The 215,999-nt window shown below is 40.9% G+C and overlaps 3 protein-coding genes across 5 annotated transcripts; 1 reads left to right on the top strand and 2 right to left on the bottom strand.

Annotated features, from left to right (window-relative positions):
* Positions 1–9,149: 9,149 nt before the first annotated feature.
* Positions 9,150–17,417, bottom strand: HNRNPH3 (heterogeneous nuclear ribonucleoprotein H3). 3 transcript variants are annotated; one of them, XM_074958882.1, is made up of 10 exons: positions 16,365–16,504; positions 15,398–15,533; positions 14,707–14,845; positions 13,961–14,148; positions 13,481–13,567; positions 13,066–13,181; positions 10,755–10,890; positions 9,961–10,041; positions 9,792–9,881; positions 9,150–9,393 (listed from the first exon to the last, which is right to left on the bottom strand). In XM_074958882.1, the coding sequence occupies exons 2-10, from the start codon at positions 15,510–15,512 to the stop codon at positions 9,317–9,319; spliced, it is 1,029 nt and encodes a 342-aa protein (XP_074814983.1). In that variant the 5' UTR covers positions 15,513–15,533; positions 16,365–16,504; the 3' UTR covers positions 9,150–9,316. The 3 variants fall into 3 exon arrangements, with proteins under 3 accessions (XP_074814983.1, XP_074814985.1, XP_074814984.1); XM_074958884.1 differs by lacking the exon at positions 16,365–16,504 and adding an exon at positions 17,211–17,417 and having other exon boundaries at positions 9,151–9,393; XM_074958883.1 differs by lacking the exon at positions 16,365–16,504 and adding an exon at positions 17,211–17,369 and having other exon boundaries at positions 9,152–9,393; positions 14,006–14,148.
* Positions 17,418–70,852: 53,435 nt separating this feature from the next.
* On the top strand, positions 70,853–71,305 carry ATOH7 (atonal bHLH transcription factor 7). The gene has a single exon (XM_074959639.1). It carries the CDS (start codon positions 70,853–70,855, stop codon positions 71,303–71,305), a length of 453 nt encoding a protein of 150 aa, XP_074815740.1.
* A 7,574-nt stretch (positions 71,306–78,879) lies between these two features.
* Positions 78,880–215,287, bottom strand: MYPN (myopalladin). The gene is made up of 21 exons (XM_074958881.1): positions 215,211–215,287; positions 176,611–177,555; positions 161,798–161,973; positions 158,791–158,842; positions 154,646–154,760; positions 135,631–135,702; positions 135,272–135,413; positions 133,448–133,471; positions 129,479–129,595; positions 128,378–128,744; positions 125,122–125,721; positions 121,656–121,803; positions 113,046–113,138; positions 106,548–106,769; positions 105,900–106,049; positions 104,338–104,417; positions 103,129–103,255; positions 101,502–101,709; positions 94,873–95,038; positions 90,707–90,840; positions 78,880–85,562 (listed from the first exon to the last, which is right to left on the bottom strand). Exons 2-21 carry the CDS (start codon positions 177,552–177,554, stop codon positions 85,393–85,395), a joined length of 4,107 nt encoding a protein of 1,368 aa, XP_074814982.1. The 5' UTR covers position 177,555; positions 215,211–215,287; the 3' UTR covers positions 78,880–85,392.
* Positions 215,288–215,999: the final 712 nt, after the last annotated feature.

The following is a 215,999-nucleotide window of genomic DNA, read 5'->3' as shown; positions in this document are numbered from 1 at the left end:
GCACTAAGACCCTTCCCTTGATTTTTCAGAACTTCAAATTTGATAATTAGAAACTTCTTTGAATCTAATAGAGAAGTTTCTGCTCTGATCTTACTTAAGGTAGAGTGGATATCTTGAGTTCTGTGAAAACAGAGTCCATTCTGGGAGCAAAATAAAGAGGTGAGATCTGAACTGTGTCAACATTTTTAAATTTACAAGACCCATTTCTAGACAGAAAAATGTACTGCATTGTCCAGGTTTGGATTAGTACATTTGCACTGATAGTAAAGTATTTGTACAGTGGAAATTCTTAGAGGAGTATTGTTTTGGTATTAAGAGGAGCAGCCCTAAACTGTGGATTTACTGATATTCATCAGAATAGTTCTTTTAAAAACTTGGTCTCTTTGTTACAAAGAGAGTCTTTACAGTCAATAGGCCAAATTCTCCAGCACGTTATAGCCTTTTGCATCAGTCTACCAATGCCAAGGGTCAAAAAACCACACAGCCAGTATAATGAGCTATATGACAGTCCTCAACCTAGGGAGTGTGACCAAAGCACCTTAACTCTGTCATTCACTGGCTGCCTGAACAGCCCATGGGCTTTGCTCTCACCTACACCAAGGTGAAGGGTATACTACATCAAACACAGATCTAGCACTGGGATCAGGGAGCTCTTAATAGTTCTTGCTGACACCGCTCCTTAGGTTTGTCTGTCATCTATTAGGCATAGCTGAGAATCTGGCTCTAGTACCTGATATGAACTCCTACTGAAACCTCCCCTAGGAGAGTTATGAACTTCTGTTAATGCCTTAATGGGTTGTTTACATCAATCCTAACTGCAAACACTTTGGATGCCACATGCACAGATAAACTCTTCATGTCTCAGTGATGTACAGTACCAAAGAGACAAAATGGACTTGTTTAGGTGCAGATTCTGCGCCTGTGGGTGTATAGAGCAGTATAAGTGGGTCCACTGCATGTGGAGGGGGAGAAGAATTGATGAGGGTTAGGAATGAGAGGAAGTCCGACAGTGTGGTGTTGAGGCTAGTGATTGCGACTGCACTGAACTATTGGCTAGGCCCCAGTAAAGAGAGATGCAACAATTACTGTGCTTACAGCAGCCCGCAGGCCTTTCTAGCAAAAGCTATTTGTGCTCTGCAGTAAGCTAAATTCTGTAGCAAAATTCCTGTATTCAGTGACACTTTGTTGTGGTAGAGGAAATTTTGTGGTAGGTGTCTTAAAAGTAAAAAATTGAGGTTTTTTATTTAAATATGAAAATGAACAGTATAACCAGTAGCCTGTTTATTTTAAAATTATTTCTTAAGTTTCCCTTCACTTTGAGTTATTGATATGCCAAAATATTTTTGCACTGACCACATAACTGTATTGTAGATGTTGTCCAGAGCAAAGCTGGAGATTTTGCCAGCTACTTAAGAAACACTTGGGCCTTTTAGCACCTGGGTGGGTGTGGTAGACTGTCCGAGATTGTTCAAAGAACATTTGCAAATGTTTCTTCTAAGTGATCAGCAATTTAAATGTCAACAATGTGAAATATTTGTCATCTCTAGGTTTCAGAGCCATGTAAATGAATAGGAAAGTTCACATCTCAGAGTTGTTTCAGGCTGTGCAAAAGCTGGCAGATATCACTACATCAGTTACACTTGTGCTGCATTTTCAAGTTCTTCGCAACTGTTAAGTGTTAGAATATTTATTAAAGATGTGTAATTGTATGGCAAAGTCATGGACTACATGGGGCCACAAAGCTGTTCTGCTCCTTGGTGAGAGGGGAAGATTCTCCCTTTCTATCACCTTGCAAACCTGCAGAACTCGGGCTTTGTGAGTGAGAGGGTTTGAGTCAGTATGACATGACATGATAAATCCTGCCCCTTTTAAAAATGGATATTGCATGGCAACTGTGTCTGCTGCTAGAACACGTGTACCTATTCCTGTAGTGTTTGATGTCAGTTAGATAACAATATACCCAGCAATTATTACATGTGATAACATCTCTATAAGTTTCAGAGTAGCAGCCATGTTAGTCTGTATCCGCAAAAAGAAAAGGAGTACTTGTGGCACCTTAGAGACTAATAAATTTATTTGAGCATAAGTTTTTGTGAGCTACAGCTCACTTCATCAGATGCATTCAGTGGAAAATACAGTGGGGAGATTTATATACATAGAGAACATGAAACAATGGGTGTTACCATACACACTGTAAGGAGAGTGATCACTTAAGGTGAGCTATTACCAGCAGGAGGGGGGGGGACTTTTGTAGTGATAATCAAGGTGGGCCATTTCCAGCAGTTAACAAGAACGTCTGAGGAACAGTGGGGGGTGTGGGGGGAATAAACATGGGGAAATAGTTTTACTTTGTGTAATGACCCATCCACTCCCAGTCTCTATTCAAGACTAAGTTAATTGTATCCAGTTTGCAAATTAATTCCAATTCAGCAGTCTCTCCTTGGAGTCTGTTTTTGAAGTTTTTTTTTTATTTCCCCATGTTTATTCCCCCCCCACTGTTCCTCAGATGTTCTTGTCAACTGCTGGAAATGGCCCACCTTGATTATCACTACAAAAGGTCGTCCTACATGTCCTGTGTCATCCGTCCGTCCGTCTGTGTCTCCCCCGTAATAGCTTACCTTAAGTGATCACTCTCCTTACAGTGTGTATGGTAACACCCATTGTTTCATGTTCTCTATGTATATAAATCTCCCCACTGTATTTTCCACTGAATGCATCCGATGAAGTGAGCTGTAGCTCACGAAAGCTTATGCTCAAATAAATTTTAGTCTCTAAGGTGCCAAATGATCTCTATAAATTGCATTTAGCATACACCTCACCTGAACTCTGCTCCCTACCCCATTTCTACTGGGACTACTAACAGTCCAAACTTTTGACCACTGTTTGAAAAAGAAAACCCACTCTGCCAGAATAAAACTTCCTTCTTCCATATGAATGCCTCAATCCTCCAATAAGCATTGCACACTAAATTCATTATGGGATTGGGCTCCAACTGCAGAATTTACTCGTAAATCTGCACGTCTCTTGTGTTAAGCCTATCAAATAGGGTCTGTTCTCCAAGTCCTCTCTCCCCAAAGGGCTCAGTTCAGTGTTATCTCCTTTATCACACCACATGCTGGCATGTCTTCTTTTATGACCTCCCACCACTTCTTGGGTCAGCCTCTCTTTTTCCCTTGATCTGTTGGACTCACATAGTTGTGAGGACTGCACTGTACATGGCCAAGCCATTTGAGCCTGCATGCCCTCATTTTTTTAAATCTGTCAGTGTTACTGTGAACATGTCTCTAACACCACATTCCTCACCAGGTCTTTCTTGCTTACACCACTCATCCATCTCAGATTTGCATTTATGTGGAACAGAGCTGTTGCTCAACACTCAAGTGTCATACATTAAAACTGGATGAACCACTGTTGTATAGACTTCTCTTTTAAGTTTACTGGTAACTTCCTATCTCTTTCCATTTGACCCAGGAATTTATTCTGGCTCTAATTTTGTTCTTATTTCTCCCAAATCTGCACTGGCCAATGGAAAACCTGAATAGTTATCAGCCCAATTATTTCCTTTATCCACAGATTTGGATTGCTCCTATTATAGGAGCCAAGATGGTTTTGAAACAATTCCATTTTTTAACTCAGCTTCATAAATCATTCTTGCACATAAAATGCTTAGTTGTAGCCTTTGAGAGTAGTCATGCAATTAATATTCTACTGATGATGCCAAGAATTTAATTGTAAGTGCTTTTGTAAAGAATTTTTTTTAAAAATTGAGATTTTTGTAAATTAAAATAATGCAAATGTTTGTAAACATGTAATTTGTTTGAAAAAATAAAATGTGATGTAACCAAACTGCACCTAAGCTATTATTTATGTGTTTTGAACACTTGACAGTTTCCACTATTAAAATACTGTGTCTTAATATTGCCTCACAAAATGGGCTAAATGCTGCTCACTTTATTCCTGATGTACTACCCAGCAGTGGGACTGTGTGAATAAAGTGAGCAGGATTTGGCCTAGTATGTAGATTTGCACTGGTTTAGTAGTACCCCAGCTTTCCATGACATCTGATCTTGAAAGCTGGAGAAATACACTCCTTTAGCTGACACTACGAGAGCTAGGGCCTACGACGTCCAAATTCATGTGCTGATCATCAGAGCCCTGGGCACATGGGACCCTGGTAACGAGCCAGTGCTGAAAGAATGTGGTCTGTCAACACTATGCTCAGCTGATGCGGCAACTCATGGGTTTGGACACCAAGTGGTCAAGGGACATCTACATAAAACACATCACCAGACAGCGGCAATACCAGGAGGGAGAGCTGAAGTGCCAATGAGAACCAGTCAGGAAAGTAACAAATACTTTCCTCATGGACTGTCTTTTTCTCTAAATGGACAACCTATGCTAAATTCTCAATTACTGAGGGACAATCTTCACTCATTGATATATTTTGCTTTCCACCACCAACTCTGTATAACTTTTTTTTCCATGAGTAATATACTGAAATGCATAGATGCTAGATATCTAAACCATATTCTTAAACTCATTCACCTCAATTTAGGTTATTGCTGATTATGCACTATGTGTATCTTCTGACTTTAAAAACAAACTTTGTATTTGTGGATAACCCAACCACTATACCCAGATGTACAGACACTTTTCTTAACCACTACCCTCTTTGTTGCTGAACCTATGCTGCCCTGATTTTGGACTATGCTAAAATAGCATGTGGATAACACCATCTCCAACATTAGAAATCCAACTTAATAGGCTTACTTGGTCCTACTAGAGGGCAGGCGACTGCACTTGATGACTTCTTGAGATTCCCTTCCAGCCCTACATTTTTTGTGATGCTCTTTTCTTTTTCCGGCTGGCTTTGAATAAAGAGCAATTACTTACCTTGTAAAGTAACTGGTTCTGCAAGATATTTTTGCCTCTGTGTAACCCCACGGCTAGGGGCTTTTGACCAAAAGGTTATAGAATAACTTTTTCCTTCTCCCTTTTACTAACATTTTACTACCAACTAAAACTAGCTAAGGCTGTAGAGCTGCTGTCCATGTTTATAGCCATCTGTACTTGCGTGCAATCAGGTTACTTGCCAGTGCTCAGCCTTTCCACCTGATCTTACCTGGTTTACTAACATCATAGGTTGCCTTCTGCTGTGAGGCTTAACATCATGGAAGAGGTGGTATAGCTTTTCTATTTGAAATCCCTTAGAGCAGGAGTCTCAAACTCACAGCCCACAAACCTCCCCAGTGTGGCCTGCAGGGCTCCAGCAGTTTTGGAGCTGGTTCTCTCTTGGACCCACCTGCTGCCCCCAGGTGCTCCCCTGCCAGTGCAGCAGAGCTGAGCAGTGTCTACATGCACATTCCAGTGGCTGCTGGCCCCTCCCTGTGCTGTGGGGTAGGGCTGTGCCTCTGCATGCTGCTCCTGCCCCACATGCTCCTGTGGGGGCAGTGCTGGGGGGCACCACACCCCTGCACCCCCTCCCCCTATACTCCCTCAGACCCTCCCTCCCAGAGTTTTGGGGGGGCAGGTTCTGGGCAGCATGAGTGACATCATTGGCCTACTAGGAGGATTTGAGGACTGGCACTGGCCCTAAGGTATACCGAGTGTGAAACCCCTGCCTTACAGGGATAGAGCATCTGACCTTTGGAGCGCACACCTGATGATGGGACTGTAAGTTTAAGCATAATCATAGGTACGGACGTCCCGTCACAGTACGCTTCTGGATTAAAAAGGGGAACATAGCTGCTCCCTGAGCCTCATCTCCAGCTCTTCTAAACTTCTTTGTTCCTGTAGGCCTGGGAGAAACAGATAACTATAAAGCTGCAATAAGAACATGAGGTGCTGTTTTGCATCAGTCTCCCCCCCCCCACCTCCTCAGGTTTGGGCATCTTTTAACTATGCAGAAGAGTTGGTACTATTTCAACAGTTCAATGCCAAGCTTGTATGTTAAGCTGTCTACCCCCACTTATCCCTTTTAGAAAGGATATTGTAAAAGTGTGGGGAAAAATCCCCATGAAAGAAGCCAATTAGGAGCACTTTAATGGCCAGCTTTCCTGTGTCAGCAGTTGGCTCTGCTTCCTTATCTGAGGAACATAAAGGACCTCTACCAAATCTACAACAGTGGCCAGGCCTACTTCTGAGAGAAATCTGATTACTTCACATCAGCCTCCAGTATGTAGTTATTTCATATTTAACATTGAAGCTATTGGCATAATGTGAAAGTGTTGCTACTATAAAGGCTTGTAAGTCATTTCCCAGACCTGAGGAGGAGCTGTGTGTGGCCTGAAAGCTTGTCTGTCACCAGCAGACAATGACCCAATAAAAAAAATACTAGCTCACCCACCTTGTCTTAAGTTATTAAAGTGAGTACAAATAAATATATTTTCAGATAATTAAACTTCAGATAAGCAGTTCTAGTTCAGTATCAGATGGTAGTGACCCACTGACTGAAAATAGGCCAACTAGATGGCAATGAGTTGATCTCACTCCATTCCATCACAAGACACCCTTTGCTACCACAATGTAACAGAATGCACTTACCTTTGGCAGTTGGTAACCTCAGCACTAACTTTTAAATAAGTTAGGTCACAGTGCAACAAGTTGTATGAAAAAGCTCTTTAAGTAGATTTCTGTAAGAGCTATCCACCATGTTTCAAAAGCAGAAGCTAGGAATGAGGCAAGGAGATGCACAACTTCAGCTATTTACATGTAAGCACCTAATTTTCAACAGGTCTCTGTCACTGCATGTTCAATAGTTATAGCTAGGGCCCTGTGTAAATCAAGATTTTTTTTTAAAATCACATTCATGACTAAAGGGTAAGGTATTGAATTTGCACTGAAGGAATTTTACTAGTAAATTTAATCAGTTTCAAGGAACAAATATTAAATTGGGATAGTTGGGGGGAATATTTTCACAATTCCCATGATTACAGAGGGCCTTAGCTTATCCAAACCCAGAACTAGACACATCTAACTTTTCTACTTATGACTGAGGAAAGCTTACTTAGCTTTATCCTAAATGCCTCTCCCCCTCAATAAAAAGATACCAGAAAGCCCATCTAATGGAGTGGTGCAGTTTAGTTCAGTACTATGCTACTACTACTTTAAGTATGAGTAAGGCATTGTGTCAACAAATGAAGTTCACTTCAGTCTAGAACAGGGGTTCTCAAACTACACTGCACTGCGACCCCCCTTCTGGCAACAAAAATGATTACCCAGCCCCAGGAGTGCAGCCTGAAGACTTAGTCTGCCCAAGCCTCACCACCCCAGGGGGAGGAGGGGTGGAGGGGAAAGCCTCAGCCCCACTGCCCTGGCCAAGGAGGCCAAAGCCAAAGGGCTTCAGTTCCAGGCAGGGGGCCTGTAACCTGAGCCTCGCTGCCCAGGGCTGAAGCCCTCAGGCTTGAACTTCAGCCCCTAGCACTGGGGCTCAGGCTTCAGTTCTGGCCCCGGGCCCCAGCAAGTCTAAACCAGCCCTGGCGACCTCATTAAAATGGGGTTACGACCCAGTTTGAGAACTGCTAGTCTAGAATATTCAGGATCAAACAAAGCACCTTTCCCTTTTTCCAGTATCTAACTGGCATACCTTTTTGTCACCCAGACCACTTTGGTTGCAACCACTCAGCACTTAAGGTTTGACCCCACCATACCCTCAAAAAGTCTAGAGCACAAGTCTCAGATGGGTTGTGACTCAAGCAGTCTGCTGTCCCCTCATATCTAAGAGAGACAGATTCAGCTGTGGTTTTTCATATCATAGGGCCTGCTCTATGATAAGGAAAAACTTGAGGGGAGGAGGGGAAAAGGTTAATACTATTGCAGGTGTAGCTACACTGAACAAGAAACTTCCATTTTAATTCTCTCAGCTGTTTTGTAGACCTCTTAAGGTAATTTGACACACACACACTTCCTAGCAAAATAAACTCCATTCTATTGTCTCCCACAATAACACATTTATTACAAACACATTACTAGCATAAACAGGTGACAAACTTTCAATAACCAAGAGCACATTTGACAAATTAGAGGGAGGCATTTAAGGACAAGCAGTTAAAATTTGGAAGAGCATGGTGGCTGAGAATTATGAAATACCTTTTTCTTCATTATACATCATGTATGTTAGTGTCTTCAAACAATATGGTTCCAAACATCTTACATGTCACAAATGCACAAAAATATTACCAAGCTGTGGTTGGGTTGTGTGAAAGTACTTTGACAAGTATTGGTCTTATATGTTTGCTTTCATTTGAAGGGGTATTTGGATGCCAAATAACTCCCTAAAATGATGAGTGCTTTCTTCAGTGAAAAAGAAACTACCAAATTTTGAATAGATGTAGGCTATTACCTGCTATTCAGCAGCAAAACTACTTGTATTTTCTTTTCTGAACAGACTCAGGAAAATGAGACCCATACACAATTTGACTTAATGCCTTTTAATATTCTGACATGTTTTGGGTATTAAATATATTAAAACCAGACATAGTTTAACGTAACTAGTACTCTGCCCCATTTATTTTTGTGTCCTGTCCATATGGAAAAGGAAACTTTAGTAATGTTTGAAGGTAATTTAACTAACAAGACAAATTGGTTTGTAAGTATACAGACATGAAGATTTATCAGGAAATGTGAAACTTGCTAGATATTAGTGCAAGGATCAGCAAAATGAGGAGTTGAGTTGCCCATTCTTATGGACATACAGATCAGACACCAACCAACCTATGCAGTTGTGCATTTGAAGATAGTGCTTTTGACATGAAAAACAAGGAAGCCAAATTTGAAACTTTTATCCTCCATACCTATAACTTAGTATTTTGTTGTGGGATTTTTTTTTGTAGTATATACACTGGAAAGTCAATTTAGAATAAGTTGTAACCAAAACCAAACTAATCTACTTTTCTATCTTATTCCTTTTAACAAGTGTATCTTTAATCTAAGATTCAATTATACCATGTTTACAGAGAACTGAATCAGTGTTCAGAGAAGTTACAGTACAACCACCTTTAATAAACCAATAGTACATCTTAAACCAAATGCATTCTTGAATATGCAATACATCCTTAGGAGTAGCTAGTATAAAAAGTATCAACATCAGTGGTTTGAATATAAAAATTTATTTAAAGTCAGAGTATGCAACAAATAAAACCTACAGAAAACAGATTTTCCCCATCACAATCTGTTGCTTACCAAATAATATTGTGAAAACACATTCCTTCAGTCATTATAAAGTTCTTAAAATACAAAAGAAATTAAATTTTGTAAGAAAGTCTAGTAGACCAGATACTGTTTCTTCCAGGGTATTTTGTAGAAGCCAGGTCACTCTTCAATACATTCCACGCCATCCACCTCCACCCATACTGCCTTGCCCATAGTATCCACCACTATTTCCACTGCCACGACCTACAAAGTAAGTGATTAAACAGTTACCAGTTTCAGAAGTAGTTCTCCATTTGATCCACTGAGACCTGCTTAGTCAGAGGATATGGACCCCTTGTTTTTAAACTGTTAAATTGCATTGAAAAGCAGCTGAAAATGTTCCTTTTCCCCCAATATTTCTTTCTGTATGAAAACAATTGCCACAGTTGCCAGAAAAATTTGATTCATTCACCAGTGGGAGCAAAGGTGGTCTATAATAAAGACATTACCTCTGGTTAAAAAACAAAAAAAAAATTCAAGTTTTAAAAATGTTTCAATTCTAAAATTTCAAGTTCTCACTTTAAAACTGCACAAAAACTTTCAAAGTGACAGTAGAACTCTTGTAGCCAATTCACGTAATTAAAAACAAAACCACTACTTACCATATCCACCCAAGCCATCAGGAGTACCATATCCTCCGCTGTAATTGCTACCCATTCCCATTCTGCCAACAGAGCCATAACCTCCTTGATCTGGAAGGTAAAACATGCAAAGTTATAATGAGATCAAGTTTCTATTTGCTAATGAACTAAAATTTGAAGCCATACATACCCATTCCATCTCTGCCATAGCCTCCCATTCCAGAGCCTCCTCCAGCAGTTGAATTCAGAAACAGTTCAATATATCGATGTTCTTTAAGAAATAAAAAAAAAAAAACTTACTCAGTATTTTAGGTCAGAGAGTCGGTGTTAGATTAGTTCCTAATAGATAACTGTCCATATTCATTATGACTACGGTCACAATTTGCACCCTTATTGGTAGTCTCAAAAAGACAATGACTTAAATGGACAATGAAACCTCTTACTCTGCATGTGGTCATCCCATGCCAGAGCTGAGATATACAGGCAGGGCAGCATATGCTGCACATGCTCTGTGGGTAAACAGGTTTCAGACTTTCAATGTTATTTTTCCACAAGCTATTAACATGAAATCAAGCCATTAAAAAAAAAAAACAAACAAACAGGAAAATCAAGCCACACCACAATGCAGCGTAGGTGCAAGCTCAGATATTTAAAGGAACTTTCAGGATCTGCAGATGTGGAGTGTCTAAAGGCAAGAGCCTGCCTCCACTCTCTGCTTCCACTATTCCTCAGGCTAGTTGGCTCTATTCACGTTCATAGTACCTTAAGAACTGCTTCTCCTTCCTACTGCCAATAAAATATGTATTTCATAGAGAAAGCAGAAGGCAGGCGGAAGAAAGAAGTGAGCTGAGAGCATGCTGTCAGTTTCATCTTAAGTTTTTAAAACACCCACTGACAGCTCTCATCTAGTAGATGCACAAAAGACCTAGGAATCTAATTAGGGCTGGTCATTGAATGGTTCAAGTTCACACTGGTAATACTTACGCATGTTATTTTTATCCTTAGACATGGCAGCCACTGCATCTTCATGTGTTACAAACTCCACATCTGCTTCTCCTGTTGCTCTTCCATCTGCCCCAATATCAATGTGAACTCTTATAGGATTCAGTGGTGAAAAAAACTAAAAGATTTACAAATTAACAATGTTCATTCACAAATATCAAAATAATATTCAAGCATTGTATTAAACAGCTTTAGAAGCAACATTTAAATTACGATTTTAAAGAGCTCATCATGATAAGTGACAGTTTAAAAAGAAAATGTTTGGAATTACCCAATATTTTTGGTTCTAATTTGCTCAATCAGTCCAATGTTTCTTATTCCTAGAGTATGAACAGATTAATTCTCCTTCTACACATGACTATATTCTCTATGAATACTACCTGATCTTATAATAGTAAGATTTATCCAAGGATCTCACTTTACAAAATTTAGCTGTCTTACAGGTAAATTCTTAAGTATTATCCCATTTGTCAAACAGGTAGACTAGATACAGAAAGGTAAGTGATTTGTTAAAGGAAACAAAACAAGCCAATAGAGCCAAAAATAGAACTCTGGACTCATGGATCTTGTCCTTTGCACTTGACATTTCCCACGACTGGTATAACAATACTTTGAAGTTAAATATTGTAGAACAGTAGCTGAATCAAATTTAATAAGCTAAAGGGTACTTGAATGTGTGAATTGGTAGAATTGTGACCTCTTTAACTGCTGCTTACAGAGAATATAAACCTAAAGAGCAACATGGTCAGTCTGAGTAGGTCTGATAAGACAATGGCATTCCATCCACAGGAGATCAACATTTGAGAGAAAACAAAAGCTTCAATTAGGTAAATGCTTTCAGAATCGAAAGCTTTTAAGTAGCACATAGATAACTTGTTAAAATGGTAGTGCACTGTTAAAGCTCCTAACCTGCAAACACTTAAGCATGTGTTTGCAGAACTGGGGCATAACGAGATACCTGGGTAAGGTGCGTATCTGGGAAATTGAGAAATACGATAAGCCGAATCATGGTTGTTGCCTGTGCCACATGAAAGCCAAAGTACCGAATAAGTAATGAAAGGTTTTTTGGACCAGTGGCACTCCCACCTCAGCAAAACCACTAGTCCATGGGTTCAGTAATAATTTTAGGATCACACATCAAGCAAACTACCAGTCCTACATAAGTGTGCTCTGCACCAAAGCTTTGTAGTCAAGTTCTTTACCATAAAAAGATCCAATGACAGGAAGCTGAAATTATGTTTTCATTTTGAATTTGAGACATATTTTCCCCCCCAAATCAGGATTGGAACAATGGATGTAATGATCATCAGTCACTTGGAGTCTTTAAATCAAGCTTGCATATCTTTTGAAAAAATATTTTGTATTTCAAACCACAAGTTATTGGGCTTGATACAGGAATTACTCTAGGGCAGTTATGCAAGAGATCATCTTATAGATGAGGGCTGCCTCTAGCCTTAAAACTGCAATTATTTCCAAATTTGACAAGCTAACATCACCTGCTAGAAAAAAACTGCTTTGCATCATCTAAATACAGGCTAGAAATCCCACCTTTTGAAAGACTAGAAGCTATTAGCTCCATCTATTTGAGAGATAACTGCTGTTGGATAACAAGTCTAGTGTGGAGAAAAGCCAGAGGGTAATCAGAGAGTGGTACCACTTAAGCTGAAGTAGAACCTAAATAGTTTTCATTTATGGCCAAAAAAGTTTAGTAACTACCCACTTGCTGGTTTGGAAATCTGACATCAGAAACATCACAAAGCCCCCCCCCAATTTTTAAGAACTGTTCAGTTTTAATTATTTCTGCTGTTTCACAGTGTGCTAGTAACATTCTAATAATTTTGAAAAGTTATATTTAAATTAGGAGCTCTCATATCAAGAACACTTTCTACAACTAAATCTCAACCAATGGGACTGGAAACAGAGGGCTAAGCCATAAACCTGGTACTTTTCTCAGACTTCTAGTCAAAAGAACAACTGTGTATGTTAGGATGGAATTTTAAAAAGCATTTAAGGGAGTTAGGCACCCAACTTTCACTAAAAGTGAGTGAGCAATGGGTGCTTATCTCCAATACCTCTGAAAAGCCCAACCTTAAATTGTGAGTTCAGTGTTGTATTGTTGCAGATACAAGCAATTGTTTCCACTGCAAGAGAAGCTACAACAGATTCAATGGGATTAACTGCTGACTCTTAGAACAAAAACATGGAGAACCATGAAGAATAGCTATGTCTAGGAGAGACAGCAACATGAAAAGCTACAGCACAACAGTAGGAGAAATTTTCTTATCATACTTACATTAGCAATATCATTTTCTGTAGCTCGAAAAGGCAATCCTCTCATATGAACAAAATGACCACCATGGAAACCTGAACTTGCATCTCCAGCTCCACCATAGCCATGTCCTCCCATACCTGTAAAACAGTACACTTGAGTACCTCATGAAAGGCTGGAAAGACTCAATTACTACCACTGGTTGCTATTTTCAAAGTATACACATCATGAAACTGCCACTCTTGACTGGGACAAAGTACACCCACATCCCAAACCTTGGTAACAAAAACATTTTAACCCCAACACTCATACCTGCCAGATATTTTTACTTTAATTGACAATCTGGTGGTTACTTCTCATATGAAGACCAATATCTGTTCTTTGAGAATACCCTTTAGAAGAGCACATTATGTATAAAATTTTTAATACTTGATTTTACCTCTCCCATCTCTCATTCTGTCATCATAGCCATCATTTCCATAGCCATAGTTATTATAGCCACCATAATCATCAAAGCCACCATATCCTGTACAATTTAAGAAGAAAAGTGTGTGAATGTGCTATAATTACAAAACTATAATATATGAACAACATTTTTGCAACCTTTTGGTAACTTCCGTTATGTGCTGATGATAGTAGGATTTCTCAGCATCAAGTGTAAATGAAAAATTTCCTGCATCAATTAAAAATAATAATTTCCTGATGTGTTCTCATACCATTCCTTTACCTTTATAAACACATGTCACCATTTTCAACAAGTCCCATTTGGTAATGACACCACAGATAACAATCCAGATTTCAAAAAGACTCTCCAAACCTAGTAGGTACTGAAATTACTGCCATTTCTCTATTTCTTGACTAAAATGTCAGAAACATGAAGAAACTGACAACAGAACCTTTGCTCATTAGATACACATACCACCGTCATATCCACCACCTCCTCGACGCATTCTGTCATACATACTTCCACGCCCAGCTCCATAATAACCCCCTCTTCCTCCTAATGGTCTATCATATGGTCCAGGTCGTTGTTGTCCCATCATTCTTCTTGGTGGGTCATAGAATCCTCTGATTTCACTCTTACTACTTTTGAAGATTTCAATGTACCTAAGTAAGAGAGGATTTTCAAGGCACAAATAAGAATACATGCATAAGCTCTTTGAAAGTTACAACAGATATTTAAATAATTTTGTACAATCATTTCTATAACTAGATGCAAAATCCAATAAAAAAGTGACTAGAGATACCATACAACTTAAGTTTCACCTAAAGCCTTAAAGATTCTTAAGTGTATCAAAAGAAAACTTTACACATTGGTAAAATTTACTACTTGAAAATTCTAACTGTAAAAATTAAATTCAAAAGTCTCTGAAACTTGTTCCCCCAATATGAAATAATACAGCTGAAAAACGGCTGACTATAGATTTATCATAGAATACCCTATACAAAAAGACAAAATTCTGATTTTAGCAAACTACATAGTATTACTATCTTCCCCCACCCCCCAAATCTATTGTATTTTCCAAGTTAAACTTAGGATCATAAATATAAATTCTTTAAAATAGCCAGTTAAAATATTATGGTCCCCACCCCCCAAAAAAGCATTACTGACCCACAACCCCCAAAAAAAAAGATTTAACACCATCCCAAACTCTCCATCCCCACCTGTGCCCTATTCTTTCCTTGTGTTTCCCCAGAGCATTTTCTGCTATCTCCTTTGAAGCAAACTGCACGAAGGCCTCCCCTGTGCTTCTCCCCTGGTAGTCCAGCGTCAATGTTATCCCATTTGGCACGATTTCCAACCCTTTAACCCAAGGACAAATAACCCCATCAAGGGGAACAGTGTTAAAGGCTGAAACATTCCCAACTGTAGCAAATACTTAAAGCAAATCTAAACAACAAAAAAAATAGCTTAGTTTTCCCCCGTCACCCAACAAGACAAGCCAATGATTTTTCATTAAAAATTAATGGTTTAGCCATATTTGTTCTAGTAGTGTTTTTTGTTTATGCTATACAGGAATAAGTCCGCCCACATTATATGAAGATATCATAACTACCAGTCAAATATTTTAACTGTGCTCCAAATTCTAACAAACAGAGTAAGTTATTTCAATATGCATGATACATTTACTACCCTGACTATAAGTTAGACATATTCTAGTCTTTACTGAATCTAAATTTATTTGTACTTTAATTAGAAGAGCATAATTCACAGTTTGGAAAAACAATCTAAGTTTAAAACAAGACTCCCCCTCCCACCCAAAAAAAGTGGGTATTAAAAGTTAAACTATGTGAAACACTGATGTGAGAGAAACGTAAAAACAAAGTCACTGTATTTTGACTATACTAGAGATACCTTGAAAGAACTGAACAATCTCCTCTTTGCTGCAACCAAAAGGCAGTCCACGAAGTCGTACTGTTCCATCACTAGATGTATCATTTGGACCATTGTGTTTCCCAGTCCAGTCCATCTTGCTACTTAAATCAACACACTACAAAAAACAAGGAAAAAAAGTCAGTGTTTTAGAATCATAAGGTACTGCTACCCCCTCCCTCCCAAAACCCTACTCCATACACATTTAATTTTACCTCAGTTACAAGCTAATATGATGCATCATACGCTCCATTAATGTTACGTTCTTGAGTTGTACTATAATATGCAAGACACATCCAGAAGGGTATCAAATATGACACAGTACTGTACTGCCTCAGATTTAGTTGAGCAAAGCAGACAAAACTCAGTACACAATCCCTCTACAGTCTGACAGTGTCTCTCACATGCACTCACATCTTCACTTGCGGGGGGTGGGTTGAAATTCTACAAAAAAATCCCCCTTAACTCTTGACAAATTAAACTAAGAATAATGTCCCATTTTTAACTTGGCCTGCTGTATGGGCCTTCTTGAAGACATGAGAATAACTGTACTAAAGATCAGAATGCTTTACGTTAAAAACCTGAAGAGACAATTAAAAAGGAATATAGAAAACAAGGACTATCTGAGAGTCAGGGGTAGATACGGAACAAGAATACAAGTTAAAGCTGAGTTGTAACTTGGGTCCCCGGTAATGGCACTTTTTTCATCTCATTAATACTATTGTATGATTCAAATTTGACCAAGATAATGATTCAAATTTGACAAACAAGATTATTACTGTTACTACCAGAACACATCAAGAACATCTGTTTATAAATGAGAGACTTTTGTATGAATTAAGCATCAAAACACGATATTTAGTTTTAAAGCAAATATATGCTACTGTGCCAACAAAAGACATGATTTTTTTATTACTATTATACTATAACTACTAACATTAGCACTTACATAAATCAATTTTGTCTTCCAAGCGCAGTGTATCTGTTAATGGATTAATTCCCACAACACCCTTGTGAGGCAGAAAATATTATCCCGACAGAGAAAGTCTTTGGGGAGCAAGCTGCAGGAACCCGGGGAAGGGGGACGACCAATCCACTCTGCATGAGGCAGATCCCTCCACAGAGCGGGAGACTCAGTCAATCCGCGCCTCGGATCGCACTAATCCCATGGGGGTCTCACAATAGACCGCGAGGCTGGGCACGGGGATGACAATGGCGAGACCCCGTACGCGTTACACCGCGGCCCCGCCTCTTCATCAGCAAGGCCGAGACGTCTCTCGCCGTTGCCGCCCGCCTTTGTGGTCGCCGCTGCCGCTCAGCCAGGCCGCAATACTAACTACCGCCAAGTGCCTCTCCCGCCCGCCTCTCCCGCCCGCTCTCAGGCGCCATTTACCGCAGCTCCTTAGCCACCCCCACCTCCCGAGCTCCTATCCCCCCCACAGGGAATCCCTCAGGCGCCTACTCCCATCTCCCCAGGGACCTCGCAGCCTCTATCCACACCCGCTCAAAGGCTGCCCCGCCGTGCAGTCGGGCTCCCGCAGCCATTGCCGCGTTCAACGCCACCACTCAAAATGGCGGCCGCGCCCGACCTAGGCCCCGCGAAGAGTCGCCGCCGCACGTCCCCTACCGAGAGGGTTCTCGCGGCCTTCAGCGCCCTTAACACCCCTGCCCACCCCCCTGCTCGGGGGCGGAGATGTCTGTCCGCCCCCAGGGCCCGAACTGCTGCAGCCGCCTCCTCCGGGCACACCGGGCGGGCTGGGCTGCGGCGAGCTCGGGCCCTTCTCCCCGTACTCACCGGGAGATCCTCACACTCTCCTCGATGTGCGGCGACGGTAGGCTCTATGGTGGGGATCGGGAGGGCGAAGAAACCTCCGCCTCCTCTCTTCTCACCGGCGGGCGCGTTGCTTGCTCGGCAAACTACGCAGCGAAGGCAGAAACAAGCAGGTACGATGGCGTCGCGGGCACACAAGTATCGCGATAGCCACGCTGCGCACAGAAGCCCAGCTCTGCTTACGTCCAAGGTACTGGGAATGGCGCATGCGCACCTAAGTCAAGATGAAGAAAAGCGCATGCACGAAGGAAAGGTACTGCTCGACAATAACTCCCGAGTGCCTAGTAGGTGCAAGGGCGCATGCGTAAGGTATTCGTTATAAGACCAATACCATGTGGCCTTAATAGCGCATAGGCTTCGCCAAGATGCTGCTTAGACATCCCGCTAGATTCCAGAACAGAGGGAAGGGTGGTGGCGCATGCGTAGTTGTTGGGTAGAGGGTAGCGGTAGGGAGGTCTATTGTGCTTTTGTAACGGAACGGGACAGCTCCGCCCTGAGGCGCGAAATCCCCTGTTCCCGCCCCACAGGCGGCAGCTTCCCCCTCACCTGGAACGCCGGGACCGCCCCCCCCCCTTCTCACCGCGCAGGCCAGCACCTTTCCCCCTCCGCCTGCTGCCTACCCGTTCACGGGCTGGCTCCTCACCTCGCAGGCCGCGATCTCTCGTTCAACTGACCTCTGCCCGGAGGAAGGCGAGCTCGGCTATGCGCAGTGCTTATTGTAGCCACGGAGTACACTGCGCGCGCAGGAGAACGGGGCTGGTTTGGGGTGTTTGCCTTGGGGACGATCGATGGTCATGTCCGTGCACGTTCAGGATAAAGAAGGGAAGCGCGTTTTCAGCCGTTTGCTTTGTGGGCGGGTGGGGAGACAGAAAGTCTTGAGACCTTTGTAATTATTGTGCAGCTTGGGGCTTTTCCAGCTGGCCACAAACATCGCCCTCAACCACTCACATGCTCTGCTGTCAGTAGCATTATTAAGGAGTAGGCTGAGAGCATTGGCCAGGCTTATACTCCACCAGAGAGCCTAGTCAAGCCAAAGCTGTAATTCTTTTCTCTTTCGTTCACTTTAACATGGTCCTAAAACTGTATTCTCCCCTGTCAGGTCTAGAGCAACTCAATAAAAGTCATAGAATCATAGAAGATCAGGGTTGGAAGAGGCCTCAGGAGGTGAGCTAGTCCAACCGCCTGCTCAAAGCAGGACCAATCCCCAACTAAATCAGGGGTGGCCAACCTGAGCCTGAGTAGGAGCCAGAATTTACCAATATACATTGCCAAAGAGCCACAGTAATATGTCAGCAGCTCCCCCATCCAGTCCTTAGCACCTGCCAACAGGCCCACCAGTCAGCGTCTCCCACTTCTTCCCCATGCCTCCCGCCATCAGCTGTTTCTTGTGCGCAGTAGGCTCTGAGGGTGGGAGGCATGAGGGAATTGTAGGCTCCAAGGAAGGAGCAGGGACCATCAGGAAAGGGGTGGAGTGGGGGCAGGGCCTGGGGCAGAGCAGGGGATTGAGCAGTGAGCACCCCACAGCACATTGGAAACTTAGCATTTGTAGCTCCAGCCCCAGAGTCAGCGCTTATGCCAAGAGCTGCATATTAACCTTTGAAGGTTGGCTCCGGAGCCATGGGTTGGCCACCCCTGAACTAAATCATCACAGCCAGGGCTTTGTCAAGTCAGGCCTTAAAAACCTTTAAGGATGGAGATTCCACCATTAGAGGTGGTCAGGGCAGTCAGAGGGCGGGGAACAGGGATTAAATGGGGGCAGGGGTCCCGGGGGGGGGGCAGTCAGGAAGGAGAAGAAAGGTTGGTCAGGGCGGCAGCGGGCAGTCAGGGGACAGGGAGCAGGTGGTGTGGATGGGGCAGGGGTCCCAGTGGGGGGGGCAGTTAGGGGCGAGGGGTCTGGGGGCAGTCAGGGAGAAGGGGTGGTTGGATGGGGCAGGGGTCCCGGGCAGTGATTTCCCTATGTCAAAGTCAGATTCAGGACTCACATAATTTGTCAGACCACTCTGTTTATTAGCAAAGCGCTTTGCCGATGCACCCAGATATGTGAGCCCCTCTCTGAGGCTCAAGCTAACTTATTTATACAAATAAGCCAAAGCCAATTTAACATAAGAGACAAAAGGAAGCAGAAAGTGACAAATATACATACATATCTTATTTGCATATTAATGTTTACCAATCTCCTAGCTGAGTAGGAGCTCTAAGTTAATTAGTTTGAGGACCCATTGTCTCACACTCCTTAATGTTTCTCTTCCTGACAACTATATTTCAACAAACCCTTCAAGTAGCATTTCTTTAATGAATTATAATTTCAATATAATTCATTCTACTTTCACACCTACACCCCCCCGAATTTCCCCAACACCCTCCCCCCCAGTTTTGTGAACTAGTTACATGCCAATTTAGTGACTGTTTGGAAATTTGAATTGAAATTGAAACATTAATACACACTTTAAAAGCATATAAAGTATATGATAAAATACATGTATCTGAAAAAGTATAATAGATTTGAAAAGTATGAACATAGATTAGCTTACTTATACAGCTGTTGATTTTTATGACAATATCAGTGCATTCATTTCGGTGATGTTGGCCAACCTAATAATTTCAAATTATGATTTGTAAGCAAAGTCTAAATGAGCTGTCCCTGACAGCTAGTGATGAGCTGGGGGGAAAGGCTTCAGGACCAGATTGTATTTACATTTATACCTAATCTACCTAGGTATCTAGCAAACAGAGCTGTGTTGCCCACGTGATAGATTTTGGCTGGGGTTGGGTTACAAATCACTTGAATGCGGGGGGGGGGGGGTAATGAAATGTCGTTATTCTTATTATATGAGTAAAGGGCAGTAGAACTGTACTTAGCCTGTGTTGATTGAGGGCATCAAGAGAGAGGGTGGGGACAGGTGTGTTGCTTGATGGTCTGTCTGAGTCACAAGTACAATTTGACCTGCCCCTCTCCACTATTTAAAGACAGAGCTGATTAGGCTCCAAAGAGAGTCTTTTGTTCTGTTAAGTGACCACTACGGCTGAAATCACTGATAATCAGGTCTAAGTGCTTAGACCTGCTGTGGGACAGTGTTTCTGTGGAAGAGATGGCCCAGCCTGCATTAGCAGAGAGGTTCCCCCACTGAGATCTCAGCTGAAATCACTGAGAGCCAGTGGAACCTCAAGAGATGAACTTGCAGAGGTCACGGTGGTAGCAGAAGGGCCACTGTGCAGGGCCATTTGCAACACAGTAGTAGAGTGAATGGTAGTACAATGAACAACTGGACAGAGCAAAGAGTGAGCAGCTGGAGGAACGAGCAAGGTGCCTTCTTGTCCCCCAACTCTGAGTCTCCACTGACCAAGGACAACACCGGTGAGTGGGGTGCAGTGGAGGGAAAAGTGAGGGGATGTTAAATAAATGTTTGTTAGACTATATTTTAGTGACTTTGCTCCAGAATGCTAGATTTGTGACTGGGAATGGAAACTTATATACATATGTTGCCTAGTAGGCCAAGATTTTTAAAATGCATTATTTTCCAAGGTTGTTATCTCACATCGTTGCTAACTTGAGAGGTCATTATGTTGGGGAGTATCTGTACTAAACATTATTATTATTATTTATTATTTATTTATTATAATTAATTTTTTATATAAGAGTGGTCATACTGGGTCAGACCAATGGTCCATATAGCCCAGTATCCTGTCTTCTGACAGTGGTCAAGGCCAGGTGTTTCAGAGAGAATGAACAGAACAGGTAATCATCAAGTGATCCATCCCCTGTCGCCCATTCCCAGCTTCTGGCAAACAGACTAAGGACATTCAGAGCATGGTGTTGCATCCCTCCCCGTCCTGGCTAATAGCCACTGATGAACCTATTCTCCAGGAACGTATCTAGTTCTTTTTTTAATCCTGTTATAATTTTGGTCTTCATGGCATCTCCTGGCAAAGAGTTCCACGGGTTGACTTTATGTTGTGTGGAGAAGTACTTCCTTTTGTTTTTTTAAAACTTGCTGCCTATTAATTTCATTGGGTGACTATTAGTTCTTGTGTTATGTGAAGGATTAAAAAACATTTCCTTATTCACTTTCTTCACACCAGTCAAGATTTTATAGACCTCTATCATATTGCCCCCCTTCGTCGTCTCTTTTTTCTAAGATGAAAATTCCCAGTCATTTTAATCTCTCCTTCTGTTTCATACCCCTAATCATTTTAGTTGCCCATCTCTGTACCTTTTCCAATTCATATATATCTTTTTTTGGGATGGGGTGACCAGATCTGCACACAGTATTCAAGGTGTGCATGTACCATAGATTTATATAGAGGCAAAATGATATTTTCTGTCTTATTATCTATCCCTTTCATAATGATTCCCAACAGTCTGTTTGCTTTGTTAACTGCTGCTGCACATTGAGTGGATATTTTCAGAGAACCATCCACAATGACTCCAACCTCTCTTTCTTGAATGTTAACAGCTAATTTAGACCCCATCATTTTGTATGTATAGTTGAGATTGTTTTCCAACGTGCATTACTTTGCATTTATCAACATTGAATTTCATCTGCCATTTTGTTGCCCAGTTTTGTGAAATCCCTGTGTAACTCTTAGTTAAGTCCAAAACAGACTGCTATCTTGAATAGTTTTGTATCATCTGCAAATTTTGCCACCTCACTGTTTGCCCATTTTTCCAGATCATTTATGAATATGTTGAACAGTAATGGTCGCAGTACCGACCCCTCAGGGATACCACTATTTATCTGTCTCCATTCTGAAAACTGGTAATTTATTCCTACCCTTTGTTTCCTATCTTTTAACCAGTTACTGATCCATGAGAGGACTTTCCTCTTATCCCATGATGGCTTACTTTTCAAAAGTCAATTTAAATTATATTTTTTTTAGAAATCTAGACTTGTTATGTGTTTTGGTGTATTTTGCATTATCCTCATGTTAAATTTGCATTATCCTAACAAAACATTTAATTTATTCATGTCTCTTTTTATATGTTGCAGGTGAAGGTGAAAATGAAAAGACAAAAAACAATACAACAATTTTTCCACTCAAAGGCCTCAAAAACTAACCAAGGTGAAGAACACACGAAGAACCAAGAATATATCAACATGTCATCTGAAGGTTCAAGTGGTGTATCTATATCTGACCAGCCTGAAGCACAAATACAGTTTCTTCAGTAGGTAGCTGTGTCTCCAAAACGTAAAGGCAGTTCCCGATGTTTGTTGGTCAAAGTGTTCCCATTTATTGAAGTTACAAAAGATGGCTACTGGTGCACCTCTTGCACACAAAAAAAAGCCTTAGGAAGAAGGAAAGCTTTCCAATGCTATAATTGGTAAAAGTGGAGGAGCTTGGCTTGTCAGACTGATCAGCAAAGCCAATGCTGACAAACTACATGAAAAGGCAGCAAAACACCAGGCCTCTGGACTGCATCAACATTCAGAAAGCCTTATAAGCCCACTTTCAAAGCCAATTTTAGAAGTACTTAATGAGGCTGTTAAGAATGCTGGAGACACAACATAGTTCATGCGAACAAACATGGCTGTGGCATTCTACTTTCTATTTAAGCAAGAGATACCACACACTACAAACTGGAGGCCAATGTTAAGTGCATTGTCACTTGTTCATCCTGTAATTGAACACTAGTTCCAAACAAGACCAGCAAATGCTCACTATCTTTCTGCAAGAAACTTATCTGACTGGCTACAAGTATGCGGTGCAACAGTGAAAGACTCAACAGTTGAAAAAGTGAAGAACTCTCTCACCACATTCAAAAAAATTGCATACATGGCTGATGAATGCACCGATGCCCATTTGCATCGGTGCATTCAAGTATTAAGTCATTGTGTACGTTATCTTGATGTCAGTGGTAGGCCAGTAGATGCATTTCTAGATGTTCAAGTTATAGAAGACACATCGGCTGCATCTCTGACAACCCACATCTTAGAGTTAAACGCTTGTCAATTGGACCCCAAACAGATGGCTGCTTGTGCATTTGATGGAGCTGCAAACTTTTCTGGAAGACATGGTGGAGTACAAGCTTTGCTCAGAGAAAAGTGTAACCCTAATCTCTCCTATACACACTGCAAAGGCCATCTACGGCAACTAGTGCTAGTATGAGCTGCAGAATCTTCAAAAGACATGAAAAAAGCTATAAATTTAATGTCTTCATTATATTCTTTTTTCAGCAAGAGTCCAAAAAGACTGAATATCTTGGAAAATATAGAAGATCCTATTCGTCCAACCTGGGAAAAACCTCTGGCTTTCTCATGAGCAATCCTTGGCTGTTGTCTTAAAATTACTCCAGCTGTTGTTACTGGCTTTGGAAAGTATCTACCACGATGGGATGGATCTAAGTAGTGAGGCTGGTGGATTATTTTTGCTACTACGTTCAGAGAAGACTCTTGCCATTCTCTCTTGTAAGTCTACTGTTGAAACCACTTGGGTCATTTTAAACAATGCCATCCAGGCATCTACTACAACAGTAGTAGATCTTTGTCCAGCAATAGAAGCTACATTTGGATCAGAGAGCTATTCATTGAAAAAGTACTGGAAGAAGCAAAGACTTCAGTCCAGAAGTTGACTAATGAAGGTGTTTATATTGAATCCTTAAGTGAAGAGGGCAAGAAGTGTTTGTTAAGACAACTGAAAAAGTACACAGACTTGATTCTTAAAAATCTACAACAGCAACTTCTAGATTCTACTCAACCTCTACGTAGCTTTTACAGATGCCTGTCCTATTAAAAGTTGAGTGGAGTGAGGCACTACCAGCAATGGGGCTGCTATGTGATCAGGACAAAATAGAGACTTTGAACACAGAGTGGAATATCATATGATGAATGAATGAAGATTTGACTTCAACTTTTTTTATCATTGCTAGTGGTTCGACCCAATCTTTGTGCTATGTTTCCTGGGATGAAAGAAGTAGAATTCATCTCTTGCTACTCCCAGTCACAACAGCTACCGTTGAGCATTCTTTTTCATCATTAAATAGAACTTTGTATTCTGAAAGAAGTTGCCTTCTGCCTGATCATGTGAATGAACTAATGAGCATATCAATTGAAGGAATGGAAGTACCGGACACACAAGAAGCCACCAAAGATGAACGCATTGTATTCAAGAAGTTCCTTAACAGAGTTGTGCAAAGTTATAACAAAAAACCAAGGAAGATGTAGACTTAGTGCTTCATAGAAGGCTTGAGTAGCCAACTTTAATTTGTGTGATTTTAAAACATGAGTTAAATCTAATAAAATTGGTCATGAAACATTTTTTTTTTTTCAGTTTTTTACTATGGTGCCATACAGCCCACCTTCATCTCCACAGTCTGACCCCTCATCGGCCCTGACTTCCCCCCCCCCCCCCCCCCGGAAATTCGAACACCCCCCGCTACTTTCAATCCCTGGGGAAACCACTCCCAGGGGGGCAGTCAGGGAGGGGGGGGGGTTGGATGGGGCGGTGGGGGGCAGTTAGGGTCGGGGGGTCCAGGGGCGGTCAGGGGACGGGGAGCAGGGTGTGTGTGGATGGGGCAGGGGTCCGCGGGGGGCTGTCAGAGAACAGGGGGAGTTGGATGAGGCAGGGGTCCCGGGGGGGCATTGGGGGCGAGAAGTGTGTGTGTGTGTGGGGGGGGGGGGGTTGGATGGGGGCGGGGGCCAGGCCATGCCTGGCTGTTTGGGGAGGCACAGCCTCCCCTAACCGGTGCCCTCCTCTGGGCTAGATTATATTAAGGACACAGTAATATCAGTGGCTATACAACTATATAAAAAATGGAAAGATTAAAAACAAATTTTAAATAGTTAAAACTGGGCCTGATATTCTGAAAGCACAAAAAGCTTGGTGCCTCATGAAATTGGGCTAAAAGTATGTCTTAGGTGTAGGGGTGTCATGAGAGAGACTTACTAGCATACAAATTATCAAGTCTTTCTGCACACCTCCTGAAACATTAACTTTGAGATTTGTGCTAGTGCTTGGAGAAAGATTAGTTAGTCTGCTCTTTGACAGAACTTTTAAAAGCAACTTTATAAAGATGGAAAGAATGCAGATTTCTTTCTTCACAGTCGATGTGTTTATATGTCAATCATTTTGTGGAAATCTTACAGCAGTTTGTCTCCTTGAAGATGTAAGTTTTTAAAAAAAAAAAAAAAAATTTAAAAGCAATTAAAATGTTATTACCTGTGCTATACTTAAACTGGGCCTGACCTTACACAGACTCTACTTCCGTTCATTTTTTACTTGCATAAGACTTCAGTATCTGATATTCCGCTGGTAGAGAGAGCTTCAAACCAGTGTTGTTAACATCAACTATTATGAACACTAAATTCTTTTTTTCAAAAGACAAATGTTTAAATTTTTTTTAAGAAGCACACTTTTTGAGGTTGATATGTGTTTTAGGAATAAACTAATTTTGTTCCAGATTATTTGAATTTTTGAAAAGCATTAGAGCAACAGAGCAGGAAAACAAATTTTATTGAAATCTGGTCTGGCAAGCAGTTGCAATAGAATGGATCTTGAATGTATGCTGAAAGGAAACTGAGCAGGGAGTCAAAATGACCTGGGGAATAAAGACCAAAGTAATTCCTACAATTTCCTAAACTTGTTTTTTTCTTTTTAATGAAGTGGGATTATTTTTTCCAACAGGGAAGAACAGGAGGAATAGAAAGCTTGGGGAACTGTTAATGGGATAAAGAGCCTTTCACCTCTGTGTGGTTGGTTCAACTTTAGCTCACTTTAGTAGAGAATAAAAATTTGTGCTACTTGATGATTGTGGTAGTTTCAGTCCAATTCCCAGTGGAATTGTCCATATCACTAAAAACTTGGTACCAACTGGCACTCTGTCAGTCTCACCAGAGAGGCCAAGTATTAAACTGGGATGCAGAATTCGCTACCCTTTCATTACAAGAGGCGGTTTCGCAAGATAAGGTTTGAGGAATATTGGTAGAGCTATCCGTGGATGCTCGCATTGCCTCTGTCTAGTCTAATTTATCTAAACTGTCTTTCTTACATTAAACATTTTAAAACATAACCATACTCATCAACATTGATGCAGTTTCAAGAGAACGGAAGGAAATCCTTACACTCCCTCTCCCCTTCCAAAAGAAATCCTAGAACCATCCCTACTTAACCCAGGACTGGATTAAATAAGCTTGAAGCATGCCCCAACTCCCATTTGGAGTAGTGGTGGAAAGAGGTTCCCTTTCCTTCACAGAGAGCCAGGAGTAGTGGCATGGGGCCAGTTTATAACTCCTTCAGGAATAGCAGCACTGTCACTCCTCGTAGGAACATCAGGAATGGCAGTACAGGTCTCCTCAGTATTTAGCTCAGTAGTTGTGGTGTAGCTACTTATGTGGATGTGTTATGCTTACAGCACTCTTTTCGCTCCTGTCACACAGTCCTCTGCTGGGGCCCCCTGGAGCAGTGGGTCTTGTAATTTAAAATCCCATTGAGGTGCATGTGATTGTTTTCCCCCGCCCCCTCAGAACCATGTCTGTAGGCTTAGATGTTGCTGAATCTGTAACATTCAAATCACATTCCCAATCTTTTCTTTGTAATCATGACGGCTAGAAACTAAACCTTGAAATTCTAGGCATGTGCCTATAATGCCTATCACTGGCTCTGGCCACGATTTAATCTACCCATTCAGGAAAAACCTGTTGTGGAACCTGCAGTGTCTCTGGACACCATTAGATTGCCAGTCCTACCTTTTAAAAGAAATTATGAGTCTGGCTAAAAATCTTGAGGTTTTTAGTTTTAAAAAAGTTTATTTTTATTTGCCTTCTGCTTTGGGTGCTGTTAGGTTCACATTTTCAAGATCTCTACAACGAGGTCTAGAAATTTACTTTAAAAAATGAAAGCATAGATTTTCTTGTAATTATCTGACTGCAGGATATGGGGCTTTTAAAAAAAACCACCAAATATTGTGAGACTCCTGAGAGTTGGCAATACTGAATGGTTATTTTTCAATCCTTACATCAGCTGATGTATTTCAAAAAGTGTTGATCACTTACACAAAAATGGGAAAGTAGATCATGTTATGTTTCAAAACTGCCACAAGATGGCAGTGTTTCAAAACATTACTGATAAACTCTGATTAAAACCCCCCTGATATTTTAGCAGGCCTTCATTTTGTTTCATTGTATTTATAAGGGTTAAGATTCAGAGCTGTTCCTCTGGAGAAATAAAGAGATTCAGTTACTATAAAAAGTTAGCATGTTGTAAGTTATGGAGGATCAGTTGTTCAAGAAAAAGTATGTTATTAAGCAATCATTATTTTACATCTGTAATTTGGGATCACTGGCTGCAAATAATCGAGGAAAATAATTGGAGTTAGCAGATTGGCAAACTTCAATCCGTCAGCAGTAACAATGAGTGAGTTTTGGAAGATTTACTGAAGTCCCAGTACTTTAAAGACCAGATCCTCCAGTCTGGTCAAGGTGTGACCCTTGTAAGACTGTGGGACCGAAACTGGAAATGGGTGAATGTGGCTTTAAACTACCTTTACAACTCCCATATCCTGGGGTCAATTTGCACTGGCTTGGACCCCCAGTGAATGTTAGAGCAGCCTGTTGAAAGGTCTGGCAGTCTCTCTGATTGGTACCAGGTGTCACTCTTTTTAGATTTCTTCCATTTTGGTGGTTGCCTCCAGTAAAAGGTGCCCTAGGAATTACACATGATATTTGAATAGAGCCTGTCTGAACTATAATCCCAGCCTTCAGAAAGGCTTGCATTCATGAATGGGATTGAGTTTCAGGGTGGTACATTTTTGAATGATCCCATTTTCTCCTCCTTAATCAATAGATAGCTATTTATCACTCATTGTGCAAAAGAAAAAATATATAAAGCATAATAATATCTTTTCTAGTAAATGAACAAATCACTTTATCTTTATTATAACAGAAAATGAGATGGTTTAGTTAAGTTACTGAAAAGTCGGATGCTGTATTTGCTGGCCTCCTATTGAATTTTTTTCATTGTTTCAATTTTAAGAATTGCATGAAGATTCACACCAAAAAATTGCAACAGAAATGAACCTCTTGGAAACTGCACTCTACAGATGAACCAAAAGTAAATCTATGTTTTCCTAACACAATTACTTGCCGCATAACAAGGAGAATTTCTTTCTCCATATTTTAATGGTTCAAATTTATGAGCCTGTAAGAAAAATAAAGCAAAAATCTTGGAGATGTGACTGTGTCATATATTTGAAAGAGGGTAGGAAAAAGTGTCCTATACATAGATTTTTAAAGAAGGTGAATTCACTCTTTGTTGATCTGTTGTGTTTTAGGTGAATTACATAAAGACAATATACTAACTAGCAACCTAGGTAACGTAATATTTAGCACTTTATATGTGGTATGTAAAATATATAGCAAACACACATCCTTAAGGCATTGTGCAAAGATTAATAAATCTTCATCTGAGATAGGTAGGAGAAAAGTGTAATTATTCTTATTACACAAGTAGAGAAACAGACACATAGAGAAGTTATTACTTGCACAAGACTCAATGTGAGTCAGTGACAGATCTAGGAATAGAACATGGTTGTTCAGTAGATCATGACTGTTTGCCTCCAGTTGAACTGCAATGTCTGATTGTATTATATCCCATTATCTCATATCCACCTATATCCTAGTAAGTGGGTTATAATACTGCCATCAAGTGTCAAAATAGATTCATTAAGTATATTTTATATGTTTAGGACTTCTATTTTTATCTGTTTATTAATTTCGTTTGTGAGGAATTATTTTTAGGCATTTTTGAGTTTTATGTAGATGTTCACAAATTGAAGTTTGTTTTTTCTACTGGTTTCTCTTTGTATATACTGTAATGAGTAATCACTTTGTAATGTTCCCTGGTGCGCTTTAATGTGGTTCTTTTTCAAACAGCACTATGTTAAAGTGCATTTGGGAATCTTTAAGCAGGGTGGACCAATTAATGCACAGTGCTTCAGTACACTTCAGAAATCACACCACTGTAGACAACATTATTGCTCCGTATAGACAAGCCCTTAGATACAAGTAACTATTTTTGGTGTTTTTTCCAGCACTTATTGTATAAACACAAATTGTATCAGGTTTTTTAAATCTGTGTTTATCGGTTAAAACCAAAAATCAGGAGCCCTCCAGATTTAGATTTTGCATATCCTTTAAATGTATGATAAATACAAGTTAATATTACATAATTAAATTTACTTTAATAGATAGATAGTGGGTCAGAGCCTCAGTTGGTGACTCTGATGACATTACCAAGAGTGGATCACAAGTAAATGGTCTGAAGAATAGTGGTAGGCCCTGAAGATGGTTTACAGGCACTGGGGTTGCAGCTGAGAGTAAGACAGTATGCTGTGTGTGTTGGGCGGAGGGTCAATAGTATACCACAGATCTGAACTTTATGTAAACTACGTCTACCTCCAGAAACATGGAGCCTACCCATGAGGGTTCTTGGACAACAGGATGTGTTTTTGGAGGAGGAGCAGCTGTAGTTAATCCCATTCGTGGAGCACTGTGTGACAAAGTTCCTCCTCTACCTTGGTGGGTCTTGCGCGTATTGGCAGATTTGCTCGCATTGGAGCTTCACGGCAGCCCTCAGCTTGACTGTTTTTCTGAACCTATAGTCCAGGTCAACTCCTCCTGTGTCTGACCAGGAGTTGGGAGGTTTGGGGGGAACCCGGGCCCGCCCTCTACTCCGGGTTCCAGCCTAGGGCCTGTGGAATGCAGCTGTCTAGAGTGCCTTCTGGAACAGCTGTGCGACAGCTACAACTCCCTGGGCTACTTCCCCATGGCCTCCTCCCAACATCTTCTTTATTATCACCACAGGACCTTCCTCCTGGTGTTTGATAATGCTTGTACACCTCAGTCCTCCAACAGTCCGCGTTCTCATTCTGAGCTCCTAGTGCCTCTTGCTCCCAGCTCCTCACACGCACACCACAAACTGAAGTGAGCTCCTTTTTAAACCCAGGTGCCCTGATTAGCCTGCCTTAATTGATTCTAGCAGCTTCTTGATTGGCTGCAGGTGTTCTAATCAGCCTGTCTATCTTAATTGTCTCCAGAAGGTTCCTGATTGTTCTGGAACCTTCCCTGTTACCTTACCCAGGGAAAAGGGACCTACTTAACCTGGGGCTAATATATCTGCCTTCTACTACTCTCCTGTAGCCATCTGGCCTGACCCTGTCACAACTGATACAAGAATCGTACAGTATTCTATAGTAATAAGGCCTCCCCCTCAAAAATAAATAAATTATAGTAATTTTACTGTATTCTGTAGTATTTTGGGACTCTTCTGTGCTCACATGTGGAGTGGCATGCTCCATCCCACTTCTCTTTGCTGGCAGTTAAGAAAAACTTGGAGCACAACAGTACTTGGGAGAAGATATTACCGCTGTTTGTGGGGACACAGTATTGCTGTTTGTGGGAGGAAGGGACATAGTGTAACTGTCTTTCCCAATATGAGCCCTATGGTGGTATTTTCTACTAAGGGCACCATCCAAACAGGCTTCCTGCATAATGACCTGCTTGTCTGTCTACAGTCCTGTCATAGCTAAACTCCATCTCACCCTGCTCTCAACCACACAGTTCCATCTGCAGGAACAAAATATTATCACAGCAGGGGTGACTTGTAGCTGGGTTCCAGTTCTGCTCTGCTTTAGTTTGCTTCCTGGGATCATCCATCATCAGTCTCACTTAAGTAGGTTTGTTTGTTTTTTGCTTTTATTAAATAAAAGACTTGGATGACTGTCTATCTACAGTCCTGACATAGCTAAACTCCATCTCACCCTGCTCTCAACCACACAGTTTTGAATGCAAAAACAACAAGGAGTACTTGTGGCACCTTAGAGATTAACACATTTCTTTGGGCATAAGCTTTCGTGGGCTAAAACCCACTTATCAGATGCATGGACTGGAAAATATAGTAGGCAGTATACAGAGTACATGAAAAGGGAGTTGCCTTACCGTGTGTGTGGGGGGGGGGGGGGGCGGGTCAGTGCTAACGAGACAATTCAATTAAAGTGGAAGTGAGCTAGTCTCAACAGTAGAATACCAAGGGAGGAAAAATCACTTTTGTAGTGGTAATGAGACTAATGTAATCAGGGTGGCCCATTTCAAATGGTTGACAAGAAGGTGTGAGTAACAGTAGGAGGAAATTATTTTTTGTAGTGACCCATCCACTCCCAGTCTTTATTCAGGCCTAATTTGATGGTGTCCAGTTTGCAAATTAATTCCAGTTCTGCAGTTTCTCGTTGGAGTCTGTTTTTGAAGATTTTTTTGTTGAAGAATTGCCACTTTTAAGTCTGTTATTGAGTGTCCAGGGAGATTGAAGTGTTCTCTGACTGGTTTTTGAATGTTATAATTCTTGACTTGATTTGTATCCATGTATTCTTTTGCTTAGAGACTGTCCGGTTTGGCCAACGTACATGGCAGAGGCACATGATGCCATATATCACATTGGTAGAAGTGCAGGTGAATGAGCCCCTGATGGTGCGGCTGATGTGGTTAGGTCCTATGATGGTGTCCCTTGAACAGATATGTGGACAGAGTTGGCAACGGGGTTTGTTGCAGGCATAAGTTCCTGGGTTAGTGTTTTTGTTGTATGGTGTGTAGTTGCTGGTGAGTATTTGCTTCAGGTGGGGGGCTGTCTGTAAGCGAGGACTGTCCTATCTCCCAAGATCTGTGAGAGTGAGGGATCCTCCTTTAGGATAGGTTGTAGATTCTTGATGATGCACTGGAGAGGTTTTAGTTGGGGGCTGAAGGTGACGACTAGTGGCGTTCTGTTACTTTGTTTGTTGGGCCTGTCCTGTAGTAGGTGACTTCTGGGCACTCTTCTGGCTCTGTCAATCTGTTTCTTCACTTCAGCAGGTGGGTATTGTAGTTTTAAGAATGCTTGATAGAGATCCTGTAGGTGTTTGTCTCTGTCTGAGGGATGGGAGCAAATACAGTTGTATCTTAGAGTTTGGCTGTAGACCAGTGGTTCCCAAACTTGTTCCGCCGCTTGTGGAGGGAAAGCCCCTGGCAGGCCGGGCCTGTTTGTTTACCTGCTGCATCTGCAGGTTCGGCCGATCGCGGCTCCCAGTGGTCGCGGTTCACTGCTCCAGGCCAATGGGAACTGCTGGAAGCAGCGGCTAGTATGGCAGAACCAGTTTGGGAGCCACTGTTATAGACAATGGATTGTGTGATGTAGTCAGGATGAAAGCTGGAGGCATGTAGGTAAGCATAGCGGTCAGTAGGTTTCCGGTATATGGTGGTGGTTATGTGACCATCACTTATTTGCACTTTAGTGTCAAGGAAGTGGATCTCTTGTGTGGACTGGTCCAGGCTGAGGTTGATGGTAGGGTGGAAATTGTTGAAATCCTGGTGGAATTCCTCAAGGGCTTCTTTCCCATGGGTCCAGATGTTGAAGATGTCATCAGTGTAGCACAAGTAGAGTAGGGATTTTAGGGGACAAGAGCTGAAGAAGCATTGTTCTAAGTCGGCCATAAAAATGTGGGCATACTGTGGGGCCATGCAGGTACCCATAGGAGTGCCACTGACTTGAAGGTATAAATTGTCCCCAAAGGTGAAATAGTTGTGGGTGAGGACAAAGTCACAAAGTTCAGCCACCAGGTAGCCACCAGCTGCCTTGAATGGTTCCTTAGAATATGTGCTAATTACTTATGCTAAACAATGCTTTCCACCTTGCATTAGCTGTTCTGTTGAGAGTACCTTTTGTAGACCTGAAGTAGAGCTCTGTGTAGTTTGAAAGCTTGTCTCTCTCACCAACAGAAGTTGGTCCAATAAAAGCACCACCGTGTCTCTCTAATATCCTGGGACTGAGCCGGCTACAACTGCACCTTAAATTATTGTCTGTCTGTTATAAATAGGACCAAATCTTGAAGTCCATATTCGGATACCCATAACCTCCCCCATTACTCTCATTAGTGAAGGGAGCCAAACATGCGAAACTGGACTGGGGCAGCTACTGAAGGGAGAGAGTTTCTCCAGTTATTTCCCCTCTTAGGCCAAGAGGAAATCCCTACACAGGTTGGGGCCCCATTGACTGATATCTGGTATACCCATTAACCTCAGCAACATGTGAGTTTTGCTTGAATAAGCGCTGTCTGACTTGACCCAAGATTTTTTAAAGTACAACTCTAGTTTAGATATTCTGCTGAAAATGTAATAACTCTACCTATTTGAATATGCCAGTAAGTGACTTACATAATCCACAGATTCTCTTCTTATTGCTTCAGCTTCTTGCTTTTGATAATGAATTAAATGCAACAAAATGTTGCAATGTTCTTTCTCTAGAAAACATGAATACATCTCCCACTTTTGTAACTCTGAGTAGGGAATTAAGGCCAGACAGGCAGAAGATAATATTGTTTTGGACTTACCCCATACTCAACCTACCCACAAGTCAGACAAAATTATATTTATAAATTGCTTTCAAGAAAAATGTATGTATTGCTTACAATTTTTTTAATCTAGGAGTTTCAGGAAGCGGACGAGTTAGTAAAGGTAATATTTCAGTCTACATATCAAATCACTTTTATAATGGCTATAAATATTGTAACATGTTAAAGGTGAAATTCTCCTGCACAAATCTGAGTTCAGGAGTTCAAGAAACTTTGTCCTCCAACCTGGTAGTAGATTTTTTAGCGCAGTAGTTCCTCTGTGATTTCTACTCCAGCTCTACTTCCTGAAATAGTAGCCTTTCTGTGTCACCTTTCTATCCATTGTATCCATGTAAGAACAGATATTATCCTTTATCTTGTTCCATTCCAGTGTTCCCTTCCAGGCTGGCATGTACAATGCTGACATGTAGCATACCCCCCTATGTTCTTCCATCTATCTGGATGCAGAGGGCCTCAATGCAGCTGCTTTTTGCCTACAGCTTCATTGCATTTATGTACGCTGGAGCTGCATGAAGGCCTTGCCTAAGTCCACTGCTAGCAGGTGAATTCACCTTTAGTAAAATGGTAGAAAAAAATCATATAATGTAATGACCCTTAACTAGTCTTTTTGTTTTATCTAACAGTTTGTTCACCAGGAAGCCGTAGATGATAAGAATATTCAAAACATTCGCTATTCTCCTGACACGAAGCTCCAGAACAAGGAGCAATGGTCTCAAGTTGCAGTGGGGGGAGGTCTAGGTTGGATATTAGGAAACACTATTTCAGTAGCAGGTTGGTGAAGCACTGGAATGGGTTACCTAAGGAGGTGATGGAATCTCCATCCTTAGAGGTTTTTAAGCCTCGGCTTGACAAAGCCCTGGCTGGGATGATTTAGTTGGTGTTGGTCCTGCTTTGAGCAGGGGGTTGGACTAGATGACCTCCTGAGGTCTCTTCCAAACCTAATCTTCTATGGTTCTATGATTCCTTGTCCATCTCTGTGCACTTTCTGTGATGCTGTTCTTGTAGTAACATATAAACTTTGTTGATTTACCCACCTTCTCCTCACATAGTGGTCTTTTTTTATTCTTGTCTTTGAAAAACACGTGGAAATGAAAAAACCCTTCGCTCCTATATTCCACAGTTGTATGACCTTGGGCTGTGATCTTGTTGGATCTTACAAACTGAACAGGATCAAGTTTGGTCAGTACTTGAATTGATGACATCCCCAGTAAAACCCAGGAGGTGTAGAAAATAGTTTTAGTGACTTACTAGGTAGTATTCTTCCCACTGAGCCAGTAATGATCCAGTGACCCACCAGAACTGTAGTGACACTGCAGTAGCATGAGTGTATGAGCCCACCCAGGATCCTGGGTACATACTTGAGCAGCTAGCCAATGTTGCTGCCCTTGCTGCCGAAGCTTCACTGCAATTGTTGTTTGAGCTAGCTATATCAAAGCTACCTTGGGTATGTGTTCACATGCTGCAGTTACGCCTCTGATTGCAGTGTAGACATACCCGTAGTGCCATCATGCCCAAGGTTGGCAGTCAGTTAAGTTTTTGCAGCTCTGAGGATATTAAACCCTCTCTCTCTCCCACTGGATATCCACATCAGTCCAGCTTGTCCTTTTTAAAATGCATCTAAAAGCCTATTTCCAAGAAATGTTTTTCTTAATCATAGTGTCTGACTCCTCTTGAACAACATCATTTTGTTTGTTTGGCTATCTAATATTTTGTTCTGTTATTATGATATATTTTATTTGTTTTATTTTAAAACCTTTGACCAAAGGTTTTAAAATATTATTTATTACTACTGTGGTAGCTAATCTGGAAGGTTCTTACTTAGGCAAAGCTCCCGTTGAAACCAAAGTACTTAGGTTAGATCCAAAAATCTTAGTAAGGACTTAGGTTAGATCCAAAAATCTTACTGTTATTAATAATAATGAAGCTGTAACTAATAACAGTGTTAGTTTAACTCCTCCCTAGACTCTTAAATGCTTTGACTCTAAACACAATAAGTCTAGTTCTTTTATGTTTACTATTTGTGTATATTTTAAACTGTGATTGGTGCCTTTAATGCAGTGTTATAGTGGTTTTTTTTTTTTTAAGGATTTGCCCATAGCTACTGGTCACAACAGCTGAGGAGAAAAGAAATGCTTGGCAAGAAGAGCTATTCTCTTGCAAAATTATCCACTTTTGAAAAATGGATATTTAAGCAGCATACAAGCCATCACAGTAAAAGACCCATCCTATTTGTCTTACTCATGAAAGTAGTCCCAGCCATGTCATCGTGCGCAAGAGAGAGGAGCTGAAGGGCTTCAACTCACTGGATGACCTACTGCACGTCAAGGGCATCACCACCCAGATCCTGGAGCTGAACAGCCAGCGCATGATCTGCAGGAGGAGGCCAAGCAGCGAGGAGGCTCCTGGTGGGAGCCCCAGCCAGCAGGGGCACACTGCCCCCGTGCCTCAGGTAGGGAGCAACGGGCCATGTTCTGCTTGTGCTGTGCGGGGTGCCCAGGTGGGGGAGGGTGTCTGTGGCTCTCCGAGTGGGAGGGGTCCAGCCATTATTGTAAAGGGAGGCAGGTACCCATGGGTGTTTCATTTGCACAGAATCTTTTTCATCATTTTAATGCAGGGAGGGATAGCTCAGTGGTTTGAGCATTGGCCTGCTAAACCCAGGGTTGTGAGTTGAATCCTTGAGGGGTCCATTTAGAGATATGGGGCAAAAATTGGGGATTGGCCCTGCTTTGAGCAGGGGGTTGGACTAGATGATCTCCTGAGGTCCCTTCTAACCCTGATATTCTATGATTAGTAACATAGTGCAGCTATTAATATATTCAGAAACTTATCCTTATTATAGTCCAAATTATGATACAATATGCAGCTACATACTCTGCGTTGTGTATGTTTGCCCACTGTTTAGTGTCTCCTGTCCGTTATTTTAGTTTAATAGTATATTTAATAAATGTATTGAAATGCGTTCCTTGTGTTGTTTATATATATCTGAAAGAAACCACCTCCTTCCTCGTGTCCCAGTATAGCACTCCGTGTTTGCTGTGGTGTTTGAACTGTGAGTGCCTAGATCTGAGCTTTCTGCTGAGAGTGTCAGCAACTTTTGTCTCTGGAGCTTGCACCTCCTGGCTGTCTGTTAAGGCTTTTTGGACTTGGCTGTAGATATTATACTAGGTGTCCTTTTGGAGGCAGGAAGGAATTAGCCTGACCATTGTGGGGGCTTTTTTCACCTTTTTCTATCAGCAGCTTAGGGACTCAGTGAATAGGTTAAATTGTAAAAATCCATGTTGTGGCATCTTGGCAGGTATACAGTGCGAGTAATCATTCAATAGACAGTTCAGTTCCCTGATAAACTAGAATTGGAAGTTGGTTAGGAGAAGGCAACTCCTAAAGAAGGTAGGGAATAAGGCTGGGGCTCCTAATGTCTGGTAGAAAGTGGAGACAATCCCTCTTCCCCGTCTTCTTACCCTTCATATGAGGAGAGGGTGGTGGGATCTGTGACTTTATCTGATTAAAATATGATCATATAGATAATTGTTGCAACCACTGTTATATATTTGCAGCAAATCTTATACAAAGGTTGTCAAGTGAGGTGTCTATGAAAAGGTTATGATTTGCTGGTTCTGATTATGCTATAGGTATGCATGTATCATTTTTGTATTTGAAGTTTATAAGTATTGGCTCTTACCTGGATTTCAAATGTTTGTTCCTGGGGTAACACCCACAAGGTAATTAGCCAGCACATCTTGGAGAGACTATTTACATTGAGTGGCCCATCAAAAGAACTTTTAACTGACAATGGACCATGGGAGACACCTATCTACACTTAGTAGAATTTCCTGCTGTGACAAGGCGAAATGCATGGGCATGTGATTTGCCCATGTGACTCCAAACTCCATCTTGTTGCTGTAATTTTCCACAGTAAGAACAATGGGATTCCCTCCACATGGCAGAAATTATAAAAGGCCCTGGAAACTCCTCCATTTTACTTCTATCCTGCTCCAGCCCCTGGACTATAAACTTATATTAATGGGAGCATTCTAACCAATGAACTGAGGTCCTTCCAATGATTTGGAAGCAGCCAGAGACATGATTTAAGCCAGCAGTTTATCCCATCACTGCTACAAGCCTGAACCAAGAACTTTTCAATTTATGTATTTGATTCCTTTAACCAATTTTAACTCACCTTCCTTTCTTTCTTTTTATAAATAAACCTTTAGATTTTAGATACTAAAGGATTGGCAACCGCGTGATTTTTGGGTAAGATCTAAGTTATGTATTAACCTGGGTGTGTGGTTGGTCCTTTGGGATCAGAAGAACCGTTTATTTGATAGACTGGTTGTAAAGAACCACTCACCTTTAAATCCAGTGTTTTCGGTGGTAATACAAGGACTGGAATGCCCAAGGAAACTGCTTTTATGACTTCTGTTTCACCACACTGGCTAACAAGAAGTTTACTTTTGTTGCTGGTTTGGTATATCCTATGGGGGATTAGCCACCAGTCTTGGGGTGTATATGCCCTATTCCTCAGCAGTTCGTCCTGAATTTGGCATCCTCATTTGTGACCGACCCACTGAGGCACGGTTACAGGGTCTCAGTAATGGTGCTGGGACCAGGTTAACAGAGTGGAAGGTTGATGGCAGCCCTCTACCAGATTACAAAGGAGAGAAGATCTGCACTGGATGAGTTATTGGTGCATAGATCCCAGATATTTTACTTAATAAAGTTGTGGCCTACTTAGACAAGACATTAGGAATTACTTTTATCTGTCATTTGGCCTGAAAACCTCAGAATTAGTGGTCTCAGTTCTGTTGTTCACCAGCTACATCACAAAACCCATTTTTACCCAAATTACCCATTCGTAATTTGTACTAACTGGCTGTCTTGTTGTCAGTCTCAGTAGAAAGGGGCTAAACTGGCACAGAACTTGATCTATCCTTCCACGTGTAAGGCTCATTGGTGAGGCGATATTTATACTGGTGCTGCACCTGTTCTGTAGTTTTCAGATCCTTTCAAGAACACTAAGTTTATTTTTAAAATAATGGAAAATTGGAAATATACATATTAATTTGTGGACTCTTGTTTTCATTTTAGCTTTTTAGTCTTCTCCCTGTGGAGGAGAAGAGAAGATTTCACTATGGAATGATGGAAGGGTTGATGTTGGTGGTCAGATAGTTATTGTATTAATAGCAAATTTGACATTCTGAAGAGAATTGGCACTAATGGCGCCATCACTCCAAGCTTCAATTTGTTCAAATTGTGTGTAATTATCTCTTAGTCTTAAACGGTAAATCACCACCATCTTAAGAAACTCTCACTTCTCTCCTGTCTATTTCAGAAATCCCTGTTTTCAAGATCCAAGACTTTTTCTCTTCACCTCACTCTCTCTCTCTCTCTCTCTCTCTCTCTCTCTCTCTCTCTCTGAACTGAGCAGTTCATTCCCTGTGTTTCTCCAACTGCAGATATCTTTGTCCTCATTCCTTGCCTCTTCACAGAGGTAGATCATTCTTTTGCACTGTCCAGGAACAGCCTTTTTGTGTTCCTGCTCCCAGCTTATGCCATCTTTATTTATTTTTTTTTCAAATCCCATCTTAAAAGCCTTGGATGTCTTTTAAAACTCTGTCTCTCATAAAATAAGCAAATTCTTCTCCCCTTGCTCAGTCATTTTCTCTCAACTGTGACAGTTGTTCTTCTTTTATCCCCTTCTATTCCACACCTGTAACCTACAAATTATACCTGTAACATTAAATAACTTATTAGCATCTGAAATCTGTAAATGGATATTAAATATTTTTTGGTTCTTTTTATGAACTATGCTTTACAAAAATGTATTGTAGAGGCCCATAATGTTAAGTCTTGATTTGAAAATTGAGTAAAGTTTTAGAGAAAGACTTAGAAAAGTGATTAGCAAAATGATATGTTGGATAAATCTGGCTGATACCTGGGAGAAACACTCTTGCCTACACTATAATTATTTTTACTGAATGTTTTAGAGACTGGCTAAAAAGTTCACCCTGCAGTGCCCTCTATGGACCACACTCTCTCTTACCTCCTGTAGATTACTCACCTGGGTTTTTATTTTGACCCATTCTTGGTCTCCTTTCAACTCATCAGTTGTGCTGCCCTATTTATCTAGAACTCTCTCCTCCTTTTTACAAGTTACTTATTTTTTTCTAAACCTTGTTTTAAGTCCTTCCTTTTCTCTTTAGCTTGTGGTAAACCTGGTGTAATTCAAAGGCATCAGTCCCAGGTCACCTTGTGTGGTCATATGAGAGTAATTTGCACCCGTTATGTATGTGGGATTAGCTGTGTTGGAGGGTAAACTCCACTTTTGATTTTATCACAAGACTCTCAATATCTGATGTTTTACTTAAAGCTCTAGTGCTGTTGGAGACAAGTGATTATGAGAGAGTCTCATTTTATGGTTAAAAAAGTAAATTTCTGGTCCACATGCTTGCAGAGAAAATCTTGAAAATGAGAACAGAGTGTGCCCTAAAGGCTCAAAAGCCAGAAGACAAACATAAAGAACCTCCAATTAAAAAAATAAATCTCATCATTCTTAAGCCAATCTCATGACTCTTTGCGGCCTGATTCATGATTTTGAACATTTGGGATTATCAATACTGGAACCCCAAACCAGTGGACGGTAATAGAACTAGCCCTGGGACAATGCTGAAAGAGCATGTTTCACAGCCAGGCTGGCCCTGCTTATTCCTGGAATGGACTTGTCCACTTTTGGGGTGCACTGCTGGCTCAAGGCCCCCTGGTGGAGCAGTAGTTATACCTTGCCTTTTCCATTATGCTCCCCACTTTAGGCAGGCTTACTCAGGAGTGGATGTGGCTCATAATCTAACTATGAAATACCGTTAGAAAAACTCCATAAGAATGTAGCTGCATTAAAGAAGCAGTTATTGTTCACCTGTCCAGATTTAACAAATAGATAGTACAGTTTTCTTCCCCAAGGGGACTAATAATCAACAAAGCCCAGTAACTTTTTAATATGTCTCCTATCTAAATCTTCCTGACCAAACCAATATACTTGCTGTTTAATGCAGATTTTTTTGTAGTTTTTCTTCTTAGTCTCCATTTCTGTTTAGTGTAGAAAAATCACCAGAGCTCAGGTGGGACGCTGTGCAGTAATGTGTTTGTAATCAACAGATTAGTTAATCAGCCATGATTTATTAATGATGAATTAATTATACCTGATTGTGCAGTTCTGCTGGCTAAATGGAGCTTTAACGGGGTTATTTTATTAATCATCACTGTGCTAATTGCAGACACTTACAGAAAGTCACTAATTAAACATGCAACCAACCATATGTGAAACAAACCAGGCTGCTGAGAAGGGCAAGAATAAGAGCACATATTTTCTGAACAACAAACTTTATTTTCCATGAAATATTATGTTGTTGACTTGGCAATGCTAATTAACCACCAAGAATTGTTTAATACATTACAGATTTTTGGTCAGCAAAAAATGGAAATTGATCTTTAGGCCAAATTCAGTAGGCACTCTTTCTAGCCCACATTCTGCCTGGCTTCTCTCTCTCATGTGCACAGCCCCAAAACAAATTGTTTACAGTCTGTGTCCTTGTTCACTTTAAATAGCGAAGAAGTCTTGTTAACTGTAAAAGTGGATAGCCATTTTGGAAACAGTGCTCATAACCTTGTGCCCAGTCGTCGAGGTGCTGAATGACCTCAGCACATTGTAGGACTGAGGCCTTTATTAGGATTGAAATTAGAACAAGTGTGAGTGAGCCCTCAGAAAGGGAACCATAGATGTGTTAAACCTTGGTAAAGCAAATATTAGCAAAATATATTTGAACAGAGTTTTAGGAATTGAAACAAATGGAAAGGATACAGAAGGAAAATAGGAAAAACCCAAAGGTGTGCCGCAAGGAATACAAAAAATATGTGTCTTCCTCAGAGGGTGACCAGATGTCCCAATATTATCAGGACAGTCCCGATATTGCCCCCTCGCCATGTCCTGATTTTTCACACCTGCTACCTCGTCACCCTACTTCCTCTTGAAATGAATAAATTGCATTCCAGTCAGCTTGATTAACATTAAATGGTTGATTTTTGTCCATTTGATCTTCAGAGTGCACATCACAGGTTGCATTGTGTCCTTAAAACATCAGTAACAGTGTCTGAATGCTGCAATGTTTTGTTTTAGACATCATTTATGGGTATTCCCTGGGCCTGGAATCTTGTTTTATTCAGACTGTTGGCCTTTGTTAATTAAATGTCAATTTACTTTTAAAGCAACTACTTTGAATGGTGGAATTGTCTAGTACTACCTGCCGAAAGTGACCACAATTAATCAAAATAAATAAAGTGTGTAGTTTATATTATTTTTAATACAAAGGATTTAATTTCCGAGGTTTGATCAAATTAAATGGTGGGTTTAATTAACTGATAATTGAATTAAATGGAAGACAATCTGAGGAGGAAGCGGGGAGAAATGCAGTGGTCCCCATTTTGGGTTCCACTGTGGCTCCTTTATGTTCATTCACCTGATACAGAGGGACCACACAGTTGTTGAGGGGGCTTCTGGGGCATAACTCTGATTCCCAGGATGGCATAGGACTAGTGGAACAGGCCTATGCTGCTTGCTTTATACAGTCCCTGGCACATAGATGTGCTGATGGAATGACTATGGTCAGCCGAAGCATGTTGGGCAGGGAGTGGGTGTGTCTGGATATTCTGGGTCATGAGAGCATCCACAGAAGGCCATTCAAAGCCACCATAACTTAAAATAAGTCCCTGGGTAGGCCAAGAATTCAAAAGATACATATGTGGCTTAAATCCACTTTTGCTTCCACAACTTTCTTGACCTGCACTGCTGCAGGAGCACAGCTCAGAAATGACATATAGGAAGGAAACAAAGTTGAAAAAGAGTAAGAGACATAAATCAATATGATTACTACTATAGGAGAAGCTAAACTACAGAAAAGAATGTAAGACGATAGAGAGAACCAATAGTGCATAAAATAAGCGATTTAACTGATTTACTTAATGTGCTCATGAAAATCCTTTGTTACAGTTCTTTGTCGTGTAGGCGAGCATAAACCGAAAAACATACATAAAGTCAAGACTAAAATTAAAAAGATAATTTTAGAAGTTGCAAATAAAAGCAATACCAGATTTTGCAAATCTCCACACAGCAAGAGGTCACTGAGACGGAGACCATGTGCTCCATGAGGGATAGTGAGGGAAGCTTAGCAACAGATGAGGCAGATATTGCTGGGAAACTAAACAATTTCTTTGTCTCGGTGTTCATCAGTGAGTGACAGGGAAACATGCCAGAACCAGAGAGAAGCTTCCCAGGGATACAAAATTGAAACTGAATGAAAATTAAGGTTGACACCAGAGCAGGTAAAAATTGAATTAGTTCAATTAACAACCGAGACATCTCCAAGACAGGGCAGCTTGCAAGTCAGAGTTCTGAAGTGCTTTTTGTAGGAGCTGGCCTTTAACTCATTCTCAGGTTTGTAAAGAAAAATATGAAACAAAATATAATTGTTCTAAGTTTTTATTTTATTCCCTAAACATTTTCTATACAACAGTCAGAAAATGTGTATGGTTCATAAGATTTTGGAAAGTAAAAATAATGAAAATGAAAATATCTTTGTATATTAGAGAAGTTTGAAAGAGAACACTGATTGAATGGTTGTAGCAGAGACTGTTCCCTCCTGCTGATATGAACAGACTGGAAAGGGTTATTTGAAAGTTATATAAAATTGTGAAAGCCTGTAGGAACTGATGAAAGCCCCACAAATAGGAGAGCCAAAGTTTTCAAAAGGGTCCCCCTTTTTTTTTCAGTGCCTCATTTTTTTGCGTGGCCAACTTCAAACACGTTAAGATGAGGTGCTTCAAATTGGTCACCATGAAACGGAGACAACTCTAAATCAGAGCCCATTTTTGAACATTTTAGCTTTAATATCTACTACAGGATGGACACAGGTGAATTTTATAGATGAGTCATTTGAAGTAAAAGGTTGGCTCTACAACATGGTGTCTTCATTCAGACACAGATATTATTCCAAACCCTTGATTTTTTTTTTTTTTTTTTTAAGGATTCAGTGGCATTGCTGTGATGGCATTTAAATATGATCAACCACAGCAAAACAGCATGTGCATGCATCAGTTCTGAACTTGAGCTGTTGTCTTATGCACCAGTCATTACCCAGGAAAAACTCCCTTTGACTTCACTGAGTTTTTATTTTTAGATTATAGAATGGGACCCTGTAAGTGAAGGAAAAGATGAGCATTACGTTGATTTGTCTTTGTAACTTTTAATTTTGTTTTGATACAAAAGTTATCTTCAGCATTAGAAAATCTCATTAATCTGTTTCAAAAGGGAACCTGAACCTGACATATCACACAGATATTTCGAAGCTTTTTTTAGCGAGAGATTAGCTTTTGGGACATTGTGTTTTTTCTTGGCAAAGCTTTAGGTGTTTTGCCTTATTAACTGATAAAACCAGACCTCTTCTTTTCTTGGCTTCATGATCTATGTTATAGGCTTGTGCAGGATGTTACACTTTTCAGGTTTCCCTGTCTCACTTGTGACATTATCAAACTAAAATGTTGTTTTTTCCTATGAATAATTATTGTGCTGCATAAAACTATGAAGTAGGTAAAATTAAATTAAGCAAACGCATGGCACGATCCAAGGCGTGGCTTCATCTGGGGGATTATTGGGACGCAGAGATTCGGAGGAGACAGGAAAAACTATGACTCTGAGCTCCATCCAGGTTATGCTTCTCCTCACCACCCCAGATACCATGCTCACATAGAGATTATATGGTGACGAGTGTGGTTTAAATATCTAAGGCAAGATCCTCAATGTCTGCAAATTGTCATAGCTCAGTTGAAGTGAATGGAATTATAACAATTTACACCAGCTAAGGATCTGGCCTCTAGATATTAAATTACCTAGAGCTGGCAGCAGGGCCTGGGTAGAGATGAGAGAAGGTCAGAGACCTGAATCTGCAATCAAAATCAGGTCCTTTGCGGTTTTATTTCTGCATTGGACCCAAAACAAAGGGATTTGTCTGATTCCAGATCCCTGAAACCAAAACCCTTTTAATTCACAATGGGTGGGGTTAGATTTGGACTTTTTGATTTTGTCTGGTCTGTATTTTGTCAATCATTTTTCTTCATAAAAGCTTCCTCCTGGGGGCACTAACAGAAATAAATAATCTTAATGATAATGAGCATTGCAGTTGAGCAAATTCAGAAGAAATGGCTACCACTTATATTGTTTCCATTCAGAACAAATGCCTCTTTTTTGAAAGTGAAGAGGCAATGCTCTGAAAAATACTCTGGATATCAACTTCCTGAAGAAATGTGTGATTGACTCGTGTGTTTAACACAAACATCTCTTCTATTACATCTGGGTTTATATTTTTAAGAAATCTGTTTATTACAACTATGAAAAACTACGTGACATAACTAAAATATTTAATAGCAACAATATACAATATATTACATTTAATAAGAAACTGAAGACTCTTGCTCAGTAAAATAACAATTTCAGCAGAAAAACAAGATGTAAATTAAAAGCAAACACCTGCTCTTGTAAAATTGCACCACTGCAGGTACCAGCCCAGGAGAATTTGCAGATGGTTCTGTGTTTGCACACCTGACCTTAGCAGCCCTTCATCAATCTTAGACTGATTGATTCTCTGGAAAGCAGAGTACATTGTATCCCAGGATATTTCAAGACACCTTTTGAATTAGTTCCAACCAGAAGACCAATTAATTAGTACTTTCTTTCTTTTTAACATTTGCTAACAAAGGATCAACTGTGTCATCAAGGAACAGGTGTGACTGAGGGGTGGTGCAGTTATGCTGTCTCAGGGAGAGCTCTCCGAGGAGATGTACCTCAGGAGACAAAACCCTTGCCAGAATTCCCAGACACATGGGGGAGTGTGCAGAGTCCATCATTCTCTAAGATTGTGGAGAGGGTCAAGGAAGATTTGGTGGAGCCATGCGCCCTCTCTACATCCTCTAGAATGGTGCAGTGTGATCCCATCCCTTCACCTGGCCATCTCTTCTGGCCAGTTCAAAGTGGTAGAGAGACCATGGCTCCATCTTCTTTCTCTCCTTCCCCATCCCCTTTGAGGTGTCTTGCACCTCTCGGAGCTATAGGAGGGAGCAGTTTCTGCTGTCCCCTGAGAGGAGGGACTGATTATGCCTCGTCTTTGCAAGGCTCCTTTTGCCCTCCTCCCCCTGTGCACTCATGCAAGGGCCTTGCACAACTAGAAGATGGTGCAGCTTGGTTAAAATATAATTGCTTTTTATAAAATTCATTAATTACAATCTAGAAAAAATGATTTATAATATAGATATTTGCTTGTCTTTCCCAAAGGCCTTCACATGTGGAGTCCTTCATGTTATGTACTTGTATACTTGTTCCTGTCTTAGTGCAGGGGGCTGGAGTAGGTGAGGTCCCTTCCAGACCTACATTTGTATAATTCTTTGTTTCCATCTTGTCACCCGTCTCGTTCAATATTCATAGGAAACCACTGAGGAAGATGGTGGTGTGCTTTGGGATGCAGTGTCGTCAACATGGTAATGATATTCAGCTTTATGTCTTCTTTACATTGAACCTGGATTCTATGATGTCATTATTCTCTGAGTGTTTGATAGAGAGAGGGATATGGATGAAAGTAAACTGGCTGCCATTCAACTGAGGAAAAAATAGAGGTGAAGCTTGTAGGAAGAAAGAAGCATTTGAAGGTGTAAATGAAGACTTTGGTCTGCATCTAATTTTTGCCAAAATTGTTTGCATTCTCAGGATTTACTGGATCCATTCTGGATTCCCATATAGCTTTAGTGGTCTGTGGTGCATTACATAGATGCATAGATTTATAAGGGATGATTGTTACCATCTAATCCAAACACAGGCCATAGTATTAAATCAAGTAATTCCTGAATTGAGGCCAATAACTTGTGGTTGAAGTAGAATTTATACTTTAGAAAAATATCCAATCTTGATTTAAAGACTTTTTACTTAATAGAAAATCCATCACATCCTTTGATAAATTGTTCCAATGGCTAATTACATTCACTTTCAAAAATTTGTGCTTTATTTCCAGCTTTAAGTTTTCTAGATTCTACTTCCAGCCATTGGGTTTTGTTATGGTTTTGTAAGGTGGATTAGGCAGGCTCTATTACAAAGCCTGGATTCGTGGCTATTTGATGGTGCAGAGCACACCTCCTGAGCCTTATGGGTTTGCCTGATGTTTGTCCCTAACATTGTCACTGATCCCTGGAGCTAGGACTGGTTTCACTATACATAACTATGTGATTCACAGTTTTCAGTTGATCTTAATCACAAAAAAGTAGTTATTGTTACCAAATTCAAACACTTATGTCTTTGTCCTTTAAGGTGACCTGTAAAGAAAATAATTTAGTATGTTCTTTGTTGCTTTTGCTTCTGTATGGTGTATAAGTTAGGCCTGCTGTATTTTTACATTAGAAATTCAGATCTTGTGTATGGACAATTGGAGAAAAGAGATTGGTTTATGACAGATACCAAGAGAAATTTGATTAACTGAGAAAGAAAACAGTTTTTTTGAATGTTTAAAATTTTTTGTTTGTTTAAAATCTATTTAACTCAAGTGCCTGAATACATAGTAGTAAGAAAAGCTTTTTGTCTTAAATTTTAATAACTCCTTTAATTAGGGGCTTAGAAAATTCCCAATCCATATCTCTGGATTCTCCAAGAGACCTCCACTAATAAGAGAGAAAGCACAATGTGACATTCCTGATATGTCTAAAGTAATAAAACGTAGAAAAATGACTAATTGTCTCTTTTTGGAATTAGAAAGGAATTTTTCCAGTTGGGCCAAATTGGCTGAAGCTGGTGGTTTTTTCATCTTCCCTGAAGCATTCTGGAGGCTCAGAAGGGGTATAGAAGACTAGGATTCAGAAGTCTAATATTAAAAGAAAATAGAGTCTATGTAGTTTGTCACAACTTTCAGTTGGTGTTCATTGGAGATAAAGGCTAAAAGGGCCGATTCCCAGAAGTAAATGAGATCTGGGATTTTGTAGGTGGACTTTGTGTTGGTAAAGAGAAGGGGAGGCCTGAACTCTTCACAGAACAAGGTTCCCCATTGGTACTTTCTACCTGCGAGGGGGAGGGTTAGAAGACTCATAAGTGAGCTAAGTCCTGGAGAGTAAGCTCAGGGATCAGCTTGAATTATTGGTTCTGGGTAGTGCTGAAACCCCCCACTGGAACTAGTTAAGTGCCTGGTATGTGAAATGGAGTGGGCATATACTGCCCCATGCAGTGTTAAGTTGCAGGCTTCTGCTTAAAATCCATTCAACTGTCTTTCATTCACCTGCATGTCCTGAGTAAAAAGCTGTGGCATTCTGCTGTCCAATAGGACAATGAGCAGCTGTGCATGAAAATGTCTAGGGAAAAATACAAACCACTATAGCAGCATTTCTCAAACTGAGGGTTCCGACCCAAAAGAGGGTTGCAAGAGTATTGTAGGGGATTTGCAAGAGCAGCAGCTGCTGGTCGGGCACCCAGCTCTGAAGGCAGTACTGCCAGCAGCAGCACAGAAGTAAGGGTAGCATGGTACATGTGTGGGGGTCATCGCAGCATGAAATATTTTCAAAGGGAGTCCCAGCAAAAAAGCACTATAGCTATAGAAATTTATAGCTGTATAGCCATAGAAACGTTTTTAATGTTCCCTTTTAATTTTGGAGATCTTTAGTTAAAACTGCAGCAGTTCTCACAACCAACTGCATAAGCTATAAGTTAAACAGTGTGGATGACTTAATTTGCATAGCAGTTATCTAATTACAATGTCAAAATGTGGGGATAGAGTAACATAAAAGGGAAGTGTTGTATATGTTTTTTTCTCTTTAGCCAGCCGTCTTGTTTCTACATATCTTTTTATCTTTTCACCCAATTCCTAACCGTCTTTGCAAATTGCAGCAAATAAGACAAAAGACCAAAATGTACTTACTCTCTGGTTTTTGAAAGAAAGTCCACAAGACAGAGTACTTCAAAATGGGCATACAGTTGGTAGAATAATGTAACTCATTCACTCCCTGAAAAGGCTAATGCACTGCTGTTATTAACAAAGCACTATCTTCATTAACACTGTGAGAATTGCAAAATTGAGGTCCCAGTCCTGAAAAAACTTACACATGCTTAACTTTATGCACAAGAATAGTCATATTAAGTTCAGTGGATTACGCACATCTAAGTCTTTGCAAAATTAGAGCTTGAAACAACTAATTAGCTGTAGAACTCTCATCAGTAATTTTTCACATAACATCCTAAAACATACCTCTAAATAGAATATTCTTAAGATTAAGTGATAGCTTAATATTTAGAAACATAACATGGTCTGTCTAAATTAATTTAATGTTAAATACAGACATGCAGCCCTCTTGGCATCTCTCATTGACTGGCTTAGGTGAGGAACAACCTACTATGCTCGCTTTTGGAGATGGCATTCTTAGGCGCCTGTCTCTTCCCATTCATTGTAGGCGCCTAACTTGGCGTTGTAGATCTCAGTGTTGTTCCTGTTATTTTCTAGGCACCTCAAAGTTAAGTGCTGTCACTCTGTGTTGCAGTGCCTAAGTCCTATAATGGATCCCAGCCTTTAAAACTCTATCACATTGTTGTTTTTTTATTGAGAAAATTGAATGAAATACATCTTAATGCTGAATGTCAAAGACCCTTAAGCCATAATCTAGATAACATGAGCTGTTTTGTTTTTGCCACATTCAGGGAGGCATTTGAGTGAAAACAACTATTTTTAAAATTATGACTTTTTTAAAAAGGCTCCTTTAATTTCAGCCTTATGAAACACCACTTTGACAATTTAGCCACAAATCCTCCAGACATTGCTGAAAATACAGTAATTTTCCTCAGTTTGTATTTCTTTATGGAAGAATCGTATTTTGTCTTTTGGTTGTTTTCATTTGTAAAAATGAAAATTAAGTAAGTTTTCAAGTTAAATACAGATAGCTTGATTCCCACCCCCACCAATCTTAGTATGAAATAGTCTGGACACTGATTGTGCGTACCTATACCTAAGAAAAATAAACTAAATGTCTCATTTATGTAACTGCTTTGACCCATTAGAGGCTTTTAAAGCATGCATCACTGACTTCAGGGTTGCCTTTGTGAAGCTACTTACAGATCCTAGTTAAATCAGGCATTTTTATGTTTTTGCCCTCAGTCCCTTTTGTTTACCAGCAGGAGACAAAATATTTAATTAGTTTGGGGCCATTTATAATCTCTTCTGGGACAGCTCCAGCCACAACGCTGGACGCCACTTCTGAGTTAATTCCAGTCAGGCTGGCCCTTATACTACAACATATGGGTAACCTATAAGCCTCCAGCAAAAGTTGCAACAGCAAATATTAGTGGGGTGGGACTTCCCTGCTGGGAAAATACCGTGCAACAAAGCAAAAGGGGGCCAGCGTCACTAGTGGAGGTCAAGGCAGCACTTAGACCAAACAGCATCTGGCAAACTGTGGCAATTGGAAATCAATGAGAAACAGGGGGGTGGGCTGTAATTTTATGGCTGTTTGCACAAGAAAATAACTCCTCCTGAATCTAAAAAAAAAAAAAAAAATCTTATAGCATCCTTTGACATCATTCTCCATTATGGTTTTACATCTCTGTGTTTCTGTCAGTAAGTTGCATTGCACAGTTTGGTCATGATTTGTTTTTGTCTGTCAGAGTTAAACTGTGCCATTTGTTAAGTTTATCCGTTCTTTGACAATTTGGAGATTTCTTTCTAATTGGTTATATATAGGAGACTTAATTGTAATCCAATTCCAGTGTGTATTAAACTCTGTTAATGATGTTAATAAAACACTGAGGCTGAGGATTTAACTTTACAAAAGTCAAGATTCAAAAACTATAGAGCCAAGTCCTTAGCCAGTGCAGACTAGTGTAGTGTTTCCGTGGCGACATCAACTCAGTCACAGTCACATACAATGATGATATATTCTGGATGACTGATTGTTAGTGTAGATTTTAAAATATAAGTGAGAGTTCCATTAGTCCTTGATTTTGTGCATTTAAATTCTCAAATTAGTGCTGTATTATTAAAAAATTAGGAGTATTTGTGGCACCTTAGAGACTAATAAATTTATCTGTCCGTAAGCTTTCATGAGCTAAAACCCACTTCATTGGATGCATGCAGTGGAAAATACAGTAGGAAGATATATATATATACACAGAGAACATGAAAAAATGGGTGTTGCCATACCAACTGTAACTAGACCAAACCAATCAATTAAGGTGGGCTATTATCAACAGGAGAAAAAAAACTTTTGTAGTGATAATCAGAATGGCCCATTTCAAACAGTTGACAAGAAGGTGTGAGTAACAGTAAGGGGAAAAATTAGCATGGGGAAATAGTTTTTACTTTGTGTAATGACCCATCCACTCCCAGTCTTTATTCAAGCCTAATTTAATAGTGTCCAGTTTGCAAATTAATTCCAGTTCTGCAGTTTCTCGTTGGAGTCTGTTTTTGAAGATTTTTTTTGTTGGAGAATTGTGATTTTTAGGTCTGAAATTGAGTGACCGGGGAGTTTGAACTGTTCTCTGACTGGTTTTTGAATGTTATAATTCTTGACGTCTGATTTGTATCCATTTATTCTTTTGCGTAGAGATTGTCCAGTTTGGCCAATGTACATGGCAGAGGGGCATTGTCAGCACATGATGGGATATATCATATTGGTAGATGTACAGGTGAATAAGTCTCTTATGGTGTGGCTGATGTGATTAGGTCCTATGATGGTGTCCTAATAACTAGGCTATGGAGTCATTCTCACTCTTTTTCTGCTCCAATTAATATTTAATTATTTAATACAAAGTGGAATGGCTTGAACAAGAGAGACCCACATCAGAAAATCCCACAGTCCAGTAGTTACAGCACTCACCTGAGAGGTGAGAAACCCCTTTTCACATCTCTTCTCATCATCAGGCAGAAGGAGGAATTGAACCAGGTTCTTGCACATCCAATGTAAATGCTTAAGAACTGGGTTAAAGGAGATAAGGTAGGTTGTGCCTCCCCTACCATTTTATGTGGAGCTAGATGTACTCTGAGCACAACTTGTAGATCAGGAAAGTGAACACCTGGTTTGAGGATTGCTCCAAGGCTGCCTACTGGCCTGGGTCCCATTCAAAACCAGGAGGAAGAGATGCCCCCATTATAACTTTTAGCCCAGTTTTAGAGCACTCATCTGGGATGTGGGAAACCAAGATTCAATTCCAACCCCTCTGCCGGAAAGGGAGAAAAGAGACCCCTTGTTCAAGTCATATCTCTCAGGAGAATTCTCTAATCGCTGAATTCTTGGTTCTTCTTCAAGGAGCATCCCTATGGAAATCCAATTTAGGTGTCTTGGCGCCCTGTGCTCGTAGTGGGAGATTTGTAGTAGCAGTGCCACTCCAAGCGGGTACTTAGCATGCACTGCCAACAGTCCCTCAGTTCCTTCTCTACTGCCTTTGGCTCAGGTCGGAATGACTGCAGCGCTCCATCCAACTCGTATATTGCTTAATCTTCACTTTTATTTGTTCTCTTTCTCATCTTCCCTACTTCCCGTCCTTATTTACCCGTTTAAAAAAAAACCCAACAAAACCCTTATTTTCTTCGTCCCCCGTCCCTCTCCCCCCACTCCCCCCCACAGCAGCGCTCCACCAATGGTGACTGAACTCCAAATCTTCTCAGCCATGCCTGGTTCCCCCGGATTTAAACGGTGCTTAACCTTCAGGATATCAATTCCTGTATCGGATGGTCACGCTCTGTGCATCCGCTGTCTTGGGGAAACCCACGTATCTCAGAAGTGTCCACGCTGCAAAAAAAATATCTGCTAGGACACTGACAGCCAGGGACCTCCAACTACAATTCCTAATGATGGAAAAATCCCTCCGGCCAGCCTCTGACCCAGAGTCCAGGACTCCTCCTGGCCAACAGTCTCTGGCGACAGCCTCAGACAAGGATTCCGGATAAACTGTGTCAAAGGACCCTGCCCCTAAGAAGGCGACCAAACATCAGTCGCAGTCATCGCCACAAAGAGATATTCCCCCCCCCCCCCCCAAAGAAGCGGTCTCCTGGTGAAAAATCTGCCCTGGTACCGATGGCATCGAGAACCTCGGACTGAGAGGCACCAGGAACGTCTGGTACCGAGATGTCCCGAGGAGCCAAGGCACCGACGCAGCCAGGCTCTCATTCAGGTGCATGGGCGAAAGCTAAGCTCCCTAGCTCACTGACAGTGCCTAAGAACGCCTTGGCACCGACTAGTGTAATGGTGCCATCTGCCGCATATACACAGCCTAGCAAGACCTCGGCACCATCAGAGCATACTATGCTGCAATCCATGGCACCGAGTTTCCCAGTACTGCAGCTCTTTACCAGTCAGGCGGAGCTGGCAATCTCCTCCACGCTGGCAACCCCTTTGTTCGGTACTGACGACACCCCAATCAGGCCAGGACCAAGCCGAACAGGCACTCCTGCTAGATCTGCACAACCACTCTTTAGCGATGATGAGGAAGGGGATGACTTAAGTCTTTTCACCCCTCGCCATTCCTCCCCGAAACCTGGACCCTCACACCAGCAACCACCCATGCAAGGGCACAACTGGCAGACACGACCATGGATGCCCCTGCCCATTGGTATTCCATCCGCTTGGCCATACTGGGACCTATCGGCAATTTATAGGGCTCAAACTCTTATACCGCCCAATCCTCCAGCACCTAGGCCTACTCAGTCCCCATCACCGAGGGGACCACCGCCATCAGAAGACCAGGAAGAAGAGGGAGAGGAGCCCGAAGAGGCCCCTTTAGGTGATACACTGCCGCCCACTCATATTTCGTCCTCATCCTAGGACGAAACAATTATGCCACGGCCTCCCACTACAGGTGACAACTTTAAATCCTTCCAAGACTTATTTAAAAGACTGGTAGAATCCCTTGATATCTCTTCAGCAGAGCTGCCAGAGACCCAGCACAAATTTACTGACATCCTGCAGGCATCCCCATCAGCGAAGATAGCCCTGCCCATTAATTCAGCCATCATGGACCGTGCAACGACAATATGGCAGACACCTGCCACTATCCCTCCGTCCTGCAAACGCTCAGACAGGAAATCCTATGTGCCAGCAAAAGGAGCGGAGTTCTTACTCACACGTCCAGCTCCTAATTCACTGGTTGTGGAGGCTGTAAACTGAAGAGGAAAGCAGCACCAGTCAAAACCACCCCTCACGACAAAGACTGGAAAAGGCTCCACCTCTTCGGACGTAAAGCCTATTCCTCGTCCTCACTGCAATTTCACATAGCAAACTACTCTGCTCTGTTAGCTAACTACACTTACAACTTGTTTAGTAAAATGACATCTTTTATTGAACAAATCATAGAATATGAGTGTTGGAAGGGACCTCAGGAGGTCATCTAGTCCAACCCGCTGCTCAAAGCAGGACCAATCCCCAACTAAATCATGCCAGCCAGGGCTTTGTCAACCCTAACCTTAAAAATATCTACGGAAGGAGATTCCACCACCTCCCTAGGTAACGCATTCCAGTGTTTCACCACCCTCCTAGTGAAAAAGTTTTTCCTAATATCCAACCTAAACCTCCCCCACTGCAACTTGAGGCCATTACTCCTTGTTCTGTCATCTGCTACCACTGAGAACAGTCTAGATCCATCCTCTTTGGAACCCCTTTCAGGTAGTTGAAAGCAGCTATCAAATCTCCCCTCATTCTTCTCTTCTGCAGACTAAACATCCCCAGTTCCCTCAGCCTCTCCTCATAAGTCATGTGTTCCAGTCCCCTAATCATTTTTGTTGCCCTCTGCTGGATGCTTTCCAATTTTTCTACATCCTTCTTGTAGTGTGGGGCCCAAAACCGGACACAGTATTCCAGATGAAGCCTCACCAATGTCGAATAGAGGGGAATGATCATATCCCTCGATCTGCTGGCAATGCCCCTACTTATACATCCCAAAATGCCATTGCCTTCTTGGCAACAAGGGCACACTGTTGACTCATATCCAGCTTTTCGTCCACTGTAACCCCTAGGTCCTTTTCTGCAGAACTGCTGCCTAGCCATTCGGTCCCTAGTCTGTAGCAGTGCATGGGATTCTTCCATCCTAAGTGCAGGACTCTGCACTTGTCCTTTTTGAACCTCATCAGATTTCTTTTGGCCCAATCCTCTAATTTGTCTAGGGCCCTCTGTATCCTCTCCCTACCCTCCAGCGTATCTACCTCTCCTCCCAGTTTAGTGTCATCTGCAAACTTGCTGAGGGTGCAGTACACACCAACCTCAGATCATTTATGAAGATATTGAACAAAACCGGCCCCAGGACTGACCCTTGGGGCACTCCACTTGATATCGGCTGCCAACTAGACATGGAGCCATTGATCACTACCCGTTGAGCCCGACAATCCAGCCAACTTTCTATCCACCTTATCATCCATTCATCCAGCCCATACTTCTTTAACTTGCTGACAAGAATACTGTGGGAGACCATGTCAAAAGCTTTGCTAAAGTCAAGGAACAACACATCCACCGCTTTCCCCTCATCCACAGAGCCAGTTATCTCGTCATAGAAGGCAATTAGATTAGTCAGGCATGACTTGCCCTTGGTGAATCCATGCTGACTGTTCCTGACCACTTTCCTCTCCTCTACGTGCTTCAGAATTGATTCCTTGAGGACCTGCTCCATGATTTTTCCAGGGACTGAGGTGAGGCTGACTGGCCTGTAGTTCCCAGGATCCTCCTTCTTCCCTGTTTTAAAGATGGGCACTACATTAGCCTTTTTCCAGTTGTCCGGGACTCTCCTCCCCCCCCCCCCCCCGATCGCCATGAGTTTTCAAAGATAATGGCCAATGGCTCTGCAATCACATCCGCCAACTCCTTTAGCACTCTCGGATGCAGCGCATCCGGCCCCATGGACTTGTGCTCGTTCAGCTTTTCTAAATAGTCCCGAACCACTTCTTTCTCCACAGAAGGCTGGTCACCTCCTCCCCATGCTGTGCTGCCCAGTGCAGCAGTCTGGGAGCTGACCTTGTTCATGAAAACGGAGGCAAAAAAAGCATTGAGTACATTTAGCTTTTTCCACATCCTCTGTCACTAGGTTGCCTCCCTCATTCAGTAAGGCGCCTACGCTTTCCTTGACTTTCTTCTTGTTGCTAACATACCTGAAGAAACCCTTCTTGTTACTCTTAACGTCTCTTGCTAACTGCAACTCCAGGTGTGATTTGGCCTTCCTGATTTCAGTCCTGCAGGCCCGAGCAATATTTTTATACTCTTCCCTGGTCATTTGTCCAATCTTCCACTTCTTGTAAGCTTCTTTTTTGTGTTTTAAGATCAGCAAGAATTTCACTGTTAAGCCAATGTGGTCGCCTGCCATATTTACTATTCTTTCTACGCATTTGAGATGGTTTGTTCCTGTAACCTCAATAAGGATTCTTTAAAATATAGCCAGCTCTCCTGGACTACTTTCCCCCTTATGTTATTCTCCCAGGGGATCCTGCCCATCAGATCCCTGAGGTTGTCAGTGTCTGCTTTTCTGAAGTCCAGGGTCTGTATTCTGCTGCTCTCCTTTCTTCTCTGTGTCAGGATCCTGAACTCAACCATCTCATGGTCACTTCCTCCCAGGTTCCCATCCACTTTTGCTTCCCCTACTAATTCTTCCCGGTTTGTGAGCAGCAGGTCAAGAAGAGCTCTGCCCCTAGTTGGTTCCTCCAGCACTTGCACCAGGAAATTGTCCCCTACACTTTCCAAAAACTTCCTGGATTGTCTGTGCACCGCAGTATTGCTCTCCCAGCAGATATCAGGGTGATTGAAGTCTCCCATGAGAACCAGGGTCTGCGATCTAGTAACTTCCGTTAGTTGCCGGAAGAAAGCCTCGTCCACCTCATCCCCCTGATCAGGTGGTCTACAGCAGACTCCCACCACGACATCACCCTTGTTGCTCACACTTCTAAACTTAATCCAGAGACACTCAGGTTTTTCTGCAGTTTCATACCGGAGCTCTGAGCCGTCATACTGCTCTCTTGCATACAATGCAACTTCCCCACCTTTTCTGCCCTGCCTGTCCTTCCTGAACAGTTTATATCCATCCATGACAGTACTCCAGTCATGTGAGTTATCCCACCAAGTCTCTGTTACTGCAATCACATCATAATTCCTTGACTGTGCCAGGACTTCCAATTCTCCCTGCTTGTTTCCCTTCTTCCATTTGTGTATAGGCACTTGAGATAACTTGCTGTTTGTCCTTCTTTCTTAGTATGAGGCAGGAGCCCTCCGCTTTCACGGTCTCCTGCTCGTGCTTTCTCCCGGTATCCCACTAACCTCAGGGCTTTGGTCTCCTTCCCCCAGTGAACCTAGTTTAAAGCCCTCCTCACTAGGTTAGCCAGCCTCCTTCCGAAGATGCTCTTCCCTCTCTTCGTTAGGTAGAGCCCGTCTCTGCCTAGCACTCCTCCTTCTTGGAACACCATCCCATGGTCAAAGAATCCAAAGCCTTCTCTCCGACACCACCTGCGTAGCCATTTGTTGACTTCCACGATTCGACGGTGTCTACCCAGGCCTTTTCCTTCTATGGGGAGGATGGACGAAAACACCACTTGCGCCTCAAACTCCTTTATCCTTCTTCCCAGAGCCACGTAGTCCCGCAGTGATCCGCTCAGGGTCATTCTTGGCAGTATCATTGGTGCCCACGTGGAGAAGCAGGAAGGGGTAATGATCCGAGGGCTTGATGAGTCTCGGCAGTCTCTCCGTCACATCGTGAATCCTAGCTCCTGGCAAGCAGCAGACTTCTTGGTTTTCCCAGTCGGGGCGGCAGATAGATGACAGAGTCCCCGACCACCACCACCCGCCTCCTGCTCTGCGGAGCTGTGGTCGTGGAACCCCCATCCCTAGGACAGTGGATCTCATGCCTTCCAATCGGCGGAGTCTCCTTCTGTTCCCTTCCCTCAGATGTATCATCTAGTCCACTATCCGCATTAGTACCTGTGGAGAGAACATGAAAACGGTTGCTTACCTGTATCTGCACTGCTGGTACATGGACGCTCCCCTTTCTTCTTCTGGAGGTCACATGCTGCCAAATTTCTTCATCGTCCTCCTGTCCCCGCTGCGTGGCCTGCAACATTGTGCCCGTAGAAGCATATCCTGACGTCTGTCCAGGAAATCTTCAGTTTCTCTTGGGAAATGGACTACCCTACCCTCATGACCATATGACCCTCATAACCTGGTGGGGGTTCTCAACTGTAGATTCATTTGCAACAGTCCACAATATGAAATGCCCTCAATATTGCTCCTGAGTGGGGCTTGGACATAGAATCATAGAATATCAGGGTTGGAAGGGACCTCAGGAGGTCATCTAGTCCAACCCCCTGCTCAAAGCAGGACCAATCCCCAATCAAATCATCCCAGCCAAGGCTTTGTCAAGCCTGAACTTAAAAACTTCCAAGGAAGGAGATTCTACCACCTCCCTAGGTAACACATTCCAGTGTTTCACCACCCTCCTAGTGAAAAAGTTTTTCCTAATATCCAACCTAAACCTCCCCCACTGCAACTTGAGACCATTACTCCTTGTCCTGTCCTGTCCTCTTCTACCACTGAGAATAGTCTAGAACCATCCTCTCTGGAACCACCTCTCAGGTAGTTGAAAGCAGCTATCAAATCCCCCCTCATTCTTCTCTTCCGCAGACTAAACAATCCCAGTTCCCTCAGCCTCTCCTCATAAGTCATGTGTTCCAGACCCCTAATCATTTTTGTTGCCCTTCGCTGGACTCTCTCCAATTTATCCACATCCTTCTTGTAGTGTGGGGCCCAAAACCGGACACAGTACTCCAGATGAGGCCTCACCAATGTCGAATAGAGGGGAACGATCACGTCCCTCGATCTGCTCGCTATGCCCCTACTTATACATCCCAAAATGCCATTGGCCTTCTTGGCAACAAGGGCACACTGCTGACTCATATCCAGCTTCTCGTCCATTGTAACCCCTAGGTCCTTTTCCGCAGAACTGCTGCCTAGCCATTCGGTCCCTAGTCTGTAGCTGTGCATTGGGTTCTTCCGTCCTAAGTGCAGGACCCTGCAATTATCCTTATTGAACCTCATCAGGTTTCTTTTGGCCCAGTCCTCCAATTTGTCTAGGTCCCTCTGTATCCTATCTCTGCCCTCCAGCATATCTACCACTCCTCCCAGTTTAATATCATCCGCAAATTTGCTGAGAGTGCAATCCACACCATCCTCCAGATCATTTATGAAGATATTGAACAAAACCGACCCCTGGGGCACTCCACTTGACACCGGCTGCCAACTAGACATGGAGCCATTGATCACTACCCGTTGAGCCCGACAATCTAGCCAACTTTCTACCCACCTTATAGTACATTCATCCAGCCCATACTTCTTTAACTTGCTGACAAGAATACTGTGGGAGACCGTGTCAAAAGCTTTGCTAAAGTCAAGAAACAATACATCCACTGCTTTCCCTTCATCCACAGAATCAGTAATCTCATCATAGAAGGCGATTAGATTAGTCGGGCATGACCTTCCCTTGGTGAATCCATGCTGACTGTTCCTGATCACTTTCCTCTCGTGTAAGTGCTTCAGGATTGATTCCTTGAGGACCTGCTCCATGATTTTTCCAGGGACTGAGGTGAGGCTGACTGGCCTGTAGTTCCCAGGATCCTCCTTCTTCCCTTTTTTAAAGATTGGCATTACGTTAGCCTTTTTCCAGTCACCTGGGACTTCCCCCGTTCGCCACGAGTTTTCAAAGATAATGGCCAATGGCTCTGCAATCACATTCGCCAATTCCTTTAGCACTCTCGGATGCAACTCGTCTGGCCCCATGGACTTGTGCTCGTCCAGCTTTTCTAAATAGTCCCTAACCACCTCTTTCTCCACAGAGGGCTGGCCATCTACTCCCCATGTTGCGATGCCCAGCGCAGCAGTCTGGGAGCTGTCCTTGTTAGTGAAGACAGAGGCAAAAAAAGCATTGAGCACATTAGCTTTTTCCACATCCTCTGTCACTAGGTTGCCTCCCTCATTCAGTAAGGGGCCCACAGTTTCCTTGGCTTTCTTCTTGTTGCCAACATACCTGAAGAAACCCTTCTTGTTACTCTAAACATCTCTTGCTAGCTGCAGCTCCAGGTGCGATTTGGCCCTCCTGATTTCATTCCTACATGCCCGAGTAATATTTTTATACTCTTCCCTGGTCATATGTCCAACCTTCCACTTCTTGTAAGCTTCTTTTTTATGTTTAAGATCCGCTAGGATTTCACCATTAAGCCAAGCTGGTCGCCTGCCATATTTACTATTCTTTCGACTCATCGGGATGGTTTGTCCCTGTAACCTCAACAGGGATTCCTTGAAATACAGCCAGCTCTCCTGGACTCCTTTCCCCTTCATGTTAGTCCCCCAGGGGATCCTACCCATCCGCTCCCTGAGGGAGTCGAAGTCTGCTTTCCTGAAGTCCAGGGTCCGTATCCTGCTGCTTACCTTTTTTCCCTGTGTCAGGATCCTGAACTCGACCATCTCATGGTCACTGCCTCCCAGATTCCTATCCACTTTTGCTTCCCCCACTAATTCTTCCCTGTTTGTGAGCAGCAGGTCAAGAAAAGCTCCCCCCCTAGTTGGCTCGTCTAGCACTTGCACCAGGAGATTGTCCCCTACGCTTTCCAAAAACTTCCTGGATTGTCTATGCACCTCTGTATTGCTCTCCCAGCAAATATCAGGAAAATTAAAGTCACCCATGAGAACCAGGGCGTGCGATCTAGTAGCTTCTGCGAGTTGCCGGAAGAAAGCCTCATCCACCTCATCCCCCTGGTCCGGTGGTCTATAGCAGACTCCCACCACTACATCACTCTTGTTACTCACACTTCTAAACTTAATCCAGAGACACTCAGGTTTTTCTGCAGTTTCGTACCGGAGCTCTGAGCAGTCATACTGCTCCCTTACATACAGTGCTACTCCCCCACCTTTTCTGCCCTGCCTGTCCTTCCTGAACAATTTATAACCATCCATGACAGTACTCCAGTCATGTGAGTTATCCCACCAAGTCTCTGTTATTCCAATCACGTCATAATTCCCTGACATCACCAGGACCTCCAGTTCTCCCTGCTTGTTTCCATTCACTGGGTGATGCCCTCCTCATAAAATGGGAAGCACCGCTTCCGTGTTCCCCCCCCAATTTCTCTACTGAGCTGTGTGTTACACAAAATCAGACAGGACAAGAACAGGCGCCTAACACAGATGGCGGTGAGCACATCTTGAACCCTTCCACAGCTTCCTCACCTCTTGACACAGGATGCTGGTCGCATCATTCACCCTGACCTAGCAGTTCTCCACCTCAAGGCCTGGTTATTCCATGGCTAATGGGCTTGGACCAGGATTACTCTGAGGAAGTAAGACATTGTCTTGAATAGTTGCAAACAGAGCACACGCAAAACATACGCTTATAAGTGGGTACGCTTCTGCACCTGATATGAGGCTCATCATATGTTGCCGCACTCTGTCCCTCTACCCAGAGTCCTGCACTACATAGTAGGCCTTAAAAAGGTGGGCCTTTCCAATAGCTCTGTAGAGGTGCACTTAGCAGCAATCACCTCCCTATGTGATAAAGTAGATGGAACCACGATCTTTGCCCATCCAACAACCAAACGATTCTTAAAGGGCATGACCAACATCTACCCTCCTCTGAAATACCCTACTCCTATATGGGACTTTAACCTCATGGGGAAACCATTCGAACCCCTTGTGACTTGCTCACTGTTACATGTGTTGATGAAGGTCTCCTTCCTTATCGTGATCACTTGAGCAAAAAGAGTAGGGGAGCTAGGACCCCTAATGGCACACCCGCCATATACTATATTCCATAAAGACAAAGTGATCCTAAGAGCCCACCCTAAATTTATACCTAAAGTCATCTCCACATTTCATTTAAACCAACTGATTTACTTACCTGTGTTTATTCCAAAACCTCACGCCGACGCCAGGGAGGCATCCCTTCACACTCTCAATGTCTGTAGAGCTCTGGCCTTCTACCTAGAAAGAATAAAGTCATTTAGAAAATCATCACGTCTCTTTCTATCAGTCACAGAGCGTATAAAAATATTGCTCGGGGATGCAGGAGTGAAATCAGGAAGGCCAAATCACACCTGGAGTTGCAGCTAGCAAGAGATGTTAAGAGTAACAAGAAGGGTTTCTTCAGGTATGTTAGCAACAAGAAGAAAGTCAAGGAAAGTGTGGGCCCCTTACTGAATGAGGGAGGCAACCTAGTGACAGAGGATGTGGAAAAAGCTAATGTACTCAATGCTTTTTTTGCCTCTGTCTTCACGAACAAGGTCAACTCCCAGACTACTGCACTGGGCAGCACAGCATGGGGAGGAGGTGACCAGTCCTCTGTGGAGAAAGAAGTGGTTCGGGACTATTTAGAAAAGCTGGACGAGCACAAGTCCATGGGGCCGGATGCGCTGCATCCGAGAGTGCTAAAGGAGTTGGCGGATGTGATTGCAGAGCCATTGGCCATTATCTTTGAAAACTCATGGCGATCGGGGGGGGGAGGAGAGTCCCGGACAACTGGAAAAAGGCTAATGTAGTGCCCATCTTTAAAACAGGGAAGAAGGAGGATCCTGGGAACTACAGGCCAGTCAGCCTCACCTCAGTCCCTGGAAAAATCATGGAGCAGGTCCTCAAGGAATCAATTCTGAAGCACGTAGAGGAGAGGAAAGTGGTCAGGAACAGTCAGCATGGATTCACCAAGGGCAAGTCATGCCTGACTAATCTAATTGCCTTCTATGACGAGATAACTGGCTCTGTGGATGAGGGGAAAGCGGTGGATGTGTTGTTCCTTGACTTTAGCAAAGCTTTTGACATGGTCTCCCACAGTATTCTTGTCAGCAAGTTAAAGAAGTATGGGCTGGATGAATGGATGATAAGGTGGATAGAAAGTTGGCTGGATTGTCGGGCTCAACGGGTAGTGATCAATGGCTCCATGTCTAGTTGGCAGCCGGTGTCAAGTGGAGTGCCCCAGGGGTCGGTCCTGGGGCCGGTTTTGTTCAATATCTTCATAAATGATCTGGAGGATGGTGTGGATTGCACTCTCAGCAAATTTGCGGATGATATTAAACTGGGCGGAGTGGTAGATACGCTGGAGGGCAGAGAGAGGATACAGAGGGACCTAGACAAATTGGAGGACTGGGCCAAAAGAAATCTGATGAGGTTCAACAAGGACAAGTGCAGAGTCCTGCACTTAGGACGGAAGAATCCTATGCACTGCTACAGACTAGGGACCGAATGGCTAGGCAGCAGTTCTGCAGAAAAGGACCTAGGGGTTACAGTGGACGAGAAGCTGGATATGAGTCAACAGTGTGCCCTTGTTGCCAAGAAGGCCAATGGCATTTTGGGATGTATATGTAGGGGCATAGCGAGCAGATCGAGGGACGTGATCGTTCCCCTCTATTCGACATTGGTGAGGCCTCATCTGGAGTACTGTGTCCGGTTTTGGGCCGCACGCTACAAGAAGGATGTGGAAAAATTGGAAAGACTCCAGCGGAGGGCAACAAAAATGATTTAGGAGACTGGAACACATGACTTATGAGGAGAGGCTGAGGGAACTGGGATTGTTTAGTCTGCGGAAGAGAAGAATGAGGGGGGATTTGATAGCTGCTTTCAACTACCTGAAAGGGGGTTCCAAAGAGGGTGGATCTAGACTGTTCTCAGTGGTAGCTGATGACAGAAGGAGGAGTAATTGGTCTCTAGTTGCAGTGGGGGAGGTTTAGGCTGGATATTAGGAAAAACTTTTTCACTAGGAGGGTGGTGAAACACTGGAATGCGTACCTAGGGAGGTGGTGGAATTTTCTTCCTTAGATATTTTTAAGGTCAGGCTTGACAAAGCCCTGGTTGGGATGATTTAATTGGGGACTGGTCCTGCTTTGAGCAGGGGGTTGGACTAGATGACCTCCTGAGGTCCCTTCCAACCCTGATATTCTATGAAGAGTGAGGTCATCTCCAAACAAAGACTATTTAAGTGGATTTCTGGCTGTATCCACCTGTGCTATCATCAGAGCAACATTCCAGCTCCAGCTGGGATTCATATGCACTCCACCAGAGCACTAGCCACATCAGTGGCCTTTCTCAGTAATGTACCCATTCTAGACATTTGCAGGGCAGCTACCTGGGCCCCGGCACACACATTTACCAAACACTATGCCCTAGAACAACATTCTGCTGCTGACGCGCAGTTTGGACAATTGGTGCTATCCACCATCAACAGTGATGCTCCGAAGCCCCTCCTTCCATCGGGGGATACTGCTCCATAGTCACCTATAAGGCTGGAGACTACAATGTAGGATTAGGCAAACCAATAGGAGGCATTTTGGTAAATTTTGAGGTTTATATTAGGCAAAAAAAAAAAAAAAGGAGGGTTGGAATAAGATATAAACCCCATGGGCCGAGTAATGTTATTTCAGGATGAAATTTTTAACTCTTTCAACATCTCCATCGTTAACTTGTTAAAATAATTATTGATTTACATACACTCCAGGTTGTAGCATAGAAATGGATTATTTTCCTTATGAAATCTGAAAAAAATAATCCATTTGACAGGTTAAATTATTAATGCAAAAGGTAACTAACATTTTTTTATATTTGTTCCTCAAAAAAAGTTTTAAGAAATTATGCAGGGAATCACTTTTGCAATTTAAGAAAATAATATATGCTTTGCACCGTGGTAGATTTGAGATGGTCTTGTTTATGGAACATATATAGGATAAAAATGATATGTGAGAGGCTCTCACTGTCTGTGCTAAGGGTAGAAGAAGAAAGGGAGTGGCTGAATTCAAGTTGGTGTTTCATAGCTGCTGGGAGGGAAGTGGTTGTGGATGTTACCTTGTAGTTTTGTATTATAGACAGAACTGATAACACAGCTTCTGAGATCTCATCTGCAGTGAGCATGCTAGCAACCTGGGATTGCCAGGAATGAGCAGGCCTTTCTATGCAGTTGCTTCTCCCAGAAGCTGTGGGGCTGGGCACAACAACTGAAAACAGGGAAGGTATCTTCCCTGTGCTTTCAAGGTTCCGCTTGCAAGTGTTAGGGAAAGTTAGCATATGTGCATATGTGATTCCATTTTGGTTTGGGGCCCACCATTGTCTAAAAGCAAACACATCATGCACCAGGAGGAGTGTTCCTTAGATACTGCATTCCTGTAAACCCCCCCGCCCCCCTTTGTTTCCAGCCTGTCTCAACTCCCGGTTTCTGTTCTTTGTCTGTTCCTAACTCCCTGCCTCCTGGCCCTGATGTGAGCCTTCCATCCTGATAAGAAAGGCTACTGGTACATTGCTTCAGGACCATGTTGTCTAGTTGAAATAATGGTTTAGCACAGGGGACGCACTTAGCAGGGATAGGTGGTAGATAAGGGAAGGGTTTGTCTATTGGCTAAGGTTTCCGATGCACGAGGGCAACATGCTTTGCTAAAAGGTACATAATCTCTGTATAACCTGCATTTGGAGTCCCCTCCTGATTAGCAGGGGGGCACCACGCTCGAGCGTAATAAACTTAGTATCTTTGGGAACTCTGCAGTTGTGGACTTTGTTCGTGTGCCTCAGCCTAGACTCGAACTGTGCGTGACCTATCGGGTATAATTCGCAGCAGTTCCTGTGCGTGACCTATCGGGTATAATTCGTAACACAGGTAAGTGGGACACAGAGTTGTAAAAAAATGGACAGGGTAAAAGCAGAGGGAGAGAGGGTTACAGGAGCTGGAGAGTGTAGGTGGAGCAGCAGGGAGGGAGGGGGACAGGAGCTAGGGAAGGGGATTTGGATAGGAGCAGGGCAGGGGCCATGAGATGGGACCAGAAGGATTTGTAACCACTAGAGGACACTCCTCTACTGAGCCTGGAATTGAATACATGAGTCCTTCCTGAGTCTCAACATTCCACTTCTGTGAGCAAATAGCTGTGAAACCCACTAACAAAGTGGGTCTCATTCTGCCTCTAATAGCTCGTCCACACAGAGGATAACACCCTACTACTGCTTCTTTATTTAGTGTGTTAGTTCAAGTGGTAGAGGTCTGTGCTGTAGATTTAAAGTGCTCTTCTGGAAACTCAAATGGGAGTCAGTATGACTCCACCTGGAATTTCTGTTATTTCAATTTCTTGAAAATTATATTTAAAAGCCTGTGGTTAAAGGTCATTAAGGTTGCAAAGTCAAGCACTTAAAAGTCAGAAAATGCCAGAATTAAGGCTGCCTATGTAGGCTGACTTCGGCTCCCTTATGCCTATGCATTATAATGCAGTCTTTAATTATATGATCACATGCTATTTTTCCCACAGGCTCCCTGCCTCATTCAGTGCACAGGATGATGATGATCTGGGGATGAATTAGGGTTGTGTAGTGAATGACGCTGCTGTTTGTAAGATCACTGCCTCATTTGTTGCAGAAGCTGGAAGGTGTGAATGAAGCAGGTGGTTGAAGGAAGAGAGGATGGTTTTATGGTTAAGGAAGTTGAATGCTACTGTGGAGAACTGGATTCTAGCTATGTATCCATCAAGTTCCTGTGTGATGCTGGGCAAGTCTCTTAAATCAGTCTCTTCACAGGTGGCCACTATTTGCATGTTTCTCCTATGTGATACACCTGGGGCCAGATTTGCTAAATTTCTGAGCTGTCGTGACTGCAACTGAAGACAATGGGAGTTGTACATACAACATGCTACATAATGCTAAGTACTCTGAACAATTTCTTGGCTTCCAATGGCCTATGCCAAGGTTCCTTTGTGCTACTATAATAGTTCAAAGATACCTTAAAACCATACTATGAGCCTAGAAAATAAACTATCCAATTAACCTAGCCCTTTTTTTCTCTTTATGAACCAATTCTGATATCAGTGTGTGTATTCATTGTTCATATTACTCAACGAATAGTTTGGATAAGCAACTTTCAGGCTATTGGAAGTTCACAAACTGTTCATGGAAGTATGAGTCCTTTTTTCAGTATTGTTGTTTGAGGACTATAGTGATATTTGTATTCTGGAAACATGTTTTAAAACAAAGTTAAATTGAGTGTTTTGTTCAAAGAGAGCTGAAATGGGAGATATAAATCCAACCTGGGCCATTGGGGAAGCTGTTCTTTATGGCTTCCAGGTGGCAGGCCCTCAGTGTCACTTTAGGAAATAAGACAGGGGGTGAGTGGGGAACAGCAAGAGATGACCTGGTAAGAAGGAGAGAAAAAAGAGAAGAAAAAAAGGTCCCATCAACATGATTGCAGGAATTTCCTTTCACTGGTGAAACTATTGGACAGTCAGAGAAGCTTACTCCTAACAGCACTTGCGGCAAATTAAGCTTTGGAAGAACTGTGTGTAGAAAAGTAAGTCTTGCATAGGTAAGTTAAAGATGCCCTGGAAAAAGTTATTGCAAGAGATTTTTATCATATTTCAATACAGTTCTGCTCAGCTTCCTGAGTGTGTGTTTGTTTGTTTGTATAGCCAAAGAACATACAAGTACCTTACTCCCTGGGTATATTATATCAGTTATCCTGTCCAGTCTGGTCTAAGCTCCTCATCCTGAGCTTTTATTCTGAACTGAGTCAAACATTACCTGAAGTTGGTCCCTTAATGAGATCCATATTTTGGTAGTTATCCACCTGCTATCAGTTAAGCAGTATACAGGGCACTAGTCTTTCAGTTAAGCAGTATAAATTGCCTTTGAGCCTGCTGCAGTGATCAAGAGACTTCACCAGGGGAACAGTATTTGGGAAAAGTATTTGGAAGGGATCTACCTGAGAGGAAGGAAAAGAGCTAGTTCTAGCCTGAAAGAACAGGTAAAATAGCTGTTGTCATTGATGTTTCACACATCCCATTCTTAATATAGTTGGAGAAGGTAATGTGTGAGTTCCTAGGTTTCTATCTGAAATGCTATTGAGTGGTATGAGTTTTATTTGGCTCCCACCACTTCCTTTTAAAATTAGAGCTTGGTCCCAGGCATCCTAGTACAAAAAGGATTAAATCATATTTGCTATGGTAACAGAGGTAGGTGACCTTAAATTCCTCTTGTTAGCTGTTATAATAATTGGCAATTGAGTAACTAATGTTAACATCCAGCAGGTAATTTTTAACATACTTTTTACTGCTTTAAATCTTAGTCACATGCTGAAGACATCTCAAATCCATAACTCAGGAGCCACTGATAAATCCTGAAAACACTGACAGTAATATAATATTTGACAGAAAAATAAAAATATCAACTACACATTAGTTACTAGCGATACATTTCTGTAGTTGTAGTATTCGTGGTTATGTAACAGTACAGTCACTATTGGTGACTTTTTTTTATCACCACCCATGATCAAGATAGCCTGAAGGAAATATTCTTAGCTATGTTTTTTCTGTTTTCAACAGAAAAACATGAGATTTTAAGAAAAATTTTGTTCTTAGTTATACAAGGGTAAATCCAGAATAACTCTGCAAAAGCCAGTGCAATTATCTTGGATCTGCACTTGAGTAATTAACAGTAGACTTTGGTCCTTTGTATGTTGTTGAAATCTGGTTCACTGAATACATCCAGCATTTCTTTCCGGTATTTCTAATTTGCTGATTTGAGATGATACTTTTCTATTCAGTAAGATTAAAAGAGAGTGCTTGGGAAACAGTTGTATGTAAGAGACACAGATGGGACTGCTATAGCTAGAGATCTCTAAAGACTTCTACCACCACAGTATTATGGTAGTCTAGAACATAGATGTAATGTACCCTTTGGAAGATGAATCCCAGGAAGGTCTTATGAAGCACTTGAGAAACTATTGAGAAAATTGGATCAAAGGATAAAATACCTGCAAAATGAATTGAAGTTGGGGACTGAATAGGGAAGGGAAATAAGACAACATAAGCAATATCTGAGACTGACCAAAATATATGGGAAATCAAACTATATGCGAGCAAGTGAAAAATACAGAAGAAAAAACTTCATCCGTGTCTCTTCTATTTCTCTTTTGCTGAGTAAGCAGTAAAATAGAATTGATTTACCAGTCTCCGATCTCCCCTTTTTCATGTAGGTAGTGAGCTGTACAAATTAACTACATTTGTTGGTAGGCACAAGTCTTCTGGAAGTTACTGTTCCAACTCTTTCTCTTAGACAAAAGCACCAAAAACAATGTCTCACAAATCGTTGTTTGGACAGTAATATTTTAATATGTAGTGGGTAAGAACGCTTTTGACTGTGGGGAGAATAGGTCAATGCACACAGAAAAAAATAAGTGAGACATTCTGATGAAATGTCAACAAGACGTTTATTTAAAAATTGAAATCACAGCAGACATTTTAATAATGGAATAATGTGGACTACCCATCACCACCCATGATCAAGACCATTTGGGATTCAGAATATTAAGAGCAGAGCAACTGTGCATAACAGCCGGTGTTCAACATCTGTCATGCTGGAGTCCATTAATGTTCAATTGCATTCTATTGTTTTCAGATTATTCAACCTCATTTCATTGTCATTGTTTCTGCTAGGGATTAATCAACTGTTTACAACTACATGGGGTTTTGGAGTCATAATGGAACCAATTAGTATAGAGTTTTCGACAAATATACAGTATTCAATCCCTAATGAAAAATTACTAATTTACAAGTACTTGGTAACAATTTAATCAAGCTTGAAATCAAATACACAGAATAAATCATAGTGTGACACATTTTTGAGATTCTGCATATTTCATAAAGACAGAATAAAATAAATAAAAGTTGCTTGTAAATTTGTGAATCTCTGTTTTAAAGAGAGCAATAAAAACATGCTGAAATTATATTAAATACCAAAATTAAACATGGTCTTTATAATCAACAGCAGAAATTATCTTTTGGTGATGGTGAACGGATTATCTTTGTTTCTTTTAATTTTAATTGTTCTGAGCTCCTTTTACTCCTTTTACCTATTTGGAGATCTTCCTAAGTAGCAACATTTCCTTTCTATATAAATTTTAGGCACTTGTATATACTGTGTGTTTGCATGCATTATATACATAACCAGAGGGTTCATGTGTGTGTATCACTCTCTCCTCATATATTTTGAATTAATTTTCCATTAAATAAGTCCATATTTACATCTTAATTACTATAGAAATATTTTTCAAAATTTCAATATCTTAAAAATTAAATATATTGCACCTCTCCAGTACCCACTGAAATACTGTGCTCCCTACAGAAATGTTCCATATAGTGTATACAATAGTATTTAAATTCTGCATCATAAAGCTTTTCTAATAGATAAACAGTCATCTGGAGTCAACATTGTACAGTCCCAGACTGTATTATACATTTCCACAAAGCATGAAATTATCCTTTTAACGGTTACCTCTGCCATCCCTAGTAGTTTCTAATAAATACTTTTAGTTATGTGTTGAGAGAGATTTTTTGATGAGTTGCAAAAGATTATTCATTGAAAAGACTTTTGCCTCACTGTTGTGATTCTTGTGAGGCCAGCCAGACATTAGTCCAGATGGCACGCTGTTAGTGCTGGACAGACATGGCTTTGGACATGGCTCTGGGTTTTTTTAATTTTGCGTCTCTTCCCCCCCCCGTTGTTCCCAGGGTGGGAAGGTATTGGGATGGAAGCAGAGAGCTGCCTGCCCACCTGCTGCCACCTGCTCAGCTCTTGCTGCTGCTTTTATAAAGCCTCTTCTTGCCCGTAAGATATGATCACTGCATACCCACAGTAATTGAGGAAGGAGCAATCTTTCTTTCACTCTCAGAAAGTCTTTTTCAGATTGCCACAGTTCTCAATTACAAAATACATTATCCTGAGAAGACCTGGGGCTTTTTCTGCCAGTTGACACAAACTGACCACCGGAATAAATGTGTTTAATCCATTAAAATCTTGTTGGATTAAACAGACTTTTTTTTTCTTCAGAAACTGAATTTTTGAGAATGGAGATGGTGTTTATTTCTCTCATTGCCAAGCTTAAAGAAATGTAAAGAATGACAGAAACAGACTAGTTGCTAACTACAGTTCTGTTTGTTTTTTCTTTATTAAACAATAAGCAACAATTGTAAAACTCCTGGAAAATGGTTATTTTTTTGGAGATGCTGTAAAAAAAAAAAAAAAAAACAAAAAAAAACCAAAAACCTTTCACACTGACTTCTGGGAACACACTCGAAGTACAGATATTGTATTCTAAGACTGTTTTTCCCAACACATTCCAGCTACTACAAATTTTTTGGGAGGGTGAGGAAGGCTCAGTATTAAAGTGGCAACAAATATGAAATCTTCTAAATCAAACGTGGATTCCGGTTTAGAGTCCGATACCCAGTGCAAAAGTGGAACAGGCTGTGTAGTGAAATGTGGCTCAGAAAGAATGGAGAGTGCTGCCAAAAGGAGACTGGCTGCTAATGCCAGGGAAAGGAGAAGAATGCAAGGACTGAACACAGCCTTCGATCGACTAAGAAAGGTGGTTCCACAGTGGGGTCAAGATAAAAAACTCTCCAAATATGAGACCCTTCAGATGGCATTAAGTTACATTATGGCTCTAACTAGGATCCTTGCTGAAGCAGAGAGATACAGCACTGAAAGAGACTGGATAAACTTTCACTGTGAACACTTCCATCAGGAGAGCTACCACACTTATATGGGACAGAAAATGGAAACAGACAATGACCCATACGCACAAAGAATCTTCAGTTATCCACCTGACCATTTTCAAATAGCTAATTAGAACTAATTATGGGCTAGTATAATTCAACAGACCAACTGAGTAATTTTGAACAGTTAGCAAGAATTAAGCTGCTGAATAAGGTAATCTTGTCATTATAACAACTATATTCTTGTTTACTACTTATGCTGATGTTGCTTAAATAAGTTTGTTTTGAAAAATTTTAATTGCTATGCCTCTAAGAAGATTGTTTGTTTGTTTTCCTGGTTACTAATGAAATGTGTATAATAAATTTGTGTTTGTATATTTTATTTATGAAATATTTGTAACAATCCCTTCATAGTTCATTTGAATGTTATTAAATTTTACATTATCTTTGCTGTGATGGATCATGTCACATAACATTTTACACACCAGCGGCCAAATTGATCCATGGTATAACTCAATGGAATTAAACATGGATAAATTTGTTCCCATGTGTCTCCCCCCACCCCCAGCTTTGAGGATACATTTTTGTTTCCTATCCAATGGATACCATGAAAAAGATAATTAAAATGCATTCAAGTCAGAGAACTAACTTTAAACTTTGTCAGTTTGATATATGGGTTGTGTAGGTTTACTTTAATACTAAACAGTTTATCAGAAAAGAGCTAATTTCAAGTAGTGTACAGAATATTTTTTCTTTAAGCTGGCTGTAAAAGCAGATGTTTATATATTGTAAAGTGAATACTCACATGAAAGTAGAGATCTAACTCTTAAATTTTGTAGGTTTTACCTACATGTATGCTCTGTGGGTTTTTTGTTTTGTTTTTCTTTTCTTTTTTCTCCCTAGTATCTGGAAACAATAATCAATTTTGTAAATAAATTTTTTTTTTCCATTTGAAATGACCTTTCTGACTACCTGAAATGGTTGGAGTCCTACTGTGGGTGTTGTGCATTGGTGGGTTTGCTATAGTGAATGTTACACTACCTCAATCAGGCTCTCATCAATTATCATGAAGAAAAAGCAACTACTTGCTATATGAAATGATTTTGCCTTTGGGTGCTACTGCAGTCAGAATCACTGTGCTAGGTGCTGTACAAACACATGGTCAGACTTAGTCCATGCCCCAAAGAATTTATAATCTAAAAGACTAAGTGTGGAGAAAGGTGAAAAAACATCCAAGTAAAGTAGTCAGGTTGAAGGCTGGCATACCTCTTGTTTATTCCATAGACTTTCTTTTTCTTTTGGGGGAGGTAGGTGGGAAGTAGATAAAAAGGGAAGAGGAGGAAGGGATGGGACGAAGTTGATGAAATATTGGGGGAGGTGAAAGTGAGGAGTAGGGCAGGGGGAAAGGTAGAGGTGATTGTAGCAGAGTTCATAGTCTACATAACTTCAAGTGCAGATGATGTCCGTTGTGATGTTTGAAGGCTGCTCCTGCTAGTGGGCGGCTTCCAAGAACCAGCTACTTGTTGGTCCTGGCTTTGTAGGTTAAGGGTATGGGAGCTGCAGGGAAGGCAGTCGGGTTCCTTGCAGGGTCCTGCCATATCCTGTATTATATCTTTTTCTCAAATGAAAGGTGTTGCTGAAATAACTAGGGAACTTTGAATGAAGAGCAAAATCAGCAGTAGAAACTGAGCCCTGATGTGAAAGAGATGTCTGAATACTGAGAATGGTTAGACTCAAAAGCCGTGATCTTGCACATAGGCACTGACTCTGTGGGTGCTCCAGGGCTGGATCACCCATGGGGAAAAATTAGTGGGTGTTCTGCACCCGCTGGCAGCCAAACTCCCTGCCCCACCTCACCTCTGCCTCCTCCCCTGAGCACGCCACGTCCCTGCTCCTCTGCCTACCTCCTAGCGCTTGCTGCCGCCAAACAGCTGTAGCAAGCTCCAGGGGGGAGGAGCGGGAATGTGGTGTGATCAGGGAAGGAGGTGGGGAAGAGGCGGGGCTGGGGCGGGGATTTGGGGAAGGAGTCAGAATAGGGGCAGGGAGGGGGTGGAGTTGGGGCGAGGACTTTCGGGAAGAGGTTGGAATGGAGGCAGGAGGGGGAGGGGCAGGGGTGGAGTCGGGGCAGGGCCGGGGGTAGAGAGGGGTCGAGCACCCACCGGCGCCAGTAGAAGTCGGCGCCTATGGTCGTGTAGTCTTTATTCTGGTAGAACTTTCACTGAAATAATTTATCAAAATTTTGCTCTTAGTTACTACTCTGCAGCCCCATAGATTTCATAGGAGTCAGACTGGCTACCCAGGAGGAAATTGACCCAATGGAAGTTTTACTGGAATAAAGGCTGCAGGACTGGGCTCTACTAAACCTATGTTTAGTACACATAAAAAGGAAATCCTATTTTTGTGAACAACTTTGTCCGGAAAATGCTGGCATATGTTATAATTAAGGCTGCAAGTCTGTCATGGAGGTCATGGAAGTCACGGATTCCATGACTTTCCATGACTTCTGCAGTGGCTGGTGCTGGCTCAGGGGCTGCCTGAGCTGGGCAGCCTCTGAGCCAGCAGCAGCAGTTCGGGTGTTTTGGAAGGGGGCTAGGGGCAGGGGTTAGTGGGTGCGGAGGGGCGCTTACCTTGGGGTAGGAAGCTCCCTGGCTCCCACGGACATGGCACTGAAGCTCCTAGGCAGAGGGGCCAGTGCTTGTGGTAGGAACAGTGCGTGGAGCCCCCTGCCTCCTCCGCCGCCTAGGAGCTGTAGGAACACGCGGAACCAGGTAGGGAGCCCCTGCCAGCCTCGCCAACCCTCCTCCCAGCACCAGTAGGGGTCCTGGGCTGTGCACTGTGGCCTTCCTCTCCCCTAGCACCAGAGGGATCCCAGGCCACCTCCCCCAGAGTACCCGCAGCCCCCTGCCCAAGTTTTAATTAAGGGTATATAATAAAAGTCATGGACAGGTCTCAGGCCATGAATTTTTGTTTACTGCCCATGACCTGTCCATGACTTTTACTAAAAATACCCGTGACTAAAATGTAGCCTTAGTTATAATGTTGCTGTAGCTTCATATCATACATCAGCAATCCTCTCTCTTCAGCAACATGTATGGTAGATCACCAAAACACTGTTTTACTTCTCATTAATTAGATAACATATGTCAATGTGTAAATTGTCTACAAGGAAAGCATTTTTACATACAGGGAGCCAAATTCTGCCCTCTTTGGGAGTTCAGCCCCACTTAGATTATGCTGTTGACCTTATTAGGAATGCATATACACAGAGGGCAGAATTTGACCCATGACTTTGTTTTATCATGTTGTCCAATTAATGCTGTATGATATGGATACACTAAAGATTGTTTTCCCACTAATAGATGGGGGATTCAGGTACATACCTTCCACTAGTATTAATGGGGAAAATCTGTGCTGACTTACACCCGTTCAATCCATGTAACCTCTGAGCAGAGACAGTGTCTTCCTCTTTATTTGGATAGCCCCTAGCCTGCAGACACTATTGTAGTACACCTAGATAATGGGGTTGCCTGGCATGTACAGCACAGACTTTGCCTCAGGGAAAATTATCCTTTTAAGTCTCTTGGCAGACACATGGGACAATACACAAGTGTAAACGAAAAAATATATGTAGTGTTTAGAAACAGCATTGGTGGGCTACAAGTTTATAATTAAATGATAAAGCACTTCTAAAATTACTTTTTTTCACATGTAATCTTGTGGTACACAAACTACTATATGATTTCATGCCATGCATAATCCATGTAAAAGTAATTCATACACATGCTCCTCCCATTGCATATTCCATATATTATTTATCTTCCAGTGAAGTATAACTGATAGATTTAAGTATAAAAATATTGGAATAGTGTGTAAAGAATTACATTATAATACTGCTGTTAAGCCCACAAAGGGAAAAGCGAATCAAGATAAGAGATCAAAGACCTACAATCCTATTACTAAAGAATTTAAACACATTGTCTCCTTGAAAGACACCATAGTGCAATGGATTGGATGTAAACACATTATAAATAAGGCTACTGGATCCATATCTGCTGTTGAACTACAGTAAAAGAAAATTAAAATCTCCATCCTCTTAGTCTTGATTATACTACTGGGAGTTCAAACTCAATAAACTACTTGGGCAAGGTGGATCACTTGATGATTACCTGTTCTGTTCATTCCCTGTAGGGCACCTGGCATTGGCCACTGTCGGAAGACAGGATACTGGGCTAGATAGACCTTTGGTCTGACCCAGTATGACCGTTATTATGATCTTATGTTTATCATCTTAATAATAATTAGCAACAAAAAGCCATTTCTCTGCTATACATAACTTTGCAGTGGTTTTGTTCTTAAGGTGGATATAATGCTAGACTGGAAGTTGAAATTTCCGATTTATCTACAGCACAGTTGGCAGTAGTACAAGTTTTCCCATGTTTATCTGGCAATGTGCTTTAATTCTGATCTGGATTGGCCCTTACAAGGAGAGAATGCATAGCACTGTCAACTTAGCATTCAAGCCCAGATTTTCAGAAGTGACCACTTTTGGATGTCTTGCTTTCTCTGTGTTTGGATTTGAGGCACCTTGGCCTGATTTTTTTTTTTTTTTTTGAAGTCTGAGTGTCCACACCATCAGTTGAAGTCAGTGTGAAGTGGAAGTGCTCAGCACTTCTGAAAATCAGTTGGACACCCTGAAATCAGCAGCTGCTTGAGGCCTCTCTGTCTAAGACTGCCAAGGTTTTTGTGATGTGGATACTTGACCACTGATTGAGACACCAGTTAATTTCACACAGGCTGTTGAACAGCTGTCAGAGAACCTCAGAAGACTGGGAAGGGAAAATGTAGTCGGATTGTTTAAATTAGGCCCTGATCCTGCACCAAGTTCCCTATGGGCAGACCTATGTGCCCACACACATTTCTATTCACTTCAGTGGGACTCCAAATGCAAGCAGAGGCCCAGCCACATGGAACTTGGTACATTTACCCACCCAGGCTGAATTCTCACTGTTGACACAGATTCTGATCCCACTTGCATCTGTGCAAACCAGGAGTAACTCAATTTTATTATCAAGATACTGTGTCAAATGCAATTACACCTTTGTAAAAACAGTGAACATGAGATCAGAATTGGGTCCCATAATATCCCATTATTACACATCACCTGGGCTATTCAGTCATCCTCTTCCAGTAATGTTAAGTAAGTGTTCACTCTCTTGGATTGTGATTTGCCTCTGCTATTAAAATTAATGTATTGGTGGAGGCCAGAAATACTTGTTTTGCTAAATATTTGTTGCTCTACTAAATATACTTGTAACGGATATTAAAAATTGTATACTAATGGGAAATTAATGCTTGTCCTTAAATAATATGCTCAGTGCCAGTAACAAGCTCAAATCCCATTCCAGGGTTTTCATCTTTGAACTTACCTGTGGGACAGGGCCCATGGTCGCTGCGGGCCTTGAGTGGCAATTTGTGATTTGGGAGGGAAAAAACAGGCTGCTCTCTGTGTAGGGAGTGAAACCCAAATTCCAAGTGCAGGATGGGCTAGAACTCCCTTTTCTCTTATGTGCTGAGGGATTGCGGGGAAATGTAATTCACTAACAGCCAGTTTATACTTCCTGGCTGGGGCAAACTCTGTATGAAGGAGAAACTTGGTGGGGAGCAAGAGGGACTGCAGAATCTCTCCCAGGTGGGACAAATAACCTAGGGTTTTGTTTTGTTTTCTTTCATCTGTGTTCATTTAGAAAACCTTTTGAGACAGATTCCTCTGGGGAAGGACAATATTAACCTCAGAAAACTGGGAAGGGAAAATCTAGTCAGATTGTTTACATTTCTGTAGTTTAAAGAACTCCATGAGTTTGGCCCTTTTGCATTATTTTTCCTGCCACGTGCTCATACCGATTCGCATGTAACAGGATGGGCAGTCGTCGTTATTCCTTATATCTAGTGACAACTGCTAGGCTCTCAAGCTCTATCCAGGATCCAACAGACCCAGTTATAGAATCTTTGGCGTCTTGTGTGGGGAACCTGGAGGTGGGGGGAGGTGCTTTATAAGTGTATAAATGATGATAATTATGAATGGAGCCTTCGCCATGTTAAAAATGCACATTTTACCAATCTCGCAGGGATTCTCTGAGGATTTTTATTTTTTTGTACAGTGCTTTAATAGTATAAAGTGCTACATACTTTTTATTATTATTTATTATTAACCTGCTTGGTGGAAATGTGGAGCTGAAAACCACTCTCTGTCACATCTGCAACACCCAGATCCTAATACACAGACAAGGATATGGGATGATGTATTTGTTGATCTTCCTAAATGGGAAAATCTAATCCTAAATGAATAATCGCATGGCAGAAAAATAAATAACCTTTTTTGAGAGCTGGAATGTATAGGGGGGAATTTTCAAAAGTGCTCTGCCTTGGCCTAAGTATGATTCACATTGAAGTCAATGGGCAGGGCTCTATATAGATTTGTGAGGTCACTGCTGTCCTCTGTGGTTCTCTTTGGATCCCAGCCTGCTTGTTTTGCCACAGAGGTTGCTGCAGTAATTTGGGAACTCACAGAGCTGCAGTAACCTTTGAGAACCTGCTATGACTGAGAAAGGGAACCCAACCAGTGTGTTACCTGGGGAAGCACACATGGTTTGTGGTGGGAGCTCTGCATAGTCTCTCTCCTTCTCCCACATGATTGCTATGGGGAGTGGGCAGGACCCTTTCTTTCCCAGCTGACAGCTCTTAATGTGGTCTGCACTGAGGAGCACTCATTTATTATTACTAGTTTGTATTGCTGTAGTGCATAGGGGCCCCAATGCGTGGTCAGGGCTCTGTTGTGCTAGGTGCTGGACAAACATAAAACAAAAAGGCAGTGCTTCTCTCACCATTGATCTTCTCTGGTATGGTAGGGTTGGATGCCCATTTTTCATGGAGCTTGTCCTGATTTTTTGAAAGGTTGTTGCTAAACAAAAGAATGAAGTTCTTTACATGATTGTGAAATTATGACGGGATGAAACTGCTTCACAGACACAGTGTGCTGTATAACTCTGAGACATGTCACTTTTCAGCAACATGCTCACCATATGCAAGAGACTCATAAATATCACCTATGGAGTTGATCTTCAAGCCAGTGGAAGTTTGCTGTTGACTTACGTGGAGCAGCGTTGGACTCCACTATGGGCCAAACTAGGGCAGTGAATGTGGCTCTAGACTGGGAGTCAGGGGACCTGGGTTCCATTCCCATCTCTTCCAGTGACTCATAGTGTGACGATAAGTCATTTCCCTCTCACCATATGTCTTGTTGTCTATTAAGATGGCAAGCTTTATGGGGCAAGGGCTGTTTCCTATTCTGTGTGCATCCAGTGCCTAGTACAGTGGAGCCTCAATCTCAACTGAGGTCTCTAAGTGCTATTGTAATACAAATAATTAATAGTAATAATAAAATGCTGCTAGCCTTACTCAAATTTAATTCTGCTCACTTTACTCACACAAGAGTTTCTATGCCATTGGCTTCATAGGATTATAGTCTATCATGTATACTATGAAAATATAACATCCACATTTTCCTATGATTGTTAAGCAGAACTTCCCACTGATTTCACTGGGAAAAGTGACTGACATGATATGGACCAATAAACACTAGTTTAGAAACAATACCCACTAAGCAAAACTTTATTTTCCAATACATGTTACACTCTATTTGTGGTGATGAGCACTGCTTACATTTAGGCTTCCAGATTTGTGGGTTCAGTTTTCATTAAGAAACCCATTTTTAAGGTGTATCTCATACTAAAGTTGATCTAGATTTTTTTTTATTTCAGTAAGAATTTACAGAATAATTCCTTTTAATGTTCTAAAAGTATGCATCTATTCTAGCACTGTAAGAAGTCCAGGAATTTATTAAGAACAATAAACATTGCTTTATTGAAGAAACAGTCCATTTCCTCTACACAGGTTTATCTTTAAACAGTTTGGTTTCAGCCACTCATCCTGGCATACTTTTTAAAAAATGCTTAAATACTTTATAAAGCAAAGATTAATAAAACTGCAAGAAAACATTGCTAAAAAGCCAACACAAACCCCCTGTATCATTTAATTACATTATAAATGATAGACTGTGTACACAAATGTCTCCTAACTTGTAGTTTAGTCTTAAATCATACAGAAAACTAGCATGCAAAGTGTATGCATACAGAAATTTCTCAAAGTGACCACATGCTTTACTTCAAGGAGTAAGAAGGGCCTGATTAAACTCTGAATTGGTTTCCCGCAATCAGCCATGCTCTGTAGTCCATTGTCATATTTTCAGCATTTGAGAATGGTGACTTCAGTATTTTTCCAGATTTTACCGACTAACATTTAGAAAGCTGTGTCACAATCCTAATAAAGGGACCATACTGTGCCATCAGTTTCTGAGCAGAACTCCCCATTGATTTTAATGGAGAACTCTGCTTAAACTGATGGTGCAATGTGGCTCAAGATTTGAGTATGTGTGATATAATAAGTGGCTCTGTGTAGCTGTGATGGATTCAAGGGGCAAGTAGGTTAGTTCAAAGTAGCTTATGCAGAACCCCAGCAGAAATGAGAAGACATAGGAGATCCACTTTTGCTCATGGAACAATAGCTGAACTACTAATGTAGCGCTCAGAATATTGCTTCTCAACTAACAGGCAGAGACTGATTGAATTCAGGCCAGCAGTAACTGAGAAATATGGGAAAATAAGAGCAAAATCAGGATTAGCAAATATACTGGGGCATATCCATGTTCTTAATTTACACCCATATCTGTAGCATCCAACTTCCCTCACTGTTGGCTTTAAACTTGCAATGTATTTCAAAGTCACTGTGAAGTATGCTGATAGGCCCCTTCACAAAAGTGTGTTGAACCAATCACAGTAAAAACCCACTTGGGGAAGAACAAAATGCTGTAAAGCCATCAGTATTTGTATTTGATTAACTCATTCTGTTTCTCTATGCTCACTACCAGATTGAGGGAGAAATGCCCTTGGCTGTCTACCCCTGCACTGGTCCCCTGTGCAAAAGTCCATTTATTTAGACTTTGGTGGAGGGGATGAGAATTACACCTACAGAGTGAGAGCACAAATTAAAACAAAGGCAAATTTAGCAAAAAGATTCACTCCCAGTTGAAATGTGTCCAGTGCATTTATTTTTTAAAAAGACCACTGCTGTACTTCACAAAACTGCTGCTTGCTAGAAGTATGGCTAATAAACACTTGTCTAATAGTATTTTAGGGTTTTCCTCCAAATGATTTAGGGCCTGTCCTATAGTTATTATGTGCATGGAGCCTCCACTGACATCATCGGCTCTCAAAAACAAGCCCTGAGGAGACTCGTAATCCTGTTACACACTTTTGCCAACAATTAATTTATCTAAAAACATGTCAAAGAGACACACTTTGATATGCAACTCTGAAGCATTTATTTAAATGGGATGAGGGACAATACATTATTGAACAGTCAGGCTTTTTTTCTTTTATGTGCATTTAAAGTATATTTTGAAACCTCTATGTTAACTCTTTCTTCCTTTTCAGGATGACTTTGAATCATTAGACCAAAATAATAATAATAATTAATAAATCCATTTAAATCAAGAAAAAAAGTAAAATGTTTTAAAGCTCAAAGTGAAGATTTTCCTATTGGAATTAATAAGGCAATTAACAATGAATCACTTGTTCAGTATTTAATTTAACAGATTATAGTATTTCATTAGATCTTCTTTTGTATATTTGCTCAGGTACCATTTTTAGTGAGTATCAGAGGTCACTTTTCTGTTTTAATGGTTTGATTGGACTATTTTAATGGTTTAATGGACTGTTTTAATGGTTCTTGCATCAACAGCAGAATTGAGTTCTTTTTGCAGTACTTCTATTACTAACAGTTGCAAGTAGCAACTATTTACATATTCAGAAGACTGCACATGTTGGCTCAAATTTTCCGAAGTGTGTGTCCTATTTTGCCCTCCACACTTGCCCACATCAGGCATTCAAACTGTCTTCAAACTCTTGCTTTCAGAGACAAGAAGGCCCAGTCCAGTTCTCCTTAGACTGGGCAAGGCTGCTGAGAATTGGATCTACAGGTTTTACATGTTTACTATTTTCGAAGCAAAGATGCAATACTCGTGCTTTCTAGAATTTTGAACAAAAATACAGCCACTTGACAACCCCCTGAAATACCCTGAGCCTGTGTGTTAACATGTGTGAAACTATAAGGCTGAAAAGGAACCAGAAGGCAAATAAAGCTACAAATGTGTGAATTTGGAAATATTCCGTTATTTAACATATACAATTTTAGAGTCACTACATTTAATTGTTGCAAAATTCTACTTAGTATTGTAGTTATTAAATGGACATTTAGATGATAACTTACTGACTTCTTGGATTCTGGCATGAATTTTTTGTTATGGCCTCTACTGAATACTGAACAGGATGCCTTTTTTGTGCAAGGTCAAATTTAGTTACTGTTCATTAAATAAAACAAAACAATGAAATGCTAAGCAAGCTGTTCAGGAAGAAAGCACAATCACAGAATCTCTAATGCTTCTTGACACCGTATCATTACATAGAGCCATTCGTCACATAATATTAACTTCTCAAATGGACATCACACAAGTTATGTGATAATTCACTGTTGCCCTCTGCTGCTTACATAAATCTACTTACAGTTTTTCCTCAGCTTTTTCAATAGTCACCAACACACATGATAACTTATGCCTTTCTCTGTAAAGGTTTCATTACAACAAGCACAGTCAGATCTATTAGCATTAATATCTATGCACCTAAACTTCCTTTTTATATTCCCATTTTGGGCTCAGTGTATGCAGAACAGAAGGATTCTGTTGTTATTAACACTACTGGAAATTAATTTCTTGTTTCTTAACAAGAATTAATCTATTTGGTAAAGATCTCAATATCTTTTTTGATACAAGTCTCTTATACTGGACAAAATTTTGTTGTCTGTCTCATAGCAAAATGCCTATTTAAAAGAAAAGGAAATTTGTTGGATTACGGGCAACATAATTTGATCTACAGAGACTTCTGCAACTTTAGGATCAGATTCTGATCTCATTTATTCCGTGTACATTGAAGTATCTCCACTGACTTCAGTATTCAATGTATGCTAGTATGAATGAGGTCATGACCCTTAGCTAGTAAATAAGAGTGAAAGACAGTGTTGTCAGCTGCCAGTATTCGACTGCCAGATTTTGGGGACCCAGTTTGGCTTAACCTCTCACATTAGGAGGTATTAGGAACCTCTTACTGAATGACCAAGGATCAACCCTTCATTCATCTCCCTCCTTTACAACCTTTCTTCCAGCAAGTCTTTCAATAATATCAGCCTCTCCTCCCCGCTGCAAAAGTACAGAAGTTGTGTTTTGGAAAACGTACCACTTGACCTTCAGCCTACCTGTCATGGGTGTGAATCACCTCTCACTTGTGGTGATGTAAATCAAGAGAAATTACAGTGAAGTCAATGGAATTACACTGGTGTAAAATTGGCATAAGGGAGAAGAGATTCAGGCCACATGTTTGGTCTGTGTTCTTTGTGTTTTAATTTACATTGTAAGTTCTTTGGGGTGGGAATCACATCTTTCTCTGAATTTGTAAAGCTGTGAGAACATTTACTGCTGTCAGTAATACTAGTAATTATAATATTGGCACCTAAAATAAAATATCCTTATGGTATGATATTTATATATATTAACAAGTTTAACATACTGCTTTTCCTGTCTTTCAAACTATACACAGAATGCAGGTAACATGATTGCTCTTGGACCTACTACCTAATAAAGGAGGATTCATTCATTTCTTCTAAACCTGAAAAGTTTGTACAGATTTAGTTTTTTAGTTTATATTATTTAATAACTTAGTCTATATATTTAGGCTTGAAAGGGTTATATTTTTATCCATAAATATTGATTTCACCATACACAGACTGGCAAAAAAATATTTCCATTGATCATTGAAGTTTACATAAGGCAAAGTAAAAAAAAAAAAAAAAATGCTGCTTAAGATACTTTGTATATGTTGACAGTTTGTGTTTCAAAAGCTTTAACTTTTTGAATCTTAACGTATACTGTCATTAAGCAATTATTGTCTGATTCCCTCACCCCAATTTTCTGCAACTGTGAACATTTAAATTGATGTAAACAAGTGCTTAAAACTCATCATTTTGTGCAACTGTGGAAATTTAAATCAATACAAATTTTTAAAATGTCATCCATTGAAATCATTAAAAAAAGATCAAATTCTGTCAAGCCTAAAGATATTCAGTCAAGTTTCTGGCAGTGCACTGTAGCTTTATTATTTCTATGTATATAAAGTGCTACAATTGCTGCAGAATTTTATTATGTTGGATCAAAATCTGCTTTTTATTTACACCGCTGAAATAGTTGGAGGTTTCAGAGTTGTAGATGGGAGCAGAATTTGGCCCTTCTTCAAAAAGAAACCCATAAACAACATTAATTTAATTTACAAAATCCAATTATTTTCTTTTTAGAAACATTACTAGGAAATACACCATCACCACATATTCACTTGATCTGAACCCTAGATGGCTCTCAGAGAGTAACACATAGGTTAGATTTGAAAGTGACCTAACAGTGAAACACTGTTTATCTCCTTCCCAGTGTCCCAATATACCCAATGTCTCATTAACTCTTATGCCTTTATATTTTCATATTTAGTGCATGTACACTTCTAATTTAGGCACATTTTATTTTCAGTGGTAATTTATTTCTTTTAAAGTGTAGTTTCTCCTTGCTTTAATCTCTTCTTTCTTTCTCCGAATTTAGTACCTTTTTTTAAACTGTGAAAAAAACACTGAATTGCAAAGCAAGCCAAATAAAACCTAAAATTACAGCATCTGTAAAGGTGATCTTTAAGCCCCTGTATGATTCTAGTTAGGACCCCATGGCTGTCCCTGATCAAGTTTAAAGTAGTGAGTTAGAACTGCTGAAAATAAAGTCCAAATCATGTGCAAGAAATCATCAGATACATTCCTAACCTCTAACCATTGGGGTCAGAAGGGTGTCAATAAAATTATGTAAAAGAGAAATATACTGGAAGTGTTTGTTTTAGTGCTGTTATTAAATATCCTTTGTTATCGTCCCCCTATAGCATTCCCTGGTTTACCTACTATTTATCAGGGTACAATACTTACTTTAGTTGTTTATACTAACCACTATGTTTCTTAAATATTATAACCTTCTTTGCATGTTACAGATGGATTTTTCCCCTGTTTTAACAGTAGGAACTCTACCTGTGATTAAGTTTTCTAAATGATCCTGAAAGAAGTTTTAACTGCACCAGGCCACAGTTCCTCTTTAGTCAGTTTAGCAAATGAGCCATATGATGTGCTTTTTTTGTCTAGGCATGTCAAAAACTCGTGGAAAAAGAGACTTGAATTTAAAAACCATGAAGTTACAAGAACAGTATTCTGTGTGTTTAAAATCAGGGAGTCACTAAAACTGAAAAGGAACAAATATGAAACATACATGGAAATATACAGTAGTTTCAGCTGTGATCTCTACAGTATGTGCTTCATACAAAATAGGATGTTTAGTTTCATGTGTTAATTTTCTAAGCACATGCCTTATATCTTACTGTATGTTTCAAAACACCATGAGTACACATGGCATGGTATGTACATACATATATACACACACACACAAATATAAATGTATACTGTATATAGCTGTACCTCCATGAAATGCTATGTTTATCTAGTATGATCACATACAAAAATTATGTTCCAACTTCTTTTCTTTTCCTTATGCAAATCCTTTTAGGATTACATTCAAAGTCACATTCTTTACTCTCTATCACAGTGTCAGTCCTTTCATTGGCAGTATCCACTTAAAAACCACAAATCCTTAACTTTGCTTGTTACAGGAGCTTTAACTGAAGCATTAAAAAATGGTGTTGATTTTTAAGTGCTAAAACTATGTCTCTTCACTCTGAGATTCTCAGAAAAAGACATACCACTGAACTTTTTGCACTACACTCTATACAATAATCATACTGGAGTAAAATACAAGCAGACATCTTGTACAATATGTAACTTGCAGCAGTTCCAGCAGCAGAACACTTACTAAAAACAAGTTGCTTGTAAACCTTGAGTCTCTTCGTTTGTACCTTCTCTCTCTCTCTCTTTTTTTTCCCCATAGTTCTAATATTTCTGCGGGTATAATTGGAACTGTAGGTTTTTAAAGTTCTTCACTTTCTACCATGCTCTGGGATGGGGATGAAAACAACTTTGGACTTTCAACAGCTGAAAAGGCAGAAAAAATGTCGAGTCCTTGACCAGTGAGGTTTGCATACCGGCTACCACTAGGTCGAAACTTTATTGGTAGTGGAATCTGTTGGTGCCATTGGGCTGAAGAAACAAAAACAGTGAAGAGAAAACATAATTCCAAGTCAAGTCCCACATTTATTTTAACATATATAAAAAGCCAATGGAAATCTTCACACCCGTTTGGAAAGTGCTGCTTTCCATGTTTCTAGATGGGAACCCCTCTCAAGTCCTTTTAAAAAAAACTATTACCAATATAGGGTCTGTTCCTTCAGATATCCTAAAATACAGTGCTTTACAATGATGCAAAGTCCTGTTAGAGCCAATGGGTGAAATCCTGGCTCTACTGAATTCAATAGCAAAATTTCCATTGACTACAATAGGACCAGGATTTCACCTACTGAGCCTACTCATGGTTGTAAGCACTACAGTCAATAGTAAGAGTTTGTGGATCAGCAAATAGAGATAAACAAAACCAGAAATCTCCCTCAGCAGTGATTTCCCTCCCAGTTCCTATCCCCAAAACCCCCCAAAAAATCAGGGAAAGATTTTTTTAAATTATTTTTTATTTAAAAGATAAATAGTTCTGACTTTGGTCCATCTCTAATTTTCATTGCAGCTACTTTAGGGGACTGATTATGAACCAATTATCAATTTGTTAATCAAGTATTAAGCAAAATGAAAGGAAATATATTGCTTTACATCATTATAAATTTAGTTGCTAACAGTTAATTAGATTCAGTGATATTAAAATGCAAATACAGCTTGTACTTGCACATTTAAAAGTAACATTGAACGTTTTTGAAGTTAATAGTAATACTAATAATACTTAGCTGTTCTATAACAATGTAGCTCTCACAGCCTCTTTCACCACCTTAACAAGACTCTACTTTTGTGCACAAAACCTCCAATTCTGCACGCAAATGTGACAAACATATTTCTACCAGAAATCATTTGTGTATCTTTGTGCTAATTGGATGCACAAATTCAGGAGTTGGTGTGTAGATTTGAAACCCATTTGGAAAAAGTGTCCTTTAAAAAGTAGATCCATCTTCTTAAATTTTGACATGTAGTTGATTCCGTAGCTGACAAATGCAATTTCATAATAGATCATTTCATATTCAAACATCATAGTGATATTTAGGGCATAACAGACAATTGGCAGATGTAATCAACACTGATCAATTAGAAAAACAAAGCAGCTAATCACTGGAGAGATGCTTGGGTCCACTGTAAGAGTTTTTGTAAATAAATAAAAGAATAGTAAAATCAATAAAAAGATTTATAGGAAATTGGGGCAGAGTTATAGAACAGGGGTGATTTCTGGGATAACTAGGAACACAGTAAATATTTAGGCTGCAGCATTGTAGTAGCTGGATGAGCAGTACTATGTGGGAGACCTGTAAATAAGGAACTAACTGTTACACAAGAGTAGAATCCTTTATCCCTTTTCTGCACTGAACTTTAACTCTAGCTGTCATAAATATAAAGGGAAGGGTAAACCCCTTTAAAATCCCTCCTGGCCAGAGGAAATCTCCTCTCACCTGTAAAGGGTTAAGAAGCTAAAGGTAACCTCGCTGGCACCTGACCAAAATGACCAATGAGGAGACAAGATACTTTCAAAAGCTGGGAGGAGGGAGAGAAACAAAGGGTCTGTGGGTCTGTCTATATTTTGTCTTGCCGGGGACAGACCAGGAATGAAGCCTTAGAACTTTTAGTAAGTAATCTAGCTAGGTACGTGTTAGATTATGATTTCTTTAAATGGCTGAGAAAAGAATTGTGCTGAATAGAATAACTATTTCTGTCCGTGTATCTTTTTTGTAACTTAAGGTTTTTGCCTAGAGAGGTTCTCTATGTTTTGAATCTAATTACCCTGTAAGGTATCTACCATCCTGACTTTACAGGGGGGATTTTTTTTTTTATTTCTATTTACTTCTATTTCTATTAAAAGTCTTTTTGTAAGAAAACTGAATGCTTTTTCATTGTTCTCAGATCCAAGGGTTTGGGTCTGTGGTCACCTATGCAAATTGGTGAGGCTTTTTATCCAACATTTCTCTGGAAAGGGGGGGTGCAAGTGTTGGGAGGATTGTTCATTGTTCTTAAGATCCAAGGGTCTGGGTCTGTAGTCACCTAGGCAAATTGCTGAGGCTTTTTACCAAACCTTGTCCAGGAAGTGGGGTGCAAGGTTTTGGGAAGTATTTTGGGGGGAAAGACGTGTCCAAACAGCTCTTCCCCAGTAACCAGTATTTGTTTGGTGGTGGTAGCGGCCAATCCAAGGACAAAAGGGTGGAATATTTTGTACCTTGGGGAAGTTTTGACCTAAGCTGGTAAAGATAAGCTTAGGAGGTTTTTCATGCAGGTCCCCACATCTGTACCCTAGAGTTCAGAGTGGGGGAGGAACCTTGACACTAGCCTTCTTTAAGATTCAGATGGTTTTGGATAAACATCCTTTTCTTTCTCCCAGTCTCAAACAGGTTCCCTCCCTGGTGATACCTTTTATGTTGATTATACATATTTTTTTCTTTAAAATGTTTCTTCACTGAATTGGAGACACTGGAGCTGGAGAAGACTATTAACTACCAGAACCACCTGACACTGCAGGACTGTTCCCTTCTCCGTTCATTCTAGCTTAGTTCTAAATGGCACAAATGATGAGGCTTCTGTCACTTCCCTTGGCAGATTTTCCAGAGTCTCTTAGAAAATGTTTTCTGATACTCAGTCCAAATTTTCGTATGTCATTTCTCTTAATTGGACCACCTAAACAACTCCTTTCTGTTCTTGCAGTTTGCACTCTTTAGGTGTGTGCTATTCATATCTCCTTCAAAATATGGGATGCTTTAGATATATATTTATTTAATCTTTTTTAAATATGCCAATCTCTCTCTGGCTCCCTATGTCTATCATCAAGCATTAATGAAGTTTAAAATGCAATTCTCCATAAGGCCACTGAGTGGCGGAATCTGACAAGGATGTGGACTAATTCCATGGCACTGGCAGCCTGGCTTTTTTCTTTTTTTCTAGGTAAAGTAGCCTAGTAATTCCTTTTAAAATGTAGATTAAAAGGATTGAAAATTCTCAGCTTGTGGCTAATGCTGCAGAAAAACGGTCTACGAAGTATATGTGAGCTATCTTATTACACAGCTTAGGCATTCAGGATAAACGTTTTTTAATTCCTTACTAGCTACAGATAATGGCTATGCTGTTGTTACAATGGCATTTACTTTCATCTAGGGGTTCATAGTTGCTCAATATCATAGTTTCAAACAGTGTTCTACGTCAGATGAACTGTGCATGGTGGCTCTATATGTTCTTGTGGAAGCATACAAAGTGGTTGATTAAATCAAATGAAATGCTCAGATACCTACTTGTAGAAAAGACTATTAGTGAACAGAACACATTCCAGAAAGACCAGAATTTGGACCTCCTCTTACATGCAAGATTTTCTTTTCTAACAAGACAAACTGAATGAATTTGTAACAAAAAGACATGGAGGAAAAGAACAGGGTGCTGGACTGGTAAAGAAGAACGGAGCCTTTTAGCATTAAGTCACTGGCTTCAACAGAGGACAGATTGATTTGTTTGCCAAAGTTGTTCAGTGGCCTAATCAGTTTTTAGAGTAATTGCTATGGAGCTCTAGTGGTTGCATCCCTGCCATCTTCTACTGGACATTTTCATAAAGCCAAGACAGCCATTTTTTTAATACAGACTGAAACTCTGATAGAAAAATATACCAATTTATTCAGTTCCTTCCTTTGGCTTCTCAAATTGTTCTAGTCACAGAACTGCATAATTCTCACTTGCCTAAATGGAAAATTGACTAATAAAATCTGAGAGATGCTCAAGAGAGAATGAACATTGCTGCTTGACTCAATGATTTCATTGAATTATATATGCAGAAAGTAACCTTATGATTCCAAAACCTGTTTCCATGTGAAATTTCTCTCCATAAGTGTATATCTTGGAAACCTCTAATGTTTCTGCAGGTAATTGCTTATATTTGTGCTGATTGTGTCCCTCAATGAAGTCAGTGGAAACAGAGTGTATCCGATTTGTTCTTTTATCTCTGTATTGTTTACTGCATATCTTGCAATAAAAACTGCCAGGGAGTGGGGTCAGAGGCTTGTTTCGCTCTGCCCACCTGGTGCTCCCTAGCCCCCAACTCATAATTCCACCCTCTTCTGGCACACTGCCCAGGCATGACTTCACCATGCTGTTTCCGGGATTGGAAACCCGCCCCTACTCAGCAGCCCCCTCTACACGGCAGCACACCCAATCCCCTCCTGGTCTTCTATGGCACCATCCTCGAGAGCCTCGAAACTGCCCAGGGGTGGCATCTGTCCCAGCTAGGATGTCTCCGCCCGTGGTGGTGCCTGGTACAGCTGCCTTGGTTTCACTGCCAGCAGGGCCCCTAGGAGTCCCTGGTACCTCCCCTGTCCAGCCCCTCCACCCCCTGTGCCACACCCCATGAGTCCCATCTCCCCCCACCTAGGTAACATCCCTTATAGAGCCCCTCCATGCTACACTCCACAGAGTCCCTCTCTGCCACCGGGCATTCATGGCCTGCCATACAATTTCCATACCCAGATGCGGACCTCAGGTGAAAAAGTTTGCTCACCCCTGACCTGTGGGCTACATTGAGTCTGTCAGCTTATCCTGGTGTAAGAGACAATGCTTAGCTTTGCTTCCTCAGGAGGAACTGTTTATTATTATTTATTTATATTATGGTAGTGCCTAGAGGCCCTATGAGAAAGCAGGGGCCCATTGTAACTAGGCACTGTACAAAAACATAGCAAGACAAGTCTCTGCTCCAAAGATTCTTATAGTCAAAATAAAGAGGACAGAGGAAGTATTATCCCCATTTTACAGATGGGGGAACTGAGGAACAGACTGTTTAAGTGATTTGCCCAAGTCACACAAGCCATGGTAGCACTGGAAAGTGAACCCAGATCTCCTGAGTCTGGTGTACAGCTCCTGCTCTACCTCTCACCTGCACCCAAGTTGTGATGCAAGAGTGCTAATATGACCATGCAGGATGTGTGTGGTTCTTACTTCTCTTTGTGGCCATATTAGGCTGCGGACGTACTCTGACTCTATACTAAGAATGGGTCTATTCATTTCCCATCAATGTAAATAAAAAGATTTCAGCAAGAAGTGCAAAGAGTACAATAAGAACCAAACCACGTAAGTTTTGCTTTGTTTTACTTAGTAGTCAATAGTAGGACACCTACCATATATATCAAGTCTAGCAGTGCATGAAACAATACCAGCTTCATTTTTCGCAGACAGAGTGTACCAACCAGCATCCACTTTCTTGGCAGGTTGAATCAAAAGGCAGACGTACCCTGTTGTGTCTTGATGCATGCTGGAAAAATAAGTGTACAGAATTAGTATTTCCCAAGTGTGCATCTGCTGTTTAGGTTTAATATCACATAGATTAAATACATACTAAATCATAGTCTTAGAGTGCAGCTTTACTCTGAAGGCCTGTATAAAAGCAGCAACTTCATACTCAACATATCTGCTCCTTGCATGTTCTTGGAGTCTGATCTGTTCATTCTAGTGATTCAAATATGTGTTTTCTCCTCTCAGCCCTGCAGAGCCATCACAACTAAGAGAGAGAGTGAGCTGGATTCTATTCTTTATTATGCATCAGCTACAGAATTTTTAGTAAGTTCCAATTAGTTATACCTATGCAAACCCATTTAAAACAGTTGTAAAGTATTTATTTTTCTAATGCAGAAACTGGAGATGCAATATATGAAATGCCAGCAAAATTGTAATATTAAACCTGGAGGAGAACATTCATAAAGGTAGTAATTAGAGCTGGTTGGAAATTGTCATGTAAAATGTTTTTCTGTTGGAAAATGCAGATTCATTAAAATTGAAATGTTCCAGGGGAATTATTGATTTCAACAAAATCCCAGTGGAAACCTGCCTGGTTCCCTGCCAGCTTGCCCACCTCCCGAGGTCCTCAGCAGCTCACAAGGCAGGATGTCATAGACTGGGATGAGTTTGCTCTGTGGGCTGCTCATCACCCTGGTGGTTTCCCTCTCATCACCCTCTCATCACCCTGGTGGTTTCCCTCCTTCCCCTCCCATCCTCTCCTATTATCAGCCCTGGAGTTTTCCTTCCGCCAGCAACAACAGTGGCAGACAGGAAAAGCAAGGATAGGCAGCAATGACATATTCCCAACTGGGAATATTCAGTTTCTCAGGAAATTCTGAGGTTCACATTTTGTTCTGATTCAGAATGGAACAAAATCTCAAACATTCTGAATTTCCCAGGTGATGGAAATTCCATCTTCTGGCCAGCTCTGGTAGGAACAGCATTCCTAAAGCGTAACATTCACTATTGTTCAGCTCCCCACTTAACTCACCCATATGGGCTATGCTGATGTACCAGGGACACAGCAGCTGTGGAGCAGGTTATATGCATACCCTCTTTCCACTGCAGAAAAGGATTCCTGGCCTCACGCAGGCCAACATAGAAAATAAGCTTGCTGGCAAGAGAGGGATGAGCCAGGGAAAAGGACTGACATTTTATGTTCATGTGGATCCAGGCATCTTAACACTGCACAGGTGGCACTGCAGGGCTGGGGTTGGATTTATGATAGGCTGAAATAGAAACTGTGTAGGGCAGGCCTCATAGAGCAGTCCCACACTCTGGCCTTGGGCTGTGGTGGTGTATGTCACCTCCTTGCTCCACAGCACACAGATTGGACGAATACTCAGACTTCCTGTCGATGTTGTGGATGTTGCAAAATTAATTAAAAATGAGGCAAGCCAGGACAGAGCTCCATCCTGTTTTTAACTACTTAGCAGAATAGCCAGCAGGGAGCCAATGACTCCATGTTGAACTTAGAGACTGTGAATCTAATTCAAACATTACATTGACCCACAGATTTACATAGGAGTAGGAATCCTGGCAAAGAAATCATAAAATATAATTAATTTCTAAGCTAAACAAAACCAAGGAAATATTTTATAGCAGATTTTCTTTATTCAGCTAGAAAGCAGTGATGTATTTGAGCCAAAATGCTGGATTCCAAACACTTCTGAGTTTTAGAAATGTGGACTGAAATCTGTACCTGGGCTGGGGCCCAAATTTTGCAGTCAGTTCCTGTTTTTCACGTGCTAAACTAGAACTCTAGATCTGAAATTCAGGGCATTAAAAATAATTATCTGAATATTCTGGTATTGGGCCCATCTGTACTAAAAAGTGAATGCACGAAAAAATTATCTTGTCTGAGAGAAAATTAGCTGCTGTTGCGCACAAAAAAATACAAGGCTTCAACACCAGCATTTGTTACAAGCACAAGCCTATTTGCTGATGCTGAGTTTATCTAATGGTGGATTTAATGTCTGACACAACCACTTTTATGCTCACTTCAAAAGAATTAATCAGATACTTAATGCAAATTTGCTTGTCACTGTATGAATAATGAACATTATTTTAAAATCTACGATATAAAATTGAACCTTTACTTGTCTGCACCCTTCAAACCTTGGGGAAATTAAAGTTTCTAGAATTTTGTTGGCAAAAAAAGAAAAAGACAGTGCAATTGTGGGTTTCAGAGTTTCCATTTTAAGGAAGAGGAAAATAATTATTTTATCTACAGCGCAGATGAGATCTCTGCTAGGAATCTTAGTATCAAAGATACTAACTACTTGGAAGAAATCCAAAGAGGGAACAATGTCAGTTAGAAGACTGGAGGGATTCCCCATGAGGAAAGATTTAAAAAGTTAATCATGCTTAGCAATAACTAAGAGGGGACAGAACTGGCTGTGACTATGTGGAAGGTGTTCAATACCAAAGGCCAAATTCTGAAACAGTATTTCTGGGCCACAAAAATGGAAGCACATTAATGCTGCAGACTAGTAGTGTGTCTCTGTATTAAGGAAGGAGTATTCCTGTCCAGAGCAGGAATAAATCTGCACCAAGGGTTGGCGTGTGGATAGATGCCAGTTTGGGACCAACGAGCTTCCTGACTGCTGGATCCTGCTCTGCTAATCCCTTCTATGGCAGGACCTACAGAACTCTCCTCCCTGAGTTCTGGGAGAGATCAAATCTGGGTAGCCAACTTCTGCTTCCTATCCTCCCACTTCTAGTTGCAGATTCTGGTGTCCTCCTCTGTGTACTAGCCAGCCAGCATTTAGGGAACATGAATGAAGAGACATTATTTAGGGTGGAAAGGGGCAGAATGTGTATATAACTGCAAGTAATGGGATGAAATAAATAAAAACTTCCTGAAAGGGAGATCTGTTAGGCTGTGGACTAGGGAAGGGGTGGAAGCACCATCTCTTGGAATATTTAAAACTAGACTGGACAAGGCAGTGGCTATAATATACTGTACAGTACATTCCTATGTTGAGAGCTGGGTGAAGAAATAGACAGGACCAATATGGTTTTCAACCTCTGACTTCTGTGATTATGATGAGTTTGACTTTCTTATTTATTATTTACACCTACAATGTATTGTATTACATTTTAGTCCACTATGTAAACTGAGCTGTAGCTCATTTGTGAATTTCATATTTTGCATAATAATTGCCTATACTCTTAAATCAAATATTTCCCTCTTATTCTAGAATGAGATATTGCTTTAAAATCCTCTTAATAAAGGTCAGTATCATTTATGATTTCCCCCCAAATCTACCAGTAAAAAGGCAATTTGAAAGATCAAATGACCAGTGCAATGATGGATCCCAGCAGCACTTTACTCACAGCTCAGCCAGCTCATCTCTTTTAAGTTTAGTTTTAAAAGCTAAACTGACATAAATATAAAAGAGAAGCTCATCTTTAAATATAAAATTATATTGTTAAATTGGAAAGGTTATGGCAGTGAAGTGCTGATGCCTATATTGGTAGGATGCACTGAGCAGCAGGCACATAGGAGGTGATGAAGAACTGAGAGGCAGCTGGGATGAAATTCATCCTGGTACAAAGGCGCAGTTCAAGGCACTTCTTAAACCCTTCAGGGATGGATTATGTATTGCCAGAAAGGCATATATGTGTTTCACAACTGGCCCCATGTAGCAAAGGACTGTGCTGGGGTGAGTATGGGAAGGGGCAAAAGGACCTGTGGTGATAAAGTATAAGTACCATACTATGCAAGTGGCCCAAAAACACTATCACCACTATTCTAGTCTATTGGCTGGAGCAGTGGCTGTGGGGTGTAGGGAGCTGTGCTGCACTTCTGCACTCTGATCCCAAATTAGGGAAGTGGATTTTATTCCCTTATCCTTCATACTAAAGACCAGTTCCTTAGGCTTTAAGTGGGTGAAATGAATTTCATCTAGAGAGAGGATAAAACCTGCTCTGACAACAAAACTTTTGTGCCAGTAACCAGCCCAGCCTCAAGGGGACATTAACTGTGTGAATGACTGTACAATACCTCATCCTTTCTCTGTTTGCAGGGATGGTTTCATTGTCTTTCTTCCAGTAGAATATTGGTGGTGGCATTCCAATCACTCTGCCTTCTAATCTGACTGGGTGCCCTTCAGGCACACCACAATTCTGTAACTTCTCCAGGAATGCTGGGGCTCTTTTGACTTCCTTTGCTGGAAAGGAGGAGGAACAATTACTTTGCATCAATGACTTTATTCAGTCTTTTGCACTGAACCATGTGGAAACAATCCAAAATGATTCCTATGACATCTTAGGCCTTGTCTACACTACCAAGTTTTTTCTCCAAAAACTGCCTTTTGTTGAACAAACAGTGCGTGCCTACACATTGTAATGCAACTTTTGTTGGGAAAGATGCCCGGTTTTGGTGACTAAGTATCTCTACCCCAACCAAGAGACTTATGTCTTTTTCCTCTACATATTTCTCAACAAAGCGCCAGAGTATATAACATGCTTGATTTCATCGCTGTACTTGGCCACCAGGAGGTGTCCCACAATGCCCATCATGACCTTTCTGGTCAGCGTTTTGAACTCCACTGCCCTGCAGCCAGGTAAACAACCATCTGCCCCTCCCCCTTAGAAGCCCCAGGAATTTTTGAAATTCCATTTCCTCCTGGCTCGGCGTGGAGAGGTCTCATCGCATCTTCCCTGGTGACCTTCGCGGGTTATCGCACCAAACGCTCTCCCGCTTGGACCACCGTAGAGCTGTTGGATCTGATCTGTATCTGGGGAGAGGAGGCTGTGCAGTCCCAGCTGCGGTTGAGCCATAGGAATTGGGATACCAATTTCTCAAGGCTTATATGAAAAAGGCTATGATTAGGACACACTACAGTACAGAGAAAAGATAAAGGAGCTGAGGCAGGCGTACCATAAGGCAAGGGAGGCAAACTGTCACTCCAGTGCTTCACCTAAGACCTGTCAGTTCTATAAGGAGCTGGGCACTATCCTTGGTGGCGACCCCACCTCCATCGCGAAGAGCCCCGTGGATACTTCAGAGGGAATGGAGGTAGTGGAAAGAGGTCCTAACCTGGAGGACGAAGTTATTGATGAAGAGGTGGAGTTAGACGAGGATGTGCAGCTCCCGGCGGGGTCGCCCGGTAGGGCAGGCAGCCAGGAACTGTTCCCCACTCCAGAGGTGTCTAGCCAGTCTCAGCAGTCACTCTCTGGGGAGCAAGAAGCAGGAGATGAGATGCCTGGTGAGTGGCTGTGGCTTGTGTGGTGCGGAGGTGGGTTCAGGGTATAGAAATGTGGGAGGCCGGCTGCGTTTCTGTGAGCTGGACATTTCCCTGTGTAGCTAATTGGTATGGTAGAATAGTGCATTGATGCATGCCAAGATCTCACGGGAATCCTCCAGAGAGATCTCCAGGAAAGTTTCCTGGAGATACTTGGTAATCTTCTGCCGAAGGTTTCTTCCCCCATTGTAGGAAACTTTCCTGTGCCATTCGGCAATCACTTCTGCAGGGACCAAAGTGGCAGACAGGCAAGCAGCATAGGGAGCAGGGCGGAAGCCACAAGCATGGAGTAGATGTACCCTTATTTCCCTGCTTACTCTTAGCAGTGAGATGTCTGCAAGAATGATCCCTGCCTGTGGAAAAGTGCGGGAGAATTTTAGAATTTTTTCCATAGAATGCTGCACCACGACCCTTGCAGAGAGTGTGTGCTCTTTTCCCCATGTGGAGCTCCCCCTCGTCCCCCCAACACTCACCATGCTTTGGCTGTTCGCAGATATGTGTGCCTGATTAGGGTCAGTGAGAAAGTGATTGTAATGTAGCAAAAGATGTATATAACTGAAATGTTACAATGCTGTCCGTGAATTTAACTATCCCACTTCTGTGCATTGTCCCCTGTGCTTCACCAGATGTGGCTTTCCGGAACACCCCCCGCCCCTCTGCTGAGTGTCTTCACCAGATAAGAAAGCGCCCAAGACACAGAAAAGATGACATGCTCCAATGCAGAGAAAAGGAAACGCCAGGAGTTCTGGGAAGCTAAACAGTAGGACAGGAAAGAAAATCAGGAGTTTGTTAAGGACGCTACAGAGCGGATGATTAAAGTAATGGAGGCGCAAAAGCAGATGCTGCAGTCCTTAATAGTGCTGCAGACTGAGAGATCTATGCTCGCCCACCCCTGCAGCACATTCAGAACACTTTTCCATGCCCCACCCCCCAGCTCCACCCGCACATTCCCTTCCACTTTCCGGGACTTCTTGGTTTCCCCTTCACTCCACCCCCTCGAACAACTTTCACAATGATAGCTGGACCTACACACAGCTGTGAAAGTCTGCCCTTCCCTGGTTCCTCTTTTCCCAGTAGGCATCTGTGTGTGCTGTTTCTTGTTCAATAAAAACAAAGTTTTTTAATGGTGAATCACCTTAATTTTTTTTCTACAGATTCAGATTGTAGGCACTACCAATACATGCACAGGCATTGTAATCATTGTCTCACAGGAATATAAGGCCCAAAATGACACAGTTGCTTCCTAGGAAAACTAACACAGTGACAGAGATATACATTACTGGTGCTCATTGTCAAAGTGCTGCCTCAAACCCTCCCTGATTCTAATTGCCCCTCTCTGGGCTCTTCTGACAGCCCCAGTATCTGGCTACTCAAAATCAGAGGCCAAGCGGTCTGCCTCAGCACTCCATCTCTGAGCAAACCTTTCACCCTTAGCTTCTCAGAGATTATGCAACGTATAGCATGCGGCTGTGACTATGGGAATGTTATCCTCATTAGGATCTAGCCTGCCATAAAGGCATCTTCAGCGCGCCTTTAATCTACCAAAGGCACATTCAACTGTCATCCAGCACCTACTCAGCCTGTTGTTGAACCGCTCCTTACTGCTGTCCAAGTGTCCTGTGTAAGGTTTCATGAGCCACGGCTGAAGGGTCTCCCAGGATCACTATGAGCATTTAACATCCCACATTGTAATCTTCTGGTTTGCAAAGGAGGTTCCCACTTTTAGCTTTCTGTACAGGCTGGTGTTCATGAAGATGCGTGTGTCATGCACCTTTCCAGACCACTACGCGTTGATGCCAATGAAACACCCACGGTGAACCACAAGCACCTGCAACACCATGGAGAATTAGCCCTTCCAATTGATGTACTCTGTCGCATGGTGGTCTGGTGCCAAAATTGGAATATATGCACCATCTGTCACCCCTCCACAGTTAGAGAACCCCATTTCTGCAGGGCCGTGCACTATTTCATGCACCAGAGTCATGGTCCTTCGTAGCAGGATTCGATTTATTGCCTTGCACACTTGCATTAATGCAGCCCCAACGGTCAACTTCCCCGCTCCAAATTGATTCGCAACCGACCGGTAGCAGTTTGGAGTTGCCAGCTTCCACACAGCAATTGCCACATGCTTCTCTACCGAGGGGGCAGCTCTCATTCTGGTGTCTTGCACCACACACAGTTCCAGGAAAGTGGCTTTCCACATCTGAAAGTGCCGTAGCCGCTACTCTTGAGACCATACCTGCATGACGATACGATCCCACCATTTAGTGCTTGTTTCCTGAGCCCAAAAGTGATGGTCTACCCTATGCAGCTGCTCTGTGAATGCCAAAAGCAATCTAAAGTTGCTCCTATCCATGTCATGCAGAATGTCGGGTGCCTGTGAGTCTTCTTCAGTTAGGAACTTGACGATTAACTGCACTGCCATCCGCAATGTCTTCATGACAGTTAACAGAGAATAGGAGAGCAGTGCGGGATCCATCCCTTCTCACAAAGATGCTGGGGTGCACAGCAGAGAATGGCTGTTGCAAAAATGCCGTGAAATAAAGCTGGAAGTCAATGGAGTGCTGGGACACAAAGCAATGCATCACAGGACATTTAGCCAGGTCTCAAGATGTGCCACGATCCGTTCTGCCTTCCCACAACACCTAGTGACAGAAGGTCTTGAGCTGGGCTGTGGAATAGGTACCCACAGTGCAATGCTCATACTGTTGACGATGGAGCCCCCAATGTGTATGCGATCTGCTGACAGAGGGAGCAAGTGAGAATATGAAATTCAGATTTTTATTATGACAGGTTTCAGAGTAGCATCTGTGTTAGTCCGTATCCGCAAAAAGAAAAGGAGTACTTGTGGCACCTTAGAGACTAACAAATTTATTTCAGCATAAGCTTTCATGAGCTACAGCTCACTTCATCAGATGCATTCTGTAGAAAATACAGTGGGGAGATTTATATACACAGAGAACATGAAACAATGGGTGTTACCATACACACTGTAACGAGAGTGATCAGGTAAGGTGAGCTATTACCAGCAGGAGAGCGGGGGGGGGGAAACCTTTTGTAGTGATAATCAAGGTGGGCCATTTCCAGCAGTTGACAAGAATGTCTGAGGAACAGTGGGGGTGGGTGGGGAATAAACATGGGGAAATAGTTTTACTTTGTGTAATAACCCATCCACTCCCAGTCTTTATTCAAGCCTAAATTAATTGTATCCAGTTTGCAAATTAATTCCAATTCAGCAGTCTCTCGGAGTCTGTTTTTGAAGTTTTTTTGTTGAAGAATTGCCACTTTTAGGTCTGTAATCGAGTGACCAAAGAGATTGAAGTGTTCTCCGACTGGTTTTTGAACGTTTATTTCATTAAACGTTATTTATAACGTTTAATTCTTGACATCTGATTTGTGTCCATTGATTCTTTTACGTAGAGACTGTCCAGTTTGGCCAATGTACATGGCAGAGGGGCATTGCTGGCACATGATGGCATATATCACATTAGTAGATGTGCAGGTGAATGAGCCTCTGATAGTGTGGCTGATGTGATTAGGTCCTATGATGGTGTCCCCTGAATAGATATGTGGACACAGTTGGCAACGGGCTTTGTTGCAAGGATAGGTTCCTGAGTTAGTGGTTCTGTTGTGTGGTGCGTGGATGCTAGTGAGTATTTGCTTCAGGTTGGGGGGCTGTCTGTAAGCAAGGACTGGCCCGTCTCCCAAGATCTGTGAGAGTGATGGGTTGTCCTTCAGGATAGGTTGTAGATCCTTGATGATGCGTTGGAGAGGTTTTAGTTGGGGGCTGAAGGTGACGACTAGTGGCGTTCTGTTACTTTCTTTGTAGGGCCTGTCCTGTAGTAGGTGACTTCTGGGTACTCTTCTGGCTCTGTCAATCTGTTTCTTCACTTCAGCAGTTGTGAGAACACTTGATAGAGATCTTGTAGGTGTTTGTCTCTGTCTGAGGGGTTGGAGCAAATGTGGTTATATCGTAGGGCTTGCCTGAAGACAATGGATCGTGTGATGTGGTCTGGATGAAAGCTGGAGGCATGTAGGTAGGAATAGCGGTCAGTAGGTTTCCCGTTTAGGGTGGTGTTCATGTGACCATCGCTTATTATCACCGTAGTGTCCAGGAAGTGAATCTCTTGTGTGGACTGGTCCAGGCTGTGGTTGACGATGGGATGGAAATTGTTGAAATCATGGTGGAATTCCTCAATGGCTTCTTTTCCATGGGTCCAGATGATGAAGATGTCATCAATGTAGCACAAGTAGAGTAGGGGCATTAGGGGACGAGAGCTGAGGAAGCGTTGTTCTAAGTCAGCCATAAAAATGTTGGCATACTGTGGGGCCATGCGGGTACCCATAGCAGTGCCGCTGATTTGAAGGTATACATTGTCCCCAAATGTGAAATAGTTGTGGGTGAGGACAAAGTCACAAAGTTCAGCCACCAGGTTTGTCATGATGTTATCGGGGATACTGTTCCTGACGGCTTGTAGTCCATCTTTACGTGGAATGTTGGTGTAGAGGGCTTCTACATCCATAGTGGCCAGGATGGTGTTTTAAGGAAGATCACCGATGGATTGTAGTTTCCTCAGGAAGTCAGTGGTGTCTTGAAGATAGCTGGGCGTGCTGGTAGCGTAGGGCCTGAGGAGGGAGTCTACATGATTGACTTTCGGGTGTTGACATCACTTTTGTTGACAAAAATTGGTAGTGTAGACATGGCCTTAACAGGTTGTGATTTTATTTTCTAATGAAAGATTACCAACCTGTTTAAGATCCAAGATCCTTAAGGGAATGTACTGAAAATCATACATAGAACTGATTTTTTTCTATAGATGAATATATATATGGGGTCCAAACATGCTACCATTGCAGGAAATGAGTGCTGGAGATGTGGATTTCAACAGCACTTTTACCATGGCTGCTCAGGTTTCATCAGGCTTATTAAATAAAATGAGTAGCATTCAGCATTTTTACATTTAAATATTTTTTAAACTAATAAAACTGTAACTGTGACATGGTAGGGAGGCCATAGAGTATTTTTAAAACCCAAGACTATGTCTTTCCTGGGGAAGAGATCGAGAACAGCAATGTATGAAGGCAGGGACTGAAAAAGAAAAAGATTATGGATGAATAGGCAGGGGTTTGCACATAGATACTGTATAGACTCATCACAGTCCTGAAGGAACAACTGGAATACCTCTACAAAGGAAGCACTGGATTTGATTCTCTTCTTTATATCAGTTTTACACTGGTATAATTCCACTGACTGCAATGGAGTTACTTTTGACGTACAGTGGCGTGAGAGGAGACTCAGTCTCAATACATACACAGTAATAGATACAAGTAATTACAGTATCATACTGTACATAGTCTTTTGTTAAAACCTTTCAGTAAGTCTTACCTACAACACTGAGCTCCAGGCTAAATGAATTTTGTCCTGTTTTGTTGGTTGCAATGCAAGTATAAGTTCCAGCATCATTTTGTGTGAGAGGATCAATAAGCAAAGAGTGAACACCAGTCTCTCTGACCAACATCTTGTGAGTGCTATCTGGTAATACAGGTTTGCCATTCAGAAGCCACATCAGGTCTGGAGTTGGTAACCCACTCACCTAACAGACAATGAAACAGCTAAAGAGAAGTGACAGACTGACACACAAATTCAACAACCCAATAAATTAACTATCTTAAGATAACATATGAATGATGTACATGAGAATGTAGAATAGAAAGTGAGGCCGGAGATAGAACTGCTAACTGCTGTTGGTGATTATTTCCAGGAAAAAAATTTGTTCCACAAATAAGATTTATAAAAAGCAAAATGTTAGTATTCTGCTTGTTTTCAGATTGTGACTGGCTGAAACCAAAACACTAGATCCGAACTTTTATAGAATTTAATAGGGATGAAATCAACTGGGTTCTACAGAACTCACTTGAAACACATAGAATTTAATGATACAGAATGAGGTATTTCTGTAGAAGGCTTAAATCAACACACAATAGAATTTTGTCAGTTAATATGATTATTTTATACATCTATTACATTCTATAGGATTGTTCCATTAGAGATAGGTGCTCACTCAGGGTCAAAAGCTTCCCTTCAATGGAGAGAGGCAAATGCCCAAATTCCACAAATTGGAGAAGGGAAATGGAACCTACCTGGCATGGAGATTACTTTTCTCCAATCTTGTGAAATCTCCACTTTGCTTTTAGGTCCCCACAAGCACTGGTAGGAGAGCAGTGCTAGAGAGTAACCAGCCTCTGTGGCATGCTCGCCTACTAAACTCTGAATTATTCCTAAGGAAAATTCACTCAAAATGGGCGATAACTTCCACTCTGTCTTCTACTCCTTTCAGGGCTAGGGAAGAGCTACTTGCATGGTAATGGGACTCGTGTCAGCAGTGTGTGTGTGTGTGTGTGTGCGTACATCCTCAGATCTGGAATGGTGGAGGCTATGAATTGCTTAAAGGTCCCTGGGTTCTGCACAAATGCTATACCACTGCTTAGCTCATTTGGGTAGACACTAATCCCTGTGACCCACAACTCCTCAGAGTTGGGAGCATGGGTCAGTAAGTTGGGAGTTTTTCTTCTCTGTGCCCTTGAGAGAAAAAGGGAATGATCGAGGCTCTGTTGCACCTTTCTAAAAATATTAGTCTTCTTACTATCAATAAAATACAGTATGAACCTTGTAAAATCTCCACTCCACTCAGCAGAGGAGCCCTACATCTCTATGGAAGTTCCTTCAGTTTGCCACTCTGCTAAAAGGCTGGTAGAAACTAAGCCACATAAATTGTATGAACTCTGTTGTAAATGAGCCTTCTAGTTTTGGTGAAATTTATACAGCATTTTTCATTCCATTTGGCATGTGCTAGGTAGAAAACACCTGAACCTCAGACAGAGTGGTAGTAAGAAATGAGAGAACAAACACAAGAAAGGCATTAAATATTAGAAGAAAGTATTGAAGAACGCCTATTAAAGAAGACAGCTTCCAGTATGTATACAGAGAGAGTAAGAGTGAGCCATGAAAATACCTTACAGTCCAGTCTACAAAGTCGCCCCTCATGAGCTACCATGTCTCCAGGTGCCTGCAAAAAATATGGCCGGAAAAAGCGTTCTTGTAGTGGTTCTTTATCTCCTTCTTGCACACGGGACCTTGCTCTGCAATACAAAACTGCAGTGTGTGCTTGGAAGAAATATAAATTATTTTCCTAAAATTTGGTATGGGGCTCAAACTGTAGAAAATGATCAACAGATATTTAGGTAAAACCAAAAAGTAATGACCAGAACAGGTGTACAAAGAAAAGCATTAAGTACAATATAATGAGTGCATATTTTAAATTTGTTAGGATTATCAAATGAACTTTTAATATAGTAAGTAAAACTGGATTCCTAAGTCATTCCATATTTTTCTGGCAGAATTTATTTTTACTATTCCATCCATTTCCACTAACTCCATTGCAATTGTGATTAACTAACTGCAATAATAATACTTTGTATTTAATTAGTACCTTCCACCTGATGATATCAAACACTGTATTGACATTCGTGAATTAAACCCCACAACTAGGGAGGTAGGGAAGCATTATTATCCTCATTTTACAGATGTGGAGAGTGAGATATAGACGGGGGGGGGGGGGCTGAAGCCAAATTTTAAAAAATGACCAGTGATGTTGAGTGTCCAAACTGAGACACATTAAAGGGGCTTGATTTTCAGAAGGTGGGTGCTCAGCAGTTTCTGAAAATCAAGTCACTTTAGGGTGCCTCAAGTCTGGCACCCAAATTCACTGGTAACATTTGAAAACCTTGACCTAAGTGATTTGAACGCATTAACCCAGGAAGTCCATGGCAGGAGCAGGAATGGAACTTGGATCCTCTGGGTGAAATCTTGCTTCCATTGAAGCCAATGGGAGTTTTGCCTTTGACTTCAGTGGAGCCAGCATTTCACTCACCAACTCAAAGTTCTGTGCTTTTGGTCACAGACCGTCCTTCCTCAATTAATCTGCTAAGTGCAAACCCTCTAGAAACTAAATTACACCAAAATATCAATGAAGGATCAAAAGATGAGCAGATAATGTTGGGACAGATAGCAAAGTTTAATCATGCCAATAAAATTCTATGGGTCTGGACCAATCAGCACCAAGAAATTCAAGTAAATCACTCAACCTGAAAAATATTCTGGGTCAAAATGACAACCTCAGTAAAGCAAAACTGTATGATTCTGGCATTGTACTTCATCTTACCTATGAGACTGAGTAGTTGTTAATCGGCCACGCATGGGAACAGTCTGAACCATCAAGTGGCCAGAACAACTGATTCTTCCCTAAAAAACAATGGAAATAGAATCAATTGTCAGTTAACTACGCGTTCAATTCTTCATTACAAGTGTTTGATCCTCTACAGTACATTACAGAACTAATATATTTTAAACTGTGAATGTACTACAGGGCTTTTATATAATATCTTTAATAAAACAGTATTACTTAAGTACTGGGAAGTGCCACAAAACAATTTGCAATTTCACATCTTTCAAAGTATATTAACATTTAAGGGTCCAAGTTCATCCCCTGTGTAGCTCTACTGGAACAGGGTAAATCTATTGAAATTAAATCCATACAAGTCAATGAAATAAAGGAAAGATCATACAAGCCTAGAATTACACCAGGGATGAATTTGGCCCACTATATATAAATTATAGCAGTTCTATCTTTATAGAGTAAAACACAAACAAAGGAACCCACCAACTGTGTGGCTAACCTCATCCTCACTAGACATTTGTCAAAGAACATGTATTTGACAACACAACTGTTGTCCACACATAGAACTCTACTCTGCTTTGCTAGGCTCACCATAGGTTCAACCCGTTTTACACCAGTTTTCAGAGTAGCAGCCGTGTTAGTCTGTATCCACAAAAAGAAAAGGAGTACTTGTGGCACCTTAGCGACTAACAAATTTATTTGAGCATAAGCTTTCGTGAGCTGTAGCTCATGAAAGCTTATGCTCAAATAAATTTGTTCGTCTCTAAGGTGCCACAAGTACTCTTTTTACACCAGTGTAATTTGATTGACTTCAATATCATTCCACGAACACAAAACTGCAGTAACAGAGTGGAGAATCAAGCTGTTGTCAACTATCATGTTACTTTAAGCAAATGCACCATAACAACTTACTCTATCTGGTTTGGGGACTATGTAATCAAAAATATTTATAGTAAAACTATAATAGTGAAACTTGCTAAGAATAGATGGAAAATTTTGAGCAAAACAAAAGTAACGTTTTAGATTTACAATTTTTAAACAGGTCACATGCAAACCTCATTATGCACTGATCTGTGGTCAATTTACAGCAGTTGTTAAAAAAGAAAACAAAATATTAGAATGTATAAAGAATGGAACAAAAACTAATACTGAAAATATTATAATGGCATTTATATAAATATTGCTCCCACCTGAAATTATTGCATCCATTTCCTATCACCTTGTCTCAAAAAAGATATAGCAGAAATAGAAGATGTTTGGAATGGGTGACCAAAAATGATTAGAGGCACAGACACACGTTCATATAAAGGGAAACTGATTGTGACTGTTTAATTTAGAGAAGAAATGAGTAAGAGCATAGGCAAGTTTTCCATAACTGTCTACTACGTGGCTGCTTCTACGCATCTGGTTCTAGCCATTGTCACAAACAGATTGCTGGACTAAATGAACCACTGGTCTCATCCGGTATGGCAATTCTTATGTTCCTAATTACTTATCTTTCTAAGCTGGAAAAAAAACACGCATTTGGAAAGAAAAAATTCCCTTACTTGAGGATTTGCAGCCATTATTGTATAGTTTCCATCATCATCATTAGTAGTAGCTTCAATGTGTAGAGAACATGTTCCATCGCCCTCTCTCTTCATTTTGCAATGTTCATTTTTCTTTGAAATCTGCTTGCCATCCTTGAACCAATATACCTGAAAGTGATCATAAAGAAAAACAGCTATTTAAATTTGTTTTGCAGTTGAATAGTGACAAGGCAATCTGCAGATAAGAGTAAAATGTGTTTGCTGAATATTTGCTACCGCACATTTAAAATAAACGACTGAATGTTTCAGTATTGGGATAATGTAAGTTAACATTACAGAACTGTTATCTTGGCTGTATGAGTATGTGCACTGCTAGACATCTCATCAAATCAGCCCACGTATATGAGACTGAATCAGACCTTAATATGTTTGTCAAGTTTTGTTTTCCTTTGATCAAAAGAGATCTGGAGATCAGTCCATACAGATCACTTAGGGCTGACTTTCACTAAGTAGTAGTGGGGAGATGTTGCTATAGTAACTGCTTTACTGATTACTTTGAGAACTACCTATGCAGAACAACAGGAGTGAGTGTCTGCAGAAGTGATATACTGGAATTAATGGTAAGTACCCTTTATTTCTGTCCATCTGACTATAAGCATCACCTACCTTGGGTATGGGTATTCCAACAATTTTGCAGGTGAATGTAATAGGAGATCCTTCCATGACCCGAAAATGCTTGAGTCTCTTGTCAAAGATGGGTGCTATGCACTTGCCCATAGGTATTTCATCATGTTGGATTTCATCATCTGATTCATCCACTGGGGTGCGTTCCAGGCGAAACTCTATTTCATTCATCAACCTCTGTTCAAAGCTTGAAATCTTGTATTCCTGCAGAATTATATTGGCAGTGATCTGAAGAACACTATTACACTCAAAGGTATTTCCAGTCACTTGTCTTAAACCAAATGTCATCTAAAAGACCTGAAAACCTAAAAAACCCTAACCCCAATGTAGGTGAACTGGTGCATTGTGCAGCAGTATACACCAGTATGTGCACCCACAGGCTCTTATTGTAACTTCGGTGTGTATGTTTCGTGAAAATGAGACTAAGACTGAGATTTGTCAAAGGGAGTTGCACCTCTTCAATGGGAGCTGTGCACATAACTCCTTTAGGCCTCTCTCGAGAATGTGGCACACTGAAAGAGTAGACTGCGATTTTCAAGGGTGTTTTCCAGAACTAATAGCCTGCTAAATATATGAAGTACTGCCTTTTTGTGTAATAATTTAATTCATACTTAAATAAACGAAAGTATAGCTGCCAAAAGACAAAGATATCAAGATTAAAAAATATGAAACATTTCTGGGTTTACTTACCTTACTGCCAAAATCTTGACCAGTGGAATTACTTTGGATTTGCACTGGTGTAACTGAGAGCACAATCTGGCCCATGATGTAAAAATGTAAGTTTGAAACTGGTTCTTAGATGATAAAATATATGGTGCAACAGTGACCATTCCAGTGTGAACAACCAGTTATAATTTGTTTGAATCATTAAGGGCCTGATCCAAAGCCACTGAAGTCAATGGAAAGACTCACGAATTGCTCAGCTGCACCTTCCTCTCAATGCCAATGAGAAGTCTGTCCAAAACTTCTCTTATTATGAGATCTGTACATACAGCGTCAGCCTCCTCTCTATTTGACACAAAGATATGTCTCCTACTTAGTGGCGGATTAATGATTTTGCCGCCCCCATATGAACTTGTGAACCATACTAACTGATACAACAAAGGAATCTATTTTGCGCATTTTTGCTATCATTTGATTTTCCCTTTCTTGCTTTTGTATAGCATTTATTTTTAACTGAGAACCGCTTAATTTCTTCCTTCCTGTCATATTATTAACACTTAGGATTGTCGCAAGTATGTTTACTAAATGGCATCGTGCTGTCATGGGTGGTTTCAATACGCACTATGATTGGTAGAATCGCGGTGTCACTGATGCTTCAGTTTGGCGGACAGTTACAATATGAACAAACGACGATACAGGCATCCGACAGCCAGTGGGCGTGTGCAAAAATGCCTCGATTACAAAAATGCTGCTATTATAAATTTGCCGCCCCGGCAAATTTGTCGGCCTAGGCGAAAATACACCATTGCTCCTACTCCTGTTGAAGTCCATAGTAGTTTTTGCCATTGATTTCACTGGGAATAGATTCTGTCCTTATCCTATTTCTGACGCAGATGTGTGTCATCAGAACTGAGTTTTAACTGCCTGCATACAGGGACTGGAACTGTGATAAAATACAGGCTGCTTTGATCTAAGAATATTCAATAAGGAAAGGTTCCAAGACCCTAAGAGACATGTTTCAGAAATTAAGTATTTCTGAAAAGATAGTGATGATTTTTCTTTATTCAGGATAATAATACTTGAATTTCTAAAGCATCTTCCCTCTAAAGATTTACAAATATTTATGAATCAACCCTCTTAACACCCCACATGACTTATGTTAATATCCTCACGTGCAAGATAAGCAAAGATCGCCTGTCAGATAAGAAGTGCAGCACAGTTCCTTTTACTCAGCTAGAAGGACTCTCCTTTTTGTGGTCATTAAAAGTTGCTACCTACAGACCATAGGCTCCTTCTCCACTGCCCAGCCCTCCTTGTACAACAGGAACTGCCTTACTAGGCTAGTTATAGATTTCCCTGTGTAAGGGAATCCCTGGCTGGCATAGATCTGGCTCATCACCCCCCTGTCCTAACAACCCAGTGTAGGGGGCATGGTGGGGATATGAGGGTGTGTGGCTGAGGAGGGATACTGTACATTCTGATGCCCTACGATACAGTTACCAGCCTGTGCACACTACAGCCTTCAGACTTCTCTAACTTATGTGGGATGCTGAACTGGCTAACCCAGAATGGGAGTTGAGGGAGCAGAAAGGTGGGGGAAACACATTTTTGTCTCCCTCCCCTGCAGTGAACACCACACAGCCACATCAGAGTTCCTGAGCCCACAAGTCTGTGGTATTGTGCAAGATGGTGTTACCTACTGTAATGGTTGGTTAAGATTTACCCTATGGCTCACCACCATCTGGCAAGCTGAATACATCATTGCTCGCAAAAAGAAAAGGAGTACTTGTGGCACCTTAGAGACTAACCAATTTATTTGAGCATAAGCTTTCATGAGCTACAGCTCACTTCATCGGATGCATACTGTTCCTCTAAGGTGCCACAAGTACTCCTTTTCTTTTTGCGAATACAGACTAACACGGCTGTTACTCTACATCCTGACTGAATTTCATCTTGTTTAGTTTTTTCTTTCACAAAGCGTGTCTTAGCACATCACTTTATATGACAGGCCAAATTCTAATCTGTTACACTAGCATAAATCAGGAGTTACTTTGATTTCAGATTTACCAAGTTTGTCATGTTTTCCAGCAGACTACAGGTCTTGGTCTTTGTACATGTCTACGGGGAAGTTAAGCAATCGTTTTTTCTGGTGTTGGAAACAGGACTGTGTGGGGGCAGATTCCATATGAAATCAGAGAGTGATTTGTGTATTTTAAGAAATAACCTTGGCATTAAAATGCTTCATAGTCATCTCCCTTTTTCCTGGAGTTACTCATAAATTAAATCATCCAAATTCAGATACACCAGTTTCTCTCATAAGCTATGATTCTAAGCAGATATTTCTCTTTTTTTCCATGTCCACACTTTTCTGATATCTCATTTCATTCTTCTTAGATTTGAAATTTGCTGTGAGAACTTCTAAGGGCTTCTTTGGAATTCTTCAGGTAGCTCCTGAGAGCAGAGAGCAAACACTTGTGCAGACTCCCCCCACCATCTCCCAAGACCTGAAGACATTATTACTAGTTTCTCTAAGGCCCCACAGGATGGCCACTGATGCATCTCCAGAATATAGGACATTCTCTCGGTTCTCCCCACCCCGACCTACGTGACCTCTCCACCCTTGCCAGCATGACCTCTCACAAGCTGCACAGAGGATGCCATTTTTCAGAGTGTACTGCCCCACCCTAGCCAGCGTGACCTCACTCACACGGTGCATGTGAGGTCATGCCAGTGGGGGCAGAGGGGTGTTCTCTGGAAAATGGCATCCTTCGTGTATGATACCAGACAAAACCATGTCTAGTTGTTTATTAGTATCAGACAGGCACAAACCATATGAAAACAGGACTGTCTGGTTTCAAACTGGACAAATAGCTTGTCTACCACCAGAACAGAATTTTTTTCTTGGTCTTGACATCCTGTATTTCCTTTGAGAGACAAGGTGGGTGAGGTCATGTCTTTTATTGGACCTGCTTCTGTTGGTCACAGAGACAAGCTTTCGAGCCACACAGAGCTCTTCTTCAGGTCTGGGGAAAGTATTCAGAGTGTCACAGGTAAATACAAGGTGGAACAGATTGTTTGTTTAGCATAAGTAAACATATTTCAAGGGATCATGATCATATACCTATCACACACTTTACTTTCCCCACAAATGATACAATTGTGTCCTGACATTGAGGTTTGTTACAGCATAACTTTAAAGTAGGAAGGCACATACTTCAGAGTATTTGGCTAGATTTATAGAAACATTAGGAAACATTTTCTTTTTCTTTTCCTTTTTTTTTGGTCAAGGGATATTGATATTTTGACTTATGGCTTATGATCAGAAACTAGCACAATATGTTGCTTCCTAACATGCTGTTAGGAAGAAATCTATCTACAGTAGCATCTCAGAGTTACGAACACCTTGGGAATGGAGGTTGTTCGTAACTCTGAAATGTTTGTAACTCTGAACAAAACATTATGGTTGTTCTTTCAAAAGTTTACGACTGAACACTGACTTAAAGCAGCTTTGAAACTTTACTATGCAGAAGAAAAAATGCTGCTTTCCCCCTTTTTTTAGTTGTTTACATTTAACACATTATTGCAGTGGTTTTCAAACTTTTTTTCTGGTGATCCAGTTGAAGAAAATTGTTGATGCCCGTGACCCAACGGAGCTGGGGAGAGGGGTTTGGGGTGTGGTAGGGGCTCAGGGCTGGGGCAGGGGGCTGGGGTGTGGGAGAGGGTCAGGGCTGTGGGCTGGGGGTGCAAGCTCTGGGGTGAGGGGTGTGGGGTGCAGACAGGGGCTCTGGGTTTGAGGGGGGCTCAGGGCAAGGGATTGGGGCACGGGGTTGGGGCACAGGCTTACCTCGAGTGGCTCCTGGTCAGCGGCACAGCAGGGGTGCAGAGGCAGGCTTCCTGCCTGTCCAGGCACTGCGGACCGCACTGTGACCCAGAAGCAGTCAGCAGGAGGTCCAGCTACTAGGCGGAGGTGCGTAAGCGACTTCGCGCAGCTCTTGCCCACAGGAACCCCACCCCCGACAGCTCCCATTGGCCAGGAACTGGCCAATGGGAGTGCGGAGCTGGTGCTCGGGCCCTTACGTGGAGCCCCGTGGCCCCCCCACCTAAGAGCCAGACTTGCTGCTGGCCACTTCTGGGGCACAGCATGGTGTCAGAACAGGTAGGCACTAGCGTACAGGTGGACACTTTTAATGGCCCGGTCAGCGGTGCTGACCAGATCTGTCGCAACCCAGTGCCTTACATTCCACGACCCAGTACTGGGTCACGACCAACCCACAGTTTGAAAACCACTGCCCTATTGTACTGTATTTGCTGCTTTTGGTTGTCTCTGATGTTGCCTGATTGCATACTTCTGGTTCCAAATGAGGTGTGTGGTTGACTGTTCAGTTCGTAACTCTGAGGTTCTACTGTATCTCAAGTACTTATATAGTCCCCATTTATCATAGTATCTGAGCAGCTGACAATCTCTTTTTACTGCATTTACCCTCACAACACCTCAGAGAGGTAGGAAAGTACTGTTCTCCCCATTTTACAGATACTAAGTGACTTGCCCAACATCATATGGGAAGTCTGTGGTGGAGCAAGTCATTGAATCTAGGTCTCCCATGTCCCAGATTAGTATGTTAAGCACTTTTCCATTCCTTCCTTGGAATGTTGAAAGAATAACCCATCAAATAAGTATCTTGACCTGAACAGAATACATTGTATTAGGGGGACTTCTGATCTATGTTGATCATTTACTTTCCAGGCATGGCTTCCCCAAGTACCATACCTGTCAAATCAAACTATACTGGAGGTTTAGTTCCAGTTACACCTTAATATCAGGGATCTTTTCCTGCATCCATTATCTCACCTTTAAACTGTGGTTGCAGATTAACAATTGTGAAGTTGTCTGCGAGTCACTAAACAAAAACGTTGTTTTTTGTATATTTAGGACATCAGAAAATCTCTTACAACAGCTTTTATCTCTCAGCAGTGCCCTGGCTACACTATTTTGTAAAGTGTCATGTGCATTTGTGTAGCTACAGGGCTCGGAGGAAGAATAGGGTGATTGAACAGGTGATTAGGTAGAGGATATGAGGTCACAAGTAAGGTACAGTAAATCCATGAACAATTTGGAGAATTCAGGAAGGCAACTTTTAGCTACAGTTGAATTAGATGGAACTTGAATGAGGATGGGGAGTGTTATGTCTTCATGGAGTAAGCAAGTTGCGTGACCACAACTGAAAATTTAGAGGATGGGGATTTGAACTACAGAAGCCAATAAACCCTTGGTTTTTACGCACATTGTAATAAAGAACAAAGGAACAAAGAAGAACGCATGGCACATGAATCTTCTCTCGTATAGTCATTTGAGTTATTACAGTACAAAGGAGAACCCAACGCAACACAGCAGAATTGTTGGAATGGTTACTGCTCTTTAAACCTCCAGAGTAGTCAATATCAAGCAACAAAAGGCATTCCATTCTGCCAAGTGTGATGTCTTCACAGCACTCCGAGCCCCTGCTACCGTAAGGACCACAGTTTGAGCCCAGAGATTTTTACATAGGGTCTTTGTGTAGCAGTGCAAAGACCTGCTACTGGACTGGCTCAACTGTATAGTTTTAAACTATATTAGTGTGTTTAGCAGCACAAATGCTGATCATGCAATTTTTCAAACCTACAAAGAAATGCAAATATAATAACTTTTTAGAACAATGAAGCAATTATTTTCATATCACCTTTTTTTTACCAATTGTGTCAAAGGCAGAATTTGGAAAAGAAAAATCTAGTGACAAGAATTACATATGTTGTAACAAAAGTTGGATAATAATGTTGTACCTTTGATACATCTTGAGTTATATAGTTGAAGACTGGGGAATCATTGCTTGGTCCCTGAAGTCTGCGGGTCAGTTTTTCATCATATGTTGTTCTCTAGCAGAGGGAAGTAATGGGATTAGGAAGATAGTACCATAACACTTAAAGGCATAATTTTAATGACTCTGGAGCTGATTTCGGAATAAAAATATAATGAATGAAGTTCAGAAGTAATGAAATATTACAACATAATTGGAAAGTCTGATACTTGTTCTAGATACTTGGGGTATTTCAGCAGTTTTTCTGCAGATTTTTATTTTATACTGGCTGCTATCAAAAAAAAGATGCAGTATGTAATTACAAAATAAGGGCATTTTCTTCTTTATATTGTGCTACTTTACAGCAGAGAATATGGGAGGAGGGAGTCCATCTGATGGATCCATTTAAAAGTCAACCATAGGCATTTTTTCTTTCTTGTGTTTTTCTTTAATTAAAAGTATGGCATGCATAAATGACCATGTTATTGCAACATCCTGATCCTGCACTGTGATACATGCTGGCAAATTGTTGTGCTCATGTGGAGTCCCAGAGATGTAAGTGGGGCTTCATGCAGACACAGCAGTCTGTGCACCCAGATGACTATGCAGAATCATGGCCTCGATTTGCACAGTTTAAATTTTAAAAGTCAGGAAATGACGAAGATAAGGTTCCTACAGTACAATTAACTCAGGAATGTTGTAGGTGTCGTATTTCCTCTTCCTGTTTTTTCTTGTTATGTCTATAATTCAATAGATTTGTTAAAACTATAATAATATATAAAGTAAAACAAGGTCATGTTAATATAGCTGTAGGAATCTTAACTTTAACTTTTATTGAGTGAAGGTATCATAAGAAACTTAAAATGGGGAACATGAATCTCTTGCTGAAATAAGTAAATACTGTAAAATTTAATAGACTTTAGTCTATTTGTCTATTTACTCATTGTGTGTGTGTGTTTGATTTGTTTTTAGGATTAGCATGAAAGAACAGAAACAAAGTGATTGCTGACAGGTTTTCTGAATGACTGATCTTGTCAAACAAAGGTTATAGAATTTTTTAAAGGGTGATTTACATAGAAAGATTAGAGAAAGGTGGTTCTAATTGGGACTAACTTGGACATCAGTAAAGCATTTCATAAAGCATCACACAGTAAAGTAATTAATGATCACAAGTTTGAGTAATAAATCTAGACTGGAGTCCTGGACAATAAACTAGCTGAAGGGAAGAGAACAAAGGCTTGAGCTGCAATTTAAGGACTAAAATTCAAGGTTCTTTGTTCCTTCAGCTGGTGATGACTGTGACACCCTGGTATCCCAATATTCACCACTGTGATGTAATTAGGATATATTTTGTACAAAGTATGCCTTGTGAGGTATCATTCTAAAAGTGTTGATCTGCTAGACAGTAATATCTCATTGGATTGTATGTGCTATCATCATATGTGAAGTTATGAAGTTTGGCTATATATGCGTTACTGAAACATCTAAGGTTGAAAACATCCACAAGCAGCCTTTCAGGTACAAAATTAAAAGGCCAAAGAATGTTAATGGCTTATTGAGGAAATACACACAAGCACAAGGATTACCCCAGGAACTCTGTACAATAGAAACCTCTCAGAGATAGTACTACACAATGGGAACTGTTTGACCCAGGTCACAGCAAAAGAGCTTTCCAGCAAGTGGAAAGAAGATATAAAAGGGGTTCAATGACATCATGATGGTACCTCATTCTCCCTACAACAACACACCTGGAAACACCTGAGGGGCAAGGACAGAACTGTGGAAAGTGATGGTCCCAGGCTAGAGGGATTTTTAGCCTGTGTATGAAAACCTGGGAAAGCCAAGGCAGCTTGTGCCTTAAGAATCTGCCATCCTGTTTATCACTCAGGGTGAGAATTTGCTAATTCATATCCTACCTATCTAGTGTGTTAAACTCAGTTTGTGGTTTTGTTTATTTACTAAGGTAATCTGCTTTGATCTGTTTGCTATCACTTATAATCACTTAAAATCTATCTTTTGTGGTTAATAAACTTGTTTTTGTTTTGTCTGAAACCAGTGCGTATGTAGATTATAATTTAGGGCAGAAAGCTATTGCATATCTCTCTCCACATTGAGGGAGGGGGCGAATTTTATGAGCTTACGCTGTGTAGTTCCCTGTGCAGCGTGAGATGGTACAATTTTGGGTTTACACTCCGGGAGGGGGGTGCATGCCTTAGCAACTGGGAGGTGCATTAGCTGAGCCTTCCATGCAGAGCTGATCTCAGCATCTGTTTGTAAAGCTGCAGCTGGGCGTGTCCCTATCTGTGTGTATGCTGGTGAAAGAGCAAGCTTGGAGAGCTTGGCAACTTATCACAGCACCAAAGTGTGAAAAGGAGCCCAGGCTGGTGGGTCAGGTGAGGTCAGTGGTACCCCAGTTCCAAGTGGCATCCCAGGGGGAACCCGTCACAGTGACATCTTGCTGTACAGTCAAAAATGAAATATAAAATAGTAAAAATCTAAGATCACAGCCACTCACATATAATACACAGGCATCAAAAATACAAACCACCCCCAAATGATCAGTTCTCAAGCAGTCAGATGCAAGAGGAAAACAGAAGAGCAAATGTGGGGAGGGGGGGTGTGAGAGGGGAGGGCAAGGTGCACCCAAACTGTCAAAGGCAGACCAACTGAAATTAATGGGTTTGCAGTGTCCCAACAAGCAGAGTGTGAAAATCTCAGTGACTGTTTTCTAGGTGGTGAATTCTATCAGTGAGGACCGTTGTCCAAAAGAGACCTTTCTCTTTGATCTTGATTAGACCTAGGGCCTTAAAAAAGACCATAACAGTCAGCCAGGGACATAATGCAACTGGTGACTGCTCAAGTAATTAGGATACATCTACACAGCAACCCCCCCACCCCCTCACAACAGCAACTCTCAGAGCCTGGGCTCATGGGGCTTGTGCTGGTGGGATAAAAATAGCAGTGTAGATGCTCTGGCTGGAATCTGGGCTCTGAGACCCTTCCCCTCTTGCCAGGTCTCAGAACCTGGGCTCCAGCCCAAGCCTGAAAGTCTACATTGCTGTTTTTAGCCAGCGTGAGCTCCTCAATCCTAAACCAGTTGACCCGGGCTCTGAGACTCACTGCCACAGGATTGTTTTTGCTGTGTAGACATTTCCAGAGAGCCTAGATTGCTAAGAGTTTTACATATTAATACCAAGGTCTTGAATTATATCCTTTGGCATATTGCCAATTACTAACCCCGTTTTGTCTTGTATTATACAACTGGGCATTCTCTTTGAGGGCACCTTGACTTTGGAATTTAGTTCCCTCCCTTTATCCAAAATAACATACATTTGTATGTTGCTTTTTGGGATGGCTGAAGTATGTGTGATTATGGAGCTTTAGGGTACAGGGTTTTCTGAGGGAGTTTTGGGGGTCTTTGTGGGGTGTGACTGTGTTTTGTGGGCTCTGAGATGAGATAATTGTGGTTATCAATGATTGGTTGTTTTGTTGTTGGTGGTGCAGAATGAGTGAAAAGGAAATGAACTCTGATCTGCTGTTGCTGTGTTTGGTTTTCATGAGGTGTAGTTCTGTTATTGGTTAGGGTGCCTAGACGAGCCCTTGGATAAACTCTCTGCCTCCTGTATTGTGAAAGGGCCCAAAATGTCCATTACTTAATCATCTGCAGCTTTACTCTTTGTACTAACAATAAAACAATCACATGCTGCTCTCAATGTCTCATATGAGATACAGCCAGAGAGCATTGCTGCATGGTTTTCTTCCTGGTAAACAACATAAAAGGGTGGGTACAATTCATAATTCTTAGGGCTGCAAGGCTTCTACTCACACAACTAATCCAACTCCTTGTTCTCATTCCTTAACTCTAACTTTCCTTGATTATTGTAGATCTAGTTCCCTTAATTTTACTATAACACAGGGTTTTGAGATTTATTTATCTTTGTTTTCCAATCAATTATATAACTTGTATGGTAGCTTTCCAAGGAACTAACACTGCTGTTAACTCACAAGTGTTGTCCAAATAGTAGAACTTTTCCCATTCATAGTCCCATTGAAATGAAGCTTGTAAGTATAATTCAGTTTAAAGTATGGTTATGAGGATTAAAGTATTTAGTAAAAATGGCATCTTATTACTGCACACACAGTAAAATTTACATCTGCTATTAGCAAAAACATGTTTTTACTCCTGCCAGCACTGCACAGCTAACATAGCTGGGGAAGACTATATTATAATCTATTCCACCTCATGCATCATCAGCAAAATTACTGGCTATATTCTGAATCTAGAATCCTTTATTGTTGGTGATGAATGATATACTGGATGAAGCTGAAGGAGCACATCTGGATTATAAAATATCATGCTGAGTGCACAGTTAGCAAACTCTTGACTTGTAAGCTGAACAGATTTCACATGAAAGTCCTTGTTGGATAATAGGGAATCAAGATGTAAATGTATATGGAATCACTCTTGTGTAATATAATAGTAATTATAGTAATATAATAAAATGATAGCAGCACTTTATATTTACAATTCAGCATAGTACATCTTTCATTCCGGATGATCCCAAGATGCTTCACAAATTGTATTATACAGCAATCACTTTCCCTGCCACTGAAATTCGGACAACTCTAAGATACAATACCAATGCGGAGTCCGGTGGCACCTTAAAGACTAACAAATTTATTTGGGCATAAGCTTTCGTGGGTAAAAAACCCACCTCTTCAGTTGTTTTTGTGGATACAGACTAACACGGCTACCCCTCTGATACTTGAGATACAATACAACACTCTGCATAAGAAAAATCCTATACAACAATTTTTAGGAGGAGGTGGAGGTAATATGTGTACAAACTAAGGCTGTCGATTAATCACAGTTAACTCACGCGATTAACTCAAAAAATTAATTGTGATTTAAAAAATTAATGGCGATTAATTGCACTGTTAAACAATAGAATGCCAATTGAAATTTATTAAATCTTTTTGGGTGGTTTTCTACATTTTCAAATATATCAATTTCAATTACAACACAAAATACAAGTGTACAATGCTCACTTTATATTATTTTTGATTACAGATATTTGTAAAAATGATAAAAGAAATAGTATTTTTTAATTCACCTCATACAAGTACTGTAGTACAATCTCTTTATCATGAAAGTTGAACTAACAAATGGAGAATTATGTACAAAAAACCCCCTGCATTCAAAAATAAAACAATGTAAAACTTTAGAGCCTACAAGTCCACTCAATCCTACTTCTTGTTCAGCCAATCGCTGAACAAGAAACAAGTTTGTTTACATTTATGGGAGATAATGCTTCCCACTTCTTAATTACAATGTCACCTGAAAGTGAGAATAGGAGTTCACATGGCACTGTTGCAGCTGGTGTCGCAAGATATTTACGTGCTAGATGTGCTAAAGATTCATATGCCTCTTCATGCTTCGGCCATCATTCCAGAGGACATGCTTCCATGCTGATGACGCTCGTTAAAAAAACAATGCGTTAATGAAATTTGTGACTGAACTCCTTGGGGGAGAATTGTATGTCTCCTGCTCTGTTTTACCTGCATTCTGCCATATATTTCATGTTATAGCAGTCTCAGATGATGACCCAGCACATGTTGTTCATTTTAAGAACACTGTCATTAAAGATTTGACAACATGCAAAGAAGATACCAATGTGAGATTTCTAAAGATAGTTACAGCACTCAACCCAAGGTTTAAGAATCTGAAGTGCCTTCCAAAATCTGAGAGGCACGAGGTGTGGAGCACGCTTTCAGATGTCTTAAAAGAGCAACACTCTGATGCGGAAACTACAGAACCTGCACCACCAAAAAAGAAAATCAACCTTCTGCTGGTGGCATCTGACTCAGATGATGAAAATGAACATGTGTCGGTCCACTCTGTTTGGATAGTTATTGAGCAGAACCCATCATCAGCATGGACGCATGTCCTCTGGAATAGTGGTTGAAGCATCAAGGGACATATGAATCTTTAGCGCATCTAGCATGTAAATATCTTGCGACACCAGCTAGAACAGTGCCATGCAAACGCCTGTTCTCACTTTCAGGTGACACTGTAAACAAGAAGCAGGCAGCATTATCTTCTGCAACTGTAAACAAACTTATTTGTCTGAAGTACGACTGATTGGACTTGTAGGCTCTAAAGTTTTACATTGTTTTATTTTTGACTGCAGGGTTTTTTTGCACATAATTTTACATTTGTAAGTTCAACTTTCATGATAAAGAAATTGCACTACAGCACTTGTATTATGTGAATTGAAAAATACTATTTTTTTACAGTGCAAATATTTGTAATAAAAAATAAATATACAGTGAGTACTGTACACTTTGTATTCTGTGTTGTAATTGAAATCAATACATTTGAAAATGTAGAAAAATTGAAAAGTATTTAAATAAATGGTAATCTGTTATTGTTTAACAGCGCAATTAATCACAATTAATTTTTTTAATCGTGCGATTAATTGCGATTAATTTTTTAAATCGCTTGACAGCCCTAGTAAAAACAATATTGAGAAAATCAAATATAGTGAAACTACTAGCTAAGCTCAATACTTATCTTTTCTATGCAGGACTGATTTATCAATGTTTGATAAAAGCTGAATACAAATTCCTAAAAAAGAACTGTCTCCTGGTACTCAAAATAAATAAATAAATAACCCCCACAAATAAACAAACAGAAAGCCAAGTTAATGCAGAAATACCTGATATAAAATTTAAAAAAATATATTTTTCAATATTTCATTTGTTGGGACAAAGTACAGAAACACCTAGATATAGTACATCAATTTCAGTATGGTGATTTTTGCCCACCTGGCAAAAACAATGGTATTAGTGGAGAACACCATATGTCCAGTGTTCTTTTTTTTCCCCCCCTTCATTTCATGTCCTGTTTGAAGACCAATACCAAGAGGTTTTCTCTCAAACTTTCAGGTGCTAGTATCAACCAAACCAGTATCCTCCCCCAGTTGTGGAGGTATAAAAATGTTAGTGACTCAGGGTGGGGATCTGAAAGCAGAGGTGAAAACAGTGGATTTAGCTCTAACACTGAGTCCATTGTGGAGGAGATGGATTGTTCATTTTGCGGTGGAACTAGACTTCCCCTCTTTTTTAACATTAACTTTTGTTGAACCTCCCCAAAATTGTATGTTGTCTGGCAAGTTATCTTAGTAATTAGAGATGGGTCAAATCTGAACTTCCTTGAAGTACTTGGGCTGCAGGATTCAGGATTTTGGTTTGGCCTCATTCCCAATGATAAATACAGTATATAAATAACTTGTGGCATCAGCAGATAACTTTAATACTATGCAGTGCCCCTTGTTTCTACAGAGATTATCATGCAGTTAACTTGACAGACTGACGTGTATTTCACAGTAGTTATCTAAATAATTTGTCTTACTACCATAGCAAGTACAAACTGTAATACTTGTGATTCATCTGCAAAACATACCACATGCCAATTGTTTTACTAGAAGTATTCTAGGAGGGGAATCCATGAGAGGAAAGGTTAACAGCATAATTAAAAAGCCAGAGATTACAACAGCAGTTGTAACAGTGGGTAACTGACTCCACAGCGCCACAGTTTTCAGATACCTGTGTATTCTCTTTCAGAGATGCTTACATACACTTTTTAAAAAGTTCTTCTTTGTGAGAAACTTGGGCAAATCCCTCCTTTTGGGACTAAGCCTCAGTAAACAGGTTTAGTACAAGGGGTCCCATATAAGTGGTGAGAATAGAATACTTTCCCACAGATAAAATGGCTACTCTGTAGCCATTAGTACACGCTCAGTCCTTCGTGTCCAAGTTCATACCAATGTTGTTAAATGGCTGTTGAATCTGCATTATCAAGGAATTTCCCCAGCCTCCCCCAACATTTTGTTGCCACCTTAATTTCTTATTCACCCACATTTTGAAGTATTTACTGATCCTACTTATTTCAACTGATATTCACTTTCTTGAGCTTTGTTAAAAACTTATTTAATCAAGCTCACCTAACACTGGCTTTGAAGTTCCTACTGAAGGACATAACGGCTACCACAAACATTTTTATGATAAGCTGATAATGAAATAACCTCTCAACTAATATTACTAAGCTGTCTGAAAAAATGTTCATAACAAAAAGAATTAAAATAGCATATTAATTCATACTATTTCAACCCAAGTAAACAAGCAATCTTTCATACAATTAGTTGCCTCTACTTAAGTTGTAACAGATATGTATAGTAGATGAATTAAGATGTGTGTAATTAATTAAATGTCATGAAAAGTGAGGAAGTGAAATCCAGTACAGGTGAGGAGCCTATGCTCAGATAAGGTTTTATATTCCTGCACTGCTACCTAAATTTTCTCTATTAGAGATTATCAAGCAAAAATGTAATTCAGTCATAAGAACTCTCACAGTACAAAATTCTACAATCCATACCTCTTTATATCCTTTTAAAAACTCCAGTTTGTTATTGCAAAGCAGTACGTACTACGAGACCTCACAGCCTTACAAGCATCTATGTCCCATAAGACTCAACATCTGTCTTGCTTGTGATGAGTGAATGAAGTGCACTTTAATAACAATCAGTATTTTTACCTGCTGACTACTATGTCGATGGACATCCTCTTTGAAATTCATTTTTCTCTGCAGGTCCCTTACAACTGCAGCTTTATTGTCATGAATATAATCATCTGTTGCTAATTGCTGGGGCTTTACATTTTTCTTCATTAGTCCATGGGTTGCTCTAGAAAACAGATCTGTTACTAAAATGCTGATAATGATAAATAGTAGTGAATCACTTTTGTAATGTCATTCATTATACTCTAAATATGCAAAGAAACCAGCTGACTGCTTCATCTATTAAACAGAGAAAAAAACTTACTATCTTACTGTGTGCATTTAACTCTCCTTAATGCCAGTAGGAATTAAGAATGCACATCTAGAAAAGAATACACATTATATACTACATCTTGGTTCCAGATCCTTCCTTTCTGGAATGATGTCATCAGAATAACACCAAGCTGTTCAAGAAATGTGTGTACATCTAGGCATAGGTACACAGAGACATAGATGTAACATACCAAAAAAGTTAATGGTGTTTACCTTACCAGGGTAACCATGTAGTGGGTGTGTCTTCACTCTCCCCTTCTCTTCTGATATTTTCCCCTGATCATTCATTCCTTTCTGTGCCCTCCCCTTCCCGGTTCTTCTAAGCCAAATCCCTACTTTTCCATTTCTGAGATGCTGTCTCTTTTTAAACTAAATAAAACTTTAATAAATGTTTGAATATTAAACAACAGTCTCTACACTAAGCTACTATGACATTGGAACACTATGGCCTTCCTGCCCCAAAAGCAATTGGGGAGTAAATCTGGAATGTACTAATATAATTAATTAGTTGTGTTCTGACTAATGGGAAGTAACAGTAGAAGGGGTAACAGTCCCTCACTATGAAAAGCACATTTATCTTAGATCATCCCGCACAAGTTTGGTGTTATCTCACCATTCCTACTGCAGTAACTCTTAACATCAGCAATAAAAATAATGAAGCTAAAGTTCTGGTAAATCATGGAAATGTAGGGCTGGAAGGCACCTCAAGAGGTCATCTAGTCCAACCCACTTCACCGAGGTAGGACCAAGTATACCTAGACCTAAATGTTCATCTGTTAACTCAAATAATTTTCAGCTCCTCTGTATGATTATTTTTGTGCCCCTCATTTTGATGCTTGCTCCCATATTAAGATGCACATTTGGCCCTTGGCAGTTTAGGAGCTATTTACATGTGGAGTTAGCTCTGGGCTATGAGCCAGGAACTGAATAATATGGATAATAATAGTTACCTACCATACCTCAGTATTCTGAGGATTAATTAGTTAATGATTGTAAAGTGCTATATAAACATGAAGTGTGATTAATGTGAAGGGAACAATTATTCTGCAGTACTTATGCACTAGCTCCAACTGGGTTTTTGTTTGTTTGTTTTTTGCCTATTGTTGTTGTGAGGTTGTAAAAGCCTACAGAGGTTTGGTGGGGTAGGGTTAAAATCGTAACTAAGAACATGACAGCTCTGTTTCATGTGTCAGCCTTCCATGCTGCGACTGCAGAAGACCCCAGGCATGTGTTCTAGAAATGTTGCTGAGCTCAGCAGAAACCAATTACCTGGTGGTGCTGAGCAATCTTAAATGTACAAGGGGAGAGGTTTCTTCGAACTTTACTGTGAAAGGCTGGTGAGTGTTGGGAGTAGACATAAATTTTTGTAAATTCCTAGATTTGTCTGTATTTGACATAAAGTTATGGTCATGGGGACTGCACACAGGACTGTGAGTTAGGAGACTCTAGGTTTATTCTTGACAGTCACTGCCTTGCTGTCTCTCATTTACTCCATGTGTAAGATAAGGATAGTAATGCTAACTCCCCCTTTGTAAAGAGTTTGGAGGTCTATTCATGAAAAGATCTTTAAAAGTGTTACAATCTCACGCAGTGTTGGTGTGAGATACAGCAGTTATTATTATTATTAATAATCTCAACTCTGTCAAGAAAACAATGACAGAACACCCTTTTCTGGCCTTCAGGCAACCCCCCAGCCTCTCCCAGCTCATCATCAGAAACAAGCTTCCTACAGACCAGGACACACCAACTCCAAGTAGCACCAGACCCAGCCAGAACAATAGATGCAAAAACTCTAGATGTTATCTTCACAGCTACGATTATCAATACCCCCAACCACATATCTTTCAAGATCCGTGGGTCCTACACATGCCAATCACACTATGGGGTATACCTCATCCAGTGTACTAAATGCCCCAATAACAATCCCAGACAATCCCTACGCTCTCAAATGAACTCACACAGGAAAATAATAAAAGACAAAAACACCATGGTGAACACTTTTCACAAAGCAATCATTCCATATCTGACCTATCAGTCTTCATCCTCAAAGGACACCTGCACAACACCTTCAAAAAACAAGCCTGGGAGCTTAAATTCATAACTTTACTAGACTCTAAAAATCCTGGACTGAATAGAGGCACTAGATTTATGTAAAACACTATATAACCCACTAACCCCCCCACACCCAGCTTTTTTTTCCTCTTTCCCCCCATGACTGCAGCAGTATTAACTGGCCACTTCACCTTGAACAGTCCCTTGAAATATGTGTCATCTACTTATTCTAAACAATCTGTTCCACGGTGAGTACATTTCCCAGACCTGAAGAGGAGCTCTGTGTAAGCTCAAAAGCTTGTCTCTCTCACCAATAGAAGTCGGTCCAATAGAAGATATTACCTCACCCACCTTGTTTCTCTAACAAAAAAACGAGACACTTGAAACATTAATCTTTTGGGTATAACATCTTACTTGTTTGGTTACATAGAGCACACTAGTCTGTCACATAAACCTCTCTCTACCACTTGTTCTAATAATTAAATTACCATTTATTTGGAAACTATTAATTCATCAGAGCTTTTATATGGGTCTTTAAATATTTAACAATTGCAAACAAAACAGCATCCTTTTGTAAATTATTTTTAGATATACCTATTCTATATGCCTACCATTGGGTCACCGTGTCTTGGTTACCAAATCCTTTAAAAAATTTTAAATAATTTACGCACAGTAGGTAAATGAGCTTTTATAGCTCACAGATAAATGGGTTTAGATTACTTATCCTGTAAAATCTCTTCCTCCCACTAACAGAATTCTCTGCATCCCTGACGAAGTCCTGAGAGTCCTCAATATCTCCCACCTCCATCCATTTTAACCCTACCATCTTGTCATCCTGAGTCCACCCTGTCCTCCAGGTATTATGTTGTAGCTACCATCCTTCCAGATGGGCCTGCCTCAAAGCTTCCTTAATTGGGCATAAGGGTTGAATGAATCAAATCCTCCTCTCCAAGAAGTGGGCATGCTGCTAAAGGATAAAAACCCACCAATATCTTTTTATTTCTCTTTCATGAATGACATTATTTCAACAAAACATCCATGTGAGCACAAAACAGAAATTAACCATGGTTTCAAAGTAACCTCCTGTACCAACTTCAGCTTGTAAGTTTGTGCTACTTACGCAGCTGGTGCGCTTCTAGGCAGACCCATAGCATTGGTTGGTGGTATAGAAGGAAGTGAAGGAAGGACAGAACTGAGAAAGGCTACTGGGTTCTGAATCCGGCTGATTGGAGAGACAGGAGTAGGAAGTACGCTGTGGGGCTGAAACTGGTTCAGGCTAGATATAGAAAGCAATAGTGGAGGCAACACTGATTCTTTGGGACTTGCTAGAGGCTGCTCACTTTGGCTTGTAAACCTTCCTGGAGACCTTGTCTGGATTGGTGGAGGAGATCCTACGAAATTTTCCTTGTTCATTGTTCTTTCGGTTCCTTGAGGCATGCTGCTGAATGTAGGCACTGGGGAGCTGGAAGGGGAGTTGATAGGTGGTGTGGTGTTCTGGGAAACAAGGAACTGTTTCGGTCGGGTATAGCTGAATGTCTGGGAAGGAGAGGCTTTGGCCTGCTTGTATATAGTTGATGTAGACTGCTGGTTGAATGAAGTAGCAGAGTTCAATATACCTGTGTTGAATGGCAGTTCTCTTGGGGATGTGGGAGATGGCTGCTGTAGATGCTGCTGTTCAAGCAAGACTTGGTTGTGGAGCTGTTGTAACTGGGTGGGATCGCTGTATACAAAACAAGGATAGGTGAAATCTGTCATGTGGCACACCAAACTGTTAAACAGGTTGTCTGTGCTGCCACTGTAATTCTGAGAGTATAAATTTTCATGTGCAGCTGGTCACACCTTGGGCTCAAAAGGAAAGGGGAGGAAATTGTGATACTGATAACAAAAACTAGGGAGAGCGTCTTTCCTTCTCCCAGCTCCAGTTACATACCATGTACTGTGGCATCAAACAAAGAGAATGATATCGGGTGGAAAGGAAATACTGTTAAAATAAACCACTCCTTTCCTCTGCTAAAAACCCTTCCCCTTTCTTCCCAGTGCCATAATACATACTATTTGATTGGGACAGTTTTGTTTTTTTAAACTTTAACAGGTGAAGAGAACTATTTGCAGGAATATAAAACTCTGATCTGGAGACTTCATTTCCTTTATTTGAAGAGAGTCAGATTCTGCTGTTATGGTTAGTACTTAGTAGTTCATCTCCACTGAAGTCTGTGAGCTTGCACTGGTGTAACTGAGAGAACAATTAAAATGAACTTTTACAATCCAATATCAAGCCTACCTTGTTAACATCGGTTAAGAGTTTAAACTGAGTGCTGAAACCAATAGTATGGTAAATAAAACTCTGTAATAACTACACTTCAAGAGTAAATGTAATCAGCCTTAATTTGGCTAGTGTTGACATTCAGTGCAGGGCTGGAGTACATCATTCAGGGAGTAGCTGCATTTCATGCAATTTTTATTTCCTAGATGTTATTTATAGTGGATGTCTTTGTTTACTTTGCAGTCAAGGCAAATTCTTTCCCACATTATGTGATATATTTTGTTATAGCATATGGATAATAGGCTGCCTGTCCCCTTAGTGAAAAACAACATAAATAACCAATATGGGATGTGAAGAGTCATCATGTAATAAATTGCTCAATTTTTCTTTAATATCTGACAAAGAAATATAGACAAGCTGCTATTGCTTATTTTTTTAATGTTCATTTTATATTGCACTTTAATCTTCACCATTCTATGCAGAGTCTTCAAACCTTATGGTGCATTCATCTGTCTATGAATTCACTTACATTTTCTTCACAGGATTTATAAATTTCACATGAAAATTTATCTTTCTGGCACTCCAAATCCAAACCCCATGAATTTAGTGGACCTTCAGATTTATTTAAATGTAACTGTTGTTCTTCACATAATTTAGTACCCACAAAAAACTATGTTAAAAGAACATTATTAAGATTTCAAAGTCAAGCACTGAAAAGTTACAAAATGCCAGAATTAAGGTTGCCTGTGCAAGTTTAATTTGGCCTCCTTGGGCATCTGCATTATGATACAGCCTTTAACTACATGATCACATATTATTTTTTCCACAGAACTCCGTAGTCATTCAAGTGTTCGGCAACATTAATAATGTTGTGAAGACTTACCATGTCCCTCCTCGGCCTTTTTTTCTCTAGACTAAACATGCGCAATTCTTTCAACCGTTCATCATGTCAGGTTTTCTACATCTCTTATCATTATTGTTGCTCTCTTTTGGACTCTCTCCAGTTTGTTTACATCTTTCTTAATGTGTGGTACCCAAAACTGGACACGTTACTCCAGTTGAGGCCTCAGCAGTGCCAAGTAGAGTAGAACAACTACCTCCCTTGGCTTACATAATACATCCCAGAATTACATTTTCCTTTTTCACAAAAGCATCACACTGTTGACTCAGATTCAATTTGTGATCCGTTATAACTCCCAAATCCTTTTCTGCAGTACTACCATCTAGCTTATTATTCCACATTTTGTAGTTGTGCATTTGATTTTTCCTTCCAAATGTGCCAAACAAGCTGTTGGCAAGTCACTTAATCTCTGTTTTCTCATCTGTAAAAGTGATATGATACTACACACTTGCCTCAGAGTATTAATTAGTTAATTTTGTAAAGTACTTTTAGATCTTTAAATGTAGGTTTGCTTGTTTGTTTGTTTGTTTGTTTTTTATGAAGGGCTCTACACTGCTTGCTATATTGGATTTGAGGCAAGGAGCTCTATAAGTTCCATTAGCAAAAAGATAGAAGTTTATTTCTTTAATTAACTGCAAAAGGGTGTCCAGATAAAAGAGGATGCAGTTTGAGTGTAAATCATTGCTGGGATTCCAGAAGTTGCCCTTGAACAAAATTACACTGGTCCTTAAAATCTCCCCTCAGACCACACAGTGCTCTAATCCTGCACTGGTGTCACACCGTCTTAAACCTCTAAATATTTGATTTGTCTCAGGATGAGATTAATTTTCTGGGTTATAAAGTTATAAGGGAAGGTCTCATGAATCTTCAGTTTCAGTCAAGAAATACTACACCTACTTATCTATATGAAATACAAAATTGTATGTATCTACTCCAGATAAGATTACATAAGCAGAGCTGAGTGAGAAACTTGCAGAGTGTGCTTGCATTTTGCCTGGATCCAGGCAGTATGATTAATCTCTTACTTGCAACAACACACACAAAATATCATAGAATTCATAACACAAAAAGAAATGGGAAAATATTTTTGAATTTTAAAAAAATGTTGTAATGCACTTTCATTTTCTCATGAAATACACATGAAATCAGAGTTAATTTAATGGAATGTGATTTCTAACACTCATATTAAGACTTAAAATCCCTTTTACTTACAGTTTTGGTTTAGCCAGTACTGGAGGGGGCTCTTTTGTAGGTGAGGTTGGCTCTGGTATTTTCATTGTCTGTCCACTACTTTCCTGGAAGTAGTGTGGTCTAATCTGGTTTGCAGATACTCCTCCATCTTCTGATGATGTTTCACTTTCTCTATCATCTTCAGGCAGTTTAAAGTGCACCCGGAGGCCTATCTTAGAACTTGACCTGGGTTCATTGTGGTTCACAAGAACCCCTTCTAATTTAGGTTTTGGGGGCTGATCCACCACTGGAAGTGAAGGGATGAATGGGGTAGGATGTTGTTCAGCAGCAATTAAGTTGATTGAACTCATTGTATGAAGGGCAGCAGTATTGCTATGGTCCTCAGGCCCTGAAATGGCAAATATTAAACTTATATTGTTACTTAAATGTGGTGAATTAGATTACAGTAAAATCATAACTGTTGCAGTTGGGAAAGCTCAGATTAATGCCTTACCTAGCTTTGGAATGAATTGCTTTGCTGTATTCATACACATACACATACCTATTTCTTAAACTTAACAGGGAATATTATAAAGAGACAAAAAAGAATTTTTCTACAATTGGAAAGATCTAGAGGTGACCTACACCCCTGTTCCCCAATGAGTTTGCAAGCATCTTCAGAATCAGTCAGAAAAATTCTCTAGCTTTTATGGTTGCAAAGGAAACCTTCCAAACATGAGCGAAATGCAAACTAATGCTGTGCTGAGTCTTTCTTTCCATTTATTGATGCGTTACTCAACCAGCTGCTTTGTATCTCAGAAGCTCAAAGCAGGTGAGTGGCAGTTGAGAATCTGGGCCAACGTGTTCGTTTTGGGCTTTATACTATAGTAAGAGAACTGATACACTGGAGAGAATCCAGGGAGATTACAAAAAAGATTATTGAGCAAATCCTGAGGTCAGTGACAGTTTAGCTCGAGAAAAGATGCTGCAGGATTTGTCCCTTCATATCCTACCAGGATGGACAGAAGTACTCTAACTGGAGAAGTGAAGTTCTGAAAAGACACAGCAATCTGCTCTATACAATATCACAGCCTGATCCATTTATATGTACTTGCAAGAAAGTTACTAAAAATTCTCTCTTACCTTTAACAGTTAGACAAGCAATGCTAGAGACGGTGCCATATTTATTGCTTGCAGTACATGTGAAATTCCCAGAATCTTCTGAAAACACCTCAGCAATTACCAAAGTGCAAATGTCCTCTGAAATTCATCAGCAGAAATATTAGTGTTTTATAGCCCACTGTAAGTGAACTCATGCTAATGAAACACATAAAGGCCTTGCCTACATTAGGACATTTTCTAAAAATTTCCCACTACTGCTAAGAGTGATTTAGCTTCACCAGTGTTAACAATGTTGGCAGCCCTAGCATAAGTTGGCTACCAGCTGTCATTGGCAGATCTGCAGCAATTGGTGTCCCATCTATAATAGGGCTCTAACATTGCTTGCACAAGTGAAGCTGAACAGGTGTTAGCAATATTGGGAACATTTTCTAAAATGTCCTTACTAGGGATGCCAACTTTGTAATATTTAAAACCCAGACACTCCAGGAGGAGTGCTAGAACGTCCCCCGGCCCATCCCCCCAGCCCAGGGCACCCCATGTTCTCCCCATGCCCCTCCCCATTCCACATTACCTGGGGGCGGGAGAGGTGCTCTGTCCTCCCTCGCGCCGGCTCCCCCCGGCACGTTCGGCCGCCCTCCCTGGCAGCCAGGCCTGAGTGGGGAGTGGGAGGGAGCTGCTCCCGGTTGCTGCTCTGTGCAGTGTGGCCAGCTGCTTGGGAGAGAGCCTGGCTGGGGAGGGGTGGTGGTGACAGCCTGCTGCCTGCCTGGGCTCGGCTTCCGGGGACAGGAATAGGGTTGCCAGACGTCCGCTTTTCAACCAGAACACCCGGTTTAAAAGGGACCCTGGCGGCTCTGGTCGGCTCTGCTGACTGGGCTGTTAAAAGTGTGGTCGGCAGTGCAGCAGGGGCCTGGGTCTAAGGCAGGCTCCCTGCCTGCCCTAGCTCCGTGTGGCTCCAGGAAGCAGCTGCCAGGTCCCTTCAGCCCCTAGGCGCATGGGCTGCCAGGGAGGCTCTGCATACTGTCCCCACCCCCAGTGCCAGCTCTACAGCTCACATTGGCCGGGAACCACGACCAATGGGTGATGCGGAGGCGGCACCTGTGGGTGGGAGGGCTGCATGTGGAACCTCTCTAGCCACCCATGAGCCTAGGGGCTGAAGGGACCTGGCGGATTCTTCCTGGGAGCTGCGGTAAGCGCCGCCGGGATTCCGCACACCAACCCCCTCCCCCAGCCCAGAGTCCCCTCCCGCACCCAAACTCCCTCCCAGAGCCTGCACCCCCCCAACACCCAGCCCTGAGCCCCCTCCTATACCCCAAACTCCTCATCCCCAGCCCCACCCCAGAGCCTGCACCCCCAGCTGGAGTCCTCACCACCCGCCCTGCACCTCAATACCCTGCCCCATCCTGGAGCCCTCTCCAGCACCCTGAACCCCTCATTTCTGGCCCCACCTGGAGCCCGCACCACAGCCCATACTCCCCCTCACACTGCAACCCCCTGCCCCAGCTCAGAGCCCCGTCCCATGCCCCAAAGCCCTCATCCCTAGCCCCACCTCAGAGCCTGCACCCCCAGCTGGAGCCCTCACCCCCCTCCCACACCCCAACCCCCTGCCCCAACCGAGTGAAAGCGAGTGAGGATGGGGGAGAGCAGCAATGGAGGGAGGGGGTATGGGGCGAGCGGGAGTGGGGCCTCGGAGAAGGGGCAGGGCATGGGCAGGGCCACGGGGAAGGGGTGTTCGGTTTTGTGCCATTAGAAAGTTGGCAACCCTAGACAGGAGACAAGCATGCCGGGGGGACATGCTCAGTCGCTGTCCCCGGAAGCTGAGCCTGGGCGGGGAGCAGCCTGCCACTGCTGCTCCTTCCCTGCCAGGTTCTCTCCCAGGCAGCTGCTCTGGTCCCACCCCTTCCACTCCCCGCCTGGGCCAGCTGCTGTGGGGGGCACTCGACCCTGTATGTGCACCCCCCAACGCGTCGCCTAACCATACTTTTGGTGTCCGGTTACTGCTTCTGACCGGACATTGCCAGGTGCCCCTTTCGACTGGACTTTCGAGTCGAAAACTGGACACCTGGCATTCTTAGTCCCTACTATATACAAGGCCAGAAAACAAGCTCCCCTTCACTAAGGAGCTTAAAATTGAATTTAAGCAAGTACAATGGGCCAAATTTTTCCAAACTACCACAAAAAGGCTCTTAAGGCCCTAAGATAGGTGGAAAAATGGGTGCAGTTAGCTGGAAACAGTTTTGGTAGGATCATCCCCTGTGGTGAAAAAACAAAGACCACATCTACATTTAGGGCCTGACTTTCAAATTTACAGGCACAATTTTGCACATGGAGTGAACTGTCACCACAGTTCCCACATCAGAAAGTCACTCTTTCTGTACCATGGAGACTCGTTGTGGGCACCAAATTCTGAATACAAATTTGGTAACTTGGTTTGAAAATGAAATCTATGACTATGCTGTTCCTGGCTGACCAGTGTCTGACATGTCCTGGCAGCTGCCGCAAGCTGATAAATACCCATCATGGTGGGATTGTTTGTATTTAGTCAAGCAGCAAGTTTGGATAGCATTTCAAGATTATAGAAGTCTGGGCTGACAAAGTTTTCTTCAAGGACCAGTGAAGGTTTTACTGTTGCTTTGTAAGAACTTTGCCAGGAAGAACAGGTGATCAATCTTCTATTAGTATCTTGTGGGGGGACGGACCATGCCACATTTTGATTTGTTAACCCTTTGTACTTATTGGGAGAATCCAGTAGCAGTACAGAGGTTACTTGCCAATGATGGTAACAGAATGATAGTTTATTATAATGCTAGTTTGTCGTATTATAGTATCTAGCTTATGCTAAGATTTGCCAACCACTGCTTATGTGGAAATCCAGATTCTTTTTGAATGAGCAGTGGATGATGAGTCAGTGGCAACTGCACCCAGCTGATTACCTGCTAACAACTGCTTCACATTAAGCAGTGATACCACTAGCTGATAAATGATGGCATTGGTAGATTCTGGTGGAAGTTCCATCTAGTCATTCCTGAGCTGACGTGAAAGCTATTGTGGAGCAGGAGAAAATGTAGGAATCCACAGGGATTTGTTGGAGACCTTAAAACAAAACAAAAAACCTCTCTGCAAGGGGCTGATGTTAAACTTCTTATTTATAAAAATGACAGTTAAAAATAGTGATTCAGTAATTTACGGCTACTTTCTCAGGTGCAGGGAACTTTCTGTTTTCAAATAGGCACCTTTATTCTTTAATAGTTAGAGCAGAGACTTCCTTATGGGGAAGCAATCACAAATTCGAAATCTTCTGCGTTTTTGTATGTTTATTTTTGTATTTCTAAATTACACTGTGAAGGGTAGCCCATGCTCAGCCCTGGCCCCTGACATTGGCAAATCCAGCCACTGAGAGGATTCTCTGATGTCAGGGGTCGAATGTCTGATGTGGCACTCTCAGATTTCATTTGTTGGGGGCTAGGGAGGTAAGAGGGAATAGCTGACATGGCTAAACATCTGAGACAATGCTCCCTGACTGGCAAACTGGATAAAAATAGTCTATTCCTACATCATCTGATGTACATCTGACCCCAAGAAAATAGGGGACCTTAATACAGACTGTTCCATTCATGTTTAGCCTGTGAGAAAGAATACTTGGGTCCCAGGTCAGGTCACATCAGAACAGAGTGGAGGCCTTATTGTTTTCTTCTAAAATGAGAGAAGTTATTTCGTTTTAGTGGGTTTTCTCTTTTTCAGAGCTTCTATACTTTCACCTTTATGGAACACTGTACAGTAAATATTTGCATAACAGCTAAATGGATAAAAGAAAAGTCTATGTGAAATTTACTTTTTGCATTCAAATACAGAAATTTGCACCCAGAAAAAAATCTGCAACCATGAGTACCACCGACCTTATTTGTTTTCATTGTTATAATTCTTTTTATTTTATCCGACTAAATCCTCATGTTTATATAATCCTAAAGAAATAAAATGATAGATTATATTTACCTGGCTCAGTCATAGATCGAGGTTCTAAAGGGGAAAAACAATAGCAAAATAATTATTGGATTAAATATATGGTTAATTTTATGAATATGCTTCATTTTGCTCACTCTGACCCACTATGAAGTGATGTCTCAATTCTCCATTTACTGTAACATACCTTGCAATATAAATTTCTGTTGATGTGCCAGCAAAAAACCTGAATTTTTAGTGTCAAGAGAATGGCAAATCCATAAAGTGCATTCTCCTGCTCTGGGCTGGTCAACAGAGAGTAATGTTCCAATTAACTCTTTAAAAACAGCAGAAAGACATTATCCACATTTTAAAAATAGTTGTTTGTAAGTCCATATGTATACATACACCTGAAATTTTACTGATTATTTACCACAAATGTGTGGAGTTAGTTTGTGAATGAGGCTAACTGCGTAGGCAAATAGGTAGCTAGCAGTCCATAAACACCAATATACTAGGGGTTAATATTAAAGATTAAACACATCTCAGTTGCTGGGATTATACAGAAATGGAGTAGGAGACAAATAGAGAAAGAAGACAGACAAACCAGGAAACAGGCAAAGGAGGAGTAGAGGGAGGTGGAAGCAAAAGAAAGCAGTAACGTAGAACTCAAAGAAACTATGTAAGGATAGAAAGACAAAGGAATATTTGGTCGCAAACTCAAGAGAAACAAAAACAAAAAACAAACAAATAGAAATTGTGATTGCTTGTGGCCCCACTCTAAAGTGCAGTCATATGGGAAAAGCCATAATCTGGCCCTTTATATGTAGGTGAAATCAGCATATAGAATCACAGGCACTGACTTTCTGATTTCCCCGGGAGTGCTCGACCCCTGCTCCGCCCCAGGCCCTGCCCCCACTCCACCCCTTCCCCCAAAGCCCCATCCCCTCCCGCCTCTTTCTGCCCCCACTTCACCCCACCCCGCCTCTTCCCTCCCCATTCTGCCCCCTCCCCTGAACACATCCTGTCCTCGCTCTGCCTCTTCCTGACTCCGCTCTTCCCTCTCCTCCCCAGTACCTCCTGCCCGTCGCTGAACAGCTGATCAGTGGTGGGCAGGAGGTGCTGTGCGGGAGGGGGAGGAGTTGATTGGCAGGGTCCGCTGGTGGGTGCTGAGCACCCAGTATTCTTTTTTTTGGGTGCTCCAGCCCCAGAGCACCCACGGAGTCAGCGCCTATGTATAGAGCATTACAGTGATGTCTCCAAGGACTTGTGTCTACTCTGTCCATTAAGGAAATCAATCTGAGTATGTAGGACTGGTTAGACTGGAATCATTTCCCAGTCCTTCCTCAGTAAACACCACGATAAAACAATGTGAATTCTGACAACTAAATTCTAAATCAGAACTTCAGAATTGGGGCCCACTAGCAAGGACTCTACTTGTCACATAATGATGTAGATTATCTTCCACAGATGTAAAGGAGAGCAAGCTTTACCCCATGGGAGAGCACACAGTCTTTGCATTGCTGTTCATGCCACATTCAGGCATTCTGCCACAGGACACCAATTTTAAATTGCAAATAGCACCTACTGAGGAGATGCTCTGAATGAGTACAGCCCCTTCGCTACACCCTTCCGTGAAGCACCACCCACTCTTTGAGGCAACACTGGCTCCTTGAGGGATCCCAGAGAAGTGAGACTTGTGTGTATCTTGAGCCAATGCAACACTACTGCTGATGAGGCCTCTGGTCTGTTAGCATAAACCATAGTTTAATATAGCTCTATGCATTGTAACCAAACAGTCCAAGAGCAAATATGTCCGAATTTTTGTTTAAATGTCTATAATATGGCACACAAACCATTTCCATGCAGGAAACATACTTTTTTGTAATATTCTAAAATCTGGAGAATCTTGTATTAATGTCCCTTCTCTGTACCATTCAACCTTTGGAGAAGGAGCTCCTTTCACCCTGCACTCAAAGACAACCAGCTGACCCTCAGAAGCTGAAATATCCTGTAGCATCTAAAATATAAAAAAGATCAATACATTGTTTAATGATTCTGGAAGTAAAACTAAGTCTTTATGACTTTGCAACATATTAAAAAAAATCTGATAGACAAGAATGCTGTAGATTTCCTTTTTGCTATATAGCAACAGTAGGAAACAACGTTTTAAGTTATGTATGCATAAAAATTAGTTGACTTGTTTCATTTTGAAATGTGTATTCAAAACAAATTACCTTTGTAAACACAGGAGCAGCTATTAAGGGTCTTCCATCCAATCCTTGCAAATAATTAGTGGGGCTTTGACTCTGGAGGTTAAGAGACATGCAATGGTGAAGTTTAGATATACAATGGGTATTATGCAGTAGACAGGAGAAACATACAATATCCCTCACACTTCAAATGGAATCTGCTGAAAAGTCAGAAGGCTCATTACCAGTCTATTTACATGTTACCTTTAAAGTGTTTTGTGTTCACAAGTTTATAACTGTTCCCTTCTCTAATAAATTCTGAGGAATTTATTTAGTGCAGGATAGTTATTACCAAATTAACAGGGAACATCCTCAAGTTGTTGCTACACTGAAATGTCCTTGCAGTTATATCAGTCCTTGCTTGACTGGCTACTGTACATAACTCTGCTCTGATTGGCTACTGTCCTCAGAACTTGGTCCATTTACCCATAACAAATGGCTGCATCAGCATCTCACTTGACCCTTTCATAGCCCTACCTCACATAACCCCAATCCTGTCGCTATCTACTCATGTTTCTCCTCTGTGTCCCTTGAAAAAAGCGTATTCCCCACACCCTGCCCTCTGACCACCAACCCTGTATCTATTCTAGCATTTAAAAAACACGTATAAAATATATCTGCAGTTGTACCAGTAGTAGCTGCAGTGGGAGTGCTAGCATAGGTAAAACTCTAGAGATATGCCGAGCTCTTAAGCACATTGTGCTGTCTAATCCTGGTCATAGCAAGTCTTCTTGACAGTGGTAAAAATGCTGGGAGCTGGCAGAGCCCTGAGCTAGTGCTCCCACATTGTCACTGCTGGTGGGACTGACGAGGTGTTACTAATCACAGAAAACATTTTAGAAAAAAGACTAGGGCTAAAGAGTAATTCCTCTGACTGGCTGAGACAGTCCATAATGAGATTTGTCTCTCAGTAACTGGACAACTATATCTTAGCATGTGCACTTCTAAATTTAAAATAAAATAAATAAAATAGACAATGGATTGATATGGCAGATTTGATTATACCACAGTTAAGCATAGTAACATGCAGATCTTTAAAGCATAATATACAAAAGTTTTCTTCTAAAACTACTGGCTGTTCATTTTTAAAAGTATGTTGAATGAGTTAATCTCCAAACTGGATAGGGAGCTTTATAGGCTGAAAGATAGGCTTTCCAAACAAAAATCTTAGGAGAAATCCTATCCCCATTTAAGTCAATGGAGTTTTGCCATTGATTTCCATGGGGGACCCCTTGACTCTCCAGTCCAAACTTCGGATTGCAGGTAGGAAAATATATTCTACCCAGGGCCGGATTAACCATTAGGCTAGTAAGGCTATAGCCTTAGGCCCACCTATTTTTTAGGCCCTACTGGTCAGGCAGGGGGTGCAGGCAGGGCCGGGGGAGGGAGAAAGGGGGCGGAGAGTGAGCTTCCTCATGTAGCTCTGCTGGAGCACTTCCCTGCCAGCAGGAAAGGCAAAGCAGCCCCCTGTGGCTAGGAAGGAGCTCAGCCAGCAGCCATCACCAGCTGGAGGAACACACTGCCAGGTATCCGCTTAACACTGGTGACCGGACACTAAAAATCCAGTTACCATGGGAACCCATGCCAGCTATGGGTGTAGTTTAAGCAGGCATTATTCCCCCACCCCCAATTTCTCCAGAGCTCTGCTTAGCTGTCAGGGAGGGAAGAGGCTCCCTCTGTCCCTCTCCTCTGCTGAGGCTGACAGACAGCTCCAGGAAGCTTCCTCCTGGGTCCTAGTGCCTGTAACCGTCATCTTTTATGTGTGCTGGGTCCCGTTTCTGGACAACGGGTGAGTGCCTGTGGGAGGGCAGGGCCAGGGGCTGGCGGGGAAGAGCCAGTACCAGAGCGGTAGGGTGGGAAGCTTGCACAGAATCTGCACAAACTCTATCCCGCTCCAGGCAGAACTATTGCCCCTCCCATGTATAAGGAATAAATGCCCACACATTTGTAGGAAAAACAAAACAAAACATTCCATTCTGGATACCAGTACTTTAACTTTTACAGAACCTTCCATCGAGGAGCTTCAGATTTATGATGCACTGTGTTCAATACTGTATTGAACTGTACTAAAAATCAAAGAAATCCAATCTTTTTCTTTGATGTATTTTTCTGTACTGGGATGCACAGGGAACCAAGCTATTTCCTTATGATCAGCCTAGTTCCACAGGCCAATGCATCTTTGTACTTTTAAGGGGTTGCAAAAGTACTGGAGGAAGCTCAACACACAATGTTGAAGGTTTCTCCCTCCCCTCTCCCTCAGGATTTTAAATCCACTTCTTAGCAGGCTATGATAGAAAGACTGGCTGAATAGACTAAAGGCAGATTCTGTCCATTTGCTGGTACTCTAGCAGTTCAATCCATCATAAAAGTACCTCACATTGAATTTCTTTTGAGTTTCATTCCAAAAACTTAAAGTTAAATAAACCTGAAGTTAGTCCTCATTTTTCTGCCCCAACTAAAACTAACTTCTTTCCCAAGTGGAAAATGTTGGGTAAGCATGGAATGTGATTTGAGAAGGGAATGAGAACACAGGCCAATTCCTGCTGACAGGTACACCTGTGTAGCTTTACTGACTTCAGGGAGAACAGATTTTTGCACAAGAATAGATTTTGGTCCCTTCTGCTTTTTCACACCTGGTATAAGCGGAATCTCATTCACTTTCCTCCCCTAAACTCTGAGCACTTTAAGGAAAAAAATAAGCAAGGTCTGCTTGATTTACACATGCAAATGAAACAGAAACACCAGCCTTAAACAAACACCAGACCTGATGTAACAAGGGTGTCACTACAGCAGCCTTGGTTGGACTGTTCTTTTGAAAGATCCCTAGTGGTTCTTTTAAGATGCTGATTTTCAGTGAAGTCTTCTTGTTCGGGGGGCAGAGAACACAACAGGGAATAGCTCTGTTTTGTCAGTTCCTAGTCATTCAAAAGCTGAAAGGCTTTAGATTGTTTGTTTAATCTAGTACAGAAGTGCTAAATATTATGACTGGGCAACCATCTAAAGATCTGTGTCCCTTCTAGCTGTTACCTTTTTCTTACAGAAAGCTTAAAACAAACAAATGCAAACCATAAGAGGCTGGTGCACACAGAACTCATGCTTAAAAAACCTCATGTCAGAGCTGGTGATCACCCATTCTAGATAATACAGGGGACCGGACTAGATGACCTCTTGAGGTCCCTTCAAGTCCGATGATTCTATTCTATGATTCTAATTGTGGAAGAGCTTGGTGACAGAATGGCCTGATGTGGTGAATCACTGGAGATTAACGACACAAACTGGGTATCATCCCACAAATAATATTTGGGTTCAATGTCAAAACAGTAATTCATTGTCCTCAGCCAGTGCAACACTGGGAGGCAGCTTTCAGCGCAAGACAGCCTAAAATACAATGCCACCCAATGTTATTTTCCCACTACTACTTCCTCTACTTCAGTGGATTTTACACTTGCGTGGTTTCCTTGTACATAATAAAAGCTGACTGCCTCCCAGACTGCAGTCAGAGTGAGATAGGGATGTGGTGTAGAGTCCATAGCTTGGGGGAAATGCCTGCAGGGCTTGGGTTTGCCCTGTGCCATGCACTGAGCTGAGGGTAGAAGCACAAGGTTGAAAGAGGTGAGCAGGATGGAGAATGTTGCAGTGTGCATCCTCATATAGATGAACACTCCGCTACCTAGGAGGAAGGATGCCTAAGCCCTGGTCTACACTAGGAGTTTAGGTCGAATTTAGCAGCGTTAAATTGATGTAAACCTGCACCCGTCCACACGATGAAGCCCTTTTTTCGACTTAAAGGGCTCTTAAAATCGATTTCCTTAATCCACCTCTGACAAGTGGATTAGCGCTTAAATCGGCCTTGCCGGGTCGAATTTGGGGTACTGTGGATGCAATTAGACGGTATTGGCCTCTGGGAGCTATCCCAGAGTGCTCCATTGTGACTGCTCTGGACAGCACTCTCAACTTAGATGCACTGGCCCGGTAGACAGGAAAAGGCCCGCGAACTTTTGAATTTCAATTTCCTCTTTGCATGGTCACCTGCAGCTTGCCACGCTGGTCAGAGCTCATCAGCAGAGGTGACCATGCAGAGCTCATCAGCAGAGGTGAGCATGATGGAGTCCCAGAATCGCAAAAGAGCTCCAACATGGAGCGAACGGGAGGTACGGGATCTGATCGCTGTATGGGGAGAGGAATCCGTGCTATCAGAACTCCGTTCCAGTTTTCAAAATGCCAAAACATTTGTCAAAATCTCCCAGGGTATGAAGGACAGAGGCCATAACAGGGACCCGAAGCAATGCCACGTGAAACTTCAGGAGCTGAGGCAAGCCTACCAGAGAGGCAAACGGCCGCTCCGGGTCAGAGCCCCAAACATGCCGCTTCTATGATGAGCTGCATGCCATTTTAGGGGGTTCAGCCACCACTACCCCAGCCATGTTGTTTGACTCCTGCAATGGAAATGGAGGCAACACAGAAGCAGGTTTTGGGGATGAGGAAGATGATGATGGTGAAGTTGTAGATAGCAAGCAGAGAAACCGGTTTTCCCGACAGCCAGGAACTGTTTCTCACCCTGGACCTGGAGCCAGTACCCCCCGGACCCACCCAAGGCTGCCTCCCGGACCCGCCAGGCAGAGAAGGGACCTCTGGTGAGCGTACCTTTTAAAATACTATACATGGTTTAAAAGCAAGCATGTTTAATGATTAATTTGCCCTGGCATTTGCAGCTATCCCGGATGTACTCCCAAAGCCTTTGCAAAAGGTTTCTGGGAGGGCAGCCTTATTCCGCCCACCATGGTAGGACACTTTACCACACCAGGCCAGTAGCACGTACTCGGGAATCATTGTAGAACAAAGCATTGCAGTGTATGTTTGCTGGCGTTCAAACAACATCCGTTCTTTATCTCTCTGTGTTATCCTCAGGAGAGTGATATCATTCATGGTCACCTGGTTGAAATAGGGTTCTTTTCTTAAGGGGACATGCAGAGGTGCCCATTCCTGCTGGGCTGTTTGCCTGTGGCTGAACAGAAATGTTCCCCGCTGTTAGCCGGGCGGGGGGGGGCGAGGGGCTAGCCACGTGGTGGGGGGAGGCAAAATGCGACCTTGGAACAAAAGCACATGTGCTGTGTATGTAATGTTAACAGCAAGGTTTACCGTGAAAGAGTGTAGCCATTGTTCTAGAAAATGTGTCTTTTTAAATACCACTGCCTCTTTTTTTTCCTCCACCAGCTGCATGTGTTTCAATGATCACAGGATCTTCTCCTTCCCAGAGGCTAGTGAAGATTAGAAGGTGAAAAAAACGCACTCGTGATGAAATATTCTCTGAACTCATGGTGTCCTCCCACACTGACATAGCACAGACGACTGCGTGGAGGCAGACAATGTCAGAGTGCAGGAAAGCACAAAATGACCGGGAGGAGAGGTGGCGGGCTGAAGAGAGTAAGTGGCAGGCTGAAGAGAGTAAGTGGCGGGCTGAAGAGAGGGCTGAAGCTCAAATGTGGCGGCAGCGTGATGAGAGGAGGCAGGATTCAATGCTGAGGCTGCTGGAGGATCAAACTAATATGCTCCAGCGTATGGTTGAGCTGCAGGAAAGGCAGCAGGAGCACAGACTGCCGCTACAGCCCCTGTGTAACCAACCGCCCTCCTCCCCAAGTTCCATAGCCTTCTCACCCAGACGCCCAAGAACGCGGTGGGGGGGCCTCCGGCCACTCCACCCCAGAGGATTGCCCAAGCAACAGAAGGCTGGCATTCAATAAGTTTTAAAGTTTTAAACTTTTAAAGTGCTGTGTGGCCTTGTCCTTCCCTCCTCCACCACCCCTACTGGTGCTTCTCTCCTCCACTACCCCTCCTGGACCTTGGTAGTTATCCCCCTGTTTGTGTGATGAATGAATAAAGAATGCATGAATGTGAAGCAACAATGACTTTATTGCCTCTGACAGCGGTGATCGAAGGGAGGAGGGGAGGGTGGTTAGCTTACAGGGAAGTAGAGTGAACCAAGGGGTGGGGGGTTTCATCAAGGAGAAACAAACAGAACTTTCACACCGTAGCCTGTCCAGTCATGAAACTGGTTTTCAAAGCTTCTCTGATGCGCATCATGCCCTCCTGTGCTCTTCTAACCGCCCTGGTGTCTGGCTGTGCGAAACCAGCAGCCAGGCGATTTGCCTCAACCTCCCACCCTGCCATAAACATTTCCCCCTTACTCTCACAGATATTATGGAGTGCACAGCAAGCAGTAATAACAGTGAGAATATTGGTTTCGCTGAGGTCTTACCAAGTCAGTAAACTGCGCCAGCGTGCTTTTAAACGTCCAAATGCACATTCTACCACCATTCTGCACTTGCTCAGCCTGTAGTTGAACAGCTCCTGACTACTGTCCAGGCTGCCTGTGTATGGCTTCATGAGCGATGGCATTAAGGGGTAGGCTGGGTCCCCAAGGATACATAAAGGCATTTCAAAGTCCCCAACGGTTATTTTCTGGTCTGGGAATAAAGTCCCTTCTTGCAGCTTTTGAAACAGACCAGAGTTCCTGAAGATGCGAGTGTCATGTACCTTTCCCGGCCATCCCACGTTGATGTTGGTGGAACGTCCCTTGTGATCCACCAGTGCTTGCAGCACTATTGAAAAGTACCCCTTGCGGTTTATGTACTCGCCGGCTTGGTGCTCCAGTGCCAAGATAGGGATATGGGTTCCATCTATGGCCCCACCACAGTTAGGAAATCCCATTGCAGCAAAGCCATCCACTATGACCTGCACATTTCCCAGGGTCAGTACCCTTGATATCAGCAGATCTTTGATTGCGTTGGCTACTTGCATCACAGCAGCCCCCACAATAGATTTGCCCACTCCAAATTGATTCCCGACTGACCAGTAGGTGTCTGGCATTGCAAACTTCCACAGGGCTATTGCCACTCACTTCTCAACTGTGAGGGCTGCTCTCATCTTGGTATTCTTGCGCCTCAGGGCAGGGGAAAGCAAGTCAGAAAGTTCCATGAAAGTGCCCTTACGCATGCGAAAGTTTCGCAACCACTGGGAATTGTCCCAGACCTGCAACACTATGCGGTCCCACCAGTCTGTGCTTTTTTCCCGGACCCAGAATTGGCATTCCACCGCATGAACCTGGCCCATTAGCACCATGATGCCCACATTGCCAGGGCCCGTGCTTTGAGAGAAGTCTGTGTCCATGTCCTCATCACTCTCGTCAGCGCGCTGACGTCGCCTACTGGCCCGATTTCGCTTTGCCAGGTTCTGGTGCTACATATACTGGATAATGCGCGTGGTGTTTAATGTGCTCCTAATTGCCAAAGTGATCTGAACGGGCTCCATGCTTGCCGTGGTATGGCGTCTGCACAGAAAAAAGGTGCGGAAGGATTGTCTGCCGTTGCCCTGACGGAGGGAGGGGCAACTGATGACATGGCTTACAGGGTTGGCTTACAGGGAATTAAAATCAACAAAGGGGGTGGCTTTGCGAGAAACTCAATGGCTCCCTCAAGGATAGAACTCAAAACCTCAAGGATAGAACTCAAAACTGGGTTTGGCAGGCCACTAATTTCACAGAGGGAAAGAGGAGAAAATGAATACAAAACAAATCTGGTCTATTTCTTGTTTTGAGCCACTTCATCTATCTTTATACATCTTGCTGGCAGCAGACTGTGCAGTATGACCGCTAGCCGTCATCATCTGTTGGGTGCTCGGCAGAAGACGGTGTAGTATGATGACTAGCCATCATCTTCTGCTGGCTGGAGGTTAAAAGACAGTGCACTGCCGGTAGGACTGAATCACCACGAGACAAAACTTAAAAGGGAAATGACCTGGCTGAGTCACTCCCATGTTTGCCCAGGCGCCCGATTAAAAGAGCACCCAGGACTACGTCGATGACGGCTACCAGTTATACTGCACTGTCTGCTGTCAAAAGGCAATTAACTGCTGCTGTGTAGCAATGCAGTACCACGTCTGCCAGCACCCAGGAGACATACGGTGACAGTGAGCTGAGCGGGCTCCATGGTTGCTGTGGTATGGCATCTGCACAGGTAACTCAAGAAAAAAGGTGCAAAACAATTGTCTGCCCTTGCTTTCATGGAGGGAGGGAGGGAGTGGGGGCCTGATGATATGTACCCAGAACCACCCACGACAATGTTTTAGCCCCATCAGGCACTGGGATTTCTATCCAGAATTCAGATGGGCGGTGGAGACTGCGGGAACTGTGGGATAGCCACCCACAGTGCAACGCTCCGGAAGTTGACGGTTGCCTCGGTACTGTGGACACACTCCGCCGACTACATGCACTTAGAGCACTTGTGTGGGGACACACACAATCAACTGTATAAAACCACTTTCTACAAAACTGACTTCTATAAATTCGACCTAATTTCATAGTGTAGACATACCCTAAGAGAAGGACAGTGCAGCATCCCTCGTGCTACCTCTTACTCAGAAGTATCTGTTTGAAGAATTGAGTGTAGTGAGAGTAGAATAAATATTTTAAATTTAAATAAATAAATAATATGTAAATATGTATGTAGCTAAATATTTGATGACTTCATAATTTTTTTTGCAATATGTAATTCATGCTTTGGCCCTTCACTCCCATTAGCCTGAGGCCTCTCATAACCTTAATCCAGCCCTGATTCCACCATGAGTTTTCTTTCTAAATTTGTTAAGCACTCTTACTAAATTTGAAGACTTTAGTTTTACTTATTGAACAGCCCATTTAAGCAAAATTAAATAAATGTATATAAATCATTGCTCACAGTTACAACTACAGCCCACCTTGTAAAATGACTGTATGATAGGCAAAAAGCCCCCATGATTTCTAATCAAATCAATATAGAGGTTCTTTACTAAGAAAAAATGGAACAAAGAACAAGAGAAATTGGAGAACTGTTTGCCTGAATTTCTTGTTAACGAATGAACTATAAATTGAAAAACCATTCAGGTATTGTGTACCAAAGAAACACAAAACACATTTGGTTTTCTTTAATAAAATTATCCTACAAAGGGAGATGGCTACACAGGCTTTATAGCAGCATGCAAGGGGAATCCTTAGCAGGCTGAATTGTGACCAGCTTTATGTTGCTGTGCTTTATGTTAAGTGTGCTTTGTGTTACTAGAATGTCACAAAGTAGATTTAGTGGGGGTAGCAAACTGCATAGAACTTGCAAGGAGGAGCACAGGTTGCAGGATGGAAGAGTTTGGAGGCGGTGCGAGTAGGGTTTTTTGACCAGAAGACCCATTGAAAAGGGATCGTGGCGGCTCTGGTCAACACTGCTGACCAGGCCATTAAAAGTTCAGTTGGCTGCCCACAGTGGAGCAGGCAGGGTGCCTGCCCGGCTCCGCGCAGCTCCCAGAAAGCTGCCAGCATCTCCCTCTGGTTCCTAGGATTATGGGATGCCAGGGGAGCTCCGCGCACTGCTTTCCCCTCTCCCCCCAGCGCCGGCTCCGCAGTTCCCGGACAATGGGAGCTGTTGGGGTGGCGCTTGCAGGCAGGGACAGTGTGCAGACTGCAGAGCCGCCTGGCTGTGCCTCCGCCTAGGAGCCAGACATGCCGGTAGCTTCCCGGGAGCTGCCTGAGGAAAGCGCTGCCCAGAGCCCGCACTCCAAACCTCCTCCCATGCCCCAACTCCCTCCCATGCCCCAACCCCCTACTCCAGCCCTGAGCCCCCTCCTGCAATCTGAACCCCTCGGCCCCAGCCTGGAGTCCCCTCCGACACCCTGAACCCTTTGGCCCCTGCCCTGAGCCCAGAACCCCTCCTGCACCCCATACCCCTCATCGCCGGCCCCACCCCAGACCCCTCATCCCCAGCTGGAGCTCTCACCCACTCTCGTACCCCAATCCCGTGCCTCAGCCCAGTGAAAATGAGCAAGGGTGGGGGAGAGCGAGCGATGGGGGCGTGGATGGAGTGAGCAGGGGCGGAGCCTCAGAGAAGGGGCATGACGGGGCGTGGCAAGGGCGTTAGGTTTTCTGCAAATAGAGAGTTGGCAACCCTAGTTACGAGGAAGCCAGTTTGTGTGCATGTGACTAGAATGATAGCTACAGTTGCTTTTCTGTAAATAATTTTCATAATAAAAAGCCTGTTTAGTTTTACAGTCATGAGTTCTTTCATGGCATTACCTAGTATGCAGTATGAAAAACAATGGGGTTCAGGATCCAGACTAGGATATTTAAACTGGAGAAAAGAAGTTGCTCTGTAGAAGACTGATAACGGTAGTAATCTTCCTGGATATGCTGTTGCCTGTGTACCACTAAACCTTTTAAAAAGAGTTGTTTTACTGTGTTAACCCTAGAAAAGAGGACTGAATTCTTCATTACAGGCATTGTATCTGCCATGGGTACTGCAGCAAGGCAAATCCATGTAGGCTCCTTTTAAGTGAGCATTCCGATTTACAAAATACTTAGGGGGTGTTAATTCTTAGAAATTTAAATCATACATGTGACCTTCATCTGCCAAAGCAAACAGATTTACAGAGGTGGAATACCTCAGCACTGACCTTACTCAGCTGGGTGAGTGGAATCAAAATGAAAATATCATGCTGCTGGCAGAGTTTTTCTAATCTACATTGCATAACTTGCTGACGAAAACTTGATATACAATTCCTTTCTGGGGGAGGAGAAATCGCCCCAAATCAGTATAATTAATTTTTCAGTTTCACTGGAGAGAGGAGGCTTTCAAATTTCAAAGGCAGTCTCTTACAAGCCAACAAAACTGAAACTGATGACTTTTTCTGGACAACTGATGGACTTGCTTGCATGCCCCAGGCAATGCTGTCAAAGCTGGGGTCACTCAAAGGACCTGTTCTTGTTGAAGTCAACAGCAAATTCCCATTAGTTCAGTGATTTAGCATCAGGTTGGACGTTACCAGCCTAATTCCAGGAAATGGAGAAATTTACCATGGTACAGCAGACCTCATTTTTATATAGGCATCTAAAATCCGCATTGACTGATATCTTGAAAATGTCTGGTAAAGGGCAGAAAAGTATAGCAGGCTCCCCAGGGTAGTACAATCAGAACACCCTCAAGATTTTTAGTTCATCAGAATTTAAGAGTGAGGAGTGTGACCCAAGGACCACTTGATGGCCACTGGCAGACAGGGAACAGGGGTACATAGGGTTACAGGTATCCCCTGGGTTCACCAAAAGAGGTCATGTAAGGTCTCTACTGAAAGCATGTGTCACATTCATCGTCATAATTATTGTGAAATGTATCTGCAGATAATGTGTAATCAGTTTTGTACATATACGGAACATTATATCCTTGAGGTCTTGTAGGTAAAGGCAGGTCACACAGGGGTAGTATGCAATGAGTCAGACTTCTCCAGGCAGGAGATAGGAGATACTTATCTCCCTGGCTGACCATTGTGTATTGTGTATTTTACAATGGAAGTCTATTTGCATATTAATTCAAATGCTTACGAATAGATTGCGAGTGCTGGAGGAAAAAACAACAGAGGGGTTATCCTGTTTACAAGTACAGATAATGAACTTTTAGGGGTGTAACTGGGGGAAATAGAGGTACACTGGGCATCCTTCACTCTGGGCAGAGAAACTGCCAATGGGCTTGATCTTATGAAAGGAGGATCTCAGCCATCCTGGCTGAAAACACCGGGGAAAGGATTTGGGGTAAGCCATGCTATATGAGACTAAGGAATGTCCCGTGAGTTAAGTTTAGGCTCTAGAAAGCATGTTATGATTTTGTTTTATATGTAACCATTTGTTTCCAATATTTTTACTTACTATAATTCGAATTTTTGTTCTTTGATAATAAATGTAATCTTGTTTTCACTATAAATATATATATAAATGTGATGTGTTAAGAAGAGTGGTGATCCTGAGTCACAGCTAGTAAGCTGATGTGTACTCTTCCTTAGGGAGTAGAGAATCTATAAATTCAGTGAGTGTTCAGTGGATCATGGGCTGGGCAGGCCTGAGGGAGGCTTTGAGGCCTTGGGGGTTAATGTGTGCCTATTGCTAACATAGACAGCAAGAATCAGGGAACTGACAAGACATCCTCATGCTAAGGTCAGGTGGTAGCGAGGGGCCTCATGACCCTGGGTATCCCTGGAAAGCATCACAGAGAGTTTTCTATACATAAGGGGCCAGATTTTTAAAGGTATTCAAGTGCCTAAAGATACAGGTAGGCATTAGGTGGGCTTTTGTAAATCCCACTGGGTAACTACCTGCATCTTTGAGTGCCCAAATATCTTTACAAATCTGGCCCAAGATGGCTAATTGTTTCACAGTAACTTGCTACTGTATACAGACTTCTTATGCAGATGTATAAACCTTTCAGTTCTTGTAAGTGAGATGTGCTAATAACTATGATGGTGAGCCTTTGGTTAACTAAACTGAGCCTCTGAGGTGAAAATGACTTATAGAAATCACAAGGTAATCTTATTTGGATAGCATATAGAGGCACATTTTCAGATGGCCTTTAATTTTGCTGAAGTAAATTGTGTATGCAACCATGGGAGCACAATTTCTGCATTTGTGTTTGGAAACTGGACATTTGCACACCTAACTACTCAATTTGTGTTTAATGCAAGTATAAAAGTACAAAATGAAAGCCCACTCTTGAAAATGTGGCCCTCAAAGTCTGTAGGAGAAAAAAGCTGATGAGCAATTAAGTCCTTAGAGTTCATAGGGGGGAAAAAAACAATGGTAAGAGATTATTTTCCAGGAAAAGATGGGTGAGTGAAAACTACTTTGAATATCCTTAGACACATCCTCCTCTCTGTACTGGTATAGTGTCACAGAATGAAAGGCCTGTTCCCTTGTCAATCAGAACTGATATACAGCACTTTGTCTCTTGAGAGCATGCCTCATCTATATGATTTCACATAAGAAAATGGAAAAGATAATGAAGGTGTAGAGAGTTTAACAAAGGAGGACTTGTACCTACTGTGTCTAACACCTTTGCTATTATCCATTTTACTCCCTCCTAATAGACCTAAGATGTCCAGTTAAATGGGTATCTTTACTTTGTGCTATTGTTACCACGATTCCATTGTGTAACTGCCATTATTTACATTTAACTTCCTGAAAGAAATTCAGCTCTCAGTTACAGTGGTGTACATCCAGAGTAACTCTGCTTTAAAGGAGGTTAATTCAGCTATACCATAATATAAGTGAGAACTGAATTTGGTGCACTATTTTGTTAGCTCATCAAGCCATAAAATATAGTAAAAATTTGTTGTACAAATAATATTTTGCCAGTGTATTTCATACCTTTCCTAAATATTATATACGTACAATACAATACACCACTAACTATATATATAATGAAGTCCGGCGAAATAAATAGCTCATTTATACTCTTGGCAAAGAGTAGGCAAATAGGCTTAGACATAACATTTTAAGGAAGTTGGTCATCAAAGATTCAGTCATATCTGCTCACAACTTTTCAATTAAACAATATGGCTAGCGGTTTCCTGTACAGAGGGATATAGTTTACTCTTAAAGGCAAATATTCTGCATTCACAAAGGAGAAGAATTATAAGCTAAGATCAATTAGAAAACTCTAAATAGGAATATTAAAATATGAAATAATATGCTAAATAAAAACATTATAGAAACTATTTTAACACAAATCATAGCAGCGTCACTGAATTAAAATTAATTGCAATGAGTCCCATCAGGAAAAAAGAGGCTACATTATATCATATGTCTATCACTACTGAATGTGAACAAATCAGTCTGTAATGTGAAGACACTAATGAACTGATCTACAGTTGCAACTGCCCTTTTCTACATGGAATGTCTGACCTGGTAGAGAGTGCATGGATTCCCTCTACTGGCTGAGATGGTACAGCTGCTCCTTTTGCTCATTGCCTCATAGTCTTAGCCCTGATCTACACTAGGAGTTGAGGCTGAATTTAGCAGCGTTAAATCAATTTAACCCTGCACCCGTCCACACGACGAAGCCCTTTTTTTTGACTTAAAGGGCTCTTAAAATCCATTTCCTTACTCCACCCCCGACAAGGGGATTAGCGCTGAAATTGGCCTTGCTGGGTCGAATTTGGGGTACTGTGGACGCAATTAGACAGTATTGGCCTCTGGGAGCTATCCCAGAGTGCTCCATTGTGACTGCTCTGGACAGCACTCTCAACTAAGATGCACTGGCCAGGTAGACAGGAAAAGGCCTGCGAACTTTTGAATTTCAATGTCCTGTTTGGCCAGCGTGGCAAGCTGCAGGTGAGTGCAGAGCTCGTCAGCAGAGGTGACCATGCAGAGCTCATCAGCAGAGGGGACCATGAAGGAGTCCAGAATTGCAAAAGAGCTCCAACATGGACCGAACAGGAGGTATGGGATCTGATCGCTGTATGGGGAGAGGAATCCGTGCTATCAGAACTCCGTTCCAGTTTTTGAAATGCCAAAACATTTGTCAAAATCTCCCAGGGCATGAAGGACAGAGGCCATAACAGGGACCTGAAGCAGTGCCGCGTGGAACTTAAGGAGCTGAGGCAAGCCTACCAGAAAACCAGAGAGGCAAACAGCCACTCCGGGTCAAAGCCCCAAACATGCCACTTCTATGATGAGCTGCATGCCATTTTAGGGGGTTCAGCCACCACTACCCCAGCCGTGTTGTTTGTCTCCTTCAATGGAAATGGAGGCAACACGGAAGCAGGTTTTGGGGACGAGGAAGATGATGATGATGAAGTTGTAGATAGCTCACAGCAAGCAAGTGGAGAAACCGGTTTTCCCGACAGCCAGGAACTGTTTCTTACCCTGGACCTGGAGCCAGTACCCCTGGAACCCACCCAAGGTTGCCTCCCGGACCCGCCAGGCAGAGAAGGGACCTCTGGTGAGTGTACCTTTTAAAATACTATACATGGTTTAAAAGCAAGCATGTTTAATGATTAATTTGCCCTGGCATTCGCGGCTCTCCTGGATGTACTCCCAAAGCCTTTGCAAAAGGTTTCTGGGGAGGGCAGCCTTATTCCGTCCATCGTGGTAGGACACTTTACCACTCCAGGCCAGTAGCACATACTCGGGAATCATTGTAGAACAAAGCATTGCAGTGTATGTTTGCTGGCATTCAAACAACATCCGTTCTTTATCTCTCTGTGTTATCCTCAGGAGAGTGATATCATTCGTGGTCACCTGATTGAAATAGGGTTCTTTTCTTAAGGGGACATTCAGAGGTGCCGTTCCTGCTGGGCTGTTTGCCTGTGGCTGAACAGAAATGTTCCCCGCTGTTAGCCACATGGAAGGGTGAGGGGTGAGGGGCTAGCCACGTGGTGGGGGGAGGCAAAATGCGACCTTGGAATGAAAGCACATGTGCTATGTATGTAATGTTAACAGCAAGGTTTACCATGAAAGAGTGTACCCATTGTTCTATAAAATGTGTCTTTTTAAATACCACTGTCCCTTTTTTTTCCTCCACCAGCTGCATGTGTTTCAATGATCACAGGATCTTCTCCTTCCCAGAGGCTAGTGAAGATTAAAAGGTCAAAAAAATGCACTTGCAATGAAATGTTCTCTGAGCTCATGCTGTCCTCCCACTCTGACAGAGCACAGACGAATGCGTGAAGGCAGACAATGTCAGAGTGCAGAAAAGCACAAAATGACCGGGAGCAGAGGTGGCGGGCTGAAGAGAGTAAGTGGCGGGCTGAAGAGAGTAAGTGGCGGGCTGAAGAGAGGGCTGAAGCTGAAAGGTGGCAGCAGTGTGATGAGAGGAGGCAGGATTCAATGCTGAGGTTGCTGGAGGATCAAACTAATATGCTCCAGCATATGGTTGAGCTGCAGGAAAGGTAGGAGGAGCAAAGACCGCCGCTACAGCCCCTGTATAACCAACCGCCCTCCTCCCCAAGTTCCATAGCCTCCTTACCCAGATGCCCAAGAACACGGTGAGGTGGCCTCCGGCCACCCAGCCACTCCACCCCAGAGGATTGCCCAAGCAACAGAAGGCTGGCATTCAATAAGTTTTAAACTTTTAAAGTGCTGTGTGGCCTTGTCTTTCCCTCTTCCACCACCCTTCCTGGTGCTTCTGTCCTCCACCACCCCTCCCGGGCTACCTTGGCAGTTATCCCCCTATTTGTGTGATGAATGAATAAAGAATGCATGAATGTGAAGCAACAATGACTTTATTGCCTCTACAAGTGGTGATCGAAGGGAGGAGGTGGTTAGCTTACAGGGAAGTAGAGTGAACCAAGGGGCGGGGGGTTTCATCAAGGAGAAACAAACAGAACTTTCACACCGTAGCCTGTCCAGTCATGAAACTGGTTTTCAAAGCTTCTCTGATGCGCATCATGCCCTCCTGTGCTCTTCTAAACGCCCTGGTGTCTGGCTGTGTGTAACCAGCGGCCAGGTGATTTGCCTCAACCTCCCACTCCGCCATAAATGTCTCCCCCTTACTCTCACAGATATTGTGGAGCGCACAGCAAGCAGTAATAACAGTGGTAATATTGGTTTCGCTGAGGTCTAACCGAGTCAGTAAACTGCGCCAGCGTGCTTTTAAATGTCCAAATGCACATTCTGCCACCATTCTGCACTTGCTCAGCCTGTAGTTGAACAGCTCCTGACTACTGTCCAGGCTGCCTGTGTATGGCTTCATGAGCGATGGCATTAAGGGGTAGGCTGGGTCCCCAAGGATACATAAAGGCATTTCAACATCCCCAACGGTTATTTTCTGGTCTGGGAATAAAGTCCCTTCTTGCAGCTTTTGAAACAGACCAGAGTTCCTGAAGATGCGAGCGTCATGTACCTTTCCCGGCCATCCCACGTTGATGTTGGTGAAACGTCCCTTGTGATCCACCAGTGCTTGCAGCACTATTGAAAAGTACCCCTTGCGGTTTATGTACTCGCCGGCTTGGTGCTCCGGTGCCAAGATAGGGATATGGGTTCCGTCTATGGCCCCACCACAGTTAGGAAATCCCATTGCAGCAAAGCCATCCACTATGACCTGCACATTTCCCAGGGTCAGTACCCTTGATATCAGCAGATCTTTGATTGCGTTGGCTACTTGCATCACAGCAGCCCCCACAATAGATTTGTCCACTCCAAATTGATTCCCGACTGACCGGTAGCTGGTGTTGCAAGCTTCCACACGGCTATTGCCACTTGCTTCTCAACTGTGAGGGCTGCTCTCATCTTGGTATTCATGTGCTTCAGGGCAGGGGAAAGCAAGTCAGAAAGTTCCATGAAAGTGCCCTTACGCATGCGAAAGTTTCACAGCCACTGGGAATCGTCCCAGACCTGCAACACTATGCGGTCCCACCAGTCTGTGCTTTTTTCCCGGACCCAGAATCGGCATTCCACTGCATGAACCTGCCCCATTAGCACCATGAAGCCCTCATTGCCAGGGCCCGTGCTTTGAGAGAAGTCTGTGTCCATGTCCTCATCACTCTCGTCAGCGCGCTGACGTCGCCTACTGGCCCGATTTCGCTTTGCCAGGTTCTGGTGCTGCATATACTGCTGGATAATGCGCGTGGTGTTTAATGTGCTCCTAATTGCCAAAGTGATATGAACGGGCTCCATGCTTGCTGTGGTATGGCGTCTGCACAGAAAAAAGGTGCGGAAGGATTGTGTGCCGTTGCTCTGATGGAGGGAGGGGTGACTGACGACATGGCTTACAGGGTTGGCTTACAGGGAATTAAAATCAACAAAGGGGGTGGCTTTACATCAAGGAGAAACAAAAACAACTGTCACACAGAATGGCCCCCTCAAGGATTGAACTCAAAACCCTGGGTTTAGCAGGCCAATGCTCAACCTACTAAGCTATCCCTCCCTCTGGTATTTCAGGCAGGACTGAATCTCTTATTAAAGTTTTCAAGGTGCCCCTGACAGACCTCACCAAAACGATTGTCGGCCATTGGTATCATGGAGGGAAGAGGGAGGGAGGGGGGAGCAAATGAATACAAAACAAATCTGGTCTATTTCTTGTTTTGATCCACTCCATCTATCTTTTACATCTTTGGCTGGCAGCAGACAGTGCAGTAGGACTGCAAGCCATCCACATCTCCTGGCTGCTCGGCAGAAGATGGTGCAATAGGACTGCCTGCAGGACTAAAGAGAATGATCTGGTCAAGTCACTCCTAATTTAGTCCCTGCGCCCATGTCTGCTCGGGCGCTCCTGACCAACCTCACTGAGGCGGCCAGGAGCACCTCGGACACGATGAGGATGGTTTTCAGGCCTATTGCACCATCTGCTGCCACAAGGCAATGGGTTGCTGCTGCTGTGTAGCAATGCAGTACCGCGTCTGCCAGCACCCAGGAGACATACGGTGACAGTGAGCTGAGCAGGCTCCATGCTTGCCATGGTATGGCGTCTGCACAGGTAACTCAGGAAAAAAGGCGTGAAATGATTGTCTGCCGTTGCTTTCACAGAGGGAGGGAGGGAGGGCCTGACGATATGTACCCAGAACTACGCGCGACAATGTTTTTTGCCCCATCAGGCATTGGGATCTCAACCCAGAATTCCAATGGGCAGCGGAGACTGCAGGAACTGTGGGATAGCTACTCACAGTGCAACGCTCCGGAAGTCGACGCTAGCCTCGGTACTGTGGAAGCACTCCGCCGAGTTAATGCACTTAATGCACTTAGAGCATTTTGTGGGGGGACACACACAATCGACTATATAAAACGATTTCTAAAAAAACAACTTCTATAAATTCGACCTAATTTCATAGTGTAGACATACCCATAGGGTATGGCTATGCTGCATTTTAAAACCTTTGGCAGCAAATCTCAGAGGCGAGCCTAGGTCTACAGACTCAGGCTCGTGCTATAGAGCTAAAAAAAGCTGTGTAGACCTTTGGGCTTGGGCTCTGAAACCCACCACTTTCCCGGCACTTCTGATGCCTATGCTCTGGGAGCAAGAGGCTCCACTCTCTCTGCCGTGTGTTATATGGTTAGCTAGCAGTCATGATATCTATGTGTGCATGCAGCCACGTATCATCATGAGGTGCAGAGCTACAAGTCTATCAGACAGGCACATCATGTGTAAAAATTGAACTGTATAAGATGTATATTTTAAAGAAAGATTTTTCTTAAATAGATCATATAGCATATTGTCTCCTGTACCTGATAAACTGGCTGACCCACAGTAGATGGCACCTTTGGTGTCTCTTGATGAGTGGTTGTAGTGTTAGTAGCAGGAGATGGTGCATTCAAAGAGACATCAGTTGGTTTCTGGACTCTGTGAAATATTTAAACAAACAAACAATTTTTTCTAAAAGTGAGCAGTGTGCTTTTGTGAGTAGAGGATAGTATTGCATAGATGTTCTCTCTGATTATGCTCCCATAATATGCACAGTATTACAATACTATAAAAACTTCATTTTAGGATTAACTTTAGGTCTCATCTAAATCAATATGATAAAGTCAATTTCATATATATATATGTGGAGTTAATAATTTTGTTGCATAAATTTGCCATATACTACTCAGGTGGCTGATTTAGTTTTACAGTATATTATAAAAACCAGCATGGATTAACCAAATTTGTGTCTCTAAAACTGCTCCAATCTATTGTGGGGGATAGGACCAGCACAGAGCCAACTTTAGGAACAAGGGGTGCATACCATTCCTTCCTCAATTGTACTCAATACTCCTTAGGCACATGTGAGGATCTGGCTCTCAGAGTCTAACAGAAATGTTGTTGTCCACTATGACACAGAATAAATAATCTGGTTCTTAAAAAAGAGCAGCAGGAATATCTTCACTTTGACAAAAATATTAAGAATTTTGGTAGCACATTTTACAGATGTAATTACGGTTTTTTTATTTCTGCTATGTCATTTCCATTTATAATTCAGCTAACATCCTGAAAATGATAGCTGGTTCTGTTTTATTTTTAGTGCTAAGTAAAAATGATTAAAACGAAGAGCCAGTCTTCTTTTTCATTTTCTTTGGGCCATATGTGCACCTCCTCTGGAAGGTATCAGAGCCTTCCCAGGGAAGCCAGACTCAAGAGTCTGAAAAAACACTGCTGCAAACTGAGTATTCAGCTTTAGGAAACATTGCTTTCTTATTTGCAAATGTGAGAGTTGTTACGTTTTTAGCAGATGATGTAGTATTCATTTCCTTTAAATATAGAATATTCAGGTTCATGAGATGACAGCTGGAAGCTAAGTAGCAAGAAAAGGAAATTCTGGTTATCCTACATCTAGTCCAACATCATCCTGTTCTTTGGGGACATCTAGCTACTAACTCAGAGCAGCATTCTCTTTACCAAGAAATACAGGACTGCAGTACATGGCTTCAAAACCTAACTGAAGCAAGCAACCTGGAGACAACAATCAGGTGGTGTTTTCCCATCTCTTTAAGAGCAGGAAAATAATTGACAGACCTGGAGGCATCAAATAGCTCATCCTCTAATAATCTTGCGAAAGAGAAGAACGGTTAGGAATGAGACCCTTAGAAAAGCCATTGCTAGTGCTGTGCAAAACTTTCATTTTGAAACTTGAAGACTGGTGGAACTCTCCTGATTTCATGTAGGGCTTTTGGTAGAGCAGGGCAAAAATTTCAAATAGTTTTATTTGCCAAAAAATGCAGTTGATTGGTCAAATTCAGTTAATAGTTTCAGCCAAAACAAATTATTAAAAAAAAAAGTCTGAATGTTTTATTTCAACATTTTTGAAACAAAATGTTTTGACTTTTTTGTTTTGAAATGACATTTCATTTTGAAATTCAGCTAGACTTATTTAAAAAACAAACAAGAACAACAGAAATAGGGGGTTTAAAAAACACCCAAAGCAGAAACAAAACAAACAAACAAAAAAGTTGGTACAGTCACCAAGCTGAAAAATCAATTATTTGCTCAGCTCTAGCTTCATGTCAATTCCAAAATTTTAGGAAGATTCATGAACCAAGCCAACCTGAGTCATTTGAGGCTGTATGTTCCTCTCTATGGTACTGGCTTTGACTGACAATTTGGCAGCCAAACTGCCAGAAAAGGCTAAGAAATCATTGTAGTTAGGTTTGGAGTTAAAGAACATCTCAATGGTTTCAGCATTCAAAGTTGATGCAACCAGGGATGCTTTGATGTTTTCAGCATATAACTTGGCCTCCAATGTGGTGACCAGATGGCACCTCTCATTACAAGCCTGGAAATATACAGGCTGAAATCATGTTAGGGGCTTCAAAATATTCAGGAAGTTGCTTATGTGGGGAGTAGTTTGACAAAATGGTGGTGGAATCCTCAATTAAATTAAAAAAGACCTTACAGAACCCTCTTAACTCCAAATCCAGGAAAAGGAATAGCTGGTCTTATTACAGTCTATATATCCTTTTCATGACTACTCCTCTAATTACAGAAGGCAAGACTATTGCAAAAGCAAATGGACCAAGGCTAAGCCTGAAAGGGGAGAAACAAATCTTCCTGCAATACAAATTCCAACACTAGATATAATGCCTCACTTGTTCAGCAGAGTTCCTGCATTTTCCTGGAGTTATGCCTAGATAAAATGCCTTCCCACTGTGAGGATGGAGACACAGAGTCTTGTGGTGAAAGAGGTTCCATGTTGTTTGTTAAAATGCAGCTCAACCTATTCCTGTCCCTCTTCATTGCCAAAGAATGGCCTCTTGACAGGTGATGACAATCAACTTTGATGACACCTGGCTAGAGGCATCAGCTTGTCCTTTGTCTTCGAGGAACAGGTTTACCCACTCCCCATACTAGTCTGATAAATACATTTCAGTCATAATTTTAGTTTATGTTCATAATTTTACTTTATAATGGACCTTCGCAGGCAGAAGAGGATACAGGTATACCCTTTCCTGGGCAACATTCTAATCAGAGTCCCATCCAAGGAGGGGCTCGCTCAAGCGACTCAGTCACTGATCCAAATGTGGCAACAGCATAGATGTATAGTAAATTTCTGAGTCATCTTCAACAATCTCAGTGCTTCATTACAGTTGTTCAGCTATTGCATCTCCATAAGGTGCAGCAAGCTTTGTCTTGGGATTTGAACATTGTGCTGCTCAATGCCTTAATCCAGGTGCCCTTTGAACCTATGAAATCAAGAAGGTTGTCAGAGTAGGGAGCTTTTTCAGTTGATCCATCCTGCTGCAAGTTTCACAAAGATAAGGTGAATTTGAGAATGGATCCCACCTTTATTCCAAAAGTAGATTTGATTTTTCATTGAGCACAAGAGATCTCATTGCCTTCTTTTTGTCCACATCCGTCTCATCCAAAGGAGAAGCTATGGCATTAGCTGAATGTAAGGAGAGCTTTAAAGTTTTGTCTGAAAAGAACTGCATAAGAAAAACACCCTTACTGGTCTTATTTCATCCAAAAAAAAAAAAAGTACTAAGGCATCAGAATCATCAATCTCACAGTGGATATGCTGATGCATTGCTGAGGCATATAGAGCAAAACAATTCAAACCTCCAATGGGCACCAGAGCTCACTTAGTACAAGCGCTGGTGGCATCATGAGATGAGAAAGGGAGGTCTCTTATGATGAAATCTGTAAAGCTACAACATGGTCATCCCTGTATTCATTTACCAAGTTTTACAAGATATACACAGTATTCAGCTGATGCAGATGTTGACAGGCAAGTCTTGCACGCTGCAGTGCTTTCATAGAGTAGGGGAATCCTTTTCTCTCAGTGACATTATTTTGATCATTCCCTAGGAATTTTGTTACTGTTGAGAAAATCACACACTGAGGATCTATGGAGCTAGCCCTGAGAGAGAATTGGAGAATTTGTGATTGCTTACCTGACAATTTCCCCTTCTTTGAAGGGATAGGTCCATGGATCCAGACCTCCTGAAAAAGGGAGATCTTTTAAACTTATGGTTACAGTTCTCTGCAGTAGTAAAATTTTTCTTGCTGAGTATTATTTTTGCAAGGTGCTGATGCAGAACGAGAGATTCGGGTTTTTTGTTTCAGAGTCCAGAGTCCAGAGGGGCTAGCTTTGGAAGCGTCTTGAAACTGTGGGGGTCCCTGGAAAGTGGGGGTAGTCTTTTGTAGTCTTTTGTCAAGCATCCAGTCAACTTTTGGTTCTGTACTTTATGGCTACAGACAGGTGGTGACCCACATTGAGAATCTGTGCACTTACCACTTTGAAGAAGGGAAACTGCTCACTTAAACAACCACAAATTCTCCCATTTTATATTTTAGAGGTTAAAAATATTTTAAAAACTTTAAAAACTTAAAAATCACACACCTACTTTTTTTTTCAATAAAATTTTTGGAATATCTTAATGCAAGCAATACTTACTGATCCATTTCTTCTGTGCTAATTTCACCTTCAGATTCAGAAGAGGAGGCACCTGTGGAAGGGAAAAACATTTCACATGGAATCAAAATTTTCAGCAATTTGTCTAGCAAGTACGCAAACCTCCATTATTAGGGTTTCTTATATAGCCTTTTAAAATTAGGATTATAAAGTTAAAACAAACCAAAAGATTATGTGCAGTAAAAACGAAGTAATACAGTATACTGAATTAAATCCAACACTACTAATGATAAATCTTGGGCCAATACAGATTTGAAATGGGATGGATTCAAGTGAGGAAAACAGCATCTAAAGTGAATGTCTGGCTCGATGCCCCACAATTCCTCCTTAAAATGTCACTAATATCTAAATCTTTTGACTGTTCTATGCTCTGTGGCACATGCCTTTGGAAGTATTGTGTGGTCAAATAAGAGCTTATACTTAGATGTTTGGTATTACTATCACAAAAACATCAGGGACCTGTAACCACATCTAGTATTCTTCGGGTTACTGGTTCCTCCTCCAGCCACTGCCCATTTAGCACTGTTTTGGTAAGAGGAATCATAGCTCCATTTGTCAGTGGCCTGGTACTCAAGACAATATCTGACTCTGCTTCCCCTGTGATCAGAACCTGTTTTTTTCTTTGTGGTGCCTAGTAGAGAATGTCTCCACCTAGCGGTGTCTCCTATCCAATTCCAATTGTCTTTTATAAAAGCAGATTGTGGCCCAAATCTGGAGAGGTAGTAAGCGCCTGCTGAGTACCCACAACTCCCACTGTTTTAAGTGGGTGTTGCAGGTATTCAGCACTTCCCATGATTTGTCTCTTCATTGGCAAATTACAGAAACAGAGAGAGAATATCATTAAGGGACAGTTTGTGATACCTTTATATTGAGTAGTACCTTCCTCTGCAAACAGTCTCATTGAGTTTAATGGGAGTAGTCATGGTGTAAGATACACATTAGCAAGAGTAAGGATCTCACAATCTGGCCCTAAATACAGTAGCATGTACAAAATACATAGAAAATGGAACTACAGCAGGTTTTGCTAGGTTTGGCAATGTAATATTACATTGCCAAACCAAGTAGAAGGCACATATTTATATCCCATAAATACTCTTACAATTTAAATATTCAATTTTGGAACCAAATAGATACAAGGAAAAACTTTACTCCACATAAATATCAAAATGTATATTAAAATCAATATTCCCATTCCAGAGCAATTTTTAAAAATGTAATGATTGGAAGTAGTAAGATAAATAACTGAAAACTTGAAAATTATCTTTCCATTATATAAAAATAAGAGAATACACCCATGGAAATATATTATTACAATTAAAATGACTGAAAAAATAGAATAATGTTGTTATTCTATTACATTTTATGAGACTGAAATCACAAATGAAATTGGGGTAACAAGGTTTAAACTTTGCCTTTGACCCTTAGGACAGAGTTGAGTAAAGCGTTGGGATGAGCCATTAAAATAAACTAAGATTATAAGAGTCCTTTGTTAATTCAGGGCCTGAATCAACTGAAGAGCAATTAAGTTTACAAAAGAGGTGCCTCTTTATTCCCATAAACAATGAAAAGGCTCTAGTTAGGTGACCCTCATTCTATCTACACAGAAATGTAGATCCCAAAGTGAGACGTCTTTAACCAATCAGAACCCAATAAAGGGTTACTGTCTGCTTGATTGAAGGCCTCCCTGTTCTCTCCCGTGCAACCACAAATATTAAACTGCATGTTAATATTTTTGCACAATTTTATTTTGTTTTCCCATTTTTCTCCAAAATGTGGCTCACAAGGCTGAAACCAAGCAAAAGTGTAAATGTCTGAAATAGAAGGTAATTTTGCCCTACATGAGCTACAATACAAGAGTTACCTCGTACTGAGATTTCTTTATTGTCGGTAGTAGTGTTACAGCCAGTGTTTAGCCACTTAATAGTTTTTGGCACCAACAGCAGCTGACCAGTTAGGAGGGGAATAGTGCCAAACTAAGTTAGGTCATATAACTCACAATAAACACACACTCTTAACAAAAATATGACATAAAAACCCCTTCTGCTTAGAGTCTGGAAAGAGAGAGAGAGACCAAGATCCTATGAATTTCTTTTAAAACTTGTGAGGCCCTCCAGCTACTATGATAATGGGTCCAGTGTAAAAACCTAGCCATGATAGACAGAACTCACTTTAAGCTAAATGGCTTGGTTTTGGAACATAAGGATGGAAAATATGAGATATGGGGCTTAAATCTGAGAAAACAAATACATTCAGTTTCATTTACAGTACATATTATATGCAGATATAAGGATCAAAGTATGTGTTGGACTTGTTTGAATACAGCTACAAGTTGGGGATAACAGGTTAATCTCAGGCTACATTTCAGTTTTCCTTGTTGAAATAATCATTATTGCCAGAACTATCATATTCCTCAAATGTTTGTGCAACAAGTGCGAGAAAAACAGATTGATGGGGAATTAGACACATAGGTTGAGTTTTCTTTTTTCTAGTGTCTTCTGCAGTTTCCACGATATGCTATGCATCCGATGAAGTGAGCTGTAGCTCACGAAAGCTCATGCTCAAATAAACTGGTTAGTCTCTAAGGTGCCACAAGTACTCCTTTTCTTTTTTCTTTTTACGAATACAGACTAACACGGCTGTTACTCTGAAACCTTTTTTCTAGAGGAGCTACAGAAAAGAACTATAGAGCGGTATCACAATCTCAGCACTTTTAGTCCCTGATCTTATAATGAGATCTGCAAGAGGTCCTGGATCTGAGTTTGTTGCAGGCTCAAGGCTTAGTAAAAATGTATTTAAAGAGCAATAAGAATACCTATATAAAAGAACTTTCAGAGAGAAAATGATAAAATGTATTAATAGACTGGAATTGTTGACTTTCCGCTGATCAGCTGTGCAGCAAACCAGTAAATTTAGTGCTAGTAAATAAAACACATCTTTCTGTTTTTAAAGATTTATGATCAGTTCATTTTGCAAAGATTTATAATGTTACCTTCTATGTATATCTCTGCAGAAGTTGAGTCTGTCCCATAGATGTTTGAAGCAAAGCAAGAATAACGTCCGGTGTCCTCTTCAAAAGCTTCAACTATAATCAATGAGTGCAGATCTCCTGACTGGATAATGTGAATATCTGGTGAGTTTTCAAGCTCCTTTCCTTCACTGTACCACCTGCAAGGCAAGATTACAGTTTATCATAACAGAAACTTGACAACCAGAAGGCAGTTTAACAACAAAACAGATGGCTTATTGCCCTAAGCAGAGAGATACCTTAGGCAAATTAAACTGACAGTTGAAAGAATAAACCGTTGATTGTTTTTGGAACACATAATTAGAGCAATTAATAGAGTTACAATCTGTAGAGTACTTATATCTATTAACATACTAGTTTATGTCAGACAACAAAGAGGTATTTTTCCAGGTATAGGGATCTCACTGCTAACATGACAGGGGAAGAGAATAGAGTCCTAATTTGAATTCAGCTTCAGTTTCTCATTACGTCATATGAATTACATTAGATTTACTTCAAAAACATTATGTAATGTACAAATGTACATTAGTTTTTGGACATATAGAAAAATCTAATCTCAAACTTTCAAGCATCTCTTGACTGACTCCATTTCACTAGCTTGTTTACGTAAGTATCTTATCATTCAAATAGCATACCTTTCTGATAGCTGTTACGTGTGGCCTGGGGATTGGAAAGATTGACTGGATCACTGTACAGTAGTAAAGATTGTTATTCTTCCTTGTTTTTTGTTGTGGTATCCATGTTTCTGGTACATGTGTTTAACAACTTTTTAAAAAGATCAATGCAGTTATGAAAGTCCAAGAGGGAGCAGATAAGATGGGTTACTCTGTGTGGGCCAAAGGAGGTGGCGCCTCATCTGCCTTTCCAGCACAGCTAGGCCCAACCCATAAAGTTCAGATCCAGATCTGAACTCATCCAAAGTTTGGGAGTGTTCAGGTCTGGTGTTTTAGTTCAGACCCATCTGTACTTGCCTGGTATAAATTCCTGATATAGAAATTTCTCTTAAACTTCATCCCTGTAAAATGTCATGTTCAGCTTGGAACAAAGTAAAGAAAAGGACTGGAATTTAATTTAACATGACTCTTTACATTGTCATGTGTTGCTGCATATTTGTGACCACTTGATGATTACATTTATAAGGTTAATGTTTATATCCCAAGGAAAAGACGCTTTCTTCCACATTATAAGACATCTCCATGGACAAGTCTTCTCAGGGGCAGATGGCCATTCAGGCAGCTGGACCCTAAATTCTTCTCTAGGTCCTGTTGCTCCATTTGCCTTTTAACCCTCATTTAGATGCTGCAGATTACACTGGGTGTGAACCTGAAATCCCAAATCCAATTTCTCATGTGGAAACAGGGATTTCACAGCATTTCGTTAGACACTTAGAGATATCAATTCTCTTCAGCATTTCAAAGAGCCAATGCAGTAGAAGATGCAGGAAACAAAGGAGCATGTCTAGATTTTGTTCGAAAAGCAGCACCTCAGAAGGCAGCTCCATGAGATAGGCAATCTCAGCACCAATCAGCTCACCCTTACGCAAACAAGCTGGAGGAGAGAGGAGGTCATCCTGCTGCCCTGTAATGATGTGGAGGGAATGATGGACGAAGGTAAAAAGCAGCTGGGTTTCACTCCAAAGCAAAACTCAGATTGATGGAGGGTGGGGAGAAGGAAAGGTACTATGGTTTATTGAAGTCAGGAATTAAAAGTTCTGGGTAAAGTGCAGAAGCATCTGTTTTTAGATATTGAACTAAACTAATTCTGAACTATAAACCTTTTGAGGTCTGTCCAGTTTATCCAGCCCAACGGTTTCCACGTATATGCAATACTGTTTCTTACAAGCAATAGTTGTATTTTCTGTTTTCTGCCATTTTTCTAATTAACTCAAAGAAATAATTAAGACTGGTTGAGTAAAGTATTCAGTGGATATTATTCAGTGAATTCTGATTTTTTTCAAATACATTTGATTGTCAAATAACATAATTCCCTGAAAATATGCACCTAGTGTGCAGTGGCAGTCAAAAAAGCTAACAGAATGCTACGGGACCGTTGCTCAGGCATCAATGTTCCCTTTAATTTTTTACATTCATGCACAGAATGAATTTTGTTATGTGACCAATATGAAGGTGATGTGTCAATAACAAAATTCATGTGGTGAGGGCGGGGCTGAGGGGTTCGGAGTGTGGGAGGGGGCTCAGGGCTGGGGCAGAGGGTTGGGGTGCGGGGGGGTGAGGTCTCTGGCTGGGGGTGCAGCATCTGGGGCAGGGCCGGGGATGAGGGGATAGGGGTGTGGGAGGGGGCTCAGGGTTGAGGTAGGGGGTTAGGATATGGAAGGGGGTTCGGGCTCTGGGCTGGGGGTGTGGGCTCTAGACTGGGGCTGAGGATGAGGGGTTTGGGGTGCAGGAGGGGGGGTTTAGGCTGGGGGTGGGGCCGAGGGATTTGGTGTGTGGGAGAGGGCTGTGGGTTGAGGCAGGGGGTTAGGACATGGAAGAGGGGCTCTGGGCTGGGGGTGTGGGCTCTGGGCTGGCACCAGGGATGAGGGGTTTGGTGTGCAGGGGGGGGGGTCTACGCTGGGGGGTGGGGCCGAGGGATTTGGTGTGTGGGAGGGGACTTCGGGTTGAGGCAGGGGGTTGGGATGTGGGAGGGGTTGAGGGCTCTGGCTGGGGGTGCGGGCTCTGGGATGGGGTTGGGGATGAGGGGTTTGGGGTTCATGAGGGGGCTCATGGTGTGGGGGGGACTTAGAGCTGGGCAGGGGGTTGGGGCGTGGGCTTACTTCAGGCGGCTCCTGGTCAGTGGCACAGCAGGGCTAAGGCAGGCTCCCCACCTGTCCTGGCTCCGTGCTGCCCCCCGGAAGTGGCCAGCAGGTCCAACACCTAGGTGGTGGGGGTCGGGGGGGGTCGGGGGGCAGGAGGCTCCGCATGCTGCTCTCGCCCGCAGGCACCGCCCCCAGGTCCTATTGGCTGGTGTGGCTGGTGTGGCTGGCCGCAGAGCTGGGGCTGCTCCAGCAGTGGCTGGTGAGGCTGACTGCGGGGCTACACGAGCGGCTGGCTGCAGAGCTGCTCCAGCAGCAGCTGGTGTGGTGTCTCCAGGTCTGCCTGAGCTGCTGGCCCCAGGGCCAGCTGCTTGGGAAGCCCTGGGGTCAGCCACACCAGCCACTGCAGAAGTCACAGAGGTCTCAGGAAGTCACGGAAACTCTGACTTCTGTGATCTCCATGACAGACACGGAGCCCTACTGATTGAGGTCTATATAATCATGAATGGCATGGAAAAAGTGAATAAGGAAGTGTCATTTACCCCTTTCACATAACAGAAGAGCCAGGGGCACCCATTGAAATTAATAGGCAGCAGGTTTAAACCAAAGGGAAGTACTTTTTCACACTACTCACAGTCAACCTGTGGAATTCATTGCCAGGGATGGTGTGAAGGCCAAAAGTATAACTGGGTTCAAAAAAGAATTAGATAAGATAATGGAGAATAGGTCCATCAATGGCTATTAGCTAATATGATCATGGATGCAAGCTCATGCTCCAGATGTCCCTAAACCTCCAAAAGCTGGACTGGATCACGCAAAATTGCCCTGTTCTGTTCATTCCCTCTGAAGCATCTCGCATTGGCCACTGTCAAAGACAGGATACTGAGCTAGACGGATCATTTGTCTGACCCAGTATGATTGTTCTTATGATTTAACTCTTCACCCAGCTCTAGAAATAATTCAACTAAGTAAAAGCTATATACAAGCCACTGAGCACAAGCAAATATTATCAAAGAACTGGCAAGTAAAACTATATTACAGCAAATTTAAATTCATTGTAGAAAACCTTAGGAAAGACTTTCAAACAATAAACTATACTGTGCTTGCACAGTGTGTCTTAGCACACATCATGAGGGTCAGATCATTAAGAATTTGTTTGTACCTCAGATCTTTAAGAATATGACTAAACAAATAAAATTGCTTACATTTAACACTTTAGTTGCATTAGCATGTTGGAAGTACTGCATTTCAGATCAGTTTGGGGTGTATATCAGACAGTATATAAACTCTGGATCCCCAAAAGATCTTCCTGAGAAAAGAAGAGTAAGCAGCCTATACCATTGAAAGATGAACTCTAACAGAATTATGTGCAGACTGATAAGTGAGGCCTGAGGGAGCTCTGTAACAAACACAGCACGATAGGCACGCAGGAAGAAGTGGAACTTCAATATTTATTACATAACTGAGATGCAAACTAGTTACTATTTGTGCCCCATAAATCCTAAAAGCCTAATGTGAGGACAGGGTATATTCCCTATTATTTTGAATAAGACATAGTATAAGTTATACCTGTCCAATTAATTGACTTTGAGTGTTCAGTCCTGGAACTTGTAAACTCTATCTATTCTGCAGGGGAGTTTCTGCCTTGCAGAGTGAACTCAATTGCCTACCACACTGGCATCCTGTTAGAAAGACACTCCTTTATAACCGCAGAGTAGGATTTCAAGGCTGAATGACTGTATGTATCAGTTTTGTGCCTTTAAGTGTCAGTTTTACCTATCCACTTTCACAAATTACTAGCCTCTACTGTAACAAGCACTATAAACTGATTTAATGAATAAGTACTTACAAATTTAAAACCACCAATTACAACTGACAAATATGTAAGCATATATAAAGAAAAGACCCCTGTAACATAATTTTGTTACAACAGACTGAGAATAGAGAGAACTTTGACATATACTCAATTTTCACTTCCTAAATTTTTCACAGATGAAATACAGATTTGCTTATGTGAAATATATTCACATTGTTTTTGTGAAATTTTGCCATTGAGAAAATGGCAACATTTTATGCTCACAACCCTGATCTCTTAGTTGGTCATCATCTAGGGAAGACTTGGATCACATTCCTGTATCCCTTCCAGTCCTGCTTTGCTCATTTTCTAGGTCTTCAACTCTTGGGTGGGCAAAATTAGATGCCCTGGCATGTTTTTTCAGTCAGCAATTTGACCAGGACAGAGCTGTGATCCAATATACTGTATTTCATAGCAACCACTGATGCTGCCTCTAAGCTTCATGGACCTTGTTAAATATGTTTCAAAACACTTCTTAAAAACTATGTTATTGGAAGCCAAATTCAGTAGTGAGGAGCTCAGTCAGAAGTTTACAAAATACCATTATCTGCAATCGTTATTATAAAAGGAGCAGAGACAGTTACACATTCCTTAAAAAGCCAAATGGACTATAGAAAATTTCCAAAATGGCCAAAGAGACAAATCTTCAAAATTAGTATAAAAAGACAAAGGCAGGGGACTGAAAATAAAGAAGCTTCAAAAGAAGCCTCTCTTTTAAAGGACTGATTGGGCAGCCTAGTACTATAGCTATTCTACTGGCTACAGTAAGATTATATGGTTCTTTGCTGTGTGTGTGTGTGTGTTTGTGTATGACAAAGCACAGACAAAGCAAGAAACACTAAAATGGAAAGGCTATATGTGCTCCTTCTGATCAACTTTTTGAATAAAATTCTATTGGGGTAGGTTGGAATTTATTCTTCATTCCATTGTTTGTCAAGTGTATTTTCATGTAAACCATTTCTTCCTATTAACTTGCATGAATGCAGTCTTCTGTTACAGAGCACTACAGATGACAATGTATAACTCAGTTACTGCTGTTCTTTCCTCTGCAGTTACTATTTCTCTCATCCCTTCAAAATGAGCAGCATAAGTTAGTAAAGTAAACTTCAACTTATGCTTCAGACATAGGCTCAGTTTTCCCAAGTAGTATATTTTTAATCACTACTTCCATCTTACTTAAAGTTCGTACACTAATTATTTTGAGATTACAGAAACAAAACCCAAAAAGATCAAGAGTACAATATGCCCTTGTAATTTTTATAAATAAAACGTATGCTTTTACACCAATAGTCCTCTCCTCACTACCACAAATTGTAAAATAACATTTTAGGAAATGTTTTAGTAGGATTTTTCATCCATCATATAAAATGTCAGATTGTGATATAATCCTTATTAATGAACATTTTATTCTTACCATTGAAATACTGTCCATGGCAGCAATGAAATGTTAGTTATAAAAGGAGTACTGACACTGAGATACGTGGCGTGACTAAAGTATCAATACTCTCTGTCACTGACATTTTATTCCTGCCACAAATTGTGGTGATAGTTCCACTACACAAGTCAGATTCACATGAAGCCCAACCAGCATCAAACACTTATGGCCAAATTCATCTCTGGCATAACTCCACTGACTTGAATGGAGTTATATCAAAGACAAGTTTGGCCCTATGGCTTAAAGAAATAAAAACCAATAAATGAGTTTTTATTAAACTCAGAAATATTTTTCAACTTAATGGAGATTATATGACTTTTAAATTTAACTACAAATTAATCAATCACAGATTTATTTTCTTAAACAAAGCAGTGCTCAAATGAACCTTTTTTAGCTATCTGTGTGTATGTTAAAGAGTGCTCTCATAGAAATTTCATGACATGCAGCCTGTTTATAGCACTTCAAATCCTCATGACACTTACAGAATGGTTGTGTGTGCCAAATCATGCAATGTGATTCATAAGTAAAATTAACTTAGCAGAGATGAGCCAAACAGTTTGGAAAAAATTTAGACCCCTCTTAGCCTGAGCGGATAAGGAGGGGCCATCTGCCACCAATACGAAGGATGTATGTTATACCTACTACTTTAGTAATTAAAAAAAAAAAGAGAGATGCCGAAGGAAGCATGGAGAGAAGTCCTCACAACCTTTAGCTCCATGAAAAGAATTTAACGGTCCTCACCCCAAATACCTATTGTATATCTGACCTGTAGCTAAAGTAAATGTGACTCACTGTTTCAGAGTTTTTTGGGGGCAGGGGTTAAATTGTAATTCAAATTAACTTTTTAAACTATACATGCTTTGGAGCAAGGCAGTCGTTTTCTATGTGTTCATGCAATGCCTTGTACAATGAAGCTGCATCTTGGGTGGCCTCTAGGTGCTACCTCAACATAAATGTTAAATAATAATAAGCTAAGTGTTTCTCTCTAGCTGTGAACTCAGTTTTGGGGTCAGTATAACCAGATATTGTGTTGTCATTCTTTGATTTTTCCTTTTTTTATGGCATTGCATAAAACTGATATAAAATAAAAGGGATAAAGTTTGGATACATTGAAATGTCTTTGTAGATAAGCTTAACCAACTTCACCTAGTGATGTGCTTAATTTCTTAAATCTTCCTGAGGCATTTGGCATTGCCTCATTTGCCACCTGTGGGCTTATTTACACTACATTTTACACACAACCATCTTTACATTAAGCCCTGGTTGCCTCAAAGGTTTGGATGGGTCTGGATAAGTATCCAAATCAAAACAATCAAATCTTCAGAGGCTCACTTACCACTATTTTAAATCAGCTTCTTGTGCCACCCATCTTTCTGTCCCTCACTGATTACCCACAAATACTTGCCCAATTGTTTGCCCACACTACTTTACCCACACTACTTTACCATTTACACCCGTTTGCTGGCCCAGTTCCACCCAACATGATTTACACTACTATTTACATTACCATTGAATTTGTTCCATAGTGTTTTATTTTTCAATTTGACTTATGAATGTCAGACATATCCAAATTCCAATCATGGACTTCTGCTCTTTTTGTATTTCACCTAGTATCTAAACTTCTTATCTCTGTAACATCATCTGACCTCCACCCATTCAATGTGGTGCTTGGTCCCCCTCTAATGGTGGTTGCTGGGCTACAGATATAGGTTGATAGGTCTGCTGCAGCATTGGTTGACAGAGCAGGATCTTTTAGCTCAGGCAGTAGAGGCTCATACTTTTATATGAGGTCCTGGGTTCATTCCTTATTGGGTCCTGAGATCCTGGGTTCATTCCTTATTGATGATGATCCACAAAGGGGCACTGTGTTACACCTTAAAAATGGCTTTCCTGTCCCTGGATGGCTGTTGTCCAAGTTTCAGAGAGAACTCCTGCAGAAGACACTGAGTGGGATTGGTTTGGCCAGTTCTGTAGTTTGTAATTTTTAGTAATTACAGTTACATAATTAACATTAAAATACAGTAAATTATTTAATTTAATTTTGCAAGTCTCTATGTTACTTCCACTAAGTGTAAGAGTTCTCATTTAGAAAGAAAAATTACAATATTATAAATGCAACATTAAAATATAGATACAAAAATGTATCTATATACAACTTATCTATGTAAGTGTATCTATATATAACGTATGTATCTATAAATACATATATATATATATTTATATATATAAGCGTATCTATATACAACTTATACAAATCCATGGTATGCCCACATCTTGAATACTGCGTACAGATGTGGTCTCCTCATCTCAAAAAAGATATACTGGCATTAGAAAAGGTTCAGAGAAGGGCAACTAAAATGATTAGGGGTTTGGAACGGGTCCCATATGAGGAGAGATTAAAGAGGTTAGGATTTTCAGCTTGGAAAAGAGGAGACTAAGCGGGGATATGATAGAGGTATATAAAATCATGAGTGGAGAAAGTGAATAAGGAAACCTTAATTACTTGTTCCCATAATATAAGAACTGGGGGCCATCAAATGAAATTAATGGGCAGCAGGTTTAAAACAAATAAAAGGAAGTTCTTCTTCACACAGCGCACAGTCAACCTGTGGAATTCCTTGCCTGAGGAGGTTGTGAAGGCTAGGACTATAACAGGTTTTGAAAGAGAGCTGGATAAATTCATGGAGGTCAAGTCCATTAATGGCTATTAGTCAGGATGGATAAGGAATGGTGTCCCTGGCCTCTGTTTGTCAGAGGGTGGAGGTGGATGGCAGGAGAGAGATCACTTGATCATTGCCTGTTAGGTTCGCTCCCTCTGGGGCACCTGGTGTTGGCCGCTGTCGGTAGACAGGATACTTGTCTGACCCAATATGGCCATTCTTATGATCTTATGTTAAAAATATCAGTTAAGTCCTTTGTTATAACAAGTACAAAATATTCTTACAATGCCACTTTTACAAACAGTGAGTCAAGTGCTGAACAAACAGAGTGTAAAGAAACTTGATCATTTACAGGGAGTAACTGGATTATTAACCCTTTTCCTTGAAGTAAACAAACAGTGAGCTGTAGCTCATGAAAGCTGATGCTCAAATAAATTTGTTAGTCTCTAAGGTGCCACAAGTACTCCTTTTCTTTTTGCCAATACAGACTAACACGGCTGCTATTCTGAAACAGTTTCATGTTATACAAGTGTAAAACTTGAAAATGGAAAGGAGAAATGACACTGCAGCAAAGCCTAGGTTTTCATCACATTGCACTCTATTTCCACATGTAGTAACTGAAACTTATAACCAGAAACACAATGAACAAGTCACTGCACATGGAATTAACCACATACAGTGTGGCACTGTCAAATCAGGTACAAATACATGACAGTATGTCAATACAATTAAAAAATAAGAGAGATATGTTCAAAAGCGACTCACACCTGAGACAAGGAGATTGTCTACACAATGAGTTAGCGTACAGCAAGCCAGGATGTGAATCTACAGTGCACGACCTTGTTGCATACTAACTGGTTGTATGGCCCTTACTACAGCACACTGGGAGTTCTGTAATGCTCTTTGCCATATTCCCATTTCAAATAGCAGTATTTCAGAGAACACTACAGAACTTTTAATGTGCTGTAAGAGGGTCCATGTAGTGAGATAGCGTGCAGCAAGCTCATATGCTACAGATTCACACCCTCACTTGCCACACTATGCAGACATCGTGCAGACAAGTCCAAAGTTAGCACAACTTATACAGTCTTAACCAGGGGTAGATTCCCTTTCGTTTCACCTGGTACAGCTGCTGCTTATTGACGCAAGCCTCTGCACTAATGTATGGGATTCACAAATAATGTGCCCAGCTACTGGATGGGGATTCTATTAATGTGCTCTTGTATGTTCTTGCCATAATTTAGTAGACACAACAAGTGGATACTGAATACTGCTGTATAAATGTAATTTTAAAAGAATGATTTTTATTGATATCTCAGATGGTTCTGGAGATATAAAAGCTGAGCTAAATAAGGGAATTTTGTGTTTGGGTTTAGAAGGAAATTTACAAATGAATTCTGTTGCCATCAAATAACTCATATTTTATTTGTATACATTTTCTGGGTAAAAGTTGTCTCCCTGATACCTCATTGTTGCTATAATAACATGTTTTAAGTGTTCTCACCAGAGCTGGTCAAATAGTTTTCTAAAAATTAATGGACACTTTTGCAAACAAAAATGCCAAGTTTGGTTTGCTACGATTCGTGGAGTTGTATTATTTATTATGAATAGGTGTTCAGACAACTGCTGGGCATTTGTGAAAATATCTGTGAATCCTAAAGTTTGGCAAATTTTAGTACAAATCATTATTTGTCTGAAAATTCATACTGAAGTATGTTATTTACTATTCATTATTCATCCTTTAAAAAGAGTTTTCGTCAGCCAATCAAAGCAGAAATTATATCATGTATCTTAGCTGTTCCATCACACAATGGAAACAATGAATAGTCAAAGGGAACAGTTTATGAACAACTCAGTCTGAAAGTTTGGAGTGTTATTGCTGTGTTGGTCCCAGGATATTAGAGAGATAAGGTGAGTGAGATAATATCTCTTTTTGGATGGACTTCTGTTGGTGAGAGAGACAAGAGACACAGAGCTCTTCTTCAGGTCTGAAAGCTTGTCTGTTTCACTCATCTTGTCTCTTAGAGTCTGAAAGTTATTTCTCTAATTATTCAGCAAACATTTACAAACGAGAAATATATTTAAAGAAAATCATCACTGTATGAATAATTCACTAGGCAAATAAGTGGCTAAATTAACATTGAATCATATGCATAATGAATAGTTCAATCAGGTCTAGTGGTCATAGAGTAGACAGTGTCCCCTCCCTACATTACTATTTCCAATCAGATCCCTTAGGAAACTTCCAGTCCCCACCGCTCAGATCATTCAGGCAGTCCCAGGGATGAGAGGTTCAGTTCAAGACTCCAGCCTCTAATATGATAATCAGGATATTTTATCTCAAACCTCTGACTTCTTCCATCTTGCCATTGAGTCAAAAGAACTAGATTCTGTCTGATTTCTTGCTACTATTGACCATTTGGTAGCAGTTATTCCTATTAATCCATCTGTCTCTGATGGAAATTCTTTGCACCCATCTCTCTGCAGTACTGAAACTCGTTGATTTAGAAGCACTGAAATCATGATAACATTTGGGATTTAAATTACTTGTTTAGAAAAGTGCTTGTTCAGCAGCAGTAATGACAGGCTAACATGTGAAAAGTAAATCAGTAATAACAAAACCCACATTGCAATCCCAATATCTGCTAAAAGTTAATTGACATTTACCTCAGATAGTGGCTACAAAAAGTAAATGCACTCTCAAATGCCAACATCAAAATTGTAGCTGCAGACAATCCATGATACTGTGTTACTTTTAGGCATTCTTCTCTAGGTCATCTATTCCACCACTTTGTGTGCAGAAGGCCAGTACATTCTGTCAAGATGGCTGATACCAGCAATGTGAACCGAATGTCAAATGATAAAGTTAGTTTCTATTCTTTCTTAATACTATCTTAACACAGGTTTATGAATCAAAAAAGCAACCGGTTGAAACAACATTTTGTGTTGACAATCATTCTTTTTTGACATCAGTGGAGTTATTCAGATTTACACCAGTGTAAATGAGGTCAGAATAACTCTAATAGATCAAACCAACACGATGGAACTAAGCACTTCTAAACCTGGAGTTTCAAAGTCCAAATCAAAACTTCCTTCAATTCAAATTCATTCAAATTTGGTATTTGGATTCAGGAATTACAGGTTCCAGGCAATAGCTTGTATCCAAACCTCAGACTAGAGGTTGTAGTTTGAACCATCTCTTCTGCACAGTTTTTGAAATAGTCTTTGTAGGGGTATATTTTTAAGACCCAGGTTGTACCATAGAAACAAATTACCTTTCTGCCTCTCAAATACTCCATCAGAAGCCATGCTGTCACATCCAACATGACAATCCATGCCCTCATTCCTCAGGCTACCTTCCACTGGTCAGTGGGAGGACCAATGCGAGTTACTACTGACCCACTCTCATATTAACTTGTGCCAGAATGTCCTACAGGCCTAGGAGTGGTGGAGGGGAAGGGGGGTGAATTATGATTTGGAGAGAAGCCATTGCCCTTCTCTAACCACAGACTATTAAAGCAATTGAGCATTCAGAGAGGGGCTTCTGCAAGGTTAGGGGAAGGGACAAGCATTCCATGAACCCCGCATTAAGCTCTGCTTCATGAACTGCTGATAAATTCCTGCTTTCCAGAGGCTGCTGACTTTTTTGTATCTGTCTTTCTTGGCTATTAGAATATAGCTGTCTCCTCCTTGCATAACTTCACAGCCATTACATTAACCAACCACACACCTTCTTAAAAAGTGCTACCCTCAAAGTAGGCTGATCTCCGATACTTTTTCTAATCCATGGTCAACACATTTCAGCATCTACAGGCAACAAGATACCTTTTTTACTGTCATTGACAGCTCTATACACCAGGCCAAAGATACCCAATATTTTTAGTGAATTGTATGCTCAAGTCCCCATAGCTCATTGGAAGTTCGTCCACAAGTAAATTATTTTCGGATTTTATTTTTCCTGGAACTAATCACTATGAGTGAGTCAGGATCATTGTATATGGAAATGTATAATATAGACCGATGCAATCAAGCAGCACAAAATACCACATAATGCTCTCACTCGTTCTCACAAAGTTACATCTCATAGGACCCACTTGTCTGGCTCCCAGTGTGAGTCAGTGTGGGTCTTGTGGAATTTTTTAAAATGTATTATAGGAAAGATCCTTGAAGGCAAAGTGCCTGGACAAGTCAGCCCCAGAGTCTTTGGAATCTGAGAAGTTAGAGATTTCTTCAAAGTAGGGAATTTGTATCTAGGACTTGGCAATGTTTCCCCTCTAGTCTCTTCAGGAAAAGCAACTCCCTTACACTACTATCTTCTTTCATCCTCTTTCTCTTCTACCAAACAAAGAGCTGAATTCAATTTGGCATTTGTGATGATGGAGGCTGAACAAGAGGAGTACAAAGAAAGGCTCAGAGGAAACTGTTAATCAGAGCAGTGAGTTTGGGCAGAAAACATACTGGAATGCACATATCTACCCATTAAGATGCTTCCCTTTGATTTCAGCCTAGAAATAATATACCCCTACCTCCTCTGTTAATAACAATCAGTTCCTGTGGAGGAAGGGCACATTATTGCCATTGAGAAACTTAGCAAGAAATTCTTTGTGGCACCATGGGTTGTGACCTGGTTGGGGGTTCAGAAGCTAGGCTCACCAAGAATAAAAATGATCTGGCAGTGTCAGATAAGAGTGGAGCTCCATACATTGCGGGACTTCTTGTCTTCTTGGAAGGATTTCTCATAGCTGAAACGTGGCCAAAACCAAAGGATTTGTTTGTAGATGCTCATTCCTTTGTCCTTATTACAGGAATGTGCTGCCGTGACTGCTTCTTTCTGAGAAGTAGCAATTCTTGGGGAAAAAAGCTGGGAGAGTGGAAGACAAAGATTTTTTACTACAAAAATCTTGGTATGTCTTTCACTTGATGCTGAAGCCTGTTATTCTTGTGAGAGAAATGATAAATCTAGTTGGGAATGGCGACTCTGAAGATGCAAGAAAGACCCTGCAATATATTTTAAAAGGGACTTCTAAATTATGAAGAAAATTGTAGATGACTGTCTGAGCTATTGGGCTATTTAAGATACTGTCAATATTAATTGGGAAATAAAAGTAAATAGCATGACTTTTCGTTAGAGGATAGGTTGAATTCTCCTTTCAGTCACTGTGATGCATCCTCATTCCAGTCACTGGGGTTGCACCCAGGTGACTGAGAACATTTAGTCTATGGGCTATCTTTAAACAAGTTTAGGTTGAGAAACACCAATAAAATCTGAGAATTTGAAGGTAAAAGTGAGAATTTTAATAAACCATTTCCCAATCTGTGTCCCTGGCATATAATGTTTAGCATTTTTATAGTGCCTTTCATCACCAAAGGTCTTTACAAACATTACCTAATTAATCCTTGACATTCCCCTGAGATGTAGGCAGAAACTATACCACACGGTTTAGCTGTTCAACCACATGGGTAACAAACAGTGATTAGTTAAAGCATTTCACAGTTGAAGACTCTAAGGTTACGTGACTTTCCCAAGGCTACAGAGGGAATCCTTGTCAGACCCTGTCTTAGAATTAAGGAGTTCCTGGCTCCGAGTGTAATAACAGAAGAGGGGATTTTTAATCTCTTATCATTTATATTTATGCATTTATTAGTGAAAATCTCTTGGTCATACAATCCTGTACTTACTCAACCCAAATGCATTCAAACTATAGCAACAAGAATCATGCACATAGCTATTTTCACCTGGTTCACTTTGATTAATCACTCAGTTCCCATAAAAAGAACAAATCTTTCTCAGAAAGGAGATAACACATTTTCTAATTACAGAAGTGTAGCTCTTAACAGGTATCTCCTCTACAATTCAGAGAAAAAGCATGCCCCCTAAATGTCTTAAGTTTAAACAGCAACAACCCTCTGGATGATTTAAAGAAAGCAATTGTTTTTCCTAATTAATGTTAATAACCAAGATCAAAGAATTTCTGCTACAAACTTTTAAAACATATACACAAAACCATCTTAGAGGTGTAACACATCCACCTGCCATTACAGAAATGCAAAATAGCAAAAGTTGAATATGTTTACCTGACTTCAGGTGCTGGAATTCCTACCACAATGCAGTCCAACTGCACTTTGGTTCCTTCAGGAACTTCTCTGCTTTTCAGTTTTTGTGTAAAGCGTGGTGGCTGTCCGATAGGCTCCTCAAAATATAAAGATGTGGGTGCTGCCTCTGTTGTTAAGTCTGTACTTTCTAATTGATTTATAGCTTCCAAGTTTTCCTCCTGTTGATCATTTGTTTTTTCAAGTATATGCTCTGCTTTATTATCCAAGTCTTGAGGTACTGGAATAGAAGGTCGTTCTCTCTTTTCTGACAGCTTTGGGAAACTAGGGCTACCTTCTTGAGCAGCCTTATTTTTAGATTCAAGTTTGCTCCTGTAGTTTTTGCACGTTTTAGGTCTTATTCTTTTAGAATTATGTGCTTTGAAAAGTGAAGAAAGCTCCTCAATAAAATCTGCTGCCTTGTTTAGGAATTCCTTTTTGGATTCTGCTTCAGAACCAAACTGTTGTTTCTTTAGATCCTGAGTGCTCTCTTTGGAACCTTTTGTTTCTGTGACATGATCCAGGCAAAAGTTTGAGTGGAGACCATTGTCTGAAGTTGGCAAAACTGTGGACTGGGCCACTTGTTTGTTTGAAACTGTTTTTCCACAGTTTTTCACTTGATCAGAGCTATAATGTACATGTGTCTGTTGCTCATCCTGTTTTTCAGGTGGATCTTGATCAATTGCTTGTCTTGCCAGATTTACACTTTCATCTAATTCTTCTTGGCTCAAAAAGGCAGAGAGATCTGGAAGGTCATCTTGGCCATCTACTTCCTCTGAAGCCCCAGAAGTACTGCCATAATGGAAAGTGTGTGGAGATGCTTCTGATCTACTTCTTTCACTGTTCCCTTGATGTCTGGTTTCAGCTAAATAACTCTCTCTCAGAAGTTGAGATATTGAAGTGGAAGATTCTAAACTGTTGTCTTGCATGCTGTCAACAAAAAGGACAAATAGGACCACACCTCATCAATAGTAAATTAGTTACCAGCCCAGAATTATATGCGTCTGAAAAGCAGAACACGAAGTTTTTAAATTGTACTTCTATTCTAAAAATTTTCTTTTAAAAATGGGCTCTTTTTATTAAATAGACCTGTTCTTGTGTAATTCAGAGTCAGATCTGCTGACTTTTTGAACTAAAATCAGTTTTTATTACTTTTTACTCCTGTTAGACTTGCGGAACTATTCTATTCCCAGGTAATAGGTCAAGAGGATTGTTAAATAACTTCCAGTTGCAAAGCCTTTATGGTTGACTATGTGCAAGCCAGCTTTGACTTTTAGATTTGATGCTGAATTTGTAGGACTGACAATTAGGAGAAAAAACAAACAAACAGCTTTACGGTACTTATAAACTGAGCAACTTTGGTTTGAAATCACTGAGAGTCAATAAGTATATAACCCCACAAAGTCAATTTTTGGGGTTAAAACACACTCTAATGGCAATTTTTCATTGAAAACTCATAGAAAATAATATATTAAGTACATAAGAACAGCCATGCTAGGTCAGACAAATGGTCCATCTAACTCAGTATTCCGTCTCTAACAGTGCCCAGTGCCAGATACTTCAGAGGGTATGAACAGAACAGGGTAATTTTGAGTGATCCATCCCCTGTCATCCTGTCCCAGCTTCTGGCAGTTGGAGTCTTAGGGACACCTGGAGAATAGGGTTGTGACTCTTAACATCTTGGCTAATAGCCACTGATGGACCTATCCTCCATGAACTTATCTAATTCTTTTTGAAACCCAGTTATACTTTAGGCCTTCACAATTTCCCATGACAATGAGTTCCACAAGCAGACTGTGCGTGGTGTGAAGAAGGACGTCCCTTTGCTTGTTTTAAACCTGCTGCCTACTAATTTTACTGGGTGACCCCTAGTTCTTGTGTTATGTGAGGGGGGTAAATAACACTTCCCTATTCATTTTCTCCATACCACACATGATTTTATAGACCACTATCATATCCCCAATTAGTCGTCTCTTTTCTAAGATGAACAGTCCCAGTCTCTTTAATCTTTCCACATATGGAAGCTGTTCCATGCCCCTAATTATTTTTTGTTTCTCTTCTCTGTACTTTTCCAATTCAAATCTATCTTTTTTAAGATGGGCTGACCAGAACTGCACTCAGTATTCAAGATGTGGGCATATCGTGTATTTATAAAGTGGAATTATGATATTTTCTGTTTTATTATCTATCCCTTTGCAATAGTTCCTAAGATTCTGTTAACTTTTTTGACTGCTGTTGCACATTGAGTGAATCAGGGAACTATCCACAATGCCTCCAAGATCTCTTTCTTGAGTGGTAACAACTAATTTAGCCCGCATTAATTAGTACGTATGGTTGGGATTATATTTTCCAATCTGCATTACTTTGCATTTATCAACACTAAATTTCATCTGCCATTTTGTTGCCCAGTTGAATGAGATTCCTGTGTAACTCTGCAGTCAGCTTTGGCATTAACTATTTTGAGCAATTTTGTACTGTCTGTACATTTTTCCAGCTCACTGTTCATCCCCTTTTACAGATCATTTATGAATATGTTGAACAGGACAGGTCTCCATACAGACCCTTGGGGGACCTCACTATTTAACTCTCTAAATTTATTCCTACTAGGGCTGTCTATTAATTGCAGTTAACTCACGAGATTAACTCAAAAAAATTAATCACGATTAATCACAGTTTTAATCGCACTGTTAAACAATAGAATACCATTTGAAATTTATTAAATATTTTTTCTACGTTTTCAAATATATTGATTTAAATTACAACACAGAATACAAAGTGTACAGTACTCACTTTATATTATTTTTATTACAAATATTTGCACTGTAAAAATGACAAAAGAAATACTATTTTTAATTCACCTAATACAAGTACTGTAGTGCAATCTCTTTATCATGAAAGTTGAACTTACAAGTGTAGAATTATGTACAAAAAAAACTGCATTAAAAATAAAACAATGTAAAACTTTAGAGCCTACAAGTCCACTCAGTCCTACTTCTTGTTCAGCCAATCACTACGAGAAACAAGTTTGTTTACATTTATGGCAGATAATGCTTCCCACTTCTTATTTACAATGTCACCTGAAAGTGAAAACAGATGTTCGCATGGGACTTTTGTAGCCAGCATTGCAAGGTATTTACGTGCCAGATATGCTAAACATATGCCCCTTCATGCTTTGGCCACTGTTCCAGAGGACATGCTTCTATGCTGATGAAACTTGTTAAAAAATGTGTTAATTAAATTTGTGACTGAACTACTTGGGGGAGAATTGTATGTCTGCTGCTGTGTGTTTTACCTGCATCCTGCCATATATTTCATGTTATATCAGTCTCGGATGATGACCCAGCATGTTGTTCGTTTTAAGAACACTTTCACTGCAGATTTGACAAAACACAAAGAAGGTACCCTAATGTGAGATTTCTAAAGATAACTACAGCTTTCGACCCAAGATTTAAGAATCTGAAGTGCCTTCCAAAATCTGATCGGGACGGGGTGTGAAGCATGCTTTCAGAAGTCTTAAAAGAGCAACACTCCGATGCGGAAACTACAGAACCCAAACCACCAAAAAAGAAAATCAACCTTCTGCTGGTGGCATCTGACTCAGATGATGAAAATGAACATACATTGGTCTGCACTGCTTTGGATCATTGAGCAGAACCCATCATCAGAATGGACGCATGTCCTCTGGAATGATGGTTGAAGCATCAAGAGACATATGAATCTTTAGCGCATCTGGCATGTAAATATTTTGCAACTCCGGCTACAACAATGCCATGCGAATGCCTATTCTCACTTTCAGGTGACATTGTAAACAAGAAGCGGGAAGCATTATCACCTGCAAATGTAAACAAACTTGTTTGTCTGTGATTGGCTGAACAAGAAGTAGGACTGAGTGGATTTGTAGGCTCTAAAGTTTTTTGTTGTTTTATTTTTGAATGCAGTTATTTTTTGTACATAAGTTGTAAGTTCAACTTTCATGATAAAGAGATTGCACTACAGTACTTGTATTAAGTGAATTGAAAAATACTATTACTTTTATTTTTACAGTCCAAATATTTATAATAAAAAAAATATAAAGTGAGCACTGTACACTTTGTATTCTGTATTGTAATTGAAATCAATATATATGAAAATGTGGAAAACATCCAAAATATTTAAATAAATAGTATTCTATTACTGTTTCACAGCACGATTAATCGTGATTAATTGCGATTAATTTTTTTAATCGCTTGACAGCCCTAATTCCTACCCTTTGTTTCCTATCTTTTTACTAGTTACTGATCCATGAGAGGACATTCCCTCTTATCCCATGACTGCTTACTTTGCTTAAGTACCTTTGGTGAGGGACCTTGTCAAGGGCTTTCTGAAAGTCCAAGTACACTATATTGACTGGCAATATATTGAGGGGCGCTGGAATGGGGTGGGAGGGAGGAAGTGGCCATGGCTCCATAACTTTTTTCCTGCCTTAAGGGCAAGCGATGGGGGCAAGGGGGCGGAGAGGAGCAAGCAGTGTGCAGAGCCTCGGGAGAAGAGGCGCAGTGAGGGCAGGGTCTCAGGGGAAGAGGAAGAGTGGGGGCGGGGCCTCGGTGGAGCAGGGATGGGGGCGCAAGGGAAGAGGTGGAATGGAGCCTCACGTGGGAGGGGCAGATCAGGCTACAGTTCAAGCGTTAGTCACCTCCACACTTTTAGGGAGCTTCCAATGCTCCTGCCTTGTCCACATGCTTGTTGGCACCCTCAAAGAATTCTAATAGATGGGTGAGGCATGATTTCCTTTTACAATAGCCATGTTGACTCCCAACATCATGTTTATCTATGCGTCTGATAATACTGTTCTTTACTATAGCTTCAACCATTACAAAAAACAAATTATGGCACAGCATATACTGTACTTTACTTACTTTACATACTTAGAATATTATGAATTGTTTTATCCATTGATTAAGACACACAGTTCAGCACATTAACTTCACAATACGTATTTGAGTAAAGGTGGATATTGATTTTATACTTTGACAAGAATGCCATTTCTATAATTGGACCATATAAAACTATTTGAGTCAAGTGAGCCAAGATGCAGTGAACCATTAAAGATGACAAGATGGTATTGGGAAGCCCAAATTTCAATTCTAAATGCCTTAATAAGAATTCGAAATCCTACATTTGGATGCTCAGATCAGCATTTCAGCACATAAATTCTTGTTTTATGCATATAAGGCCCAATATGAATATCCAAATGTGGGACCTGAATATCCTATTAAGGTGCTTATATTTTGAAAATTCAGCTTGAAGTTGTTTAGAAGAAAAGGAGAGATTCCATGCAGAGGACTAGGGAGCAGATGTGTATGTGTGTATATATATAGTAAATGTTCTCTGAATGAAGTTAATACAGACTTCCCCCAACAGACTTCTAGTGTCTAATAAATGTAAATCCCTCCTCTTTACATCATCTTCTCATCCATACCTTGAGACCTGAAACGTCCCCTGTCTAGTTAGCCCTGCTGATGGACTGTGCTATTATACTTCTCTTGCTGCCCTGTCACCTCCTAGCTATAATTCTGCAATAAGCAGCCCATTTCCCAAAGTGCTGCCCGAATCCCAGTCTTAATTTTGTAGATTGGAACTACATCAGGCTTGAAGCCTTAAATTATCCAAAGTGGGTAAAAGGTGGTAGAAAGACCATTTTAGCTATACACGTTATGTAAAGTTGTTGCGGAAAGAAGCACAGAAAGAAGTCAAAGAACAGTGTAAACTGAATTTTTCTGAACTAAAAGAACTGCTGATAAAGGATTTTCAGGATTACAGAATTGTTATAGCAACAGGCCCAAATGCAAGATCAGAGAAAGTGTGCATATGTGGACCATCAGACACTTGTTTTCATTAGCCCGTTTGGATGGGACAAGGTTGCCATCCCTTTTGTACACTCCCTTTCTGGGGAGTACTTGGCAACTGGTTTATGCCTGGAGGACGCATTAACAAGGATCACTGTCATCCTGGCCTTCATCATCACCAACCCATGCTGGGACCCAGAGACACCACTACATTTTATTTTTCCTGATCCTGTAAGATGTTCTCAACAGACCAGATGGAAGGAGGGGAAACAGACATCATCATTATTTCCATGGCTTTATCTTAAGCAACTCCTAAAATTGGAACCTAATGTTCTACTATTACTGCTTCCATAGTGGGTCAGTTTCCTCACAAAACTTATTGCTTCTGTCTCTTCTCTATCTTTCTCTTTTTGTCTTCTGTTCGTAAGAGTCAGGCTTAGCCAACCAGGACAAGTCAACCCTTGCATCCAGTACTGGGTTTACAATGGTGCCATTGCACCAGGCCTACACTCGGAAGGGGCCACATTATGGTTGCTAGCCTGTCCAGTTTTCAACTGGAAAGTCCAGTCAAAAGCAGACCTGGCAGTGTCCTGACACTAAAAGTCCAGTTACAGGAGTAACTGCAATCAACCTGCCCACCAGGAGGGCAGGGAGAGCAGCTGCTGCTGCCTGGAGGAGCTGCAGCTCAGCTGGAGAGAGAGAGAACTGGCTCCCAAGGATCTGGCTCCTGGGGAGAGAGATAGGTACCAGCTCTTGACCATACCCTCCTGCCCCGCTGTGCTTGGTTGACACAACGTTCCAGTGGAATTTTGGCACATAAAAGAACAGTGATTTGGGATGCTCACAGCTTTGTAAATGACTTGACAGAGAAGGGAATATTACCTCTTAGAGGACAATGTCTTTCTAATACATAGGTCAATGCCAGTAGAGATGCTACAATAATTGCTGGGCCAGCTTCTGCTCTCGTTTACAACCATGCAATCTTACTGAAATATAATGGAGCTAAAGTAGAATGTTGTATCTGCTGATCGTGTGCAAGATGCTGTACAAGCCACAAATAAAGACACAACTGCTGCCCTAAGGAGTTGACTATCAGAAAGGCAGATAACATCAAACAAGAAGTACTGGTAGACCCTCCAAGATTGTAATAACCTAACTTGTCAGCCAAGTTGTCCTTAGCATGTATATGTGTATGTACATGGGAAGGCACAAGGAGACTTCTTCTCCTATTTATCTATATCCACCTGGGCCATGGACAATTTCAGTCCCTCTGTTGGGCTCACCAGGGGCATAAATCATTCCAGAGCAGGTGGGGAAGAAGAGGCAGAGCCATAGCCTAGTCCCTACTCCATACCATGGAGCTGGCTGGGCATGGGGAGGAAAGCACATTGCCTGTTTCCATTTAAGGCTGTCGGAGACACAATCCCTTACAGAGTGTCTCTGGACTGGAGCAGTTTCATATCACTCCATTTAAGGCTGAGGCTAAATGTTACAATCTGTCTCTTTGTGGTTTTATACATGGGAATGGTTTGATATTTTACATGAATTGTACAAGTGTAACTAACAGCAGTATTTGTCCCACTGATTTGCCTGGGCACGTTTGTTATCCTGAAAAATTCATTATATTTAACCACAATGTCACTCCATTTCTGTGCTCTCTGTAAAACTAAATGCATTGTCCATCAAGACCTGAAGAGGAAGGATGCATTCCTGTACAAATATGAGCACAATGGGTGGTCACAGGAGGAGATACAAGTTGAAAAATGACTCGATGAGACCAAACCCTGTCATCTCCTGCAGAGAAATAAAGGTAAATGCTTCATAAATTGATTGGATGGAGAAGATATATGGAATCATCTAATGATGGCTAATCAAGATTTCATTTATATAGATCTATTGGGATTACAAATTTCTCATTTCAGTGTGATGTCTATTCCCACAGTCCTCATTAATCATCATGCAGTTTTTCTGCACCTAGACAAAACAAACAGTTGTGTTTCTGTGTGTTTCTTATGAATCTTTGTGCTGGGGCTTGTGTTGTTCCTTTGGATTCTTCATAAAAAAAACTGAAACACAAATAAAATGATCTCTAATTCCCTGAAGAAATAAAATTCTGATGTCTGGTAGGTCACTTAAGCCAGTCATAAGGAGGAACATTTGGCTTAGCAAAGTAGTTGGAGAATGTACACTAGCAAAAGAGTACAATAAATAGGCATCTTTCAATAACAAAAAAAGGAGCATTACTTTGAAAATATAAAATAGCAGATATAATATTTTGGTCATGCAAATTCTTCAGAAAGGATCTTTAATAAAAATAACAAAAACCAAAACATGTATAACTGAAGCCTGATACCTTTAAAATTACCAAGGGCTAGATTTTGACTAGCTATAACACAATCACATAGGGGAGTACAAAGTGTCTCCCCTCTCATGTGGCCAGACTAGGGCTGCTTGCCTGATGACTCAGACCTCAGGGGGGAGAGCTGAGGCTCTGTACCTAACACTGACCCCTGTAAGCATGTGGGCAGGAAATAGGCAAAACTAAGGCTCCACCCAGCTATGTGCCAGCCAGCAAATCTGGTGAGGCATGAGGTGGGAAAACAAACAGTACCCCAGAAAGGGCATGAGTTAACTTTCTTCCTCCTACCCATCAGAGCAGGAGTGGAGCACAGAGTTCCTCCTAGGAAAGTGCATCTAGGCATATCTTCATACTTAGGCTGAACATAAAAGCTCAATCTAATCCTAGTTATGCTTACATTTTTCTTTAGAGATCATTCAGGGTCAAATTGTTGTATCTAACTCTATTTTCAGCTTGCCTAGAAGATAATTCTTTTGTTCTATTTTTAGGAAGGTAGAAGTTGGCTGCTAGTCAAACATCACACTTTGAGACAGCATTTGGTTATCTAAAATCAGAAATATTGTGAACAATATGATAGCTAGAGTCAAATGAAAAAATGCTGACTTTCACCAAGGACTTGCTTTGAGAAAAATCGAACAACCAAATTACAAATAAGCCTTGAGAGATGTGCAATTTATTTTATTTTATTAAAAGAAGTTGTACTCTTCAAGGACTCCACAGAGCAAAGTGATAAAGAAGTACATAGAGAGTTCCTATATTGCAATGGTAGGGACCACAGAGGAATCTGAAGTACATCTGGGTAAGCTAAAACTGTCCTGATTTCAAATTGGAATCTGAACTGCAAAGTATCCAGATTTGGATCCAGTCTTTAACATCTCCTTTCTGGCTCAAATATCAGGATTTTGGTTTGGCCTGATTATGTCCTGGGGATTTCCTCTTCATTTTTCTCATCAGAACGTTGGAACAGCCAAAGAAGAGTTTGCCCCACATAATCTATTCCATGCTTCACAGTGGACCCAATGCATAGCGGGATAGAAGTTTGGGAGATTAGTCAGTGATGTGTGAGATACCCATACAGTGCTGATGTGATCAATAAAGCTTATACAGAGTTATGCATCTCTCTATTTAGACTCTGTGACTTGACACCCTCCCAGCCCAGTAAAGCGCTACTCAACAGAGACAGTCTCTAGCAAGGACACACTAGACTAGATTTTCTCAGATAAATCAAAGCACCAAAACCTTAGCCAAATTTTTTAGTGGAGATTGGAAAAAAGAGCATCTGTTTTAGTAAACCAAAAGTCAACAGGAGAAATTGTGAGCTACTTCTAAATAGCTTGTTAGTGATATTTAGGATGGAAAATGGGGAGATAAAACCTGATTTTCTCCACTGACACAAGGACAGAGTCTAGCAACATTGACTATACATGGTTCTTCTGTCCACCGTGCTAATTTGGGTTCAATTAACTGGATAAACACTGAGTTCCAAAAAGCCTACATTTCTGCCAATGTTCTGTTGTTAGCCAAATGTCCTTTAGGGTAAGATATACCACAGTGCTCGAATTGGCTTCTACAAGTCGATTTTGGCAATGGCTTGACCTAAATGTCATATGTTGAAAGCAAGGGGATTCCTAAATGACAGAAGCTTGTCCCATGAGACTATCACGTGCCAATTCATTTTATATAGTATGGAGTCACTTAAATTCATTCTCTTCTTGTCACCGAAAGAATCCTGAGTCTTGTTGAGATAAATGATAGTGAAATCTTAGCAAATAGGGAGAATTCTTGGACACAAGTCAGCTCCTGTGTTTGGCTAGGGAAAAATTTGAATGCCTGATGTTACAAGCGATCTAATAATAAAGTGGTAATCTGGAAGTGAAGCATTCAAACACCTTCTTCGGCATTCAGTCTGATTTTAAAATGAGTAGATTTAGTCAATATATATCATTTCTGCCTGCCACTTCTAACTCCCATTAATAGAATATGAAAGAAACTGAGGTTTAAAACCTCCAGCCATAGAATAACTAGCAAATTGCTAGTTTGACCTTTTTTCTTGCATATTGAAATTTGTGGGTCAGATGCTGAGAGGTTGAGAATTGGTGTTGCTCTGTTCATGTCACACGAGCTGAGGCCTTCTTCCAGTATTTCTACTGCTTCTGGTTAAAAATCTAAATCATTAGTGATATTAGACTATATCCATCTCCAATTAATTTCATTTAACATAAGTCATCCCTACCCAATTTATAAAATGTAACATTAATCAAACACAAAAACTTCAACACTAAACAAATTAGTTTTTAATAATTAAAATGGTACATAGGCAATTAAAAAACAAGCACAGAGATGTCACAAGTGATCTTTCAGATATCTAAAGATCACAATCACATTCCCACATGCTTGTGGGAATTGTCACATAACAGTTGTCCTAGTTTCTGTTTCCGGTTACTGCCTGTTGATATGTTAGACAGACTTTGAGACGCTCATGAAAGGTTAGGCTGGAGCTGGGGAGTTAAGTCAGCTGTGTTCTGTGTTCCTAAGGCTTTTTAAAAAAAATGTATTATGGAAAATTACAAGAAAATGGTATATCACTTTTAGATACAGGTAGTAGTTTTAGATACAGGTAGTAGTTTTTAGATACAGGTAGTAGTTTTTAATCCAGCTGTCCACACCAATTGCAGTTAACCTCATAATAGAAATCGCATTTCAAAATACTGGCATGAAAACAAAGAAAAATAAAGGAAGCTTCCCAGTTCTCAGAGAAAGGAACAGCCTCTGATAGGAAAAATACCTATAATAATAAGTGGGGTAAAATGCAAGTCTGTCTATTGCTTCAGATATATTTTTCTAGATAATTTACTTTTCAACATTCACATTTTAATATGCATCCTGCTTTGTTTAATCTAGAATACATTTTAGAGTCCCTAATAGTTACAAACATAATTTGATTGGGAGGCTAAGAAATTCTTACAAGTGTTTGCTCATTGTTACATAATTTTGTAAATAAGTAAAAATAATTTAAATATCTCCACATACTGTTATTCCAGCCTCTAAGTTGTATGTAAGTATCTAGTTTCTCATGGATTTTTTGAAAACTGTGGTTATAATTGATGTAAACTGAGGATCTATGGAGAAAACACTGACTCCCTTTGGGACTGCTACAGCTTCTACTGAAGTCAATTGGAATTTTGTCATTGACTTAGATTGGATCAGAACCAGGTCTTCTGTGTGAACAAAATCTAATGAAAAAGGTAGAGTGTTGCTGAATTGTGGAGGACAATTACATTTTTATCAGTGAGTGTTGACATATTTCTGCAGAGGCCATTCTTATGAATATATATTTTAAGCCTTGCCCTTGAATATTTATTCACCTGACCCTCAATCTCAGAGTAACATCAATGGGATGTCTAAGAAAGAAGCAACGTAGAACTTTCAAACCTTCATGAAATTAAAAAACCACATAGAAAATTTCCCTTTTCCTTTATATTGTTCTTTTTTAAAGCTTCTTTAATCTTGCCATATATTAGGAACTATATACATGGTATTGGAGTATGGTCACAATAAACCACTTTTGTGATTATCGTGCACAACAGATATTATCCCTAGTTCAAAGTTTAGATGCGTGGTGCTCTAATAAAATGAGACTAGTTAAGACCCTCTCTTACCCTGATTTTGAGTTGTTTTTGCCTTCTCAGCAGCTCTCTTTGGACGGCAAAGCAAACAATATTTTTGAGCAATACTAGCTGAAGTCAGATTGAAATTTAAATAAATTCAGGATTAATTTTAAAATATAAAACTGCTAAAGATGAACATGTTTTCTAAATTATCTATTACTTATCAGAAGTCAGCATTAGTGCTGCAGTCTTGGAGGGCTGGCATAGTTGCTTTTCCACAACCAGATGTCTTCCTCTCCTACTGGGATGTGAGGCCGGAACCAATGTCAATGGGCCCTAAATACAGTATTGTACACCCTGATACTGTAAGCTTTTTTGACTCAAGTAGTCCTTAATCACATGGACCGTCCCATTAACATCAAGGATTACCCCCATAAGAAAGAGTTTGTATAACTGGGCCCAGAGATGATGCATAACTGTGGATAGTGGGGGGAGGGGCACAATTAAAACATTTGGGGGGGCGGGGATATGTGACCATCCCATGTGTTGCCTCTGCCTCCATCTCCGACTCACATCAGTGGGCGGTCTGCAAGGCAGGCAGCAGAAAGTGCTGAGACTCCAGCAGCAGGGAGGAGAAGCAGCCCCGTGTAGCAGATGTGGGGAGCTCAGCCAGCCTCCCTGTTGCTTCCTCTCTCCCCATGCTGCACGAACACACGGCAAGTGCTGCCGCTAGGGGGACCTACATCCTTCTTGCTACTGGGTGTCCTGGCGAGAGGCGTCCCGAGAAATCGGGGAGGGGGGTGGGGGTGTCACATGACCCCTGGGTGCTCCCCTCCCACACGCATCACCTCTGATTCTGGGCCCACAGTTTGTAGACTTTGAGATTTAGCACTCTAGAGCTGTGTGAACAACTGATTTTTCTGTTTGCTGCCCAGCCCAAAATACCATAAAAAAATTCATTTTGGGTCTACCTAGAACAAACAAACAAACAAACAAAATCAGTTTTCTCAGTGAAATGAAAAACAAACAAAAATAAGTTTCGGGTTGATTGAAACATTTTGTTCAACCTGAAACAAAAACATTTAGTTTCATTTTTAGATTTTTTAACCCTTTAATAATTAGTTTAAACAAGTTTCAAAACAAACATCAAAATGTAAAAAAAATATTTAAAATGTAAAAAAAATCAAAATGTTTTGTTTAGAAACTTGTATAAAAATGGTTTGAATTCTTCTACATTAAAACCAATTTTTTTTCAGATGAAACTATTCACTGAATTCAACACAAATTTTTTAGTAGTTTTGCTCAACCCAAAAATGCACTCTTTGGCTAATAAAATATTTGTCCCAAAGATTTTGCACAGCACGGCTTTGGTAAACCCAAAGGGAGAACAGGATGTTATGTATAGATACAAAAAAGCCACAACTATAAAGCAAAGTAAGAGTGACAAAACTTTGTGCTCCTATTCTGGCTCCCATCCAAACATAAGGAGACTTGACTCGATGGGTCCTCTGTGCCCAGAACTATAGATAAGCTTTCCAGGCAGAAGTTAAAGATCAGAGATTGGGGCCCAAATGTTTTATGGAATATGTAGCCTGATTTAGCCTCAGTCTTATCCACCCCAATTCTTTATATTATTCTTGCTTGTATTAGGACTGATCAGTGCATGGGAGCACTATGAATAGGACTGAGGACAGTCTGAATACAACCTTAGTTCATGTCTGAAGCCAAAACTTAAATGTTAGTGCTCAGATATAATTTTAATATATTTCATGTGTTCATTGTTAGGCTGACACATTAAGATACCCAACGAGGTACTGTGTGGTATTTTACATTATTTAAACAATGAGCTATGTTCTGCTGTGTTATACCATGCACACGAAGGCATTACTTCAGTGGGGTTGTACTGGTATACCTGAAGCAGAATTCAGCTAACAGTCTGTATGATAGGGATGGACAAACTTAGTGGTATTTGAGATTTCTTGTCAGTAGTCCTGGTTTTTGGGTGTGCAAACTTGCTTGAGATCACAAAACTTTTCCTCTTGTAATTTAAACCTATGATTTCTCAAGGGAGATTCAGTTTAAATAAAACCATTTTCTAGTGAAAAGGAAGCCTTTCCTCCTGCCAAGTACTGGGCTGTCACAGGTGGATGCCTTATTTACAATAGATAACCTGTATTTTTCCTCATTAGAATTTTTTTCTGACTACTTTTCTTCACTCTTTTTTCCCACAGTCCCGCTATATTTGTTTTTCTCTCTGCCTGTTGTATGCTCCATTTTTACCCCAATTTTTTCACAACATTTTTCTTCCTTTTTTTTTTTTTGCAGCCTCTCCTAAACAAAATGTGAAATCAATTAACACTGAAGTTATCAGACTTTCAAACTACGAGATTTGAGTGAGTTTGAAATTAGGCAAAATGAGTTTGCCCATCCCTGCAGTACATTGGTTATTAAAACAAGTGAAATATTAATTAGTATAATGGACTGATTTGTACTGAGCGATACTGATTTACTAATCACTCAGACAATGGTTTATGATCTTTGACTGCATTATACAATTGTTCTTTATTGTTCTATGTAATTTTTAAAGCTCAAAATCTCACTATAGTATTACTTATAAAAATGTACTTACCCTGCTAATGCTAGCTGTTGGCAGGAAACATTGAAGGTCTGTATAATTCCTTCAGTCCCATAACAAAACTGTTGTAAAATTTTAAAAGAATATACAGGAATAGTACCTAAAAAGTCTGAACTATGTTGTGTCATGGTCATTAACTATGATAGACTATTGTCTATAAAAGCTTGCTCCTGAACTTATTGTAGAAGGAGTTTTTATTAGCTTAAATAAGTAATTACTTTTAGTTATCAGTACAAATACATTTAATTTTATTTAATGTTGATAGCATTCTCTGAGGAAAAAAGAGGAAAGAAAATATATCCTGTACTCATGAACTTTTAGGAAGGCCAGGGGAAAGAGTAGAGTTGAAATATATGAAATTGGATCCTTTAATATTTGCTGATTTTTTATTTAGTTTACAAACCTAAGAGCTTCTAAGTAAATTTAAACCTAATGATGTGAACAAAAATCTACCAATATAATGATCAATTTGCTTAACATGATCTGCATAATGCTATCCTGACAAAGCAGATGAGCTCAAGAGCTACTCTATTCTCTTTTAAATTATGTATTATTTAATATAATTCAAGATGTGCTTCTGATTACTGCTTAATGTTGCAATATATTGGGCCAAACACTTGCCACTGACAGTCAATGTCTTTCTGAGTGAGGTGGGGCCGGGGAGAGAGCAATGCCCTTCTATCTGGAGTGTTTCTGCAGCTGTTGTGTACATTAATCCAGAGAGCAGATCTCCCAACACTAAATATAGCCAGCAGTGTCATTTTACTTGAAAAAAAGAAAGAAAGTATTTAACCAAGGAGTCATATTAAATTAGGCTCGATTTTCTTGATGAAGGAAATGCAAATTACTGTATATTGGTGTAATTCTAGCAATTATAAAGTAATCATTTCGCTATATGGTAAAAGGGGGGAAAACAAAAGTAAAATTCCAGCAATGCAATTTTCATGTCATTGCTGCCTTCTGTTGATTCTTCCATCAGAGGCAAACAGGCTGAGGGAATTTAGGAACCCCACCAATCCTATTCAAGCTCTTTATGATCCTACAGGACATTGTTTCTCTTTCACTCTAACTCACATGCTTCAGTGTAATTTAAATCAGATGGTTTAAAAGCGATCTGCTCCCTGCATATTTCTGATCTGCAATAAGTAGTACTGCGGTATACATTTTCATCGACCCTCTGTGCACCTGTGCAGTGTTATCAAAACACAGTAACAATCTAAAGTAAAGACATTACCTTTTTCAATTTCTCCAGATGTTGATGTCCAACTCTGGCACTCAGCAGCGATGCAATTATCCAGAAGTATAAAATTAAAGTTATAGAAGCACAGGAATTCTTCAGGTCCTTAGGAACAGAAACAACTAGAAGTCCATAGGTGAAAGGAGTTAACCTTATAGTGAGGATGGCTGTAAGAAGCCGGACAACCTGTCACCACCGGAGCAATAGCATTTGTCAGTTTGCAGGTCCCAAGTTATTTTGAGCAGCATAAACCATGTGCCTTTGAAACATTCCACCTCATTGGACAGGAGAATATTGAGCAAAGGGATTCCACTATAACAGCACCTATGGACAGCTATTCAGTCTTTCTACTTACAAAACTGCTTCTGCAGATGCTTATGCAGTCTTTTGCTGATTCAACCATGGAATAATCCCAAATATATTTGCATTATATTAATTTCCTCTTGACAGAGAAGTTTATATTTGAAAATAGGAATGGCATAATTTAGCCTTTTCATTTACTGTATTTGTTACAGGCAGAATCTATTAGAAGTGTAAGATTACACTCACAGGGAAATCCATCAGCATGTAACAACTTAAATGTTATGCAACTATATAGACATAATCCTACAATTTCAATAACAACTTGTGATAGAGACATTATTAAAAATAAGGTGGTCCTGAATTTTTCTGAATGCTCACATGTGGCACAATCTTGCAAAAACCCCTAACAGTGGCCAGTAATTATAAATCCTCCAAAAGAAAAAAACAACATCCTGCTAATTTTAGAACTTCGGAAATGTTATATTGAAAATAAACTTTGGGAAACAAAAAAAAAACAAACTAAAAGCCTAATGGGGCGAACCAGTTTAAGCTGCAAATAAAACTGAAATGTCAAAATACATGTAGAAAAACTTCAAAATATTCAAAGCAAATGACAGACTAAGCAGCCATGCAACTCTTTATTAACATTATTACATGCAATATAGCATATAAGAAGTAATTATTGATTAAATTCATGTGACCAAACCCCAGCACATCACTTTGAAAATGCAAAGGATAGATTTTTTTCCTCACACTCATTCCAGATACTGGCAGGAAAGAGGTCTTTGGTTCCATCATCTGTTAAAATATCCATCTCATCAAAGTGATATTGGATTTCTAGCATATACAAAAAGTACTGAGCCATAACTCCATCTTTATATCTTCTGGACAGTAGATAGGTAGTATCTCCATAGCAGCTGGTTCAGCGGCCTATTAATGCCTAGGCCAAGAAGGCCTAGGCCTAGGGTGGCAAATTTGCAGGGGTGGCAAATTTATAATAACAGCCAGAGGCTGCTTCCCTCGGCGCCGGTTTGCGCCCTCCGCCTCCGGCCCCACCCCAACTCCACCCTTTCCCCGCCCCCATTCTCCGCCCCGCCTCCGGCCCCACCCCAACTCCACCCTTTCCCCGCCCCCATTCTCCGCCCCTTCCCTGCCCCTATTGGTCCCCTTCCCCAAATCCCTGCCCCGGCCCCTCTTCTGAGCATACTGCGTTCCCTCCTCTTTCCCCATCCTTCGCGAAGCTGTTTCGCGCACAAGCACTGGCAGGGAGCGGGGAGAAGCAGGACCCGGCGGTGCACTCAGGGGAGGAGGCAAGGCGGAGTTAGAGTGGAGGTGAGCTGCGGCGGGGGGGCAGGGAGCTGCTGGGGGAGGGGGCAGCAATTATTTCAGGGCCCAGGGGCTGCAAAATCATTAATCCGCCACTGAGCTGGTTTAGCTTTCTGTTATAAATTAGATTTCAACCCCCTCCAGTTTCATCAAAACAGTAATAATCTGTCTGAAACTTATCAAGTGTGCTCCTCTGGCAGAGGAGAATTTTTAGGAAATGTACTTTTGAGGTGTAGTTATGAGACAAGGCATGATAATGTGAAAAGTCAGAAGTATTTCACTTTTGAAAAGTCTCCTAAACTTTTGGGGTGGTTTTTTTGGGAACATTGTGGCATGAACAGCTTGGACTCCAATATCAATTTATTTTGTTGCCTTCAATGATACTGAAAAGTTGAGTAGTGAATTCAGTCCATTTGTGGAGAATTTTGAGGGTTCCATGAGGTCAGATGTACACTTTATTATCTGTGATATCTGATGTGACTCTTACAGGATTGGCAAGAGCAGCCTAATAATAATGTAATCATGGGCATTATGACATTGACATGGACATTACAATACCTACAGGTGCAGCCTACAAATACTGCAAGCTCTGTGTGGTCTGTTGTGCCTCTTAATATGTCCATAAAACCTACATGGAGTTTGGCTGAGATTATAGTTATTATAAACTTTGCATGGGCTCTTGCAGAACTTTGAACTTCTGGCTGGACTACTGTAGAGCTTTTCAGTCCTGTAGAAAGGCCCATTATGATTTAATCTGACCTCCAGAACACAAAGCATAGAATTTAAGCAAGTGATACCTGTATCAAATCAATATAGATTAAAATACACTCCAATTTTTGAAACAATAATGGACATCAAAGTGTCACAGAGTCATTCATCAAAACAGTTAAAAACTTCCATAACAAAAATTAAGCTGGAAGTACAGTTGTTAATATATATCAACAATGCAAAGTTAAAACCTTTAAAGAATACTATAGTTAGAAAGCCAGAGTTTTGCCTTACAAGACACTCCTCCTTTCTAATGCCATTTGGATAACCCAAATACAAATTATTCTGCCCCTTCTCAGTCCTCACAGCTGATATCATGTTAGCAGCCCCCATAACATTGACAGGCTGTAAAAGTAATCTAATGGATTTACTTCCATATGTGAAAAACTTCGCTTTGAACCATAATTTGGACATATTATTTTAGTCAATGTAATTACTCAAAGCTGTATTTCTGGCTTTCAATTCTAAGATATTTTTACTGAAATACTTTTTTGGTAAATTCTCTCATAATCACAGATGCCTTTTGGAACTCTCTAATCTAAATTTGCTTAGACTTTTTTGTTTAGCAGTTTTATATGAAATAATATCTCTTATGAAACAATCCAAACAAACAAATAGTTTTTAAATGCTTGCCCTGTGCCTGGGGATGTTTATGAAATTGTTTACAAGAAACAGCCATATATAATCAAATTTTAAGTAAGTGATTATAAAAATGGATTACATTTTAAAAATGTAATCTTGAAAATGAATATACTCTTCTTTCAGTTACTTTCTTGTCAGTCCTGAAACTCCTGTCCAGGGCATTACTGATGATGGAGTCCAAATGCTGTCACAATAAGAACATAAGAATGGTCATACTGTGTCAGACCAATGGTCCATCTAGCCCAGTATCCTGTCTTCCGACAGTAGCCAATGCCAGGTGCTTCAGAGGGAATGAACAGAACAGGTAATCATCAAGTGGTTCATCCCCTGTCGCCCATTCCTAGCTTCTAGCAAACAGAGGTTAGGGACATTTCAGAGTATGGTTTGGCATCCCTGCCCATCCTGGCAAATAGCCATTGATGGACCTATCCTCCAGGAACTTAATATAACCACACAAAAGCAATCTAAATGGATCCAGTAATCTATTTTGTCCATGTGAAAGTACTCCATACTATTTATCTGACTATTTTTCATAATCAGTCATTTATGAATAAGATTACCATTTCAAATTAATGTTAAGAATCCTCCATCCAACAAATGTTGTTAAAGCACTATTTCCTTGGACAAAATGAACAAAAAAAGTTTTGTGTGTGAGAAAGAAAGAGAAACCAATGAGCACAGCATCCGATATTAAATAGATACATAAAATAAACACCCAGAGCTATCAAGTGGGCACACAAAATTTGTTGTGACTAATGCCAAGATATTTTTAAAGAAATTCAAGTCAGAACTATTGGATACAAATGTAGTACAAATACGTAGTTTGCAACACAGGGCATCCTCATCATTATGAAACAGAAAACTAATTCAGTATGAAATTATAGGTGAAATCCTGCCTGTACTGAAGCCATTGACTTCAGTGGGTCCAGGATTTCACATCCAATATCCATAACTACAAGTTTAAACAATTTATGTATTAAAATTGTCCCATCACAACTGTGAGAATTAAAGGAAGAAAACAAAACTTGATCTACTTACATTTCTTTGGGTTTAGTACAGTTTGTTTTCTACTGATTAAGATCCTGACTCAGCAAAGCTCTTAAACATGTACTTATCTTCAAGCACATCAGTCATTCCATTGATGTCAATGGCACTAGTGACATGCTTGAAGTTAAATATGTGCGTAAGTGCTTATGGGCATAGGTGAATTTCAAGGAGGAATATTATCTCAGCACCCCTTAACTCTGATCACCGACATTTCGTCTTTATTGGAGTCTGTAGGCCCCTACACTCCAAACAAGACCTTAATATTTGTAATGAAATTGCAAAACAAGAAAGAATATCCATTCAGCAGAAGACATACCTCCCTTTTGAACCCATCTAATTAATATAACTAAGACACAGTAAGGAATTCTTACATCAAAGATATAATACATTCCCAGTTGCTTAACCCACTTGAGTACATCATAACATGTTCCAGGTGTTTAACTCACATGGGTATATCATAACATATTCCAAGAGTTATGTAATTCACCATAGCATACAAAACTAACCAGAATGCATAGTCCAAATAAGGACTACTCAACTAAAGAAAGTAAAAGGAAATCTAGAAATAGGATATTCAAGCAATTTATATTCACTACCGTGTACAAAAATAACCTCCGGTAATTTGTTAAAGTGCATGACCCCAACTTCAATCTTAATGTACAATGAGACATGAAAAATGGACAACAGAAAAGAGGAAAACAAATACTCATGCACCAAGGCTGTGCCAGGCTGAGAGTGTAATCTGAGTACACAACATTAGCTGCTAGGTTTTCTCATTTATATTCAATTAGATATAATTACCGGTATATTATCTCAATGATACAGAAATTCCTCAGTGGAGATAAATGCACTATTTTACTAAATAGTAATCCCAGGTTTGTCATATCAGTGGACTGTCCTTTTTTACTATTTAAAGGCCGTCTTATAAATTTAAGTAGACAAACAACTACCTGCTGTTGTCAGCATCCCTCATGTTCTATTTTATAACGAGTCTCCAGCAACAAAGTTGCACACATGTACTGAATACAGCTGCATTTCATTGAAAAGGTATAAATTCCATTACCTGTCTAGATGTGTGCATGTCCTTTTCTAAATATGGATTGTAGGGATAATTGTGTGATCAGATTTAAGTAATTAAACTATAGGTTGGGCTCAAGAATGATTTTAATGGTTTTATCTTTTACTTCTATGTAGGTTATTTTGTCCACACTGAAGTTGAGAGATAAATCAGTCCAATGTATCATTTATAAATTAATTAAAATATTAAATATGTCCCTAGGTAATTAAATTTATAGTCTTCCTACCCTAATTGATTACATTAAATCAATGCAATAGTCAAATCAAGGTTATAATTGAAGTATAATCAATAAATCAGTGGTTCAGTTTATCTGGTTCACCAATTACTACAATAAGTCATTAAATCCAATTATAATTTACAAGTTAAGGAAAACAATTCTTTTAATATTTCACAGGAAGATTATGGGGAGAAGCTGTTCCCTTTAAGCAATTTAACTAAGAGTTTGTTAAAAACAGAGGCTAGTCTTAGGTTGGTTTTAAAGAAGTACAGCTCTTAGAATGCTTTCCTAGTAACTTCCTACTTTGGCTCTCTCTCCTATGAAGCTTCACAGTTCACACAAACCACATCAGATTTTTGTTTATTTAATCTGTTTCCTCTCCCCACTTTAACACAGTGCCTGCATCTTTCTGGCAGTCTTGCACAGATACAAAATGATTTCTACAATCCTCACTCCTAGCAGATTTAGGATGACACGTGCTTAACCTTGAGATACTATTTAGATAACAGACTTAAGGCTATGGTTTATACCCTGAGGAACAGTTAGTGATGCACAAAGAGACACACATACATAGAGACTCACATTAATGGGCATTGGAGTGATTTGAACATCTTCCAATTGCTCTACAGAAGAATTTTCAAGCCTTCTTCTTAAAGTCCTTAACTCATGAGATTGATCTTAGTTTTGGAACTAAGTTAATATTTACCAGTATCTTTATTGACAATAGAATGAAATGAAGATTTTTTGCATGCAGGAGGAAAGTTTGGTTTCTTCCCTCTCAGTTGTAGGCTTCGGCTTGGCTTAGCCAGTGTTCAGTATCTTTCCCCTCTTCTTCTTTGTATGGCCAGTTCCGGGAAGACAGCAAGATACAACATTGGGTGGTGATGCTGTTGTGAGACAGGCCCTTCCCCTGCTTTCTGCAGGGTTAGTCTTTTATAGGGGTCACTGTCCCCTTATGCTGGATCAGCGGACACCCCAATATCTTCAAAGGCCTGGTGCCTGTAATTTGACATGGACCAATGACCTGGCATCTTTGTCTTGAAATCACATATATGATTCCAGGGTAGAGTGTACATGTTTTGCAACAATCCGTTAATAACCAAGACATTTTTTGAAAACAGGTCATGATGAGGAGCTGGTAGGCAAACTTCTACTTAGGCCCCAGACATATATGTCTCAATTGTTTAAACATAATTAGCAGTTCATCAGCATTGATACACATTCACTCATTCCCCCACATCCTCATGACAGTGAGTTAATTATGACACTGAAAATAACTCTTAGAGGTGGGAACAGAATCTAGGGCACGTGGATGACCTTACCCTGATAACCTTTTGCCCACAAGCCAGAAAGCTGCCTCACACATCTCCTTAGAATGCTAACTTTCATTAAACATTTGACCAACCAAATTTATTTAGGCCTAAATCCAAATATAGCCCATGTTCCCAGCAGGATGCCTTCTTGAACTGAGCCCTAAAAAAGAATACATTCTAAAATGTACAAACCAACCAACAAATTATTTCATTCCCTTCAGAGATGACATGAAGATATAAAGAGTTTAAGGGACTAGAAAGTGATACAAAGAGGTAACACAGACACGCAACAATCCTCCTCTTCTCCAGTGTTTTGATACATTCTTTTGCAATATTTGCTTTTTATTTGGGAAGAATTCAGCTTTATTTGGGAAGAACACACGAACTCAAACCCTGTGGGATATGGGGAGAAAATTAAGTTTAGGGCTGTCTTCTTCTATGCCTATGTTGAAGGAATTCTTCCCTGGCCATTTATAGAACTTGTAGGCCCTCTTTATGCCCTTTCATTCCTTTCATCTGGTGAAAGAGGGGAGGGAGCTGGGGTGAAGAGCTCACTTTGTAAGTCTAAAACGTCAAATTTTGGAAGATGGCCATGTTTCTGATGTCATTTTATATATGAACAGATTTTTGTCTGTGGTTTCAATTCAGTTCCAAATAAAAAGATTTCAGAATCACCAGAACTACTATCATAGTTGGTACCAGAGTTCTGATTGCCCATTCGATTTTAATGTGTTAGTTTTTAGCATTCACATACAATAGTTCTGGAAACAATGATTCAGTTTTTATTTTATTTATTTATTTATTGTCAAGGCTTTGAGTTCCTTGTTAAATCCTTCACAGTCTTATTATATATCCTACTGAGGCCTAATGATTCAGGGATTTTTTTTAGTTGTCTGGTGTAACCAACTAGGAACACCATCACATACCCACTTTTGGGAACTGCTGATCTAGTTCATCCTCCTGATGAATATATTTATTTATGATTTGGGGAAGAAAGTAGACAGTGAATTAGTAACGTTTGCTGTTATGGGCTGGCGAACCAGCTTCAGAGGAGATGTATAACAGTTCTGTAACTGGCTTGCAGGTTGGACGTGAATTTCATCCCTGAAATCTCCATTTTAGTGCCTTGTACAAAGCCCAGTTAGTTACACAGACTTGGTGAAGGAGCTGTGAATTTCACCCTAGCTATGTTGTTTCGGTCATCTTTCCCTGACTAATCAGTTATTACCTGTTATTCGAGGTAGGATTCTCGATTTCATGGTTTAGTATTCTGAACTGCTTTGGCAAGTCAGGTCTTCTTTTAATCCTGGATTTGTAATTATTTAACTCAAAGCCTTTGTTCTTTTTTAAATAAAAATGTTAAAATTAATTTCCTGGATGTTGCCACTAAAGATGGGTCCATAGTAACTTTCAAGCAACATGTGAGATAATATCAGTTTGTATATTTTCCTTTCATAACATTACGCAGCGCATTTCTTAACACCAGCATGCAAAGCATTGGGTGACTGCACTCAGATACTATTATTAGAAAGTGTAGACATATCAGAAGGATTGAAAAAAACAGCGTACTGTTTTTTTTTTTAAATATATGACACAAATAATCACACTGGAACAATCCTTCAGTCCTTACTGTTTTCTCACTCAGAGGAAACTCCCAATAACTTTACTATTTAACATGACAAGGCTATTTTTGTGTTTCAGTACAAGTATTGCCTGAGTAAGGACTGCAGAATTTGCCCACTATCATTAGGTATATGAAACAGGAGTTAGGCAGGTCAGAGATAGTGTTCATTGACACGGTCTGATCCTATTTCCATTTAAATCAATGAGAGTTCTATTACTCATTTCAGGATCAGACCCTTTCTAAGGAGTCATAACTAAAGTCATAAAGGTAGTACTTGACTGAGTGATTAATTGAGCTGTAATCAGTTCTTCTATTCTCTTCTTCATCCAGTGTGTTCACGGTTTAATCCTATATTCACTGTGCTTTTCAATATGATAGCAAACCAAAATAGCAAACTAAAAATGTATGAGTATTTTGCTTGCTTGTATCTGAGAGAGTCCAAAGAGAAAATCTTGTTGAATCCCCACTCCCAAACATAGAGAGCAAAGGGGGGGCTGGTGGAAGCCCCGGAGAATTGATTTGAATAAACATGGATTTGCCTGCACTGTACACTTTATCTGCTGGGTAGTCCCAGACTTCTGTATAATATGTGACCTGCTTAAAATCCATAACAAGTGTCTCCTGTCCTTCTTGCGGTGTACCCAGACAATGGATTCCTGTGCCTGCACAGAACTCCATATGGCTGCAGAGGTCTGCTTATAGAGCTTCTGGCAGAATTTGGACCTAAGATAGAATCTCTGATTGACAAATATTGTAGGAATCAAAGAAAACTACTTGTTCTTCCAAACAGCAAAATAAGCATAGAAAATACAAAAGGAAGATTAAGAGGTTCAAACATCCACTTGCTGCGGGGGGAGGGGCAAGAGACCCTGTCTGATAACAAGGCACCTGAAAGTATTTAACTGGAATTCCTGACAAACAGTTAAACATTAAAGTCTTCGGTGTTGTACTGTGGTCTCTGCTGCAAAAGGAATTTTGACAGAGTAAAGAATTCAGACTCAGGCCTTTTTATTTTCTCTTTAATCCTTTTGTTAAAAATAGTTTGAACTAAACATATGAAATATGGGTATTACATAATACAGGAAAACACTGATTAAAAACTGATATTTGTAGAAGGCAGAAATTGTGTCCTACAAAAGAAACATCTAATGCATAAATGAAAGAACATCTACATTACATATCTATCAATGTATGGCCTGTGGTTTTTGCTCATTCCAAGATAATTAACTGTGTCATTAGAAATACGGGGTTCTACAAATGGTTTTTTTAGTCTCTCATTCCTGATTGTAGTACTTTTTTTCTTTCATCTTTACATTAGTGAAAATGGGAGTTATGTTATATCTCCAAGGAGGCGAGAATATATCCCTAACTATAGAGAATTTCAAAGAACTTTTTTTGAGCAAAAGGTGATAGAAATCTCAGAAATTCCTATTATACAAATCCAAACTGCCAAAGAGCTACAACAAGACTAATTTCTTCTGCAATCCCCACAAACAAACACTATTATTTGTCACCTCTCCATTTCTAAAAATAATACAATGATACATGGCTCTCTAAGTTAACACCATCCTTTGGGTCTTTCAGGATATTTTGTATCAGCTCTTTGTCTGTTAGATTATGAACTTCATAGAGCAGAGTCTGAGGGTTAAACCATGGTCCTAGTGATATCAGTGACAAAACTCCCACTTTCTACAATAGCGAAAGGATTGTATCCTGTATCTTCCTTTTTGGTGTACACAAGCGCTGATCACACTGATCATATACACCACTAAAATAAAACCTAGCACCAGCGATTTCCTTCACAGTCCTGTTTCACCCCTCAAACATCATTTCATATACTATGTTGTGTGATATCATCAAGATCCCCATGTTTCTTCAGCAAACTGGGTTTCTTTGAATAATAGAATCTTTGCATGCAATAGTAAATAAAATGTTGTCTGAAATGCTCTCATAAAAACTGGACAAGCTAGATGGCCATGTGGATGTGGGTCACAAGAATAAAAGAATTAAGAGAAATTGAAAGACTTACAGCCTACATTAAATTAATAGTTGAACTATTTGGGTAAAGACTTAGTAATAGGATAAAGTGATTCTAAATAACTGCTTTAAATTTAATAATACGTATAATTAGAACTTATTCTGCTTTACCTTTGTGGTATTCTTTACCTAGCATATCTGCCACCCTCTCATTTACGCCATATGTAAGAAAGTAACTTTTACTGCCAACAGTTCTGTAATACAAAATAAGTAACTAAATACAGGGACCAAAGTACAGAATAGTGAGAAGCAGACTATCTGGAACCCAATGTGACAGTAAAGCATAGTGGTTTTATGGACAGAAATATGGCGATATTTGAGAATTAGGTGAGTATTAAACATCTGCATTAATGTGGACTGAAGGCCTCAAGTCTCACAGAATTTATTTATAAATTCATCCTAAAGATGCTATATTTGAAAAGAAAGGATGACGCTATATACAAATAATTATTTTATAGAAAGAGTGAAATTTCCACATTGTACTCAGGAGACCAAAATGAAAGGGAGAGGTTAGGAAGATTGTGCTTTTATTTTTTTTTATTGCAGTCCATGAACTAGGAGGGCCCCATTGTGCTATGCATCATTCAGACATATAGTAAATGACACTCCCTGCTCCCAAGAGGTCACAATCTAAAAAAACAAATAAAAGAAAACTATGTTATATGTTAGACTTCAGTGACAGGGACACAGTTTTGGACGCAGCTAAAGAAAAGTAGGAAACACCATTTTATAGAGGTTAGAAGCTTAACATGGTCAGCTGGATCTTTACTTCTACTTCCCTCTGAAAATCAACAGATTCTCCACTTTTCTGGTTTCTTAACATCCCCCTGAAGTTGGAATTGAAGTGATAGGAGCCACCAAGAAATGGTTGTTGTACATTAGCTTACTGTTCCCCATCACTATTTTTCTGCTCCATCACACATACTAGTTTTTGGAAGTATCTCAACTTTGTCTCAGTAATTTCCAGCTATATCTCAGCCACTTCTTTTCTTTTTCTTTTTTGTTATCATTTAAGGATTGGAAACTTTCTTGATGGTGCAATAAAAGATTGAGCCAGTTATATAGCTGCAATCAGGCTGAGCTCATCAATGGAGCTGAATTCAAGAAGGAGAGAGGGGATTGTTTGAATAATTTGCTCCCTGTAAAAATAAGCATCAGCCTAAGGACTTGGCATTTCCATTTTACCAGACACAGTTGTTTGGCCAAGTATTGTATAATGGCTGAAGTATGCAAGCCCCAAGATGATTAAACTGGATTCTTTTTAAAACTAGCTCAAAACTAAAGCACCTCTCCACTACATTACCTTTCTCTCCTTTCTTCCTCCTTGCTTCCCGAGCTCCTCTAGTGTTCTCAAATATGTAATAAATGTAACCACTCTTCCAATCAATTGGCCTGAACACAATTTTGAGACCACGGAGAGAATCAGTTTAACAGCTGATAAATCTTCTATCATAGAAAAGTATCTTGCTCTTGTTGGGCAATCAGCTCAATGACCAATAGGTCTTATCCATTAACTATACTAAGATCCAAAGCTTTTAAAATAACTAACAAGGGAAAAACAGTCGACAGAAGTGGGCAGTAGCAGCTGAGCAAAATTCAATATGTGGCTATCTTTCCTTAGCAACATGTGCTCCCGTTACCAAATCAATAAGTCATTTGAATAATGCCATAGAAAGCACATTGATATTCCACATTTGACCATAGCTGATTATCACAGAATATATTGGAAATGGGCAATTTTTAGAAAACTATGGACCTCAAACAAGGTGTTTTAAAAGTCAGAAGTCCTGATTAAAAGCTCATTTAATAATGCATATCTTTCACCATTTATTTTACTATATACAACTATATATTTAACCAAAAATATCACAATACATTTTTTACTGGTATGACTTAAGTGTAATTGCATATGTGTAATGGAGAGCAGAATTTGACCCAGTATATTTGAGCTGAAAACCTAAAGAATTTAGGTGAGGGTCTATCTGCAACAGCTGCCTTTTTGAACTAAAACAGCAAAACAACTGTGGTGACTATTAGTACAAGCGTGATGAATGTTAGCGTATACTGTAATGAAGGAAAGATGCTCAGAGATTGCTGCCTGCTATCTGAGCTGATGTCACACTGCTGCACTGATTCCTAATGCACAATTTATATAGACTGGAGATGCCTTCAGCACTTGTGAACACTCATGTATCATTTTCTTATTATGTATGGTGACCTTGAATGGTTTTTTAAGGGTTTGAAGTCCAGTATGAATTTATTTTGAAAGGATCACATAGCTAGTAGGAGCCTGAAGAACTGAAGCCAGTAGTGGAAGCCAACCCATTTTGGAGTCTTAGAGCAACCAAAAATAGAATGAATGGCTAGAACTTTGGAGCATCAGAAACCTTGACACCAGCTGCAAACAGCAGAACTCTAGAGGAAGTTAATGCCAATAAGATATCCAATAGGACAAAAGATTTAATAACCCAGAAGTCAAAATGATATTTAGTAAGTGTAACAGGACGATCTTCTCCTTTAATACCCTGGGGAGGTCAGGGTGGGTGGGACAGGGAGCAGCTGACAGTACCTCAGAGCAGCTTAGCAGACAGGTGCTGGGAATCAGCTGGCACAGCTGATTAGCACCTCATGACTGGCCCACACTCACAGCTGGACTATAAAGGAGAGCTCAGGCATGAAGGCAGAGAAAGTTAAGAAAGAGAATACTCTGATAAACAGAGTGGGAGGTGGCAGGCTGCCTAAGGTAGCTACTGGAGGCTAGGAGACCTCAATCTGAACTCCTGTTGTGAGTGTTGCTTTTTTGATAATTTTCTTGCTCTGTTTGGGAAGACACCAAACAGACCCCTAATAAAAGGGACAGAAACTTAACCTGGGTGTGGGTGTCTGTCTATCCCCAGTGTAGGGGCACTAGCCTACAGTAAGAATCACTCCTAACTAGAATGGTTTAACTACCAGGTTTGTTGATACAAGGGGATGGGGACATTAGTTTTCCAACCTATTTTTACAGCTTTTTACCATCACTTGCCTCCCAGTCATTCTCAAAGATTTTTCAGTGATAATTATGGGTTCTAGCTAGAACCCCTCAGACTTTGTGCTTAATAGATCTCATAAGATAAGCAGGTATGGGACAGAGTTCAGAGAAAAGCAACATAAATGACCAGTTAAGAAGCTGGAGGGATTAACTGAAGAGGAAAAATTAATTTGTATAGCTTTAAGAGATAAGGAGAGTAGCATGATAACAATTTACAAATATTTGAAGGATGTAAACACCAAGGAAAGAGATAATTTATTTAGCATGGTATAATTGGATGAAATGGGAAATAGGCCTGCTTGAATGTTACAATGGGGCAGATCAGGGAATAAACATAATTCTCCTATTTATATAGAGCAAAAGGTCTCAACACCCTGGGCAAGTAGTACAAAGGGACTTCAGTCATTATACGAGCCAGAAAGTGAACTAGTGGCTACATGTATGTGTGGCTCTGAGTTGAAGGTGTAGATTTCACCTCTCCAACCTATCTACACTTCTGCTGAGAATGACTGGTTACTCAGGCTTTACACAGGAGAAGTGACTTTCACTTGAACAAGAAAATGTAGGGTCTTTTAAAAGACAGACAAAGCTTTTACCTATGTTTAAATAATGAGCATCCATTCACCAACACAGCGCAGTGCTCTTAAGGCTCCTGAATCTGAGATGGATGGCACTGTAAAATGTGCCCGTTCAATTTAACTGTGTCTCATTATCAACCATCATAAAGTAGAACTCACATGTAGGTGATAATACTTTCCAGAATCATGATACCTATAGTTATTGAAAACATTTAGTTTTCACTGTCATCCTCACAACATATCCTAGAGGAGGAACTAATGGAGAATACTATTGTCTCTGGAGCGTGATCCAAAGCCCTCCAAAGTCAATTATGAGACTCCAGTTGACTTTGACTGCCTTTGAATCTGGCCCTTACTAACTAATTATATTCGAGAGTGAAGTGGGGGTAGAACAGAAGTTTTATGGAATTTAAAATTATTCTCCTTTTTTCCAAAACACTCTATGGACTTCCTTTACTTTGTAATAGTAGCTACTGGCTTCTACATAACTGGCGCATTAACTTTCTGAAATCCTCACCCTTGTTAGGTGACTGGGTTGGGAAATAAATTTTAGGCTTTTACCTGCACTCCCGTGTGTCACATTATTTTATCAACTTACTTACTCTCCCCTGCCTGTGATTCTTCACTCTTTCCCTTGTACGGCCTCCTCTGTCTGAAATTCTCTTCTTCCTCCCTCAGGCCACTGAGCCATCTCCTTCTTTAAGTCATGTCTTTAAGCTTTAATTTTCATTTTAGTTTTAACTGACTTTCAGTATAAAGTAATTTGTGGTCATCTTGTAAAGTGCTTTCAGATCTACTTATCAAAAAGCACCATATAAGAGATAGGTATTATTATTATTATATGACAATGTGGCACAAATTGTATGTTAACTAAATACAAACACATTTCAATCTTCTAGTTATTGACGACTCTTCAAGAAGAAACTGAAAGTTTTGTTACAATGAGACACTACTTTTTTTTTTTTTGGATGATGATGATATAGTCAGAATTCACTTCAAAATACTGAGAAAGTACATAAAAATTTAGAAAATACTTCAGGCAAACTTTTCAGAGTGTGAAAATGAAACTTCTTTAAATATATCTTTTCAAATGAATTTAGTACTTGTGAAAAGTTGTGCAAATTTGTGTAACATTGATGGTAACTGAAGCCCTTTGTTTATCCAAGAGCAAGCATTGTGTGGGGAGTGCCAATGTAAGTGTACCCACTAATGTACCATAACTTTGACCAGAGGGAAATAATTTAAGAATAGTAGAAGACAGAACTTTTTGTCAGCCATTCACTCTATGCTGAGCAGCCCAACAAAGATGACATATGCACCAAGTGTGATTTGTGTGTATGTATGTTGTGGATATATGTCCTCTAATAGAAACTGACATGACATCATCAACAAATTTCAAACAACCCTCCAAACAATCGGCATATTTTAATGACTAGATTTAATCCAGTTGCTTTGTATATACAGTTCAGCCTCCTGAGCCATTTAGTTGACATATATAAGCTACCAACTCACCCAAAGCAAAGGATCAAAAGATATATCATAGAATTTAAATATAGCCTGATCTGACAAACTGTGTAATTTGCAAACTAACTTTAGACCGATTAGTTCATCAGTGACTTATACTAAATCCTTGTGCAATCATACTTGTTATAAAATTAATGTTCTTATTGCCTGGCATGCCTGTGATGCATTTTTTAAATGTCTTGTGTCTGTTTGCTTAAAAGAGGAAGACCTTTAGAAGACTCCAGACCCCAAAATATACAAGGAAAAAAACATCTGTTTAGTTAAGTCATTGTGGGCATCTAATTAGAGTGATTTAAGGCCAGATGTATTTATGAGCCTGAATGTGGATTAAAGGAGCTTAGTTTTAGATTCCCATTTTTGAAAATCTTGACCACAGTCTTTGTCACACATATATAGGATACATGAAAAATCTTTCCTATGAGTGGAGAGCATTAATATTGATCTTTCACTGTGCAACTGTCACATTTCAGGGTACAATCCAGACAAATGATTACCTCCCCTGTAACCCTGGGTGCTTCAAATGCCCTGCTGCTGTGGCTCACAGCCTGGACACCAGCACCCAGTTAACAAATGTGTAGGTCGTACCCTGAGCATCTGTGTGCTGTAGATCCCTGGATCAGCAGGTCTGACTCCAGCAGCCTGCTTACAGCACAACAGCCCTACCCTGGCTTCCACCAGCCGTGGTTACGATTTTAAGGATGACCCCAACACAGTTCCAGTCCTGAATTTTCACAAAACCATCTGCCTAGCCCTCTCCTGGAGCCTGCAGAGAAATAACGTTTGTTTGCTCCTTTAAAGAGACTAAAGTACATACAGCTTATTAACTTAACTGAGGTAAATACACCCTTTCCTTCAAACACAGCACTGAGTTGGTTTACAAAACCAGATAATTAGCAATAGGACATAGGTTAAGTGATGCCAAGTAAAAGAAATAAAAGCAGAGATGGTTACAAGCAAATGTGTGAAAACATATCTATAAGGCTAAAACTTAATCTAGCAAGGTACAGGCTGTGTTCAGGATGGTTTCTCTCACCAGTCATTCTTCTTTCCAGCCATGACTGACTTTCCCTCAGGCAGGACCTTCCACAGAAGTACAAGGTGTTGGCTTCCTAGGTGAAAGATCTTTGCCTCAGCATGTTTCTCACCTATATTCAGTTTCCAGATACTTGAACCCCCTCTTAGTTGAAGGCCCCATCTTTCTTAGCTTGAAAGAGCTCTGGCTCTTTGTCAGTCTAATGATGGGTGCCAAAATAGCTTTCTGTCTCTACTTATATCTCTCAAAGTTCAGTGACCTTTATTCAAGAGGCAGGATGACCTCATGCTGTTCTTCCCTTCCTGTGGTCTTGCCATCCCCCAGCTAATTTGAATGTAAATGCGGCTTTCATTGTTTTCTGGTCACAACTTGCTTAATTTTATTGGAGACAGATAGATAGATGTAACATTACCTCCTATCTTGGAGAGACCTGTTTCTCCCTTTGGTCACAGACTGTAAAGCATAATATTAATGAATATCCATAATTTCTTATGTAGTGTTAATACATACAATTCACAGGGATATTAATCACCCGTGTGTTAGAGCCTTTCACAAAACACCTCACTGGATACATTTTTATAGTACAGAAATATTGTATACAATCAGTTGATTCAATTGCTTATTGCTTGGGGTTCAGATCCCCAGTCTTTATAGCCCAGATAAAGTTCCTCTAAACTGTCTCCTCTCACGCTTGTTAGGTCAGACCTGTTTACTAACTCCCCCAATATGCCTGGTATAAATACACTTTAGTTATAATTCAAGCATATATCCGTAACTCTTAATACATACTGTATACATATATCACACAGCAATATTAATGATCAGTGAGTTGTTAGTTTTCCAATGACATATTACATGATACCTTTTTAGATATAGATTATAACCATATTGAGTTGGGGTACACTGAATTCATCAGGCCAGCTGAAACTCATTACGTGATACCACGGACCCTCTTGCCCTCTGGGACTGGGATGCTCTTAGGGTCACAGCGACGTAATTAGGTTGACCTATCTCCTCCACTGTAAATGTAGCTAGGTTGACAGAAGAATTCTTCCATCAACCTAGCTACCACCTTTCAGAGAGGTGGATTAACTACATCAATGGAAAAACCTCTTCTGTCAATGTAGGAAGCATTTACACTATGATGCTACAGCAGCACAGCTGCAGTGGTGAAGCTGTGCCTCTGTAGTGTAGACATACCCTCAGATTTTCCCCTTTTTATGTTGATTACTGTATGTGCAAAGATATGGGGATAGAATTAAGTATTATGGTTGAATCTCCAGAGTTTCTATTGTTTAGGGTGTCTTTCAAACTATAATGCTCCTTTGATGTTTAAGTGAGATATGGCTACAAACTTCACAATAACAACACTTTATCTACTAACTTCCTTAAATTTCTAATCTTAACCTAAAAAACCTAAAGTATGTAGATGTATGGCCTTATTTTTTATACAAATTTTGAATCCTTTAATCTATTTGTCAAGTGATTTTTCTTTTAATTTGTTTTGAGAGGGGTAAGAAGGGGAAGTTTATTTTGAGGAGGGGTTGGAAGAAATCATCAAAAAACGTAATATCATCATTAAAATGTATTTTAGACTTATTGGGTTAAATATGGATGTCCTTACTCAGTCAAAGGTCATAGTGAAGTCAATGGAATAGTAAGGACTACATTGGGGAGACTGCAAGATTTGGTCCTTGTAATTAAAAATTCTAACTAAATCTTATGTTAGGCAATATGTTTTTAAAAGTTAATGGTTATCATAAACTCTATGTGTAAATATGCAGACATTATAACTCTTAAGAACTTTGTATTCAGAGATCATAGCTAATATTAACTAATTTGACATGTTGACAGAGTTTATAATGGTTATAAACAGGCTATTTCTAGGTTCACATCTATTATAAATGCTGCACAGAAGCCAGTGGAGATTATTATAGTTATGAACAACTATTTCAATGCTCCTGGCTATTATAAACTCATTGGAGAAGCCAACTAGGCTTATAATGGTCGTGAACTGACTATTTAAAGGCCAATTTACAAACTCCACCAGGAGGCCAACTGGGTTTATAAAGTTCATAAAATGACTATTTTTCAGGAATTGGAACTCTAATTTCTAATATTATTTATTACAAAAATATTTATTATTACAAAAATCAGCCAAAAGGGCCAAATATCACTTGGTTTCAGCCCATGTATTTAAAACTGTGGAATTATACCAAAAATAAATTTGGTTCATTATGTTTACATCTGATAAGCAGTCTTGTCTGACTTTTGAGTTTATCCTGATTTCATCATCATATAGTATTTTCTGTATGGAAATGTTCACATTTATGAAAATTATTGTCAAGTTGGGGACACCATTTTTTGCAAGTCTGGGTGGCTATCTAAGTCTCAAAGCATTTTTTGTGGCGTATTTAGAATGTTGAGTTTTAAGCTGAAATTGGTTGTATAGTATTTCTTCTGGTATATTGATTGGCTGTGCCTGCCACAGGTGTTCAGGAGGGAGAGCAGAAACTGTTATGACTCAGTTTCACAGTGGGGAGAGGCTGCATTTTGTGGGTTTTCCTCTGAGACTGTCAGAAATATAGTGTCTCTTGTATTTCCAGGGTCCTAGGATTTTCCTCAAAAACATGCTTACAAAGGCTTACATCCGTGTCAAGAAGCAGGTAGCAGCTCTGTGTTGTCTGTGCTGCAAAGTGTGTGTGGTGGGGAGAAGGAATTCTAAATTAGGATCAGTGATCATGCTTGGTAGCTCCTTGGTGGAGATTAGAGTAAGCCACTGATACTTTCCTCCCCGTTAAATAAGAAGACACCAAGTACAGATGATGGGGGTTTGCCAAAGAAAACTGCTCTACTGCTGCTCTTTGAAAGTGGTATATAGAATGGCTTTGACTTTATTTCTGCAAACGTGAAATATTGAGTTGATGTGGCTTTTTGTATTTTCACATTTTGAAAGAAACATTGTCAAGATTTTCCAGAAAAATAAAATGTAGGAAGCCTCAAATCACCTGAATTTGACGTGAAAAATCAACAACAAAAATTGTCACCACTCTTGCATAATTCTGTTTTAATGAACAGGGGGAAAAAAGATCGCTAGCTTGCAGCCATTCCAATCTCCTAAGGTTAAACTTCATGAATATTTAGATATGAGACTTCCAGTGACATAAGGAGTCAGTGGAATATCTGTGTACATTTTGTGCTGTAGATGGTAGTTGTGATTCCATTTTCTACAAATTTTCCCCTGTGGTTCTGGTTGGATTTATCACATAACCTCAAATTTCCCCCCTAAATCAAAGTAAATTATGCAAAAAATACACCAGTACAGTGGTAAGGTTGAGATTTTAATCACGGAAAATGAAGGAAATTTAGAGTAAAAGTTCAAACAGGAGTCAGAACTCCCATCTGCTCACATATAGACTGTGGTGCTCCTCATGATCTGTAGGCCAAAAATGGTCCTATTCTCCTTTTAATCCCAGGACTCTCGTCCAACATGAACACACTGCATTCAGTTAATTTCTGGAGTGGGAAATCTCCTGTGTTTAGACCAGATGCAAACAGCACAGCCACACTATATCCTTGATAATTCCCTTTCAGTCCATGTTCTACCAATAGGGTCATAGGAGCAACAAGATGGAATACAATGGGGGAATCTGATCAACATCTTAGATGTCTACACACAAATGCAAGGACTATGGGAATGAACAGGAAGAACTGGAAGTCTTAGTACATAACTAAATTATGACTTAATTGTATCACCAAGACACAGTAGGATGAATCTTATGATTGCAATATCGCTACAGAGAGGTACAGCTTGTTCAGAAAGGAGAGGCAGGAAAAAAAGGGAGGAGGTGTTGCATTGAACATCAAGAATTTATATGCTTTTTCTAAGGTCCAGAAGGAGGTGAGACGCAGACCAGTTGAAAGTCTCTGGGTGAAGGGGGAAAAGAGGGGTGACATCATTGTAGGAGTCTACTATAGACCACTAAATCAGGAAGAGGAGGTGGATGAGGCATTTCTAGAACAAAACAGAAATACATAAAACACAAGACCTGGTAGTATTTGGGGGCTTTAACTACCCAGACACCTGTTAGAAAAGCAATATGTCTAAGCCCAAAATGTCCAGTATGCTATTGATATGTATTGGGAACAACTTTTCATTTCAGAAGGTGGAGGAAGTAACCAGGGAAGCAGCCATTTTAGATTTGATTCTGACTAATGGAGGAATTGGTTGTGAATCTGAAGGTGGAAGGCAATGTGGGTGAAAGTGGTAGTGAAATGACAGATGTCATGTTTCTAAGTAAATGAAGGAGTGAGAGCAGCAGAATAAGGACATAGGATGTCAAAAAGGAGACAAACTCGGAGAACTGGTAGGTAAGTGCCCATGGGAAGCAAATTGAAGGGAAAAGGAGTGCAGGTGAGTTGCTAGTTTCTCAAGGAGACAGTATTAAAAGCACAACAGCAAACTATTCCAATGCAAAGGAAAGATAGGAAGAATAGCAAGAGACCAATATGGCTGTATCAGAAGCTCTTTAATTACCTGAAAATCAAAAAGGAATCCTACAAAATATGGACAAATTGCTAAACGTGAGTACAAAAGAATAGCATAAGCATGTAAGGACAAAATCAGAAAGTCTAAGGCACAAAATGAGTTACACCTGGCAAGGGACATAAAAGGGAATTAAAGAGGTTCTATAAGTATATTAGGAGCAAGAGAAAGACAAAGTGAAGGTCCACTACTTAGCAGAGAAAGAGAGCTAATAACGGACAACACCATGAAGGATGAAGTGTTTAATGCCTATTTTGCTTCAGTCTTCACTAACAAGGTTAATTTTGACCAGATGCTTAACACAATTAATATTAACAATAAGGGGGAAGGAACACAAGCCAGAATACGGAAAGAACAGCTTAAAGACTATTGAGATAAGTTAGATATATTCATATTAGACCTGATGAAATTCAACCTAGGATATTTAAGGAACCAGCTGGAGCAATTCTGGGAAAGATGACTGAGGGTGGACCTGATAACAGTTTTCAAATATATGAAGAACTGTTATAAAGAAGAAGGTAATCAATTGTTCTCCATGTCCACTGAAGGTAGGACAAAAAGTAATGGGTGTAATCTATACTAAGGGAGATTTAAGTTACCAAGGGAGATTGTGCATTCCCCATCACTGGAGGCTTTTAAGAACAGGCTAGACAATCCTGGTCTAGGTATATTTGGTCCTGTCTCAGCACAGGGGTTAGACTAGATGACCTCTCAAGATGCCTTCCGGCAATATATATCTATGATTCTATATTCCGGGGTGGTGCCAATTATACCAAGATAGTTCTTACTAGGTTTGAGTGGTGCATGCAAAGTCCGGGGCCTTGTCCTTAATTTAATCATGAAAGGTGGGAAACTTTATTGACCATCAACCCTGCACTAATCAGAATGAACAGAAGACTAGATAGATAGATTCCTTGTTGGCAGACATCCCATCTTTTTGAGAGTTAACTACAGGAAAAACCAATGGGACTGAATTTAAATATTTTGTTCCTCCTACTTACTTTCTTTCTGCCTTTTCTCTCCCTGCCTATTATTACAGGAATAGAGAAATGAATTAGCATGTCCAATAACCACCTGGGCAGAAGGTCTGAAGCTGTTAGTTACCTAGGGGCTGAGATCCCCACCTCCTAGGACTACCTTGAACCCTCACACTCTGTGCTTCCTTCTTTTACCATCAACCAGTCCAGCACCCATGTCACTCTGTGTCCATCCTGCCCTCTTGTAGTCAAACATTACCTCCTGGATTTTCTTCCCCACTTGCAGGTCCAGGGCTGCTCCCACTGGTCAGATGCTCCCCAGCTCCAAACCTCTTCCTGGTGCAGCGACCCCACTATCTACTTCAATTCTCTCTCTACCACTCTGCGTTGCTGCCCCCCTACTCACCAGATACACACCTTCCCACTTTCACAGAGAATCCTCTCTCTCCAACTGAGTACTCCTTGTAGAAATACAGACTTTATCTCCTGGAAAATGTTTTGCTGGAGAGTGTTAGAAAAAAGTCAGCCTGGGAAGTGGGAGAGAAGGGGTGTCTCCAGTTTCCACACAAGCATTATTTACTTCCCATAATCTCCCGTCCTGTCTCATCCAGTGCAGCCCTCCAGCCTGTTAACTCTTGCAGTTCAGCCCCACCCCCCTGAGAGAAGAAATCCATCCCTTTTGCTTTTCCGTGAGACTCTCCCTCCTCCTTGCCCCAATCCCTGGGAGAACAGACTCCTCCCTTCTGGGTTCACATTCAGACCTTTCCTTCTGCTTTCACAATGAGAGAACCTAGCTCCTCCCTAGAACATTTTAGGATAATTAATTACACTAAAACAGTCCAGCACAGAAATTTATCAAAAAGCCAACTCTACTCACCATGAAGTGATGTGACCTGCCTGTGTGTGAGCGAGCCTCGGTACAGTGTCCTTCCTGTCCCGTGCTTCTTTGCTTGTCTTAGTGCAGGCTGCTGCCTCCCTGCTTGCTCTTTACGAAGTAGTAAGGAGGCTAATTTTAGGGTGCTTCATCATCCTGCCATGGAAAGACATGGTGTCATGTCAGAATCAGCAGCATGTGGCACTACTTGGAGCTGCTATTTTATAAGCTAAGATTTGTGTTCTCAAATTAGCCTCTGAAGGACAGAAATGACTCAGTTATTGATATAATATTTCTAGAACAATGTACCTAAAGCATTAAAGATCAGTATTTCATCCTTAAAGAAGTAATCAAGAGAACATTTTAATTACACTAGGATTGCTGTCCTATTATCCAACACTTAAGACACTCTGGATACAAAGATTTGGGTCAAAAACTAGTGTATGGAAATTTTCTGGCATTTCTTTAGCACTTAGCGTATTGCCCCATTAATATAATTGAAACATTCTTACAACAGGGCAGAGGTCACCAACCAGTAGATCGCAGACCAGTCGATCACGATAGGGTTACCAACCCTCCTGCAGCCAGAGCGGGAGATTAGCTGCTAGCAGTCCAGCAGTGCAGGGGGGCTAAGGCAGGCTCCCTGCCTGTCCTGGCCCTGTGCTGCTCCCGGAAGCAGCTGGCATGTCCAGCAGCAGCTCCTGCGGGGGAGAGGCAGGGGGGTCTCTGTGTGCTGCCCTTGCCTGCAGGCACTGCCCCCACAGTTCCATTGGCCGGGAACAGGGTAAGCAG

The sequence above is a fragment of the Natator depressus genome, chromosome 7, assembly GCF_965152275.1.
Source record: "Natator depressus isolate rNatDep1 chromosome 7, rNatDep2.hap1, whole genome shotgun sequence".
In the NCBI taxonomy this organism is placed as follows: Eukaryota; Metazoa; Chordata; order Testudines; family Cheloniidae; genus Natator; species Natator depressus.
Note: the sequence above shows the minus strand (reverse complement) of the source record. Positions and strands in the feature narration are given on the sequence as shown.

Excerpts from the sequence above, each read along its gene's own strand:
- ATOH7 (XM_074959639.1), top strand. The coding sequence starts at position 70,853 with ATGAAATCTTCTAAATCAAACGTGGATTCCGGTTTAGAGTCCGATACC.
- MYPN (XM_074958881.1), bottom strand. The coding sequence starts at position 177,554 with ATGCAAGACAACAGTTTAGAATCTTCCACTTCAATATCTCAACTTCTG. Across the intron at positions 158,843-161,797 it reads TGCAGAGATATACATAGAAG|GTGCCTCCTCTTCTGAATCT; the intron begins GTAACATTATAA and ends TCCCTTCCACAG. Across the intron at positions 121,804-125,121 it reads CCTAGAAGCGCACCAGCTGC|AGCAACCCATGGACTAATGA; the intron begins GTAAGTAGCACA and ends TCTGTTTTCTAG.
- HNRNPH3 (XM_074958884.1), bottom strand. The coding sequence starts at position 15,512 with ATGGACTGGACTGGGAAACACAATGGTCCAAATGATACATCTAGTGAT. Across the intron at positions 10,891-13,065 it reads CAGAAAATGATATTGCTAAT|TTTTTTTCACCACTGAATCC; the intron begins GTAAGTATGATA and ends TAAATCTTTTAG. Across the intron at positions 10,042-10,754 it reads TAAGGATAAAAATAACATGC|AACATCGATATATTGAACTG; the intron begins GTAAGTATTACC and ends TATTTCTTAAAG.